Below are 251,622 nucleotides of genomic sequence, written 5' to 3'. Positions count from 1 at the left end.
CTGATAGGGGAAGGATGCAGTGCTATATTATTGGGATGATCCAGCACCACTCTGATGGGACTTTTTGTGCTACCGGGGGTGATCGACTCCGATTATGAAGGCATAATACATGCAATGGTTTGGACACCCTCCCCTTCAGTACATGTCCCTGCTGGGACATGGCTAGCTCAGCTGATACTATTTAAAGCTATAGTGCCCCGTACAGAAACTAATACATGGGGTGATGCAGGGTTTGGATCAACAGGACAACCAGAAGTCCTCTGGGCAACCACTCTCACCACCTCAAGGCCTATGATGACTTTAACATTTTATTATCCAAAACTGGCACAGACTACCCAGGCGGTTATTTCTGTGTTGGTGGACACTGGGGCTGATGTCACGGTTATAGCCATGAAGGACTGGCCTTTAGAATCAACCACAAAGGGACTTGTAGGAGTAGGAGGATTATCACAAACCTGTCAGTCCAAATACATGCTAACAATCAAAACACAAGAAAGCTCTACCTTTTCTATACGTCCGTATGCCGCTCTCTTCCCAGTTAGGCTTCTTGGCAGAGACGTGATGGCACAAGGAAACTTCACCATGAGATGCCCTGAAAATTTTCGGTAGCAGCCATTGAAAAGCTGATTGATAATGAAACTCACCTGGAAAACTGAAAAACCAGTGTGGGTGGATCAGTGGCCGATCCCTGCAGAAAAGGTCGCAGTGTTACAAGAACTTGTTCAGGAGCAATTGAAAGCAGGGCACATAGTCCCAACCACCAGTCCATGGAACTCGCCCGTGCTCGTAATTAAAAAGAAGAGTGGGAAATGGAGATTACTACACGACTTAAGAAAAATAAATGAGGTCATGGAAGAAATGGGATCTCTCCAACCAGGTTTGCCTTCTCCCACCATGATTCCACGTAACTGGAATATTATTATTGTTGACCTCAAGGACTGTTTTTTTACCGTTCCACTCCACCCTAAGGATGCACCACGATTTGTATTTTCGGTACCATAAATAAACAAAAGCGAACCCATGGATAGATATCACTGGACGGTTCTTCCACAAGGGATGAAGAATTCTCCAACCATATGCCAAATACATGTTGCTAAAGCTCTGGCCCCTGTTAGAAAACAATATCCCAAGACCTATATTTTTCATTACATGGATGATATATTGGTAGTGGCACCTATAGAATCATTAACCCATGAAATAATTCAGAGGCTGAGACAAGAACTGCAAACATGGGGGTTGCAGATAGCCCCTGAGAAAATCCAAATAGAGGGACCATGGAAATACCTGGGATGGAAAATCTTACAACAAACCATTCAACCCCAAGCCATTACCATCACACAAGAAGTTAAGACATTGAATGATCTACAGAAGCTTATTGGTAATATTAATTGGATACGAAACTATTGTGGAATTAATAATCAAGTATTATCGCTATTGTTCGATCTCCTGAAAGGTGACAATGATATCAACGCGCCTCGGCAACTGACAAAGGAAGCAAAGACAGCACTGAGTCACATAGAAGGAGAACTCATGAAGCAGCAATGTCACCGACGAGCAGAAGGATTTCCTATTCAACTTTATTTATGTAATGAGGACCCGCAACCCCTAGCTCTTAAAGCGCAATGGGATCCAAATGCCCCCGATCCATTATTCTTGTTGGAATGGGTATTTCTGCCACACCAAACCACAAAGACACTAGCGATAAGAGTGGAGATGTTTGTGGCCTTAATAAAAAGAGGCAGGGAAAGAATTGTGGAAATAGCCAGAATTGAGCCTGAAACCATTGTAATACCCATTGTGAAGGAATGTCTTGATTAGTGCCTGCAAAACAGCCTGGAAATGCAGCTGGCTCTCACGGGCTTTACTGGACGAGTGGGCATATACCTCCCCTCTCACAAATTGATCACATTTTACAATAATATAAGAATTGAACCAAAACCACTATATCAATGGCAAACAGTACAAGGCCAAACTGTTTTTACTGATGGGTCAGGGAAGACAGGGAAAGAGGTTGTTACATGGGAGAAAAATGGACAATGGCAGCACATGATCAATATGGTACAGGGCTCCCCCCAAATTGTAGAACTGCATTATATTATTATGGCCTTTAAAAATTGGTCCAATGAACCACTAAACGTTGTGGCAGATTCGCAATATGCTGTAGGAGTAGTACAACGAATAGAAATGGCACAAATACGCCACATTCAGAACAAGATGCTGTTTTCAAAATTCAAAGAGCTCCTATTCCTTGTTGAGCGATGTCTGTACCCGTATTGTGTGATACATGTTCGCAGTCATACTGCGCTACGAGGCATTTTCACTGAGGGCAACGCTCGAGCCAATCTTTTAACCAATTTGGCCATACAACTCCCAGTCCCTAATAAACTACTTTAAGCTTGCACCTCCCATCAATTCTTTCACCAGCCTGCTAGACCATTGGCCAAGCAATTCTCTATTCCGCTAGGAGTAGTTTACCCTGAGCTGGTGGAAGGTGGAAGGGGATGGGGAGCAGGATGTGGCCCTCACTATCCATGAAGAACTGGTTGGTGACCTGCTACAGCACTTGGATGTGCACAAGTCGATGGGGCCGGATGGGATCCACCCAAGGGTACTGAGAGAACTGGCAGAGGAGCTGGCCAAGCCACTGTCCATCATTTATCAGCAGTCCTGGTGATCGGGGGAGGTCCCAGTTGACTGGTGGTTAGCAAATGTGACGCCCATCTACAAGAAGGGCCGGAGGACAGACCTGGGAAACTACAGGCCTGTCAGTTTGACCTCAGTGCCAGGGAAGCTCATGGAGCAGATCGTCCTGAGAGTCATCACGCAGCACTTGCAGGGCAAGCAGGCGATCAGGCCTAGTCAGCATGGGTTTATGAAAGGCAGGTTCTGCTTGACGAACCTGATCTCCTTCTATGACAAAGTGACGCGCTGGGTGGATGAGGGAAAGGCTGTGGATGTGGTCTACCTTGACTTCAGCAAGGCTTTTGACACCGTCTCCCACAGCATTCTCCTCAAGAAACTGGCTGCTCTTGGCTTGGACTGGCGCACGCTTCATTGGGTTAGGAACTGGCTGGATAGCCGGGCCCAAAGAGTCGTGGTGAATGGAGCCAAGTCCAGTTGGAGGCCAGTCACTAGTGGCGTCCCCCAGGGCTCGGTGCTGGGGCCGGTCCTCTTTAATATCTTCATCGATGATCTGGATGAGGGCATCGAGTGCACCCTCAGTAAGTTCGCAGATGACACCAAGTTAGGTGCGTGTGTCGATCTGCTTGAGGGTAGGAAGGCTCTGCAGGAGGATCTGGATAGGCTGCACCGATGGGCTGAGGTCAACTGCATGAAGTTCAACAAGGCCAAGTGCCAGGTCCTGCACCTGGGGCGCAATAACCCCAAGCAGAGCTACAGGCTGGGAGAGGAATGGTTGGAAAGCTGCCAGGCAGAGAAGGACCTGGGAGTGATGGTGGATAGTCGGCTGAATATGAGCCAGCAGTGTGCTCAGGTGGCCAAGAAGGCCAACGGCATCCTGGCTTGTATCAGGAACAGTGTGACCAGCAGGGCTAGGGAGGTGATCGTCCCCCTGGACTCAGCTCTGGTGAGGCCGCACCTCGAGTACTGTGTTCAGTTTTGGGCCCCTCGCTACAAGAAGGACATCGAGGTGCTTGAGCGGGTGCAGAGAAGGGTGACGAAGCTGGTGAGGGGCCTGGAGAACAAGTCCTACGAGGAGCGGCTGAGGGAGCTGGGCTTGTTCAGCCTGGAGAAAAGGAGGCTCAGGGGCGACCTTATTGCTCTCTATAGGTACCTCAAGGGAGGCTGTAGCGAGGTGGGGGTTGGCCTGTTCTCCCACGTGCCTGGTGACAGGACGAGGGGGAATGGGCTTAAGTTGAGCCAGGGGAGTTTTAGGTTAGATGTTAGGAAGAACTTCTTCACTGAAAGGGTTGTGAGGCATTGGAACAGGCTGCCCAGGGAAGTGGTGGAGTCACCATCCCTGGAAGTCTTTAAAAGACGTTTAGATGTAGAGCTTAGGGATATGGTTTAGTGGGGACTGCTAGCGTTAGGTCAGAGGTTGGACTCGATGATCTTGAGGTCTCTTCCAACCTAGAAATTCTGTGATTCTGTGATTCTGTGAGGTGCAAAACTTATTGTACAAACTTGCCCTGACTGCCAACAGCTACAGAGACCTTCACAGGAAGTGAATCCTAGAGGTCTTAGCTCACTACAACTTTGGCAAACTGATGTGATACATGTTCCTGAATTCGGCAGATTGAAATATGTCCATGTATCTATAGATACTTTCTCACATGCTGTATGGGCAACTCCCCTGAGTGGGGAACCAAGCAGACATGTTCAGGCACACTTTTGCCTTGCCTTTGCAGCTTTAGGCATTCCCCTAGAGATCAAAACTGATAACGGACCCGCATACATCAGTAGCTCCATGAAAAATTTTTTTTACACATGGGGTATAACCCATAAAATGGGAATCCCCAACTCTCCGACAGGACAAGCTATAGTAGAACGCACAAACAGAACACTTAAATCTTTGTTAGAAAAACAAAAAAAAAAAATGGGAGAAGCCATGGAAACACCACAAAATAGAATAGCAAAAGTGCTATATGTGATGAACCACCTAACCATGCCTTTTTCACATGAAGAAATATCCCCGATGGTAAAGCATTTTGGGGCACAAAAAACAGGCCTCACCTCATTATATGAAGAAAGACCATTAGTCAAAATACGTAATCTCAATACCGGGGCATGGGAGGGACCATACTCTTTAATGACTTGTGACCGAGGGTATGCTTGTGTTTCCACAGAAGGAGGACCAAAATGGATTCCAGCGCGAACAGTACGACCCTGGTTGGAACCATCATCCTCTTCAGACTCTGCAGCCTTGGAAGATCCTGGGTCTCCATCCAGCCTCGACAAAACATCTGGGACACCCTCGCCAACATGAAAGGGCAAGAGCATATCTGCCTGTCCATGGTGACTGCATATAACCCGTTTACGACGTGTTTAGTCGGCATACCACTAAAAGAGGAGCATCCAAGTGACATCATCAACAACACCAGTAGCAGAAGCCTTCTTGTCCACAGTTGGAACAGTTCCAGTCCAGGGAACATCAGCAAGGAAACGATGAATGATTGGGATGGCTGGGCACCATACCTTCCTCAAAAAACACTGGAACCGCAAGAACTCGACATTCTAGGTTGTGTTAATGCACCAGCCTGTATAAGGTTTAACTATATGGGTAGTAACCTCACAGCAATCGATGTCACACCTGGACTAGGAATATACCACAATGAATCAATGTGGTGAAACTACACTTCTCCTAATGTGTCTAGATCCTCAAATGCCCCGCTAGCACTGTCACCTGGAGTGTTTCTCATCTGTGGTGACAGAGCATGGCAGGGTATTCCATCGCATATCAAAGGGGGACCATGTATCCTTGGTCAGTTAACCTTACTAGCACCTAATACATTAATGATACTAAATATTACAAAACACCACAGGCCCACTAAACGTGTTTTCTAGGTTCCCACCTGGGGTTCAACTCAGTGTTACGGTTACGGTTACTTTTAGGGTTGTTTGGAAAGAGTGAAGACACAGAGTCCTGTTGCATGTGGGGCTGTGTAAAGGCTCCCCTGGGGAGTTCAGGTGTACCCAAAGGCTTCCGCTGGGGGCACTTTTTGATGGGAGAAAGGGGCTCCAATTAGGAGCAGGGTTCGATCCCACAGCAGGTGCCTGTTGCCAGAGGATGGTTTAACAACAAGACCTCTGGTGCTCGGCAGGTGCAGGGCTGCTGCTGGTGCTGTGCAGAGGGTGCCCAGTGCTGTGCTGCCAGCCCCGAGAGCTCTGCTGGCGTGTGGGGACCAGGGTGCAAGGCCGGGGCTCCTGAGGGACCTTGCCCATGCAGGGAGCTCTCTTGTCCTGTTTTGGGCACCCAGTATGAGATGTTACAGAGCAGCTTGGCAGGGCTGGGATGTGACATCCATCCCTGGGGCCATGTCCTGACCGCTCAGCAGCTCTTTCTCTGCCCCTTTCCAGTTTGCAGTCTGGATTGTGGGTTTGGGTCTTTCCAGGCTGCTTTACACGGCTCTTCCAGCAGGGTTTTAAAGCACTGATTGCATCCTATGGGCACATCGCCTGTGTTCGCTTAGTAATAGAAGTGTTACCTTGTGCTGCTGGCAGAGGGCTTGCTCAGGCTTTGAGAGGGGATACAGGTGATGTCTTCACAAGGTGCAGTGTCCAAGCTAGATGTGACCTGATCCATCCTACAGGAGAGGTCCAGCTCTGGGCACCTGGCACCTACTGCAGGACTTGGTGAGTTTCCTCTTCTGAGCCCAGAGGCTGGCTCAGGGATGGTGCTGGTCTGTTTGCAGGGTGAGCTTCTTCAGACCCGTGTGGTGGACGACTGGAAGCCAAAATGTCCACAGTAAGCAATTCTCAAACTGCAGAATAGCACCTGGTCTACCGCAGTAAAGCAGCACAGAGCTGGGTTTGCTCCCAGGCTGCTGCTGGTCTTCCTGCAAAATGATGGGAGTCCCATTTCTGACCCATTTCTGCCAGCTGGCTCCTGGGGGACTTCAGGCAGAGCTCCTGGAGGAGAACAGGGCTTGGTCCGTTGTGAGGGAGACTTCGCATTAGGATGGCTTTTCAGGAGAAACTTGTAGCAGGGATTGCCTGGATGATTTCTTGTGGTTCAGTCTGTGTTCATCAAAGCCAAGGAAACCAGGAAAGAGCTGGTCTAAAGCCCACAAATTGGGTTGTTGTTGGAAGGATGAAGCCAGGGTGAGATGCTGTGGTGCTAATTAAAGACCCAGGGTGTGCTGGGCTCTTACCCAGCATGGATTTGGCTCTCAGGTGGCTCTGTGACACACTCCAGGCTGCTGCTGGAGGTGGTGGGAGGCAGCGGTCCCACCGCAGGAGGAGCACGTGGCCATGAAAAACCTCAGTGGGATAAATGTAATCCTGGAGCACGAGCAGGCCCACATCGAGGAGAATAACCCTGAGCTGGAGAAAATGGCTGCTCTCACCAATACGTGCCTCTTCATAAAAGCAGGGTGGTCTGGGGGTCCCCACCATGGTGGCTGGAGGGACAGGGAGCTGGGGGAGCAGCGCCTAAACTGGGTGAGTTTCCACTTGTGGTCTGGAGCCTGTTGGCTCCCCAGAATCATCACAAAATAGAAACTGGGGTTTCCACTGCATTATGAAGGGTATTTTATTTTTTTCCTTTCTGTTCTTGAACTCTATGGGGATTTTGCATATAGCTGTGCTAAGCTGGTGAACATAGGTGGAATAGATGGATGCTAACGGGAGTTATTTTGTGGCTAGGCATACTGCTGATTCAGGAAGAGCTCCAGGGTGGATGCGCATCCCTGCATCCCTGCGTTTGCATTGGACTGAAGGACAGCCTGCCTGGAGTGACCACGGAGTCAACAGATCCTTTAATGCAGCTTCTCCAAACACTTTATAATGAAAAGGAAAAAAAAATAAAATACCTGCGTGCTGGTTAGGTTGGAGCCCCCCATAGCCACCCCCTCTCTGCGACATGCTCATCGGTTCAGACCTGTGGCGTTACGCTGCCTGCTCTGACAGCAAACACAGCACACCAGGGACTTCCTAATTTTTATTTTATTTTATTTTATTTTATTTGGATTTGCAGAGACTGGAAATTCTCAGAAGATTGCTCCGGTCCCAATAAAACTTTCCTTAAGAACGTGTTTCAAATCTCGGGAAGCCTCTCCTGTCAGAGCTGGTTCCTCGAGCTGCCAGATAACGAGGGCATGAACTCGCCGTGAGCACCGCGGGGCCCGATCCTGCCTGAGCCCAGCACCCGGCGGCCGGGAGCTGCCTCTGCCTTATCTGTCGGTGGAAACGTCGGGGTCTCGTCATGACAGGGAGTGGGAAAATGTTGGTGAGAGCAATGCATTTCCTGAGCTGACGGTGGTGCTTCTTGCCTGGCTTTAGGGATGGGTGGCGGTGAGGTGTCTGCGGGTGCTGGGGTGATCAAAGGGAGAGGGGGGGCAGGAGGCGAGCCGGACCCTGCTGCGGTGCCACCGTGGGGCAGAGGGCAGGGAGGGCCTTTCTGCCTCCCCCAGCATTCCCCCTTTGAGCTTTGTGCTGGTCTTTCTTCAAGATGATGAAGAGCAGCAGTCAGCAGGTGATGATTTAGCATGTGGGAAGCCTGAGCGTTATCGGCGTCCCTGTCCCAGCTCCTTTTAAGCCCACGGTAGGAATCTCCCGAGCAGGAAGATGTAAAGTGGCTGACTTTGTACCCATGCGAGGTAACGTGACCGAGCCTCATAAATCCCCCCGGTTCTCATGTATCAGCCCAGTTTCCTCAGGAAAATGAAAACTACCCAGTCCCATCAGCCAGCTGTAAGGAAGGGAAGGACTCATGTGGGCTGGGGTCAGCCTCAAAACCTTCGCAACCCAAATGCCATCAGTGATTTGGGCTCGAGTTTTGGCCCTGCAGTGTGTATGGGATGCTGAGCCAACCTCCCTCCTGTTTTGAGGAATAAATTCTCAGAAAAATGCTCGGAGGCAGCCCTGCAAGGCAACATGGATGCCTCTAGGTGGCACGAGAGTGTGTCAGATCACACCCAGCCCGCTGCCCTCGCTGCTTCTCCGGCTCTGCGTGAACATTTAGGGTCCCCCTCCTGCTGTGGGGGCTGGTGTGGGGCAGCACGGGTGCTGTGCAGGGCACCCCAGCCCCACCTCATGTCCCAAATAGCAGAGATGTTGATGCGGGATTGCCCGATGTGAAACGGGAGCTGGGCCCCACACCTCGTGCTGGGACAAAACCTCTGCAGCACTGCCCGGCAGGTCCCCATCCTCCAGTCCTGCTGGGGACCGTTGCCCATCCCCATAAGGTGAGACCCCAAGTGCAAGGGCCCGTGGTCAGTGCTGGGTGACCTTTTTTTCTCACAGCTTTCATCGCTGCAGAGAGCTGTGGGATCGAAGTTCTGACATCTGCAGCTGGGCCTCCCACCCGCAGCATCTCTGGGAGGCGATGGAGGGAGCTCCCCAGGTGTCAGCCCTGCATTCGGTGGGCTTCCCGCTGCTCGGCCCCAAAGGGCGAGGTGAAGGTGGGTGAGAGATTTCTGGAGGTGGGGCGAAATCCATCTCACCTGCTGGGGGTGGTGGGGAGACCGTCTTCCTCCACTGACACCAGAGAGAGCCTGTGGTTGAGACTCATCAGGACGCTTAGGAAAGAAAATCCAAATTACATAAGGGTTTATGGATTAGACTCCTCGATAGGAGACTCTTACAAGGAATTCAGTTTATTTTCTTTCATTTAAGGAGAACAAGACTCAGTCATGGTCATTTTATTTCTGCTAAAAATGGTACAAAGAAGTTTAACGTGGCTTATCTTAATCCACTTGAAAAATCAATTCAGATTAATTTTCTTGAGTGCCTTGCATGGTTTGCCTTTGATTTTTTACATGTTAATTAGTTTTATTGTGTGTGGCTGAAACATAGCATGACCGTAGCTTCCGTCAGTCACACAAAATGCTCCCGTGGTTATGCACAGACTTGAAATACCAAGCTCTTGTGTTGGGTAAGCAGGAAGGAGGATGCTCCTGGATGGGTCCTGTTAACCATTTCACGGGATGGCTGTGGTGGGCAGGACCTCTGGAGGTCTTGGGTCCAAGCCCCTGCTGGGTGGGCTGCTTGGGGCCAAGTCCACTTGGGTTTGAATTTCTCCAAAACCTCTTCAGTGTGAAACCTCTTCCAGTGTTTGATCACCTTTGTGGTAAAGAAGGCTTTCATATGTTTCAAACCCTCTGTTTTCTGTTCTTCTGTAGACATGTCCCTTAGTGCTTGATCCAGAGCCAGACAACCACGAAGTGACCAGCAGTGCTCCCTTGGGAACAGCCAGACCCCGACCATCCTGCAAGATCTGGACACCAGCTCCACGTGCTGTCTGATGAGGGTTTCTGTGTTGGCTGCTAACATTTCGAGGCTGAGATATCCAGGGCTGGTGCCTACCTTGGCATGATGTACAGAAACGTGGACTGGATGGGTTCAGAAAGCAACCGCTGCATCTCAGGGAATGACTTCTGGAGCAACCTGTGGAATAGGAAAGGGTTTTCTGTGTGGCACAGAGATGTAGGGACACCTCTTAAAACATAGGAGAGTTTGTCCTGAACTACACCAGCAGGACCTCGTCCTTTTACAGGGTCGCCTCTGATGACAAGACCTTGATACACTGGATTGATTGTGAATTTGCTGAGTCCCCCTACTTCATCTTTTGGGTTTCAGGGAAAGAAAACTCTGTCAGGTCTGTGCAGCTGGGGCAGGTCCCACCTCCTTGCCTTCCCTGTGGCGGCTGCTCCCTTCAAAGCATCTGAGTCAGACCTGACCAGGGCTTAGGTTATGGTGTGATGCCGGTGCTGGTGTGGCAGGTAGCTGGCAAACAAGGGAGACATCTCAATAAAAGCTCTTGTAATCAGGTGTGCCTCTGAGCACATTTCGGAGGTGCACATGGCTTGGGAGTTCGCAGAGTATCTTGTCCAGGGGTCAGCGCAGATTGTTCCCAGCACTGTATCCCTTAATATTCTGTTTTGTATGAGGCAAAGCCATTATTTTTATTTTATTTTATTTTATTTTATTTTATTTTATTTTATTTTATTTTATTTTATTTTATTTTATTTTATTTTATTTTATTTTATTTTATTTTATTTTATTTTATTTCTCCCCCAGTGATGGTTTTGTGCCACTGCCCTGAGATATTGGCTTCACCATGCCTGGTGTACGTGGGCAGGCCAAGGTTTTGTTGCCATTTCCCCTGCTGCACCTGGATAAATGGTCTCAGCCCCCAGCTCAGTTCTCAGCCAGCTTCAGGGTCAGGGTGGCCCTGGGGTGATGAGAGGTCCCTCTTGGTCCTGCTGTGCCCAGGTCTGCCCAAGAGCAAAGAGCTGCGGTCGTGCTTTGCTCCAGGCAGAGGGTGCACACAGTGACCCCAGGAACACCCCAAAACCCCCTTCCTTCTCCCAGGGTAAGTGGGGAGCAGGACGGAAGCGCTGGGGGTGAGCAGAGAGCACTGGGGGCTGCCAAACTGTGGAAACACGAGGATGGGAGGGCATACGGGCCCTGTGCTGGGAGGGAAGGCGAGCAGGGAGCAGCAGTGGAGCCAGCACCCACAGGAGGGTGCTCTCAGCCCGCTGCTCGCCTCGCTGCCTGCAGAAAGGGGCCTGGAAAGCGGCTGCTGCCTCTCCCTCCTCTCCCTTGTCTCTCTCTCCTTCCTCCCAGCCTTCATCTCCCCCTCCTCTCCCTCCTCGCCTTTGTCTCCCTCCTCTCCCTCCTCTTCCTCCTCCTCGTCCACGCTCCCTTCCCCTTCGTGAGTCGCTTTCGAGTGCAGCTTTCAGAGCACTGTGGGGGCAAAGGCGACTGCGGTGAGGGGGTCCCATCGTGGGCTAATTTAGGGGTGAGAAGCACGGAAGTTTCCCTGCATGCAGGTGCTCCTCCACAGGCTGGGTCAGGCTGCAGGCTCAGCAGCATGGGCTGCTGATAAACTCAAGCTTTGCCCCCTCCAGAAGCCAGCAGAAGGAGAGAAGCTGGTACAAAGCACCTTGTGAAGGAGGGGAGTCCGTCTTGCCCCGTTCTGCAGGTGGGGAAACTGAGGCAGGCATTGGGGAAGCTGTTTGCCAGCGGCCCCCTGGCAGAGACACAGCTGGGTCTCAGGGTGCCTGGCCAGCACTGGGCCAAAAGCAGTGCTGGAAGCAGGTGATGCTCTTTGTCCCAGGTACTTTCGGCCTTGGGGCTGAGACGGATAAATCTGTTCATTGTGCTCTCTGTACAAAACAGAAACAGAAGTGGAAAGGTGGGATTGAACGAAACGGAACGGCATCAAGGCATGGGAATCTGCGCGTGGTTCCTCTAATGCTCACTAAAGGGTTGGCCAGAAGCCAGGCTCCAATTTCTGAAAGTTGTCTTTGGGAGAAAAAGACAAATAAAATGTCAAACAAGGCCAAACCAAAGCCATTGACTGTTGAAATCAAATGGTTTGAGTTTATTCTCATTTGACCTCTATAAAAATATGTGAAACAGAAAAAAAATCTGCTTTCTTATGACCCGATATGCCAAGAATTATTGTTTCATAAAATGATTAAACAAAATCCAGTGACTTGGAGATGAAGCTCTTTGTGGCATCTGGAGGGAAGATGCCCATACCCGTGGTGAGGGCAGTAACAGGCAGGTTCCCCCAGCAGGTCCAGGGTGGCCTCTCCGCTGCCGAAGTGAGTGGATGCACGTCTAAAAGAAACGTTGTGCTGGTGCTGAGTGTGTAACAGCTGGTGCTCAGAGAGGCCCTTTGGTCTGTGTTATGAGAAATGTCAAATTAGACAATTAAATCAGTCCCTGTTGGTTTTAAGCCTCATGGATCCGTAGCCCTCAGGGTACACTGACAGATTTACTGCCATTTCACTGGTACTCGTTACACGAGTATTTTGCTCCAAGACACTAAGTAGAGCAAAGGGGCTGTAAATCACATCAATACATCAGCCCTGGCAGAAGGGGATCTGATACTGAAGAGGGTCCAAAGGGGACAGCGTGGCCAAAGCAGAGGCTTCCCACTGCTCTTGGGCCTTGGAGGAATTTGAAATGAGGAGCTGAGAAGCACTGGGGCTGCAGTGAGTCCCCAGTGGTCCCAGGGACAGCGTGGAGCATCGCCTCTCCTCTCCTTGCAGGCTGTTTCCTCTCTCCCGGCAGCGCTCTGCATCCACACCTGGAGTGTTTATGGCCGTGTCCTGTCCTTCTCCTGCCAGAATTAAGACTGCACATAGGGGAGACAGGCTCCCAGTTCACCCTGACGTTGACAGAGGGAGGAGCAGCCACAAAACACGCTCACCTCAAGCTGCTACAGAGCTGGGTCCAGCCCTGAACCCAGACCCCATATCCAGGCTCAGTCCTGCTCCCTGCTCATCCTGGGCGTAGACTCTCCAAAACTCACCTCCCAGCACTGGGTGGCACAGGCAGGGATGTTGGTGGTGGCACCGCTTAGCCCCATGTCCCTGCACCCCTGCTGAGGTTTGTGCTGGAGAAACCTGCACCCAAAGCCAGCTCTGCTGCTCGGCTCAGCTCTCGTTTTAGCTTGGCAGCCCGTGCCTGGGAGTTACATATTTTATCCTCAGAGTGCCAAGCTGCTCCATCCCCAGGCTGCGTTCAGGGATTGGCATGCAAATAAGCCTGTTGCTGCCTCAGACTGTGATAATTAAAAGTGAAGTTGTAAAACAAGCAGCATCAATTTTGGTGCACGTCCCCAGCAACACATGGTGATTGGACTGAGTTAGGAGGCATTTCCAGCTACGCAGCAATCTCTAAATAGCCTGGAGAGAATACATGGGAATTTAGCTTGTGCAGCTATTTCAGATGTCAAAACAAGTTTTCTTGTTAATATGAAACTCTTTGGACTTTGCATTTTTAATTAAAGCTTTTAATTATCCAACTGTATTATATTAGCTTTTATGAAGACAGCTGCTTTAAGCGCTATAAGCCAAATCTGTGCTCTGAAGCACTGCTTGTCCGAGTCAGGATTTCAGTTGTGAACAGCCTTCATTGTGAGTAAATGGGGTTGTTTAATTTAGACTGAAATTACTGTCCCAGCTTGATTGAAACTCTTTTATGGCAGAGACAACAAACAACCTCGGTGGGAGCGTTTGTGCGCCCACGGCTGGGCGGGATGCTGCGCTGGCAGCACGGGGGCTCCGTGCCAGCCCCTACCAGGGCGAGCATCAGCTGCCACTGGCGAGGGCTTCTCTGCCCACCACACCTCTCTTCTCACATTGCTTTGCCTCTGAGCACTAGGCTGAGACTGGAAGCCGCTGGGTGGAAGCCTCTTGCCCCCTTGTGATGGGTTCTGAGGTGCTGGGGCTGTGCGGATGGAGCTGGCGCTGCTGATGGGTCCCTGTGGGGCACTGGGGATGCCCTGGCTGTGCAGGAATGTTGCTGGGCTCTGGTTTGGAGGGGGCCAGCCTTCACAACTGGTCTTCTGCCCTGCCTGCTCTTCAGTGCTGTGATCACAGACCATCTTTATCGTGCTACAGCTAATGCCTGTGGGCCTGTTCACAACACAGATGACTTATTCACTGGGATCATGTTATTTACATCTGCAGTGTGGTCTCTCTCTCAGTCTGCAGCAGGCCAGGAGTTTAGCAGCTTGTAGAAGCCTTTATGTCCTGCCTGTGCAGGAGGAGAGGCGAAGAGGAACAGACTATTGAACAGAAGTGCAAGGGAAGAGCTGACAACCAGAATGGGGTTGTGCTGAGCTCAGCGCTGTGTTCGGGGGGAGCTCTCTGGTTCAAGACCTTACTCTTCATCACTGTCAAATATTCTGCAAAACATACTAAATCATCTGTAATTTGGTGAGAAGAAAGGTAAAGTGGGCAGCTTTTAAACACTGATGCAGGTCAGTTCACAGCTAGTGAGACCGAGCAGGATCACAGGATGAAGCAGCAGCAGCAGCGCATGGAGCTGGGCGGGCAGCTCGGGAGCCCTTGTGCTTGTTTCTTTGGTAGAGGACAGATCAAAAGCCTCGGGCTGGGCAGGACTGAGCTCTCTAGACCTGCGTGTAGCTGCTGGCCATGAACTTTCTTCTGTCCTCTTTTATGTTGCAAGGGAGCTTCAGGTGGGATTGATGTTGGCATGGCACGTGCAGGTCAGGAGCACAGCAGTGCACACGCTGTTACGGAGCGTGTCTCTGTGCTGCTGAAAGAGCAGTAAAGTGACTGCCTCCTGGCTTACCTCGGGTCGATGCCCATGCTGATGATTTGTACCCGTGGAGCGTTGCATTGCAGATAAGAGCTGAACTTCTCCAACAGGTGCATTCCCAAGTACCTCCCATTATCCAGTCCACAATGAAAGCTACTGAATGCACTAGGGGCTGTCCCGTGCTTGGGGATGTTTCTGCTCTGATGGTAGCACCCGTGTCCAGCAGTGTGCTGGAAGGGCTCTGACACCCAGGGGCATGTCCCAGGACACCTCCAGGTGGAGATGATGGGCAGTGATGGGAGTCGTGCCCAGCTGGGGGGTGACAGGGACAGAGCATCAGAGAATAAGGGCTTCGTTGGGCTGTGGCTACGGCAGGGCCCAAAGAGGCTCCAAATGCTGACCTGAGTCCAGGGGAAAGTCCAGTTGTTTGGTCTGTAGCAGAGACCTGGTGGCTACGTGGTGGTGCTGTCCTCACCAGGCTTCTGGTTGTCCCTGGACAGTGGGATATAAAAAGGGCAGAGAAGGTTGAACGGAGAAATACGAAAGCTAATGAACTTAAGAAATAAGAATAAGAAAGGTAATGAATGGATGCAAGAAGGGAGTCAGAGCGGAGCTGGCAGGGAACAGGCTTATTGTCACTTAATAAACCTGTTCCTGCTGCTGACAGCATCACCCTCTGGGGTTGTAGGTTGGGTTTTTAGAGCAAGGAAAGCACCAGGCTGTGGCTGTGGGGATGTCCCAGGAGTGGGGGGCTGACACCACCAAGTCACCTTGCTGGGGGTGGGCAGGACACCCAACAGATGGGGCTGGAGCAGGGACTCTGACTCCACCTGCTGCTAACCATGGAGCTGCAGCAGCCACCAGTCGGAGCCTGGTAGCCCCACGTGCGTCCCTTGCACCAGCCCCACCTGCAGAAAGCAGGGGGAGCATTGCTGTCCGGGGACACTTTTTTCCCTGGAGGTTTTAGAGACCACAGGGCTGAGGCATCAAGGTGCACAGAGGGATTTCTCTGCCCTTTTTTTTTTTTTTTTGGTGCAGAAATGCAGAGAAACCCCTCTGTGCACCTTGATGCCTCAGGGGTCCAGTGGTGCCATGCTGCGCACAGCATCAGGGTGGGGGCTACAAACCTGCCCTGCTTCTGCCTGGAGAGCAGCACGGGGGGCTCCTGCACAATCAGAGATAATTAATAAATGGCCTTGAACCTGCTGCCAGGTCTCCTGGTGCTGAGGGATGCAGCAGCAGGCTGAGTACCTCTGCTATGCAGGGCTCAGAAACAGGTGAGAAACAGCCAGTTTTGATACGCAGCACAGCGGGGCATAGCAGGGGCTCCCGTGTCTTCTGCAGGGGGAGAACATTTTTAGGGTGCTTTCATGGCTTTTGATCAAAAGGAGCTGGCCTGCAGGAGCAGCCTGTGATGCCCTGTGCAGGATGCAGGGACAGGACACTGTGCACACCCGAGGATAAGGGCATTTACCGAGTGCTTGAGGCCAAACAGGGATGGGAGAGCAAGGTACCAGTGCTCATAAAAAAATAATAATAAAAAAAGCCTTGTGTCTATTCAATACCAAGAAGTGTCATGGTTTTTTCTTCTTCCTCTGTCCTTTTTTTGTGTCTTTTTTTTTTTTTTTTAAATCCCCCTTGGAATCTTTAAGGGGAGGTTTCCCAAAAAAGATGCAGTATTCTGTGTCAGGATCTGGGCCTTGCTGCAGCTGAGAGCTCATAACGATGAAGATTTAATGCAAATCAAATGGACTTTTCATCTTAGCAGAGAAGTATTTACAGCCCATTAAGTAGATGGGAAAACTGGTCATTTTTTTTGGAGGGGAGCAGAGAAAAAAAAAATAAAAAAATAAGTGCTGCCTAAAAAAGTGGCCACAAAAGGCTCTTAGCTTGAGAAATTTAGCCTGAGAAATTTATCAGCTTTTGGGGATGGAAAACTCATCATTTATATATAAAAATATATCACTTTTAATTACACGGCCAACTTCAGCTTTACTCATTAGCTACTTGCGCTGCTCTGCCAAGTTACACAGTGGTGAGCTGGCTGGGATATTTTATCTGGCATTTTACCCTGGATCAGAAAAGCCAGCGTATGGCCTCATCAGCCTCTGCCTTCCTGGGTCAGAGGGTAGGGAAATAGATGCAAAAAGTGGAGAAAAGCAGGAATTAGGGGATGGGGAGGGGAAGGTATTGATGCATACATCTGGGGTGAGGGGCTCTGGCACGTGTGGTGCCTTTGGGGCTGCAGCTCTTTGTCTCCTTGCCCTGCTCCAAGGCCGATAGTGAGGTGTTGGAGATAGGAGCATCTAAACGGCCCTTTTGGGGTCACCTTTCTGGAGTCTGGCCCCTCTTTTTCACCTGGGTCACATCCCTCTCTCCTCCTGGCTTATGCTTGTGTCATCTTTAAATACCTCTGATAAGGCCCTGACCTGTCACTGGGATAACCAATTTCTTCACCTAATCACTCACTTCTAAGACAGTTTTTCTTAATGTCTTGCCTGAAATATTTCCATTTTCAGCTTCAGGCCCCAGCACTCCTTGTTTTACCGATTCCAGATCATTTAAATAATCCCCCTTCCTCCTTTGATGGTATTTCCCTGAAGGTATTTATAGCGTTATCATGCTCCCCATTTAATCTCCTTTCTTCCAGACTGTATAAAATTAAACTCCCCCTTCTCCTCTCCTTCGCCTGCTTTGTGTGTTTGTGGCAGCTCCTTCTGAGCTCTCTCCAGCTGCTGGGACCCCTCTGGGCCCTGTGGCCATCCCGGTGCCATGGCACAGGCATTGCACAGTCCCTTGGGGGAGGGTTGCAAAAGACCCTGCGTAGTTTAGAGCATCTGTCGGCATTTCCCCAGGTCAGAGCTTTGCTGGGGAGCCTGGTGTGGTTTCAGCAGCTGGTCCATGTTGTTTGGCATGCACAGTGCTAAGACGACCCTAAGATATGCCTGGCGTGCCAGCTGGCTGTGTTTGCAGGGGGTTGGTGGCCTGTGGGATGTGATGAATCCTGTTTGTTCAGCCTGGAGAGAGCCTCCAGCAGCAAGAGGCTTCAGAGAGGATTTTCTTTGAAGCTTTGGGGTACTTTCTGAGCACAAAAACCCCAGCAGTGTGAACTGCTCTGGGCACTGGGGCACTGCAAAGGCACCTGGCACTCTCCTGGGGTGTTGTAGCTGCAAAACTAGGTGAGCCAAACACAGCCAAAACAATATTCTGCTGTTTTTGCCCATGGAAAAGGTCAGAAGTAAGCATTAATAGCAGAGCAGAGTGCTTTACAGAAGACCCTGTTTGTTCTCCTGCTCCAGCCCTTCCACCTGGCTGCTGCTGCCTCCTTCTGCCCCTGCGTCGTATCCCTGGGAGCAGAAGAGCTGCGTCTGCTCCTAGATTGCCTCTGGCTCCTGTGGGTGGGGAGCAGAGGGTAGTGCAAATAGAAAACTGAAGCTCTTTTCCAGGAGCAAACGGTGTCTCTGGAAGCAAAAGTCCTGCAGGAAATTAATGTGTTTTTTTTTTTTTTTTTTTTTTAATTTATTTTTTTTTCCTACATCAGAACTTGAAATGTACATTTTCTGCATTTTGGAAGAAAAGCAAAAAACAAAACAAAACAAAACAAAACAAAAACTTCCAATGGAAATGGAAAACATTGATGTTTTAGAACTTACCCCAAAGGAGGGAGATGTCCCCTGCTTTTCTTTGGTTTCCCAGCCCAAGCTGCAGGATTGCACAGAGCTGCATCAAGTCTGCAGACCCTGGATTAGAAATATGTGGCTTTACTCTGCAATGTGCCGGCTGCAGACACCTCATTTCTTCACGTTTGAGTCATGACGTGGCCAAAGTTTGTTGGGAGCTGCCTGGTTTTGTAGATGTCCCCGTCACTGCAGCCGCATGTTTCCCCCCCTTGGGAAGAGCTCTCACAGGGCTGCCGTGGCACCGGGGTCTGCAGGGGACAGGGGGCTGAGAGCGCTGCCTCCTGCTCCTTTCTGGCTCATAGCGCCCACACCTTGCGTCACCCAGCAAACTGGAATTAATGGGCAAGGTTCACAGTAGCATCATTGTTTTGCGTGTGTGGGATCCTGAAGGCAGCCCTCCCTTCTTGCAGTCACCTAACTGGCAAGAAATCAAGGGATGCTGAGAGCAAAATAAAATAAATAAATAAATAAATCTACTCCCCCCCCCCCCCCATTCAAGTCTTCTGTCAAACCATAAGTCATATGACGGAGCAGTAAATAATGGATCTTGTGACCTAGACCTGCAAATATTTACATTCCCTTGGCTTGGCTGATAGCAGGGGTTCGTCTTACCATGTCTCACCTAATTAGCAGAGGGCTACAAGAATCCAGTGGTGGGTTCTGGTTTCTTTTCCACCTTGTTTGTAAGGCATGCCACTCTCCCTCTTGCCATGCCGTTTGCACACTGGTACATGTCAGCAGCAGCACGCAGGCAAGGTGTGCGGTTACGCACTGGGACTGGCAGGACTCGAATGCATCAGCAGCTCAGAGGCCAAGAACAAGTTCCTGCAGCCACCCAAGAAGGTGCTGGCCTCGATCCCCCATTAATCTTGATTGCAAAACCTGTCCAAGGGCTGCCAGAGATACAAAGCTCCCAGTGGACTGCGAGCTCCCTGGTTTCGGACTCCTCCACGTGGCTCAGCTGGCTGTGCCGGTGCTGGTGGTAAAGCCTCACCGTCCTGCTGCCGGGGGAGAGCTCCTGGCCCATGCTCAGGCACAGTTTGGGAGGGTGCTGGTTGGCACAGGTCACAACCTGCGCTCAGGAATGTCACAAGCAGTGATTGTGAGCTCATGGTCAGGCTGTGCCCTGGGTCGGCTAAGTTTACGTGGGCAGGGGGAGCTTGCTGGGGGCAGGACCGTTTTGTGCAGGTGTGCTAGGAGACATTTCTTTGATAAGAAAATAAGAAAAAATGTGGGGGGAGGGAGGGAGAAAAAAAGAAAAGAACTGTAACTGGCTGTGGCTGGCCCAGCTGCAGTGCAGTGAGAGGGCAGAGGATGTCCAAGGCAGCTCCAGCCCGCTGGTCCTGCCGGGGGTGCAGCGGGGGCTGGCTGGGGGTGAGCTCCCTGTGGCTGCAGCAGCAGTGCCTGTGGAGATGGGACAAGATTGTCCATGCTACAAACCTGGCAGCAGAGAAGCAAAGGCAGAACCAGCTCCAGACCAGGGATACCCAGTCAGTGAAATGTTTTCTGAAACTGGAAATTTCAATTTAACTCTCCTTTAGGTGCAAACCTGACTCTGTTCTTTCTTTTTTCTTCCTTACACAGAAATGCGGATAGATGGGGAGCACAGTGAAGCAATGTCATTTCAAAGCTAAACACCAGCTTTTAGAACAAATGGTTCTGAAATAAAGTTAAGTGATGAAATAGTTAAAATGGCACATAATGGCAGCTTGTGAGTAAAGGTGAAGCCTTCCTTATTCCAACACACAAGTTTTTGGCATCACAAGCTCTCAAGGCCCGAGGTAGGAAATGTCAAATCAGCAAAGAGGAATTTTTGTTTGGTAGGTTTGTTTTGTTTTTCCATGGCATAGCCTTATTCCTCATTCACCCACGTCTCTGCTTCAGGCAGTGTCCCAGAAATTCTCAGCTTTTTAAAGGATCACGTAACCCTGCAGTGGGAGGGGGGAAGGAAAAAAACATAACTGATGCCTTGGAAATGGGATGATAAAGTACTTAACACTTTGGTAAATATGTTTCCATTGTTCTATTAAACCATAATTTACTCTTTATAATGGCAAACACTTTAATTGGGCACAGAAAGCAACTAGGAACAGACCCTTCCTTTCCATTGCACAAGAGGAAGTGTGTGGCTTGGCAGTTGTGCGAGCTTTCAGGGCCATTTGATGCTGGTGGACCAGCTGCAGAACACGGCTGAGCCCTGCTTCAAGCCCTCATGCTGTGGGTGACTTGTAGCTGTCCAGGAGTCTGTCTGCCTCAAGAAATGTCAACTAGGGATACTTGGACCTGCGAGGTGACATCTTCCCTGCCTGCTCACAGCTCCTGTATAAGATATGAAGATATGTTGGAGCATGTGTGCCTTCAGGGCAGGCTGGAAAATCCCCCAAGTGACTGCAGGCTGGAGGGCTTTGGCCACAGGTGGTGCAGTTAGGTGACAGAAGAGGAGCCAAGGGGTCCCAAACTGAGCCTGGGTTCAGTGAGGGCTGTTAGATGGGGAGCTGGGTGCTTTCCCTGAGCTCCTGATGTGCTTTAAATGCCATGAAGTCTGTTTAAAATGACCTCACTTTGTTGGTTGGACCATTTCATTCAGCAGATGCACAGCTCCAGCTTCGCTGACAGCCATGCTGGTGGAGCTTCTACTTTCTTAGCCCTGCTCCCAGTGACTAATCAAACAAATCTGTCTCATTTCCATCACTCAGTCACTTTACCTCCAGTAACAGTGCCTAAGGAAACCTGGAGGCATGGAGCATCCCTTGGAGCATGCACAGACACTCACTGTCCTCTCCCAGCTGCAGGTGTGCTGAGATGAGCCCTGGCCCTTTGTCATTCCCTTTCTGCTGCTGCCAAGCTACTCTCTTGCCTGTTCCCTGGTAGTGACAAATTGAGCCCAGCTAGTTTGGTTGTTTTGGCTGGAAATGAGTGGCACAGCCCTGCCTGGGAAGGCAGACTGGTAGGAGGGCAAACACATGCAGTGCACACTCTGCCATGCATGATATGGTGTGTGTGCTGACATGCTCTGCATGCCTCAGGGCTCCAACCCCTCATTTCACCATTTCCCTCTTTCCTTTCCTCAGTCTCTCACCAGAAATGGATATAAAGGACTGCTCTGGGTTGGATGGATATTGCCCAGTGTGGGAACTTGCAGACACAATCTGCCTCACCCCCTGCTCCGCTGGTCACTGCTGATCCTGCACGGCTCTGGCCAGGTGATGGGCAAAGCCTGGGCACTGTATGCAAAGGCTCCGAGCTGCAGGTGCTGCCCTGCCTTTTGAGGGCCTTTCTGCAGTATCCAGCAGTGCAGAGCCCTTAGCTCTGCTTCTTGGCTCCTGGCAGGGCACTAAGCTGGCTCTTCCCAGAGTCCATGACTTGAAATGGGAGAAGAACAGCCTGAGAATGCAGGGCTGTGTGCAGGTTGGAGGAGCTCTGCTGCATAGGGATGGCCTTCGTTTACTGCCTCTTGATCCTGGTGCGCAGTGGTACAAGGCTCCTTTGAATTAAATTATTAAGTTGGTGATAAGAACATCACGCTCAATTTGTTGGCGTTCCGCTAAAATGTCACATCCATGATTTATATGGAGGAAGGAATGAAAAGAGGGGCACAATTATGAGCTTGACCCTACATAAATTAAGAAGCAGGACACCCCTCTCCCTTCACTCCCCATTAAAGCCAAGCTGTTTTTGCTGGGGTGGATTGGGTTACCAGAACAACACCCCTGCATGCAGAAATGCAGAGGGAAGGGAAAGCTGGGGCTGGATGTCAAGGGGCAGGCTGGGGGGGAGAGGGGCGGCAGCAGGACCCGATGCAGGGAGGATTGGGGAGGAAAGAAAGAAAGGGTGGGAGCCTGTGCAGTTGTCAAACAGCAGTGGCAGCTCTCAGGAACTCGTACTAGGGGAAAACAGCCCCTACACTGCACTGCATGTATTGCTGCTGGGCTTTTGATTTGCCAAGTTAAGAGAAATGTTGACCTCCAGAATCTGTGCACTGAAATGTTTCAGTGGAGAAAGGGAAAAGCTACTTCTAGCTCCTCTGTTTACTTTGAGTTACAAGCAGAACAACTGCTGTCTGATGTAGGCTCTTTGTCAAAAGCTGGAATAAACCTACCCTCGTACCTGTCTTCGGTGGCCTTTTCTCCCTGCGGTGCTTGTTGCCAAGGAATGAGGAGGTGAACAGGAGCTGCTGAGGAGCTGCTGAGGCCCTGGAGAGCCAGCCAGGAGCCTGTGGAGATGGACTCGAGTGGTGCAGCAGAGCCTGGGTGCTTCAAGGGGGCAGCGAAGGTGCATTGTGAGGCAACAGATGTGAGGGGTTACAGCAGGGACACCAAAGCTTGAGACATGTCTGTGGCTAGCTAAGGCTTGAGAGCAGGCTTAGCTGTTTTCCCTGCCATGTCCATTATGTAATTTCTTTTGGTTTCTTTTCTGTAAGACGTGCTCATTGTCTCTGCTGGGCTGATGGAGGTCTCGCTTGTGCTCCCAAGGGTGAGTTTGATGATGACATTTTGTGCAGCCAGAAAAGAGCTGCATTTCCCCATGGGCAGCCCCAAGAACATGCATAGAAATTGTGACCTGCTGGGCCTTCGGCTACTGTGTGCTGGACCCCACACAGCCTGTGAATGCTTCTTTATCTTCCTGTGCCATGCGCCCTGCTTGTCTAGGCTGGGGGCCTTGCATCATTCTTACAACACTTCTCAGCCTGACCTGTAATGCCCTCGGTTGTACAAACAGTCACATGAGTGAATGTTATTCATGTCTCATACAGAGCTTGCACTATGTCTTGGGCAGTGCACTACAAACTTTTTAAAAGAAAAGCAACTGAATAAAACCCAGTCAGCTTTACTCCAGGATCCTCACTTCTTGTGCTGTGGCCAAGGAGGCTCCGATGGGGCTGCAATTTCTTGCTCACAATGGCTCTCTGTGGCTGATGGGGATGGAGAAAGCTTCCCTTCATCTGTCAGCACCACAGCCGCGGTGCTGGGGGCACAGACAGGCGCATCCAGGGGGACTGCAGCAGCTGGAGGCTGTGTGTGCCTTGGATGCTGCAGGAGTCTAGCTGCTCCTAGGCAGCAGGATGTGCCCTGACGGTGCTCCAGAGATCTTTGGGTTTTGCAACCACACATAAGGGGTTGGGAAGCTTAAAGCCCTGAGTGACCCATCCCGTTCAGCTCCAGCAGTTCAGCCCAGCCAAAAGCCCCCATGAGACAAACCAGCAAGCACAGGCATGTAAGTGCATTAAAATTTTAATTGCAACTGAAACGCTTCTTCCCAAATTTGTATGCCCATGTTTATGTCTTTTAATACTGAGTAAATTAGGCTTGATGCTAGCCCAGACTGGCTTGGTGATAAATGGTGTGTGGAGAGAAGTTTTATGGGGCCATCACGGGGTGCTTTATCTATTGCCACTTGCAAGCTGCCAATTCCTTCCTTATTTATTTTCAGAATTAATATTTATTGATTCCGTCCCTTCCCATTGCCCCAGCTGCACATGACCAGAGAACAAACAGAGGCCGGTGTGGGTGATAAGGATGCGGCTGGCTCGAGAGACGGCTTTCAGATGGCACGGCAGCCCAGGTCACTGGTGGGGCTGGGGCTAAGCCTGGCTACTGCCCGACACGAGCTGCTGGCTGGGTGTGGGTCCATCAGCCAGGCTGAGATGCTCATCAGGTCTGAATAAATACAGTAGGGCATTCAGATGTGGTTCTGGGTGAACACGGACCCCATCGGCCCCTGTCAGCATGGTGCGGCCTGGCATGGCTGCTCTGGCAGCCCTGCACTGCATGCCTGTGGTGGTGCCTCTCAATTTTAAGGGGCAGAAGGTCTGCTACTGGTTTAGTGAGGGAAAAATATTTTTAAAAAAGGACAAAATACCCCAAATGGGGCTTGTCCAAGTGCCTTCCTGCGCTGACAGGGCAAGGGGATGTGGTGGCTGGCATGGGGCTGGGGCCGGCAGCTCCCTGAGGGGAAGGGTCAGGGTGCCACAGGGCCTCAGGCAGGCAGTGGGGTAGCCCCGGGTCCGGCTTGCCCCAAGGTGCAGGGCAGTCAGGGAAGCCCTGAGGGGGCTGTGGGTGCAGCCTGCCATGAAGAGGGGCAGTGCTGTGGTGTTTGGGAGCCATGGCAGGTCTGCACTGGGGGTTGGTGCTGTGAGGGCTGGGGCTGCACAGGGACAGGGCCTGTGGAGCTTTGGTTCCTCACACTGGGGACATGTGGGGACAACACGTTGGGGCCCCAAGTGCCATGGGAGAGGTGCAAAGGCTATGGCGGGGCAGCAGGTTGGACACAAGGTGTTCCTCCATGCTAGGACATGGGCCTGTCCCACAGCAGCTCTACCCTCACATGGCTGGGCCGTGCCCATGCTGCTCAGTATCTCTGTTTCCTCACACTTGCCCTGAAACCTCCCAATGGCAGCTGCTGTCTTGTCTGAAAGCAATCTCAGACCCTGCAGACAAGGAGGCGATGGTGCCTGTGACAATCCATCCCACCCCTCCCTGTGTGGTGCCACCCTCTTTGCAAAATTGATGAGAGTGAACAGGAGAAATTGCTCCAATTAACCTCTGGTGCACTGACTAATCAGCTGGCCCTGCATCCAAACACAGCTCCTTTGAACCTGGTGAATAAAAGTGGGGGGAAAATGGGCACTTGAGAGCATTCAGTGCCCTCTTCTCTCCCCTCCCCATGGGCATGCACTTGTGTTGGAGGGCCTGAGTGCTTTTATTTTGCTAAACCACTTTGAAGTGGAAACCAAATTGCATGTCTCCCTCTTCCCCTCAGCTCCCATGAGCCTTCCTGGTTTTAATTAGTTCCATCTGATGTTCAGAGGTATCCAAGAAATAAATGTGCTTTTAAACAAGTGGAAAAAAGTGGTGGCAGAGCCCAGGGAGCTGCCTCACCGATGCGCAGACTGACAAGGGACATGTGGTGAGCATGGCGCTCTGCCTGCATCCAGGCTCAGTTGCCTCCTTTGGCTGAAGAGACTGCGTACGTGTCCTGTGTGCATCAGCTGAAGTTGCAGCCAGGTACCTAAGAGCAGTGTGATGGGGTAAAGGATCATGGAGAAAGGCATTAGCGTGATGCTGTGCTTGCTAAACAGGCTTTGGTGTTCTTTCTTCTGCTCCTCTACCCCTCTGCTCTTTCTGTCTGTAGTTCTGTTTCTCAGTCTTGGTTGAAAAAAGCAGTATTTGAAAAGAAACAGCATCTCACAAGCATCTCATCTGATTGCTTGTAGACACTCCTGGCTGTAAACAAAACTTTGCTGAGAAAGACTTGCAGAGTGTGTGCCATCCCTGTTGGAGTGTGGAATAACTCTAAAGTCCCCACTCAGTGCAGACATTGGATAAGTGGAAAAAGAGGCCAGAGTCTTGTAGAAATAGTGCTGGCCAGAGTCCTCTGGGACAAGAGTCAATACCCCCTTCAGGGCTTGCTGTGTACATTTTCCCTCTTCTCCCCATGCCCCTTACATTCCTATGCCACATACTGTCCTCAAGACAGGTTGACAGAGGAGATTTTTATTCCCAGGTAGGTTGCCTTTTCCTTTGGTTTCCTTTGTTCTCCTGACAAGCAAAGCCAGTAATCTCTGCAGCGTTTGCTCTTTTGAGTTGGGAAACAGTGAGTTGGAGCAGATCCCTCTTATCTTGTCGTAATTAATCTGCTGCTGTCTTCTGCCCTAGTTGTCAGGTATTAAACAGCAGCATGGCTGTGACTGTGGATTAGGTGAGCAAGCTGACTGCAACTGCATCTCCTGCTCCTGCTGGTGCTGCAGTGAAATTCCAGGTGCTCTTGCCATGGCCTGGCTCATCTCGCAGGGAATGAACATCAGCCTTCAGAGAACCTGTCCTACTGGCATCCTGTTCAGGCACCTTGACATCTCTTAAAAGACCCACACCCAGAGGGGTAAGTTTTCTTCTGCCAACATGAAATATGTGCATTTCTCATCTGCCTCCCCACCATGGGGCACCCCCAGGTCTCCCCTGGGGGACAAGCTCCCACTGCTTTGCAGCTGGGGTGCTGCTGCCCTTGGGGAGAGGAAGGTTATTGCCTGTCTCAGGGATGTAGGTTTCTGGGTAGCAGTTCAGTGCTATGTTATCCCCTCAGCACATGCCCTGGGTCTGCCTGTCTCTTGTGACCCTCTGGGTCTGTCACACAAGTACTGCTTGTTACGTCCCCAGGCTGTGGGTTGTCACACACTGACTGACACCCAGGTACTCCAGGAGTTACTCTGGTTACCCTGTGTGTGTAATGCTATAAAATACAGCCTGTCTGGGCCCCGACTTTACCTTGGGTTCCTTTTCCCAATGTCTCACATTTTTATAGTTTTTAGAAATGTTAGGCTGGGGAGGGGTCCTCTCATTAACCCCACACCCCACACTGAGACATGTTCGCATATAACCACTACTAGGCTCTGCTTTAGGGAGAATTCAGCTCAACCCCCCGATGTGAAGCAGATCAAACCTCTGAATTTCGGTTATGTTAGCCAGAACCCTACCCCAAAGAGGGCAATAACAGTGAATCTGCCTTTACATGCCTTGGGAGCATCCCTAACCAGGATGGCAGAGCTGTCGACCAGCCAAGACAGGGTTAAGGGGCAGCTTGGCCCCCACAAGGGTTTGGGGTTTAAAGGCAGGGGCGGGCAATATTTCCTTTCTCCCAGGTGGAGGGGAAGGCTGGGAGGTGTCCGAGGCTGCGCAGGGCTGGAGGGAAGCCATGTTTTTTTTTTTTTTTTTTTTTTAACCTGCATGCTGAAGTTCAAGCAAACTGCAGTCAGGAGAGCTGTGAAGCCCTGGTTTGAGGCCCAGGTACTGCTCCCGTCCTCGTCTCTTTTCCTGGAAGATCAAGCTTGCAAAAAGCTTGTTTTTCTCTCCTTTTTCTGCCCCGGGAAGGCTTGTTTCAAGTAGATAAGGTGATGGTGTCTGTTTGGGGTAAATATGCATATGTATGCCACGTGCAAACTGCCTGCTCTTCTTCAAGGCCCAGGGGAGCTGCTGATGTAGGCTGGGAGGTTTGGGAATAGGTCTGGCTGAAAATTCGTTTCAATTTTGTCTTTTTTTTCTCTTTTTTGTACATGTGTGTAAGTGGCTGATACCTATGCCTAGGAGTGGGCTGACTTTACTGTTGGTGTAAAAGGGAGGAAAAAAACCTTCTCTGGAGACCGTGCAGTAACTCCACTTAGACTAGCAGCAAATTGGATCTTTCAAGACTTGCTATCTGCCTTTCAGCTTTACACCTTTATGTGTTTTGTTTCATTTTCTGTTGAAAATCTCAGTTCAGTGAATTTGGGTAGAAAATCGTGCTTTTTCTTCTCTATAATAGCTTGCAAAGCATAAAAATCCTCAAATGCCAGCAGTGTTGGAGCCCCACTCAATTATTGCACATCTCCTGAAGTGATTTCCTCCTCCAAAGAACTCTTCTGCTCTCAAGTATGATTATGTGGTGTCACATTAGTGAGAGCTTTGCAGCTGTGACTCCAGCTGCTCTTTCCTGGGCCGTGTCCTGTCTGAATGATTAAAAAAATATATGGAGCAACAAGCAGATTTGTTCACAGATATGTGGTATCCCCATCCAACAGATTGAGAGGTGGAGAAAGCTTTACAGGGAGCATTTTAGAACGTGTTTCAAGGATCTGTGGAAATAGATGAAAGAGAATTATATTCATACGCTTTCGTAAAATGTTGTATATCATTTTAAAATGCAAAACCAAACAAACTAATAATCCCTTGAAATGTTTCAAGTTTTATAACTACATGTTGTCATTTTGCTTCCAGGTCTGGTTCGAGGCCGGGACTTTCCTCTCTGAAGCTCTGGATGACCTGGGGCCCAAGGTAGGCTTGTGAAGGGGTTAGGTTTTTCTTTCAATTTGTGCTGGTACTGACAACTTGTAAATCATGGCTCAGTGCAGTCATGGTTAATTAAAGGCAGTCACTTAATGAGGAAATGGGAAACACCATTGTCTCAGAGCGTGGGGATTACTGTGCTTGTTTGTTTTACACTGCTTCCCTACACCTCAAATTTTGAAGAAAAGAGCAGTGTTTCATGCCATTTTGAGTCAAAGCTTTGTCTGGACTTGGAAGTAGGTAGTGTAGTCTGGATGGTGTGGTGTCTTGCATGCATCTTTGGGCTGTCACAGGGTGCAGGCTCTCACCTCTTAGCTGCCTCAACTTGTGGCATGTGGACATAAAGGAGGGATGATGTCTGAGTACAGGATGGTGTATTATTGCTGCTCTGGCTGAATGAATGGAAAACTTGTAGGGTACCCAGTGGAAGCCAGCACTTGCAATCCAGCAGTCTTGTTATTCCTTGTGTGGATATGCTTGGGTGTTTCAGACCCCCCCAAGGGCTTATTGAAGTTACGGATGTCCCAGTTCTCACAGGTGATGGATATGATGGCAACACAAACCACAGAATGAGGACCATGTGTCTGAAGCCTGTTTTATCTTGCAGTTGCTCCTCAACCAGAAGGGACAGATTCTGATACTCCATTGATGCAGTTCTCCTTTCGAATGAATATTTATCTGCATCTAATCTGCCTGTTAAGAGGTTGGAAGTTCTGGAGAGGTTGTGTTGTAATTTTTTTGGTATTGCTTGAAACAGAACAGGGTGAGGCTCACTCATTCACCCCATCAGTCACACCCAGATTTTGGAACAGCTGTACTGGGATTAGAAGGTGCTAGAGATTACGAAGGCACTGCAGGGTTTAGTTCAGGGCTGCTGACCTAGAATGTCTCCTGTGTTGGTGAGAAGGCTTACTGGATAGCTAATGTTGGTGAAATAAGTGCACAGAGAACTGAGTGACTGAGAGCTTTGAAATGTTATTTCCTTTGCAGAGAACTAGGGAGTTGTACTTTGAGAGACCACATGTGCTTTGTGCCATGGGACTGGTCCTGGGGACCTGTGGCTTCAGGCTGTTTCAGTTACTGTGTTTTTTTTTTTTTTTTTTCTGCATTTTGTCAGTGCTATGTATTTTCCCTCCCTCCCCAATTTGTTACTCCTTTTCTTTGTCACCTCCCACCACGCAGATTCTCTTCACACTAAGCATCCTCTGTGTAATATATCCTCCTAAAGAGCTTGAAGGTATTAGGGCAGTTTGACCAGAGAGATACAAAATTTTTGATACGAGTTGACTCAGCAGAATAGTTTCAGGTATCAAATTAGTTGAATTAGTTAATGAAAAGCTACCTGTGCCATTGCAATTTAGTCAGAATGCTGTATTTGAGCATTGATTTCAGCAGCTTTGATGGTGAAAATGTTGGCAAGATACTGCTGAGTATTCAAAGTAGAACAGAGACAAATTTAGAAGTCTTGTTTCACTGAGGATGATAGTTTTTTTCATCAGTTATGAGCTATCCAAGTTTTTGCCAGATTTACTTTCTGGTTGAAGTGAGATGCTCTAGTAAATGAATACTGTATGTAAATGAATATAGTATATTACTGAAGTTTGCAAAATCAGAGTTGTTACATTTAAATTAATTTAAGGGAAGGCCTTGGTCATAAAATCCAGTCAAATTAACAAAAAGAATTGAAATCTTACTCATTCCCTGAATGCTGCTGCCAATTCCCTGCATGTTTGCAGATATAATTTCTTAAAAATATTTTTTTCTCCTTGGAAGAGGCATACAATTTTTATCAGTTAAGGAAGTTGAAATTACCTCTTCGGAAAGCATTCTCTAATGGATTTTCATAGCATGCTGTTCTTCCTTTCTCTGATTCTTTTCAGTTGCAAAAATATTTTAACAGTTGTCTCTGACAATTGTGGGCAAATATTTGCAGATCTGCATGCTATCTGTGGTGGATGGTCTTTCTAATCCTAAACAAAGCTCTTAAGACTCCGGGCTTTGGGCTTTCATGAAAGTTACTGTTCATTGTATTTTATTTCTCTTTAATTTAAGAGCAAGCCCTGTTAATCCATACTTAAGAAGCTGATGCTCTATCTTTTAAGAAATACGTGATGGCTGTGATAGATCAACCTGTGTAATTAAGCAACAGCAGCAGAATGATGCTGTGCTCTGCTCTGGGTTCCCAAAGTATAACCTTGTACAGCAGAGCACTTAAGCATGTGCTTAAATTTAAACACATGAATAGTTGGGCTGAATTCAATACATCTACTGTGGGTTTGAAGTAAAGCACTTGCTTAAGTGCTTTGTGTGGCTGGAGCTTATAAGATTTCCATAAATCAGAAATGTCTGCATTCCACCTTTCAGCCCTGCAGAAATCCATTTTAAGTCCTCTAACGTATGCGTTTTGCTACATCATATGTGCCACTGAGCTGTCCTGCAGGCAGGCTTGCTGAGGTTGTCTCGTAATCATCCTCAGCAGACCACGGGGATGCTGAAGAAGTTGAGATTTAAATTAGTTATCTATGCTGCTTCTGTGTGCAGTTGTATGTGAACCCTCAATAAGGACTGCCAATTAGGGAAGCAAGGAAATTGTCTGTGAAGCCCTTTTCTGGGAAAAGCGTGTTCTGCCTCAAAGCAGCATTGCGCTATACTGCTTTATAAATGTTTATAAAAACATCTTTCACATATTCCTGCATGTTGCGCTGGGAGATGTGAAATCCTTTTCCTTTCATGAAAAGAAATGGTGCAGGGGGAGCGGGAGGTAACTGGTTAGCTTTGCAGCTCAGCTGGTAGACTGCCTGGAAAGGAGCCAAGGGGCCTGGGTTCAGTCCTCTGATAAGTCATCAATTTCTTTCTCACCAAAAACATCTGGTTTTGGATGCTGAGTTATGAGCTAATATTAAATACAAAAGTTTATAGCATCACATATATAATATTGTTGATTAGAAGCATCAAGTAAAGTAATTGACCAGAGGGGACTTGGTGTGAGCAGCTGGTAGAGCATCTGGAGGGGAGCCAAGGGGCCTGGGTTTAATTCTCAGGTCATCTATTTCTTTCTCACCAGAAACATCTGGATTTGGATGCTGCAAAGCTACAGACTATTGTCTCATGCAAATGTTTCTGGGATCACACGTTTTCATGGAAATGTGATTCCAGGAACATTTCCATTAAGTGTTTACACCCAGGGAATCCTGTAAGGCTGATAAGACAAAAGGCGCGTTTCTGCATCCCGTTAAAATCAAAAGCAAAGCGCAGTCCTGTGATGGGTGCCTGGGCTCTGTGCAGACACAATTTCGAGCAGCCTGAAGCTTGCATCTGACATCTACAGGGGTGATCCTGGGAAAGTGGCACTGCTCCAGAGCCCAGAATTTGGGTGCAGGGCGTGCCCGTGGCGGTCACAGTGCCCCGTAAGGGGTGTGGGGCTGGAGGTGTCCCAGCCTGGTGCTGCTAGGGGCTGGCCCAGGCTCTGAGCTCTCTGGGCACTAGGTGTCAGAAGAGGCTCATGCTTGTGCTGCCTGAAGCCTGGTGGCGGTCTTGAAGCCCACCGAGCTGTCAGCGGCCCCAGGGGCTGCAGGAGACCGCAGCCTGCAGCACAGGGTGCGGGGATCCCCCAGTGCGGGGACTTGCTTTCGGTGCTGTTCGCAGGAGATGCATTTCTCAGCTCTTTGAAGATGCTTCAGTAGAGTCTGTCGTGCTGGATGAGCAAAACGTGAGCTTGGGGTTAGAGCAGGCTTTCACTGCTTGTTCTCTGCTCCTTTCCTCATGTTTGCTCTGTGACAGCGGCAGGAGGGAGGTCCTGATCACTCTGGGGAACAGAGGGTGAACCCCCCGAAGGGAAAGGGGGCCAGTTCCTAAAAACAGCCCTTTACCTGTACTGCAAATCTGTGAGCAGGTTTCCCAGACTGTGGTTGCTGTTGGCAGGCGGTGGTTTGGACCTCACCTGAGGCAGGTTTGATCCCATCTGCTCACCGCAGCCAAGTGACACTGCAGAGTGTGAGCTGAAGGCGTGGGCTCTGGATTAAATCAAGCAGTTATCGATAGCTCAGCAGTGAGTGGCAGGTGATCCACCAGAACGGTGGCACTGCGTGCAGCTCTGAAAACAGCAGCTGTCCACTGTTCTGCGGCCGGTCAGCCTCTGGAGATGGTTTCTGGTGACTGTATCCCTGCGTGAGCTGCCAAGGTGCCTCTGAAGCCTGTCTCTCCAGCCATCCAGAAATGTCTCTGGGCTGATCTGTTCCTCGGAGGTGCCCATGGCTGAGAACCGTTTTTTGGCTTGCTCATACTGGAGTTCAGGTCATCTCTTGTTTGGCTGCCCTTCTTTAGCTGTTCAGTACTAAAGTGAAAAGACATGGAGGGTTGGAAATGCTCCAGTCCTTTGGCATTTTGGCCTCTTAATTTATGGTGAAGAGGCACAGCCATCTCTAATTATTTTGCCAGAATTCTCACAAGAGTCTCATCTTAGTTTTGGTTAAAGGAATTAAGTGGCCAAATGGAAATAAAATATTAGCCTACTTGAGTTTACCAGCTGAAATGGTTTAGAACATCGTTACTAGGCTAATTCCACCATTCCTGCCCTGTCCCCTGAATAAAATACCATTAAAAAGAGGGAACAGAATGGTACATTTCCAGAGGAATATTACATTTCCTAAGTATGGATTTTAACAGCCAATCTCAACCAAACAATGCACTATATAGTGCCAGAAATAATAAATCAGCGTAGCCCTCAGGACTGAAACGGAGAATTCCCTCTCCCCTTGTAGCTCCTTGGAACTTTAATCTGAAATATGCCACGAATCAAAGGCAAACTTATTGGTACACAGGAATTCCCATGCTTGGTCAAACCTGATTTCCACAGAGTCTAGCACTTTGCTGCTGGCGGTGGCCAGAACCAGATGCTAGGGAAAAGGCTGAAAAGAGTTGTTGGGGGGAGAAATGTTTGCAGTAACATGTCAGCAGAGAGCACTTGATTTTGTTAGCTTCCTTTATTTGCAAAGGATGTCAGAGCACCTGACCCCAGCCAGCAGAAATTACGCTCTGGTCCTGTAGACATCCTTGTTAGTGGAGAGATGTGGGAGTCTCCAGAAGGTAATTCACCCCGTTAAGATGTATTAAGACCTGTTATTGCTTTGATTATGGAGAAACCTTTAGAGAGCATGAAGGCTAAGTGCCTAAGCTAAGGCAAAGTTGGTTGAGAAGAGTCATGGTGAATGTTTTCTGCCCAGGAATGTGGACACTTCTGTTGTAGTGTCCTTTAGAGGTCTTGCCTATGGTGGGACATACTCACCTGCAGGTGGTTTCATTGTACTGTGAGGGCTTCAGGGAAGTGATCCAGTGGCTACTGCCCCGGACTGGCAATGTTTGTGATCCCTTTCTTTTGTAACAGAAGGGAGGTGATGAAAAGGGTTGCACACGAAGCACTTCTTTGTCATGAAGATTCTGCAGGAGGGGCAATACCCTTCTCCTGTCTGGTCCACCTGCCTGCCCCATGAAAGGATGTTCTAAGGGCTTTTCCCCTAGCAATTTACCTGGTATCCCCTGATCCAACCCTGGCTGTGGTTCTGAGGTTGAGCAGTGGAGGTAGCTGATGAATTTGGTCTCGGGGCTGCTCTTTCAGGTGTGCCATGTCTCGGTTCCTCTAAAAGACCCATTTTGTGCCTGATGAGAAAATTCGGATAGGATGGTGGAATTAATCTTTGCTCTGTATCATTCTGTGTACAGCTTTTAAGGTGTTTTATAACCACGAGATCTTGAAATGAAAGAATCGTTACTTTTTGGATCTGTCCTTATGTGGTGATCCAGCCAGAACTGAAGGCAGTCATGCTGTCGGTTACCTCTGAGCCTGTTCCCTTTCAGCCTTGGCTGAACCAGGGCAGACAGGGTGCTGCAGGGCAGGGGGTGCACAGAGTGCATCTCAGACTTCGTGCTGCTCACTCGGATGGCATGGAATTCATGTAGTTTGCTGATTTTTGACCACTGGGCAGTAATTTTTTAGAGCTGCCTGCAACGACTGCAGGTTTTCTGTCACATATAATTCACCCAGGACTACTTTACTTCCTATTTTTTTTCTCCTGTGCTGTATTTGTCAGAGTGAAATTTGTTCTTTGTGAAAGAGGGAGGTTATTTTCTCCTGACTCACCTTCCTGTATAATTATCTAGCTTTGATGTGCCCCAGGCCATGTAGGATCTCAATATTATTGTTATTAATAGCACTCCCCCATCCCGAGCATGTGCATTTGCAGGAACTTCCCAGCATATGTGAGCAAGGCCAACCACAGAGTCAACAGGAGGACTCTATTATACATGTGCTTAAGTGTTTGCAGGCACCGAAGCTTAGATTTTCACAAGCAATTAGTGATGTTGTGTGCCTCAGCTTTGATGCCTCATTCAACACATTTTAGAGGGGGCTGTTTATTGCAGCGCGCTGAGCTCTTGCCCTTTGAATATCGGGCCCCTTTCAGGTGTCTGGCTGGGCAGGCAGAAGTGGAGGAGCTTGCTGGTCAGTCAGCTCTTGGATTAAGAGCTCCGGCGGGCAGCTTGTCAAATGCCTTGGATGGATGGAATGCTAAATGAATTATTATCCACGCTCTCCCCCTCCCTTTTCCCACAGTACGCATCCTCGGTCCTTCTCTCTGCCCTAATGCAGGCTGTTTTATGCTCCCGTTTGCTTCCATGGGAAACAGTTCTCAGCATATGCAGTGGGCTGCTAGCCTGTTCCTGTCTGTACAATACAGTGCATGGCTGTAGATATCTATCCCTATTTAATATATATATACTTTAAAAGCAGTCATGTGGAAATAAAATATGGAGTTTATTCTTTTTCTTTTATAGCATAGAAGTACCACCTAATTTATCTTAGCAAAATGCTGCTTGCTGGCTGGCCTGGAGAGAATAACTGTTTAGACAAATAAATAAAATACCTTTCCTTTCAGTGTATATCCTGCAGGTACGTCTTAACAGGAATTTCTGTGATAGCATTGCCAGGCTTGTCTAAGCTCATGTTTGGGGCAAGATGCCCGAACGGTTTTGAAATAAGCATATCCTTGTTCAGTTAGTATGAGTTTTAAACTTAGTTCTTTGTTCTTTTAAGTGAAGTCTTGGGTTAAGCTTAGAATTGGAGAATAAAATTGGCTTTTGAAGAGGGGAGTGGCAGCCTGCTGGGAAAGGCAGCATAAAAGCAAGGCATGGGCTTGAGTTCTGTTTTGGTCAAGAGCCAGTTTCAGGTGCTGGTGAATAGGATTTGAAAATGGAGCTGGTACAGCTGATTGCATGGTCTGCGCAGCTGAAGCTAAAATAAAACCCAGGATCATGCAAGGATTTCAGTGGGAGCTGGAAATCTGAGCTGGGTCTAGGTCCTGAGCTGGGGCTGGGAGCTGGGGCTGCCTTGTAGGCAAATGCTGGGAGCCCATCAGGGAGCTGCGTTAGAAATATAATGAGCTTTGTTTGGTTCTGGATTACCCTGGGCTGGCAGTTAACACGTGAGGCATTTTGGCAAGGTGAATTCCGATCCTTTTCTGCAGCCCCTCTCCTTAGGGCAGGTTTCAACAAAAAGTGAATTCTTTGGATTAGCTGAACTCTCTGGAAGAGTTAAGGGCCTGTGGTTCAGACGCAACTTTCCCATCAGTGCCCAACAGATGTGCTATGAAGTGCTCATGAAATACGTAGGAGTGCTGCTGTTCTGAACCCCTGCAAACAGTCAACAGATTCACATGGGAAATTAGATGAGTGTAATTTTGTGGAGAGATGCTGAATGCGGCTGCTAAATGAGCACCATGAAAATAAAACAAACCCAACAAGGGGTGTTTGCCGGAGCAGCTGGGAAGGGGCATAAATGACAACTGAAGGATGTGATGACTTGTAAACTGGCTCTTCTGATTGCTAAAAACTTGTCTTCATTTTACAGAAGCCTTGGTATGTAGTGGAGGGCTGCGGGGAAGCCTTTGGGGTGTGGAGTCATGGGGAGAAAACCCTACAGAGAGAGAGGCTGTATGAAGGACTGGTGAAGGAATAGCACGGGCCAGGGAGATGTGAAGGGAATAAAAATCTAGAGGCTTGGGAGGGCTGAGGCATGCTGCAGGGAGGCAGGGGGGCTGTGTAATTGAATGTGATATCCAGAGCTACTGCTGTTGGTGCATGGCTATGTCTCTAGGTCATGGCATCTGTTAGGGCCCCAGCCAGCATGTGTATACATCCAGCCACGTCCTTTACTGTTTCTCGCTGTGGAAGGGTGCCAAATGGTTCCCACTATGAACTCTCAGAGTTTTGTGGCATCGTTGTGGTACTGCAGGAAGCACAGGCAGTGTCCAAGGTTGTATAGCCTCAGCCTCTGCCTGGTTTTGAACCTCGTTTTCATCTATAATGCCCAATTAATCTTCTGAATTTCTTAATGTTCTAGGGGGCAGGGACTTTCAGGCTGTTGAAAAATACCTTTGAAAAAAAGGTATTTATCTTTTCAAGATATCTTTTTAAAATACCTTTTTAAAAAATACTGTTTACAGATGTTTCATCTGTAAGTCCATTTAAACTTGAAAAAAACAATCTGCATCTGAACCAACTAAACAGTATTGAAACGACTATTCACCTGTAATGAGACCAAATCAGTCTTTGATCCTCTTAATATCAGTGATAAGTTTAATAAATACTGAAAGTTAATAAATAAGAACACCTGGGGAAAGAAGTGAAATGGCACTGCTTACAATATACTGACATGAAAACAGTTTTGAAGGCAATTTGGACTTCAGTTTTGGCTGTTCATGGTCCACCCCTGTTTTTTGAAAGGGCAAGTCAACATTTGACGTAGGGCTCCAAAGCTCAGATGTATTTGTGCCACCGACACTTCAGTCACAATCTTTTATTCCCCTCTAACAGTTAACACAACCACAAATTTCTGTGGCTTCCAGTACAGCTACTCCTGGCCTTTCTTCATGTGTAAGAGGAGAGCTGTGTCCACAGAGCACAGGGCATTCCCCGAAGACACAAACAATTGCTGCCCTTTGTTATACGGGCTCCTTTTCATCCACATCACATAGAAACGTGTTTTCTACCTTGCTGGGAAGACCCGCATGACCATCTGGTTTCTTTGCTTTCCTCCTGCCAACAAGGAGAGCGTTTTGGGAGGGCTGTGGAGCTGGCAGGGTCTTGCAGGAGCCCTGTTCCTCAGGTAAGTGGAGCCCACTCAGCAGCACCCGGGGTCCTGGGGGTGCTTCACTAACCTCGCGTGGCCTCTCCTTGCAGGAGCGATGCAGCAGCCACAGCATGAAGGACCGCGGTACGCACCGGCCGAACATCTGCTGGCGGTATGGGCTGTGTCACGACAAGGAGCGCTTTAATCACGTAATGAAAGCCACATTCCTGTAATTGTGTAATATATGGACACAGCTCCATAACATCACTTGTCTGAATGCGGTACAAATTGGATGCAGAAGCGTGGTCTCTTTGGGAACAGCTCGTTGGAGGATTATTATTTTTATTTATAACACAACTTCAGTTGACTCCCTCCTCACTTTATGTCCATGTATTTTACCTTGACGTTGCCTTGGGATGAACCCCCCCAAGCTCTGCTTAGTTTGACCCTCTCTAGCATCCAGGTGATGGCACAGCTTGTGGGCTGGCTGAGTCCTGATTCAATGGTATCCACAACTGGGTGGGGAATAACCAGCTGCAGCAGTTTCAGATGGCACAAACCCTTGTTCTTCAGAGCGTGAAGCAACCACGGGTTAATATGGATTAAAAAAGGGTAGCACAGATCTTGTAACATTTCCAGAAATAAATCCTGCTGGTCAGAAAAACAAAATGGGCAGTGGATGTGTGGAGGACCTGCTCCCTGGCAGCAGAGCTCACCGGGAAGCAGAGGCCCAACCTGCTGCTTTGTCTTTACCTGGCTGCCAGATCAGGAGGAGCTTTGGGGTGTGCTTTTCTCCAGGAGGAAAACAGCCAGTCCTGCCACAGCATGACCCAGCTGAAGCCTCATCCAAGCCAAAGCAACAGCAGCTTTCCTTCTTAGCACTGTTGTGGAACAAAATTGGGTAAAAGTCTTTAAGTAGCAGCTGATGCTCAGACTCCAGTGTTGCGATATTGAATTGTTTTGAAGCTCCTTTTTTTTCTTTTTTAGGATGCAGGGTTTGGTTTCAAACCAATTCTTTCTTTGCCTTCTATGAAATGTCTTTCCTTGCTAGCAGCCTTAATTGAAATGGGATGGTATGAACTAGGTCTGCTGTGAGGCTTTTGTTTTCAAGCTGTGGTGAACTTGAACTGCAGTAAGATTCATATCTGAGGAGAGAAGTGAAGGAAGACCCTTGATTACAACAAGAATCAATTTCCTCTACTTGCATTCCTGGCTATTTTTTCTCTCCCCTGATGGTTACAGGTGCTGTGTTTCTAGTTTAATTGGGGATTTTCCCACCCCGTGTTGAAGCAGAGTGAAGTTGTGCAACCTTTTCCCCTCATGTAATCACCATTGGGATTTTCCAAGGCATTTTGGCTGACTTCTCCTTGCATCATCATCTCATTTGAGGTGTAAGAAGATATTAATTTCTTGAAGTTCACCAAGGTGTCTGCTTGAGTTTCCTATTCCTCAGCTGAAGCCCTGTCTTCAGATGGGCCCCATCTTTGACCTTTTGAATTTGTAGGCTCGAGCAGCTCTTAACTTCCCACCAAAGATTTTAGAAATGCAAAGCCGCATGTCCTGCGGTGTTTGGTTTGTGCTGGTGGTGATACTTCAAGACAGCCTTTCCGTGGAGATCTCAAAAAATGAAGCAAACACTGAAGGATCTATTTCACAGTCATGATTTTAAGGCATAGAGAGGTACCTTTCAGAGGGTCTTAAGCTAGAAAGTGAGTCCCATAATAACAGAAATGATCAGCAAGTGCCCCAAATGAGTGGTGTGTGTTAGAGATGGGTGCCTCCTCTACCAAAAAGTCTTCTCTGAGGGGGACCAGAGGAAGCGGGAGGGCTCAGCTGGCCACCTTTGGAACAGACTGGTACAGCTGAAAGCAGGTGACTCTAACGCCTTTATGATGTAATTGTAGGAGTACCTGCGTGCCTGGTTGCAGGTCCACGTGCTGTGTGCACCTGTGCCAGAGTGCATGGGTGTACACCCAGACACGTGTATGTATAGCTGCAGACTTCTTCAGAGTCATTTCCAGGAAGCAAGGGTGGCTAGATGGGGGAGAGAAAACATGCTGAGGAGTACGGAAGTGATAAGAGGCAGACTGCATGAGAGGTAAGTGGCCTGAATATGAGATTTCACCCTTCGGGAAAGCTGTGGACAGGTGAGAAACAGGATTGCCATAGGGAATACTTCCAGTGCAGGTCCTGTTGAAGTCAGGGGGCTCAGAAGTTCCTGACTGTGGTGTCTGTCTTGTACAGCGTCTTCCCGACGTCTGCAGGATCCCCCTGGAAGCCAGATGCCTTCACTGCTGCTGTCTGCCTGGTATGGCACAAGTAGCATCTGCTGGCAGTCCCGTAGCACATCTGCCTGTGGGTACAGCCCTGCCACCAGTGCAGCTGAGACCAAGTGAGGACCCCTGTGAGCCATGGGAATTGTTTGTCCTAGGGGAGGTGGGGCTGATGTGTTGCCTTGTGCCCAGCTGGAAGCTGTGGCTGGCCTGTTTTGCAGCTGACAGCCCCTCAGAAAGCGTAGCCTAAGAGGGCGAGACTGCATTTTGGGGTGCATTAATCATCTCTGCTCTCTGGTAACTGAGGACAGGACATGCAGAAACAGCACAGAGCTGTGCCGGGGAGGTTCAGGCTGGACACTATGAAAAATGCTTGCTGTGAGGGTGGTCAAATGCTGGAAAAGGGATCCTAGAGAGGCATACCATGCCCTGTGCCTGTCAGTGTTGAAGAGGCACTTGGATGATGCTCTTAGCAATATGCTTTCCCTTTTTGAAGTGGTCAGGCAGTCAGATTTGGTCTTTATAGGCTTCTTCCCACTGCACTATTCTATCGTTACCTATAGCATCCGTCGAGCCTGAACAGATTCCCAGTGGTAATGATGTCAATTAGCGAGAGAGCTCAGCTGCTGCTGCACAGTGGCTTCAGCAGGAAGCTCCACCTGATCTCCCTCTGGTTCCTGCGTGGGCCTTGCAGATGTTTGAAGGTGATGGAGATAAGTGGGGGCCTCCAGGAGCCCAGCCTGCTCCCTGCTGGGGGCTGAGTGTCCGGCGAGCTCCCTGAGGGCAGGGAGGGAGCAGTGGCTGCGTGGTGGCAGCTTGTGCCTGCTGCAGCCGTGGTGTTTTGTGTGTGGGAAGGTGATGCCATGGGTGTGAGGACCCCTCCACCCACCTCCTGCTGCTCACTTTCACCCCGTTGTTTCTTCCTTCGGGAGCTGGAGCAATTCAACGTGCTCAAGTAACAGATCCCACCGGCAGATGAAGTTTCTTGCCTGGTTTGCAGCAGGAGCTGTCGTGCGAGCAGCCTTGTTCCACGTCAACGCCTCGCGTGCTGCTCTGCTCAGTCTCACGTCTTGTTTGTTGGTGTGTGGTGTGGGGTCCTCACAGTTCCTCATTAAAGGTCTGTTCGTCTCCATCTACTTCCCTCTTGTGCCAAGGACTCCTGGATGCATCCTGGAGGAGGCATGTTGTTCCTCCTGCATGCCAGAAGGGAGATGAGCTGGGGTATGCCTGAGAGGAGGGGTGTGGATGTACACAGGGACAGTGCCTTTCTGTGTAAGTGGCTGGGGATGTGGTTTGTGATTTGCAAAATTGATTTTCTTGTCAGTTGTGGTGCAGAAACACGGAGGAAACCCTTTGTTTTGGTGTGGCCCGTAGTGCTTTTTATCCTTATCAAAAAAGTAAATAAATATTTTTGCCAACTATGCTTCAACTCTTGGATAAACACTCTGGTTTAAAAAATATATTTAAAAAAAGTTCTTGTGAAAATTTAGCATGGCTCCACTTGGCACCTGTTCCTCATCTAGAAACGAATTATTCAGAGTTTAACTTCATTTTTTTCCCTTGATGGAACTGTTAGAGGCATTTGACCTGAACCTGTGAAGGGCTTAAATGAACCTGAAACACCAAACTGCTCAGAAGCAGGATTTCATCCCCAGCCAATACTTGCTTGGCCGCTGTAGCAGCCTGTCCAGCAATGTAGCAAAAGGTCTGAGTCTGGACCAGGAACCAGTTGTATTCAGGTAAAAACTCAATTTTCCCTCAAGATAATCTCTTCTTTTGTGTCGTTCTCCCAGCCTTTGAGGATGCTGTGGGAAAGAGGCATGCTGTGCCTGGCTGGCCCTCCCACACTGCGACCATCATGCTCCCAAATTACACAGACGTTGGCATAGCCTCCGTGCAGAGCATGGCTTTGGAGGTGCTGCAAATAATCCCAGCTAGTATGTGGAGATCCCTATCTTATTCTTAGCCCCTAAGGGTGTGTTAAATCTCAGCCCAAGTTTACTTTCTTGCTCCTGAAATCATTTCTATTGTTTCTGCTGGGGAAAAGCAAAAGGGAGGAGGGGGAGAAGAGGAGGCCAGTTGCAAACACTTGTGAAGATGGAGATAACGTGAATTTGTATTCTAATCGGGGGAATTTGGCTGTGGGACATCTGAACGAATACAATCTGATGAGTTTCATTAAGGCTACACCTCATTCTTTTAATTAACTTCTTGTTCTTGTCCTTGGTGAAGTAGTAATTATTTTTTAATTAGCCCAACACTGCATTGCAGAGCTAGCCAACCCTAGCCTCATCTCACTGAGAGGTGTCATAAGAATTAAGTTAATTAGCTTGTCACCATCCCTGTAAAATATGGCTGTGTTTGGCAAAAAGAAAAAAAAAAAGCCCCCTTTGCTGTTCCAAGGTTAATTAAAAACAGGGAGCACAAGGGTGTCAGATCGTCTGCGGAGAGGCAGGTCCTGAGCTCTGGCTGCTGCTGCAGTTTGCATCAGGAGAGGGCTCGGGGGCAGAACACCAGCATATCACTGGCATTGCTCACCGGTTCCTCGTGGACCCAGCTCAGCAGTGAGGCCTTGGGGGCACGCGGTGTGCGGCGTGGTGTTTGCTGCTGCTGGTGGTGAGTGTGTGCAGAAGCTGAAGGCGGCCAAACCCCAGTTGCTGTGGTTCTGGAGGTTGAAAGGGACCTGAGGCTCTCACTGTATTCTTTTCTGTGCAATTTCTGCTGTTTTGACTGGTAAACAAACACTTTCCTGACGTTAGCATCTCACGCAGTTTGAGTTTTAGACTGGTGGGGAAAAAAACATTTCAGAACTTGTAACTGCTAGAACCGATTCATTCCCCCAGTTGTTTTGATTAAACTGAAAAGAGTTCTGTGAAAATGAACTTCAGGGGTTGAATGCTTCTATTTGGAAAGCTATTTCCTCTGTCAAAATCCATCTCCGAGAGATTTTCCACCACCTCCAAGAGCAGCACGCCCTGGCTGAGCCCCGTGTCTGCACGCGGCGGGTCCAGGCGCTGCGGCTGCTCTTCCCTTCGTGGTGAGCCCGGAGAAACGAGGCTTTTTATTCAGCCTCATCGCATGTTTATTTGACAGCTCAGCATTAATTTTTTTTTTTTTTTTTTCAAAGGCAATTTCTAGCTCTCTTGATTGAAGAGATGAACTTGAATATATGAGCCTCGTGGGACTTGGAGCTGTCTCCTAAATCTCCCCAGATGCTGATGGCGGCTCCGCTCTTTGCTCCCAGGGATTTCTCTTCTCTGGCTGCTGCCTCTCCTGGCTGCACTCAGGCTGCTCACTGATATGCTCCTGTGTGCTGTCCTGGGACAGGAGAGGTGGTGCTGACCCCTGGCAGCAATGGGCAGAGGTTAAGGCCGTGCAGCTGGTTGTGAAGTTGGTTGATAAGTGATTTTTCTGTCTGCACGGTGCCCTACCCATGGTGAAGCAACTCTGGCAGCTGGGGGAAGAGGCATGAGGCAGCTGGTTCAGAGTGGTGTGGCTGATGCTGCAGCAGCTGATTGTGACTTACATTGGTGTAAAGGACAGCAGGTATTTGACCAGCTTGAGTCCAGATCTGGTGTCGCAGAAGTTGCCCGTTAACAGAGGGAAGGAAGGGCAGGAAGCTCCGAGGAGTTCTTGGTGTGGGGTAGAAGTACCCATGGACAGGAAGGCCTCAGAACAGCAGCTCCCTGGTTTCAGTGGGACTTTGATGTCATAGACCAGTGTCACAGTGTCATAGATGCAAAGTGTGGGGCTGAACAGAGCAGGACACAACGTGGGATTAAGGAACATCGGTCCTGCATCGGTCCTGGCATGTGCAGTGATGGGGAAAGAAAGCGTGAGAAGAGAGCTGGGCACCTGGAGCTGCCTGGGAGAGCTCGGTAACTCCCTCTTGGTGTTCGTGGGCTCCTCCAAAACTGCCTGTCGGGTGGCAGAGAGGTGAGCCTTATGCTCAGCCATCCCCACCAGGATCCCACCAACAGCCCCTGTTGGGTCCTGAGGGTGGCGGGGTGGGAAGCGCTCCCCCAGAGCATCGCCTGGGCTGGTAGCGCTCGGTTTGGGGCAGGCCGTGGGCAGAACTCGTGCTGAGAGCTCTGTGTTTGTCCCACGATTACATCTTTGTCTTTGAGTCAGTTTAGAAAAGGCTAATAACGCACAAAAATTCATTCTTCCATATAGTGTAGTCATTTGTTTTCCAGGGGTTAGAAGAAACACTGTGGAGAAAATTGCACCGTAACTTTCTATTTGACAATTCTTGAAGCTTTCTCCAGATCAGAGTTGACGATATTTTGGGAATTTTTTGTGCAAATCATTCAGGTTAGAGAGCTCTGTTATTTCATTGCGGAATCACCATTTTCTGTAGGAAGCTGGCTGCTTTTTTTGTGAAGAATGTTATGTGCTGAAAAAAAAAATGCATCAGTGACATTTTGACAGAAAACTTATGACCAGTCCTACTCCAGAGCAGCTGGCCACCATCAGAGACAGGATACCGAGTAGACAAGCCTCTGTTCTGATCCAGCAGAGTAATTTTTATATTCCAATGTAAATAATCGTTTAAGAGTTAACTGTTTGGGGCTCCCTTAAGCTTTCAGCTGGGGGTCTGCAGGGTCTGTGTTTCTAACTTAGCAGAAAAGGCTCTTGGTTTAAAAAAAAAAAAAAAATAAAAGAAGGGGGAAAATAATTCTAACAACCTCAGTGGCCTCCTTCAGAGAATAAGGATATTAACTTCGGCTTTAATAAAAACATAATGTTAACTAATCTACTGTGAAGAGCTTCAACTGCAAACTGTAGCAATTTACCAGTGAAAAATTGGAAGTGGACTGAGAATTGGAAGGAACCTGCGGTCATTAGCTGCAGATTAAAGATGAATTAAATCCTTTCTGATTGTGTCAATCCATCCATCGTGAGGATTGTGCCTTTCCAGCATTCCTCCGCTGAAGGGAGGAGGAAGACCTTTTGGCAGGATTTGATGCCTTGCTGTGGTGGCGATGATGTGTGGAGGTGGGACGTGGGGTGCTGGCTGTGTGCAGGTATTCTGCAGTGATCTTCTGGTGTCTCCAGTGCTGCTTTGCAAAAAGAGCTTTTAAAATGACACTTATTTTTGGATCCCAAGGTACCTGCTGTGGCTGCGTATCTCCAGGGTGCGTATGATGTGGGAAGTGTTTCTGGCAGCAAGGTGGGATAATGCTGTGTCCCCATGCTGTGGGGCAGCGGCATCTGTTCCAGCTGTGCTTCCAGAATGAGATGAATATCAGCCATGGGACTGTGTTTGGGATCTGTTCTGCTCAAGGCGTGTGGATTTGTGTACTTCTTTTCCATGCCTGTGCCCTGGTGTGGAGCTGTCTGAGTCCTGTGGATGCCTTGGTGGTGTGTTGGGGAACGGCTGCTTGTGGCTTGCTCAAGTCTGCTCATGAAAGAGTCACAGCCCCCTGAAAAAGACCTGTTCCTCTGGCATCTCGTAAAATACATGCATTTATTTGGTACAACCGGTCACATTTATTAACCACGTGGATCCTGTTGCAATGCAGAGGAACACATAATCAGAAATGACTAGAGAGGTGAACTAAATGCCCGTGTCCCAGTTCTGAGGGAATCTGGACCTTGTGAATGGTCTTTGCCTGGAACTGTGTTAGTTATGGATAACCCAATTCTGAATTTTTTTCACTGCTGAAATTGGGGGGAGGTTTGGATTCAGCATCTACTCCACTCAAATCTAAGGCTTTCTTTCTCCCTCCGGGTTGTTTACTCATAATCTTGCAGTCTTGCCTGAAGATTCAGAAAAATGTCAGCAACCTGCAAGCACCCAGAAGACCATTCCAAATCGTGTGAACAATAAGCAGAAATGAAATCCAAATTGCGTGGCATATGGCTCATCCCTACAAACCTTTGCATTCAAAAGGCTGGGGGGTAGTAACGATTCAAACAAAGTGGAGGACGTGTTAAGGCGATGCCTGTCGGAGCTATCAAGCCTTATTGCTTGCGAGAAACACATAATCCCTTTTAATCTCATTCCTTGCATTCCATGTAGCTGTGAGGCTGCGTTTCAGTAAAACTGATTTTCTAGTTGATGAGCAAAATTGTCGAGGAGCTCTGAAGATGCTCACAGCTCACTGCAGGGCACAGCAGCCTTGCTGCGGTGGCTGCTGCAGGAGCAGGGAGGAGGAGGAGCAGTGTTACAGCCCAGGTCCAGCCCGCTGGTGTAGTTTTAGTGGGCAGGAGCGGCTGTGTCCAGGCTTACCTTGTTAAAAAGCTGAATTTAAAGCTGGAGGCTTTTTAACAGAAGGAAGTGGGAGTTTTCTTCTCCCTGTGGGTTTAGACCAAGGTGCTGCCTGTGGCATGTGGCCAGGTGAAATGGGTGGTGGTTTGTGTAACTGCAAACTGTGCTCACTCCACATCCCCCCTGTATTTCTTAAAATCCTCTGGCAGGTTTGCTAACACTTCCCTTTGTTCCTCTGGCTTTCAGACTGGTCAATGTGCTGAAGGCATGTCTGATACAGAGGAGTAGGAGTCTATATGAAAAGTGTATTTTAGTGTGGTAAGGCATAAGGCTTTTTCTCTTGGAAGTGCATATCACACTGTATGACATAAGGAGCCAACTGGGGCAGTGGGGGGAAGAAAAACTAGAAATTGGGATGTGCCTTTCAGAGTGCTGTGCTATTCCCTAAGACCTAGAGCAGTGAGCAGGGAGGACTCTGCTGGGGAGGTGGCTGTGTTGCTGCATTAGCCTAGATTTGACTGGGGAAAACACTGAATCCTGCCACATCACTGTTAGCATCCATGTTTGTTTTCATCCAGGAGGTGCTGAGGCTGTGGACGAGGCTGTCCTGGTGAGCAGAACCCGCTCCCAAGTGCAGCTTTGACCTGCTTGGGGTGAGCATGTGGAAGCCAACTGCTGCCTCCATCCAGACTTGATGGGTCACCCTGTGTGAATGCTTTAAAGACAGCAATTGTAATACTTTTTTGCTAAAATTTGATCATTTTGGTCTGTCCCAGCCCATCCATTGCTGAGCCCTGCAGATGGGATCCAGCTGAATCAACCTGCTGGGCTGTCACAGAGATCCCGTGCACACTGACGGGCTCAGCTTAATGACACTGCTCTGGGGAGGGCCACGTCTGATGGAGTCTCCAGCTACTGACTGCAGTTGTTGGAGGTTTCTCTTGGTGGGCTTTGCACCCTGTGAGACAAAGCTGAAGAGGGGAAGCAGCCTGGGGCAGAAGCTGAGGGTTTGGGCAGCCGAGGGCTGGCCTTTGGCTGCGGAGGGGCTGCAGCGCTGGTCCCCGCTGGCACGCGTCGTCTTCGGGCTCTGCCCCAGTGTACCTTCAGCTGTGCTTTGGTCTCCAGGTCCCTGTAAAGGGGACCACCTGTTTCAAGCTTCAGTGAAGGCTTTTCTTTGCCTTGGGCAGTGGATTGGAACAAGGAGCAGAGGCCAGAGGAGCAGACAGTGACCTCTGCTTGGAGGGAGCCGCAGAGCCAGGTGAGCAATTTCCTGTTGTAGAAGCGAACGGAGCTGGGTCTCCGGTGGGGATAATCCCACTGCTTTCACCCCAGGAGCTGGCTCTGCAGTGGTGGCTAGCGTGCCTTTAGATGGAGTGAAGTCTGGGAAGTGTAAATCACAGCTGTGGAATATTGCTTTAACAAGTCCCCTGCTCTGTTTTCATGGATGGGGGGAGAAAAAGGGGAGCGTTCCCCCTCCTCATCATAGGATATTGCAGCAGACATCACTGACGGTCTGGATGGAGAGAGCAATATGAAGATAACGATACCTCTCTCCCCCATCAGCACCTCCCTCCTTTTTTTGTCTCTTCCCCCCTTTGTCTCATGTTTCCGTGTTAAGAGGATTTTTTCGGCACAGTAACGAGCTCTTGCTTTGAACTTGGAATATGTATGCTGCAAAGAAAGCCCCTGGACTGTCCTTACTTAATATGCCCAAATATGATTAGTGTCAGACTGTGAAATATCACTTCCTTATCTCTAGGAGCCAGCAGACAGGAACATTTCAAGGGATCAGGGTCTTTTTTGGCAAAACAGACTTTGAGAAGGAGATGGTTTGTGTGTACAGTCTCTTCGCTGGCGTGACTCTCGTAAGCCTCCGGAGAATCTCCTCTTCTTCCTCTCTGCTTCCTTCCCTCCCTCCCTCCCTCCCTGCTCTTCTGCTCATTCATTCTTTGCTTCATCCCTCATCTGTGTTGACATTAATTCATGATCAAGGGACATCACTTGCAAAATGGCAGAGGACTTAAAGTCAAGTTTCCTTCTCAGCCGTGTCACTGCCGTGCCCGCAGCGGAGGAGCGGCACCTTCTCCCTTGAGTGGCGTCCAAGTTAGACCTCAAGGATAGTGTTTCAAAAGGATGATCTGGTTGCAGGAATTAATAATTTGGGCCATCTCATAGGCCACATTGCTGCTGTTTCTGTTGAGCAATACTGCTCTGGCAGGAAAAAAAAAGGCCACCCCAGTTTATTTACATATGAAGGGTCTTGCGTGTCAACAACTGCAAGCTGTGGATAAAGGATTTGTATCTCCTGTAATTTCATGGATCTATTCAGTGCTTTTTGAGCAGAAAGGGGAAAAGAGGGAAGGAAACCACTATTAAAATGTCTTTCCATTCTCAGTTCTTAACTGGCTGCCAAAATCTTCCTTCCTCCCCCCCTGAAAAATCCTGGCCAGTGTGGAATAATAGAAGAAACTCATTGCAAATGTATCACTTCAATGCCTTGGAATGCTTTTGTTTCTAATTCTCTTTGATCTTCAGATGGGCTAAAGATAAGGACTGAAGTTGCTATTCAACATCTCCAGTCTAGATCTGGAACTCATGATCTCTGGAAAGGAGCTGTGCTGAAATCAGACCCTGGATTTTGAGCTCATTTAAGTAAGCATATTTGAATTGTGGGCTTTGATTGTGATCTATTTCTGCTTGCAACTTGGAAATGTTTGGGATTTAATGTATACCGAGTTTAATACTCTTACATGCACCATTGGCCTCTACTGGAAAGGATTAGAGCTCCTCAGCTCTAAGACCTAAACCTTAATACCGCTCTGAAAGAGACTTCCATTTAAGTATTGGCGTACAGCACGGAGCCATAAGCTGCAGGCTCACTGATCCCGCTGCCACTGCATAGTTCCAGGCCTGGATGGTTTTGTGCTGACCAAAGTTTTATGCAAACACGTGAAACACTTAGACTGTATCTGAAACGTCCTTGCTATTTTAGATGAAACCATGAAACTGCGGGTTCCAGGCTAAACAGGCCCGTTTTTGCTGAGACAGTTTAAATTGCAGAAGATACTGAGATTTGTTTTGAGAGGGGTCATGCACAGACTTGAGCTCAATGAACCCTGGAAATCAAGAGGAATGCTGGTGTTGGGAGTTTGGAATTGCCTGGCTTTGAACACTGAGGTCTACGTCCGTGCAAGTGTTGATGGTCAGGACTTCAGGGAAGGTTTGGTCCTACAGAAGGGTCTGCAGCTGAGCCCTTAGACCTGGAAAAAAGGGGCATAAAAGAAAAGAAATTCTTGTGTTTTAATTTAGAAATGAGAAGATTGAGAGGAAGGCAGGCGGAACAGGCTTCATGAGTGCAAAAGCTATTGTAAAGAGGAGCAGGAGGACTTCTGAACTGACATCCTAGGCTTGTAGGCAGGAGCAGCCATACCTGTCAGCACAGAGGAGAGGAGAGGAGCGTCCCCCTGCCCCTCTGATGGTAGCAAAGCTCTGGAGAGGTTCCACTGGAAGAGGCGTGGAAGGTGTTTAACAGTGGCTTGGGGCACATCTAGCAGGAAGGATTGATCCTGCTTTGGGGTACAGGGTGGAGATAACAGCCTTATGCTGTCCTATTCATCACTGTTCTTCTGTAGATATTCAGAAATACTGCTTTAATTCTTGGTTCACTTAACAGGCGCCTTAAACCATCCGAATTTCATCACAACAAACTGCCAAAGGCTGTAGGGAACATGTTACATTATAGTATTATTGTTAGTTTTTTCTTTGGGGATCATTTACCAGCCTGCTCTGTTCATAGTGGGTCTCTTGTTTGACGTATTCATTGATAACTCAAGTGCTATTTTCTTGGCTGGAAAATATTGACTTTGAGGTTAGGGTCTTCAAATGTGTTCAGCATTTGCCAGCCCTTCTGTCGAAGCCTGTGGCAATAATCCTATTGATCGCAGTGGGAGTGGAATTCATGAGAACAGAAAATAAAGGGAAGGCTTGGAAATCCTGCTCTGAGCATTTTGTGACTCAGATGTCAGAGGAAACATGATGTAATCCAGTGTCAAAGGCACTCTGAAACCTTTCATAAAGAATTTTTTAAAATAAATTGACCTTTTAAATAGATTAACATTTTTTGAAGCAAAAAAAATCTATTACCATGAAAATGTGGGGAGTTGAATCGCTCCTCCAAGGTGTTGAAACAAACCCCAGAATGTTTTCTTTTCTTGCTGGGGGTAAAAAAAAGACTTCTCTAAAGCGAATTGTGAAATACGGAACAGCCTTCTTGTTACCTTTGTTGCCATCAGCAGGGAAGGAAACTTGCAGTGGAGAACAGGAGGAACAGGATGAGCTTGAGCAGAAAGTTTTCCACCGTGGAGCGGTACCGATGGTGTCAGAGGAGCATCTCCTGCACAGTGCTCTTGGCTTTGTGTCCTTGCCTGCCCGGGGTGGGGATGTCCCACAGTCCTGGCCCTGCTGGTTTCCTGGTCCTCGGGCACTCGTGGCCCTGATGGGGCCTTCCTGCAGCTCCATGGCCTCGTCTACCCCTGGAGGTGGTGGCCAGGTGCTGAGATAAGTGGGTTTCTGTATGTTCAGATGTATCAATGCGAAGAACTGCTTACGTGGAGGACATTGCCAACATAAGCGTCCAGTAGTCTTACTGTGAGATCTTACCTTTTTAATCGTGAAGCTGAAAGATGCCCCTCTCAGGGGAAGAGGAGGCTGTTTCCTGGTCTCTGTGTGAAGGAGAATCCTATGAATCCTCTGGGTTCACAGCCCTTCTTCAGTATTCCCCTCCCTTTGTAAAATGCCTGGCTGGGTAAAATCACAGACTAAAAGATCCCTACTGTGCCTTGGGTCAGCATATATCCAAAGAATTTATTTCTATTCACAAAACTTGCTCTGTATTTTTTTTTTAATTTTATAGTAAAACTTTCTGTGGAAATCTTCAAAGATTTTACTTCTCCCTGCTTGATCTATGACCACAAAAAAAGCTACTTATAAATTCAAATGCTTGGATTTGTGGCTGCAATTAATTCTGGTATGTATACTTCGCTCTTAGATTTCTGGCTTGCAAAACACCAACTGGAATCATATCCCTGATGTGATTTCTGTAATCAGCCACTTGTGTTTATGGGCAGCAATCTCTGGATGTATTGGAGCTGCTCCTGTTTAAGTACAGCAGAAGGCAGTAGCTCTCCCCTCTGCTTTTAGCTCTGTGGTTCAGCTCTCACCTCCAGCCTGGGTTTTGCTTGTGTCGGGGCAGGTTTGCACCACTGTGTGCAGGGCTTTTGGGTTCTGTGCTTGGCTTTGCAACAGCCTCTGGTGCTGCCTGAGGCTGAAAGGAGACAAAGACAATAAGCTGTGCTGGGCCATAGATGGGCTTTTTTTTATCCAGAGGGCTGCATGCTGGGACTTTTCTTTTTTTTTTTTTTTTTTTTCTTTTTTTTTTTTCTTTTTCTTTGAGAGCTGCCTGGAACTGGAAGAGTCATATATCAAATAGGGTCAGTGCTTCTGGTCCCATGGCTGGGATCAAGAATCCTGTGGTTAAGGGATCCTGTGTAAGGCTTCCAGCCCAGAGCTGCTTTGTGCAAATGGATGCTTGTGGTCTGCTCTCAGCCTCCCCATAGATTCACCCTGGCCTTTCTGCCACCTTTCTGCCACATTGGAGCATTTCCTTTTATACCCAGCGTCTGTGAAGTTCAGAGAGGCTTCCTTTATCCATTTCTCCACCCGAGGGGACTCTGCCCATCTCTTCCACAGCCAAGGCAAGCCCCGAGAGCTGTAATATTTAAGTGACTGCATTGGATCCAAGTTGTTCAGAGAACTTGGAAAGTCTTATCAGCATTTTCTTAAATTTAACTTTGTACTGAAGAAAGAGGTATGTATCCAGGGATGTAGGCAGGTGTCCTTGCAGTAATTTACACCAAAAATGTGAAGTGCTCTGCAAGTGCTAAGTAGATGTTCTTGTCTCCTGCTTAGACTTGCTATAGCAGTGCAAAGCTTTACAGTCTAAAAACAAAGAAAAGCTTACTTGGGATCTTAGAAATGTTTCTCTCCTGAAGGCAGATGGGTGTGAAGGATGAAGTCTTCATGGGAACAAAGGACAGAGTGGCAGAGTGAAAGGTTTCCATGTAGGCAGGTGTGAAGAGAGAAAATCCTATGGATGCTTCCCAAAAATCTAATATAGAATTGGGGAAGTCTTTGCTTTGCCAGTGAATGGATCCCACAAAGGCAATGATTAGGATTTTATGTGCAGGAAATATTATGAGCTACCATTCTTGGGTTGTTTTCTGACAGCAGAAACAATTAAAAACTGCAACACACTGCATGCTTTCCATTTCCAGCTGTCTCGCTGCACTAACTGCTCCCTTCATGCCCTGCTAAATTCCTGCCTTAGCTTCAAGCGAATTTGCCAGTGTGTCCAAGGAGACAAAAGAGCAAGCAGAGTGGTGAGAATCATTGTTCGAGGCTCAACCCAAAATTGCTTTTACCAAAGCCAAATGTCAGGATAAAGGTGATGGCTTGCAGGGAAGCCTCCCCCTTCCCCTAGAAACAGGCAAGCAAATAAAATAGTAAGCACACAGCTCCCTGTATGTGTGAGTGCAGTCAGAGTGCAGCACATTGTAGGGAAGCCTCATGCTGCATCGAGCTCGTGCCGCAGCTTGGGGTGATCCGGCCTGTGCTGCACTGATCAGTGCCCATTTGCCCCTGACGTGGTGATGTGAGGCTCCTGCTCAGGCCTCCTGTAAGGAATTATAGTGGCTTTGTACAGAGTTATTACCTGGGTTTATCCACAGTTTCCAGTCAAAATGGTGAGGTGTGAACACAGGAGCAGTGTGTGGGTCCTGTGGTGTTCTTCAGCTGTCGTGTAAGTAATGTGTGCTGCTGGGATCCGAGCGTTTCCCCTGGCTAATTCTCCTGGATAACAGCTGGGATGGGGTTTGCTCAGCGCTGGAATCGTGTCCTGGGCCTGATCTGCGCTGGGGACTTGTGGTGATGGTTGTCTTATGGGAATGGCAAGGAGTTGTAATCCTCTCCAGTCTGGGGCTGAATTACTTTTGTTTGTTGTGTTTCTGAGCTTTCCTGTCTTCAAGACAGAGACTTAGCTGCGGTCAGGGCTTTTATTACAGGTGGCAAAACAGCTCCGGTGCATCGCTGCTGCAGGAGCCTGGGCCGTGGCAGAGGAGCCCGGCCACTGCACCAGTTGGTTGGGGATGCTGGCCCAGCACAGGTGAAACCCAACAACTTTTTTTTTCTCATCTGTAGCTGGCCTGTGCACCTCCAGCTGACTGGGCCTGTCCGTGGGAGGTAGGAGCAGCTGGGCTGGAGACAGCTGAGCAAGGGAGGGAGCAGGGAGGCTGCGCCTGCTTGCCTGGACAGCCCGTGTCACTCTGCACTCGTGTCTGTCACCTTGGGTTAGTAAAGAGGAGAATTAAGATTCTTTGGAATCGACAGAATTTACACAAAAACAGTGGGTTCTGCTGCTTGTCTTTTAGATGTCAAACGTTCTTTGTGTTTGCTTCGAAACCAAGAGAACAAAACTTTCTTAAAGTGAATATTAGTGAGTTCTCACAGCCTGTTCCAGCCCTCCCAGATACTGTGAGTTTTTGGGTTTGGACAGATACTTTGCCATCAGTACCTCACAGCATTCCTGTACTGGAAGCCCTCTGTGCTTTGGCAGTGTTGGATTTCTGGGTACCCAGGTGTTTGTGCCTCGTGGTGGCCGAATTAGGAAGGCCGTGGGTTAACCCTACAGGTACGCAGGGAGATCGCCTCCCTGCATGGCGAGGGACGGGCAGGTAACAGCAGGACCAGACAAACGATGCAACTGCAGAGGCTCGCTACCAAAACCTGCATGAAGGGCCACGTTTGTCATTAACAGTTTCTAATCTGTCTTCTCTTTCTCTGCTTGTTAATTTAGAAATACCAAACCGAAAGCCCCTTTATAGCTCTAGGGCAGGTGGCTAGCTTAAATCCACCTCATTACTTTTAATGAATAAGATTTTTTTCACTTTTCTGGACAGGTGGCTAGTATGAGAGTCTATAGTTGTATTTTGAGGCCAGGAATGTGCTCTGGCTGAGTGTCAAACCAGCAACCCTTTGTGCCAAAGGGCTCTAAATTCACTGATGTGACATTGCAATAGATGAAGAAAACAAAACCACAAATGATGACAAACCGGGTGCTGTGTAATGGGCAGTGACAGCGTTTGCAGCATGTAGCATGAGCTGTCCCTTCTATGTTATCTAGCATGTTAAAGGGGAGGTGAGAAATTAAATGCAAGGGGTGGTTGTGAAGTGTTAGAATTTCTTCAGCAGGATATTTCAGTTCGTTGTTCCAGTTAATGTGATTAAAAATGATGGCCTGATGCTAAACTGTCCCAGACAGATGCTATGTAGAGCAGTCTGTGTACACAACAAATGAAGGAATTTAAGAACCCATATGATGCTCTCCTGCTTCCTCACCGAGTAGCAAGGTTTCAGAATCTTTGAGAGATGCTGGAAGACCCCTTATTTACCAGAATTGCAGGTAAGAGAGGTCTTCTTGCTATGAAAACCTACTTGTATGAGCCCATGAGACTGACCTGACTTGCTTAGTGTGAGCCTGAATTCAGCCTTTTACAATGTTCAAAAAATGTTGTTAGCTCTCCTCTTTCATTGCCTTTGGCCTTCCTGGGTTTGACCATACTGGAAATTGCAACGCCAAATAGCAGCAATAAAACTAAGCCCTCTTGTGATACTTCCAAGCAGAACAGGAACTTCCAGAAATCTCCCGAGAAGGGTTTAACTCCTGAGGTCTGTAGCCCTGTTCAGCCTGAATTGAGGAGCTTGGAGAAAGTTCAGAGAAACACCCAAGCTTTTGAGCACTTCATCATACTGAGCCCTTGTAGGCTGTGCCATTACCCACGTCTGGTTACACAGCGTTCCTCATCAGAGGCTCAGTGTGTCTCTGTCCCAAATGAGCAGTGTTCAGCCCTCCTTCTCTGTCGCATGCTCTTCTCCAAGCTGTTTCCTTTTAATTGTATCTGAAGAAAAGTTACTTGCAGACATAATTTTCTCCTGGAATGATATTACAGCTTCTAAACCAAGCCTGGGTCAGCAGTATCACATGGATAAGAGACTCTTTCCCTCTCATGTGATACCGTTTTAGCAGAAGATTAAGCTTTTAACCCTGAAATAAAAGCAGCTTTCCCTCTTCTCCCTCCCTCTCTTGTTATCGCTCCTGCTCTTTTTTTCCTCACTCCCATCATCTCGATACGACATCAATTCTGGCTGCTGGTCTAGTGAGCAATCCATCCTGAGACTTGATCCGGGGACTTAATTAAGTGTGAAATTGAAGGGAGAATCGGATGGGGTCCTGCGAGGCAGAAATTTTATAAGTCGCTGGAAAGCAAAGTGCAGATGGATATTCTCCAAGATGCCGGCAAGTTATTGACTGTTATTGCTCAACACCACGATGATGAAAGATAGTTAGGTACCTAGAGAATGCTGTCAGGGACTAGATATTTTCCAGTGGGCTCCTGCGTTTAAGTGAATACCACTGCTGGCTTTGTGCCTGGGTGGACACAACCACCTACCTGTGGCCTCAGATTTCTGGCTCCTCTTGCGTAAGGCTTCACAAGGCAAGAATCAGCCCCAGAAATGAATGCTGTGGTTTGAGCTGATGCTCAAAGCTGCACAAAGACAATGCTTTGTGGTGGGGGGGACTGGCTGGTCCCTCCCTCTCTGTCCCCAGAAGGATGTGAGCTCAGAGCATCGTGTCCTGGGGTGCTGTGGTGCTGGTCCTGATGCTGCAGTGCTGAGGGCTCCTCTCTGTGCCTTTGCTCTCCTGGGCTGGCCCTTGCTCCGTGTTTGCACCAGGACATAGGGATGCTCGGCAGGGCTGTAGTGACTTGCTCCTGTGGTGTTGGAGCCCTGCAGCGCTCTGGCAGCTCTCTGGCTTCGGGGCTTTCTCAGGGGAGATTTATTGAAAGAAATTTTGTTGTAGGTGGGTTTTGGCCTCTCCTGGCTTCTGGACCCAGGCACTTGTGTTTATGTTTGGAAAGTTTGATGCTTGAGGGTTTTATTGTTGCATGAGCTGTTACTGGGGGCCTTTGAGGACTGGGAAAATGAGCAGGGGTTGAGCATCAGCTGCCATATTCAGGAGGTGATGAACACCACAGGCAGTAACAGTGCTCCTCTACTCTAATCTTTCAGAGAGCTGTGCCAGTGATCTCCAGCCCCCTTCACGCTGCTGGCAGGGTTGCAGAGGAAAAAAGGGGTTTAGTATTGAATAGTGGCCAGAGTTCATACCTGAGTGAGGTCCTCAGTGGGGTCTGGAGAGCCAAGTGACATTTGCACTCCAGCAGCAGATCCCCAGCGCTCGCAGGGAAGCACGGTCAGTCTGTTTTCCCTGTGTGCTTGGTCTGGAGGAGCCCAGAGCTCAAGGAAAGCTGTCAGTCTTTCTGTGGAAGAGAGTTACAGCCCTGCCCTGGGGTGTTTTCTGCTCTGCCTGCAGGGCTTGGCTTCAGGTCGTGTGTGGTGAGATGCTCCTGCAAAAAGTGGCTCTGGGGATGCTGCTCAGTGCTCTGGAGATGCTGAAGTGTTTTTAAGGTGAAAATCTCCTAGGAGAGGCCATCCTGTAGATGCAGATTGAGTTCATGAGAGCAGGTCAGAGCCTTGCAGCCATGCCTTGGGCATAATTTCCTTTTTGTTGATTGAAAATTGGCTAAAGAGTAATAACGGCAGTCAGTGAAATCACTGGTGCTCTGGTATTTTACATCACTCGAGGATCTAGCCTCAAGCACTGATGATAATTGCCTTCTGAGATGACACAGCAGTAAATATTAAGCCTCAATTTAATGTTGTATTTATGTACAATAGAAGCTAACAAAGCTTCCCTTCAATAAATCGCTTTTCTTATAAGCTCTCTAGAAACGCTGCGGTCTATCTACCCTCCTCAGCAAAGATTTAGTAACAGATGCTATAGCCATGTCTAATGTTAGCAAGATTTCATTAGCTATATATAGCATGCTCCTCTCGTCTCGGTGCACCATGATACTTGCTCAGAGATCGCTATTTGAAATTCAAAAGGAGAGCGTTCTGCGATGCGTTTATTTGTAGTTAACTTACTCACTTCACTCTGAAATAGTCGATGTGGTTTCCTCACCCTCAGCGTGAATTAGGGAGGTATTGTTGTATTAATCTCCTCTGGGCTCGATTCCAGCTTTCTTATTTGCACCAGCGAGGATCTGACTCCAAATGTGGCTTCCACAGGACCATTTGTGGATTAAGATACTGTTCCGCATAAGCGTGCTGTAATCCAGCTTTAATTGTGTTTTTATAGCGACCGTAGCAAAAGCCTTAGTGGTAATGGGTAGCTACAGACCTTTGAATTTGACCTGAATAGCAGCAAAAGCCTTACAATGAATCTTGGGGAAAAGATCATTAATGACACAGGGCAGAGAAAGCAGGATGGGATACAACTTCAATTTAGGTGTATTGGATTGGTTAAACATTATTACTTTGTAAGCTATCTGCCTTTTTTGTTTGGAGATGGGGAAGTAGCATTAGTGTACCCCAGGCAATCATTAGCTTAGCTGTAGAAGGTAGGCATTAAGGGAAGGTTTTTGTGTTGGTCTAAAAGAAACTGCTTAAAGGGCATGTGACAGATCTTGATAGAGGAGCTGTCAGGACCAAAGATGTTGTGAGGTGGTGTCCTATAGAGTGGTTGTATGGCTACTTTTATTAAATATTGCCTTTTCAGAGTAGGCACGCACTGCTGGTGCACTGCTGGGAGGCGTCGATAGGAGGAGAACTGGAGAAGCTGTACGATAGGAGTGATTTGACATTTAAGTGCAAGGTGATGAATTTATGGGTTACGATGAGGAAATTTTAATATAAATTGGAGGCTCACTCGCTGCCAGGTAAGTAAGTGAACAAACTGTGCATGTGAATCATCCTGGTGCCCTCAAGACATGAACATAACAGGAGATGTACCGTGCAGGCTGTCACCAGCAGGGGTAGGGAAGCACTGATGTCACAGTACACGGTGGCCATGCAATTGGGGAATCCCACATGCAGTCCTGCTTGCAGACTTTCCAAAAAGAAAAGCTCTCAGTGGAGCAGCTGCAGGGATGCTGGGCGAGGTTAGGAGCAGGGTTACTGTGTGTGCATGGCAGGGAGCTGCGTTCTTTCATGCCACGGGATTTTGACCCCAAGTTTGTGTCATGCCTGGGCTAGTCTGCACTGTAAATATTCAACTGTCTGCCCTGCTGTTATGGATAAGGGCTGTGCATTGTGAGTTATGTTTGTATTTGAGCCTAAAAGGGGAAATATTACAGCTTGATAAGAGGTAGAGGAGCGGATATGTTTTAAATTTGATAACTATCCCCAACAGGCTTCCTTGTAGCTTCCAGTGAAGCATCTGGATGTGGTTACGGTGGGAGCAACTGGACAAGGTGTGCTGCTGATTTATCCGGTTGCCTTTTCTTTTTGTTTGGTGGGGCAACCTGCAGGTGAGGGAGGGAATGGGGTCACACAGCCCCACAGGAGTGGGGAGAAGAGTCAAAGCAGACCTCAGGGCCATCAAATCAGCATCAACCTTCTGAAGAGGAGCACAAAATGTAGATGAGGTGCTGTGCAAGATCCCTATCCCCTGCCTGCTGAGGAGCAGGCTGGGCAGTGACACCGGAGGCATTTACAAAGCAAGCAGAGCTGGAGGTGGGCCAGCAAGGACCTGCCCTGGCACAGAGGATCCAGTCAAGTCAGCTTCTTTGAGCTTTGTGGTTTTGCTATTAAATTTGCAGGAGGAAGGACCAAACACCTGGTGTCTTTTCCACATCAGTTTTCTACATCTTTGTACCCAGATAACAAATCCCTCAAACTTGGAGGCATGACAGTATCGCACCTCATCCTCAGTTCCTCGAGCTTGGACCAGTTCTGTGCGAGCAAACAGTGCTTGCTGGGCCAAAACTAGAAGTGCAGAGGGAAACCAGAGGCTGAGCTTGATCTGAAAGACAGCCGGTGCCAGGAGTTTCATGCTCTTTCACAGAGCACCCAGGCTGCTGCACGGGCTGCCTGCTCTGAGGCTTCAGCATCTGTGTGCTCACTGACACGGGTGGTGGCAAGGATGGAGCTCTCCTGCAGGGCTTATCTTCCTGGGCTGGAGATGAGTTTGTGTACGGAGAGGGGTTTGTGGTGCAGGGCTATGCCTGCATGGGAAATGCCATACAGGAGCAGTTGTTCACTTGTACAGCCCTTGGAAGTCACCAGAGTAGCCCCAGATGTGTGTTGGGTGTTTCTTCCTCAGAAGGGCTCTCCTCAGCTCACTTTGTGTGTGTGTCAGTGGCTGCAGCGAGGAGTGAGGCAGTTGGGGTTTATACCTGTGTCTGTGGAGTGGTGTACATCACCGCTGAGCCTCTGCTCCATGTAATCTGTTCTCCTGCCAGCTGGGAGGGGAAAAGCCAGGGAAAGGTGATGGCAACCAGCGAGAACTTGGAGTATGAAAGGGAGGAACTCTCCCTGGGTGAGTAGTGTCTGCTTCTTCCCGATGCGTTGGTCAGAGGTTCTCAGCACGCCATCCAAACTATTTCTTGTAAAACTAAGTGGGTTTTGATCAAAAACATTTAGCATGTATCAACATCAGGGATTTTTTTTAATTGCCAATCCAAGAAGAGAGGTAAGTCCCACCAAGGTGTGAGATTGGTGACTGTAGCCAAGGCAGCGAAAGCTTTGCTGTTCAAAGAGCCAAGTTAAACAAGACACAATTAGGACTAACGTGCCCCCCACAGCTCCCAGAGGCGGCTTTATGGATCCTGAGGGGGCCACAACTGGATCTTGCTGTGTCTTGTTTGCCTTGGCTACGTAACACAGCAAACCCATGTGCCTCTTGCTTGGCGTCCTAGGCACAAATCACACCTGCAGGAGGCTCATGCACCAAGTCTTTCTTTTTTTTCCTTTCTGCTTCTCTAAGTTGTTTAGCTCTGATAAAATGCAGCATAAATCTGATGGCATTGTGCTGGCTTTTCCGAGGAAGAAGGCTGTGTGACTGATAATGACATGGGCTCCAACTTCTTACAAGCAGCTTTTAGGATTTGCCCTTGTTTCGTGTATCGTCTGTGGCTGGCAGTTCGCTTTGCTCTGGTTAGAAATTGAGAAGCGTGCAGATTGCATAGGTGGCTAAAAAGGATCCTGAAATGCTTCTTTCAAATACTTGACCATGGCAAATACTGGAAATGAAGCAGTAGGTTACAGCTGCATTTCCATATCAGAGGATCAGTCAAACCATTTGGTGGTGCAGATCCCGCTCTCCTGAGCTCAGGGGAATTTTTGGTCCGTTACAGTCTTCCCTGGGAAGTCACAGTTCCAGCTCTGTTGCTCATGTGTTTAAACTTAGACAGCATCCTGCTCGAGACAGAGGGTTTTTGAGGAACATGCTGCTGTAAATGCTGGTTTTCCAAGGCTTCTTGGGACACATGTCGTGCACAGACTCATTTATGGGTTTTGGCTGCAGAAGATTGTTTCCTATTGGAAACCCCTTTCTGCATGCACAGAGATGTTCTCCAGCCACTACAGGAAGAGGATGGAGAAGGAGGTAGGCAGGAAGAAGCCTCCTGACCTACTGGTGAGGCTGAGCTCAGGCTGGAGACACAGGCAATACTGTATTTGTCCAGCTGATGTGGCTGGAGAATGCGACCAAGTTTTCATCCATGTGAACCCTCCTGCAGAGATGCTGCTTGCCTTGCTTGTGTCTTGAGGCCATATGGTTACAACCTCACTATGTTAAGAAAAGATGCCAGTCCCCATAAAGGCAGTGATGTGTGGCTGCAGAGGTCTCTACATCAAGCAGTCGTGGTTGCTTTAGTCCTGGAAAGAGCTCGGAGGGGCCAAGGAGCCTCTGGTCTCAGTACTTGGTAAGCTGAGCCTGCAGGCAGCCTTCAGTGGGACTGAGACAATCCTAAGTTGAGGAAGTTTGTGTAAGCCCTGTGTGAGCTCACTTTTCTCCAGCTTCTTGTTTGGCATCTGAACCGTGTTGGCTCGGGGACAGCTCTGAGGGTGTTCATGTCCTGGGGACCCGGAGGCAGTGGCGGGGCAGTGGCCGGGTGTTTGCGTGGCTGAGCGGGACACCGAGCGCTGACCGATGCGATTTCAAGGAGGTGCCTCCCTGCAGCCAGCTCTTCACGAGGCCATTATATCACCCAGAAATTAAAAAAGCAGCAGCAAGAGGCATTTAACGGCTCCCTGGTGAGGGTGAGCGGGAGGGAGGGGCACTGCTCCGCTTTCCCACCGTTTTGATGTGTGCTGCCGTCCCGAGGGACGTGCCCTGGGTGCCTGCTCGTTTCAAAGGCGCAGACGGGGCCTGTCGGAGGAGATCTTAGCCCAGTTACAGCCCCTCTGGGGGCAGTTGTGTATTTCTCACACTTCCACGCTGAGCGAGGTTTCCCATAGACTGAGATGCAGGGATGATGGCAAAGGCACAGATCGTTTCTTGGTGTCCCTTTGCTCCATCACTGGCTCGTCCAAGGCCAGGCAGGGCCGCGTAGTGAGTGCTGCCCTTCCCCTCCCAGGGAGGTGAGGGGATGGGGGCAGCACAGGTTCAGCCCCCTTCTGCAGTGAATGAACCCATTATGTTTTCACGGCCTTCAATAAAAAACCGAAGTTGTGAATCTTAATTAAAAGCACAATTGTCTGCATTTATGGCGACATTGTTTTGGGCTGTTTCTTTAGCTGTTAACAGGTTGTAAAACACTTAAAAGTCTGGATTTTTGGGGGGGATTACTAGTTAGGCTGTTCAAAAAGGAAAAGGCTTTTTACACAAAAACTGAAGGAAGATTTAATGGTTGCAATTGCTGGGACTTGAACAGACTGAAGTTAGGAACACAACAGCAGTGAATGGAGTTTGCACGCAGCAGCTTTGACCATGGACGAGGCTGGTGGCACCCGGTGTTCTGCGCTCACCCCAGGCTGTGACTTCCCTCTGCTCCTTGTGCAGACCCCTGCCAGTGCTCCCAGCATCTTCCTGCTCCGTGTGCGTGGCTCTGGGTCCTCACTGACAGCACGGGTCAGGTAACTGCTGCTGGACCTGCTCGTCCAGCCCTGGCAGGAGATGCCACTCGCAGTGTCTCTCACAAGTGACTGCTGTCTCGGGCTTCCACCTCCAGCACCTGGAAAGCAGGTGGCTTCAATATTTGGGGTTATGGAAATAGGACTTGGAAGTGCACATATAGTCAAAGCAGTGTGTAGGGGGTGGCCTGATTTTATTTTTCCCCCGTAGTGGTTTTGCCATGTCAAGTTGCTTCCTTACCTGAGGGGGAAGTGGTCATTATGCCAGGAGTTCTGCACAGTGCCCTGAAGTCTGCAAAAGGCAGCAGGTTGCAGAGCCTCAGACCTATGAAGTCTTCGTGTGCATCACTCCTCTGTTGTAACACATCTGTAGGGATGAAATCCCTGCTGGATTCCTTTTCTCAGAGGAAGAGGCAGAAATCTCATGTCAGCCAGGGGCTTTGTGAGTGAGCATTTCTGCAAGGAACATAGAAGTTGTTAGGTGGTTGTGTGTGTGAAATTCAGAGAAGATGACAAGCTTTCTCTTTTTTTAAATTATATACAAAGTTTTTACATTGTTTAAAAAAAAATCCCTCTCTTCTACCTATATTGAACTGCACATTTGTGCTGCTTTTGATTCCCTATTGGAAACATGAAGTTTGTTCATGAAAATGAACAGGATTGCTCTTCTCATAGCCATTGAAAGCTGTCCTATCTGTTGCAAAAATATTTTGATAAGCTTTCCCCCCACCCTCCCGTCATAGTATCATTAACCACGATGAACAAAACCCTGTTGTTGTGTGCAGGTTTCCTGTGGAATGACCTTGCTCAAGTCTGCAGCCTCAACGTGTTACAGTGGAGCAGCGCAACGATATGATCTTATAACAACTGAATGTTCACTCGGGGTGAAATTTCATGGCAGGTGATATTTCCCCCACAACAATACCATCTGCAATTATTTCCCTACATCCAGTGTCACTGAGAGGTCTGTCCCAGTGAAAGGCTCTCAATGGTCTGTTTTCACTTTCAACACTCAAACTTTCACTTGGAGGTGAAAGTTCGCTTGAACCACGTCTTGGTGAAATACCATAATATCCAATTCCACAGCAGGTTCAGAGAGTGTTTCATAACATTTTTGAACCAGATGTCAAGCTGATCTAAGAGGAAAAATGGGGGCATCTTTAATGTGTCACCGTGCTTTATTTTAGAACAAATAAACCATCTAATTCGGCGAGGGGAGGTCGTGGTGAGGAAAGGAACTCAACCCCTTGTTTTAGCGTGCCAATGACATCAGTCTGCCAGGGAAGTCAAAACATCTGGAGCCCAATCCTGTAGTTGTTACTTGGGCAACACTCCCAGTGATGCTGGGGTATTCTTGTCTGAATTACTCCAGGATTGGGGCTCTATTTGGAGAAGGATCCTATCTCTGCAAGATCAGCGTTTAAAAATAAAAAGGATGTTTTGCTTTTGCTTGTAAGGTGCATGTTTAGGTATTGGGGCGATGGGGAGTGACAGCTGTGGTCCACTAGCAGCCTCTCGCCTCTGGTCTCGAGGTCTGTGGTGCTCCTGTGGGGTCAGAGTACCCAGCTCCTCGTGCAGGACCTCCAGGTCTGTGGGCTCGTCATCTGACGGCTGCTTTGGGGCTCACTGGGGACAGAGCCGCTACGCTTTCTGCTTTCATCTTCTGCTGTTCTTTTTGTTCGTCCCCAAAGGAAACAGAGGTGATGTCGTCGCGTGTCTGCAGCTCTGCTGCTATCTACTCACAGCTCTTTAAAACAGCCCTTGAGCTGCAGACCAATTGCAGCAAGACTTGACAAGGAAAGAGATCCCAAAGCTGCTCACCTCGTGGCACTTTGACCACAGCAGGTGACGGGGCAGTAGAAAGACACGGCTGCAAGAAGATGTGATGTGTGTTCAGGCTTCAGTAGGCATCAGAGAATATACAGGGGAGAGCAGGTCTGTGGGCAGGTAGGACTAACTGGGTACGAAGCAGTGCTCGGAGAGCTGAGGCAGCTGTGCAGGCAGACTTGGCAGCAGGGAGTGCAGCGTCGTGCCTTAGGGCATCTCTGCTCAGGTTTGCGGGTCTGACATCTCTGCTCTCCAAGCCATTTGCTGCTTGAACATCTCCGGGGCCCAGCCATGCATGCTGCCAACCCTACTGCCCTCTGTCTCTCCATCACAGCTCTTCAGGGCCGAGGCATCCTCACTGCTGCTTGCCCTGCCCATCCTCAGACCCCTCCAACCTCTGCAGCCGTGGTGCTCAGGGTGTTTTCCTCAGCCATGTGAAGAGCAGCATCCTGTGCTCTGGCTGATCAACCCCCAATTCCTCCCCTTCCTCACCCCCAAGACGGAGCTGCTCCAGCTGCGATTAAGACAAACACATTGTAGGACAAATACGGGATGCTTTGGGTGCGAGGCTGCGGTGCTCAGGTTAGCTGGAAGCCCTGGCCTGTGCCTCGGTGGAGGAGGTGGGGGCCTTTCCCTGCTGTCAGTTTTAAGCAATTTTTCCTAATCCGATTAGTGGCTAATTCAGTGCCAGTCTGCATTAAAGTGGCCTGGCTTGTGGGGGCGAAGGAGCCGGTGCTCACCCTTCAAGTGCGGGGTCTTTGTCCTCTCGAGGGGGCCGGCTCCAGGAAGCCGACAGCGGCTTTGTGCCCGCGTGTGCGGGATTATAAATAATAATAACGCCGGTTCAAAGCGCTCGGGATGGAGGCGGGGGCTCTGGGTTGTGCTGCCTCACGGCTTTGTCTGAGCTCTCGGCTCCTCTGGCAGCAGCAGACGAGCTCGGGGGGCTGCTTCCCTTCAGTGGAGCTGGGGGGGGTTAGGGCTGAGTGAATGCCTTGTTTCGTTTGGATGTCCCCCTTCGGAGACCTTCTACGTGAATAAATTTGTTGCCCTCTCTTTAACCCCTTTTTGAGCCCAGCCCTTCTTTTTGAAATGTCCCCAGGGATTCGCCTGGCTTTCCAGGTTGTTTGCTTGCAGGGGGAACGCTGAGCTGACCTGATGGACCACGGGCTGTATCCGCTTACCTTCCAGCTGGGGAGCTGCCTGCGGCCCCCAGTACCAGCAGCTGCAGATCCCAGTGGTGGTGGAGCTGCCTCGTGCCCATCACGGGCACTGGGGGGCCCAGCTCAGCAGCTGGGCTTGTGCTGAGCTGTGGGATGCAGGACACCAAGCACCGTACGCATGCAAAGCTCATCGCATCCCTGCCAGTGTGATGTCTGCTTTAGGCAAATGCCCTTTGATCCCCTGCTGTGTGTTTTTTTCTTTTTTTTTTTTTTTTTTTTTCTTTTTGCACGGGCTGGTAACACTCAGCAGGGCATTGGGAAAGACTTCAGGGTGCTCCAGGGCCTGTCGCCGGGGTGTGAGCCTGTGCAGGCAGATCCATCCCCTCGCGTGCTGTCGCCTGCGAAGGGCAGAGCTTGATCCTTGCTGAGACAGGTGACTGCTCCCACCTGGCAGCAAACACACATGCAAACCCCGGTGGAGGCAGGGCACCATGCATGTTTCACTCCTGTTAAATGAATTTTAGGTTTCCTATAAAGGTTGTTATGACCTCAGCTTGCCCAGTCTGCCCCAAAATCTTCCCCTGACTGCCCTCTTAGCCCTCACACCCATGGATGGTGCCTGTTTCCCTGCTGGGGGCAGGACCCCCGGCTCTGCTCCTCACCCAGCACTTCAGGAGCTTTGTGCTCGTGTTCTGTGAAGTGTCTGGCATGGGGGCAGGTCTGCCATGATCCTGGCCACCCAGGATATGCTGATGTACAGGTGTGGGGTTTGGACCTTGTGAAGTATCCCTGTCCAGCAGTTTGAGTGCATCTAGACTTCAGGAATGGTTGTAGCAGAACAATTTACTGCTGGGTTCAGATCTAATGGGTCGGTTTCCTTCCTTCTTGTGCTGGTGAAACCCTGGAGGTTGTTCTTAGAAGCTGGTTGCGTAATAAAGAGGTAAGTGTAGGATCAGGTCTGCTATTTCGAGGTATGATAGGAATGATTTTGTCTTTTTGAGCCTTCAGGTGCGTTTGTACCAATGAAGTTAGCATTTTTTTTCTGTAGTCCTTTAAAAAGTGACAGATCTTTACTATATTCAGTTTCCCATTTTTCTTAATGTAACAAATGTTCATCGATTTTAGAGATGAGGTCAGGTGGGGGGGAAGAGGGAGCTCTCAGGCCGGGAAGCTTGCTTAGCACAGTAAATTTGATGACCTTTAGATGTCAGTATAATCAAGGAAGAACGGAAAACGTGGGGCAGATTTGGGAATCCTGCGGGTGGAATTTGGGTAGAGCCTTTCCTTGCACTGATTTGTTGGGCAGTGGCTCCTGTTTGTCCCATGTGCTGCTAACAAAGGGTCGGTGTGTGCGAGGCTTAGCGCCACGAGGCCTCGCTCAGAGCTTCCCCGAGGCTGCTGCCGGCGGATTTTCGGCTCTGCTGCCCCGTGGAGCCGCCGAGCTCTGGGTCGGTCGCTCAAAGGGGAGGGGGTGGGAAATGACTTCACTGGCGTTCTGTTCTCTGCCAAATCCCTGTAATAATACGGGCCCATCAAAGTGGTATTTTGCAGTAACAATCGAGGTAAATGCTTGTAGGGGAATGAACTGTGCAATTTTCTCTCTCTGTATTGCTCCACCAGTGCTGGGACTTCCCAAAGCCCTTGGACACTGAGCGGGGTTCTGTTCCTGCGGGTTATTTTCCTTGGGGGCTTGCTTTATTGCTGCTGCCACGCTGGGTGTGCTACTCTGCTGTTCCACATTCGTACTGAAGTGTTGAGTTGTGTGCAGCTCAGTATCGGTGTACTCACCCATGGGTGCTGGGCTATGCGTGCTGTGTTGCTTCGGCCCTGTGCCTTGGGGCACCCCGCTCCTGGTGGACAGAGCTGCCGGAGTCTGGGTGGTGGCTACATATGGGTTATTCCCAAGATGACATCTGCACATGAGGCTTTTGTATTTTCATTTACTTTCGTATTTTAAAAGCTTAATTAAAAAAAAAATTAAAAATTGCAAAAAGCCAGAACTGGAGACCATTTCACCGCTCTCTCCTATCTACTCTAATGCCTGTCCTATTGTTTCGAAACACTTCAATTGCAATCTTCCAAGGCATTATTTCAAGGAACTGACAGGACCCCATTAATTCAAACTTGGCCCCTAAATTATATTCTGTTTAAAAAAAAATAAAAATCCAGCACCCCCTCAACTTGTACAAAACCAAAGAACAACAGAATGTTTCCATTAAAAGGAAATCCAAATGGAAACAGCTTTTAAATCTATCAAATATGTTCCTTTTTCTTTATTTCCCTGTCAGACTTTGTATGTGCATGAAGGCCAGACAGTGAATTGACTTGAAACGTATTATTACCTAAAACGATATTGACATCAGAAATGCAAAAGCACTGGTGCAATAAGGTGGCCAGAGCTGGAAAATCCAGCTCTGGGCTTGGGTCCAGCTTTTGAAAACCTGCTGCCTGTGTTTTAGGCTGGGGCTTGGAATATAGAGGGCTTGCATGTGAGCCTGGCTTGGGCCATAAACAGTGAGATTTCACTGCTGAAGAGCCCCGAGCTGCCTGGTCTGTGGCTCACGAGCTGCATCTGGCTCTCCAGGACGGTTCTGCTGCCACAGCCCCTTCCCAGCTCCTGCATCCCTGGGGTCTCTCCTCCACGGGTAGGGAGCAGGCTGCAAACACCCTATGGGCTGGCCTCTGCCAATTCGTAGCTGCCTTTCTCATGACATCCTCCTTTTCCCTGTCATCAGGCTGGGAATGGGCCCCTTGTGTAGAAGAGCAGAGCTCAGCACCGCTTCTGCAGTCAGCGTGTGGGGACGGGGTGACCCTGCTGGGGGGGGACAACGACGGCTGTGTTTTTGGCTGTGCTGAGGGAGGTGGGCTTCCAAACCAGCAGCGGGGTCGATAACTTCAGCTCAAGGAGGGGGACGTGTCAGGCAGCAGGGTCTTCAAGCTCCCCATGTCCCCATTTTTGAAGGCTTTCAGACTTTGACTGAGCAGGGCTGTGAGCAGCATTGCCTGCTTTTGGAAACAGCCCTGCTTGGGTTCAGGCTGGAGATCTTCGGGGGTCCCTCCTGGCTTAATTTTTTCTTTGCTTTATCTGATTGTAAGGACCGGCTTATTTGTATATCTGGACGTGCAGTGCCAAGCACGTGGCACCCGAGTCCTCGCTTGGGTGGCACAGCAGCGGTGACCGCGATGCTGGAACCCTTGTGCTGGGTATGGAGTGGGTGGGGGGTGGTGGGCCAGCCAGCGTGAGCCACCTCCTCCAGCTCAAACCCAGGCCGTGACAGATTGAGCACTCATTAAGGTTCAGTACGGCCCCGGGAGGAAGCCTTGCCCGGTGTGAAGGTATCCATCGAGGGTTTGGAAGGTCAGCATTCAAGACGTTGGTTTGTGTTGAGCACACATTCTTCTTGTCTCAGTTCCCTCATCAGAGCAGTGGGGATAACAGCTCTTACCTGTCTCCCAGGGTTATTGATGGTGTTGATATATGAAAGGTTACAAGGTGCACAGAAATTTTAAGTGAGAACCACCTAATCCATGTGGATCAATGTCCCCTTGAGTTTTGCCTTTTTTTTTTTGGAGGCTTTCTGAAATGTCTGATTTATTCTCCCTTGAACACAGTGAGCGCACTGTCTGCCAGGCAGCGCGGATGTTCTTGTTTATAACTATAATATCCCTTACTCAAATTCCTGAGAACATGTTCCAGAAACATATGCAATTTGCCAGGTGAGGGTCTATAAAGATGGGATGGGTGAAAGAATACAGATGGAAGAGCAGCGCTCCTACCTCCCTGAAGAGTCTTTGAGAAAACCTAAGTGCAAAAAAAAAGTTTGCTCTTCTCATTACTTCCTCTATAATTCCAAGTTCCAGGCCAAAAGCAAAATGAGTGACATGGCCCATTGTCATCAGAATATATCATTATGCTCTTGTGCTCTCTCTTATTGGTCCAGAAGCAGGAAATTCCAGAAATCTCCCAAGCAAGCCCTCTCCTCTGGGATTCGCAGTCAGTGCTGGCATCCCCGTCAGGTTTGGATCAGTTTTCATTTAAAAAATGATTACACTTCTAATTGTTGCTCTACCAAAGAGTCTTCCTACTGTAAATCAGTGCGCAGCTGTCCCGCGGAGCGGCCCTGCTGGGATCTCTGCAGCAGGAGTGCAGCGAGGGGAGATGGAGTCACCGTCCTGGGGCACGGGGCTGGGCTCGGTGGAGCTGGAGAAGTCCCAGGACGAGCTCCAGGCTGCTGCGGGGCTCGGGTGAGTTTGTTCCTTCTCCGTGTGCTTTCAGAGACATCTCAGCATGTGCTGGCAGAGCTGCTTGGCCCTGTCACCTCTGTGTCTACAGAAAAGCAGTAAGGAAAGAGTAAATCAGTCCGAGAAGCAGAGTGCTCCTATTCTGCCCAGCTGCATCTTGGGTTCTTTGCTGTCTAATGCAGGAAATGTTTCCTGGTGGGAATATTCAAAATCCTACTGTAGTTGGATTCCTGGGTGCCTGTTAACGATAGGCTGTATACAGCATAAGCCCATTTTCCTGGGGTTTCCCATGCCTATTTTCATGTCTGTGGTGCTTTTTAAGGCTCTGCCCTGCTGTTGGGTCTGGGGGGATCAGGCTGCAGGGCTCAGACATTACTGGGCTGTGTGGCACAGGGCTGTGATCCTGCAGCAAGGTCCTGTGAGCTGCATAAGCTAGGTCATTGTTAGTACTCTGACTTCATGCTGAAGACCAAGCGATTCCCCAGAGTAATTCTGCTCCATGCACTGGCATTCTCCTTTGAGTGACTGTGTGTGTTTAGTTATTACTCTTTGAAGTGTTTTCAAGTGTTAAGGGACACTACAAGTAACAGTTGTTATAGGACTGAGATTTTTGCACATTTTATATTCACAATCTTTGACAGCATTAACAAAAAAAGCACAAGTATACTTCCAGTAATAGCACTCTTTTCCAAAGGCCTCTTTGTAGAGGCAGCAAAAGACTTGGAGGAAACAACACAGCAATAATTTCCAGTGATTCCAGCAGCAATGGTACGTTTTTGTTCTGATTTACAGCAACCTCCTTCCCCTTATCAAAAGGTTTTCCCACTCTGAACATCACTGTCTGACATGGTCCCTGCACCCTGAAAATCACTTCCCCATTGAAGGAAACCTGATTGAATTAAACCACATGTGTATCAGAGCAGGGGCTGGGGGTTTAAAGACTAGTCACAGAATACCAAATGTAAGATAATGCATGCAGAGCTCTTTCCAGATGGTACACGTTTCTCATAGCTTCTGGGCTGATCGATCTGTCGGTCTCTACAGGAAAGTTTTGTAGCCTCATCACCATCATATTCAAGCCTGGCAGTCTCAAGAGGAGCTTAAAAGAGTTAATCCCTCCAAGCCAGTGGGATACAAGCTCCTTATTCTCTTAATATCCCACTTGTCCACAAACTCTGAGTTGGTGTTTGCTTTGCTGGATTCCTCCGACATTGTCTTAACAAAGTAGTTAAACCTGGCTTAAATTCATTGCCAACTGCTGGGCACATTCCTGTCCTTGTCAGCCAACTTGAGTGCCAAGGAAGGCAACAGCGAGAGCTCCCAGAAAGCTGTGTTTAGGCAGGGGTTGATCTGCATTCATCAGGACACAGCTTTGTTGGTGTGTGCCTGCTGCTGGCGGTGCAGACAGGACCCAGGAGGCTGAATGCAAGGGCCACGGGAAGGGGCATACCCTTCTGTATGGTCCCTACTGCAGGGTGAGTCTCTAACTACAGTGTTAGAGTGGAATCACGTCTGGAATCTTTTCCTTCCTTGAAGGATGTGTGTAGCCAGGGTATTGATGAAGCTCTGTCTGTAGGGCGTTGGGTGCGTATCTAAATACAGCTGCAGATTACACAGTAATGAACAGAGGCATTCAGCTGGTCAAAAAGAGGGGTTTCAATGTCTTTGACTGTGTAGTCATTAAAAGTGAATGTCATCTCTTGCAGTGTCATTAACCTACGTGATGAAAGTGGGAATTTTTTTCTAACAGGCTTCTGGGAATGATTATTCAGTGGGGAAAAATATATAATTCCTTGGTAATCTAGAGCTGTTGGAGCTTTCAGTGAAACCTCTGAAGTATTGGCACAATGATGAATTGCCTCTTCTGGAATACAGAAATGTATGAGACACGAAATAAATCCTTCATGCATTGCAGGGCTTTGCCAAAGTGCTGCTTATCGTAAGGGTATTATGCAAATCTGGGGCCTATTTAAATCTTGCTGCTCTCATCTGGAGCAGGTGTATTAGAAACTCACTTTTCTCTGAGAAGGTTAATTTGTCAAATATTGACTGCTGGGTACATCTCAGATAACTCATGGCTCCCATGAGTTACAGTCCGGTTTCTGGCTGGGGTTCCTTCTAGCTCTGCTGTAGGTCCCCAGGATTGGTGTTTTAACGTCAGGTTTCAAATCATGAGCCCTTCTAGGTGGTGATGGGGGATTCAGCTTTTGATACCTGAAAGCTGACAAAGATGACACTTCCCAAGGACAGAAAATCCAGAAAGAGAGCTGTTGGGGACAAACATATGAGTGCCAAGAGCTGTTGAAGTCCTTGCAATGGGACGAGCCCAGAGGATGCTATTTGGCTTGCAGCAGGGAAAAACAAAAGGTGCATCCTGTGTTAAACCCCCTGGGTTAAAGATCCTGCCTAGCTGTTGAGTGTTTGGGGTGATAATCTGATGTTAACGACTGTGTACACTATATCTTGGGCATTTTCATGGTAGTGTTGGAGTCCTTTCACCTTGGGTGTTCCATGTTGGATACCTTGGGCTGTTTGTGTTGTATTTAGGTGAGTTTCTCACTGTCACAAGGCGGTGTTGATGACTGCATCTCCCTTCTCCAGTAATGACATCAGTTGTGCTGCCTAGGGCTGATCCTGCTAATTTTCTGTGGCCATTCAAGCAGCCTGAGAATGTTTTCCTATTTGTATGCCTTGTTTGAAGAGGGGCTTTGTTCTTCTCATCCTCTGAAAGGACAAGAGCACTTGTGCGTGAACAGAAGGATTCTGTTTCCTCCCTTCTGCCTCCACAAAGTTTGTTATCCACAGAGGAGGTAGAAATGACATTGTGCAACTTGTGCGAGCGGTCTCACACCATGGGTAATGAAGAGCAAACACTGCAGCCGACAGTCCATGGGATAAAAATAATTCATTCCAGCTCGGGGGTGAACAGCTTTGAGTAATGAAGTCATGGGTTGGCTCACAAAACTCATGGACTGCTTCGCAGATGAAGATTGAAGCCACAGACTGCTACTTGCAGTTAATTGTTTAACAAATCTAGGGGATAAAGTGAGGAATGGTGATGGAGTTTGTGTTCTTCCATTGGTGCTTGTGAAGAAAAGGATAGTCAGTTTGATTTGATGGCTGCTCTTCAAATACCTTCTGTCAGATGTTTTAAATGGGTAGATAGGGCTGACAGCACTGTCCTTTAAAGCTGCTGCTCAGTAGAAGGTTGGTTGTGCTGAACTAAAATTTTGCTGGGACATGTTAGCTTCCTATTGCAAAAACTTATTTTTCCTTGGAAAATTGGATCTTTTTTTTTCCATACTCCTTTAACTTCCATCCATGTCCTCCCAGTGATGCCTTCTCCCCATTGTGCCTCTGGATCTTTCCCCACAGCTGGATGTGGAGTGATGCTCCTTCCTGGCTGTCCTGCTTTGGGGTGGGCACCCCCTGCCCTTTGCCAGAGACCGAATGTCCTCTGCAGGACGTGGTCATGGAATCCTAGAATCATTAAGGTTGGAGAAGACCTTCAAGATCATCTGGTCCAACCATCACCCTACTACCAATGTCACTCACTAAACCATGTCCCCAGGCACCATAGCACTCCCCAGGGCTTTGGTTCCCAGCTCTTTGGAAGGACCGAGCTCTGAGAGCTCAGCCCCTGTCCCAAGCTGTGCCTCCAGGCACCACATCCCTTGCGGATGGATGCTCAGTGGCAGCAGTGCCAGATCCTTCCCTGGCCAGCACGCTGAAGTGCTGAGGAAGCAGTGATTATTTTCTAGTGATGCTTCATAGCGACAGGGAGCGGTGGTGGGGTGTGTGTGCTGCCATAACCCATCCTGGTGGCTGGTCCCTGGCACGCAGCGGCTGTTCCCCGGCTCTCCTTGGCTGCTGGAGGCTGCACCGCTGTGTGCTGTGATCCTGGGGGCTTTGTCCTGGCTGCTCATGCCTCAGGCTGAGTGCTGAAATGACAAAGTGGGATTTCTGCCCGGGGAGTCGCTGGGGATCTCTGTGAGCCAGGAAAACGAGCCCCACGTTGCCAAGATGACCCAGCGTAACCCACGGCCCGGGACGTCAGCTGCCTCGGACCCCTGGTTTGGTGCAGTGCAGCTGCGTGGCCTTGGCTCAGTTCTGCTGAGAAAATTGCCTCTGAGCTGTGAGAAAGTCCGTCAGCTCAGGGCGTGCGAGATAGGAAAAGAAAAAGCAGAGTGTAATTGTTGAGATAATGACTGGAGGGTTCAGGAGGGAAACTGCTGACATGGAAAGGTGTAAAGCTCGAAGGGAAATGCAGAAAAATGAGACAGCTCTCAGGACTGAGAACCAGCCCGTTCCAAGAAGACCAGCACATCCCAACGTAACCGATGATTGCTTGGCTCGCTGGATGTGCTAGTACTAAATCTGGTAGCATCTAACTCCTATAGACAGCTCCTGGGCCTGTTCACCAATAACTCATTATTCTGTACCCATGAATTTTGTATATCCTGCTTGCAGAGCTCTGTGCACGAGGTGGAAGGCACCTGAACAGAAGTGGCTCAGGAGGGGTTACACCAGCCATACGTTAATGGTGCACTCATTAGAAAGTGTAACTTCCTTATTTTTTTATTTATTAAAATCATCAAGGATGTCCTCAGTCGCAGAGAGGGACACTTCAAGAGGGGATTTCAGATATCTTCCAGAATCTGTTCTTGCTTTCAGCCTACCATTGCTGGTCACTACGGCATGGGTACAGTTGAAGTGACTTCTTTTATGTGATAGGTAGGAATATCCTTCTGTAGAACATTTGCTAGAAATTGCATCCCTTCTTGAATGAAGGCTGTGACAGTCATTGCTGAATATAACCTGGACTAGTGGTCCATCCCATAAAAACGCTCAGGATGCTGCAGGCTTCTTGGAAATGCACTGGAGACCCCAAAGAACTGGAAGGGGAATAGTCTGTGGCTGAGGACTGCACCATGAATATCATCCCCCAACACCTTCAGTTTAACAACAGCCAAGTTTTATTGTAGAGGGTCTGAAAAATAGAAGGCAAAAAAAGATTCTGGTAGGAATAATGTGCGGGATATTTCACTGATCACAGCAGGGTACTTGATAATTAGTAATGGATTATTAGACCCTAATGACTGATCCCCAGCTCCACATGACGAGCTCTGGCTATGCTGCCAGCCTCCTCCTGGCCCTCCTCTGACAGGTTAAAGGATGGGCTGGAGGAAATGTGGAACTCCTGAACGTGGCAGCGTTATGTGGCTGAGGTGTTTTTGGCCCGCTGTCCAGGTTTTTTTTCTTCCTCAGCGTGTGCTGGTGCCTGTGACCCGCGGCACTCCCAGCTGTTACCAACAACTGGGGGGGGGGGCACCGTGTCACCAGGTCCATCCCCGCAGGCTGTGAGCGCAGCTGAGTCAACAAATGGAAAGACAAGGAAAATGGACTGGGAAGATCTTAAAAAAAAAAAAAAAAAAAAGATCTGAAATGATGCAGGTGGCAAGGTGTGTTCCACCCTGGCTGTGTGCTTGGGCCCTTATAAGCCAGGGTGTAAAATCCGGCATCCCCCGAGCGCAGCCCCGCTGGAGCAGGTGACTTGGATGAAGGGGAACAAGCCCATGTGGTTGCCATTGCTCCACTTCATCAAAAACCCTTCGTGTGAGGGGAAGTGAGCTCAGCGAGCCGGGAGGGTGTTGTACCAGGGGCTGGGGGGACGGATGGAGGGTGAAGGAGACTTGACACGAACCAGCTGGCGCAGGGGTGAGCGTGGTCACATCGCTCTGAGGGACGGGATGGATCCTGCCAAGGCTGGGTGCGCTCCAGATCACGCCAAGACCTCCTTGTCTCCTGGTAAGGGCTTTTCCTAAGAACTGTTGCTCCGTGTTTTCTGCCTCTCCCCATGAATCAATCCTTTGTAGCCTTACGTGGCTTTTGCAGTTAATGCGAACCAAGTGGCTCGTGTAGGAAGGGGAGAGGATTTGCCATCAGAGGTGCTGTGGGAGCTGACTCAGGTGCAAGGGAAGGCAGGGGGAGGGTTCCTGATCATGTTGCTGGGCTTCAACTCAAAAGGGCTTGAGGAACGTGGGGACACCGACTACTGTAATCCCACTGTGCCAAACTGTGCCCCTGTTCACTCGCTTCTGGGCAGATCGGACAAGTCAGATGTGTGGAGTTCTGTGTCCCGTCCCTGGGCCTTGTACCTCAGGCTTCCCGAGGTGTTAAGGCTGGGTATTAGCAGGGTTTTTCTCTGATTTATTTTGGATATTCATAAGTAATATGAAATACTGTATCAATTGCTGCTGAGGCTGTGGCTTTGGGAACTTCTTGTGATTAGTGAATTCTGGGGTTCCTTTGGATCTGGATTTCTCAGCTTGTGACACCCTGGGATACTGCCCCTAAAAAGTGATAGGACCGATGTATCGCTTTTCTTTTTGACTGAGGACTGTCTTCCTTGATGACTGAGCTACTAATTTTCACCACCATTCTTCCTCTCCTGGTTCATCCCCTTGTGTTGTGTTGTGAGGTGCCAGGTTGGGCCGTGGTTGTACCTGTAGGGTTTTGGTGACTGCTAGAAGCGACTCGGAGGCACTGGATTTGTGCTCCTCTGTGGGTCTGGGCTGTTAGGCTGCCTCTGACTGAAATCAGTTGGAGCCGTGAAACCAGTCACTGGGATGAAGTATTTAAGAGGCAGGATAGGCAGCACAGAGGAATGACATGTTACAAAAGCCTTGTGTGACGAGCACTGCTCGCCTCTGGCATTCCGCAGTTAAGCATTACGCTTATTGAAGTTGCATCTCTAGCCGATATTTGAAGCAAAACTTACCACAAGGCTTTACCTCCTTGGATTTTTAAGAAAGGCTAGAAAACAAGGCCCTTTCAGATGTTTTTTAAGCTTAATGAAAAACCTCAAGGCTTTACCGATATGCTAAAAGCTAAGAGGTCAGCTTCATATTCAGAATTTATTTACCCAAGAGGTCTGGGTGATTTCATAGATCATAAAAACACAACTTCAAAAGTCATATTTTATTTCACAGCGGTGGTCTCTGCTGTAAGGTAGGGTCGGGTCAGGAATCTATTCCCGTGAGACAGCAGCCCTGGAAGATCTGCTTTCAGATCTGCGGGGGAATGCCCCGACGTGCCCCGAGTGCTCTCCGCGAGGAAGCAGAGCCAGCTCTGTGGTGCCTCGTGCTCAGCTCCCCGCAGGGTCAGGGAACTCGGCCGCTGTTGCCTCTGGGAATGTGTAAATGGATCTTCCACATCTTCTGGTGTGCATCTGGACTGCAGGTACCTGGGGCTGCCGTCAGGAGTGATGGGAGCGTGGCTCAGATGTCGGAAAGCTTCAGAGGTGAGAGCTCTTCAGAGAAAGAAAGGATAATGTTGGTAATGGTGGACAAGATGGTCACTGAAGACAAGTTCCACAATGCCATTCTCTTCCAGCCCCCAGCTGTCCCCTGTTCTAATACCAGCCTCTACACGGAGAAGCTGTGGGCTGGGCCGGAGGCATTTACTTGGCTGCGGATAAAGGCGAACTGCAATGATCGGAAATATTCTTACAGCAAGGGGCTGACAGACACGGCTAACGGGATGCCTGAAGGAATATCCTGGGGGTGAGGGGATGTGAACAGTATCTGAGCTTGGCCCAGGGCTAAACTACTGAGTTTAAACTACTGTTCTAGCAGGAAGCTGGAGCGGTGAAGTGTAGAGTCAGAGGGGCCTTTGGCATGCTGAAACTCGGACTGATGCCAGGCTTTGATGCAGGAATCCCGTCTGTTCAGTGGGTGATCGGAGGGCCTGCTGCTGCTCTTTCAGCAGAGCCTGCTGTCCAGGCTGAGGGTTGCCCTACAAACACCCTCCCTCTTGGCCAAGTTCCTTCCCAGCCCCAGCAGGCTGGGTCTCCCCCGAGCAGCCTGGTGATGGGGGCCCGAGGGTGGGCTTGAAAAAGGAGGGACTGCGCGGGGGATGTGGGGGGCGATGGGCGATTAACTGAGCACTCAGCACGGCTGCTGCCCCATGGAAATAACAACAACTGGAATGAATCCCTACAGAACTGGTTTTGGTCTGAAAATGAGAAGAGATTGATTGTGAGGGAAAAGGTAAACAAGAAGGGAAATCATACAGTAAGGAAGGACCAGAGGTGGCTTTCGCTTGCTGCTCTACAGAGTCCTCGGGTCTTGTTTTCTTCTGTCTTTCTGAGCAGTGGCTGCTCAAAGCCAGCACTGAAAGCTGTCAGTCCACCTCTTCTGAGGCAAACTTTCAGCATCCACAACCTCCTTTAAAAGTGAGGCTTAGTATATGCAGGGTGGAGCCGTCTTCTTCACTGCTGATGCTCTTCCCAAACTCTTGCATTGGAAGAGGGAATCAACAGTATCCACCTTTCTGTGTTGCTCATGGTTTCGTCCTTTCCTTCTATAACTTTTGTCCTTTCCTTCTATAACTAACTTTTCTTGGCTGGAGAGTCATAGCTTGATTGACCCTTCCCATATGGGAACTGCAGTGACCTCTGGTCAGCCTTCTCGCCTGTCACTGGCCCTTTTGCTCTGCCTCGTCCTCATGAAGATGAGGGAACGTCTGCATGCAGTGATCAGGATGCAGGTGGCACACAGACTGTGTGTTGTTGTACTGTGGTATTAATGTTACTCTCTGGTTTGTTCTTTAATAACTTCTAATGAAGGATTTTCTTAATTGCTACTGCGTAATGTGCTGATGTTTCACAGGTCTACCTGCCACAACCTCAAGGTATTGCTCCTGTGTGGTAACGGTCAGCTCAGAGCACATCATTTTATTTAGGAAGTTTAGATGGTGTCTTTTTTTTTTTTTTTTCCCCATGCGAGTCCCTTTACATTTATCTGCATTGAATTTCATCTGCTGTTTTATTACCTGTCACTGTATCGTAAAGTTGTTTTGCAGTTCATCACGGTGCTCTCAAAATTAGTGTTGTCAGCAAACTTTCTCACCTCACTGCTCACGCCCTTTTCCAGGTCATTTATGAACATGCATTTTTAATGGCACTGATCTCTCCAGGGCTCCCGTGCTGACTTTGCTCCCTTGCAGGAACTGACCATTTATCCCCACATTTCTTGCTTTTAACCAGGATATATCCTTGCAAGGACTTCACTTCTCCTGCGTTTGCTTAGCTTCCTAAATGGCCTGAGTCAACAGTTTCTGAAATAGATTTCAAGAAGCTGCTGTTGGCTGAAATTTGCATCTTGCCTAAAACCAAACCCCACAAAGATTTAAAATAAATCCTCCCATTTTTATTCATCCAATGAAGTTTCCCCTCTCCTTCCTGTGTTTCATCACCTGAAGGTTTTCGAGAGTAACTTTTCCTCTCATTCTGTGTGGAAATCTCAAACTCTTCTGGGAAGGGAAAATTGTTTCCTGGCCGCTTTTCTGCTGGTGGATAAATATGCTCAAATTGAGCTGTGCTTCCTCTCTCCTCCTTCATTGCTCAGTTGATTGCCTGATGTTTGATATGGTCACACTGGATAAAACTGATTTTTCTTAACTTATATAACGGTGTGAACATTCAGAATTGTGTTGGCATAATTATAATAGTGTAAAGACTTGCACTGGTACAGCTTACTTTACCCATAAGGGGATAACTCGGTATAAAATACCTAAAAATAAACATTTATAACTGTATTCACATCAGGAGGTTCATCAACACGCCATTAAGCTAATGTGATGTCGCTTCCTAATGGAGGACAAGAGATTAAAGACCTTTTGAGCTGGGGGGAGACCCGTGCCATTCTGCAGATGCTGTAGAAATGCCCCCATACCACTGAGGAGTCCTGTCTGCCCACTAAAGTCTCTGGGCCTGAAAAATGCATGGGGTTTGTGCGTATTTTCTTCAAATTTTTCCAAAAAATGTTCTCCAGAGCTCTGCTGAATTATCAATGCCAAGTTTCAGCAAGAAGGGAAAACTTTTATTGCCATTATAAACCTTGAAAATATGTTTTTTATAAAGCAAGTGCCAGCATAACCTTCAGTCCAGCTGCGGTAACAACCCTACCTGATTTCCAGGGCACGTCTAAATGAGAAACTCCCAAACAGTGAAAAGAAAACAACTGAGAATTTACAGTGTAAAACCAGCCTGGTAATTGTATTAGCAGTCCCTTCTAAGCAGAATCAGGCTCCCAGCTGTAGCTGAAAGCCATAAAAAGCACGCCATTAATTTTATGAAGAGAAGTAGCCATTTTAGTCCTCTGGAAGCTCTGGAGTCTGTAAAGATAAGGTGATGGACTTTTCTCACAGCTGCGAGAGCTACATCTGGAAAACAGGTCTGTATTGCACAGCGAAGCTGCAGGAAGCCCAGCGAGGAGGTCCCCGGCTGGAGCACGGTCACTGCGGTGAGGTCCCGGGGCCAGAAATGCGCCCGTGTTCGCCTGGGTGCCCAGTGCCAGCTGCTGGCATCGTGCTCCACAAAGCAACACTTTCCTCCAAAAAGAGGGCAATCCTCAGTCCTCTACTGTCTTGAGCAACACCAGAAAGGCCCTCGATGAAAAAAGAGAAAATCCGAATCCAACTTCTTAATTACCTGCTCTTGATTTGTCTTTGCAAGCTGGCTAGCTGTCTAGATTTCATAAACACTACTAATTTGCTGTTAAATTAGCCATTTATGTGATCCTAGATGATTTGTTAGGCCTTATTGAACAGCAAAGAATTTTCTCTTTTTTTTCTTGGAGATGACTTTTCACACCATCAAGGCCACTTTCTCAACGTATTGACAGCTTTATGAGCGCTGTTGGAAAAGCACCAGCTTCCTTCGTTTCACTGCGCTCCGGCTTTCCGTCGAGTGAAAAGGCAGCTTTTTAATTAGGGCCTGAGAGCCTTTGCTTTGCTCCAGCGTTCCCCAGGTACAAAGCAATACACTGGCCTTTCTCTAGCTAATCACTTTTCCAGACTTCAGCCCGCTAAAATGAGGTGGGCTTTTCGGTCAAATGTTGACCTGGCTGAGCGCCAGCTGACGAGCTTTGGGCTGACACGTCTGCATTTGGCACGTCTGCATTCGGGCTTTGCTCACCAATTAACGAGCGCAAAATAAATAAAATGATAAAATAAAACCAATCTTGTGCTACTCATTAGGAAAAAGACCTATTTTTAAACTAATTCCTGCAAACACGCACCAAAAAACAAAACTCTTCACCGATTTCTCTTCTTCCTCCTTGCCCGGGTTTATAGCTGTTTCTGTTGTTACTTCGTACCGGAGCAGTTCACGTTCACACCAGTTCCTCTGGCTCGCATTCAAATCTGTTTATGAGAGTTTTAAAATTTTATATTTGTGGTTACGTTTAAACTCCTCATTATCATTACAGTCCTAGGAAGCTGGCACCTTCCTCTTCCCCAGAGATGCTTGCCGCTTTGCTTTGCTGAAGGAAAAGGCAGAAGAGTTGCAGTGATGCCATGGGTTCGGTGGCAGCTCCCTGCTCTGCAGTCAGGTGGGTGTGTTATTGTCGCAGTGATTGCTCTGCTCGAAGCCCCCTGGGTTGGGGCAGCCGAGCTCAGAGAGGTGCTGCATTCCCTCGGCACCTCTGGCCAGTGAGGGCACCTGAGCAGGAGCCTCTGGCAGAGCAGCCAAGGTTTGCTGGCTGACAAGGCACAGTCAGAGTGCATCTGATTTTGTGTCTGTATCCTAAACCAGGGGGTGTTTATATGGCTGGGACTTGTCCTCAGGCTGCAGCTGTTCTGGCTGCAGGGACTGCAGTTCCCAGCTGCCTGTCCATCCTTCCTGCCAAGTCCACCGGCAGAGCTGCTCTGGTAATTGCTCTCTAACCTGTCCCAGTCCGTGCGGGTCTGACCAGGAAGGAATTGCTGTTTGTACTGGTTGTGGTGTTGAAGTCAGGGTGGGGAGCGTGGCTGAGGAGCAGCTGGAGGTGGGATCTCAAGGGGGAGCAAGGCTGCGGCAGGAGGAAGTGAGATGGGTGCAGAGCCATGAGCCGGGCTGGTCCTGTCCATTTTGTCAGTGCTTCCATGGAGGGTGTGTTGCACTGTGTGCTCTGCCCTGTGGGCTTCATGGGATGCCAAGAATTTTCCCAACGAGTTTCGTATCTGTGTCTAAGCGAAGCTGCGTGCTTCAGAGAGAGCTGTATGGGGAGAGGTGGGGTGGGAGATGCCCTTTGTGCAGAGCCATTGCATTAAGCCTAGAAAAATGTGTTTTTAGATCCTTTCCAAAACTTTTTTTGTTGTTGTTAAAGTACTAACTGCTGTGAATATTATCTGGTTCACCTGGAGCCTGGAACAGACCTACCACAGCGATGGGCAAAGGATGAGCATCTGCAGAGCTCATCTTGCCCTCAGGGCCCGGCGCAGCAGTCAGGTGGTAGCAGGCTCTGAGTACATGCTGGAGCTGGGCCACCCCTGTCCAACTCATCACGTCGGTGATCTGAATTCCTAACCACATAATAATCCCGCTCCTTGTAACCCAGAAAAGAGCTGGTCAGAAAGGGCTGGGAAATGGAAGTCTCAAAATAATCCTTTTTTTTTTTTTTTTTTTTATGTAGTTATTAATGAAAAAGGATAATTTCAAGGGATAATCTGATTTTCACATTGTTGCAGCTCCTGTAATGACTCCTTTCATGCAAATGCTGTGTTGTGTTGGAATTATCGGTTATTCACAGGAAAACTCAAACAAGTTAATTGGTCTCTTTATCTTATTTCAAAAACAAAAGCCGATGGAGAAGCAAACTCATTTGATTTTAGCTGAGCAAAATATTGACACCTGATCTCTTCATTTGGTGTTGGCTCATGCAGTATTGTCAACTTCTTTTTTGTAGTTTTAAGACAGGAAGGAAAATATTCCATGCTGAAGAGTGTCAGGAGCTGGGAAAAGTCCTACCCAGCTGTCATCCTCTTTTTCCCTTTGGCTCCCTGTCCCATTGCTCTGCAAGTGAAGGGATGCTTCTCTGATCCGTGCTAATAGCCAGTAAGAAAAGTAGAGCTGGCAAAGTGGGATAAAGGAGAAAAAGATTGTAGAAGGGGAAGAGAAAGAGAGCTGGCTTGCTTTGGGATTATTTGCACTGATTCTTCAAAACTAATTGCAGATGTTGGGCCATAAAATCTTCCAAACTATCTATTTCCCTGAAGTTGACTCACCAGTTTCCTCCTATTCCCAGGGAATGGTGTTAAAGGAGGCTTTTTTTTTCCACTGGGGACAGGTTGAGTGCAAAGCAATCATAGGAGCTCAGCTCTCTGAAACCCTGCCTGTGCTCTGCATGCAGCAGCATGAGAATGATATGTCTCAGTAATGCCAGGGAGTGTTTAATGGCATTAAATGTGTTTGTTTAGGGATTAGAGCAAAAATCCCTTCATCTTCCAATAGGGGGGGAAAACTCTTTTTTTTTTTTTTTCTCCTTTAGAGGTTGCTTTGTGCCTGGTAGGCTGGAGCCGAGTGAATAAGCCACGGTTACTGACAGCTGAACTCTACTTCCCAGGGAAAAACCATCCCGCTGGGTTATCCGAGCTTCCCTGGGGATGCACAGGCTGCCTGGCTGCCCCTGCCCCGCTCCTGGTGCTGGTGATAACCCCGCTGCTTCCACTGCACCCATTTCTCTTTGCTCAGCCCCTGCCTGCTTGTTCCACCAGCTGCTGAGCAACTTCCCACTGTTGTTTTTTTTTTCCCCAGCTCTTCACCATCCTCAGCTGGGCTGGGGATGAGCTGGAAGCTCCCTTGAGGACCGATCCCTCCAGGGGCTGCGTCCCCCCGGCTGTTAGCTAGGGAGGGATTATGTTCACCCCCGTGCCTTGGAGCAGCTTTACTGAAAATCCCAGCTTGGATCAAAGGATATCTTTGTGCCCAAATGTAGCTGAAAAACACCTGTCTGAAATGCAGTGCTCTGCTCTCTGCCTCCCAGTGGGGTTTAAAGCAGGAGGCAAAGAGGGGAAGTTTTTCCTTAATTTTAGAGCTACGGAGAGCTCAGTTTATCGGAGGAATCCATGAGTTTGCCAGAGAGATAGGATTCTTTCTCTCCCCTAAGCCACCCAGTCTGTGGTATGCAGAGAAAAATGTTCTTGGGGCAGAGGGAGTAAGAAATTCCCTGGGTCCGTGACTTTATGGGAGTGGTGGAGGCTGAAGCTTCAGTGGGTGCTTCCAGGAGGTGACACTGGCACTGGCTGCGTCCCCAGCTGGGCTGCAGCAACCGGGTGGCTCTGGGCATGGAGAGCTGCACAAAAAATGGCTTGTTTCTGCAGGAAAAATGTGAGCAGAACTCGGAGATTATCAGTTTTGTCAACAGAGCTGACACTCCCTCCCCCAGCTGGGAGATCCTTGGAGGCCTTTGGGGTTGCTCTGATTGAGTTGGAAGCGTTTAGGTTGTTCTTCTGTAAAAAGAAAATATAAAAATAGCTTCCAGATTTTTGGTGGCGTGTCAAAAAAGGGCTTTCCCACCAAAATTAGTCTGCTGACAAAAAAAAAAAAAAAAAAAAAAGCTTTCTGTTTCCTTAATAGCAATCTCTGCTCACGTTCCATCCGTCACCCACGTGCGGTGCTGCCACTGGCTCCTGCCTGGGCTCCCATCGGTTTCCCTGCGCTGTTCTCCTGATGTATTTCTTGTCAGGTTTAGATCGTGCCTTGGGCGGTTTAGCTGAGGATTGAGTACATTTGGGGACGTGTCTGTGTCACTGTGTGATGGAGAATCAGGATCAGTTTGTAGTGATATCCCCGCTATTGATTCGCTACGGAGCTGGGACCTGCTTTGGTACAGGCGAGCAGGAGACAGCAGTACCTTCTGTGTGTGTGTGTCCTCATACGAGCACCTGACAGAAAGCTGGAAAATCTTGGCTGGTTTGGTGGCTTGGATAGAGCTGGGTAACCAGGCTTGACCCTAATCAGAGCCGTCTCGACCCATCAGGGAGGGCAGCAGTGGGGAGAGGCCAGATGTGTCCTCCTCTGGGAGATCGTGGTGTCATCTTCCCTCTGGGAGGAGAGGAGGAGCGAGGGTGGGACTGCAACCTCCCAGGTCCAGGGATGCTCCAGGTGACCCCATGGAAAGAGGTACAACTCTGACCGGCTTGGGGCCGTCCAAACCTGGCACCCTCGTGTTGGGCCAAGTAGGACTGGGCCCCAAAGCTTCCAGTTCTCTGGAAATGCAATTCCAGCCGTGCTCTGGAGTGTCCAGTACCATTTTCATACCAGCCACAGGACAGCGTGAGACGTGTGGCTGCGTAGGATGGCACAGCAGCCCTGGCAAAGCATCCTGCGCCAACTGGGAGCTAATTGCCTGCAGGTTCCAAACGCCGGCCCTAATTCCGTCGTTACAATTCACCCTCCGCAGTAATTGTTGCATGCAGAAAAAAGAGACCTCTCATTTTGTTCTGAGCGTACTATTAACGGGAAGGGGATTTTGTGTTGTGTTTTGTTTCGCCAACATCTCTAATGAATGTGTAAACACCTCCTGGCATAGATTTTCCAGTTTACTGAGGTTGGAGTTCGCGCTGCTAACACGCCTCCCTGCATGAAGCGCTCCGTTCGTTAACCTTGTGCATCCACTAATTAGCGGGTCACTTGCAGGTCAGAGGTGTGCTTGTGCTGTGCTTCTTGGCTGTCTGTCGTGTTATTACAGCAACTGTAAATGCCACATGCGGCAGACTTGGAGAGTGTGTTTGGACGGCTCGCTATGTAATTAGAGTGCATTATCCCAAGGCAGAGCACGCCAGCTGACATTCAAGAGGCAATAAAAACAATGATTTTTTTCCTGCTTCCTTTGCAACAAATTGACTGTCAATGAGGTTCAGCGGTTCAAAGCATTGAGCCATTGCTGTTTTTTAGCAAATTTTGGGGTGTTTGCTCCAGGAGCAGTAGCTCGGCAGCCCCACCATCCATCCATCACGCCCTTGAGTTGGCCACAACTGTACGGCGTATGCAGCTGGTGCATGGTGGAGACTTGGAATACGTGAATAGGGCCCTCCTTTGTGAAAACATAATGAGTTTAGTTGAGTAATGAGTTCTTAAAAAATATTTTGGTTTCCTTTCACATGCCATCATTTTTTTTCAGTATTTACTGTCTTTGTTCCCAGCCTCCTTCCCCATGCACTCTTTTGCAGGAAGGCCTGTGGAGGTGTTTGCTGCTTGGCTGGGCTCTGAGAGCGGCGTTTTTCCTCACCCCATCGCGTGACTCCTTGTACTGGGGCTCTAAGTCAGTCATTAAACACGTCGAGTGCTCTGCCTTTGCTCTTGACACAACATTAAGAATGTGATGAAACTGCTTGGAAACAATTAGATTGTAAATAAGCTTGTTCAGTAAATATGCACAAACGGGTCTGGCTCCATCCAGATGTTCCTGCTCTGTCAGACTCCGGCAGTTCAGGACCAGGAGGTCTCCGAGAGTCATCGTAGCTGAACGCGTGTTACCTGTCACCTGTTTCTTCCCCGCCCTTAAGATGTGTGGTCAAGAGATCTTCAGGAGAACTGGTCAGAACAGAGTAGTATTTTTGCTCTCCTTCACTTAGCAGAAAGTGAGTATAAATCAGAAATAGTGACATTTTGCTCATCAGTAATGGAAGTGACTGCAAAAACTGCATAGCACTGGAGAATTGGGCTCTTCATGTTTTACCTGCAGCCTCTATGTGCCTCTTAAAAAAAAAAAAATCCTCCTAAAAGCAGGGAAGAGTGAGAAGAGGGAGTTCAAAACTTTTGGAGTAAGAATGCGTAAAATGCAGACAGAAAGGAGGTTGAAATGTGACCATATGAGACGCTCCAGGGAGTCCCCGAGGTAGCTCAGGAAAGCTACGGATCCTGTTTAGCTTGTGAAATGAATTAGAAGAGGAAAGAAGTTTATATTCTCTGCTGCCCCCATGTTGTTCTGTGCTTAGCAAAATACATTAAGAAAAAAAAAAAACAAAAAACACAAAGAAAAGACCTGAAAAAATGAAATTCCCCATTCCAGTTGTCTCCAGGCCTCAGTGAGGAACTTGCAAACCACCCTGGTCCCAGAGGGCTGTGTGGGCTCACGTGCACGGTGCCGGGCAGGAGGGATGCTCCTTGCAAAATGGGGGGAATTACTGTGCTGGAAACAGGGGACAAAGGAGTGATTCAAAAGGATAGGAAGAAAAAGGCACCTCACAGCATGGAGACACTTGCTCTGTCTCTAGTCGATGTGTTGAGGAACAGAAGCAGCCGAACAATGAGGAACAGGCTGTTCCCATGTCGGGCGGGAAGTGCATGAAATCCCATGAGCGAGTCTGTGCTTTCTAATGATTTCCAGATGGCATCCTAGCCCGAAAGCGTTGTGGTTGTCTGGATACACATTCACACATTGCAAGGCTTCTACAGAAAATCAGAGGATCTCCGTTAAAGTCATACCTTGGCCCGAAGCAAGAGCCTTGGATGCAGAGATCCACGTGGTAGGTTTGGCTTTCCCTCTACCAAGGGACGTTCATGCTCAACCTATGGAAAATGTACTTTAGATGATTGCACAGAATTTGCATTTTTGGCTGTTTTCCACCAGGAGCTCTATCCAGAGCGTACTTGAATTTCCAGAAAGCTTTTGTCGAGTTCTCTCATCAAAGGTCCTTGCTCTAAGCTACAGCAGGAGGTGAAGGCGAGTCCTCTCATGGGCTTGTTGCTGGCTGGCGGGTGGGACTCGTGTAAGCCTTCCTGGTGGAGAGGAGATAGCAGTGGAGTCCCCCAGGGGCAAAGCCCATGAATTGACGTAGTTTGCAGATGATGGATGTGTTTAGGATGGCAGAAACTGAAATCACTTGGACCAAGTTGCGGGTGGGTATGATGGTGAGGAAGAAGGGAGCCTGCCTCCACCCAGCCATGTAGACGTTGCAGTGTGAGACCTGACTCTGCCCTGGTTACCTGGGCTATCCAACAGCAGCTGGGGCAGGCTCTTCCTCTGCCCTGGTGCAGCTCTGGCTGCTTCCAGCGATGACTTGAACAGTTGAGCCTGTGTCTGTGGGTCAGTCCGTCTGTCCACCCCCACTTCAGGTTCAGCGTAACACTGCGCTTGTGGTGTGCTCCCTGCACATGTTCTAGTAGAAATCCTCCTGAAAGGAAGACACAGCAGTGTAGGATCCTCAGGAGAGGAGATGAGAGCAGCTTTCTCTGTGCTGCATTAAACCGGCCCTTTGTGCAGGTAGAATAATCTGGGGAGCAAAAATCCACTTGTGGTGTGCTGTTAGGTGCTACCCGTTCACCATTGCTGCCGCTGCCATAGCACTAGATACAAACTGCGAAAGGCCAAACGCAGATCTCAGAGTCCTAATGTGTCAATTATCTTTCTGACAATTACATATGGATTTCATTAGCTAGCTAAATGGTACCTATTACAGCATCTCACCAGCTGGAGGGATTTCCAGTAGGAAATGTGAGATGGGAAATGCCGACAAATCTCCTATTCCCAGAGGCTCTCTGGAATTCATGCAGATTAAGTGCGATAAGGGCGGCCTCGAGCACCTCGCCCTGGCTCCATGTGATCCCATCTCCTTGGGGCCAGGAGCAGCAGCCGGGTGGCTGGGCAGTGGGATGTGCACGTCTGGCACCTCGCAGTTAATGCGGAGTGGGGAGGACGGTGCAGAGCAGGAGGTTATCCTGGGGCAATCCAACGATGCTTCCCTTCTCCAAAGAGCTTTGGCACTATATTTTCCTGTAGCTTCAGCGTTATAAATTGTAACTTGAGCTTGTAGGTGATGGGGTAATCCCCGCAAGGAACGTTATTTGAGCAAATGCTGATCCAGATGGTGAAAATGCCCAGGATAGATTTGATCTTAGCCGTCTTTCTGCCACGCAAGCTCTTCACAACATCTCCCTCAATGCAAGTATTTACTGCTTTCTTCATCTTTGACCTTGCTCTTTCCAGGGACCCATCAAATTGGAGTGGTGAAAGAAAAGAAGAGAAGCTAATGGTTTGGAGAGGGCTTTCAGGATGATTCCTGCGGTGCACCTTTGCCATCTAGCCTCATCCTGCTGAGCTCTGCTGGATGCTCAGATGCTTCCAGGGGCGACCCTACAAGCTCAGAGGTGTGCCCTTGTGTCGGGATGCATGCCGCCTCCCGTGCTACAGCCCCCGTACACCTAGCAGCACAGGGACTCAATGGGAAGCTGTGGTTGGCCACCAGCACGGCTGGATCCTGCAGGAACACGCCAGGGTTTCTTTCCAGTTGGGTGAGCCATCTCTGCATAACTGCGGGTGCTCGGCACTGCTTTTCCAGCTGCCTCTTGGAAACCACCTCCCCCAGATGGCTGCGTAGAGCAGGGAGTTGCAGGCTCCAGCTGGGGTGCTCTGGATAGAGCCCCTCCAGCAGGAGGTGAAATGAGCTGGGAGCAGGAGCTTGCAGATTAGCGCGGGCAGGGAGGGTTCTGCAGCAGCAGCAGCGGGTGAGCTGCCAGCCTCAGGGCATGTGGCTCTGCTCAGCCCTCAGAAACTGCAGCGGGGAGCAGGCAGGGTGTGTGCGGGTGTGTTTCAAAGATGATCAGCATCAGTCAAGGGCAAAGGCTTGCCCCCACACAGTGTGCTTTTGGTAAAAAGCCTGGGGATTTATTACACACTTTTGGTTGTCAGACGTCAGGTCTCACTACCCGCTCTTGTAAGGCTCAGAAAAAGGACTGCTGTCTTTGGGATGTGACCACAGAAGAGCCTGGGCCCCCTTTTTCCACTGTCCTTGACCATGTTCCCTTTCCCCATGAAATGTTCTGCTGTGATTTCCATGCTTGCAGAGTTTCTCCTGTGCATTGAGTAACGTGTGTGAGCTTTGCTTTCCTCTGGGCAGTTCATCATAGGGGCAAATTAAGGGTGTATGAAGAAAAAGACCTGGAAGAAACATTCCTTTACCTGTGACGCTTCCACCAGGAGAAGTGAAAGCAATAGGGATACTGACTCTGAGGAAGTGCTTTTAGTTTTGCTGTACAAAAAGACTGACTTGCAGGGTTTGGGAGGAAAGCACAAATGCAACGTGACTTCTGTTCGTGCTTCCACAGCGATAAGGCAGCTTCGAGCTCCTCGCTGGGGGTGAGCTGGTTCCCCTCTGGAGCTGTGAGAGGGAAAAGGGGCTGAGACCGGGATGGAGAAGGACACCTCGAGGGCACCTTCAGTTATTTCATGGAGTGCTGCTGCCAGCTGGGACTTGTGCCCTGTGGCAGTTCTGGTGTGTGTGTGAGATTCCTTTCTCCTCTAGGGTTTGTTCTGTCAGTGGCTGGAAGTTTTTCAGCTCTTGATCTGTAGGTGTTGCTGTTCAACTCAGAGTGGGCCCTGGCTTGGAGGGGATACTCCAGGCTCCAAAGACCCTGGGGAATCCCTGCTGGCAGGACCATGCTCCAGGCTCTCACCTCCTCAAGTGTCCAAGCCAAAAGGGCTGGGAAACCCCCTGAAACTCTGAGTTTCAGAAGACCTGAGGGCTTTGCTGAAATAATGCCTCAGGGGCAAGTAAATGTGGTTGTGTCCTGATGAGAATGAGCGTGGATGGCGGTGGAGGCTGTTGTCCCTTTGTATCCAGGTACCAAGCCATCTTCACACACAGACAGCGCCAGCACCCTGAGCTGCAGCTAACACAAGTTAAAGAAATCAAGTAGTACGTTGAGGAAAACAACCTGTACAAGTGAGTGGCCATCCCTTTGTATCAGAAGCATTTACTGTTTGGCAGCAGTAGGCTCAAACAGCTCTATGGATCTGATGCTGGTTTTATGCACAGCTGTGAGCTTCCCTGTGTCAGACCTCATCGTGTCTCTGCGGGGTATCTCCCGTCCGAGGGGTCAGGTACCTCGGTGTTAATTGTCTGGAAAATCAAACTAAAAGCTGCCTTTCACACTTACAAGGCACAAATGCTTCAGTGGCAGCTGGCTGGGGTGGGGGCAGAAGGTGGAGCTGTTTCTTCCCCATGTGTCCCGCTCAGAAGGGTGCGAACAACAGCTTAGGACAACACCACAGGATGTTAAAATCATATTTTACATGTGCACAGATAAGCATCAGAAGGAGCTGTGAAATAAGCTGCAGCAAGGCAGGAGGAAGGTGTTGTGCTGTCCCAGGCGTGCAGGCACTGTGGTATGTTCAGGCAGATCTTGAAGTTGAAATTTAACATCCTTTAACGGGAATTTACGACTGTAAAATTTCCATCGAAGCCTCGTGCACGCAGTGTGTTCACATTTTGGTTTGTGCTTAGCGAGGATGTTTAGTGGGCATATCCCATGGGTAGCTTTCAAACAATCATCAGCTGATGCACTGAAATCTGAGGGGCCTGGACTGCAAAATGGTGAGTGTTTGGTTGTGTCACCCCTCCCCTATTTAAGAGTGACGATTCAGAGGCTAAATAGAATGAAAAAGGAAAAACTTAATCAAATTACATTTGGACTTTGAAACATAGATGATCTTGTATCTACCTCTCTAGGATTAAATACATGGTTTCCAGTCTTGTTGCGTGGCATAAATATGTTGTTTCAGAGTTAGATATTAAAATTACAGTATAGAGATATTAATATTACAGATTTGGGGGCTGTAGATGTAGAACATGCATCTCAGGTGTCTGATCTTAAAACTGGGGCATTGCTGCAAGGAAAGCCTGGTAGGTAATTGTCAGCAGTCTCTGCTTTGTATTTTCTCTGTATCTAACTTCCTTGTGGGAATGCAGTCATAGTGGACAGACAAAACAGCAGAAGAAAGGGGATTGCATCGCTCACATGGCATGGTTGTGTTGCTTGTGAAAGTTGTGAGGATCCAACCTGTTTTCACATGCTCTGTCTCTGTATGCCGACCCACATCACATGTGTGAGAGTGGTAACTGTACAGCACACTGCGGACAAAACACGACAATCCCTAAGGTGATTTATCCCGTCCTTTTGATCCCATCAATGACCCTTTGCATGCCAAGACCTTTTTACAGGCACTGCTTGTACTGATGCAGACCTGCACGGCAGCTTCAAACCCCTGCCATTTCCAGAGCAAAACTGTCCAGGGAATCCTGCTTCTACCGTGGCTCCAAAGAAAAACGTCTTCTCCGCATTACATTGATTTAAACTGCACATGCAGTATTTGGCTTTGGTTCAATGCCAGACTAAAGGTCCTCTACATTATAAACTATCAGGGCTAGAAAGATTTGCTCTATAAATGGCTCCGTATGCGTATGCAGTGTATATATATTATGGATCTGCTTATGTCATGGAGCACTTCAAATATCCCTTAATAAAATAATAGACCCCTAGGTAGCTGTATGTACTGGCAGAAAGTTGCTCAGCCCTTTGGAGCCATGGAAAAAGTTAGTGCTCCAAAACGTTTCTCCTTCTTCCTCCGGCTGCTTTCCACTGCGGGTAATTAAAACCGCAACGTCCTGGAGCCCAGTGCGGGGAGGGGTGCGGGCAGCGGCCTCTGAACCTGATGGGAGCTCCTCGTGGCAGCGATGGAAACTGCTTGAAGAGGGTGAGATGTGCTCGTTGGTCTCCTGGCTGGACCTGGAGGTTGGTGGGCAGCACTGGGAAGATCTGCAGCGAGCAGAGGGAAATTGTTTCCAAGCTTTGCTTACAAGGGCTGGGACACGAGATGTCACCAGCAGTTTCACAGCTTTTTCAGTCTTTCCAGCTGGGAGGTTGACCCCCTGGTGCTTTGCTTTGTGCTGTGTCACCTCTGACAGCCAGCAAGGATGAGTGACGTGGCTGAGCAGGGAGGTGCCGTTTTTCCATGGGGGTTTGTTGGCTACAACCTGAGCACTGTGCTCCGAGGTGGGACCCTTGTCTTGGTCCAGGCTGTGGCTGGTCTCTGCAGGAGCTTCCTATGGGAGGAGGGCTCTGTGAGCACACTCACCCTGCTCCCAGTGACCTGGGAAAAGGAAATAAAGGGGAGTAACAAGGGGAAAATGGGGCTGGGGCTGTGCCCTGGGTCTGCTCCGTGCAGCGCCTGCCCTGGAGCACCGCTGGTGACTGTGTCTCACACCTTGGTGGAGGATGTTTTTAGTGCTACCCCTGCAAACCAAGCTGGGAGAATCACGGTTTGCCTTCCTTCAGGCCATCCTGGCTCCAGTTTGCTTTTGGGATGGGGTCCTTTGGGTCCTTCCCACGAGGCTGGAGGGCAGGGAGGGTGTCAGGGGAAAGCCTGTGCCTGACTCATCCAACCTTCTGTCTCTGCTGGCTAAATCCAGGCAATAAATATTTGGCTGATTTTGTCACAACAAGCAAAAACAAAGATTGACTGCCAAGCTCTGAGCACCTTTCCACTCTGAATTTAGCTTTCAATTCTCCCTTAATTTATTATTTGCAGTTAATTTAATCCATATTGAGCTGCCTCAAAGAGAAAAAAGCCCTAGATTTGGTGAAAAATAATCTATTTTTAATTATTTCTGATGTAGAACACTAGCCCATAAATAAATTCCACTGCTACCCAGTGTTTTTTTTGCCGTCAGAACTGTCTTGCTGGAATCAATAAACAGTTGATTAAAAACCTTGTTATTTAATATATTCAGTAACCCTAATCTATTCATTAGAAACTTAATCACTTTCATGTCACCAGCTGCTGTGATGGAGAAAAGAGCTGTAGCTAATTATTAGCAATTTTACAAAGCTAATATTGAATTTCTAATGGGTCCTCTGTGGCCTCTATTTCAAGCGGTTTGTATATCCCACAAACATGTGTTCTGGCTCTGGGCAGGGCCAAGCATCTCAACCTCGCAGCCTCGCGGATCAGCTCGAGCCCTACCAACCAAACCTCCCGTCGGCTTGCGAAATCCACACGTGTGAGGTGCTGGCCCTGGCCAGCTTCACCCCGGGAGCCTCCGGATGCTCCTCTTTGAAGCTCCAGATGCTCCTCCACAGCTCCAGATCCTCCTCTGGCGAGGGGACCAGCGGCCACTGTCCCCAGCGCCCTTGGCCACCAGCATCGGGGAGCGACTGGGCTCTGTGAGCAGGCACCGCGGGGGCACGGGTGGGCGTTTGGTGCCATGCGTGTCGCTGGCCCCTCTGCTAAGAGCTTGGTTTTATTCCTCTTTGGTTAATTTTGGGCTTTTGTCTTAGAGCCACTGGTTTGGCTAACATGGCCTTGGGAAGCAGCGAGGGCACTCTGGGTGATGCTGAGCTGGGATGTTCCTTCGGGCTGGTGAACTCGAAAGCTGCTCATCGGTCTGGGTTGGATGCATGCACTTTGCTGGAATTTCATCCTTATTATCCGTGTTGCTAGGAGCACTACTCTTACTTCTGTTGGACAGAAGCTCAGGTGCTTTTTGTCCTACCAGGCAGGGCCTGGGCACACAGTGAGAAGATGACATCTCCCGTGGGTGCTTGTGTGGGATGCGGGGTGCAGAGCCTGGGTCAGGGAGAGCTTTGGTGCAGCTTCAGTGCGAGGCTAGAGCAGGCATGGCTGCAGGGGGTTGTGCTGCTCTGAGCTGGTTGAGTTGTTAAAAAATAAATGAAAGTCATGAAATGTTTGTTGAACCAGCCAGAGCTTCCTCTGTATGATAGGAAAAAGTCCTTGGCTGGGTTTGTGCAGGGATGAGTGTCGCTGTACTCAGTGCTGGGGTGGGACAAGTCAGAGCAAGCGACAGGCTCAGACATGGGGTGCTTAGGAGGCTTTTTCCTGGGAAAAAAAAAAAAAAAAAAAAAGTGGTTACAGAGCTGATACATGGGCTGGGTCGAGCCCTGGCCATCTGCCAGTCTGGCTGCTTCTAGTGTAGCTGCTCTTGGTACCTCCTTGGATTTTCCAAGTTTCTCATCTTTGCAGCACTTTCTCCATCATGTCATAATTAAGCACGCTCTAGGGTTATAGCTTGAGACATTTAATACGCTGTCGTCCTTTGCCTTCCTCTTCATGCCCTGTTTTGCCATGGGATGACTGCCCATGAAATCTCTTGACCAGGTTCAGTTCAGCATGTAGAGCACCAGCACGGGGCTCGGGGCGTCCTGAGGCTCGGGACACCATGGCTAAGGGCACGTCCCGTGTTGCCTTTCTGGCACCTCCAACCTCAAGCTCTGCACGTGGTGGGGCTCTGCCCTGCGAGGCACCTTGCTGAGGTGCTCAGGTCTGGAAGGGTTACAGGTGTGTTTGGGGGGCAGGAGCCTGCAGTGTTACCCTTCCTCTGCAGAGCTCCTTCGAGCAGCCTTAAGGGGAGAGAAAGGCTTGAAACGTGCTGGGGTTTTAGCACCCTGAAAGCCTGCAAAGCTGCCTCTGCGGTATGCTGGAACCAGTCACCGCTGAGGTCTGCACCCAGCAGACAGCTGAAGGTCCTGTTTTCCTCTGGGTGCCATCAAAAGCAACAGCATCATCTCCGCAGTGAGAAGCGATGCGTGAATGTGCTCTAGCCAGGGGGGACCGCCAGCAATCCTGCAATCCTGCTCCAGGAGGGCGTTGCTGAGAGGTGGCTGCATGCAAAAGCTTCCTCCCTTGGGCATCAGCTCTCCGCCTTGGGAGGGAATTGGCCAGATGGAAGGAAACAAATGCACAAACATATACGTAAACTCTTCCAAAATGGCTTCGTGTTCTCGTTTTCAAAAATATGTGATTGAGCTTGTTTTATGGGCTTGGCGAACTTCTGGCGGCATCTGGCTGAGCTAAATATTATACTTAATAGCCCAAGACAGCAGTGATTGCAGAGAGCTGTCTGCTTTTCATGTGTGTTTACAAATGTGCCATAGTAATTCCAGGGAAATTAGCATAGAGCCTTAACAACAGAACGGGGGATGGAGAACAAAGGGAAATGTCTCCCTGCCTCTCTCCTGGCTATGTGCGAATTGGTCCATGGGCCGGTGTCCTTGTGCACGTCACAATCTCTGCAGGTCTGCCTGTTATCGGTGATTTTTCCACCCCAGCCTCCCCAAACGGCTTTTTCGTACGCATCAGATATTGGCCAGAAGCAGCTTTGGCAAAGAGGCCGTACCTGGTTTCTTTTAAGGAGTCTGTAACACGAGGTTTTTTACCCTCCTGTATGACATTGATCTATGGAGCCGCTTAGTAGTAACACTTAAAAAAATATTTAGGGGATGGAATTTGCCATTTTGCCAAGGAGTCTGGCTAGTGAGGATGTTTCTGATTTCAGAGGTCTGAGGGAACCTCTTGAGGTCCTCGCAGTCTCTGCCCGGAGCCTGGGGCTGTTGGGCCCATGGCTGCAGCCCGCAGCAGCAATCCTGCACTGCTGCTGTCCTCTTGGGCAGGGAATTTCAGCCACCTGAGTTGTTTGCCTGAGTCTGAAGGAAATGAAGAAAAGGAGGACTGAAACCCTCCACAAAACAAAGTTGCTTTCCTCTAGACAGCTCTGCTCGATGTAATGTGAAGGGAGATTTGCCCTCGGTGTGAAATGCCCCCCGGCATCGGCTGCAGCAGAGCTGGGCTCTGACCCGCTTTGTGCGGGGCCGGGAGCAGCTTCAGGGGCTGGGGGATCTGAACGTTTTGTGAGGTGGTGGCAGAGCTGCCTGTGGCAGGAGGGCTGGGTTCTGATACGGGGAAACTTTTTCCTACAATGTGGCCCATGCCAAGACCAAAGGGGTGGTGGAAACGCGCCTCCGCAGCAGGCCGTGTTTTCCCAGCTGGGGTTTTCTGCCAGGAGCCATAGGGCTGTTTTGGGGTTATTTTAAGTGCTCTGCAGCGTGACACAGACATTCAGGGCACCCTGTGGTGTGACGCAGGGAGCATGGCAGTGTCACCAGCTGACCTCAGGCTCCCAGCCTCCGTGATCCCCAAGCAATGGGCTGTGCCTGGGCAGCACCGGGCGATAGGGACGGTGGCAGCGGGCCAGCGTGCCCTGTTCAGGCAGGTGGGCTGCCTCGGCTGCCCCGGGCCGATGGCACGGAGAAGCTCGGAGGCTGTTCAGTGCTGTGCTGGAAGCTGTCCCAGATCCCAGCTAGCCCAAAGCTGGGGAGGAGCCACCAGAGGAGTTATTTAGGTGTGCACCCACACCCCGTGCGCAATTAAATGCACCTGGCCCAGATCATCAGCTCATGTAAATAGGCAAAGCTCCATACCAATCTTCTGAGTCTTTGCATCTGCAGATGATGTATTATTGAATTATGCTTGATTAGCTGTTTTTCTGTTGCTTAACAGAAAGCAAATCTCAGCATAAATGAGATTAGTATGTGCCCTCCATGTATGGCAGCTCTTGCTCCCAAGAATTTTAACATTCTTAATAGAATGATTTTTTTAAAGGAAGAGGGGAAAAAGGACTCTTTGAGGCTCCTGTTTCATTTGTCAGATTATCCGAACATTAAATTAAGCAAGTATGGAAATTCAAAATATAGCTGTTCTACAACATGTGCTGACACTGGCACAACAATATCAGTAATCCCCCTTGACAGCCATTACAGCTTAATGCTCTAAGAAAATGAACTACTTATTTTCTTTACCCCACATACACAGTGTCTCAAAATCTTTCCCTGTCTCCCAGCCAAGATGACTCTTTGAATTAATCTCCTCCAGGTACCAGCTGTGTTTGTCTCATCCTGCTGAGCAGCACCGATTGCTTTGAGGCTGTGTCACCTTGACAGCTCCGAAAATCCCCGGCTGCTCTTGAGGACTTCATTGCACTGGGTGTTGTCGTGTGAGAGAGGTTCACAGACACCCTGAACTCTGGTTCGTGCTAGGGGTACCCACCACATCTTGGAGGTCTTGCCCCATCGTCTCCTTGTGCCGCAGTGCAGCTGAAGGAGGTGTGGAATCCACAGTCAAAAAGCTCGTAGGCATTTTCAAGCCTAGAAGTGCTCCTCTTCTGCCTGTTTTAAAGTTGTATCCTTCAAGAAACCACAGGATTTGGTCTCTGAGTGATGTTAATCTGCAGCTGTGATCGTGAAAGCCTTCTGTTGAGCTGGGTGTTGAAAGCAGCATTGCGTAAGGGTTGGGGAAAAGACAACATGTGTTCGTTGGAGGTGGCAGCTGAACCTGTTCCTTGTGCTGAAGTTTGTATCCTTGTCTTTTTGTCTCTTCTTCAGTAAAAAAAAGGCTGTACTTTCTTCAAGCACCTCATCCTGGGTGCCTGTGGGAAGGATTTGGAGGACCTGCTTAGAGGCCTCTTTTGGATTTGTAAGGGCAGTTCAGCAGTTTCTTAGCCAGGTCTCTGGATCCCAGCAGGTCTTTGGCCCTCTGTATTGGGATAGGTCTGGGAAAGCCTGGGAACTTCTGTTAGGAAGTGAACAGCCCAAAGAGGTCACTTGAGAGCCTTAAGGGCTTCTAGGAGTAAGCGGCTGTGGATGCAGTGACTTTCAGATGTGCTTTCATGAGAGGAGGTGCTGAAATTCCCCCAAAGTCCAGTTTGTGATGCCAAATGTGCTTTTCCAGCACACACCACTAGGCTCAGATTTGCCAAGACATTTAGGCACCTGAAGGCACAGCTGGGCACTGGCTGGGCTTCCTGAAAGCCTCCTGGGGAGCTGGGCTCCAACAGTGGCCCAGGGCATTTGGAGCAGTCTGTGAACACAGGTTATACGGAGACTCAACTTTGAGCCATATTAGACCATAAAAGGACCTCAATAATCTTCTTTTCTATCAAAATTTTACTCAAGAGCATCACTTCTCAGCAAAAGACTGTCTATTGGAGTTGAAGGCGGCACGTCAGCTTTAATGGGCCTGATCTCAGCCAGTGTAAACTAATTTCCCTCCTTTGAATAAGGCAGAGCCCTGGTGATGTGCACGAGGACTTACCCCTTTATCATCAGGTGCGCTTCACAGCTAATTCATAACGAGAAGAGAATTTCCACTGTCAGATCATTGTACCGCTGAGCAAAAGTGGAGCAGCTGCCTTGTAAAATGTGAAATGGCATCAATATACTGCGCTGCGTCTCGGAGCATGTGACTGGGAAGGTGATTGCGCTCGTTAATAATGAGCCACTAAATTGGATGCAATTGCAATAGCTCATCATTGGTATAGAAATATTATGCTTTATAGGTACATTACTGGGCTGTATTTTATAAGGCTGTTAAGCTTACGCACTTTCTCTTGCAGTAAATGTCAGCAAGGTTACAATAAAATTTAATACAATATTATTAAAGCTGAAGTGCATCAGTATGGAATGATCATGTACACACACTAAAAATTCTTTATTATTGCTTCCTTAACCTTCTTAAGGAACTGCTTGTTTTAAAATACAGCCATGAAAAGGATCAAAGCTTGGAGGTCTCTCTGTCCATCCAAAGGTTCATTAGTATTTCCAGCGTAGATGGGAATTTTGTGACCCATTAGTTCAAGTAAATTAAACATTAAAATTTCAGCTCTGCCAGGAAAATTTCAATACAGCTGCATATTATAATACAGGTGGCGAGGTCTCCTCGCGTTCACCTTAGCTTTCACGGGGTGGAACTGACTGGCAGGTCGCTGCCCTGCGCAGCAGCAAGGCATGCCCTCGATGGCGCGGTGGCGGCCAGGGCTGGCACGCCTAACGTGCTGCTGGGCTTTTGGGGTCTGCCATTATCATGACAATGCTGGCGTCCCTCCCCTTCAGCAGAAATCGATAGGCTGCGGGTCTCCGAAAACAATTTCCCTGACCCCCCGAGGTTGCCAAAAGCAAGGTCAGGGAGCAAAGATCAAAGGCCCAGTGGAAACAGGCGTCCCCCCCGACCTGCTGGATTGGGAGAGGGATCAGTCGTACCTTGAATTATTTTCTTAATTTAAGAAGGTGGTGGTGTTTGCACGCACTCTAGCCAGAGGAAATCAGAATTAATCCGGTAAAATCTGCGGCATTGTTTCCCAGCTGATTGGGTTCTGAGTCATGTTTTAGGGTGGCTCTCTTGGCGAGAAGCAGCGTGCGGCACCGAAGGGCGGCGTGGCTCTGGTTGGGTTTTGGTGCAGGAGAGGAATGCAAAGGCTCAGCTGGGGAGGTCTGAGAAAGCACGAGCGCTTAAAGCCATTCTTTTGGTGCTTGCAAAGCTAATCCATAAGTATTTGGAGAGAGCAAAATAGACTTTGACTACGTGAATTTTGCTGACAGCTTCTTCAGACTTGTCTGGTACAAGTAGCTGATGTAAAAAATAGATTGTCAGATAGTCTTATCTGGTGTCTTATCTGTAATCCCCAGGCAGATGGATCTCAGGGACTCCTCCAGCAATCACCCTGCTCCTGAGCTGCACTAGCACTGGGACTGGCTCGGGCGGCCTGCGGTGTGTTTGCCTCTCATTAGGCGCTCTCAGTCTCAAAAATTGCTTCTTAATTTCCTTTGTCATGAAACGGGTTTGGATTCCTGTCAAAGTGTATTTGCAGCTCACAGATACTCTTGAGCACTGATCATTTGAGAGATTATTAGTGGGCTGTAAGGCTCTGGCTGAGGTGGGTGGAAGGGATCTAGCACGAGGTTGGGTGTTCCCATGGCCTGGTCGGCTTTGTGCAGCGGGGCAGCACCACGACTCTCCCTGGTCCTTGGGAGCGTGTCCGTGACCCATCCTTGCTGCAGAAGGGCCTCACCATGCCTGGGGGTGGTGGCCCAGCACCTGTGGCCGTGCTGGGTTGGGGCCAGCTCTGCAGAATGCCTCGCTGCTTCCAGGCAGCTCTGATGAACTGCCAAGGGTGAGCGGCACCTGTGTCTCCAAGGGCCTTGTGCCGAGTATGCGACTCTGTGCCAGTGCCATTCACCATTCAAGGGGAAAATGGGGACTTTTGGTGCTTGAGAGCTCCCAAAGAGGGTGGATTTCAGGGAAGTACATACTTGGGTGCTTGCTGGAAATCTGGTCCTCGCAGAGGTCTCGAAGCAGCAGCCCTGGAAATGCTGTTTGGATTCATGGGCTTCCTTCCTTTCCACGCTGCCTCTCCCAACTCCTGGAAGTAGCAGTTTACTTGGGTGAATTAGGTTCTCATCTCTGCCATTTCTGCTTTCAGCCATGCTTTTAAATCACAGTTTAAGAGTTGGAGACTTCATCTCCAGAAATGTATGAGGCGCTGCTTGCTGCTTTCCATGTGGACACAATTTTGCCATGACCCCGCTGCAGAGCCCTGCCCCTCCAGCAGCCCTGTGCTGCAGCAGGCTCTGCTGAGTCCCCACAGCTGCAGACGATGCCAGAGGAGAGCCACAGACCTGGAAAGAAGCGGTGACAGCTTCATGTGGAGGTGAAGGGACCTGTGCCTGTGCTGTGAGGCCAGCAGGCAGCGGAAGGAAGGCAGGAGATGTCACAATGGGGCGGTGAGACCTCGGTGCCACGTGTCACAGTGTGTGCACGTCCCACTCATGCACCCGAGGTGTCTGCGCATACAGATGAGCGTGTGCACTTGGACGTGGAAGCACGTGTAACACTCGCTCCCTCTAGCAGTGCTGTTTCAGATACTTGTGCCAGCCTTTTCAGCTTTTGGAGTGCAAACCTCCCGGAGGACACCTGGGTATGTAGCTGCTGCCCTTCCTGGTGTGGGCTGTGCGTTGTGGAAGGGCTCCCTTGGAAGAAAAGTGCAGGTTTGGATGCCCTGCCAAGTCCATCAGTCCTTTCTGTGTGCAGAGCTCGTGCTAGCGGCCACCTTGTGTTGGTGGCATCAGCGCGTGGTGGTGATGGGAGGGTCGGAGGGGCACGGTGGGCAGGCTGGGGAAGGGCCTCCCTTTCCAAACAAAACCTTTTGGTTTTTCTTTTTCTTTTGGTTTTGCTCTTTGAAAAATGGTTAAAGAAAAAAAAAAAAGGGAACATACTTGTGTGAGATCAAGCCCAGAAATGTTACTGTAGATGGATGCAGAGCATCCGGCAGCCTTTTGTCTCTCCACCTTGCTTGCCTGTGCTGGCCGCTTTCCCCTCCTCCCCTCCCAGTCCCTGCTTTCTCCTTTCCAGGTCACCTCATCAATGTGTTGTGGTACCAGCGAAGCACATCCCTTTCTTCCCCCTTTGTGTGTTGGTATTGCTCTGGCAGGGCCGTTCAGCAAGCAGCCAGCCGCTGCCCCAAGCCTTCCTCCAGCTCCTCGCTGCTCCTGCTCTCCTGCAGTGACCCTCTGCATTCCCGCCCGTAATTACTTTCTTGAGGTTTATTTTCATCTCGGTGCGTGATGTGACCAAAGTACATAAGTCTGTGTCTATTGATTTCTGACAGCAGAGTCTGCGTGTTCTCCACTAATATTTCTAGCATCAGCATTCGTCTTCCCTTCCATCTAACAGATCTGTCAGTACCACATCACTACGGCCTCAGCTTTTCCCTCTGTCAGCACCATTCTTCCCCTGATTCATATCCATAAGTTGCTATGGGAAAAAACTAAGCTTTCTGTCAAACCCTTGAACATTTTCAGTTCTTCCACGCTTTCAGGAGGGAGACCACGGCCAAGGAAGCTGTTCCTAGTGATCTTTGTGAGATTTGGGTGGTGCCTCTTTGGGCTGGTGTCTGTGCTCCCGTACGGTCGGTCATTAATTCCTTCGGTGTGTGGACAGCTTGCATCCGTAGGCACGGTTTGTTTTTGCTGTGCCTGAAGGCAGCCCGTGCTCACTGATAGCGTTTTTCTTTCTTTATACTAAGTGATATTTCTGGAGGTCGTAGCAAGGAGCCTCCTGTCTGTCATTGTCATGTCTGGTGTAGGCTAAAAGGTGCCCGTCAGTGCCAGCTGCTTGCGCTCCAGCCGGGGTTGTTGCAGGACGCATTCAGTGTTGGTGCTGCAGAGGCCTTGTGGCAGGGCATGTGTCACCTCTACCCAGCACAAAACCCCTTGTTCACTGCCGCTGTTCATGCTGCTGGTTTCTGTTTACAATGAAAAATCACAATGAATTTGGTGAGATGCTCCCGGAGTTCCTTTATCTGCTGGCAGACAGGGATGTATCAGGTACTCGGAGCAGCTCGTGAAATGCACAACCAGTTGGAACTCTTATTTTTCCGGTGACATGAAGGATGTTTTTAATTTCCCTGTAGGTGCCTTTTCCATCTCAGGAACCAGCTGATGGTGGCATTAGTTCTGCTCCTATCATTTACTTCACACGCCTTGAATTACGCCACGCTTGACCATCAGAGGGATGCTGCGGTACTTACACCGCTTCACGTGCCCCTGCTCCGGAACAGACTCACTGAATTGGCTGGCTGCTTTCCAACATGCATCTTTACAAATGTTTCGTCTGAGAGAGTACCACGATCACTGAGCACTTCAAACAATGCTGCTGACTGGCCTTGGTGCTCGGTGCCTTCCCAGGGCTCTTGTTCAAACTGGAGCAGTTTTTCCCTTACAGCTGCCGGCTCCGAGATCTCCGCTTTGGGAGGTGACTGCTGCATGTACCTGTTGGGTCAGGGGCATCTCAGGTGGTGGTCAGGTCCTGATTTTATGATCTTTTACTATTTTAAATTGGAGAATACTTGTAGTAAGAAATCTGAGCGGTGTGACAAACCCCTAGTGGAATGGCACAAAGGGGCAGCAGTGAGACTCTGACCTTCTCCCGTGGGGAAGCAGGAAAGTACCACAGCAGAGCACGGGTAAAAGTAACCCCTGTAAAACATTTTATAGGGGACTTTCAGGTAATGAAGTAGGGCAGTGGGCAGGCACTGCCTGGTAAGGAGCACAGCTGTGCTTTGGTGGTGCTGGACTGAACTTTGGAATTACATGTGTGGTGGGGAAGGCAAATTGGATTTGAAGCTCTGTAACTGGGTACTTGGAGTACCTGGGAAAATGATGAAGGGACGCTTGCTCCCTGTCCCTTTTCCCAGTGCTGTGTGAGCACTAAGCCCTGCACACAGCCAGGAGAGCCTTGAAGCAATGCGTGGATGTTTGGTGTCACCCTGCTGAAGCCCACACAGAGGTCGCAGCCCCATCCCCGTGATGGAGCTGAGCGGCTGGAGGTGCAGGCAGCCTGCGGGGATTTTGTCAGCTCTGATGCATTTGACTGCAGGCTTCAGGAGTCTTAAAGGTCTGAAAGAAAATCCCAGAAAGTCATTGATTGAAGAAAGCCATGAAGACCCTGATGTGTCATGCTGTGCTGCAGCTCGGGGCTCTTTGCAGGGTCTCCAGAAGGGCACCGGGAAGTCACCGACCACTTCCTAAACCCCGCGACAGGCATCTGCAGGGAACGTGCACCCAACTGCAGAGTCATTGCCGTGGAAAGGAAATTGTTCCCCTTTATTCGAGGGATATAGCTGCAGGACAAATAAAAAGTGAGTGCAAGTTTTAAGTGCTTGCACGGGGAGGGGTTAGAGGGGTCACTTGCATTTGCGAAATGTCCAGAGCCTCTCGTCCTCCCTGCAGCCAACAGATGGAAATCATTTCAGCTCCGGGAGCACGAGCTGGGGTCAGCGAGGGAGAGAGGCAGAGCCCGTAAGGAACAACTCATTAATACCCCGGGGCCACAGAACCACCTTCCTGAGCCGTTTTCTTTGTGTTGGTGTAAAACACAAAGGCGAGCAGGCGGACCTGTGAGCTGTAGGAGTTTAAATCAATGTGACAAAGCCATAATTACACAGCGACTTGGGAAGTGAGAACATCATGGGCTTCTAAGGAAAAACAAATGCTGGCGCAAAGATGCAAAGGTATAGATACAATCCAGGTATATCTTTCTGGACGTAAAAGCATATTTATCTTATTTTGGGTATTGTGTACGTGAGCGGTTTTTTTAATGCCTCTGATCATTCTGCCTAATTCATAAATCATAACGGGAGACGCAATGAAACGAATTAGGTGATCATTAAAGTGGCACGCACTGGATATATTTTTTCTTTCCTGTTTTGGTCTGAGAGCTCATTAAAAGCTCACTTGCCTCTTGAAGTATCTTGACACTGAAGATGATGATGAATAGAGCTACAAAGAGTGTTAATAATTTGAAGTGCATTGTTAGAATCGCACGATGATGCTACAGGAGCGTGTTACAGTGGAGTTATTTGTTTGTTTTATTCAGTTATCCTCAGATCGACGAAGATTACAAACAGAGCATTAAGCTGAGCAAGTATTTATTTTCTTTCTTGAAGGACGTTTTAATTAAAAATAAGCCACTAAAAAGAAGTCTAGGCAGGTGAAAATTACCAGAATGACAACATCATGGCCAAGTTCACCAAACCATGCTTAATTTCAATCCTTTGCCAGAGTCTCCTTTGCTTCCCATGCTTAAGTGCTTTGTTGGCTGGGGGACAGCTCCTAGCATGCTGAAACTTAAGTGTGTGCTTAAGCGCTTTGCTGAGTCCGTCCCTCCATGGCTGGAGCCATCTGCTTGTCCTCGGCATGGGGGGCAGCGGGCGGACACCCCCACTCCTTGCTGCTCTGCTCAGCGCTCCGGTAGCACGGTTGGCAGGGCCCTTACTGCAGGGAGCAGCTCGTTTGCTTTCCTTGTAATAAAAATTAAAAAAAGAATCTCAGTGAATGCTGATGGAAGGAGCATCTTCTGCTGCTGGGAGGGGATTTCTCCTCCAGTTGGATGGGTGGAGTTTGGCCCATCGCAGTGGCATTTCAAAGGAGCCAGGACAATGAGGGTCCCTGTGGACTGGTGTCATCTCCCCCTGTTTGAACCACTGAGACTCATCCTAATGGGGTTGTTTGATGTATTTAGGAGGCCTTGTCCTGGGGAGAGGTGGTGTTTGCTCCAGGGAGCACAGAGGAACCTGCATCCCTGCGTAGAGGTGGCTGTGGTTCAGCCTCATGCACCCCAGCAATTGCTTGGGACTTTGTCCCCCGGGGTTGGGCTGTGCAGGGGTCCAGACCATTTAAACTCCTTAGGGTGCTCATTTCTAAGAGCTCCTGATGATGGGAAACGTGCCTAAATCCCCAGTGCTCTGACTTTCAGCAGATTTGGGGTACTCCAAGAAGCAGCCGTGCTGCCCTTCGGGTGCTGTTCTTCCTCTCCCTTCCAGCCTCGCGTCCTGCAGCAGGGAGCCGGTGGCTGCCTCCCCCAAGCACATTATTCATGCCAGGCCAGCTCTTCATTTTCCTCCATCGCTTGATGCTCTCAGATAGAGCATCCTGTAAATCATATTTAAAAATACATTAGTGTAATGTTTCTGGAGTTGATATTAAGCGAGCTTTGGGGACCCTGCTGGCTCCAAATTCCCCTGTCTCAGACTAATTTACAGTATATTTCACCAGGACAGGCATTTCCATGCCCAAGGACCCGCCCCGACCCTTTTCTCTCTCTCTCTTTCTCTTTTTGTTCTATTATTCAGCTGTTTTTAGAGGATGATTGATGGCTTCTGATGTCGATGAAAGATTGCTCTGCTGTTTTCCCACCTACCACTGTAAAAGGGGAGGGAAAGAATAAAAGGGGAATGCATTGCACAGGGCGGGCGAACGCGCCAGCTGATCCCCACCCCGCGGTAGCTTCTTTGGGGAAGCGCCGCTCACGCAAAGGGCATGAAGCATTTGGCAGGTGAAATGTTTGGGGCTCGGGGCTGCTGTTTGCTGCTGCGTGGCAAAACTCTGTGTTGGCAAGGATGGCTCACCCGCTCTGCGCCCCAGCACTGGGAGCTGAACCAGAGCTTGTGGGCAGCCAGGGGCTTCAGGATGTGGGTACCAGCGGGGAGAGCTTGGCAATTCTGGGTCATGTTGTCAGGCAGGGATGTTGTTGGGCAGTTTCTGCATCCAGATGAAAGCCGTTTCAGCAAGAAAGTTGAAGCAATTTGGTTAGGGAGACAAGATTTCCCCCTCTGATGTGTGTGTGTGAGGAGTCAACACCCACGAGTCTGGCTAGAAATGCTGAAAGCTTAGGAAAGGTAACACAATAATACTGCTTTGCATTTATATAAAGCCTTCGCAGAATGGTTTCAAAGCGCTTTGCAAATAAGACTGCCCTGAGCCTTGCAATTCCCCTGTGGGACAGGATAGAAATTCATCAGGGCTTGGCGCTGCTAAGAGAAGCCTGCAGCAGGATGGGGGCTGTGCTGCTCCGTCCCCTCTCCCAAAGGTGTGCTCCGCTCCCTGGTGCAGGAGAGGGCAGCTAAGTTTCTGAATGTTCAGGCTGATCTTCAGCAGCAAGCATTAATCGGCCTGTCAGATGCTCAGACCATGCATCTGGGCAGAGCAAACGCAGCCGTTCTTCAGGAGAAATCCTTTTAAAGCACACGAGGTATTGGTGGACAGGCCGAAGGCTGAAGCCTTGTTTGCGAAATGTGCTTGCAAGTTGGTCACAGTCATTGCCTCACCGAGCGCACGGATATCAGGCGTAATAGTGGTTCATGTCCCTCATCCCTTCATCCCTCTTGACTATCACGCTATGCATTATTTAGAGAAAATACTTCAATATAGGTGAAAATCATGGTGAATTTGGACTCTTTTTGATTTTCCTGGCTGGCCTTCCATAAGGACAAACTTGGAACTGTGGTCCTGGTGCTCCACGGTACTTTTGGGCAAAGATGTGTTTTGGGGAGAAACGACAGCATGGTGCGTGCCCAGGTGGTCAGTCCCCCTCACACCTCATCTCACTTCTCCTGCCCTATTGAATGTGAAGTCAGTCCAGAACACACCGGGAGCCTGGGATGGTCGCATTGGTTCCAGTCTGGTTTGGGGGCTGGCAGTAGAAGCCCTGTCATCCGAGGATGCTCTCCAGAGACAGAAAGCTGGCAAACCAGCCAAGCTCCCTGCTGACAGGGCTCAAATACTGCTGCTTTTGCTTGGTCCCCACTGAGAGTGATTGGCTTTGAGTGAACGATTGCTGCAGACTGCAACTTGATCCTGGAGGTTATGCACTCTGCGAGTAACCTTGAGATAGGGATAACTCGTAACCTTTACCTGACCCTGGCTGTGCATCTCCTGCGAACAGGAGCTCTTTGTCTGAGGTTTTGGAGCCATGGGAGGTGTATTTAGCTTCCAGTCATGAATTGACACTAAGCATATGTGCCCGGAAGGCTGCTCCTTCGTTTAATCTATGAATAAATATTGATTAATAGAAGTATAAATTTCTGCATGTATTGAATTGTTCTGTTGAGTTGGTACCATACCATCAATAGGTCGTCTTGGTCGTCTTTAATAAAGTGAAATGCTTGTTCAGAGGGAAGAGGCACTTTGGCTACTGGCAGGTGAGTGACGCAGCGATGAAAACCAAGCACAGCCCATGTGCTACGTGTTGTGAAAGCGTCAACAGATGGGCATTCATCTGGCACGTTTTGGACTTCTGAAACACCATCCAGATGAGGAATGCTTTGGTGATGAGGTGTGCCATGCCCATTGTGCGTGGCCAGGCTGTGGCAGGGTAGTGTCAAACCTGTTGGGAACCACAGCAGTGTTAGGAGGTCAATGCTGCTCTCCCAGATGATCACCCAGCTCCTGTGGGAGCAGCATTGATGGGCTTCCTTAAAACATTTGGTTGTACTCCAATTTAATCCAAATTTGATCTAATCAGGGCACGAGGACAAAGCCTTTATGATTTGAAATTCATCTGGGATCCTGGAGTTTCTCAGCGGGAGTGACTTCCTTAGCAGTGTCTGTGACAAATTCAGCTTCAGTGGCTCTTTGCCCGGCAGTCTGAGCTCTTGAGCTTCTTTTCTGGAGGCACAGCTTTGGGACTCCCTGCTTCACGGGCAGCCTTGAAAGCCCCAGAGCATGCCGAGGGTGTCCTGGCCTTGGGCAAGGCCTTGGCCTGTCACTGTGGTGGGTCGTTTTCTGGGCTGAGGATGGTGTGGCAGGAGGTAGTGCTGTGAGAGACACAACTGTATTGCTGGCTAAGGAAAACCTCAGTGCAAGATGTGAGTAAATGATGGCATGAGCTGTGTTCCTGCTCACCTGGACCAAAATGCACAGAGAGTGCATATCCACGGCCTGGGCCTGAGCTGAGCATGCAGGCATTAGGAGGACACAAACCGACTTGTCTAGAACTATAGGGAATGGCCTCAAGCTGCACCAGGGGAGGGTCAGGATGGAAATGAGGAGACATTTCTTCTCAGAAAGGGCAGTCAGGCATTGGGATGGGTTATCCAGGGAGGTGGTGGAGTCACCGTCCCTGGGGGTGTTCAAGGAAAGGCTGGACATGGTGCTTGGGGACATGGTTTGGTGGGTGACAGTGGTGGTAGGGGGATGGTTGGACCAGATGATCTTGGAGGGCTTTCCCAAATTTAGTGATTCTAGGATTAATGATTGTATGATCTATGTTCTGACTTGGCATGGTTGCATGCATGCGCCCACATTGCTCTCTATACAGCCACTGCAAACCAGCTGGCAAGGAAAGAAGCCAATATTGTTAAACTAAATATCAAAACCAATATTAATCGGAGTAAAATTTAGAAACTGCCTCTTTTTTTTTTTTTTTTTTTTCGTTGACGGTTCACATTGCAGTCAGTTCGGGTCTCGTAACACCTATCAGTTTCGGTTTCTGAGCTCCCAGACTGAAGGCCTGATGGTGTGCTGGTAGGGTAAAAATGGATTATCATGGGTTTGTCTGTGTGATTTCCACATGTTGATACTTTTAATCCTTTGCATCAGCCAACGGAATAGAAGAAGGGAAAGAAAAACAATTTACATGAGCAAATACTGGAACTATATCCTATCCTATTATTTTAAAACATCTCTGGGGAACGCAGTGTTTTCTATAAAAGGCAGGGTGCCTGGCTTCGTAAACCCTGCTAAACTGCAACTGCACAACAGTCTTCAGCAGCTGTCCTAGTTCCCCAATTCTTCCATTTTATTTATTTATTTATTTATTTATTTATTTATTATTTGAGAATTAACAAAATATAAAAGGCCAAGCTCCCAGTAAATCCCACGCCGTGGGGAGGGGACACCCACCTTCTTCTGCCCAGGGAAAAGCTGACATCAGCCAGCCCTGGCAAGGAACAATAGGATTTGGGGAAGAGGGATTTGTTAAAGCAGCTTTAACTTGTGGAACCTGTGTGTATGTGCATTTGCTTCCAGTGGAAACCAGTGGTGATACTAATGGAAAAAAAGCTAGCTTTAAAAGTAGTCTAATGCTATCCACATAGGAGAAATACAGGAGGGGGATTAATGCAGAAGCAGGGAAATAGGCATGCAAAACGCCTCTCTTCTGCCAGCAATATTCTGTATTTCTCTCTGTCCTTTACTGAGTTTTGTCTGGGGAAAAAAGCTTAGCCTCTTCTACAAGTGGAAGCATAATGGTGGGCATGCATCAGGAGACTTGCAAGTGTGGTTGTTTTCCAGCTCAATACATAATAGGCCTGGCTCATGTCTTCACTTTGGACGAAACACAGAAGAGGTGTAGGAGATGCGCAGGTGCCTTCGTCTACTTTCCAGCAATCCGTAAAAATCAAGCCTTTAAAAATTCATCTCGTTTGCATGGTAACACGAAGTCATTTGGGAACGTTAGGATCATTAATGAGGTTTAGCTATAGCATTTCTCTAATACTGCTTCACTGGTGCTGCTCATAGGAGTTAGCCTTTATTTTTTAAAGTTGCTGTTTAGTTTCTGATTGTAGTTTTGCTTTTACTTATGTGCTTCTTTGTAGGTATCACCCCACCTGCCCGTATGGTGTCTAAGGGAGACTGCACCCTTTACAGTTGCGGATGTTGGTTGCCTCTAGTCTAACATAAAAGTTCATCACGTTGAATATAGAGATGTAATGAAAAACATGACTGATTATCCAAGAAATAGAAAAGCTTGGTCTATGCTGAATTCTGTATTAAAATGTATGAGTTCAGCTTTCCCATTAGAACAGGTCTCGTGTGCGGCCTGTGTTGGAGTTTCTGCGCTCCTTCCTGGTTTCCCTGTCATTAGCACTATAATTAGCTGGATCAGAAGCTTAAATGTTCCCTGTATGGTTACTGCCCGTAGTCCTTATGTAAGTTCTCTTGTATTTAGCACCAACAGTATAGTTTTTCAACAAATCACTGATGTTGAAAAACATCCTTTCCTAACAGCAGCTCCGGTAACCGACTGTGAGCAGTAATTGATTGCAGTGGGTCTCTGATGCCCGTAAGTATTTAGTCACTCACACTGTGCTCCTTGAATCAATAACCTCCTTTGGTCTGTAGCCTAATAGAATTGCTTAATGGGTAAAATTTTGTTTGTGTTTCAGCCAGTTATCTTTTTTTTGCTCTTTTGATAGATTTGCTCCATCAAAATAACTACTGAAAATGATCATGCACTTGTCGTGTGCTTGTGACAATGCACATCGTCATATTTTCCCACACATATTTCAGGGCGCTTGCATCCTTTATTATAACCCAAGCTGGGATAAATATGCCCTCTGCAGAAAACCAGGGTCAGGTGGAAATCAGCAGCTGCTGCTGGGGGTGTGGAAGCGGGGCTGGGAATGTCAGGTGCAGGAGAGCTGCTGGGTAAACCTCTCCGTGTCTGTACAGGCACAAACCTGCCCTGCTCCGATGCAGGGCTTGATGGGACTGGACAGCCCGGTGTCTGTGCACCAAACGAGGTTATTCTCAATTATCAGGCGCATCACAGCAGCCCCAAAGCTCTGTGCAGCACTGAGAGCATCCAGCTTGTGGAACTGAGGGGATGGTTGTGTGCATAGGTACTAACGGAGGAGGGCAGACGTGAAGATGTAGGAAGCTGAATTTGGAGGAAATGAGAAAAAGAATGGGGTTTAGGCCTTGCCAAGGGCTGTTTTTGATGAAAAGGAGCCATAGGACTAGATTCTGCTGACGTGGATGTTGGATACCTGGGCACAAATGTGGATGTTCAGGCATGAAGAGGTTAACCTGCTGCTCTTTTGTTTTGCTCTGCCTCTCCTTTCAGAAGAAGAATTGCCTATAAAGTTATTTTTAGATGCCTTGTGAGCAAGTTTTGTGGGAATAGAAGCAGCCAGCAGCCCCCGGCGAGCTGCTAAGCCCACCCCTCTCAGCTTACAGCATGTAATTAGCAGATAATCATGCCAAAATCACAGACTCCAACAGGCTAATTTTATCACATGTGCTGACATCGGTACGCTTGTTGAGAGTAAGTTGTGGGTTGTTGGTTAAATGTGTTTCCTCGCTTGTTTATGAGCTTGTGTTCCTGCATTTACTGCATAAGGGTGAGATCAAATGCAGGTCTTGTCATTTAGCAGCCACTGGTGTTTTGATTAGGTTGGGTAACAAGGGGCTTTGCCCAGCATTAAAACAGTGTTTTATTAAGCCGTGGTCACTGCTAATCGCAATTCCAATAACGCTGTTGTGTTTTGCTGCAGGGGAGGCATGGAGAGTGCTTGAGCTTTGGTTCAGCGATATATTCAAGCACGTGCTTTGAGGTGTGCTTATCCAGATAACATGTAATCATATAGTTATGAATGTATATATAAAAGACCGTAAGTGCCTGCTGGAATTGAACTGTAATTTCCCATGATCCGATCGGGACCCGAGCATGTACTCTTAAGCTGCGTTTATACTCGTGAGTTTCCCTAATTTAGGGCCCTAGTAACTCTGGCAGTTTTCTTCAGTGAAGAAAAATATTGTGTGTCTGATGGTTGGGCTGAACAGACTTCAGGACCTGCATACCTCTCTTATTGATGTGATAAAATAAAGATACTTCTTAATAGAAAACACAGCCCAGAGTCATCCATCTGGGTGCAATAAATCTGGGACAGGTAGATACAATAAAAACCGTCACTGTTTCCTTCTGATAGTAGGAAGATTAAGTTGGCTGAGGTTATGGGGTCAAAAATAGGCTCAGTAACAGAATCTGTGGGAAGGATGGCCTGAAGAATGTGAGAAATGGGGCAGACCTGCTGCTGACGGGTTCCCTCCCCGGGCGGCGTTGGGGTTGGAAAAGGCTTTGGGAGAGGTGCCAGTGGGCTCTGGTCAGCCGGGTTCCCTGGGTTCACAGCACTGCCTCTCGTAGGATGGGTTTTCCTACCTGAGAGTGTTCTAAATAGCTGTGGACAGCTGAAGGTGGCCAGAGGAAAGGTGTGGGACCTAAGAGGTCCTTTCCATTTAGGGGTGCCTCTGGTTTTGCATCAGGATTCTTCAGGACTGGCATCGCCTGCAGAGAAGCTGCCAGTTCATGCCCAGGCCTCTTCCCTGTGACTTTTTGTATCTGGCTTTATTGACGCAGATGTCAGGAGGAGGAATCGGCCTCCCTCAGGTTTTAGTGTTTTATAGGACAGAATAGACCTTTTGTAACCTGTTTTCATTTTGTGGGCACTTACGGTGACAAAAAGTGTTTGTAGCTGAATTGGACAGACCTTGAGGATTTGCTGCGATATTTATCCACGTCTGCATGGCTCTTGGCTATAAGGTCTCGTACATAGTCTCACCTGTGAGCTCCGGATCTTTGTGGTTGTGTCTTGTGCTTTCGGGCTCTATAGGAAAAGCACTGGGGCCATAATAGCTCAAGCTGAAGCAATAAAAACCCAAAGTGACCCTTTGCTGATAGGCCCGCAAATAAATGTTTGCCTAGGAGATAAACTTGATTCCTTTCTTTCTTTTTCGTAATGGAAGCTGCATGCATAGAGGAAATAATGAAAGCAAGCCAAAGTCACTGGGCTCCAGGCGCATTCGAGTAGTTTGTCTGCCTGTCATATGGCAAATTAATTCAATGGCAGAATATGGCACCGTTGCCTCAAGCAGGCAAGTGCCATTCTGCGGGAAGCGTAGTTCATCCTAATAGCTGCCTCGTGAGCAGCGTGTTGTAGCAGCAGTGAGGTAACACCCTGCATGCAGGAGCTGGGGCAGTAGCTCCAACAACGAGATTTGAGGGTCTGCTTCCATTGTCAGTCCCTGTTTTCCTAAGCGTCCATCTGAAGTTCACCTGAAAGCAATCAGACTGCTCCATCCACTCAGACTCAGGCAGTTTGTTTTCATGAAACTCGTCCAAGTCTCCTTAGACACTGGTTTTGTTTTCTAAAAGCTGCTAGCTGCTCTCTAAAGAGAGACAAAGCCCCGACAGTGGAAGCCCATCTCCTTCTCTTCATTTGGGCAGGGCACGTGAACAGGGTGGGACACTTACCAGGCAGGGCGCCTGTCCCATAGCACCGTGGTGTGATGTCACTTGCTCCTTATTTGAACATACATATTTTTTTTTTTCCAGTTCTCTGTCAAAAAATTGACTTCTTCCATGGAAGAGGAAGGAGGGAAATGAGAGGAAAAAATCTGCTGGGTGTGGATGACGTGATCCTATGGGGTCCAGGGCAGGCTTTGGGGCAGAACCTGTTCAGTGGGGCACAGTGGGGGCCTTCGCTGCCATCCTTCGCTGAAGCCTCCCTGTTTGAAGAAAACGGAGGATTGTGGTAAGGAACAAGACGGATTAGAATTTTTCCAACCAGATCTCTTTATTGCCCACCTCTGTCAAGAATCACTAATTATTAAAAATTAATTACATTCACCCTTTTGACTTGGCTTCTAAGTCAGATCTGAAGACAGACAGCGAAGCTACTGTTGGTGGTTCAGATCCTGCCAAAATCCTCATGAGAACCAGCTACTGAGATTTCTGTGTCTGAGCACTGACAGATGGAAATGGTATTTGATGCTTTCACATTCTTTAATTGAGCACTCAAAGGCATGACAAGGTCCAATGGCTGGAAACCGAAGCCAGAAAAAATCAAATTGGAAATAAGGTACAAATTTTTAACAGGGAGAGTAATTAACCTCTGGAACAGTTTACCGGGGAATGCGATGGATTCTCCATGGTTTGATCTCTTCAAATCAAGAATGCGTGTCTTCCTCAGAAATACCCCTAGCTCCAGCAGCAGTCAAGGGGCTCGATACAGACTTTTATTGCCGTTGTGTGACCCGTGCTGCACCAGAGGTCAGACTATTGTATCCGAAGAGATAAGAATCTGTGAATCTGAACCCAAACACGATCCCTTGATTCCAAGCCCTGCATTTAAACTTAATCCGGACCTGAATTCTCCCCCCTTCATCCCGTCTGCTCCCAGAACAGAGGGAATTTTCTAAGGCAGTGACGTGGAGGGTTTAAGGCAGCCCTTTCTTCTCAGCCCAGGAAGGTCTGTGGGGATTTGAGCGGAGACTGAAGAGCCTGAGCAGCTTCGGGCTGTACAGAACAGCTCTTTCTCAGCCCGGACCTCGGGTGGTTGTTAAAGACCCAGCTTTATGGGGTTATCCTAGAGCCGCCCCATTGCCAGAGGTGTTGCTGAGCAGTTGGGCTTTTGGGAGCCAGGTATTCACTCTCCATTTCCTCGTGGTTCCAGGAACACCCCTCTCCCCTGTTTGTAATTATGGGGTTGTGCTCATCCTCCGAGTTACATTTATCTCCGTGCCGTGAAGCCCCTGTGCACTCAGGAGTCAATTAGTGGCACCGCGTCAATTAGTGGAGCTGCGTCATTAGGAGGGGTGCACAGGTTGGAAATGGACGTGTCCGGCAGTGTTTCAGGCCGCTCCTTTTTGCTGAGGTTACACGTGCTATTTCCCTGGTTCCACTATTTAATGGCACGCTGTAACGACCGGTGTCTCAGCCACGGGGACGGGATGCTGCTGCCAAGGAAAACTGGCAGGACGGGAGGTGGAGGAGGTCCATTAATTGGCTCCAAGTACCAATTTCTCTAGAGGGGCTTCTCTTAACAGAAAGAAACTGTTCGGCACTGCAGGGGCAAAGCATACCTGCAGAGCAAATGGCTTTTCTGGGTCTGAAGACATCTACAGACCGTGGTAATAATGCAGTAGAAATATCAGAGCTTGATTTTAAGGGACACCTGAGAATGCAAAGGAATTGCTCTTTTATTAAAAAGCGCGGACCAGAGTCTCTCCCGGTGCATATTGAATACAGATTCTTTCACAAGGATCCTTTTGCTGGAGTGGGGAGGAGGAGGCAGGGAGGGAATTTAACCCTTAAGGACCTTCCCGTGGAAGTCCTGCGTTATGGAGAAGTCACTGCCGGGGAAATCTCCTTGTCCCCCAGTGGGTCTTTTGCAGGGTCTGTCGGGTGAGCCCTTTGCTGTCTGTGTTCCTGCAGAAGAGCTGTGTGCCTCCCGTTGGTGTGGGTCACCCTGTGGGTTGTGGGCTGGAGGGAGATGGTGTGGGACCCCACTGAAGTGGGTCATCCTGTGGGTTGTGGGCTGGAGGGAGATGGTGCGGGACCCTGCTGGGCTCGGTCCTACAGGGCAGCCTGGGGACTGGTCGTGTGTCACCTGCTTCTTGCCATGCCCAGGAGTACCTTACCTGGGGGGGTCACTGCCTTCAGAGCTGCTTCCCTAGGACTGCAGGTCCTCGTTCCTTTGGATGGTAGCCCAAACGTTGGACAAGCCTTTGGGTTTGGCCTAGCCACTGCCTATGCTACTGCGAGCAGGGCAGAGGGGCCTCAGGGCAGCACCAGGGGATGCCCAGCCCCATTAGGTCTCCTTCTGGGGGATGCTCACTGAGTGCAGACACACTTTTGGACATTCTGGGTCTGAGCAGGACGGCAAAGGGTCGGAAGAACTTAACTTTCTTTTTTTTTATTATTCTTATGCTTCGGCTTTCACTTGCCCTCCACGCCAGAGCTGCTTTCAGGCAGCGCAGCCGCCCCTCGTTCTGTGGGATTGCGGTTCTCCTGCGAGCCAGTGAAACGATCTTGAATGGTTCCCAATTATCATTCACAAATTCCTGCTCAAATTCTTTCTCCCAATTGTTTTGCTTTGTAATTATTTTCAGCTTTGTTAAGCTGGCACTTTAAATCATCAAGTAGATACATTACTCGTTTGGACTTTATTCTATTTGCACATAACAAATGTAATCAAATCAGTCTCTTGTACCTAAGCTGCTACTATATTTTTACATTCTGTCATCAGTTCCCCTTGATCTGTAAAAATGAGGCCTAATATAGAATTTCTTCTGTGTTAGATGCGATTGTTTTTGTGTCTGGATATTTTCAAGCATAATTTTAGGAATTCCAAGCACATTTTTAGTATTTGCAGCACAAGGCTCCAACATATGGCTTTCAAAATGAAATCCCCATAGAAATGCAGCTCTCTTTCTTGAGTGATATAATTAAGTTTACAATAGATCACTGCTATGTGAAAACGATAGCGCTGTTAGTAATACTGTACAGAATTTTGAAGAGTTCAGTAAGTATTCCAATTTCTTACTTATGGGGAAAAACAAGGTTATATGATCATATAACAATTGTGTGATTTTATAACAATTAAAAAAGCACCACTTTTATATTGAAAGAATATTATATAGCAGCTCTTAATTAGAGATAATGAATACCAGCAAGTTCCAGCTGCGTGGAAGAAGTTTAGTTTAGTGCTGTTATTTTTTTAGGGGTAAACAAGGTGGCTCACATAACTACAGATTTTTCTGCCTGACATTAATCCTAGACAAAATAATGGAATTGCTGATAGTACATGTAATTAGTAAAGAATTAGAGGGATTAATGTAAGTAGCGTCAATCAATGTGGGCTTGTGGAATATCGTTCTTGTCTAATTAGATATTTTTTTTTTTCAGGGAGATTACAAGTTGCATCGATAAACGTAATAGTAGTGAGGTGACGAGCTTCTGTAGGGTCCTGAGTATCCTGGTCCAGCCTTGTAGCTGACCCTGCTCTGGGCAGCGGGTTGGATTTGGAGGCCTCCTGAGGCCCCTTCCAGCCTGAATTACCCCCTGATCCCGAGGAAGTATTGGCTATGAGTAACATTTTATGTAGAACACGAATGATAGAAAACCAATTAGGCACTTCTGAAATGGATAAAAAACCTGCCGTCATCTCAAATTTTAAATGGGAATTCATCAGCGAGTAGACATGTTTCTAATGGAGTCCAGCAGTTACTGCTGATCTATCTTTGAGGTGAGGTCAAAACACGAAGAAGAGATAAATAAATTAAAAGGCAGATCTCTGGTGCAGAATGATTTAGATTCCATTAGTAACCTGGATGAAAACAAGTGATGTGTTTTAATAGGGCCCATATAATGCTGGGCTGTATCCTGAGAGCCGATGGTTCTGAAAAAGATGTGTGAAGCTGCGGGGACCCTTGGCCAAGCAGCAACCCTGTCCAGGAGTGTGCCAACCAAGAGAAGTGTCCTCTTTGGCTGGATAAAAGTGAGGAATATTTGAGATGAGGAGAAAGGTGCTGCTCCTGCCGACTCCAGTTGTGTCTGGTAGTTTGAGAAAGATGTTGATAAATTGGAGAGAATAGAGAAAAAGGTTTTAAGAATTATTCAGTGATTGGAAAGCACGTCGTCCCACTGGAGGCTGCAGGAGCCTGGTTTGCATCGTCTAGCAAAGAGAGGAGGGTGGCGGTGAGACTTGAACGCTCTGGTGGAGAGACATAAAACCGGTAAAAAAGTTGACTTCAGTCCAGCAGACAAACATGTAATAAAATCCAGTAGAGAGATACTGAAGGTACGTAAATTCAGACGAGAAATAAAACACATTTTCAACAGTGAGAGCAACGAGCCACTCACAACAGCACACCAAGAAACATGAACCTTTCTGTTTCACTGGAAACTTTTACATGTTTTTCTTTTCCTAAAATATCTGCGCTAGTTTTAGGGGGAATCAGTTCTGGGAAGTCTTACGGCTTGGGTTATCCAGGGGGTCAGGAGTGAAAATCACAGCGGTCTCTTCTGGTTTTGTAATCGATTAATCCAACAAGCCCTGACATTATGAGTGCTACCAGCACAGCTGCCTGCATTTCGCAGCGTAACACAAGAGGTGGTTTTGCAAAACTAGGCTGATCTAGAAGCGAATTAGGAGCTGGATTTATTTCTTACCAGCTTAGATCAGGGGTTCCAGAAGAACCAATGAACCCAGGAGTGAATTTTCTGAAAACCTTGTTATTTATTAAGGTGTTCTAGATCCAGATTAATTCACTTGGCTTCATATTGATTCCTTCACCTGCCTGGAAATGAGAAAGGCAGATGCAGACGAACGGCTCGGTGGGCTGCCGTGCGCCATGGCCTCTGCTGGGAGCCCCTTGTAGGGGAGATCTCCCAGCCATTTCTGCAGCATCTTAACTCCGTTTAGAAACACTGGGGGGATAAATCAACCCAAATCCCACCAGTGTGGACATCTTAAAATCAAGTTACGTGTCTTAAATCACTTGGGGCTGTATCTCCTCATGATGTGGCTGGTTGCAGCAGTGTGCTGGGAGCAGTGGGGACTCCCATGGCACACCTACCCGTGAGGTTTGAGCTCAGCTGTGCAGTGCAGATTTGCCTCTTGTCCACCCACACAGTCACCTGGAGACAGCAATGCTTTCCCCTGATTAAGGAGACACCTGAGACTATTCAGAAGATTAAGTCAGGAGAGACGAACCCCTCCTGGGATGCGTGCCTGTGGGATGCTGAGCTGATGAGTCCCCACTGGTGAGCTGATGTCCTCAGGGACCACCGTGGCTTTCCCTTTCCGCCCCTAGGTGGCTGTTAGTTTGTGTTGTGATTTGGCCTGAAAGCCCAACGTGCTTTTATGCTCCTGAATAATTTGAAGTATTCATCTAGACACTTGGAAACGGTAGGGAAAAAAACAGGAGTGTGTGAGTGAATAGGATTAAGAGGTCATGGTTGTTCACAGATCCTTCTCTTAAATATAATTATTTCATTACAATACGTCCATGGTACAGAACTTCTATAAACAAGCCTTAAAGTCTGTCTACTCAGACTCTTTAAAGTGCAGATCTTGGAGGGGAAAAAAGATTTGGGATGGAGAAAAAATAGCAATTAGAGTTAAACGGCAAAATGGGGAGTTAATTAGTAGTGAGCACAACTCCTTTCGTGGAAAATGGTTTTTTTATGTTAACTTTCGTAAGAAAACAGTTTTCCATACTTGTCAGGCCTGACAGTTAAAGTTAATGGTGTTAAAAAACAGAGTACTGAAAAATGTTCCCTTCAGTGTAAAAGATTTATTCAATAAGAATTTGCTTGAAAAATTATTTTGGCTAACAGTGCTGGCTTTTGCCTGGCGCTGGGAACAAAGATCCTTGCTGTGTTACCAGGATGAGGACAGCCTCAAATTCATGATTCCCCAATTAAGATGACATGACCTATTTTCTTGTATCGTTGACCTACTGTTGACCCCTTTTTAAAAAGAATGCCACCCTTCAAATGATTTTTTTTAATCCCCTTCTGGAAAAACACAGAGCGAGCCCTGATCTTGCTTCTGCTTGGAGCAGCGCTTGGTACATGCTGGGATGCTCGGGGACAGAAGCTGCGAGTTAAACTGCCCAGCAAGTTGGCTGAAAAAAGTGCGTTGAACGTCTTTTACCTATTCCATGCTATTTTGTGAGGTCATTATTGAATGGAATTTCTTGTGCTGTATTTGCACCAGAAGTGTTGACTGAGAGCAGAGCTGGCTGTCCCTGGGCACCAGGGTGGGCTCAGGCAGGGGTGGCAGCGGGGCTCTGCTCGGGGTCTGGGGGCTCTGTGGCCACATGCTGGGCCCCACCTTGTGCAGGGAGGGGATTTTCACAGCTGCCCACCCAACGTGGAGATGCGAAGCTGTCTGAACGGACAACCAAATTGCTTCTTACCCACCTCATGACTTGCTAAAAAAAAATAATAGATTGACCCGTATTATTGTAAAGCCTGACCCAAAGTGGCTAGAAGTCAGGGGTAACTTTTCTCTTCCCCCTGGATGGCTTTCTCCTAAAGCTTTTGCTGGATTTAAACCTATTTATGACAGTGATAAACCATGCAATGAAGTGATATCAGTGTTCCTGGCACTGGGCTGCAGGGCCGTGCGTGTGGGTCTGGCCTCAGCCCACATTCTTCTGGAGGTAAAGCTCCCAAATTGGTCTCTTGAAATGTCTGCCTGTCACCCCCTTTACTCGCCCTCCTGATTTAGTGCTGCTTTTTATAATCTGGAGAGATTGAATGCACGTTAAATGCTTTGACCTCTCAAAATCTCTAAATTCTACCTATTTGAAAATCCTTGTAAATACAGAGTTCGTATGGATTGGCAGAGCTCCACTGGCCTCCATGAAACCTGGTTGGCACCATATGGGAATCTAACCTGGTGCTTCGAATAAATCCATGAAGGCTTGCTCCATAGAGGCAGTGATTGGAATCAGTAGTGTTAAAGAGCTGGTTTGGAGCCCACCCATGTCAGCAATTATATTTTCTTGTGCTACCATGGAGCAAGGCTTCCTTGCATATCTTTTTCAGAATAAAGGCAAACGCTTCCTGAGATTTTTGGGCTTCCTGACATTTTTGTGCTCCCTAGACGCACACGAGCACAAAAGCACCCCCACTTCTGGGATTGCTGCTCCCTCCAGCTCACCCATTTGCTCCTGGAAACCTTGTTCTGTGTGCTGGGTGTTACAGAAATGACTCCTTGCTGCAGGATGGTCCTCGCTGCCTGATGTTCAGGCAGAGGATGCTGCCAAGTGCTGGCTGCTCTCTTGCCCCTGAGGCCTTTGCTCTTTTCCCACCTATGCTCCAGCTCTTGCTGGCTCCTCCAGCTGCCCGGTGCTGGGATAGCACTGGTGTGGCTGCAGGTCTCTTGCTAGGAAAGGGTGAAAACAGAAAATAGATCCTGGAGTCCTCCCTGTAGAGCATCTGGGAACGCAGTGTGCGCTTGGCTGAAAGGTTTCCCAGCGATGTCTTCAATCCTTCAGTAAATCAAACCCCAAACGCCACCCCTGTGACCCTGGTGCTGTTGAGGGGAAGCAATACCCTGCAGCTTCTGGATCCGGGAAGGTTAGGAATGGGCGTTTGCCTCTTCAGTGGCAGGTCTGTAAAGCAGAGTTGGAGCCTCCACCCCTCCTCCAGCTACGCCTCCTTGGAGGCATTGTGATGCTGCTGCCGGGATGGATTCTGGGCTCTGCACCAGAGCAGCACAAGATTAAACCTGGGGAAGAATGGTGATTATGTCCCCTTCTTCACTTCTGTCCAAAAAGGGCTTTGCTAGCATTACAACTGAGTCAGATCTCCCTGACCTGGGAGCTACAGTTGTTTTTTCTGGAGGACATTCAGCATTCCTCGTGCTGTGAGCTCTGAGCCATGCTTAGCGCTATGGGGAGCACGGAGCAGTGAGATCCACGCGGGTGGAGGCGTTGCATTGCTGTTCTGACACATGCTGCCTGGAGAGCGGTGGGAGATCATCAGATGGACAGAGGATTGAGGCAAAAAGGTTCACAGCGTGGTTCCTCAATGGCTCCTAAGCCTACCTTTAGATCCTGTACGAGCGAAGCCCGATTTGTGCTGGCACTGAACCCTGCGCCTTTGGGTTGCTTCTGGTGCAGGGAGCCTGAATGCCCAGAGATGGAGTCAGAGCCTCGCTTTGTGCTCCTATAACTCACAGCCAGGCACCAGATGATCGTTTGCTGCAAACTACTTTGCGCGTGGATGTTTTTGCTGGGATGAAGCCTTGCTAGCAAGATTGATTTCAAGTTACCCTCCTACTTCTCCTCGGTGCCAGTAGCCCTTAGGACAAATAAAACAAACCCCGAAATGAACTAACTTCCTTGCCCATGCAGAGCTTTCAATTCGGTTCAATTTATGATTATGGATTTTGACTTATTATTATTGTGCCTGACTGGGTACGGAGCCATCTGCCTTGGATTGGGTTTCCACGGGCTGCCTCCTCAGACAGACTTCAGATGGCCGTTCTGGCAGGAGGAGACCAGGTTCTCAGTTACATGCTAGCACCAAATGGATTTTTAAATGGAAGGAAATTTTATTGTTATCTATTTGGAAGCAACACTGCAGTGCCCTGTGTGGGAAGGAAGAAGGTGCCCAACATGTTTATCTTTATTATTATTATAACCTCCCATTTTCTGCTGAAAGTAGAGGTGGCCTCTAAGGAGTCCGAACTGCAGGGAATTCAGCTTTTTTTTTCCTCTCTCCTAGAAATATGTTTGCTTTTAATGACATTTTCATCTATAAAAGTTAAAAATAACATGCCTCATTAAGTTCAAAGCACTCTGGGACCCAGTTTGCACGTTTTGGCTGAAAAGTTGAAATTTCCCCCGGAGAGGATCACATTTTCTGTTGGGCTCGGTGTTTTGTCTGCCTGCCCGCCACAATTCTGCATGGCTGTGGAAAAGGCAGGGGAGCTGTGGAGCACCTTTCCCAAACCTTGGGCGTTACAGGAGCTGGAGTTTCATTCCCAAGTGGAGAGGAGTTGTTTCTGTCTGCTCTGCTTGCCAAGAGGAGGGTGAGTGATGCCAGCGTGGCCGATAGGAGCACTCGTGCCAGTCACACCAGTCCATACCTGGGCTGTGTCCAAGCCTTTGCTTTCATCAGGAGATGCTTGTACCTGCAGTCTAACAGACGCCGCATTGCAAACGTCAGCACGAAAGCCTTTTCTTCTTGTTTTGATTTGGGAAGGGAGGGAATGGCTAAAAATACAGCTTTATCAAACGCCTGTGGCACTTCACTGCACAAAGCTGCCATTTGGTCCTCGGTACAGGCAAGAAGTGTCATTTCCTCTCTATATGATCTCATCCAGATTGCTCCTAGAACTATATCTGAATAGGAAAAGAGATACTGTGCAGCCCAGCGTGCTACGGCTTAGTGAAAGGCGTTGCTTAATAAATGGTGTCAGCTGTGCGGGTGCAGGGAAGCCAGGACAGTGGTGAGCGGCACCAGGGCGCCTGAGCAGCGGGCTGAGCAGGGGGCTGGGGGCTCGGAGAAGGGGTGATGGATGGAGCCTGCGAGGCTCCTACCGAGAGCAGGAATGGATGAGCTGGTGGCCTGCAGAAAGGGCTCGGGCTGCGGGGCTCAGTGAGCTGGAGGCGAGGTTTTGTGTTGGCACTGGGGGAGTAGGTCAGCAGCAAGAACCACACCGCCCTGCTGCTGCCTCCTGCCTCGGGAAGGGCTGAAAACTTACCAAAAGCAGTGACAGCCGAGTGGGAAGGCTTGTGCAATGCTGGTAACGAGTTCTGCTGTGGCATTGTGTGTGTGATGTTTCCAAGCAGGAGGTGAAAGCCACTGTGCTTAATGCTGTGTGTGCAGGTAGCAAGAGACATCATCCATCCTGAGAAGTTCAGTCTAAGTGAAGCTTACATCCTTCAATGCTCAATAATAGCTTTAGATTCATTGCAGCCAGTGATACGCTTGAGACCCGAGCTGGTGGCACAAAAACTCTCTAGAAATTGATGTATTTTGTGCTGGGGCACTGCCGGAGCTAGCACGTCCTGAGTAGGACCATGGTGCCTGGCCACGTCGATGCAGCTCCTCCAGATAAAGGCTTCGGCTTTTGTCCAGCTAGCATGGGGCCTGGGCAGAGGGCATGCAATCTGCTGGCAGTGCCTGCAGGACGTGGAGCCAGGACAAGCGCCTGCTGGGTGCCTTCATCTCATGCTGAGCAGTGGCACTGCGGAGCCCCAGCTGGCTGCCACGCAGGTGCAAAGGCGTGCACGTGCCTGTGCTGTGCAGCAGGCTGCTGCCAGGAGCTGTTCCTTCGCTGTAATTTGCAGGGAACGTATTTGCAAGATCTGCAGCGAGACAGTGGGAGCTGCAACAGGCAGGACGTAGTGTGTATGTGCACTAGTAGTGCCTGTGTGCTTAGTTTTGAATGCTCTTGTGCAGTTCGCTCCCGTGGCCTTTGAAAACGGATCACAAAAAAAAGGGGATAGAAAGAATCTCACTGGAGGGCTGCTCCAAGCAGATGGTACCAGGGAACCACACCTGTGGTTCTGGGGCCTGAAGACATCCTCTGTGTGTTTTATTCCCGTGTGATACTGGCTTTCTTTCCTTATTTATTTATTTATTTATTTTTCTGGGTGTGACTTTAACCAAAACCCTTTGCTAATGCTGGAAAATGTCACGCCCACATCCAGAGAAGGGCTGTGCTGAGCTGACCACATCAGTTTAAATCCCCACCAGTTTCCATCAGGAAGCTTTGTCGCACACACCTGGGCTCGGCCCACTGCAGACCAGGTGCTCCCACACTACCGAGAAGCAGTCGTGTCCATTTCCCAGTCTCCTTGTGACTTTTTGAAGACCCTCAGACACAGCCCAGCACGTCACCCGTCTGCTGGACAGCAGGAAAAAGAGCTGTGCAGACGCTGCGTCAGGGGATGTTCAGGCTGGATATTAGGAAAAATGTCTTTACATTTTGGGTGGTCAGACGCTGGAACAGGCTTCCTAGCAAGGTGCCCTAAGCCTGTCGGTGTTCAGGAGACGTTTGGATAATGCCCTCAATAATGTGCTTAACTTTTATTAACTATTATGTAACTTTCATTAATGCTATTAATTAACTTCTGGTTAGCCCTGAAGTGGTCTGGCGGTGGGACTCGATGATCTCTGCAGGCCTCTTCCACCTGAGCTCTTCTGCTCTGTTTGCCGGTGAACTCAGCCCTTCCCTTCCCAGTGCAACAACTGAATGAGTTTTTAGGAAGCTGTCTGAAGTCAAATAGTAATCACAATGAGGTTATTTTGCTATCGATGTGATCTCTGAAATACCCTTCCAGGATTTTCTCTGCTTTCAGTGTTTCTTGCTATGTTTTTTCCTGCCTTATGGTGAACTCGAGTCTTTCTCAGCACTGCCCTGGAGCAGTGAGGTGTCTACATGCTGATCTGATGTAGGCTGCACGCGGTGACTAGACAGAGAAATGCCAAATAAACAGCCAGGGAGGCTTGTGAGGGACATCTGCGAGGTGGCAGGTGGCTGCTGGTGGCGTTGTGTGGCACCTCCACTGGTGTAACTGGGCACTTGTTGGCCCGGCGAGCCCCGCAGCCCTTTCCCCTTTTTCTGGAAGGCCGTGCTTGGGTTTGCAGTGTTTTTGCAGCTCACCTAACTGCAATACCATCAGGTTAAGGGAAAAGAAAAGCCGTGTTTGTTGGTTTATGGTTTCCAGGTCCTCCATCTTCTGGAGCAGGTAGGGAGGGGAAGGGAGAGGGGATTGTGACCGGAGCAATCCATCACGCTGTGGCTCGGGCACCGTCATCGCTGGGTGGCAGTGAGCTATGAACGGGGCTTTAATATTTTTCTACTCTCTTGTGCAGGAGCAGAGACAGATCTTCCTTGCAATAAACTGTCATCGTTCCGTGGGAGCTGATGGCCTATCAGCCTTTCTGTGTTGTCTCTGGGTGCTGTGAGTAATGGTGCGGCGGCAGGAGGGTGCTGGGCAGGAGGTGCACAGCAAGGTCCAGAGTCATCCTCACCGCTGGATACTTAAGAGCAGGAGGCTGAGCTCTAGTTGCTGAGGTTCCTCTTGTGAGTTCATGGTTGAGCTGTGGAGAAAAGCACGTTGAGCTGTACAAAGCCACAGCTGTTCCCCAAGAAGCGGGGTCCTTCCCTGCCTGCTCCGCGTGGCATCGGATGACTGCCCCGGCCTGCTGCCAGATGGCAGGAGCCGAGGAAGGAAACCCTCAGGCTGCTTCCTCCCAACCTGCACATACGTTCCCACTGCTGCACAACTCTTTAAATCAAATATTTGCTGCATGTTTGGCCTATGATTCACGTTACCTTCATGGTCAACTGAGCTCTGACAGGTGCTGGTCAGCCATGCAGAAGGGCTTCTCGTGGTCCTCTTAATTTTGGTAGGGTAGGTTGTTGTGTTGGATGGGGTTGTGAAGAGAGCTGAGGTTGGAGGCTGTGTGAATGGATGTACCCATCAGTGGCAGGGACAGGAGCTGCTGGAGCCTCCAGAAACACCACGTGGGTGTTGGGCAGCCAGCCTCCTGCTGCCAGGGAAGAGGTTGATGAGTTACATCAGACCTTATCTACAGCCATGCAGTGCTTCGGGAGGATTTTTACCCCATTCAGGGTGAATATTACACTGTCGTTCAGTTTGCAAGTAGGTGGAGGAGAAAATTATGTTCGTGGTGCTGAGGGTTGAACAGTAGATCTGATTGTTCAGCTGGGTCTCGTTCCTCGCCTGTCTCTAAATGTGGGTGGTTCGAGCTTTCCCCTGTTTGGCCTGTCTCTGCTGCAGCGTGATGGCATCTGCTCAAACGCCACCCTCTTCAGCCATCCCACAATTCAAGATTGCTGATGCCTGCTGCTAAAATATAAGCTGCCTCCTTTCCTCTAATCTTCTTCGCCCCCTGAAGCTGCCCCTATCTCCAGCTTTCATCCAAACCCAGACAAAACCTTCTACAAGGTCTTAAGCAGCCTTGGGAATGTTCCTCCAGGTGATTTTCATTTCCACTTGCCTCTGCTCTTCTCCAATCTAACCAGGAGCTGAAGTTTCAAAATACCTTGAGGAAAAGCTATTTTTGTGGTTTTTCTACATGCTGCGGAGAAAGAAGTATGGAATGTTTCTTGAGGGCCTGGCTTTTGGGGGATTTTGTCTCATTTTCTAGATCTTGCGGCTTTAGATAAATTATCAAAATGTAGATGCTGAACTGAATCAGAGACAGTTTTGAAGTTTCCTGTCACTAATAATACTCTTGGGCATCAAACTTGGGATTGGTTTTTATTTATTTATTTTTCTTTTTGAAGCCTGTTTCTGGGTTACAGGTTTCTGTAACACCACGGGGTGGTCATGGCTTGAGGTGGCGGTGAGCACGGGGTGAGCAAGCAGCCTCAGCTCCGGTTGCAAGCAGCTGCCCCTCCAAGCCAGGGGACAGATGTCATTCAGAGGTGAGCTCAAGTCAGTCCCGGGCACATTCAAAGCTCCTAACCACAGCTAAGCCAGCTGTAACATCCGTGCCAAAACTTTTCTTTGATTTAAAACAAATTTAAAAAAATAATAATGAAATACAAATTTCTCTGGAATGTGTCTGCTGTTTTCTAAAGCCGTCCATGCTGTATCAGTAACTCGAAGCCGGGCCATCATGGCTGAACAAAACTATTTACATTTGAAAGCTTTTCAGCTGAAAATGTGTGTGTTTTGGAATTGAAAGTCCCTTTTTATGGCTTTCATTTTTATGGGAACACTGGAAAATTTCTGCTTTGGGAAGGACTATTCTGACTGGTAAGCGTTTTATTCTCAGAAGCCAGGTAGTATTTTCTCAAACAGACATTTCTACAATTTTTTTTTTCCTCTTTTTTTTGCTGCTCAGACCTTTTCCCACAACTTGCCTAACTCCCCTTGCAAACCAACAATGAGCAATGAGGCTTTGTGCTGCAGGCCTTGTCACCTGGCTCCCCATCCTGGGCCTGCTCAACTCATCCTGGATGGCACTCGGGACTGATTGCTGCCACAAAAATGCGAGTATTACATGGAAAGCTATTTGAAGGGTTATTTTTCAGGCCTGAGATACATGCCAGCACTTCATCCACCTGAGCCTAGCCTCAGCTGAGTGATAAGGTGCTGTGGGCAGGCCCCAGTGATTTTAATCTAAGCGGGCACGAAAAGATGAGAAGCCAAATGCCGAGTGGGTTTAATCATCTGACAAGTGCAATGAATAACCTTAAAGGTTTTCTATTCAGTCCCAGGAAGGAATTTCTGCATAGAAATAGGGTGATCAGCCATGGGCACGTATTCGCTGGCTGCCACGGCCGTGATGTGAGCAGGCAGTGGAGAAGTTCTGGCCATGTGTAAAGCTGTGAGGGGTGACAGATGATGAGTTGTTAAAGAGCTGCACAACTCGTCAGGCAAGGGAAGGTGCTTCCAGCATGAAGTGTGACTTCCCTGTCCCTGGAGTGGGCTGGGGACACGACTGCTCTCCAGGAATTGTGCGATTTCACGTGGCGGTGTTGCCGCATCCACACATCCACAGCCTGCCTTGCTCTCGACAAGCCAGGGGGACCTGTGCAGCGAAGGAAAGGCTCAAGGTGAGAAGGCAGAACCAGACTGCGCCCTGGTGCGGGGCGTTTGGGTCCTGGATCCGTTGCATTTCCCACACAGCTGAACTTCCAACGCAGAGCAGGGGGCGAGCTCAATTCCCAGGTGACTTCAGTAGTGTCACACAGCCTCATCTCCCAGCCTGAGCTGGACAGCGAGAGGCTTCCAGTTGTGCTGGAGGGGGGACTGGGATGGGACACGTCCTTGCAGCGGGAGGGCTCGGTTTCAGGAGGCTGGTGTGGGGAGGAGGGCTTGGGCATGGGGTTTGATGGGTGACGGTTCCTGCCTCCGCTCTCTTTTCACTGGGTTTAAGCTGTGTGCGCTGGGTCTGATGCAAGTGTGAAGGTGCGGCTTCAAATTTCTACCGAAGGTGTTGTTTTGATGCCGTTGACACAGCGGATCCTGCTCGCCTTGGATGCCAAGGCAATTTAGAAGTGGCTCCAGAGAAGGAGAGGTGAGCTTGTACGAGCTGGCTGCCAGCAAGGGGAGAACAGGCTCCAAGGCTGTGTTAAGCTTCTAGGGTCACAAATGATGCCAAATGCAGCAAGAAAATAGTATGTGATTAGCTGATGAGGTGGCATGGCTATTGCCTTGCGTTTGAATGCTCGATGTTTTAAGCTTAATGATGGTATTCTAATGTACACTTTCTGTGAAGGAAATATATTATTTGTGTATGCACCTCACAGCTTAAAATTTAGTGTGGGAAAGGTATTTCTTCTCTCCACCTCTGGATGGGTAGCTGTTTAATAATAATAGTTAGCATTAAAAGTTCATAACATTTTATCTTTAATAGCAAGACATTTACCTTTTACCTGGAACACACTGCTAAAATTGCACATTTCATACCCGAGTGCCATGCTGATGATGTTAGAAAATGCTGGCCTAGCTTGAACCAAATTATACACTTCTCCTCAAGCCTTTAGCTAGTTTCCTCTCCATCAGGGATGGCAAAAAGTAACAGAAACACAGGAGAAAGAGAAGAAAGAACAGATACAGACTTCAGAGGCAACATACAGTACGTAAGTTTGTGTGAAATACTGGTATTCAAGCTACAGCAGTTTAATGGATGTTAATTCGGTTTCTGTATTAACCCAGTAACTCGTTAGTGTTAATCAAATCTGTCTCATGTTGAGCTTCTACAGGTGTGGATGTGAGGAGCTCTGTGGGTGAGGGCGGTTGTCCCGGCACAGCGCTGCTCAGCAAGCACCTGCACCTCGGCCGGTGCTCAGCGTTTGGCAGACAATGCAAGGAAAGCTCGACCAGCGTGGTTTGTTGGAGCAGGAACTGCAGAAAATCTGAGCCACAAAAAGTTTAAGCCTCATGCTGATTCTTGATGGTGTGCAGGGATTTCCTGGTGGGGCATTTCAGGGGTGTTGTGTGAGCTGCCTCGGTGAAAGACCTTCACACAGCAGCATCAATGCTCTAAATCAATCCTCTAAATCCTGAGGAGGATGAAAAAATCTGAACTCTGATGGTGCCCTGGAGGCTGGGCTTGCATCCCCTGGCCTGGGGACCATGTCCCTGTCCAGAGCCGGGGAAAGGAAGACTGCCAGCGCGAGGCAGGCTCTGCCACCATGCAGTGGGATAGAAGGGTGGAAATGGCTTTATTTAAAAGATAAAGCACCTTGTCTAAATCCTAAAAAAATGGTTAAGTATGCTGCCAAACCTGTGCTGGCCATATTGAGCCTCGAAACCTGGCTGCAGCCATCCTGAACTGAGTTCCTCGAATGCCTCTCCTCGATGGCTGGGCTCGAGCATCCCTGTAAGGAGCCCGCGGGGCCGTGGATGCGCTGGGCTCTCCCTGCCTGAGCACAAAATGCTCCTCTTCACCCCCTCCCTGAGAACCAGCCGTCACTGCCTCTACGTGACAGGAGGAAAGTTTGTTTTAAAGAGCAATATTAATAATAATAGCAACATTAAAGTGTGTGGAAGGATTACAAAAGTAATTCTGAGATCTCACTCACTAATGCAGGCTATTAACAAAAGATAATCACCTTTAAGTCAGTCACCTTTAGCCCTGGAGTAAAATGGAGGCGCAATTATTCAATTCAGTACAAAAGACATTTAAATAGAGATGGATGAACCTCTGGCTCTCACGTCTTGCTTGGGAAGCCAGCCAGGGCCAGGTTCTAAGGGAGGAAAACGTGATATGAAAAGGGCAGCAATAAGTGAAAAACTCCTGGTGTTCTCTCCCTTTTTCCACCACACCCCAGATCATTCACCCTTTGGAGTGTGAAAAAGGGAAAGGGAGTAAAAAAAAAACAGGACAAACATGTTGGAAGGCAGCTCTTCGTGTAGCTTTTATGAGTAGCATTCGGAGGCTCTTATGCTCCAGGCTGCCCGAGTCAGAGTGCGTTTTTGCCGTCGCTCCGTGCCTGGGGAGCAGCCTGGGCATGGCCCCGGGGTTTATTTATGTGCCTAGGAAACCTTTCTCTGCTGAAAACTGAAGTCTCTTTTTTTGCTGCAAGTGCTTTGTAATCTCTTCCCTTGTGCTCTGAGCCCACTCTCTTCCCTGAAAGCAGCCTGTGGTTGCTGGAGCACAGGGCTTATTTTTGTAAGGTTGCTTCTGAGTGCTGCCTTGCTGGTTTTGTTGTTTAGAAGGGTCATAGGTGTATTAGAACGGGAAGGAGGAGAGAACGGGAACTCTGGAAGCTTGTGTGAGATTGCAGAAGTGCCTTTGAAAGCCTTTTGAGCTGCACAGATGAGCAGTTGGGGCTCTTGGAAATGCCACACTGACTTACCAGCTCAGCTGCATTCAGCATCCTCCTAAAACGCCCAGTGCTTTTTCTCCCCCCTGAAGCACTGGAGCCGAAGCATCCAAACACCATTGCCCTTGCCTCATCCCTGTGAGCGTCGTCGTTGCTGGCAGCAGGGAGCCAGGCACACAGCAGCTCCACAAGCCTCGCGGAGCATGGTTTGGGACGTCCGTGAGAGATCAGCAGGTATGAGGAATTACAAACAGGAACAAGTTTTTGGAAACAAAACTGAGAGTTGTCGAGAGAGGCGTCGTTAGTGGCTGCTAATCCACTGGGTGGGGAGAGGAGAAGCCCCAGTCCAGCCCAGTGCAGAGTGGAATAAATTCCCTGTCTCTGTTTTACGTCCTGTCTGTGCAAGCGAGGGGCCTCGTGTGCGCCTTCCTGCTCCGCTCCCGTGTGGCTCCGTCTGGATGGCTGCCTGCTTGGCTCTATAAACAACATGGTAGGAGCTCGGTGTGTGATTATCCTCAGAGATACAACCGCAGCGTTCACTCCAGTTGCTCGTTTTCCACTGCACAGCTCATGCACAGGCTTCTATGGTGTTGGCTTGCCTGGATCTAACCCGCATGGTTGGGCAGCCCCAAATCTTGGTTTGTAGGGTGCTGCTTCTGGGGGGCAGCCCGCTGTGTCCCAAGGCTCGTGTGGGAGCAGCAGCCTTAAAGGAAGACCTTTAAGGCTGTGGGAGGGCCCATGAACACTCACCAAGGGACTCTTCATGTCACAATGGGGGCTGTCACAAACAAGACCTCGCCCTGCAGTGGGGAGTGGGGAGCAGGGGGAGGCAGCGAGCTGCGAGCATCTCCTTCACCTCCGAGGGCAGTGCTGCCTTTGGGTTTCCTCCGTGTGTTTGGAGGCCTCTGGGTGAGACCGGAGGCTAGCGAGGGGTAAGGCTGCAGGCGGAGGGAGGCTGGGCTCTGTCTGCCTGCTGCACGGCTCCGTAAATCAGGGCGGGCTGTGCTGCCGCCGGGATTCCTGCGCCGTCTGGAAATTCTCCGTGCGTCCATCAGCACCTGCACCGTCGGGGAGGCTGAACCTCGGGCTCCGAGCGGAGAGGTAAACATTTCGGACCCCAACCCAGGATGACAATAACCAGAGCAGAAACCTTTCCGTCCCGTTGCAGGTCAAACCTGGTTTAGGCATTTCAACCCAGAATTTCTCTCCAGGGTTAATTGGAGAGAGCTGCCTGCTCGTGGCCCTTCACTTAGCCCCATAAAACCCTGCTCACGCACTCTGTCTCTGTCCACCCCCTCCTTCAGATTCACATTCGAGACCCTGGTGGAGAACATCTTGAAAAGGTAGACAAATTAGCCTTGTGAAAGCCAGACTAAATTGACAGTGTGTTTATTGCAGTGCTCTGGTGTTAACCCCTGCTGAGCTGTGCTGGGACAAGCTTCGTGCTCCAGCGATGCGTTGTGGCGGCGGTGGAGCAGATGGCACTGGTTTGTGCTGGGCACCGTGTTGGGGAGCCCTGCTGGTCCCTGGGGGTGGAGGAGCTGAACCAGTGCCTGGACGGCTGGTGTCAGCCTTCCTGCTGGGGGAACACCAAGGGCTGGAGGTCTGGGCAGAGCCTCGAGGGTGCATAGGGGCTGTTTGGGTACCACATCCCTGTTGAGACCAGTACGGGTTTGGGGAAGGAAGAAAGGTGAAACAGCTGCAAATCAACTCCTTGTGCTTTGTTCATCTGAAGCCCTGAGTAATTTGTGACTTCTGTTTCAGTTTCTGTCCATTAAAGCAGACCTTTTCCCATTGAAACTACTCACAGGTTCTTCATCAGCTCAGACAGGCACTCCTTCCCTTGTCAGATAGCCCCCTTTGGCTCAAACCTGATGCTGGGAACGGAGGAAGGAGGCTTCTCCCCTGCTTCTCAGCAGCACAGGGAGAGGAGAGCGACCCTGGGGAGCGCTGAGCCTGGCCCTGCTCTACCACCCACTCGCCCATGCAAGCACTGGGTGGGCATTCCCTGCCTCTCCGGGGCAGGTTTGTCCTTCAAGTTCCCGTTTGTTTTGTGGTGGATGAGCCAAAGGAGCTGCAGACTGAACAGGAGCCTAGGAGGAGTTTAGCTCTGCTGTATTCAGCTGAGCTGAATGAGATAAGCACATCCCGCATCGCTCACGTTTTAGTGGAGGAAAAAGTGTTTTCCCCTTCCAAACACCCTGGAAGAGTTGGGGCTGTGTCTGCCCTGTGCAAGGTGCAGACGGGTTGGTGTTAACAAGTCCTGGCCACTGCCTGCCCCTCCTGGTCTGGGAGCCTGGACTGTTTTTAAACCTGCTCAGGGCTGGCTCACAGCATTCATTCTTTCCCATGACAGATTGAGCATCACCAACTGCTGGTGACCAAAACACCATGAATCAAGGCCTCAGCTCAAGAGGCAGCTTAGAAGAAAAAGTTAAAAAAATATTAACGCTGAACTTTTTGTTCTGCTTTTGTTAGCCGTACAATTCTTGTTTTCAAGCCTTCCTCTGCAACCACAACATTTAAAAGAGCATTTAAAAAAAATCAGAACTGAGATACTCCTTAAAATCACATGTTTCCAGACACCGGGGACTCGAGAGTAGAGCTGCAGATATAATCCTGAGATTTGGCAGTGCTCTTTGTATCATATTAAGTGATGGTCTACAGCACTCGTTAATTACTGCGGGCTGAAAAACAATTCTGCCTCCCGACAGAGGTCTTCTGCTCATTCTCAGCATAGAAGTTTTTCCAGTTCTCGTGGGTCAGAGGGAAATATCACTTTCTAAAAGGCGTAGGTACAAAATTATGCAGTGAGGTAACCTTCTGAGTTGGGATTTAACAGTGTTTTTATACTTCAACGGAATAAAGCAGCATCGATTTTATTCAAAGAGAGAAATTTGAGCATATTGGACTGAAATGATCTCCCTTCAAAGCTATTTCTGAATAATCGTGCAGGTAATTTTGTATTTCTAAGCTCCCGTGTCTAATCCAAAGCCTCTTGAAGGCCAGCAGAGGAGGGTGGGCTGCCGCTTGGAGCAGGCGGCAGGGGCAGCGATCTGGGCTTTACGGACAGACACATCCAGGATCGATCAGCCCTTCCCCTGCCAAACCCGGGCTTTGTGCAGGTGCCCGGGAGGTGTGGCGTTCCCTGGCAGCTCTCCACATGCAGCAAGGTAAAGCTGGGCTCTGCTCCTTCCCCAGCCAGCTCCCAGCCTCCAAACCCTGTGTGTTTTATGAGCATCCTCCACCTGCTCCTGGCCTGGCTCCGCATTTCCAGGGATCTGCACTTGCCAACCTTCGTAGCTGAGCATCGGTCCCTGCCCGTAGTTTGTTGCCTTCTGCTTTTAGGCAGCACCTGAGGGAGCAGCAAGCTCAAAGCAAAGGCAAGAAGCCTTTTGGTCCCAGGGCTGATGCACTGGGGGAGCATCAGAGGCCACCTCTGCTCCCCTGGATCATCCCTGGAGCTTTTATCGCTGGAGAAGCAGCAGCGGCAGCTCACTGCGGTGCTGGGGGTGCACATGGGGTGAGCCCCTTTGAAAAAGTTGCAGAAAAAAGGCTGATTTTCTCGAACGGGGCTGGGATGAGAGCTGGGGACCTGTCCCCGTTCATCGTTCCTGCCCTTGTGCCCTGGCAGCGGGCGGGTTCGGGGCTTTGTCTCTGAGCGCTGAGCTCCAGCAAGCTGCCGCACAAACACAAACATCAAAGCGCTGGCATGTGTGCTTTCTGAAGCAGCTTTCTAGGTTTTACTGGGCTATAAAATACGGCGACGAGGATATAAAAACAAAGCTGTGATGGACTTAGCAGAGAGCCAAAGCAAGCGGGGAGAGAAATGATGAAAATGAGAAAAAGGGTTATGAGCAAGGAATGATGTATCAGCTCCGTGTCAGGAGGAACAGATTTTGGAATAGCTGTGAAGAGCATAAAACTGGTTTAGTCGTTAAGGGAAAAAAAAAAAAAGAAAAAAAAAGAGAAAAAAAAGGAAAGGAGAAAAAAGCCTGATAAAAATGAATAAAGGAGGGAACTTCAAAGCATAAATTTCCTGACTGCATGACACTGATGTTTTGAACAGTTGTTCTGTGTGAGATAGCAGCAGTGATTTTAATGAACTTTAAAGAGCAGTATAAATAGGAACAAACAATGAAAGGCGATCGCATTAGCACACAGCTAGGCAGTGAGCTAATTGCCTGAACAGGATTTAAATGGCAGGTTATTATTTTTTTATTTATGTGTATAAACCTATTTTTCTATTTGAGCTTAAGAAAATAGAATGAAATAAACTCGAGCATCTCAATTTGGATTTTCAAGGGAACCAAATGCAGGCTTTATTTCCGTGAAGTTCTTGAGCTGCTGAGCCAAAGGGCAGCGAAATGGGTGCAGCAGAGAAAGGGGAAGTCTTTTGTCAGCCTATAAGGGGGTGGGTGGGAAGAAGAATTTATTTTAGTTTGATGCACAAGCTCTCTCTGATGTTTCAAATGGATTTCACAGTGCAGCTGCACAGGGACTCGGAGGATCAGAACCATCAGAAATGGGAAAGAACAGGGCACCTTGTAGCTGCACTGGGTCACCTTATTCTCACCGTGGGCTACAGCAGTTTTTCTTATGCTTTGGATTTTCAGATTAGAGCATTTGTTTGTACTCGGTCCTGCTTCTTGCTTTTCTGCGTGCTGCAGCACAGGGCTGGATGCAGCCGGCAGTGGTTGTGCAGCAGGGCCTTCATGGAGCCACGCTTGCTTTGCTGGGGAACCACTGTATTTGAAGGGTACAGGAAGACGTTTGTGGGGTCAAATAGTGAGCCCCAGAATACCAGTTTCTGGTTCCTGGCCTGACTGGCATCTTTTTTTGGTATGTTCAAAATCTACTGTGATTAACGGGACAATCTGCAAACGCAGCAAAATCCCGTATAAAGCTTGCAGGAACTCTGTTGTGATAACATGGCTGTAGGAGACACGAGATAATATCATCAATGCCTCCTTTCCTTGCTTGATACACTCACCTGTAAGAAATTCAGCTGTGCCATGGATTGGATTCACTTTCAGGCCACACATTTCTGGTTGAACCTCTCTCACCTCTTCTGTGCTTGGCGGACAAAGCCACTGCTGTGGTCTGTGCAGCTGGGCAAAGGGAGCCAGCCCTGCATGTCTGCTATGTGGAAAGCCTCCCGACCTGTATAATAAGTGGGTTGTCTTGTTAGAGAAATTTGTGGTCCTTCAAGAACTGCTAAGGAAGTTAATTAAAAATTCTAATCTCTAATTGGGTACATGACTGGAAAGCCAATGTCCCGTGTACCAGAGGGGTAGAGTAATACAAATTCAGATTGCAATCACTGCTTTCTAATTCCCATCCTCACTTCCCCCGCGAAGACTTCAACGTTGTGACCCACCTCAGGCATTAATGAGCTCATCAGCTCTCCCCGAGGCCCATCATCACCCCGCTGCGTATGAACCAGATTGTGTCAGAACGGGGAAGGAACTCGTACACCGCGGCCACCGCTCGCAGCGCCGCGCGTCGCCCCGCAGTGCAGCCAGCCTGCCCTTCACGTGCCACCTCTGCCTGGGAGAGGTACTTGCCATGCAGGGTGTTGCTGGGCTGACCTGACCCCCTGTGATCCTTAGATTATTTGCCAAAGCACCGCAGCAGAAGGAGGAATTGTCTCACTGATACGGGGAGAGCCCAGCCTGGCCCTGTCAGCTCTCCCCACCACCCCCATCGGCGCTCTGCTCATCAGGTTAAAGAGCAACGTGGGTTCAGATCCCCCCACCAAACCCAGCCTTCGTTGGAAAGGTGATTAATCCTCACTCGACTCCCTCCTTGTTTTAAATTAAAATTATGGGGCAGTCTGCATGCTTCTTCTCTGTTCTGCCTCGCCGCAATGGGACTGGCCCAGGACGGGCATTTCTGAGCTGCTCAGGTGGCCACAGATTAGCACAATTACATTAAGGGGTCTGGGTTAAGAAAAGAGGGAACGGGGGAAGAAAAAAGCAGGAGCAGGGTAGAGGGAGAAGGGAGAAATGCTTCAGTATGTTCCCTTGCAGCCAGAAGCAGCTTGCCCTTTGCACTCCATTAGCTCCTTTGCCTGCCTTATTTCCAGAGCCCATCGACTCCGAGACAACAAGGAGCCCTCCAAAGTGCACACAGGGTTGGAGAAACGAGCTGGCTTAACGCAGAAGGGAGGGAGGCCCCCCAGTTTTGCCAACTTGTAGAAGGCAGCCTCAACTGAGTGCTTGCTGGAGGTTGCCGAGGGTTCAGGGAATGTGAAGGCTCCGGCGGTGCAGTTTGCAGAGCTTTAACGGGCCGGGCTGTGCATTTTGGCTGGCTGCACGGCGCTTTCCTGAGCCAGGTGCTTCGACTTCTTTAGTGCCAGACTCCTGATCCAGTCAATGGGGCTGACTTTTGGGAAGTGTCTGGCCTTGCCTGGCTTCAAGCTGTTGATTCCCCTCTGAATGTTTCGGGAGGGTCACAGAGGATGGGGACATCGCGGATTCCTCTGGGGACCTGAGCCTGGGCACGCTTTTGCCTGTGGAGCCTGGCAGCTCCCTGCTGTGGGTCCTTGTTCCAGCCCATGCTGCACCTCAGTGCTTGTGCCCTGGGTTTTCTCATTCGTGCCAGCAGCGAGGATCAGTCTGATACAGGTTTATTCACAAGGACTGAACACCTTTCCTCCATGTGCCTGCCTGGTGGTGCTTAGCCTTTGCTCTTACCTGATCTTGGTGCCAGTGTAGCTCCTAGCTCCCTCTTCAAAGCTCCCTAGCTCTTGCCTCTCCTGTATTAGCAGGGCACAAAGGGATTTTTACGCTGAGCTGAGGGGCAGCGAGTTGCAGCCGAGTGGTTTGTACCAGGAGCTCCCATCCACCCTGTGCTGGCCGTGCTGTCCTGCTCTGCGCCCAGCTGGGGAAGGGCCAGCTCCATGCACTGAAGTTTCTGCAAGCGGAGGCATTTCTGAGCCTCTGCAAACTCTGACTTTACAAAAGCTTGTAAATTTGCCCACATTTTCTCAAGGACAACCGCAGGGATACCCCCAATAAAATGCCTGCTCCGAAGTGTGAAAGGAGGTGAGGAATTTTTAAGGGAAATGTTGCTCAAACAGTTTAACTTAGCTGGAGAACGTTATTTTTGTTTCTGTCCTCATCTCAGAAAGGGGCAGGTCATTTGAGATATAAATTAAAGAAAAAATGTTGCTGGAGTCAGGTTATTCACCTGTAAAATCCCATCTCAAATCGTTAAAGTTTGGCAAAGTTGTGTAACCAAGTGAGAGCAAAAAGCATTCAGCAGCTTTAAAACTTGATAGTGTATTGCAAATATTCACAGGCAATTACATCAAAATAACAAGTTTCAAAGATATTAAGAAAATTTATGATTGAAACAGGCCAGAACTTAAGTCCTTGACTTGTAAACATACATGATTGCCTTTCTTTTCATGGTCACCCACTATTTTTTTCAGATACCCCATCAGAATATTGTCAGCTATTCCAGGGTTAGACGTGGCCAGCCTGGGTGAAGGATGTGCTATCGGATGTTTGTGCTGCTCCTAGAAACAGTCAATCGTTCACTGACTGTAGTATCTTGGGACTCTTTATCAGAAATGTAATAAGCCAGGTATATGGCAAAATTCAAAACATATTTGGTTTGGACCTCTGAGATCTGGAGCTCTGCTATTCACTGCCAAGGCAAAGCTGTCCCAAAATTGACCTGAAGAAACTCTGCGCATTCTGGTGAAGTCATGGAGGTTCAGAAGATCAGAGGTGACAAGTTTTCATTTGCTAAATGGCCTGGGCTTTCCTCCCTTCCTCCCCTTCCTCTCCTCTCCCCAACCAAAAAAAAAAAAAAAGCAAACTGAAATGAATACTGAACCTAATGAATTCTGAACTACTTCATTGTTTCTTGCTCTTTTTTTTATTCCTTTCCACTCATTATGATCCTTTTTGTCCCATGAAAACTGGGTCTGTTCCATTGGTCAAAACAAAGCAATTCTGCATTATTTTGACAGCAAAAACATAATAATGAAGTGAACTGAAATCAGATTTTCTTCAGTGGATTACCAAGAGGCAAATTTAAAATGATATTACAAATAATACCTCATAATTACAATGGGAATGATGAGCACCCTTAATCATGCCTCGCAGATATGTTTGTTAATAAGAAAGCAATGTAGAGCAGTGTTGTGACATTTTTCTTATTATTTTTAATGTAGTCTTCGGTTTTCAGGCCAGATTTTAAGATGGAGCAAGTAGCCTTCATTGCCTCCAATACAAATAGGCTGCTTTACCCTGGCCAAGTCTCTGACTTTGTTTTGCTTTAAAAAAAGCTCTTTATGCCCCAGAAGTCTTGCAGTGGGGAAGGAGAAGCGGATCTGCAGAATTCTGGTTCATTTCAATTAAAACTCCGTGCATTAATCATATGTTTGACACACTAAATGTTTCCAATTAACATCCAGCTTAAAACCACATGTGCTCCTGCCCGTGTTCAAACGATCGAGCTGCACAGGTAACCTCAGGAAAACCATTAACAGATGGCAGGGCATGGCCGCACCAGAAATCAGGCGAGGTTTTTGTCTGTGTCAGGCAAAGCAGAAGCCCGAGTAGCAGCTGTGACCGAAGGCTGCTGGCAGGGCCCTGTCCTGGCGCTCTGGGGACAGCCGACTGCATCCCGATGGGCATGAGGGCCACCGTGGACCTCTCCCCTTGCCTGGATGCTTGGCTGGAGGAGGGGTGCACGTGGCCAACACGGCTTGAACTGCTGCATTGGCCAGCCCTGAGTTTTCTGGGAGGATGGGAGGTGTTACAGTAGCCTGCAATGGGATGAGTGACATCAGCAAGGGTGGATTTGTGAACATTTTATTGGAAGCTGCCAAAAGTTTCCCTCTCTCTGCTTTCTAAAATAGAGTTTGCTTGCAGTCAGGCTCGTAGCTTTGCTGGGCATTGCCTCCTCCAGTAGCAAAGTCTGCCTTGCATCCTTTTAATGCTTTTAGTGCTGTTCCTGGAACTGCAGCGTCTGGGGAAAAGCATTTGAAAATTGCACATCATTAGCATGCTGAAGAGGAGGTAATGTATGTAAAGCATTTGACCTCCCTCTGGCTCCTGTGGCTGGGACAAATTCTGATCTCATTTGCAGCAACGCAAATCCAGAGTATCTACATTAAGCACATTAAGTTTAGTGGAGTTACTCTGAATTTATACTACCGCACCTGGTAAATGGAAGATGTCACTAACAGCCTTTTTGTGACCCAAGGGAAGGAAGTAATGAAGGCAACCTGCAAACGCAAGGATGAAAACAGTTCCCGACAACAGGACTTTTGCAGGGGTGTGAAATTTATTGGGAGCTGCTGCGTGCTCAGCATTTTTTAAAACCAGCTCACGTTTTTTGGTGCTTAAGCATGGAATTAGGAGCCTTACTCTAGGCATCGAGTTTTTAAAACATGTCAAAGGCTACCTGGGGCCTACCTGGAGGAGATTATGGATTGACAGAGCGGTCTGAAAAAAATTACAGTATGGGGAAGGGTGAATTCTTCACTTCTCATTTCCCCTCCTTTTTCCAAGAAGGAAGAAAAGAGGATGGAGAAGAGTTTAAAAAGAAAACCAGAAAAAGAGGAGGGAATGAAAACTAAAGCCAGTTTCACGCAAAATTAGTTGGAGGAATTAAATATCCCACAAAATAACGATTGCCACATTTTTTATTCTCTCCCTGGATGAGTAAAACACCCGTGAAACATCCACCATGCATTTCCGCTTGGCTAATCCCCCTCATACACACTCCAAATCCAATATCACCGACTATTCTCGGTGTTAAAGAGTCGTTTTACTTTTTCCAAATACATGGAAAATTCAAAACATCTGGGAACGAAGGGTTTCTTTGTGTGCGAGTCCGAGTCCCAGCGAACTGGGGAGCCTGGCGGTGGACCCGGTGCAGGGAGCCGATGAACGCGGCGGGGGAGCCGGGCGCGGTGCTGGATGCACCTCGGAGCCACTTGTTGCTTCCTCACTTTTCCGTGGGAGAGGACGAACTGTGCTGTGCCAGCTTTCTCAGAAGAAACATGCTCGGTCTGTTGCCTGCACGTGGTGGATGTTAATATGTAGATGATCGGCTGTGAAAATATTTCAGGTTTCAGTACGGGCCCTTATCATTAGGAGCGCTGTGGGGAAGGAGCTGGGGGTCCTGGTGGATGACAGGTAGGCTGTGAGCCAGCAGGGTGCCCTGGTGGCCAAGAAGGCCAATGGGATCGTGGGGTGCATTAAAAGGAGCGTGGCCAGCAGGTGAGGGAGGTGATCCTCCCACTCTACTCTGCTCACCTGGAGTACTGTGACCAGTTCTGGGCTCCCCGGTACAAGAAAGACAGGGATCTCCTGGAAAGAGTCCAGTGGAGGGCCACAAAGATGATCCAGGGCCTGGAGCATCTTCCTTATGAGGAAAGGCTGAGAGACCTGGGTCTGTTCAGCCTGGAGAAGACAAGACTGAGAGGGGATCTAATCGATGTTTGTAAATACCTGAGGTGTGTGAGACAGAGGGATTTGGCCAACCTCTTTTCAGTGGTTTGTGGGGACAGGACAAGGGGCAATGGTCAAAAAATGGAGCCCAGGAAGCTCCGCACCAACATGTGAAAGAACTTGGTGAGGGTGACGGAGTACTGGGACAGGCTGCCCAGGGAGGCTGTGGAGTCTCCTTCTCTGGAGATATTCGAGGCCTGTCTGGATGCCTACCTGTGCAGCCTGCTCTAGGGAACCTGCTTTGGCAGGGGGGTTGGACCCGATGATCTCTTGAGGTCCCTACTGACCCCTACAATTCTGTGATTCCGTGATCATCCATGCAGAGAGGCAAGAAGAGACCTGTGGCTCCTGGGCAGGGTTTGTCCATCCCGCTGGATCCCAGCCAACTCATGGAGAGGACGAGGGAAGAGCTGCTGAGTGGGGTGGTGGGGCAGAGGCAGCTCCTCTCTCTTCGTGGGGTCCCTCTGGCTTGGGCCCAGACGGCCGGACACATGCAGATCCTTAACCACGTCCCTGGGCAGCCCTGCCTCTGCCAGGCACACATGGAGTGGCATAAGAAATTGGCTTTTAATTTGTGATGGGAGGATGTGGTTCCTCATCTCCTAAGGTGGATGCCCGAAATAAGCAGATATCAGTCCTTAAAGTGCCCATTTTTCAGTTTCATGGCTCTGTTTTCTTCCAGGTGGTGCCAGTGGCTCAGGGCTGTGTGTTGCTTTTCTCTTCTGCTTGTCATCCTGGGGGGTTTGGTGTCGGGGCAGGCTGACACCTACACTCCCTCTGCATGCTGTCTCATTCCACAGGTGCGTAACGCCCCACGTTTGTTGTTACTAGACTTAATTTGAACAAAAACCCCACAGATTGGATCTTCCTCACAGGACCCAGTTATCACGTAGTTTTAACTCACAAAGCAGTAAGCTTTCTTGGGACTCTTAGAAAATCCATACTGTGCCTTACCATTTGGTAAGTTGGGAACATGCACTGGGATTTTCATGTGTTTTTCATTCTTTTTCTCATGCATTTTTCATTCTTGCTTTCTCTGCAGGAGGAAGTCTGTAGCGGGTGAAAATCAGAGGTTACATTTATGAGGAGGCTCTGCAGCTCTGCCTGCGTTTCCTTGCAGTGGCCGCAGGTAAGAAGGGTCCAGCTGAAAGCGATGCAGGTGTGGGGAGAGAAAAGGGGGGTGACTGAAAATAATTCCTGAGTGCAAATATAGAAATGGTTCACACTGAGCAGCACGATTCTGTGTCCCATGGGATGCCTCGCCATGGGCTAGTGGAGCACTCTTTGGCATGTACAGTGATGGGAGAAGCTGACCCCATGAAGGAGGGAAATCGCATTAATTTGCAATAATCAAGTGTATGAAAATTAGTAGGCGTTTATTGTACAAGTGTTGTTTGACTGAATTTCCTCTACAAGTGAACTCGACAAGCCTGAAAGACAGTATTACACAGAAGTGCTTCTGTTTGCTCCCTGCGCAGCTATTTGCAGCAGCTGCCAGAGACCTGCCTAGCTCTGGGCATGGCTAAATTTCTTCCACGTGCTGGTTTGTCAGGTCTCATACTGCGAGACGTGTCAGGAACCAGTGGCTGCCCACTGGAGAAGGGGCTTGGTGGCTTCTGTGTGCCGTCAATGGGCATTTAATGTAATGCTCAGAGAACTGAGGTGTGTCTAGGCTGGCCCTCCTGTGACCAGTCCTTTGTATTTTTTTACCAGGTTGATGTAATGCAACTCCCACTCCCTAATTCATTGAGACGGTCACGTTTCCTTACAAAGAAACAAAAGAAAACAGTCAGTAGAGCTGAATAAAGGACAATTTACCAACAGCCTTCTAATGTTTAGCTGTTCCATCCCAGGGGTCTGGAGCAGATCTATAACACCGAGCCTGTGGGCTCTTAAAAGAGGAGAGAAAGTTCTTCATCGGAAGGTGGGGCTGTCTGCTGCCCCAGGGGCATGGCTGAGGACCCGGCCTCATTAACAACTACCTGCCTGTGACAAACAGGGAACAACTCTGCAGGTTGGAGACAGATACAGGCCAGGCTGTACCTGCAGGCTCTGTAATTTTAGGAACTGAATTTATCACCAGATGTTTTAATGCAAGCTGTGTAAGGAAGAAGCAAGTCTGAGATCTTGGAACGGGTTGCCCAGGGAGGTGGTGGGGTCACCATCCTGGGGTGTTCAAGGAAAGGTTGGATGTGGTGCTTGGGAACATGGTTTAGTGGTGACATTTTTGGTAGGGGATGGTTGGACCAGATGGTCTTGGAGGGCTTTTCCAACCTTTATGATTCTAGGATTCTGTGATTCTAGGATTTTATGATCTTGCTGCACTGCTGCCAGGAGGTCCCAAGTTACTTCTGAGCTTCTGTGAAAGCCTCAGCCACCAGGACTTGGTTTAAGCAGTTACATGAAGGAAGTCATTGGCTCTTTCCTACCTGTGCCTGGCCCAAACTCACAAAGGAGGATGAAGAGGTGGGTGATTGTGACTTTTTATTCTCTCTCCCTTTTTGTACTCCGTGTGGATTAGCCTGGGTTAGACAAAGTGGCACGAGGGACCGAGCCTCTCCCTGCATGCAGAAGGCATTGTTAGGAGGGGCTCCAACACTGACTAGCAGCAGACTGAAGAGGCTGAGCTTCTGCTGATACCCAATTAGCTGATTATCCCAAAGGGAATTGGAAATGAAGGTTATCTTTCAACTTGTGATGAGCTTCCAAATAAATATTCAACATGCATTTAATAAGACAGTTTTATGCATTATTTAAGTATCAGTTGATGGGTAGGAGACAAAACACTAGTGATGCTGAGGTCTGAAAGGCAAGGGCAGAAATCTGGTGAATGAGTCATTAAAGGAGATTTGTATCACTCATTTTACTAGATTATTATTTATACAGTAATCATGAAGAGAATGTTAGCAAGAGTTCATTTCTGCCTTTTGGTTGTTTTGGGGATCTTTTGTTTTTGTTTTTGAAGCACGAGATAAGGAAGGATACAAAACGAATGAGAGGATTAGGGAAAAAAGGATGTCAAGACACGGGTGGTCCAGTCTCCAGCTGGGGCAAGATTAGCTCTCCTTAAAACACCCACTGAAGTCCATGGCACCAGGGAGTAACTTTGTCCCTTGGTGAGGTTTTGTACCTGCTTCAGAGAGAGCAACTAGTTCGTGTCAGGGGCTAAATTTCTTTCCTTGAACTAAGAGGGTTTGTTCTCCTTTTGATCTCACTTCTGGCCCATTTCAGGATGGACTTTTCTGGGGGCAAGAACCCTCTCTGAGATGTGAAGTTGCTATTGAAGGATAGTTGAGCTCCACGTGCCCAGTGGGCATTTTTAATGCTGTAGAGACTCAAGGGAAGTCTTGACTGTTACCTCGTTCAACCTCTTGCTGGGTTGATCTTCCAAGGTTCAGAGCAATAATGTGCCCAGTTCATGCCAGAGGAATCTGGAGCGTGCAGCCCCAAGGTCTGGTCTCTGTTAGGGAGGATCCAGTGAGCAACAAATTGAGTGTAGTCACTGGAAACCTTCATAACAGTTCTTCATTTTCTCAGGACTAGGAAGGACGTGGATGGAGTTCAATGGAGATTTATGCCAGGTTCCCCCCTGTGGTACTGGGCCCCCATGGGCACGGTGCTGGGCTGGCAGCTCCCTGCCTTCTTGTAACCTTCCCTGGGATCTAGGCTAGAAGCTGCTTTGAGCCATCCCACCGTAGTCATTCTTGTATGGGCAGAGGTATAAATGACTCTAAAACATCCTGATCCCTATATACAGCCTGTGCAACCCCCAAATCCCCAAATAGGGCAATTCAGAATCCAGCCCCAAACCTGACAGCAGTGCCTATTTTTAACCCATACTTTTCCCTTCCTAATATTTTCACTCCTCCAGGTTCCCTGAAACCTTTGTCCCATTCCTGCCAGAAACACAGGACTGGGGCAGTGCCATTGAATCTCCTTTGGTGTGATAACCGAGAGCAGAATGAGTACTGGGATACACCACTTGGTTAATTAAATAAACCAGCGACCTCTGAGCCAGGAGTGAAAACAAGAAGGAAAGGAGGAGAGTGGGTTTTCTCCCCGCCACACCTCTGCTCTCCGGTGCTTTGGTCCTTCAGCTGCTCAGCAGGGCTGATCTCCTCGCGGCAGCTTGGGGTAGGCTCTGTTTTCCCTAACACCCAGTGGTATTCCAAATATTATTTTTTGCATTTCTTTTACTTAAAGAAAAGGTGCTAAAATAAAAACAGTGCTAAAATAAAAACACAGGGTCTGTCCTGATTTGTGGTACTTCCTTTTTCAGCTCTCTCTGTTAACAAATTTATTAATCTAGTTGGGATTATTTGTCTTTCCTCTTATAAAATGCCTTTCCTCCAAAAGGAAAAACTGCCAATGTATTATTAAAGGAAGGTCAAATCCCAGTGCCCTTTTCCCTGTTGATTCAGTGTTTGGAAAGGAAACTTAACGGGTATTTTTTTTTTTAAAGGACGCTGTTGAGAAATAAGAACTGGAGTTCAATTTGCCTTTTGCTTTTAATTTTCCACTTTTCCTTCTCTCTTTCATTCAGTAGAACATGACCTATTTTCTGTATATACGTGGTTTCCCAGCCTGGTTTCTCTAGTACTGAGTATTTGCACTTGCTATACTTTTAAGAAAGATTGCATCTCCGTTATAATTGAAAAAAATCACTTGTTTTATTAGAAATATAAACAATCGTTAAATGTTTTCACTGATTTTTATGGAGATTTGTTTTAAGCACAGCCTTCATTTTGCATCTATTATTTTGATGCTCCCTTTAATTTAGTGCACACGGCCATGCTTCTTAATATCTTTAAAAGATCTCAAGCGTATCAAAAAGGTAGATTTTTCAAAAGAGCTCAGCACTAGATCTCTGAATAATTGATTTTTTTACTTTTGGTTGTTAAACTAAAAAATGTTTCTTTCTGATCATGCTAAGAGGAAGATTATTTAGCAATATAAATAGAATACCCTAAATGTTTAGTTTGATTCATTTTTGCTTCAACTGCATACTCTAAAACCATTTAAAACCCTCTTTAAAAATTAAATGTTGATGATTTTTTGAAACAGATGTACTTAGGAAGGAGAACTAAACATTTCAAAACATCTTCAAAATGTTGAGTAGCAACATTATTTCTTTTCCCAGATAAACGCATTTTTTCTGCCTTAAAGAAGCCCTGGCCTCACTCTTACCATACAGTAGCTGCTATGGGATGGCTCCTTCCCTAGTTCCTGTAGGCTCCCTAAAAATCAGCACAGAAAAAGGGACGCTTCTGCAAGGTGATTCAACCCTCCTACCTTTTTCTAATAGCTATAGGGGTAGCACTCCTAAATTACGTTCTTTGATGTGTTTAAGGTCAGAGGGGACAAACCTGAACCCGTGGATGTAGTAGGTTAAGTGCCACATATATTGTGAAATGCTTCAACAGGCTCCCCTGCAAGTTTGGGTTGTAAAGCCGTTGTGATATACTGCAGAAGCATTGCAAAATGGTGGGGTTCATAAGCGAAGGGCATTAACATCCTGAGCGATATGCAGATTAGTCTATATTAGCAACCACATTCATTTCGAAGAGGTTGATGAGCCAGCCTAGGAGATTCCTCTGCGGAGCGAGCGTTGCACCAGTGACCTTGGTGGGGGCAGGAGAGGTCATGCTGTGAAATATGTCCTACTGCTAAGGGCTCTCAGTGCACCTAAGGTGATACAGGTATATATTAAAACCAATGCTTCATTACAGTCTGAGCAGGGTTATTCCATCCTTCTTACCTCAATGCCTTTTGTTGTTTCCCCTGGGCACCCTAAAATAGCGTTGTGTTTGGTGCAGGCAGTTTAGGAGGGGGCGAACTGATTCTTTTAGGGAATATTTAGCCCTGAGGATACTCCAAGGCACTATGGAAAGTATTTAAACCCAAGGTGTCGTATTTTTATCGCGGGATCTTTGTGTAAGTGTCTGAAAAATGCGAGCTTGCTGCTTATTTTGGGAGGAGGGCTAACAGTGTTTTTGTTATCTCTGAGCATGCTAAGCTGAGTCAGTGCAATGTAATTAATGAGGCCATCTCCCATTAGAGGACGGTGGTAGGAGCTATTGCTAATTACTTTGCAGGCATCAAAGAAACAGTGCTGAAAGAGGAACTCTCAGTGCCCAGAAGATGGTGTAGGAAGATGCTGATTCTTCGCAGGTGGCCGGCTGGAGCATCTCCTGCTCCCGGTGCTGCTGTGGAAACTGCGCTTTGCTGGTGACTGAGCGAGCACAAAGCGAACACAAAGCCAGCAGCTGAAGCCACGGCCACCTGCATGGATGTGGGACCCAAAGGACTTCAGTCGCTCAAGGAGCAGATAGGTGCTCACCCCAATATAACCTCCCTCCACTGCCAGTGTTTCCTTCAAAGGGTACCTGGGCTGTGGGAGCAGCTTTTGCCATTCACAGAACCTGGGCTCAAGCCTTTGCTCCAAAGTAAAGATGTGTTTGGTGGGCAGGTTTGTTCTTTGTGAGGGAGACAGAGTGGTCAGCATTGATAACCTTATCCAGAATGTGCTGGGATGGCACTGAACACAGATTGGTACTGGCTTCCCTCCATGTCAAATGGAGGAGAAAACTCTACGGTTCTGTAAACTTTCCCATAATTGAGCTTATGAATAGAGTGGCCTGGAAGAGACTCTTTATTATTCCCTCATCCATTTGTTCAGAGATATGGATATATTAGTGCCGGAAACATCTAAGGCCTTATCTGGCCTGACCTTTCGAAGAGCAGACTATAAAATTTTGTCCATTAACCTCACCACTGAGCCCACTAACTCACTGCTGGCTAAAACATTTCTGCCATTCTTGGTCTGAGGAGAACACGTGGTGGATAATCCACCATTTCCCTTAATCGTTTCTTTTAATGGCCAGACTGTCTCTCCGTTTAAAGCAGTAATGATCCCTGCTGCTCCTGCAATGTTGCTGACTCACGGCTTGCTGGAGTTTGTGGTGTGCGTGCAGGAAGGCTGGGATGAAGTGGGGAGGTGGCTGTAGGTTAGGAGGGAGGTGACACGGAGGATTTGGGTAGAGGGACACAGTATCTGGGGAGAGTGAGGTCTAAGGTTCAGGTCTCAGGAGGCTGGCTGTGTTTTGATGGTAGCCATAAGTGCTGGGGTTTAGGGGGTGTTTGCTTTGGGTGTTGGCAGAGCTGGATGGGATCTCAGATGAATTGCTGGGGCCCACAGAGGACGTCTGCTTGCTGCTTCTTCTGTGCATGGCTCCAGGGCTGAATCAGCAGCTCCCTGCCGGGTTGCCTTGGTCAAACCAGATGAAAAACTCCAGTGTTCCCCCATGCCCTGTCTGTCTGCAGCACTTTTCCATCTTTGTTATCACAAGCCCTAAATTCACTCTCAAAATCACTCAGCTCCTTGTTTGTCTGCTTGCTTAGGTTCCATAATTACAGCTGCTGCTGAGAGAGCAAAGCCTGCTCCTGGAGACCACCGGCACAGCCCGCGGGGAGCATCGAGCCCCCTCTGTGTTGGGATGTGCTTGCCATGGGGAAGCAGTGTGAGTTGAGGGGTAGCTCTGCCTTTCTCCGGACTGAACAAATACAGCAAGGCACAGCCTGCTCCCCGCTTCTGTAGCGCTGCCTTCACAAGCAAGCAGCAGCCTGCTGGATCCAGCAAGGTGAGCAATATTTTACTGGGGAAAAACTGGGGGCAAGTGTTGTGACAGGCAGCCTGGCAGCTGGAGTTTGCCTCCTGAGCGGCTTTGGATTGACCATCTCTGTTTGCAGAAAGCATTTTTTCAGGGCTTGTCATTTTTAAGGGCATTGATTTTAACATATTTTCTTTGGACAGAGGCTCAACAGTGGAGGAATTGGCTCCAGAAAGGAACAGCATCGGCTGGAATGCTTTGACTGGAAACTCTGCTTGTCAACGGTACCTGGAGCGGGGTTTGTTGATAAAATCCCTTCCTTGGATCCCTCCCCTGCATGTACCTAATGAATGAGCCATTTGTTTGCAGAGTTGTCGCCTTCCCTATGGACAGGTGCCATTTTCAGTGAAACCATCTCAAACAGCACGTGCGACTCATGGAAGTTACACAGCACCAGGGCAGAGAACAGACTTGCAGGCTGATGAATCCCTAGCATCAGGAAATGTTTGCAACTGCTCGTGAAAGCCTCTGAGGAGCTCTGGAGCCTGTGCTTCCCTTCCTCCTGACACGTGCAGTTTGTGCAGGTAGGTGTTGGCAGCTGGCGTGGTTCCACTGGGGGATGCTGGCTGGCAAAGGACAAAGCTCATGACCTTATAAATGGCACGTGATGGCTTTTGTTTTCTTCTTGAATACATGCTGAAGGATACCTCAACTGTAATGGGGTGAGCAAAGGTCTGGAGCTACAGGCGCAGGCAGGCTTCAGGAGCTCGGCCTGTTTGGCTCACTGAAGAGAAAGTTCAGAAGCAATGTGATCGTGGTAGGTAATTCCCTGCACCAGGAGAGAATTTCGGATGTGTTACAGGATGGAAGTTGAACTCAGGTTGGAAAGAAGACAACCGGGGAATAACATGGTAATTACCCAGTGGAGCGGCTGACCAAGGCAAGGGGGAAGCTCGTTCTGGCTTGGATGCCTCACCTTGAACCTGGAGATCCTCCTGGAAGGGACGCTCTAGTTCAGCCATGTGTGAGCTGGATAATGTTAGCACTGGTGGGAAAAAGAAACTGAAAAAAATATATATATGGTGTCCTGGATCTTTTCACATACTGGGCAGCTTTCCCTTGTGTTACTGAGCTCGCTGCACAAATAGTTATTTCACCACTGAAAGGCAGTAGCTGCTCTGGGCTCCACACCTTTATAAAGGTGCTTTAATTGTGATGCAGAGGACTAGATCTTCAGACTTAAATGGGGAACGCTGCTTACCCATCACAAGGGCAATTCAGAATGCTTCAGTTTGATGCTATAAGTAGACACATTCAGCCTTTCCCCAACAAGTTACAGAATAGCTGTGGGAAGTACAGATATCTGAGGTAGTTGGCCAACTCGGAAATCGTTAAAGAAAGTGTGTTCATGCTAAACAGAAAACTTGCTGCTTTTTTTATACTGGATAAAAATATAATACTGGGGCAACTGAAATCTTTCACTTTTCCTAAAAACAATTCAGGGGTTATTTCTGACATACATTCAACCATTTTTCTTTACAATATCAGTTTTTAGACAAGGAAACAAAAATGTCGCTTTGAAACAAAGCAGTGGAAAGTCTGGTTCTGAAAACTGGCAAAGCGGTCTGGCTGTCAGCTCGGTGCCAGGGATCACCTTCTCTCTCCCCCAGCTGTCTGTACAGTGAAGGCTGCTTACGGCTGTTGATAAAGATGTCAGCACATCCAAGGCAGCGCTGTTCCCCAGGGGATTGATGCCGTGGTTTATGCTGCACACATTGCAAGGCTGTAGCAGAACTCGGGGAGCACAGGCAGCATTGTGTGGCTGTGCAGGTACCATCACTGCACCCCGTGGTTGTATCTGTACCTTCTTGGTGTCAGCAAGTGTTGGTTTGGTCAGGCTGGACTGCCTGCAAGCCCATGTTGCAGCTGTACGAGGATGCAGAACTGCACACAATGTCCATTTCTATACAGCATGTGTAGTGTTCTCCTCCTGAGTGGCTGAGCTATGATAAGGCAAGGTGGAATGGGACATAAATCACAGTCAAATAGCTATGGTATGATGCTGGTTTTCCTCTTTCTCTTTGCGATATTCCTCTCAGTTCATCAGTTTTATAGCAGGGGCTTGGAACAGCTCTGTGCCTGATTCTTGTTAAAAGTTGCAGATATCTGTTAATGTGGGGCAGCTGCTGTGGCTGTCGTAGCATTTCTGGGCTGCAGGTCAGTGTAAAGGGATTTGGATAGCGCAGTTCCATCTGAAGGGCTGTCTTGTTAATTCGGGTGTGTTGGATGACTCCTGGAAGCAGTTTTCCTGAGCTATCATAAGGGTTTGTAATAAATCTTAATGAGACGCCCCTGCTATGATAAATTATTTGTTTCTCTAGCAGGAGCTTGGATTATGGCCTCCAGGGAAAATGGGAGGAACCTCAAACCCTGCTTCAGGACGGTGTCAGCAGTTACCTGGCTGTTTACCATCCAGCCAAAAAACATTAGAGCAGTCACCCAAAAGCCTCAGAGCATTGTCTGCTGTTTGTAAAAGTCAATGCTTGCCTCCCAAGGCAAACAACCGCTCTCGAATTAGATGCTTTGTTTCCACCCAACCCCATGAGGTAGAGAGATGCTTCTCTCTCCCTACCTCTTGTGTTAAAAAGCATCCAGAAAGGATTTACACCAAATCAAGAGAAAAGAGGACCAAGCCAGAAGTAAATCCCACTAGTGAAACCACTTTATTGCTTTCATTTTGTTGGTGTCTAAATGCTCTACTTGAGCACTGGTGCCACTGGGGCGAGATTTGGAAAACACGTGGAAGGCAGTGGCCATCCTCTTGGGGGGCTCAAAGGCTGCACTAAAGACCACAGCAAACTGAAGGTCAGAGGGGACTAGCTTCCCAAAGGTGCATGATAGATTAGGCCAACCATGAACCTTCACTACAGCCCCTTTCCCCTTCTGTTCCATGTAACATATTCTTTTGGGTATTTTCTTACATGTTTTTTGCTCTCAGCAGTAAGCAGATACTTGAAAACATCCTAATCTGGGGAGATTTCTAGGCAAGGAAGTACTGGAAGCAGGAGACAATGGGCATGTTCCAAGGGCACAGAGACATCCATAGGAGCTGTGAGAGGTGTGAATTAATATCTTTGCTAATTTGCCTTTCTCTCAACAGAGATGGCAAAATTCACCTTGTCAGTCACAGGTATGGTGGAAGACATCCTATCAGAAACGTCTCTACGTCACCTGGTTGGCCAAGACACCTGCAGGTTAGTTTTTAATTCAGTAATGCATGACCTCTTGATTAAAGCATTTATTTAGTTTGTAGCTAAAAAAGAGTCCTAAAGGATCAGATCTCAAATCTGCTGAAATGTACCTAAATCTTCAATTGTTTGCAGTAAGCTCTGGATCAAGTGTTGAATAACTGTTAATTAGGAATTCTCTAAAGTGATGGTGTAAGTGCTGTGCTGGTGAAATGCAGGTTGGACAAAGGTGATAGGGTGGTAAATCCCTAGGAGAAGTTAGGTTACAGTGATCTGCATTGCTTAGTGAAATGGATTCAAGCCAGGAAAATTGTCTTAATCCAGGCAATTACTTTTGTGTAATCCTGTAATTGGGTTAAACTTGTAGCCAGGGACACTCTTCAAAAGGTTCATCCTGTTCAACTTGGGGACTTAACTGTGATATGTAAGGTGGAGAGTCATCGCCCTCAACAGTGGGCAGCAATAGGGATGGCCTGAGGGTGACCCAGATCTTGGTGATCTTGCTGCCTTGGTGAGTGCTTTTTCTCTCTCTGGATGAAGAGAGCTGAGGGAAGTGCCTGCTGTTTGGTGGGGACAATCTGGATCTACAGCTTGGAGGGTTGGAAGCTGGAAAGAACCTGGGAAATACTGCAGACATTGCTGTTGGTAGGAATTCCCAGTGAATGGTGTCTACTGTGACTACAAGGAACAGGGTTCCCTTGGAGACTGGTTAGGGGAGTTATTTTAAGATGAAGTCTGATAGGTTTGTGGAAGGAATTGCATGACAAATCAGCAATTCCTAGGACCTGAAAAAGCTTTGATATGAGTCCTTGCATAGCTAATCTGTTGATATCCCCAACGGGGATAAAAGAGATCAGATCACTCTTTATTTATACCGTACTTATACAAATTCAGTGTTCCGGGGCTGCTTCCATTCACCTTTGAGATCAGGAAGGAAGGTTTTTCTTCCTTGATGCATAATTTGGTTTCTGGTGGCTTGGGGGAGCTCTTCCAGGTCTCAGCAGCCTTGGAGCTTGCAGCACGGGGGGAGGTAAGCAGCTCCCTTCTGGTGGCATCTCATGCTCTCCAGTGTCTGATCGTTGCACTCAGTCTCCAGACCTGATGTCAAGAGGCAATTTTCCCTCCAGGTTCATTGGGTAAGGACCGCAGGAGGTTGTTGGGTGGTGGTAGTTACAGCATATCTTTCTTTTTGTTTGGTCGTATTTGTTTTGCCCTTCTACACAACAAGATCTGCTTGCCATGTTCCCCTGGGAGTTATATTTAACAAATTCCCTGCTAATGTCCTCCTCGTGTTTCCTCAGTCTGAGGAGGAGCCTCAGGGGAGAGAACCTCTGCCATGCCATGTCTGCCAGACTTTGCGAAAGATAGGAAAAGAGATTGGGGGGTGATGGTAAATAAGACCTATTTTGAGTGGGAAATGGAGTGCAGGCCTGGAGAGAGACAGACACAACTCATACTGCTGGAATGCAATTGCTGGTGGACCGGTTAAATTCAAAAGGCAATGGCCCAGGCCCAGATGTTTAAGAACTTCAGCATGGCTTGAAATTGGCATAACAATAAAAGGGCTCTTGTTTAGAAATAGTTTCTTTGAGGTTAAAAAAAATAAAGAAAAGAAAAAAAGCTCCTTAAAGAGAGCTGCTCCATCTGGCATTGAGATCCTCGTGTCCTGGGCATGGAGATCCAGTGACATGGCTGTGGAGTGCCACCATCACTCACGAGTGCCAGGTCTCCTGCCACTGTCCAGCACCGAGGGGGATGCAGCTCCACCATGAATGGGGGCAGTGTAGGTGTGCTACTGTGGCCGTAGAGCAGCTTGTGAGGTGCTGCCTGAGAGGAAAGGGGAGCAGTGGTTCCCATAGGGGTGTAGTTAATGGCGAGGGGTGACAGAGAAAAGCTCTGGCACCCCTAACTCCAGGCATTCACCTGATAGACACGGAGAACCCGTGGCCATCCCGTCTGTACCCCTTGCTCATTGTCAGGTCCAAACCACACCCTGGGAATGGTCCTGCAGGTGCCAGTGGAACATCTTTGGTGAAACTGTAGTAGGGCTGTGGGACCAGGCTCGTGAATTTGCTTGCAGATGAATAAAACTGCAGATTGGCAGATCCGCTTCAGCAGTCAGCAAACTGCATTTTGAAACCGCAGCCTCACCACGGTGAGCGGCAATATTCCCCGGTCTTCTGGGGACAGCACTTTGCCCCCACGCTTTCTAACGTGCAGCTGGATCTTTCCCAGTGATCCCATTAAAGCTCTTCAGGGAACTGCAGGGAAATTATGTTAAGAAGATAATTATAGGGTAGCGTGGGTAAAAAGGCAGGTCAAGAACGATTTGAAGAGTTGGGGAATGAGTTCAGTTAGCTGAAGAAGTGTTGTGAGGTGTCCATTCCCTCCAAGATGTTTTCTCACTGCCTCAGATGAAACCTTGGTTGCAGCTTTGTAAATGTTCTTCTGGTTTGCAGAATTTCCCTGGCACAGAAAACTCTCCTTGCTGTATGGATACCAGGTACTGCCAGAGCTGGAGTTAGCTGAGAACAGTTGGATTATAGGATTTAGAGACAGATGGGACCTTTTTCATTATATTTTTTTATGATTAGCTCACAACATAACATGTGAGGCAGTCACGTATTTCATATTCACACAACAAATTATGCATCTAGTATGAAATAGCTCTCGTTTCCTTCTCTGAAATAGAGTACGAATTTCCATCTGGAATATATAATGTGGTTTCCATATGTAGAAACAGAGACTTGTAACAAGTATCAAAGCAGTAAGAACATTTTGGATGCTAATATGCTGTGGAAGTGTCTGTCCAGTGAATGTACGAGAGCTGTCGGTTGATTCATGAGTTCTAAGACAGATGTAACTCAGGAGTGGGGTTTAAGCCCAGTAGGATCTCTGAACGCAGTCTTCTGGTTAAGGATACTGAATTTAGGGCATCTGTGCTGGAGGGGGCTGCTGTGCTCTTGGTTCTGCCTGAAGGCCTACCTACCCTGACCACGTGAAGAAGAGGTCAAGGCAGCTTTCAGGTCAGGAAAATACTTGCTCCACAGTTTTCAGAGCTCAGCATAGGTGGGTGCTGGGTGCCTGCTTGCACGTAGATGCTAAGTGTGTCCTGGGGGGTGGACTTGGGTTCTTGCTCTCACCTTAACCTCCCGATGTACCCTTCCCATTCTAGGGTCAGTCCACCAGGATCATCCGGACCAAGCTGCTACGAAGTGCTGGGATCGGCCTGTTTTGGGCAAGACTCGTCTTGGGTTGACAACCATGAGATCTGGTGTTCTCAGTTTGCTGTGTGAAGGCTACTGAGGATTTCTGCTTTTGCTGCCTCCCCCGTGTCAGACAGGCAGTCTGGCCCCATGACAAGCCGAAGGTGCCCTGCTACCAATTCAACGTCTCAGTTTCTGGTTAGTTTCCATTACACATAGAACATGTCAGAGTTTTCGCTTTTTTTTTTTTTTTTTTTTTTTTTCTCTTTTCTTTAACTTATCATATCCTCAAAGCCTGTTTCTGAAGGGTGAATGGATTATTTATTGCACAGTGCAGTTTGGTGAATATCGATGGAAGTGGCATCTGGTCTCCAAATGGAGACCTTCTCCCCCTCCAGGTCCTTAAGAGAACATGACAGTAATTGAGCAATAATGAAATGTTTCGGGAGGAGTGTCGGAAAGTTCAGAGTGGTATGGGGGAGTTATAAATCTGGGCTGCATTTGGCTTGAGGAAGAAACCCCGTTATAAACTTATTAGCTGCTGATACCGTGCTTCTCTCACCTTGCACAAGATGTAAAGCTCGCCTCAACACCGTCACACCACCTTTCACTTGCACCTGACTCAAGGTGCTGCCAGCTCAGGCACCACTCTTCACTTCCCAGGAGATCAGTAGCAGAGATCAGGCACACACTGATCTGATGCCTTCGAAATGCTCTTTCCAGACCCGTCTGTGGTGCTCCTACAGACCTTAGCCTGCTTCTCCACCACTCCTGCAGTTATCCACTCAGAATGGTTGCAGATACCCATAGCATCGCTGGGTCTGCCCAGGAGGTCTTCTGATTGCTCAGCACCAGGAGAAACCTTCTTGCCATGGAGGTAGAGCTTGGGTTGCTGATTCCTGCAGTAACAAAACGGGCCAAATAAGGGCTCTTTAAAGGTTCTGTCCATACATCTCCCTTCTTCAGTCATTTGTCCCAGCAAAATACTGAAGCCTTAGCTTCAGTTTTGTTCAGACTAGCTTTTGGGTACCTAAGTGGAGGCTTTTTTCAGCTTTGTAGTCTTCCATTAATTATTCATATTGTTTCTAATTTGTGTGTCTCAGACAAGATTGTTCTTTTCCTTTCCTCTCCAGAAAAATTGTTCCAAGTTCCAAGCTGGGATTCTTTTTAGCACTCAAAAGCTATTTCTGATGTGTCACATTCAGCTCTTAGCTTGGACTAAGTTGTCCCCAGCTTTCAATCTAAAATGTGCTGGGAAGAAGTAGGCACTTCCAGGGGGTAACACATGTCACCTATTTCAGATACCTCTCAGGGTGGGATGAGGGTGGTTGACAGAGATGTCTGGGTGATGGGTTCAGGTGAGACACCACTCTGAGACCACAAGTATGGACTTCACCTGAACAGATACAATGATTTGCAGCACAGACATGTGTACCTGAGCAGACATCAATCTCCCTATCACCCATACAGAGAAATAGGTACTTGTAAGGTACAATTTTTGAGGTTTCTTTAGCTCAGATGTAGAAGAGCATGCAAATATGTATTGACTGCTGTTGCTTAATAATGATTTTTTCTGACATTGTCTTGTGACATTGTCATCGGCTGAGGTTTGTGTCCTGATTATTTTTTGATGTCTATTGTGCAGTCATTTCTTGATCCAGGTGATGTGCTAGGAGCTAGTGGATGACCCTTATCAGAATATTTTTAAGGAGTATATAAAATGGCTGGTAAAAGCCTATGTACCTGACAGCTTTGCAATCAATCAAAGCTGTGATCCTATCAAGGAATGGAATCAGGTCTCCTTGACATTAGAAGGAAATTAATATGGTGCATGGCTTCCTAACGGGTACTTATCTCGGCTGAATGCAGGATCGCTAACTCAGAGACGTGTACGGAAGGGAGCTAAAAATATTGAACTGACTGAAGAATATTTTTCACATCCGGCTTTGTGAATCTTGTGAACTCTTGTTCCTACAGTCAGTGGTTACAAAATACTGCTAAGTGTCTTTTGGGGAGAGTTGTGAAAGGACTGCACATTTAATTAATAATGGTTGCATATGTCTAAATAAATTCCTGCAAAAAGTGACATTTTTAAGGAGATCTTATGATAAAACTGCTCTGGAGGCAAAGTTAGACTTTCCCAGTTTCACATTTAATTAACTTAGTCTGACTTTTATAGGGCTTTGTGTTATGCATTTCGTTCTTCAGTAAACAAATGGCAGAAAATTAAAGCAGAGCAACTGCCAATGAACAGTAAATTTAATTGAAAAATAATGAGTTGCCATGGGGTGCCGTAGGGTTCTGCAAAGATAACGTTATTTATCTTGGAAAACTTCCACTTGCATTTGTCAAAATGTGATATATAAAAGGAACAAAAGGAAGAAATATGACATTAGATAGGAAAGGGCTAAAGCCTGATTCCTCATGGTGAATTTGGGACTGGAGTTAGGTGGAGTGAAAAACTGATTTCCTGCGCTCCGCGGCAGCTCAGTGCAATTTCCATCTGATGCATCGCTAAGTGAAATGTTGTGTCAGGAGGAGAAGTCAAGTGGCTGGAATTCGTAAGGTCCAGATGAGCAGGAAGGAAGATGAGCATCAGTACACAGGAGGGGAGAAGCGTGTGACGTGATCTCGGTTCTTTCATGGTGAAACAAAGGCGAGCTCCGAATGCTCTCTGGCTTCACAGAGATTTCAAGGAAAATTAGTGTCTGGAAAACAGAAGTGAGCCCTTGAACAAAGGTGCTGGATTAAGACACACAATATGTCTTCTTTTTGGGTTAAAGTGGTAGATTTGCATCACTAGGATTGGCCCTCTTTGAGAGGTATTTGAAATTCATTCTGATTGAATAACTTCCTGGGCAGTGAGTAGCAAGAGCAAATTTGCAGACATTGACTGACAGTGAACTGTTAACCCTGTTGACAGAGTAAGCAGAGTTACTCTAAATTTGCAGCTGTGTAATAGGTCCACAGCCCTGGGTACCTCCCCGTGGGTGAAGGCGATGCCCTGGGCATGCCAAGCCCTTCCTGCTAGGCTGTGCTCTGCAGACGAGACCCCTTTCGCCCGACGCATGCCTCTTTGATTGCCAGCATATGAAATGCGACGTGTAGCAGTTCGTTTTTGCAACATCTGTTTTCCAAGCTCATCATTTCCCAGCAGTTCCCACTATGCAGCAAAACCCACCTTATTTACAGCCTCCACATTTGGAGGGCTCAGCAGAGCCCAGATTTGGCTGACATTTGCAAGGTTCCTGCTTTTCATTTTGACCCATTCTTGCTTTATTTTTAGCTGTTTTAAAATGACACATGTTTCCGTCTTTTAGGTAATGAGATGCTTTCCACTTAATTCAATCACTAGTTAATTTGATCCTCTATTTAATTTGTTCCAAACGTCTGGAAGCAAAATTCTGTACCGTAAGTATATGTATGTATTACATATATAGCTTCCACCCTTTGCTCTGATCATTCTGCTTGCTCTAAACAAGGCTTATAATTCAATCTTGGGCTATTGAAACCTGCCATTTAATTAATAAGAAAAGCCAAAATCAAAAGAAGACAGAAGGCAAAGAAAAGGTTTAAGGAGTCCTGGTAATAAAAGAGGACTATGACTGAAAGTTGCATCACGGGGTACCTGCTGTTGGCTAAGAGCTCAGCTATGGGCTATCAAATCTGTGAGCGTGGGGCTGAGGGTGGGGGAGAATTGATGGAGAGCGAAACCTTTCAGGGAAATGTTAGGAATAAATGTGAGTGGCCCCTTGCATGGAACAAGGTTCAGGGCTCGTTGTGATAAAACGGAACATAAAACCAAAAATGTTGCGTAGCAGAGTTTCATCAGTCACCCGGGGCCTTTGGAGCCTGGAAATCAGATGGCAAGGGAAGAACGCCGCCGCAGCCCGTGCCAAATCCGTGTCGTCTCCAGAGCTGTCAGGAGCACCCGCCAGCACTCCATAAAGCTTTCACTCCCATCTCCAACAGATCCCCCCCAAACCCTCACCGACCCGAGTTAATCAAACACTCACCTTGGTGCTCAGCCTCTCTGCTGACCTTTCTGGCTGCAGTATCAGCAGATCAGCCCGCGGGAGCGTCGCGTCCAGCTGGTGGTTGGGGAGTGGATTGTGTAATGCTTCCTGGGACCTTGCTCTTGTGATCTTCTTACGGGGTTTGCAAAGGCAGCGGAGAACAGGTGTGCTGGGAACCTGGGGCTTTGCAGCCTTTGGGCCATGTGGATGGTTGGCCTGGGGGATTTTTGTGTCCTGGTCCAAGCAGCATAGCTGTGGGCCAGCAGAAGTCTTTGTCAATCTCTCTGTGCAGCTCAATTATTTCCATGGTGCTTTGGTTTTCAGAGGCACTGAGTTAGTGCCTAGGTGTGAGCTTGGCTTGGGTGTCCCGTCTGAGCAGTGGCCAGTGTCTGGGTGCCCCTGTGTAGAGCCAGCTCCCAGATTGCTGGAGGACATGGGATGAAGCCCGTGAGACACACTGAGCCTTGGCAGGGAACCCAGCTTTTGCTCATTTTCCATTGAGAGGTGAAGGCAAATAAAAGCCGAGTCAGCAGGCAGCCCCTCAAATACCAGGGGGATTGAATTAGGTGGAAAGCATCTCATTTCCTCATTTCCACTGCACGCCTGCCCCTCTCCTGCTTTCTGCTGTAAAAGTGTGCTCTTCACTGAGGAGGCACAGCGGTGCTGTGAGGTCTGCGAGGGCGTTTCTGGCACGGAGAAGCCCCAGGGCTAGCTGTGGCAGGGCTCCTCGTGCAGGTGCTGCTGGTGCTGGCTGAGGAGATTTGGTGCACGAAGCTCTGGGTGGCTTCCCCATGCCCGCAGCCTGGCCCCGTGTGGTGCCGTGGGTGCTGTGCTACAGCACAGAAAGAAGCAGAGCACACAGATAGGAGAATTTCAGCGATGGTGGCAATGCCAGGAGAAGGTAGAAAGGGACATTGCGTGTGGTTGAGAGGTGTCCAACAGCCGGCCAAGATGTGGGGAGGCAGCGAGGCTGCAGATCGGTGCAGCGAGCAGTGACCAAGCCTTGGCTGGGCTTCAGTTCCCCCACGAGATGGAGACAGCGCTGCTGGTTTCAGTTACTTCCCAAATGTGGCACAGGAACGATTTTTCTTAATAAATTGCAAGGAGTAATGAAATAAGACAGAGCTCTCGAGAGGGCGTGAGGATTTTTATGGGAGCTGCGGGGTGAGTATTAATGAGCAGCTCATGTCATTAGTGCTTACTCTTGGATTGTGACCCGAGCTCCATGGCCCTTTGTGACCTCTGTGCCCCAAGCTCCAGGCTGATGCCCTCAGATCTCTAAGGACCGTTTTCATCTGCAGTGTCCGTGGGTTACGTCAGGGATCCTTCCTCTCTCGGGTGTTGGGGTACGTCTTGCTGTAGCTTTGGTTATTGGGGCTGGGCTCCTCGTGGTGTGCAGCCCCCTGGAGGTCCTCACCGTGTCCCATCGCAGCGTGGAGGTGAGCTGATCCATCCTATCATGCAGTCACCTCGGGAAGAGTGCTGGAAGTGTGAGAATCAGTGCAACGTAACTCCTATCAGAGAGAGGAGGCTTTTTCCTCCTTGAAAGAAACAAAAGCATCGTTTGTGTTCTTTCCTGAAGCAAAATGCTCCAGCCTTTCTCCTGTGCCACTGCCAGATGCTGGGAGGGGGCTGTCAGGGGGAGGTTGTTCCTCCTTGCCCCAAGGCAGGACAGGGGGAGCAAATGCTCCCTGCTCTCTTGCTTGGTGCCTGTGTGCAAGGTCTCCTGCTGCAGCCCCACGCCTGTGACTCCAGGTAGGGAAATGGGTGTGTGAGCAGGGACCAGAGCAAAGCCAGGTGACTTGGGTCAAAAAAACCCTGGGTCCCACTTCCAGGAGCTGAGACCCTGAGGCTGGGGACATACCCTGCTGGGCCAGCTCAGGACAGCCTAGGGAGCACAGTCCTGAAAGCCCAGATGTTTTACCTGCCTCTGCCACCGCTCTCCCCTGTGGCCTTGGTCCTGTCGCTTCCCCCGTGCGAAGTGGGGCCGTGCCTTGCTGTGCCGCTCGGAGCAGCCCAGGGAGGCTGTGCTTGTAAAGCAGCTGGTGGGGGACTGGGATTGCTGCGTGCTTGGCATCACCTTCATGGGACAAGAGTCTGGAGAAGCTGGGAAGCATCAGAGGCATGGGATCAATGTCAAACGTTGCCTGCAGCGAAGGGCAGTGTGCTGAGACACACACACGAATGCCACCGCATCGGGCCTTTGTTCACAGCAGCAGCCAGTCACAGTAACCAACTTGATCTCATTCTCGCCTGTTTGTTTCAATTTCAGTATTTTTTCTGCAAAAAATGTGTTGCGTACCTGAGAATCATAATGAGTAGCTCCTTGGGGACTAATCCTGCATCACCCGTACCCGTGGCTGTGAGCACAGTGGGTGCAAGAGGAGATCCCTCATAAATGCAGAGCCTTCTGGTCGTCACTCCTGGCTTCCAGACCAATCTCATCTGCTTTTACCTGAACCTGAATCTCCCTCCTCTTCCCATCCCTGATGGAAAGCAAGCCTAATAGAAAGAGTGGTGCTAATGATCACGACCCCACTACTATTTTATTTCCAATTGGCAGCCCATGCAAGCAGCCCTATTTTCTTTTCTAATAGGAAACTTTATGATGTACCAAATTACCCTGTAATAGTCTGTGCTGAGCTGCCTCCTGAAAGGTAAACGATTTTGATTTTTTATGATCGGTTATTATTACTTTTTTTTTTTTTCTTTTTTTTTCTTTTTCTTTTGCCTATTCCATAAAAAGAGGGGGCTTGCATTAAAGAGCCCCCAGGTTGCAGAGCGGGGCCAGGTGGTGCCGTTGGAGCGCTGCAGGTGCAGGGCAGCGCGGGTGGGGACCTGCTGCAAGCACGGCTGCTGATGGCCCGCGGGGATGCTGCTGGGTGGCAGAAGCTGCTCACAGGCACACAAGGGAGGTCCTGGGGGCCTGCGAAGCCCAGGCACAATTCTGCATGATGTGGAGTGCCATCTCCTGGCTCGAGAGGAATTAACTGGGCTCTGGCAGCGCCGGCTGGTCCACGGGGCAGGGAGCCTGGGGCAGCTGCTCCCTTCAGGCTGGGGTCGGGAAATGATGCAGAGAGAATGGCAGCAGCAGGGGATGGGAACGCTTAATCCGGAGCTGCTCTCCCGAGCTAGTCGGGGAGAGCTCATTTCCTGATAACAGCTTCGTTTTAATTAGAGGAGCTGAGCCCTCACGCCACCCGAGCTGGAACTGAAGTTGACGCCGCTCTGGGAAGTCGTGGTGGTGTTTTCCTCCGCATTTTGCAGTAGAGAAGCAGCAGGGAGATGTGGGACGAGATCCAAGGAGTGATTAGGCAGGAAACGTCCCATAGGCATCGCTTTTATTTTAGCTGAAATGAGGTGCCTAAATATCTTCCTGGCTCTGCGGGAAGATGACTGCAAAGACCACACATAAATTGTTGTAATGTCTGCTTGTATTTGTGAAAATATGCAGCTGGGTCTTTTTGTAGCTGGATCTGGCTACAGATTTAGAAGAACTGGAGCACGAGATGTGAAGTCCTACCTGGTCGCAGTTTGTCCTGTCCCCTGGTACAGCAGGGCTGGGGAAGTGCTGTCACAGGTTGGTCTGTGTCAGGTGCTTTTAATCGCTGCCTGTACCCATCACGTTTCCATCAGTTGATGTCAATTCTGATAAATCTGACTGCGAAATAAGGAACCATTTATGTGAAAAAGATTTTAGCGCGGTCCAGCGAACACACTTTCCATTTTTTCAGTGTGCGTATGTTTCCAGTAGCTGTAAAAATTGTTTGAAAAAATCTGTATCTATTACCAGTGACTTCAGTAGAAAAAAGGAAATCTGTAATGGTGAAAAAGCAGCGATGATTTTGTGAACAAATAATTACGCACTTTCCACTAGAGTGCTCGGTGAAACCTGTGATTAAAAATACTCCATACAATTTGGCAGCAACATCTTTGGTTGAAAAATGACATTTAAACACGCCTATCTTTAGGAACTAAAACCATGTTTAGAAGTTTGAGCCTCATTGCCAGTTGCAGGTGGATGACATTGGGATTTCGGTGCTGGTGTTTGTTTTGCCCAGTTACAGCCCCAGACAGGGCAGCATCGGCTGGTGCCTGCTGCTCGACTCAGAGCCCCTCATGTGCGCATCCGTGGAGGCGAGCGAGCTCCAAGCCAGCTCCAGACATTTGAATAAAGGGGGATTTAATGGAGCTACGTGTGTATTTATAGCAGCTTCTGTCACTCGCCTGTCTCAATAGACTGTCGCTGCGATCCAACGGCAAATCAGGCTGCAGGTGTGCTTTTTGGCACAGAGGCACCCACGGGTCGGGTGCCTGCTGGGTTGCTGAGCGCAGCCGCCGGTGGCCTCCAGGCTGGGACAGGGACCTGGCAGTGCTGTGTCCAGGGGTGGTGGTGGCTGGGACATGGCTGCAGGGTGGGCTGAGATCTGGACCCTGGGGGCTACCCGCAGGGTCCCCCGGAGGCGGCAGGGGACAGCTGGCCCGTTCCTGCCCTGCTTCCCAAGGGTGCCCACCTCTGCTCGGAAAGCCTTCGATGTGGCCAGTGGAAATATTTCTGAACCTTGGTGCCCGTGGGCTCCCAGGCTGGTTGCCCTGGTGCCTCTCAAGCGAGCATACCTTTTCCATGTTCCACCTGCAGACTGCTTTGGTTTTGCTCTTCTTGAGACTGCATGTGGAAGGTGAGGAGCTGCTTCTGTCTGACTAATCCCAAGGAGGCCCATGGAAACCAGTGCCCCTCAGAGAACCTGAGCATCCATTTCAGCTTCTCTGGCTTGAAAATCTCTGCCCTGGCTGGAGCCGCCAGCTTGTGCCTTCCTGCCTCACCTCGGTGGTTTTGGGGGGCTGTTGCCCACGGGGACATCCTCCTTCACCTCCGTCAAGGTGCATGCAGAGCCGAGGCAAGGTGCTCTCCTCCCCCAGGGAGACCAAAGGAGCCTCACAGCAGAAAGAAATAGGAAGCAGATTCTTGGACTTCTGCACTTTAGTGCTGATGGTGGTGAAAGAAAGGGCAATAATTCTTTTGGATTTATTTACTGCCCTACTCTCTGAGACAAGATTATGCACTCTTCCCCTGTAGAGAGCAGAAAGGAACAGCAGTTCAGGCAATTTCCACCCCGGTGTGGCTGTGTAACAGGAATGAGCATCTCTTTGCAGCTATGGCTGGGCATTTGTAAGACACATCTCCCTGGGTACAAAGACAGAGGGGCAGAAAGCAGAACAGGTTAGGAGCTGAGCCCCCTGCACTCAGCAGTACCTTCACCCACTTTTAACTCGTCTCTTTCCTTAGCTCTTTACACCTACCAACACCCTGCTTTGGTTTCTTTGAAAGCCGTCTGTTTATTATATGTGGGTGAAATCTGGTCGTGCTCTACTGTTTATTAGTCCAAAACTGAGGTCAGGCAGGTTGGATTTCTTTCCCGAGTGCTTTTATAATATTTGTGTTAGCCGGGCAGCTAAGTGCTGTCAGATGTAGCAGCAATGGAGCTTGCTGCTGTTGAAATTTTTATGGTTTCATGCATTTTACAGCATCACCTGTCAGACTCCAGCAATCATGATGTCACCTGTAGTGGAATATATAAATTTGAACAGCAGAGACTGGAGCTGGGGGAGTTCTTCAGTAATCTGTGCTCCCTTCTCCCCTCCTCCTCCGCAGGGGAGGCCGGGAGGTCTAAGGCATGGCGAAAGAAAAGGAGCAGACTTTTCTTCTCCCCTGGGCTTTCCCGCAGCCGTTCTGCATGATCTGGGCAAAATCGCTACCTTCGCTCCGGGCTGCAGTTTCCAAACCGCCTCTTTGTTTCGCTCGCTGCTCCTCTGGGGAGGAGATCTCCCGTATTCATCCCGAGGCATGGGAAAGGCTCAGGCGGTGCTGGGGAGTCTTGGTAGCTGTACAGGGTGCGATGCCCCGGGGGGTGGGACGGGGACGGCAGAGCTGGGGGCAGGTGCCATAGGGCTGGGAGTGCGGGGTGGCAGGAGGGGTGACCTACCCAGCACAGGGGTTTACTGGGTACAGTTGGTTTATTTAGGGTGATCAGCACCGAGCACAGGCATGAACTGTGTGGCAGGGGGCAGGAGTCACTGCTCTGCTCATGGCATTGGGCTCCGGGGTGGACGTGGCTCCGTGAATCCCGTGGTCGTATCCTCAGCTCACCCACGGTCCCCACGCTCCAGCCAAGCACACATTCAGAAATTAACTAAAAATTTGACAACACATCAAGTAGCAGTGCTCGTCTGTGTTTTTGGAAGCGGGGAAACGACTGCGTTTTGTCCTCCTTCTCATGGGTTGGTGTAACCTTTTCCCTGTAAACACTACCTAATCAAGTATCAAATGAGCATTAAGATGATATTCCGTGTGGCTTAGCAACCCTAAATGAAGACATGTAGCTCTACTGCTGGGCTGTAAACCTTCAGTAAAAATGGCTTAAGAACATACCGATCGGGTTTTAAGAGCTGTGTAACTGATACGCATCTTATGGTATCGTTAGGCCTCAATAAATGTGTTTCTAATAATCGCTATTTACTGAGGTTTCGCAACTATGCCAGAGGTACGTATCTGTTACCTTGTGGTCCAGCCTCAATAAATGTGTTTTTAATAATCAATTGGTACTTCAATAATAAACAATAATTGCTTTATTAAATATGAATTTGAACATGTTCTGCGTTTCAGTCGCACTGAATTCACCATCTATGTTTTGTTACTCTGGAGGAGCTTTTGCTGACCGCCTGCTCGTCCTGGCATGCATCAGATATTGCTGCTCCCGTAGAGCATCGCTGACTTCTGATTTATAACTCATGACAAATATTTCACTGCTTTGTTTCTACTCTAGCCTAAGCAGTCTATCTGTTGCTTCCATGTAGTCTTCCTCTGAGAAATGTTGCGATCTCTCTTATGGATCATTAACTGGAAATGAACTCGGGACCCTCGGCTCTAAACACACAGCCTGCTGCCGTGCAGCCTAGCAGACCAGCACTGGTAGTTGGCAGTACAAGTAATAGCAGCTTGGGACTCCAATCTTTTACACAGTAACTGAAGAGGAAAGTTGGTTTCTTGCAGTGCCATTGAGAAGGCTTTATTGTTTTTCAGGGCATGAGTTTCAGCATGGATTTTCAGAGCCCAGTGCTCCCCATGGCACAGATGTCCCAGCTCACCTGCCACTGACTGCCCTCCTGTGCCACTTCTGCTTGGAAGGCTGGGTAGGTTTGTTTCCTTCCCATCAGTTTCTGAAAAAAGTTTTCTTCCCAGGGCTGGGTCAGCTGTTCTGGACTCTGCTGAGCACATCGAGCACCATGGTGTGTCCCCTGACCTAGCGGCCAGTCCTGGACAGGAGGTGAGGAACACAAGTGGTATCCGTGATTCACATCACTGCTCCCCGTAGGTTCATCTTGTGTCCTAAATCTTCTCTGATTTGAGATCTTTACAATCTTCTGTACCATCATACTTGGAAATATCCTGCGCTCCAGAGACACAGCAACTGGTTGTTCCTGTCCCTGCACAGCAGAGGGACTGTGAGACCTTTCCCCTTCCATTTCACTTGAGGAAAGCTCTGAGTCCCAGCCCCACCATCTCAAGTGACCTTTCAGCATTTCAGACCACGCTCCTCTCCCCTAAACGGGACCTTCTGCACAACGCCTCTCCACGCAGAGCCGTGGGGCTGGCTGAGCAGTCATCCCCCGCTTTGCCACCCCACGCAGCTCAGCCCAGCAGGACGAGCAGAGGAAGCGTGCTGCAGCTGGGACACCCCGCAGATGCCAAACCCCTCCGAGCAATGAGAACCGTATGTGCGCGTCTGCGTTCCTCGCCTATGTCGAATGTCACATTGGATTAAGGCACATCAAGCCATAACGGGTGCAGAGTTCGATGCCTTTAATTAGGCCAGTCAAAGGCAGGAATTCCCTTCTGCCGGGCGAGTCTGCTCCCATGACAAGAAGATTAGCGGCCTCAGTTTGTGATCGTCAAACTCGGAGGTTTCCATCCCCCTTTAAGTCATTTACAATTTTCTCTTCCCCACACTGGTAGGTTGGAGGGGCTGTTTTCATTCCAGGAGGGCAGGGGTCAAAGCATTTTGGTGAATGTCCCTGGCATGTGTTTGGGTAAATCTGCTCCATCCTGGACTGCATCTGGGCTAGACTTTTGTGTCTGTCTGGACCTAGCAGTAAGACCATCAGAGCACCAGGGCCTTGTTGGCACTGACAGTGGATGTCTGGTGGCCATCAACTGTCCCATGTTTTTGGGAGGTGTAATAAGGAACATGCCAAAGAATGGAAATCCTCCAAGCAATGGAAATCCTCCTGTCTGGTGGTACATGGCAACCACAATCTGCTTCAGAGGAGGTGTCTCCATCCTTTAGCTGTATGCTGGAGGGTTGCTTGCTGGTACAGCAGTTTGTAGGTGCTTCTGTTTGAGCAGTCCCAGGTTGCCATTTGTCCCTTCTCCCGACAAATCCTGTTCAGCCATCTCTCTGTCCTCAGATTTAGGAACTCCCAAGTGCAGCGCTGTGGGGCAAGAGACCCACCGGGAGCTACTCTGAGCTCCTGAAGCCTGCTGCTGGTGCCTGACAGCTGGTACTAGCTGTGCTGAATATGGATAAAGCCTTGAGGACCTGTGGTGCAGGCTAAATTGTCTAAAATGTCCATTTCTAGGATGTTACTGAAAACTCCTGGCCTGTGTAGCTTTCTAGTTTGTATTTTTTTTAGTTTGAACTTTAAGAATTTTTATGCTGTTGCATGTCAGCTCATTATTGTAGTTAATATCAATAGACTGGAAATCTTAATTCTGCATTTTGTTTCTTCTTTTTATATTCCTTTGGCTTAAGCTAAGCTCTTCAGGAGCTTGTGATTATTGTTTCTTTGTCAGAGCTGTAGAAAGGCTTTTGTGCCTGACTGCTTGTCCATTTTCTCAGCTGAGTACAATATTCCTCCCTTGACTCTTTGATGTCCTGAGACTGTCTCTTGCCACAACAAAGCTATTAGACTTTCGACTTAAATGGATCTTTCCTTTGGTAACTTAATGCTGCCCTCTGAAAAATGAGTCCTACGCTTGCAAGCCACTTTAAAGCATCTCAGTGGTCTACATGGAAGAGGGTCAGAGGTCTAATTAACAAATCTTATTCCTGACATCAGTAAACAAGAATAAGTTATTTGGGAGCACAGTAAATACTGTGGAAATACTTGAGAACTAGAGGTGCTTGGGTTATTGTTGGATTAGCTGTAGCAAACAGTTGTCTGGGTAGAATTTTGTGTGAGAGATAAAATGATTGTTTGACAGAGCAGCAGTCTTAAAATCTAAGAAATTCTTAGTGGTGTGAGTAGGATCTCAGCTGCTACAAATCTAAATTGCTGAGACCAGCAAGATCTTCCTCAAAACCATGCAAGGGAGATAAATGCTGGCTGCAGCTTCTGGTGAAGTCACAGAGAGCAAAACTTACAAGGTGTGAAGTTCTGAATTACCCTTCAGGTTTCTGGAACCCCTCGTTTTGGCTAATTTTGGGGTAGTTCATAACCCTCGGGTTCTCAAGCTGGGGGGGTTCTTACATGGCCCCGGGGCCCTGTCGCCGCGGCCGCAGGGAGGATACGAGCACGGCCGTGATGGACGCTTCCTGCCTGCGAGTACGGCTCCATCTGCAACAGTCAGAATCCAAGATTTAAGGTCAGGCAGGATGAATCGTTTTTGGAGCCTGGCAGGTTTCCAAGTTCCCCCCCATCCTGGATATTACCCCCTCATAAAGACCACTGTGGTATGTTGGGTCCTTCGATTGGAACAGTATTTTCCTAGCAAATGACTCTGTGGTGCACCTGGGATACAGTGATTTATGGGACAGATTTGCATGAAGGATAAATGCTGCATGTATAAGGGGAAATCGTACACGCTGCGAGCTGGAAGGGGCTGCAGAGGAGAGGAGAGGGGAGGTGGTGAAATCCTGCTCGAGCCATCCGGCCATCGCCGATGGGCCGAGTGTTTAGTCAGGTGCAGCCCAGCTCTTGTGTGTAACCCTCGTGTTATCTTACCTTAAATAAAACTTTACTGGGACGTGTCAGAAAGAAAGGCCTTAGCTCAGGCACCATGAAAGGGAAGTTTATTTAAGTAATTACCAATGAGGCAGTGGGTGCTTCCTGAGAATTAATGACTGGTTGGCTTGATGGCCTTTGCATGGCCCTCAGGAAACGTCCCAGGCTGTGGGTCTGCTGGTGTGTATGAAAGCACACGTGCACGGAGGGGTGTGATGTGGGGGTGACACCCATCTTGGTGACTGGGGAGGGTGGCTCAGCCGAACAGAGCAGAGATTCTTGCACAGCCTCAGGGGAATTCCTTGGCTCATTTAGTTGCAGTGAGTTTGAGCTTACTTCCCGAAAGGTCTTTGGAAGACTCTGCTTTAATATCCTCTGCCCTGGTCAGAGGGAGGTAGCCTGGGTTCTCCCCCAGCCCTGAACTCCAGGGGATCTGCACTGGCTTACTCAAGCACAGGATTTGGCTTGGTTGTTTTGAGTCTGATCTTGTTTGGTTTCCACAGCTCGTTGCTGCTCATCTCGTGTTCTCACAGAGATTGCTTGATTTTATTCCTTTTCCTTTCTCAGTCCTATACGAAAAACCACTGAGCTTCCTAGCACTGTAATTGCCATCATTAATAATAATGCCTTTAAATTATCCTATTCAGCTTTTGTAAAATGTTTTCCTGACTGTCGTCTTCTTTGCCAATTGCTTTCCTTCAGTGTCCTGAGGAAACTTGCATTTTCTAGAAGCTGTGCCAGGGAGGGACAGAGGAGCTGGCTCTGATATTTTTGCATTTTTCCTAAGCAGCCTTTACTAGTTAGTGGAGTTGAGATACAATTTTGGTGGACTTTCTTGAACTCAGAATGTGGAGACAAAGGCCCCAAAACACTATTATCACACCAGGGGAGTAAATACCCATCCCGAGAAGAAGACTGAAGCCAGCTCCTGCAAAGGAGGGTGCAGGTTAGGCCCGGCCTCACTCCTGCTCATAGAGAAAGGAGCCGAGCGGGTAGAAGGTAAGGGAGGATTCCCCGTGTAAGTGCTATTTGTTTTGCTTCAGTCGTGCAGAAGGCTCTGGGAGCTCGCACTGACAAGGCTGGGGTGTTGTGCAGGTGTGTGGCAGGGAAGGGACCTGTTTTGGGCTTGGGACAGGTGACCCTGCAGGCCTGGGCAGAGAAGCACTGGCAGGTGGCATTGTGCATGGGACTGGTGAGGGGAGCTGTGTGCTTCATTTTAGCAGAGGTGGGGCTGGAGAATTTGGAGAAATCCCCACCTGTAGCACCCACAGCTGCACAAATTCCTGTTCACCTCACCACATGCAGGGGCTGTTCCAGCTGCTTGTCTGGTGTCTTTTCAATCCCAGTCATGAACCAGCCCTGGGAACTTCCCACTCCTGCGTCCATCTAGCCTGTCCCAGTCACAGTTCAGCGATGTTATTTTGTGCTTTCCAGCCCATCAAAAAGCCATCCCTTGTTCCCTCCCAGAACAGTGAAGTGAGCTGTGACAATCAGGTGGTGGCATTTTGTTTTTTATGTGGAGATGTGGCTTGTGAACAACTGATTAGTCATGTCCAGGGAATCCAAATTAGGCCCATTAGCTCCTCTGAGGTGATTTGGGGGTAGTCAGGAATAATCCAACCCCTTCCTTCTCTCACAGAACCAGAGGTTTCAGTGCTATACCTTTGTTAAAGGTCCTCCTTGGCCATGTGTCCTCAGCAGTGTCACTCAGGGACACTAACTCTATTTGGAAGTCCACCCCAGAGTAGTTTGGCAACCCCCCTGATTTTTAGAAAGCTGAGGGTGCCCGGCTTGGCCACCTGAAATCCCCATGAGCCCCCAGGGGAGGTGGCACACCGCGAGGCAGGTGGGACACGTGTGGGCACACTGCTGGTGGAGCCCAGCTTTTGTGTCACCGGGAGGTGACTGAAACCAAGGCATTTCTGTGGCACTTGGATCATTTTCTGATGAACTGTAATGAAATCTTCCAACTAGCTCTAAGCTTTGCTTTCACCTGGACCTTTTATTCTCTGCTTGCCCTTATCTGTGCCTGGCCAGCAGCCTGCAGGGTGCCGTGTGATGGAGCAGAGGAATTGTTGGTGATCGGGGTGCCCTAAATGCCAACAGCAGATGCCATGAAGGACTGTTCCTTTCCACTTGAAATGCCTGTTGCGTTTGCCAGGCAGTCAACACTGTAAATTCATTCTGACTATTTAAAAAGACCTTTTAAAGCTTTTGAATGGTTCCTGGCTCATTCTGTAGCAATAAAACTGTAGTGCCTGAGAGCCAGACGTTCAGGACCTTACCAAGTAGCTAAACACAAGATGCTTGGAAGCATTATTGAATGCTTAGGAACAAGATAATTATACCGGCCCTTACACCATTGTGTGCATGCTCATAATCACTGTCCTGGGATCCGTCTGGTGACATTTTGGGTTACTGTGAAGCAAAGAAATAGGGCAGGGATTTGCAAAATGGGAATCCCACCTGCTGTGGGGTGGTGAAACTGTTGTGCGAAGCTAAAGGGCAAAGGCAGCAAATGGGCTGGGGGCTTTCCTTCTGATCCTGCTGCACAGAGCTAGGAGATCAAACTCTGCCTGTCCGGCCTGGATTTGTAAGGGTAGATTTCATCTCTCAGAAAAGACAACACTCCCGAAGGGGACAGCACACAGCTACCTGTTTTCTGCTGTGTTTATGGTGGGACCAGGGCTTGCTTCCTTCTCTTCCTGCAGCAGTTATTCAGGTCTGCAGGTGTCAAGCTCCCCTGCTAGCAGCTTCAGAAGGGACAGTACCGTATGTGCACCATGTGTGCTATACTGATAACATTTTCTCTCGGCACACTTGAAACCAACTAGGAGGCCGTGAAGAAAGCAGAGCCAGCAGCTTTAGTCAGAGACTGCGGGAGTCAGTATAGGCTCCCAGTCTGCAGCATGGTTCTGCCTCTTGAGACCCATCGTGATGGGAGCCCTGGGGACAGGCTGGTGGCCACAGAGGACATCCAAGTGCCTTGCTAGAAGGTGATTTCCCTCTGAGTGACTGAGTGCATGGTGTGCATGCATGCCACGGTACCCAGTTTGCCAGATGGCTCTCTGGCACCTGATCAGGGCTTTTCCATGCAGAAGGGAAGAATTCAGTTAAGAAGCCTGATAAGTGGTCTGTGAAGATTTGTCTGGTACCATTTTGATCTTCTGGGAATGAGGATCTCATTGCGGATCAACTGTGTGATGTTTTACTGGCATAAGTCAGCATAACTCTACCAAAGTTAATGGAGTTGTGCTGATTTACACCAGCTGAATTTTTACCATCAAAAATCATTCATTTTCTCTGTCTCTTCTCCATTTTCCCCTCTCCTTGGATTAGAAACGAAGTCTATAAAGCTAATATGGTCCCTGCAGCAGCATAACTTCCACAGAGTGTTTGCTTGAAGAGGTTAAAAGCCCTGTAAACTGCTTTACATTCTCTAATAATAGAATGCAGATGCAAAGGGGAAGGATTTGATGGTCAATTAATGCAGAAACTATCCAGTGCTTTGCATAGATCCTACTCCCTGGCTTTGAAATACAATGCCCAATTAAAACCTTACCCAGAACTATACCAAGATTAAAAAAGTAATAATAATCTGCAGCACTCTAGGTAGCATGCTGCAGTTTTCAGGGTGCCTCTGAGCTGTTTCTCATAAACTCTTGGATAAGATTTGTCTGGGTGTTTCCAATTGCAATTGCTCCTGGAGAAAAGCCATGAAGTAGCAGTCAGCTGGCGAAGCTGGAGAGAGAGAGCTATTTTGCAGAGGAAAAGAGGAGGGGGTAAGAAAGTGTTGACAATCCCTTGTGCATTCTTCTGAAAGGAAAAGAAAATGATAGTTACTGTAAATGTTCTGCCCTTTGGCTGGGTTATTCTGAGGCATTGCTGCTGTGCTGGGCAAGGCAGTGCCCACAGAGTGGTTCTGGGGATGGATGGGCTGACACAGCTTCAGCATATTCCATTAAGCTATTTTGCAGTTGGGTTCGGTATCACTTGCTCCAGCTGCTATGGGCGGATGGTATTGATGACCTGTCAGGACGTCTCTGCATGCAATGGTGGCTCCAGAGAAATGGTGCAGTTTATGAGCAGAACTTATTTTGGTCTGCAGTGGTGTGGATGGGATCTGGGTTTAACAGTCCAGAAGGTGGAATGAAAGCCCTTCTCTTTCAGTAGTCTGCACCACAAGTAGGAGCTGAAAGGGGAGAAGGCAGCGGGCAGCAAGGAGCCCTGGCAGTAATTAATCAAGGTAACAGCCAACTCCTTCTTGGCTCTAGAGCCTACTCATTGGCAGAAGACACCAATGTGGAAATATATCGCCTTCTTTTGAAGGCTGTTGTAATTTACTTTCCCTACAGAGCAACAGGAAGGTGGAGAAGCAGGGCTCTGTGCATCACTGAGCTACCTGAAGACATTTTGGTCGGGACTGAGCCTACGAACATGGGCTTCCTTTGCCAAAGCCACCTTCCCCCAGACTGACAGGTTGTCTGGACCAAGTCTATTTCTTGGGCAGCTCTCAATGGCTAATTGTTCTCCTCTGCATGAATCAGACAGAAGGAATGGGGATCACATTGCTTATCTGAGCCACCAGACACTCCGGTAGCTCATACAGCTGTTTGAGTACTGGCTGCACAGGTCAGACCATCACTTCCAGGAAAATTAATGTGTTTAATAGTACAGATCCAAGGAAGGCCAGTTCTTTTCTCATCAGGGTCTCCTCTGATGTGCACAGAGCAAACTGGCAATGGAGCAAAGCCAGGGGCTCGGGCACGGATACGTGGTGGTGGCTTCCACTGGGCCAGAGCAGGAGGCATGGCAAGTCCATCTGCCAGGCAGGAAAATCCTGATGGCAGCCCAGAATTGTTATTCTCTCTTTCTGCCTCGTTCTCCTTTTCATGGTTTCTAAAAAAGACTGGAATATACAAAGATATAAAAAATATACATCCAAATCAACTAATGGAAAGAAGAAATCTATCAGAGATTACCGAGAGGCTATTGGGGATGGGCTGGTCTTCAAATCCAGCTTAGGCTGAAGGATTCGATGTGTTTCTGTCTGAGCTCAAGAACCTTCTCCTGGCCCTGGATTTAGTCCCAGCTGTGTAAAATCTCAACACAGATTGCCAAGGTCAAGGGGAATTGCCCGAGTTTGGGAAACTAAAACTAAATGAGTGGAGCATGATATGAAAGCATAATGGGGCTGATTTTTTTATTGCAGGAAGGCCTCTCGACACCATTCTGACAGCATAAAGGGTCATTTACATCTATTTTAAGCAATGTGAAAGCTTGATCCTCATTTACACATGCTGAAAAGAAAATATAATATGTACCAAGACTAAGCCCCTTCCTACTGCCAAAGTGATGGAAAGAGACTTTAGTGTAAATAAGGCTTGGGCCTGTTTTCAGTTTCAGCGCCACGAACGTGCCGGCGCAGATGCAGGAAAGATGCCAAATGTATTTATTTTGGCCCGGCTGGGTGTTTCTTCAGTTTTCTGTCTGCGGAGGAAAGCGAACGCGCACGTTTTGGCTCTGCCTTCCACGAGAGCCACTGGAAGTGTCACTTCCCCTCCTCCCAGGTGGGGACAGAGGACGCCGTCCCCAGGGCCGCGGCACACAGGGTGCTCTTGTTGGGCAGCACCCGGGGCGCTGGGGCCCGCTGAATGGGCACCTTTGTGGCGAGGGCTGTGAGCTCTCTGCTTCCAGCTGCTCCCAAGGACCCTGCAGCAACTTTAAACCAAGCAGAAACCAAGGATGCACAAGCTGACAAACTTGGTTTGTGTCAAGGAAAGAAAAGCAGCTCGCTGCCGGCTGCCGGAAATGGGCTCCAGACCTTCTCCCGAGGTGGAGGAGACATGGAGTAACTGCTCAAAGATGTGAGTAGTTTCCTAAACAGGATGATGATGACAATTACGGGCTGATAGGGGCTCAGTATTTACATCTCCTTAACTAGTCAGACTTTCAACCAAATCAGAGCCCCGGAGAGTGTTGCTCTTCACTGCAAACATCGAAGGAGACTGTGATTTATCGTGGGGCACCGGGGCAAGTGGCTGATACTCCACAGAGGTTCAATAATACAGACCATCTGCATGCAGACTGCGGTGCCGCCTCTCCCCATCCTTTTTTTCTCTTCACGTAGAACAGGGGCAGCCCAGATCTGAAGGGAGGTGCAATTTTAAGCGGGGCTGACGTGCCTCTGTGCCAGTGTGGGACGGATTAGAATTAGTTTCTGCTAATTTGCACCACATGGAGCTTTCAGTTTGAATTCTGTCTCCTGAATTAACAGGCGGACCACCCTCTCGGTATCCTGCCTGCTGTATTTCCCATTGTGAAGGAGGAATTTCTCATCCGTCCCACTTTTCCTGTGGTGCAGCCAGTGTCACACTCACTGCTCGAAGGGAAGGGGCATCTGTGGCTGCGTGCCTTCAACCTGAGCCCATCCAAACCTGGGGGCAGCTGGTTTGGAAAACGGTGAACCTGTCATCTAGGAGAAGGAAGGATGAGCATACCAGTGATTATTACTTCCCAATCTTTTTTTATGCCTGTCTGAATTACAAATTGTTCTTATTTAGGAGGCAGTTCTTAGCTGTCTTGCTGCTCTTCTTAACAAAGAAGCCAAAATAAGCCTTGCAAAAAAAAAGATCCAAGGTTTCTGATTTCTTGCAAGTACTCATGAAACCAACTGTTTTTGTGGATTGGAAAAAAAAAAAAAAAAAAAAAAAGCAGAAGGTCCTTTGGAAGTCCTTGTTCTAATAATGAAAACCACAGCTTCTCCTGATGGACCAGGCCAGGGTGCAGCACAGGCCTTTAGTTAATTTGGCTGCAGATGCTGCACTGCAGGAACCCCAGAGCACCATAGTGAGATGTGGGAAATACCTGCTCAGCCCATGAACTGGTGGGGCCCATCTGCCCCCCATGTAAAGGGCTGCACACTGCATTTTGTAGGGCTTCACTCAGTCCCAGAAAAATGCTCTGAGGCAGTTTGTTCAGGCATTTGTTCAACCAGGCTTGCAGACAGCCAATTCTCCCTAAAGTTTGGCCTCTGTGTTCCCCTTCTCAGGCTCATCCAGCCAATTTATCCTTCCCTGTGTCACCTGCTGAAATTTTCCATTGACCTTAACAAGGAAGGGCAAGCTGCTGGGCTGGGCTTGGCTGGATCTGGTTTGATTTTGCTGTTGCATATTGACATCCTGTGAGCCTTTGCATGGGTTGATTCAGTCTCTTTGTGGTTAGGTTCTGACCTGAAAAAAGCTATTGATGTAATAACAATCCCTCATATATGATTTATTTCCAGAACAGCCTGGATAATTCTAGCTGAGGAAACATCTCTGCCCTGTCTATGTATTTTCTCAACAAACATCTGGATATTTTGGGTGGCTTCTGAATCAGAAAGATGCTGTTCACTTGCAGCCATATCTTCCAGGTAACTTGTGCTGAGGTCACGGGGCATTTCTAGGAGCTATTTAGATTTTCAGGAGCCCCACACAAACCTCAGACAAAGCAGCTCTAGAACAAAGGCTTGCTGACCTTAATACAAGGCAGAACAAGGCTGAATGTCAGCAGTGCAGGATACTTTGAGGGCAGGCAGTTGGGTACTCAGTGTTGGTGTGAACCTGAAGTATTGCCATTAAGGGCTGAATTTTGCTCTGAGCCTCTCTACTATGTGTAAATCTGGAGCAGCTTCACTGGATGTGACTGAATAAACTCCAATGAATAAAGCTAAAGTTACTTTTACAGGTTTTCACATTTACTTGAGAAACAGTAACATTTCTTTCTATTTCAGCTTTCAGAAGGCTTAATATTTTATCTTTGCTTTTTAAGATTTTTGTTGCATTTTGATCCCAACCTCGGTGTAAGAGCTAACTTTGTGCGCCTGTGTTCTGACTATAATGAATGGTGTTTTGTGTGTTAAGTGCAGCGATGTGTTTGCAGGCAAGGACTGGGAGGAGGAGGAGGAGGAACAGAGTTTCTCTGTTTGGGCTGTTCCAAGCATGGTGTGTTGCAAGGTCCTTCCTGGTTATGGTCTACATGAAATCCTACCGATGCATCTGCGGGGGTTTTATAAAAACTATCCACAAATTTATTACGTCTTTTCAGCCAAGAAAGACTATCTCTAACATTTTTAAGTCAAAAGGTTTCATTTTGTCATTTCCAAGCTGGCACACTTCTCCTGGTTATTTCAAAACAGGTGTCTTAGAAATTTACCTACATTAATTTCTCAAAAGCCTTTTTCATGGCCCTAAAACGAAACTAGACAAATCTGGTGAAATACTTTACTTGATATCTAAGCAACTATAAAACTTGTTTTTATTTCACGTGGGGTGAATTGATCCCTGTGTCTTTTTGCGAGGGCAACCTGAAATTATTCATCAGAGAAGCAAAGAAATCATTTATTCACCCAGTTCTGGGATTTACCTCTTTCCCAGGGCCCAACAGTTAGCCAGTCTAGTCTTCAGCTCTTTTACCTCCGTTTGCCCTTCCTGCTAATTTTTATTACATAACCTTAAAGTCAGTAAAACAGACTTTCTCAATGAGAGAGTATCTGAGCCTGGGTGTTTATTGCTCGTTCATGATGACTGGCAGCAGGCATTCCTGTACGATGGGTCCAGCACAGAGGTGTCTTGGCTGATGACCGTTTCCCCTGTGGTTTTCCCTCTTGCCTGCCTGCTGGAAACACAATGAAAATACACCGCTCACACATACTTTGTCCTATATGGTATGTGAGAGTTGGGATTGCTCCTTTGGAAAAGCAGAACAGAGCGAGTCACCTGCAGAGCACCCGTCTGTAGGATGGGGTGTGTGCCCGAGGGCTCTGAGCACGGCAGTGTTGGGCAAGGGCATGGGGGGAGCTGAGCCTGGTGAACTGGCACTGGGGCGAGCTGTCATGGGAAATGCAGAAGGTTTGGCAAAACTGTGCTACGCTTGGATGTCCTGTTCTTCCCAGACTTCTTTTAAGGAGCAGCTTGGGATGTGTTGTGTTCTCAGGGAGTGCTTGGCTGATACAGTCCTTCCCTAGCTCTGGTCTATCACCTGGCCTCCTAATTCTGGGTTTTCTTGCTGAGAGTGGCTGGACAGTGGCAGCACAAGGTAGCACATTAGAGACCTGAGTCTTGTGGCTTTGTACTACCACGGGCTGTCTGCTTGAACTCACTCTGCCTCCCTTCTCCATCTCTAGCTGGGCAGCATAACATTTCTTTTGTTTGTTTTTTAGAGCACAAACAACTCATGCAAGCTGGAAAGCCTTTACCAATAATTCCCAAATACGGAAATGTGTGCCTGCAATGTGGCACTTTGTAGAATAGCATCCACTCTGGATTTAAAGGTTTCAGATGGTGGAGAATCCATCACAGCCCAGGGTGAGTAATTCCAATGGCTCATTACTCTTTCAATTACAAACTGGCACCTTCCTTGCAGTTTGAATTTGTCTAATTTTGGCTTCCAGCCATTGGAGCTTGATATGCTGTTGCTGTTGTCTGTTAGATTAAAAAGAGTTCTGCTGTAGAGATCGCCTCTTTACTAGGTGTTCTTTATTGGTAATAAGTTACTGCTTCCTCTTCTATAAGCTAAATTATTAAGCACCTTAAGCATCTCTGTGTGAGCAGCCCCCTTCTGCCTCACAGCCCTCAAACTGTAATTCCAGTTCTCTTCTTAATTCCTACTCGAGTACCACTCAGCTCCCTGATCAGCACATTTTGCCATCTGAGACACTTGTGTGGAACTGGCAGACCTGCTGCCACAGCTGCGGTGGCCCTGGGTGCAGGTGCCTGCGTTTGGACACCTGGATCAAGCCCTTGAACTCCAGAAGCAGGGTGCAACACCCATCTTGCCTGACTGGAACCACCTATAGGTTTAGCAGTAGACCAAACTTATCACTTGGTCTCCTGAGTGCATTTTGCTTAGGCAAGGTGTTTATGTGGTTTTCTGGTGACTAAGACAGCACTCATGGAGCTGCAGTTGCCCAAAGGCTGCCTCTGGAAGTAGTGTGCCTCTTCTGCCGCCCATCGCAGTGGCTGTGGAGCCCCTGGTATGGCTGTGAGGTCCTACTGGAGGGCAGCTGTGACAGCTGACATCTTCCAAAGGAGACTGTCCAGTCTGCCACCCGTTTTAGTTCTGTGTGTATGGGCAAAGGTGCCACGTTCATCACGTGTACCCATGTCCTGCTGGCCAGTTCAATCTAGCAGGGGTAGGTTGTTGATGGTGATTGTTGCAGCCTCAGAGACAGCGTGTGGTGTCATCTTCTGTTGTTTGGTCCAGGGCATCTGAGAAATTGCCCCCAATCTTGTGTTGTGCTGTAGATGTTGGCAGGGAACTCTCAAGGAGAGTCATTGCCCTCGGTCTCCTCTGGCCACGTGTCTGCCTGAGGGGAAGCTGAAGAACAACGCCAGTACCCTTGTGGCTCTTCAGAGCCGTGACTGGGGACGGACTCTGTTTTACTGATGGTTTAGAGCTGTTTGACAGTATCCTGGCTTTTCTTAGTGTAATTTGGGTTTATATACAGTGACTGATCATGTGCCAGGAGTTTTATTATGGACAACAAATCTCATTCAATCAACAGCAGAGACCAAACAACCATTGTTTAAGCTCACTACTTAGGACGACGCTGGATGACTCCAGGCGCACCAGATGGGACCTACCACCCTCACGCTGCTCTCTCTGAGTAATCAGCAAGTGGATGGGCTGCAGATTTCCTTGGGAACTGTGCTGGGTAGGGGCTGGTTTCAGGCCCAGCTAGAGTGCCCTGCTGTTTGCTACAGGATGCTTACTTGGGAGGTCTCTGGTGCAGTCTCTGGTGAGTTGGTCAAAGTGGGACTTCACATCGAGTCTTTGCCACCAGGCAGCCATCGGAGTGCAGCAGCTAAGCAGAGCAGCTTGGTGTTTCATGAGACCATAGTTTTTGCTGTGCTGAAGGTGTTTGCAGTTGATCCAGCTGTAGAGAGGTTGTTTGCTCTTTGGGTCCTGTGAATCAGAGGCTCTAGATCTCTCCATAGGGCAACGTCGATGAACTAGTCTGTCTTCTCGACCTTAGCCCGAGGCTCAGAAAGGCATTTTGGAGATACTCGGCTTGCAAACTCTCATTTCGCAGAGAGCTCTGTGGAGCACATTTAGTGAATGCACAGCTGAGACACAGACAGCCCGATTGTAGCAGGGTGAAACATGGGTTCATTGCTCAGGTAAGAAGGAAGTGCGGCAGAGCGCTGCGAGAGCCTGAGAGAACAAGCACGAGTGTGTATAACCCATGGTGTGAAACCAGTGCTATAAATAACGGGCTGATGGAAACCAGATCTGTTCAGCGTATGCTTCCCATTTCTCCTCCAAAGCAAGAAAGTTGTTTGCAGTGAAACGCTCATACATGGCCATGCTTTGGCCTCTGTTCCTTCCCTCAAGGCATGTGCTGGTCCTTTGGAGACCTTTAAAAGGAGGTTCTGGGTGTGACCTGGGAAAGGAATGTGCAGATCTCAGGAAAGATTTCCTATTGACCACTGCATGTGAGGGTAGGCTAGCATCGTTCAGTTCATAACTAAGTTATCTTTTCTCACTTGTTCCTTCCTTTACAAAAGAAAAATGTTGGGGACCAAAGTAACTTGTCTCAGTGCAGAAGATGCTGTAAACAAGCTTTTCTGATAGCAGCATCCAAGGCTTCCCTATTAATATTTAGTGTGTTGGCCTCTTCAAGCTGCCAGTCAAGTGAAGTGGAGGAGGCAGGAACTGCCACATATAAATGTCCTCGGTGCTAAATCCTGTGAGCCACTGGAGTATATAGGTTTGTTTCTCCCTTACCTTGTATTCAATAAAACACCAAGGTCAGTGGGATTAAGCTTACGTCAGGCCGGCGTGAGCGGGAAGCAGCAGTACCTCTGGCTTCGGGGAACACGAAGAGCTGAAACTTGGCTACCAGTTTTCAGGAGTTAAAGAGAAGGAAGCATATCCCCAAGGCAAACAGCACAGACCCATTTGGAATAAATCTACTTGCTGGCTGCACTCCTCAATCTGGCAGTCAGCTCATTTACGATTCAGGCCAAGTTTTGCACTATGGTCAGCTTTAACTAATAAAGATCTAGCATGGTACCTTGCTAATCTCATTAGATGGAGAGGTATGTTTTGGTAGTGGTTTCTGGGGGAGGACAAAGAGAAATACATTTAGCAATCCCAGCTCGAGCCATTTCTGTCAGATTTTTTAAAAGTGTATATATATATATGTATACATAGCATATGTGCTATCTGTGTGTGTGTTCCTGCTAACGGTTTCTACTTAAACATCCCACTGAAAATAGTGGTACCAGAGGCCCGAATTACCTGTCCTCGGGGAGAACTGCATTCCAGGCTACAGGGACCTGGAAGCTCCACCAGTCTTGTTGCATGTGGCTGGGGACTGATCCGCAGGGGTCTCGGTAAGGGCTCCTCGTACCTTACCTGGAGTTACACGTGCTGAACTCCTCTGCGTTGGCAGCACACAGGCAGCACCCCCTCTGAACATCAAAGTCCAGAAGAAGCTGTGATGTTAAAGCCTGCTGCTTTCAATGGCTTGCCCAGTGCCTCACTGTCAGGTTTATTTTCAGTGACGCCAATGGATTTTTTTTTCCCCCCTCTGAACTAGACTTAAAAAAAATCAGGAATGGGGCCAGCATTAATAAATGGCAGATCTTTCACTTGGAGTGCGAGGCATCATCACCCCACCCTGCTGAGCCAGCTCCTTGCAGGAGGGGAAAAATGTCGAAAGCTGGTTCTTTCTGCTTTTCTTACCTTGTTCCCAGGCCGCTGGGGCTCTGTGTGGTTTGTGTTAGCTTTGAAGTGCTCTCTGGGTCGGTGATGCTGTTCCTTGGGGTGTACCTGCAGGCCGTGCTCCTCACGCTTTCCTGGTGCCCTCCATGGTAAAGTTTGTGAGGGACGGCTCAGCTCTGGGTCTGACACAGGTCCTCAGCCGTACTGTCACTGCTGTCCTCCACGTTTAGATGCTGTAACTAATGGGAAGAAGGACGCGTATTGACACTGCGGGATACACTTGATTAATCAATTGGTCAAGGCGGCAGTGCGAGGGCTTTGTTGCGCCTTACGAGGTTTGTTCCTTCCCCGTCCCTGTGTCACAACAAGGACGTGGTTGTGTTTTGCTGAATCCTTCCTTGCTTGGGGCCAGTCATTTATCAAAAGAGATTTCCATCTTGGACTAATAATTCATCTCTTATTGCGGCCCTCACTGCTCTGAGGGCCCATTTGTTTCTTCTTATCACAGTCTAATTATTTGGGGAAGGAAAATTTCTGCCGATCGTGGGGACAGTGGCTGAGAGTTCAGGAGAACCTGGCCTCCAGGTAGGGATGAGCTGGTGAGCGTAGGAGGGGGGACTCCTGGGGTCAGGCCTCCCCCGAGGGACCTGCGGAAATGAGGAGGGTGCCTGAGTCTGGTGGGCATGACATGAAACGCCAAGGCTCCCCCTTTGGTTTTAACTCTCCCTTTGTGCTTTTTTCACAAACCAACGCTCATACACACGTCGCACCCACGCAGCTCCCACCACCCACTTGCTCACTCTCTCACACACGGCCACACTCACTCCCACACACACAAATAAGAAATCCTATAAATCAAGGAGTTCCCCATAGCCCACACCCCAGAAAGCTGGGAGCAAAAAGAGAGTAAGAATTTGTATTCATACGTACTTGGCCAGGGCTGGGATTACAGAAGGGAGGATGGGTGGATGGATGAACAGATAGTAATCACAGCAGCATAATTAATAATAATGACAGCAAGGCATCCTGCTCCTATTAATAGTGCATGCACAGCTTTAATCAGCTCTGTCCCCCATCCGATGGGAGACTCGAACTGAATCAATTGCTCGTTTCTGTCAGAAAGCTTGTTCTGACCAGATTGATGGAGGGATCCCCTTGGATCTTTACTTCTAAAAAGGAGAAAATAGTTCATTATTTATTTCTTTATCTGCTTAAAGGACCCGGGATGATTTCTTTGTTTTCATCAATGCCCCTGGTGCAGCTCGGGGGCCGCAGGGGCCGTGTCAGGGATGGAGCCACCCATAGGGGCAGCACCGCTGCCTCTGCAGCCACAGTGCCACTGCTGGCTTCATACCAGGCTCCTGCACCTGGAGCATAAAATCAAACTCCATTTCATTCGGTCTTGCAGCCATTCCCCTGCTCTGAAGGCAGCAGTAAATTCGTCTGGGCTGGTAATGACCACTTGTAGCACTTTGGAAATTTTCTTTAAGGAGAAGATCTGAAATCTTGTCGGTTTGTTAAGCATATCATACATATAAATTGTCCACCGATGCATTGCATGCGAAAGGCACGGCGAATGTAGCAATAACCTTTTCCAACATTTCATTTTGAAGCCCCATTTACCTGAAGCCGAGCTGCTTCCAATAAATATTTCACAACATGTTTCTCCACAAGTGCGCTTACAACTTATGAAGCAAACACAAATGTTTTAATTCTGACAAAATGAGTATTTTTCATGCACCAGCCTCTGTTCAGCACGTAGTTCTGTGGCAGAATGGCTTTCTGATTATCATGTCCCAGGATATTACTTCAACTGAAGTGATACGAAATGTCATTAAAAAGTAATGTTCCTCTGCTTTGACAATCATATTAGTAAACATTGTAGGCTCTGCAGGTTATATGTCAGGCGGGCCGACACTAATGGGTTTATTAACATATACAGTAGCACTTTGTCAAACCTTCTTGTTAATCTAAATTTGCAGGTGACAAAAAGAAAGGGAGGGGGAGCCAGAAGACGGTATTTAAATGCTGCAAAGGTTAGGCCGTGAGTGAAGAAGCTGGGAAATCCCAGCAAGGTCGGCGGCTCCTCCAGCTGCTCCCAGGAGCTCGTCCCAGCCCCTGCTCCCCATGGGGCCCCGCATCCCCTGCTGATGGGCTGAGACCCCGTCCTGAGCAGATTGTTTCAGGGTTGGAGATGAATGGCCAAATCCCCATCTTGAGTCAGCGTGTTTATGGTACAGGAGCAGCCTGGAGTTTGCTGGGCGCCGTGTCAAGTCAGGGTACCCAGAGAGCAAATGCAAATGAAAATATGGGGTCACAGCGATGCTGGGGACACAGGGACTGCTCCCAAGTGTGTGTTTCAGCTGCCCGTAAACTAATTCCTGGGAGTGTCCAATAGTGGTGCTGTGCGTCCTGGGGCATAGCACCAAGTAACTGGAGTCTGTGGCTTTTTAGTGTTGGTGAAGGGCTGACACCAGATTTCTGCTGGGGTGCAGATAGATGAACGTCTGATGCATGGACTTCTGAAGCTGCGAAGGGGGTTGCGCGCTCTGGGTGTCCCAAAGGAGCTGCCCCAAGGGGATCTTTGGGGAAAGCCTGAAATGAATTGCATCCCCATGCCTGCTGCCTCCTTTTTGCAGCTGGCTGGGCTTTGGAAGGGGGCAAAATTTGGTGTAGTGAAGTGGGTCTCAGGGTCACCCAGACACCTGGCTTACTCTGGCTGTGGGGAGGTGGCCCTGAGTATGCAGGTGTTTAAAGTCCTCTCCTGAGCTGGCTGGGAAGAAGGGAAGTGGGAAGTCTGATGCTGAAGTTTGGGCACATGGAGCTGCCCCATGGGCACTGGAGCGTGAAGGGACCTGCTGGCACAGGTCTGTCTCGGCTATTGGGATCCCTCATGTATTTTTTCCAGCAGAGTGGGACAAGGTGGGGCTTCGTGTGGCACACTTGCCAGGTGTGACTGTAGGGATTCTCTAAAGCACCAATTCTGCCCCTCACCAAAAAGAAAAAAGAAGAAGAAGAAAAAAAAAAAGCTAAGGCTTCTTGTGGGGACCACGGGGGTCCCGGTGCTGTGTTCCTCTTTCAGTTCTGCATTAGGAGGAGGGAATGGCTGAGGTGTTCCCAGCTCTGCATGCTCCCCACAGGGTAAGCAAAGTCAATGACTTGCCGTGGTTTTTATTTTGGGAGCTGGGAAGTGTAAGTACAGTGGGACCTATTCTTGTCCGAATGACTAAGCCTCCGCCAGCCCAGAGCTCTTCATCTTGGCAAACAGATGGTGCGTGGAGTAAAAGAGATGCTATTCACTGCTATGAAAGGCCTTTTCTTTCTGGAGCAGTGCCTTAAAGGTACAATGGTTTGTTTTATGGGTTCGGCTGCCTTTCGGGGAGTGACACGAGTGGGGATCGCAGGGCAGGGCAGGGCTGCAGAGGCAGCCTGGGGCATTCTCAGAGGGCTCTGCCCCAGGGGACAGAAGGGCCACATCCCCTGCTGGTGCAAAGCCGCTTCACCCAGCTGCAGGCAGCTATTCCTTTCCTATCTCTTGAGGTCTGCCTGGTGGCAGCCTTTTTGGATCTGCCACCACTGCCTGCACCCCTTGAGCTGCTTCAGTGGCAGGTGAAGCAGCGGCTCTGGACCTGCTGGTTCCTCTGCTGTGGGGAGTAGCAGAGGAGCGGAGCACGGAGCATCACCCCAGAGAGCATCTCCCCGCTGCTCCCCGCCCTCCAGCCCACAGCCTCCCCATGCACTCCTCTTTCCCTCACAGTTTCTTTTACGACTCCAAAAATAGGTTGGTTTTGCTGCTGCGACACATTACCTGCCACTTCTGCAGCTCCGGCAGATAATTATGGCACAGAAAGAAAAAAAAAAAAAAAAAAAAGTTTGCTAAAATCAGGAACTTGAAGGGTTTTGTAAAGGATGCTTGATGCAAGCAGATGCTGGAGCTGATAAAGTCTGTGCTTAAGTGGTAGCTCAGTGTGGGCTCCGTGAAGGTCTGTAACACTCCAGGTCCTGCCTGGCTGGGAATTTGGGGCTGGCATTCAGGATTACTGCACTAAAGCTCCGTGGAGAGCTGTGGGGATGCAAAGGGTAGCGAGGACTCGGGGCTGGGTGGGAGCAGCTCCCGAGCATCCCCGCTCACGTTGAAGTCGGAGCTGATCAGGCACGGCTGTTGTTGCGTGCCAGCCAGGGAGCGTGGCTGCAGGCAAACAGCACGATTTCACGCCGATCAGATCTGTGTTTTGCACCAGCACCGCCAACTCCCAGAGGTTTTCTGTTGTGGGGATTGTTATAGCGAAGTGCTTGCTGCATTTGGCTTCATTTGAGCTCTTCCAGCTCAAAGGTCAGCAAGGGGTGGTAGCGGAGCACTCCGGGGACAGAGGTGGTGCTTGGAGGTTTCAGTCCCGCGCTCTCACACCTGCCTGTGCCTCCTGGCACCCAGCTGAGACGTGTGTGTGGGTGCTGACCTGTGCCCTCCCAGCCCCAAAATCACTGTGACCCCAGCAATGCTCACTTGGTGCACCGGGAACTGCTGCCTGTGGATACTGAGGTCACATCTGATGCTTAGGAGCTCTGGATTTCTTGGGTTAGCACAAGGGCAGTGCCTGAAGAGCTGCTGTGTGGGTGGTGTGTCTGGGGGAGGAGAGGGAGTTCTTCCTCCCTGCCTTTTTTTTTTTCTTTTTCCATCTTCCACTGGTGTCAGCAGGGGGAAAAAAGTTTTAAAAAAGGACAGAAGGGCCTGGATGCAACAGGTTGGAAAACAAATATCAGAAGAATGAGAAATAGTTCCTTGGGGAAGAGAGTTACTTGTTTAAGATCCAACTTCTTTAATTTCTTTGATTTTAGAAAGAAAATTTAAAAAATAATTTTCTCAAAATGTCCCTTTTTTTTTTTCTCCATTTAAAAACTTTAGACAAACTTTTCATGTTGCCTCTACTCAGGATCGAGTTTGCCATTTAATAACCCTGTTATGTTACAAATCCTGAGACTTCACGACTCCTGCACTCGTCCATCTGCCAGGCAGAGAGCATTTCTTGACCTTTTAAAGAAAGCTGCAGATAATGAACCCGTTGGGCTGGAGGATGCCCGAACTGCTTGGAATAAAAACAGTGTCGCTGTGAATTTTGTAGAGGAGAAGTCTTGCAGCTCCGAGCCAGCAGTGCGGGCTGAGAGCTTGCAGTGATTTCCGACTGAAGCGATGCGCTCCCTTTAAAACAATTAATAAATTAGAAGACATGGGCAGAGTGAGATCTGGGCTTCACGAGGGCTTTAGACAACATCTCAAAAGGTCCAGAGAGAGAAGACTGGACTGGCTGCTGGTTTGTTTGAGCTTGTAACTAATGATCTTCTCCTTCAAAGATCTCATCAGTTGATAAATGCAGATACTAAAGAAGCCGATGCTTGTTGCAGGGGGCTGGAAATCCAACCTGCTTTCTCTGTTACTGGTGGAGTTGGCAATATGCAGCACGTACCCCTCATTTTGCACAGCAGATGTTGGAGGCACAAAGGTAGAAGACGCTGCTTTCATCAGTATTTTCTGTGGTGAATTTCAGTTCTTTGAAAATGGAAACCCAAATTAGTGCAGCTTCACTGGCGTTGTCCCTGGGGCCAGCAGATGCTCCTAGATGGTCCCTCCTGTGTCTGCCTCACCAGGGGAGGGCACCACTGGGGGTTTTGCTGCCTCCTGTGCCTGGTCACACGCCCACACCCAGCACAGGATGGGCTGGCACAGATGCTGCTTCTGTGATCTCCTTTCCACTGCCTCCGCCTGGCTCTGTGGTTCCAGCAGAAAGCACACAGAAAACGTTTCGGGTGAAGCAGGAGGGATGGCTAACGTGCTCCAGTGATCGCCTCACTGGTGCCACGGAGCAATGCATGATTAATTTGCTTAAAACTTTTCTGAGGATACGTGTGTTCTTCCTATGCTGCGAAACCAGAGCCAGAGCCTTGGTCTGTAATTCTTTTAAGGAAAGATGACATAGTTGGTCTTGATTAAAGCATTAGGTTAACGCTGATTAAACCATGGTTAAATTATTCATGTGTCTAGCTATTCATACGATACATAAGGAATTTATTTTAATGGGATGGGTTGCCATGCCTAGCATTAAAACTCTCTGCTGTGCTCGCTGGCAACTGGCATGGCAAAAAGAAGTAAATAGGATGGCAGGGGAAGGATTTTCTGCATTAAGGCTGTTATATATGTGGAGCTGTCCTTAAAACTGAAATAGCCTTAGGTGCATGGTGAATTTTAGCCACAGAGCTCATGTCATGTCCCGCTTCCCTGCCAAGGAAACATGGGCAGGCGTGCTCCCCCCTAACGGGGATCCCGAAGTGCTGCGGAGCGCGGCCACCACTGCGGCGGTGGCGAGCAGCCAGGCAGGACGAGTGCTCTGTGCCATAATAAGCAGTCATGGGGCTGAGGGAAACATCCAAAGTAAATGCTCACGAGGGAAGTCCTGGGACTCTTTCAGTGTCTGGCAGATGAAATCAGGCTGAGGGGATTCCTCCCAGAGGTCTCCTGCCATCTGTACAGCGTTGGGTTTTTCCTTCAACATCCAAAACCTTGAGGTGCACAAAATGTACCCCATGTGAACAGCGGCCTCTTTGTACTGGTCACTGGAGGGTCTTTTTGTTGCCCTCATCTCCAGAAACAAATTGTGGATGTGAGAAATGGCTGCACGTGGGTCTGCCCTGATGGTTTCAGAGCCAGGCTCGTGGGAGGCTGGGTGAGAGCCAGCCCCGAGGATCCCCTGGGATGGAGCCACCCTCGTGTTCACTCGTGGCTCCCTCGTCGGCCACCCAAAGACTGAGGGCAGGAAGGGAAGGAGCCAAGAGCTCCCGATCCTCCCTGTCCTGCTCTGGCAGCCTCTGGGGAAGCTGCAGAACTGTAATCAGGCCCCAGATCCTGCAGTTTTGATGCGTTGCTGCAGAGCCCTGCTCCTCGCTCCCTTGGGCTCCCTGCCATCGTTACCGCGCTGGGCTGCAGCCTCGAGAGGCTCAGGTACATCGGGGGACTCCTAAACACAACCAAGGCAGGGAGGAAGCCAAACCACAACTCTCATAGAACATCCCAAGAGCCTTGCCAAGATGCAGCACACCTCTGGGATTTGGTCAAATGCTGTCTGTGACTCTTCTGGGAGGAAAAACAGAGGCGGGATGTGCCCAGCGCAGCTGTGCCTCCGTGGCTACCCCATGGCACCACTTCCTGACACTCCTGCAGGCTGGATGTGTTTCTGCTGTCCTTGTGTCCAGATGGGCCGTTCAGACCACTGGACTGGTGGAAGGGTGTCTTGAGATACACATGGGCCGTGGATTAATTTCACCCAACCGTGGTAGGCTTTTAGCAGGAGGTGTTTGCCAAAATCCATTCAGTGGGACTGGTGGGGGCCCAGGCCCCTTCCCCCTGCCCAGCTGTCACCCAGCAGGCTGTGGCTGCGATGGGCTCAGTGTGCCTCTCCGGGTCAAGTTTTGTCCAATTTATTTATTTATTTATTTATTTATTTTGGGGGGGGGGTAAGCAGAATCAGGACTCAAACAGCATTTTGATTCCCAGTAACATTTCTCCCTGGCTGCTGGGGCTGTGTTTTCCTTGCTTGCATCCCAGGGGGATAAAACTCCTGACCCCAGAGCTCGTACTTGAGTGCAGACAGACAGAGCTGTGGTCCCTGGGGATGGTGTGGGGCTGACGAAGCCCCAGTGTGTCCTTTTGACCATCGCAGTGGGTGGAAGGACGCTCACTCAGCCCCGGAGCAGCCGCCTGTGATAGGAGCGGTGCCCGAGGAGGCATTTGGTCCTCATTAGCAGGAGCTCGGTAGCTGTTTTGTCATTTTTCTTGTTTGTCATAAAAAATAAATACAGTTTAATAGATGATCTTACAGAGCAGGTTTTGGCAACAAAATAGACCGTGTCCCATTATAAACTTGATGTGTATAATTTAAAGCAAGATGGAATATAAAACCATTTCCAGCTCAGATGAGGGAGAGGGAGACACAGATTTAGGTCCTGATTGTGCTGAAATGAAAAACAGCACATTCTCAGATAGTGTATTAAATCAGGCATTCTCTTTTATGAAGTCCAAACTATAAACAGCCTTTTTCAGAATAATTAATCACATTGTTTATTTTTTAGGAAGGGAATTTCTTTCATTTCTCTGTTTATTTTTTAGGGCTATCGCATGTAGGAGAGCAGCCCTAAACACTGTAGAAGATTATCTGGAGACAAGGGAGGAATTTAAGGGGACATTCCTGACAAAACCCTGTCCCTTAGCAGAGATTTAAGAAGTGGTCTGAGGAACCCTAGGGAATGAAATGTCTGGTGGGGAAAGCTCAGCTCCAGAGCAGAGCAGGGCGCTGGGAAGGTGGGCGGAGGGGGCAGCGATGCAGGCAGTGATGCAGTCAGTGCCTTCTTGGCACCAGCCAGCATCACGAGTGGGTTGGTGAGGGCCTGGGGGCTCATGGGGTGTCCATTGGCAGGGCTGCCTCTTCTCAGACCCTCTCACAGCAGTACGCTCGCCTTCCATCCTTTTGTTTAAACTGGGAGGCTCGTTCTTACTGGGATCAGCAGTGGGGCAGAAGCCCCGATCCCCCAGCACAGTAAATCAGCACAGCTCTGCTCGAGCTGGAACAGGACTGCCGGTGTGTGCCAAGGAGAGACGGGGATCCAAAGTGCGTTTCCTAGATCCTCCCGTGGTGAGAAGCAATCCAGCACCTCTGGTTTCGGCGCGGTGGGGCTGGCTCGCCTCAGTCTGCTCTGTCTGCTCAATTCTGATTTCAGCAGAGCCAGTGTAAATCCAAAACAGCTCTAGGGAAGTCAGGCGAGTTACTTGAGACTCAAATAGGCCAGAGGAGATAGGAAACTATTCACAGCTTGTACGGAGCTGTCGACATTCTATATAAAAAGCTGGCTGAACGCAGCAACAATGTGTTATAGGCAGGGCGCTAATCTCTGTTGTTATTAAGTTTCCTGACATTTCCCATTATCGGAGGCTTCGTTACGGTTGTTTATAGGACCACCAAACTTTAATCTTTCAGGTGGAAGCACATCACCCATTGCCATCCACGGGAGGTGTCACCTCCAGGTGAAGGTTTGCTTCTTCTCGATTCTGTTACAAGCTGGGAAGCTGCACAAAGCCCAGCTGTACTAAAAATAGGGGAAATAGGATAAAGCTGCCAAGTCTTGGAACCTGGGGGACATCAAGCCAGAGTTCCTCCTGCCTGAGCAACCTTTGCTTGTGCCATGCCATGTGTGTGGGTACAGGTTTTAGCCCCTGGATGCATGCTGCTTCCCTGTGGGACCCCACCGCCCTCTTGGTCAGCAGGAGCCCCGCCGAGGTAAGGTTTTTGGAGGTTTAAAAGTCGTGGTGTTGGAGGCAGGATCCCAATCAGCATCTTGTCTTACGTATGATTTGTGGCTTCCTTAGCCTGCTCATCCCTGGCAGCAAGGAACCCACCAGGCCCTATAGGAAGCCTACCCTGCTGCTACAGGGTGGAGGCTCTACGCCAACGTGCATGTGCCAAGAGGTAAACCAACCTTTTTCTGAGCTGGAAAGTGGCGTATTTTACTGGAAAATCCGACCGGTTTTCTTTGGCTGTGCTGCTGTACATCCTTGGGGCAGCTGTGCTCCTGCTGCCATTCCCTGGTTGGGGTCCTTCATGCCGGAGGTGTCGTGGCAGCGTGTTGGAGCTGGAACGTATCAGCCTCATGCCAAAATAATTCACTTAGGGTTGTTTGGCTTTTTTTTTTTTTTTTTTTTTTCCGATGAAAAATCAAAATTTCCTGTGCAAGATGAGACATGATTTCAGTGGGGTGGGGGAGGATGGAGTGGTGGTGCAGGGAGAGGAAATACTTTCTTTCTTTTTTAAAAAAAAAAAAAACACCCTAAAAATTACTTTTCCTTTGCAAAATAAATTTTATGACACATTTTTCTACCAGCCCTAATTTTGAACAGTATTAGTAGCTTGGTGCCAGCCTGATGAGTGCTGGAGCAGCTTACATTCGTGTAGGAAAGAGGGATAAATCCTGGCACCAAATTGCCCAGATCTGTAGCACGTGATGGGCTTTTCTCACTGGGGCCCTGTGGATGGAGTTACCCCAGTGTGGAGCCAGGAGAGAAGCCCATTGCAGTAGGGTCAGTGCGCAGAGCTGGGCTTTTCTCATAGTTATATTAGAAATATAAATCCTATGATGAACTGTTCAAATATAGAAGAGCATTTTAGCTATCAGATGAATGATAAAATAACTGTGAATAGGCAGCTGGGCTCGTGATGGGGTGAGATAACAACCTCATGTGGAGAGAAATTGTTCCTAAAGGCTCTGGTCTGGGCTTTCTACGTTGTGTTGCAAAGCCCCACGGTGTTGTGTTGTATTTGCCCTGCACTGGCCACATCTATCCACTGATGATGAATGAGGGAATGCAGGAGGGTGCCTTATGGGGCAGGGCACCTTGCATTTTGGATACCTACAAGACTTGAAGTCAGGTCCTGGGCCAACACCGTTGTTTCTCTTGCCCACGTTTGCCTCTTTGTGCCGCCAGCAAGGCAAGGAGGCACCGTGGTGTCCGGGGTGGGACCTCCTTGGACCCGTTTGTGTTTCATTAATAAGCCACAGAGAGCTTCAGGCTGTGGATGCCACAGCTGCTGATGGATGGGGTCGGGGTGCGTGTGAGCTCTGAGCCTCCGCGAGCTCTGCCGTTTGTCATCCCCGAACCCAAAGAGGAAAAACTGCAATTTTCAGGACATAAAGAGCAGGGGAAAAAAAAATTCACCACTCGCTGGTTTGCTTGAAGCAAACGGATCAATAACACTTGATACATACCTAAATAAAACTGAGCCAGACCCCAGCCTGCTGCATCTCTGGGGATATATTTTGTGGCTGAAAAGGTGAAAAGGTGGCTTTCCTCCTTGGAAATGGCACATTGCTGCTTTCCCCGTTTTATGAGTATTAAGAGAAATAAACGGCAGCTTTTCTATTCTTTCTGGCTCTATATGGCTTTTGTTGAGAACATCCCAAATGCTGGTTCTCAGCACCCAAGCTCCTGCCCCTTTGCAAGGTCTGTGCAGTCTCACTGTAGCTGCTGGTCCAGGGGCAGATTTGATCCTGAGCAGTGGCAGCGGATGGGGAATTTGCTATTTGCCTTGCAGAAAGAACAGCTGCTGGTTCTCTGCATTCCCGAAAGGAATTTGTGGGGAGAAAAGGGGTATTGAGGAGGTGTCTTCTGCAGTGGGGTGTCCTGCAAAATTGAGTTTTCCCAGTTTTATATATATATATCTATCTTGGTAGAGCTTTTCTTTTCTTTTTCTTTCCTTTTTGAAATATTTTGTGGACTTTTGGGCCACTGACCAGCCTTTCTCCACCACTGCAGGACTGCTTTTCTTGATCGAAAACAAACCTGATTTTCCTTTGTGTTGCTCCTTCTCAAAGTACTGCCTGGATCGTGACTTTCTCTTCAGACTGTGCAATGGCATCCTGGTGGAAAACAGCGTCCTGCAGCTTCAGCAGCAAAAAGGGCCAAGGTTTCTTGTGCAACTGCTCCCATCCTGGTGGATGAGGAGACCTTCCCGGTGTGATGGAGCTTCCAACCTTCCCAGCCAGCAGGGCTGTGGTGGCTCAGCCACATCCCCAGGCACCGGCCCTGTCTCCTCCCCACCTCGCCAGCACCACGCTAAGAGGGGTCAGCAGGGATCCGAGTGCTCTGCGATGATGGAGCCCTCTCGTTTGTTCTCCCTTCTTGCTGGTGAGCCGTGCATAGCCCAAGGAGCAGAGCAGGAGCCAGCAGCTGCTGGGAGCCGAGTGGCTGAGCTGAAGCAACGACAAGCGCTGGCGTATGAGCTCTGAGGAGCTCCTGTGATGTGCTCTGCCACCAGAATGAGTAAATAAAAGCCTCCTCATTTATTTATGATGCAAATAGCAACTGTGCATTCAGCTCTAGGACTTGTTGATTATTTATTTAGAGCCTCCTGTCTCACAGGCACTGGCTGTTTGCGTGCAAGAGGCATCTGTCTGAGATTGTTATCCACAAACAGACATTCTGCTGCTCGGGCTGTGCTGGTTCATACTCTTGAAAGCGTGTTGTGGAAACGGAAATCCTTCCAGGGAGACATATGTCCCCTGGTCCTTCCTTTTCGGAGTCAATAGCAGCTCATGGTCCTGCCTTCCCTGCTCCCACCAGACCTCCGAAAAGCCCGGCCGTGCCGTATCCTGCTCCTAAGGAGCAGCTGAGCACCCTCTGCACGTGAAGGTTTCCACTGTGGTAGCACTGGGAGGTCACGGCTGCAATCTGTAGGTCCTCGGCCTCAAAAAGCTGAAGGGAAGGTGGGGAGGAGATGGATGCAGGTGGGTATGAAAACAGAGGGACAGTATTTGTGCTGGCGTACCCGTGATGGTTGCGTGGGGACCCCCTTCCTCCCCCCCCATTATCTCATTACCCACCGAGTTGTTCCTTGCTGAAATGTCTGTCTTTAATTATCCCATGCAGGAATCCCTGCTTTGTAAAACGATGCCACAGTTTTAGAGGAGAGGGATGATTTCTCTGAGATTTCTCTTTTCAAAAAGCTCTATTTAACTCTTTTACTTAATTGCCAATCTTGCAGTCTGAGGGCCCATGGGCAGGAATTATTTTCTCAGCACCCCTGTGGTGGTTTTTGCAGGGTAAACTTACTTACATCCATTCAATCTTAGATCCGTGGGGCAGAAATTGAAGAATTAATTCCTACTCCGTAGTACAGCTGGCTGACCTTCATCAGAGGAAGATTAAATCCAGCCTTAGACGTCCAAGCTAAGCACCTAAGTGAGTGACTGAAGGCTCTGACCCAAGCTCAGATCCTGTAGGTCTTGGCTCTCCTCGCTTACAGACTGAGGAAAGGTTGCTGCTAAGCCAGATAGATTTTGCTTGGCTCCTCCACCCATGGCAGGATTTCCAGGGTTTTCCAGGACTTCAGCCATTCTCATGGGTCTTCTCTGAATGTTCCTCCAGTTTTTCAGCCTGCGTCTCAAGGTGTGGAGCTGCCTAGGACATCACAGACAGGAGCCAGCCTAGATTTTGGATGCCTTGAGCAGCAAGCCCGGGAGGAAAGATGATGTCTTTGGATGCCTGTAAAAAAATATGGTGTCTGGGCACATAGAATTGACTATCTGGGGAACTGAGAGACTTCAGATGTGTTCAGGTGAATTCCTTTTGGGGGGCACTGCCTCCAGAAGGAGCTTAGCCCAGCCACAGATGTCCCATGGGGCACCAGCTGAAGTTGGGGTGAGTCCTTCCAGCCATTCTTGTTTGCACCCAAGGTATCAAAAGCCCCGTGACAACTACACATGGGTTGGAAAGCCTACAAAACATCTGGGGGATGGTTCAAAAAGCAAACTGCCTAACTCCATCAGATTCCCACTTCTGGCATGTAATCACTACAGGTGGAGAAACTTGATTTGAGTCCAGTCCCTGGCTAGTGGTCCAAAGCTGAGGAACCAGGAGACATCCAGGAGCTCCTGGGCTTGGAGAAGGCATTTAAGATTCGAAGTAGGTAGAGATAAACATCAGGGAGGTAAATATTGGCCCTGCTCTCTGAGAGTGTCAGCAGAGGCACGCAAACCCTTGCAGACTTGAAGGAATTCTGCAGCACCGAACCCAAGCACCAGGGTGCCGAGCGACTGAATCTTCAAACAAGACCGTATGTACAGCGAGCCTGCTGCCAAAAGGTAGCAGAAAATTTGATGTAAAAACAGAAATATGCTTCAGTTGCCTTGGAACATGATATCCTTCTGAGCTTGCTTGCATATCGCTTTACAAAGATCAGCTGTCCACCGAACTACCAATACCTCCCAAACTTGGCTGCGTTTCAGTGCTTGTGGGATGCAGTATAAAAAGAAGAGGAGGATGATTGAGTGTCTCTGTTTCCAATTGCCCGTGGTGCAAAGTGCCTAAATCTAAGCCTGAGTGTGGAGCTACGTCTTCTGTGCGTGGATGGCTGGGAGGGTTTCGGTGTCGTTTCTGGTTGGAGATGGGTGCGGGGGTGCTGGGAAGAAAGGGGAGCTTGGGAAAAGAGTTTCCAACTGGAAGCGACCAAAGGAAACTGATAGTTTTTATGCTGATAAATTGAAGCAGGGATTAAAGAGGTACAGAGCAATTCTTACGCTCTGAAGCTCAGTCATTTGAACTCAGTCGTGGAAATCCCCCAAACCCACATCTGACGGAGCTGGACGGGTTTTTAACCGAGCAGGGGGTGCGGGCAGCTCCGAGCGGCGACATGCCGGGTGTGATGGCTGCTGCTTGAGGTGCCTGGGGGTGCTGGGGGGTGGCAGGGCTGGGATGGGGGATCTGTGCTGCTCCAAGGCCGGGCTGGGGATGGAGCAGAGAGCCGGGCTGTGAAGGACTGACAGCACAGCGACAAGAGCAAGCCCTGTTGGAACAGCTGCCGCGCTCTAGTTTTTTGGTGTCTCCCCACCTGCAGCTCCTTGAACCTTCCCTTCCATTCCTTCAGTCTTTATTTCATTTGCCTAATAAAAACCCCTTTCCCTCTCTCAGCAGAGATACTGGAGCACAGCCCACGGGCTGGGAGGGGAACGCTGCAGCTTGGCTTCTCCTCCCCGACCAGCAGCCAGCTCCGTATCTCCGGATGGATCCAGCAGGAGCACGGGAGCCTGCCTCCGAGAAGCCCCCGCTCTCTGCCAGGGCCACACAGGTAGCAGCGAGCCTGATACCAAGTCAAGTGCAACAGCTGGGAGTCCATTTCGTCCTCTTACCTCCCCTGTATTTCAGAGCAGTAGCTCTCAGATGTCCAGAGCTCCAGATGCTCCAGATTCTTGCACCAACACACGGGCAAGCGCGTGTCCGTGTCTCTGCCGGCACGGAGCACAGCGGCTGGCCGAGAGCAACGTGCCTGCTGGGTGCTCTGCAGCACTGAGTGCCCAAATCTGTTGTCTTCTAGGGTATTCAGGAAGAAAAGTGCAGAATCCCCTCTGTGCCACAGATGGGCTCATACAGGGCTTGGCTTCAGTTTGGGCATGGTCCCTGCATTCTGCTCTCGTGACACCGCTGTTACCAGCAGGCAGCTGCCACTGGGTGAGCACAGCCTGGGGTGTCACGCGTGGATTTGAGGCAAGCAGCTTAAAGCTTGTACCTGGCCGCTGCCTGGCTTGGCATTTATTTCTTACCGGTGCTCTTCCACTTCCCGGCCTTACTTTGCATGATTTATCCTGACCTTTGGTGGCTGTTCTCAGGGCTGGTTATGGAGATGACTAAATGGTGTTTAAAAGCCCAGATCCGCGACTGTTTTCATGAATATAATCAAAAAGCAGGATGTGGTGGTTGCAAACTGCTAGCAATAAATGCTGGTTAAAGAAATGAGCGTGTGCCCCAGACCTGATGAATTTTAGGAGGGGCAGCCAGTCATCGAAAGTGCACTCAGTAAAGTATGCTAGGAACTACTTTGTCCCTTTTGCTCCCTGAGACATTTGTTCTCCAGCCTGGGAACGGGCGTACTGCCACGTGCCTTGTCTGAGTAACCACCAGCACCATAACAGCATAAACAAATTGCATAAACAGAGAATTCCCTAACAGCAGGACTAGCAAATTACGGCCCTGTGAGCTGTCCAGTGCAGAGAGCGAGAGAAGGAAGTAAAAAGAAATTATATCAGGAATTAATTGTAAACAGAGAGGGAGCCCAGCGCCAATGGTGCAGGTAGGGTCTCCATCCCATAGGAAAAAGACAAAAAAGGGGACAAGAAAACTACAGGAAAATATGCTTTGAACATTCACAGAAGAAACACGAATGCAGGGGTTTGTTCGGTGAGGGTGACTCTGGGTTTCTCCTAATGAACTCTAATGCAAAGAGGAAATTAAAGAGCTCTGTTTTCCACTCGGTCCAGTCGCAAAGCATCTGCACTGGGAGCAGGGCCGGTGTCAGGGACGGATGCTTTAATGCTCTCTGGGGATCAGAGGAGGCCAAGGAAGAAAGCTTCTGCGCTCAGGCTGACAAATGGTACTGCTCAGGATTTTCTGACAGAGTATTCTTAGTTTTGTTAACAAAAACAAACAAGTAATTCAACATAACTTAAACTTTAAGCAGGAGAAGATCAGCCTGGACAAATTTCCCAGCCGAGTGTTTTTTTTTTTGTTCTTTTATTTTCTGACAGCATGTTCCAAGATTGTCCAATATGTGAGACCATTTATTTTTTGAAATAGAAACATCTATCTTTCTAGTCCATAATACGTTGAATTGTAAGTTAAGTATTGCATGAATGGGGCTTCTTTGCTAAAGGTTTGGGAGAATTGAAACCAAATGTTTAAAAAATTATCTATCCAAAATGCTTGGCTTGACTGAACTCAAGCGACTGTTGTTTTTTTTTTGAACTATAAACAATATTGAGATTCTGACTGTTTATCCCCATATGCCTTGAAAAGTGTTTACAATTTTCAGACATTTTTCAGGAACTCAAAACCTGTTTCTGATGTATATTTATGCTGGCAGCTGGTATCTAAAGGACAGCTCAGCTCCTCGAAAAGTAGAAGCATATGACAGTTTTCCCTTTCGGAAAGCTGGTACGAAATGTGATGTCAGAGCAGGACGAGCCCCGAGCCGTGTCGGAGTCCCTGCAGCATCCCATGTTGTTGGCAGGGCTGGCTCCTGCTGTCCTCCCTGCTGTAACCTCCTCTGAGGCGATGAAAGCCCAGACGTGTGGTTTGGGTCCTGCTGACGGGTGCAGTGATGCAGATGCTCAGTCTGGCTATTCCAGCAGCATCCTCCAGACCCCCTTACACCGGGATTTGCTCAGGAAGACGTGGCTTGTGCCAGCTAGGGCCAGGTGGAGCTCGTGTGGCACCTCTTGCTCGTGGAGAGCTACATCAGAGAGATCCCATTTACCCAGGCTGACTTGGCCATGCCCTGAGCGAGCCAGCCCTGCCAGCAGCTCGCATGGGCAGCCACGAGTAATTTCTTTACTTAAGCTTGAATCTTCTCATTGTGTGAAGTGGAGCACTTGGGCCTCAGACCAACACTGGTTTTGAATCAAATGGAACCAAAGTATGTTTTTTTGTTTGTTTGTTTTTATTGTTCTGTTTGTTTGTTTTGTTTGTTTTTTAATCATGTCTTGGTGATGCTCTTGGTTCTCTCTCTGTCATACCCATGGCAGCAGGCGGTGAGAGGCATGTCTGGGGATCCTTGGCTGTGGCTTCACTTGGGGCAACCTCGCTGAGCTGAAATGATCTTTTGGTCAAAGTAGTTTGTTTTTTTTTTTTTTTTTTAAAAAAAAAAAAAAACAAAAAAAAAAACAACAGGTAGAAAACATCTGGAATTCCAACAAATAGAGGGATGTTCCTGAACTGGTGATGTGGTCCCCATCGTGGGTGGAGGCTGTTCCCATTACTGGGGGGCTGGCACTCGCAGCCCCCAGCCCCGCGTGCTGCTGTGGCCCCCCGGGGAGCAGAGGCAGGGATGCTGCAGGCAGAGCACCCCGAGATTCCTGGGCTGGCCTGTGTGGTGCAAGCAGAAGGCTTAAATAGCAGTCACCCCCTCCTGCAGGTGGCAGCTGGTCTGTCTGGAAGTGCAGCCTGATGTGCTCAAAGGTTGCTCCAGCCTTGGGGGACACGGTGCTGATGGCGCTTGGACTGGAGCAGGCAGACAGGAGCTGTTCACGGAGCTATGCCCTTCGCCAGCCAGCCCTGTGCAGGAGCCCACGTCTGGAGGAAATGACCCTGGGGGCTGCGTGCCATTAGCTCAGCTACAGCCTGGCTGGGAGGCGGAGGCGTGCTGCGAAGTGTCCCCAGACCACAGCCAGATGGACACTGCCCGTCCCGGGGGTGCTATCAGCGATAAGTGCCCTGCGGCATTTGTTGTAGGCACCGACAGCATTATAAACCCGTGGCTGCCTCCCTAATCTCCCCTCTGAGTGCTGAACAAGCCTCCTTTTGCTTGGGAGGTGAAATGCAGTGTGGTAAAAGCACAAACACTGGTGCACACCTCGAAGCTGGCTGCCCCAGGACCCCTGGGACGTGCAGAGAGGCCAGGAATTAGCTCAGTGACTGCGTCTGCCCGGTCGATGCAGTGCATTCAGCCCCGCTCCTCTGTGCTCCTAAACTTGTCCTTCTCAGGAGAATTGTTTTACTCGGCTGCCTTCCCTTCCGTGCCCCGCCGTAGGGGGTCTCTGGCAGCGAGCAGGATAGAAAATGTATTGATTCTGCTCCATAAGCCCCGTACGCGGGGAGGTAAGTGCTCCCCAGCCGATACCTTTCAGTCATTTCCTTCAGATGTTGCTCACATGCCCTAAATCACAGCTGTTGGTGAAAGAACAAAAGGAATGAGCTGAAGAAACTGTGACCGAGCAGGGCTAATCCTGTCTAAAACACCACCGTTACCCGGCGCTGATGGAGGAAACCACGGAGGCCAGGTGCTGGGTGTGGGTGAAGAAGGACCTTCTACCAACGGGAGTGCTCTGGTTGCAGGTTTTAAGCTTCCCGACAAAATATCAGCAGCTGTAACACCAGCCTGGGCTTCTGGGCAGGGGCAGGAGGCTTGGGAGGGCTCATACGTGGCCGTGGGGCAGCTCTTCAGTGACATCAAATGTATTTCTTGGATAACTTGCTTCGTTCTTCTAACGAGGCCCACAAATTAGGGCCTGCGACTGCTGTAGAGAGGAAATAGCAAGGAAGTTTGGCACGGGAACATGTACTTGTGGCTGATAAGCTGCTTTTAAAGTTCCTCTGCTGTGCGAACAACCTCAGGTAATGCTCCAAGCAGCAACTTCGCCCTCCAGAAATCACCCAGTTGTCCTAAGACCCATCAGATGATTATTACCATTATTAGTAGTATTTAATGATGCTGAAAGGCAGGTGCTGAGTCTTTTCTGAAAGCTCTGCTGGCTTCCAGCCCCTTCGTCCCATCCATAGGGTGCTGCTGGCTCGTTGGGCTCCTTGAAGGTCCCGGGCTGAGCACCCGGCTGGGTAGTGCACCCAAGGGTGGTCCCAGCGAGTCATGCTGAGCTGGAGCACAGCGTCAGAGCTGAATTTAGGAGGGTTTTCCCCACGGAGCAGTGAGCCGTGCTGCCTGCACGATGGAGCAAGCAGGAGCCGTGCTCCAGCCGCCGAGCAGTGGTGAGGACAGGCACTAAGATGAAGGAGGTCTGATTTATTTTTTTTTTTCAGGAACGTTGCTGGCCAATGTCTTAGGTAATAAGTGCTGTGGATGGAGGAATGCAGCCTTGTTATTGCCTGGCTAAGGGGAATTCATTCTACACATTGGCTTTCCCAGAGTTTTCCACCCAGGCGTCGCTGACTCCTTACCACCGCATAGACATTTCTGTATTTCAGCAAAATTCCCCACTTCTAATCTGGATAGTCCTGGCTGGGTGGAGTGCAAAACCCACATTGTTAACTCCGGATAACAGTAATTAAAAGAAAATAAAATCAAAGGTGCTCAGAAAAGAAATGGAACATTTTTCTCTGGAAGCCAAAAGATTATATTAAACTTCGTCGGTTTAATAAAATATTATGAAGTTTGGGAGTGTATTTTCCCTGGGACTTAATCTGTTTATACATCTAAAAAAGTAAATAGAATATCGCTTTCCTTGACCACACAGAAAACCCGATCTACGGGGGCTGCCGTGCCGTGTGTATTTCTTGGTGCATTGCTTCCACCTTGGGTTTCGCGTGGCGTGAGCCGGGGCCGCTCCTCGGCGGGGTCGGGGGGAGCAGGAATTCGGCAAAGCTGGTGCCAAAGCACCGTGGACATGGCAGGCTAAGGGGAAACGGCAGGGAGAGCTGCGAGGACCTGACTTCTCAAGGTGTTTGGCTGTCTCAAGGCAGTAGTAAGACACGGAGAAGCCTGAAGTGCAAGATAAAGCTGGGGAAACAATGCCAACAAGGCCGGGAGCTGAGCTGGGGAGTTCAAGCCAGGCAGAGCCCCCCCAGCTCAATCGGTTTTGCAAGCTGGACCTGACGTGAGTGGCTGATTCTGTGTTTTCCCCTCTTTTCACAAACCTCCCCACTCTTTCCAGGTTGCTGCCGCCAGCAAAAAGAGAGCACAGCCTCTCAGTACCCGTAAACTTTATTAAATGTGTGCTTTTTCATTCTTAAATTAAATTAAAATCAGTCTGTTTCATACTGAAATAGCACCAAAGGGAGAAAGATGACAGTATCACAGAGCAGAGGGGAGGGAGGAGAGAAAACCCAGAAACCATTATATATGAACAAGAATTTTTTTTAATGGTTAAGAAAGTGGGCATTTTTTTCCCCAGATCGGGAGACCGAACATCGTATCTGCTAGTGTGTGTGCGAGAGAACCGAGGAGGCTAAGAAGGATGAGCATCAAGACCATGAAGTGCAGGTTGGCATCAACAAATGTGCTGGCCATTGGGCTTTGCACCCCAGAGCCCACCCCAAATACCACTTGGAGGAGCCTCCTGTACTGATCTTCATGGCATATTGGCCTTTATATTCCTTTTAGCTGTATAAATTCTCAGGTGGCAGCTTTTTGGTGGGAGTCTATGACGTTCGCAGCATGAACACTGCTCACTGCGACGTGGCCACAGCCCGTCCTCACCCTTCCCAAAATCCCAGCACCAGGAGCCGCAGCAAAGGCTGGGATGCATCCTGCCAAACTGCACTGGCAAAGGAAAACCCAAGCTGACTGAAACATTCAGGGTGTTTTATGGCTTTCTTTGCTTTTAAAACAAATGTTCTAAAAATCCAAGTGTTACGTGGTGTATAATAAGCGTAAGCTTTATCAGTGCCTGCTGGCACGCTGGATTATTGAAACCAGAAGGACTTAAGTATACCTGATTAGCTTCTTATCATTAATGTATTGATTTTTCTGCCTTTTTTTTTTTTTTTTTTTTTTTTTTAAAAAAAGCACACTATAGGTCACTTTCATTTTTATTTATAGCTGCTTTTGCTTTCTCCTCCTAGTACAGATGCTCGATCCTGTGGGCCTAGGAGGGCTGCAGGTTTTGACAGTTTACTTCCAATTCTTCTTAGGTTAAAATAATCTAAACTTCATGGCTGGATTTTAAAATAAGCCTGAAGAGTTTAGAGGCTTAAATGTTATTAGAGTTCAAAGGGATTTGATTGCATGACCTCTTTTTAAAAGCCATTGTTCATACGTGGAGGGATTTTCAAAAATACTTAGGGCCCAGATCAAAAAAATCAGTTACAGCCTCTGATCCCCAAATAGTTTTACTAGGTGTGCATCGAGGGAGTCAAAGCCTCAGAAATTAATGGAAGTAAAGCATCAGAGCGTTTTTGGGAAGGTGTGCCCATGGAGTTGAGTTCAGTGTGCTGGGCAGTGTTTTAAAGGCACGTGTGATAGTTGGGCCTGTGTACACACCGAAACTATCTGGGTTTAATGGCAGTGATTTGGTGGCAGTTGCAGAATCTCATTTGTAGGAAGGTGCTTTGCATCCCTAGAGCTAGCTCAATGTGGGAAGAACAATCTGAGGCACTATAAAGCAGCTTTATACTAGTCTAAATGTGACCATATGAGAGACAGTGGCAATATAATTATATTGATTTTTTAAAATCATACTCAAGTGATATTTATACTTGTCAAAAGCCTGTGCAGATTAGCCAACCCCAAGCCTCCTTGAAACACCACAGGAGCTACCTGCTTGACTCTTGTGTTCAGCTTGGAAAGCCTCCAGCCTTGTGCCTTGGCCAAGGATGGTGGGAAGGGGTGGCAAAGGCTGGGAAGGGTTGGTGGGAAGGTTTTGTGCAAAACCAGATGGGTTTGTGTCTCAGGGACAGTACAGTGGTGTCCCAGGAGCAGAGGGATGGGAGGGAAGGGAAGGCTCCAGGCAGCCAGGAGGGGCTGTGGCTCATCACGTGTGGTGGCAGTGGCTGCCACGAGGTTGTCCTGGCCCTCAGTTGTTTTCCTAACCCATGAAGGTGGACAGCCAAGGTGGAAATGACTCTTTTGGGTTGAATGGCATTTTCTGATACATCCTCTGTGTCTTAGACCTGGTTATCCTACAGTACTCCTCGGGCTCCTTGAAATCTCTGCTGTGATTGCATTAAGATGTTGCCTGGTGTGCCAGCAGCCTGTGGGCAGGGACCCCAGGCTTCTTCCTCACCAGATTTACCAGCTGATCCCCACTTAGTCTGCTCTACCCCATCAGTGGCTTTTTAAAGTTAAACGAGGGAACATAATTGTGTTGTTACACAGCACCAAGAAATAATTGGGTGCTCCTCTAGTCCAGCAAATGCTGAAGATAAAGAGGCAGCAGATAAGGAGCCCGCGGTAATACAAGATCCTGCTTCACTAATAGATTTTTGTCTCTGAGCCATTTCTGCTGGCAAAAAAAAAGGTGATAATGATCAAAGAAAGGAATTTAAAGCTCCTGGTTATACCAAACAGAAGATTTGTTTTGCCTGACAGTTTTTAAAGCCCTGCACAGTCAGTGCTCTTCTTCCTGCTTCCCCCTCGGTTCTCCTTTAGGAAAGGACAATTAACCTTCCATCCCATCTACCTCTCCTCATTCTCCCCCGTTTCTGGATGTGATTTTTGTTCATTTTTTTCCCAAACAACCCTTTCCCCACCATTTTTCTTTTCAGACTGACCCAACCCAGCGCATTCTTCATTATGGCTTAAATATCATCCGCCAGACACGGTAAACTTGTTTCCTGCATACGAGTGGTGGGATGGCAGGTCTCCCGTCACCTCCGAGAGAGATGGACCATGAGCATCATCTCAGTGTGGACCCTTCCCTGCCCATCACCCAGCTCCCTTCAGATGGGCCCCACTGGGAGAAGCGCTCTGTGGTCAGCCTGGTGTGAGGGGTGCACATTCCTGGGGATGGGGAGCGCAGGTTTGGAGCCAGCTCCCGTGAATGAGGTCTTTTGACTACCTGGCACTTTGCATCGGAAAGTCAAAAGAATCATTAGTTTTATTACACTTTTGGTGACCAAATATTTTTGTCAAAACAAACCGAAGGAACATTGGTTTTGGCTCCTATACGATGAAAAATAAGTTTGGTTGATGAAAAGAGGTTGATTTAGTGGAGGAGCAACAGTCAAACAAAATTTGGATAAATGAAAAATTCTCAAAGGTTTCATACAATAAAAATATCCTAAGGTAAGGTTTTGAAAACCAAATTAAATATTACGTCGCCATTTTTTCATTGTCAAGTGTGACAAGGTCTGGTCTAAAATGGTGTTTGCAAGCCAAAACCTGGCTGATGTGCCAGGCTCTGAGCTCCCACATGCACCCCGCTCACCTCTGAGGGTGGACCTGCAGACATGGAAAAATTTTGCACCTGAATGCTTTTTGTTTTTTAACAGAGCCAGTGCAAACCCTCGGGCCCACTGAAGGAAGCAACCAAGCCTCAGGGATGTCAACAGGACCAGGTTGCAGTTCACAGCCTCCTTCTGTGGTGGGACACATCACCGCCCCTCTGGAGAAGAAAGAAACCAAGGCAGTGTCAAAAGAAAAAAAAATAAATCAGAATGAATCATGTTTCAGCACAACTATTTTTTTTTTCTGTATTTTCCCCCTTTCTACTGATATGTAAAAAAAATATATATTATATTATATTTTCCTTTTCTTAAATTATTTTTTTTTCAGCCTCAGTCCCAGCCGAAGTCCTGCCCCGTCATCTGGTAGAACTTCATGTTGAAAGGCCGGTAGAAGTCCCGCAGCCTCTGCACCACCTCCTGGTCGATGTCGGGGTGGGTCCTGCCTTTCGTTTTCCCCAGGCAGTGGGGTTTGCTGCTGCCCTCCGCCTTCTTCAGGCAGGGGAAGCCCTTGGTTTTGTTGAAGTAGAAGTGTTTGTCGGTGATGATCCTCTTGAGGCCCAGAAAGTCCTGGACCCTGCCCAGCTCCCCCGCGGGGTCGCTGATCAGCCTCTCCCCGCTGACGAAGAGGATCTGCCCGATGGGGAAGTAGAGGAGCCAGTTCTCCAGGTGCTTGGCGTAGATGCCGATCTGGATGGCGCTCCACGAGGTGTCGATCAGGCCCGTAGTCCTGTTTTTGAAGGTCAGGCTCTCAAAGGTGGGGATATCGGGCTTCTTGGAGAGCGTCTGGGTGTAGTCCGAGATGGCTCTGGTCACGGGGTCCCGCACCACCACGATGAGCTTCGTGCCCTTGGACATGGAGGAGATGCGGGCCGGGGCCTCCTTGGTGACGAAGTAGCTGGGGGTCTTCTCCATGGTGATCTGCCCCTCCAGGGTCCTGGGCATGAGGTCCCTGAGAGAGAGCGACAGAGGAACACCTTAGGGCTGAATGCACCTGGGCACAGGCAGTGCTCTAGGGGGGGTTCCAGGTGCCACGGCCAGGATGTCCCCGTGCCTCACACCCCCAGCCCAGCTGACTTCAGGCCCATAATGCTCCAACTCAGCAAAGCATCAGCACACACCAGAAATTAGACCTAATTCTGTGATTTAAGACCTCTAAGGGGCTTCTTGAGGCGGACCCCACCTGTCTTCTTGCCCTGACGCTGGCAGAACAGAGCAAACCTCCACACTCCTAACATCCTACCCCTTTAAATTCCTGCCTGCCCACGCTGGGGTTTCCTGCACATTGGCTTAAATTCCCCAGAATAACAGAGAATTTCTTGAGTAACAACTCTCCCTTCCTGCAGGGCATGAGGAATTTTTCAACGGAAAGGGTGTAAGACTCCATCTTTTGGTATTTTCAAGGTGGCAGCAAGCTGACGTCACGTAAAAATGTGCAGTATCAGCCCCCCGACCTCAGCAATTTCCTCCTTCCACCCAAAGAAATCCTACACGGCAGGCTGAGCTGGGCAGCTCTGGGGGTGGGCTCAGGCAAGGGGCCCCTTGAGAATTCAAAGCTTTTCTGAGCTGGCAATTGGGTGCGATTTGGTGAAGGACTGCAGGATCTGGCCACCAGATAACCCCTGTGCTCAACAAGGCAAGCCTGAAAGGTGTCACCTGAGCCATCAGCTCCTCCTGGGAGCTCCATCTCCTCTCCGTGCTGCTCCTCACCTGCTGCACGGACACACAACGGCAGATCCCTCAGACTTGCCTCACCCCGTTATCACCCCAAAATGGGAGCCAATATCTGCAAAGTGCCAGCGGGTCCTTTGGTTGCACCATCCCACCTCCCAGCACTTCTCCTGTCCGCAGCGCGTCCCCTCCCAGTGGTTCTGATGGCAGTTGTGGCCCTGTGTCCGCTGGAGCGGGTCCCCGTGTCCCCCTCACCCCGACCCCTCTCTGTGGCTGTGACGCCTGGGACCGTCTCGGGCAGCAACGTCTGGTTTGCAAACCTGTGCAATATGCCAGCAAAATTAAACCCATCTATCAAAAAAGCAACAATGCAAAGGCAGCAATTGCTAAAAGCACCAATAACAACCAAACCCCAGGCTGAGTCGTTCTGTTACAAATGAGGCAGCGAGGACCGACCCTAGAGCAATTCTTTCTGTTTGAAGCCGTGTTACACAGAGGCTGAGTAGGGACATGGTCCTAGAGAAGCCAAACATTTGCTGTTTGCTGCTGAGGGTTTCTGGGGGGAAACTCCGTGAATTAGGGACATTTAGGCTGGAGAAGAAACAAGCTGAGGGGTACAGGAGCTGTCTCTTCCTAAAAGACCTGAAGACACAAAGGCACTTTGGGCAATAGGGGTGTGGATGAATTCAGAACTGGCACTGGGGAGACTTTTGCTAAGGAGAGACGTAGTTCTGTGGTGGGATTTAACATCATCCAGCGTTGCACAGACCGGAGTGTAAATGGTTCAGAGACGGCTTGGTCACATTTCTGGTGGATGAAATCAGTTGGTGGCACCAAAATGTGAGAGCCCCACAGTCACTGCAGCCTTGGGGTGTCCCCAGCCCTGGTCACACTCAGCGGGGCAGAGATGGCAGAAGGACCTCTGCAAATTACTGACTTTTTTAATACCCAACATTGTTGGCCACTTTGGCAAAGGTGCTGGGCTGGCTGGCTGTGGTCAGGCCAGGTGAGGCAATCTGTGGGCTTCTGGGCCCAACAAGCACCTGCACCAGCCCCTGGCTTGCAGCAAGGGACAGTGTGCGTCCCCAGGGCCCTGGGCTCAGGGGGTGCAGCAGGGGCTCAGCGGGGCAAGCACAGGGGAAAGGGAACCAGGGGACTGTAGTGACCTGAGGCAAAAGGGAAAGCATCTGGATTTTGAGCTACATTTTAGTGGGAATGAAGTTGATGAGAAGATTGTGTCTCTCCCTCCATTCCATCTGTATCTGCTGTACCATGAGGAGCTACTAAAACTGGAAGGGACGTCCACAGGGAGGGATCCCTGGGGTGCCCGGTGCCCAGCTCCATCCCCAGCCCCTTGCATGCACTGTGCCGTGGAGCAAGGAGCCCTAGCAGCGGGAAGGCACCCGAACTCTGCGTGTGTTGGTAAGCGTTGAAATCTCTGCTGCACCTCCCCAAGGAGCAGGTTAACCCCTTCTGTGGGGAGGCCACAGCACAAAGGCTTCCTTCAGTGCAGGAACGAGCCCACACCTCCGCTGCCAGGTCGGCGGGCAGGGACACGCCAGGAGCCACCGGGAATGTGCTGCCACAGCGTTTGGGAGATTAATTAATTACAAAGGGCATCTTTCATGGACGTAAACAGTTGCCTGGAGGCCTCCCTGGACTAATGGCATCTGGGTTTTATTGCAAAAGAGCCACTTGAAAAGACAAGAACCACAAAAATGTTTTTGGCAAGAACAGCCACCAGTGGGCCCTGCCAGAATAAATGGATTCTGTTATTTTAATTTTAGTAGAGCTCGGGGCTTTATTTAATTACTTAATAGGAGAGGAAGACTCTCCTCAAAGGGAGTATTTGGGATTTGCGTGCGTATTCACGGTTGGCCCTTTGCTGGGCCGTGCCGTGCCCCCAGCAGCACTGCCCGAGGTGGCCGTGGCTGTGTCCCACCAAAACAGGAGGCAGAGCTGGGACTGCAGCCCCTTCCCCACCCCAAAGGTCTCCATCGGACAGAGATGTCCTTTCGCTTTGGGGATTTGGGATTTTTCCCTTGCAACTGCTGTAGCGCCTGGCTTGAGGGGGAAAAGCACAGGCATGGTGTTGGTGATGCTGCACAGGGCTGAGCACCAGTGGTTACTGGTCCCAGCACCGGGTTTCCTGCTGGTGCAGCCCCTGTGCAAGGCCTTAACATCGACACCTTCATGCTGGGGTCACATCAGGACATCCCAGTAACTGGCCCCCAGCCCTCAGGCACTCCTGGTGTGGGAACTGGCCTTTGATGTCATGTTTATTATGGTTTATATATCTTTATTGACTGTGTAATGGTCCAAAATCTTGGCTTCATACATATCCCAGGGGTGTTTCCAAGCGGGGTGTTGGCTTGACCCCAGACACAGAGATCAGAGTCCGCGGAGCCAGCACCTGATCTTGAGCCCCTACAGGAGCCTGGTTCTGGGGAATAAAGCACCGCTTCATGTCACGAAACCACAGTGCTGCATCGGGCTCCATCCTTACACAACTGAGTTCCCCGACAGCTCCCCAAACCGTGAAACCTCCGGTGAGTGCAGCCCAGGCTCTGCACTGCACAGCCTGCAGCTTGCAGCAGGTGGTGAGACACGGTGGATGCACGGGCATCGCTCACCCCCTGTACCCGAGATGCCCTCCCCAGGGCAGGAGCACCTGGCTCCAGCCTCCAGGTGCATTTTCCACCTTGCGCTGGCCTAAGCTGCTGCTCCAGTCAGTGGGTGCAGGCAAAGGAACTGGGGAGGGGGAAGAGAAGCCCCCCAGCAGCTTTTAGGGCACCCGAGGAGCCCTGGGAGGTTTCTGTGCGCACTCCTGATACATGGCCAGCCCAAACCCATGCCGTGCACTGCTGAACCCTGCTTGGAGAGAGAAGGGGCAGAACGAGCACCCCGACCCCACTGTATTGTGCCACAGCCCTGGTCCCCTCCCCAGCCCATTGTAACACTGCCCTGCTTGGCACCATGTCCAGCTTCAAGCCTCCGCAGGCTGGGTGTGCTCCTGGTTCAACGGCCATGGTTTGGGTGGGTTTTGGAGTGCCCCAAAAGCCAAGGATCTGAAAAACAAAGCACCCAAAAAGCCAAGCAGAGCCCAAGCTGGGCACTGCTATTTGTCAGTCCCTGCTGGAGATCTCTGCCACAAGTGTGCTGCCAGCTCTACGCCAAGTCTTAAGAAGCTGGCAAGGATGCTGTGCAGAACAGATCAGAGAGGGAAAATCACCCTGAGCAGCTAATTTCACCTCTCACCTCTACACAGAAATGCTGACACAATTCCTGACGCCAGGATGGGGCCAGACGCAGCAGGGACGTGGATGTGAGGCTGTAGCACAGCCGGCAGCCCAGGGGGAAGCACAGAGCCTGCTCTGGCCCAAAGCCATTGGACGAGGAGGGTGGGGAAACTGAGGCATGGTGAGCATCACGCCCCAGAGTGGTGCACACTCCTCTCTGTGCTACTACAGCCACCAGCCTTTTGTTTCCTCTTCCTTCCCATCCCATTCCCCTTCCTCTTCCAAAGCACGTTAAGCATTTCTGCAGCAGAAATTTCTAAAAAAATAACCCCAACCCTGCGATCGCACGCGATTGTCTTTCCCCACCCTCAGGCCCATGCTCCCAGGGGTGCCATTGCAGCCCCTACAGGAGATTGAAAAGAAAGATGCTCTGGCAGGAGTGACAACGTAACAGTAGTGTGCATGTATAAATAAATGAAAACGCAGGGCCTAAAGCGAGCAGGCTTCCTGGCCTTCCTGTTCGGTCTGACAGCTCCAGCAAGGCTCTGACACGGCTTTGTTGGGCAGCGAGGGCACAGCTGAGTTATGGGGGCCTCCTCCTTGGCCTTCCTTTAGAAGTCAGGGGAAGTCCATATGTGGAAAGACCTACTCCAGGAATCTGGTAGTGCAAAAAAGGTGCCCAGAAAAAAACTGTGGGAGTGAGGAAGCTGAAAAGAGTTTGGTAAATAATCAGAGGCATCCCTAAGGAAAGCTGAAAGGAGTTTGATAAATAATCAGCGGCATCCCTAAGGAGCAAGGGAAGCCAGGCGCTGCTCTGTAGGACAAAACCCCAGCCCCAGCTGCCAGCAGTGTCAAACGGGGACCTCCCAGGGCACAGATTTATTCTCCCCGATATTCCGGAGGGGATATCAATGCATAACGCCAGTGTCTGGTTGTGCTGACCCATACTTAGATGAAAGGGCCCCAAGGTTCCCACTTCCTCTGCACTTCTACGTCCCCAGAACCAGACCTGGGGGGCGGGTGCGGCACGGGCACCTTCCCCATGCCCTGTCCATGGCAGGGGGCAGCAGGACCAGCAGGCGGGGTGCACGGCATGTGGCTTTGCTCAGCCTCCTGCCCGGCTGAGATGCTCCCTCAGTGGCTCAGACCGCGCGGTGCTTGCTGTCAGCAGCAGTGGCAGCTCCAGAGCTCGTCCGTTCGGTGGTGCCGGCGTTTGTTTGAGCAAGCCTCGGTATTTCTGTATCTCGTTACATCTGCAGCCGGCAGCATCTGCTTCCACGCTGCATCTGTCAGGTGGCATCTGATCGGCGCTGCTGCCCTCCCCTCCTCTCCCTTATCATGGATGAGGAACCCAAAATCCCTCTGGGCTGCGGGAGAGGGACAGGCATGGCATCCCCAAGGGGTGGCTGAATTTAGCTAAGTCCAGCACTGCTCTCACGTCTCCAGAAGCCGCTCCAAGGTGCTGGAGCAGAACCGCTGCCACTGGGGTAGCTCCTGGACACTGCAGGCACCGCCTCGGCCAAGTCCTTCTCATGCTGCTCCTTTGCTTTTTCTCATTAATGCCTGGAGGACCAAATACTTAACAACTGTCCCGATTTTGCAAACAGAGACTAGCTGTGGCTGCAAAGTATTTTCATCAGTTTGCCAGTCACAGAATCACAGCTCCTGCCACAGGAAGCTGCAGCAAAACACAAGTTTAGGGGAACGAGGCCAGCCTGACACAGCGTGCAGCCAGCACCCTAACGTGGAGCCTGCGGGGATGTGGGGAGCCCCAGGGGTCTGTCCCACACCCTACTGGGCTGCTTCAGTGCCTGGATAGGGAAAGCACCACTTGGTAGCTGGAGGTGTCCAGGGAGGCTCTGAGCCACAAGTGCTGTCCATAGCGAGGAGCAGCACTGCTGCCTGTGCCCGAAGCACTGCACCAGGGGCTTGGCTTTATTTGTAAAGAAAAAAATATATTAAATAACTTATATATACAAAATACATTATATGTATACATTAATTTAACTTATAATAATTTTAATATATGTTAATCTATTTTATACAAAGCAGTTTCCTCGGTTTGCACCCCTGCTGCATGCCGAGCACCGCTGGCAGCTCTGCAGGCCTGCCACCACTTCAGCATTTAAGAAAATCTCTCCAGAAAGCATCTCGCTGCCCCCAAAGCAGGGAGCTGGGCACTCAGCTGTCACTGCAGCCTCCATGGGTGACAGCCCAGCGCCGAGCTGAGTGCCAGGAAAAGCCTGCTTCCCTTCAGGGGAGCTGAGAAACCCGTCAGAGGCGCAGCGCAGAGCGAGCAGCTCGTTTGCAAGGGCCCACGGGTGATAACACCGCGGGTGCACGCTCTCCGTCCTGATCTCAGGACTGTGAACTTGCTCAGGAAGAGCAGGAGCAGGAGTGATACCTGGCCAAGGGTTGTGGTGGGCTCGGGACGTGGGGTCACTGTGCCCAGCTGCAGGCACACGTTGATGGGGAGCACAGGGGTTGTGGAGGGGCAGGGAGCAGCTGCGCGCAGCGGGGTCTGTGCTCGGCAGCACGGTGTTCCCCCGTGCTGTCACTGCTCCCCGGGGCACGTGCTGATCCTAATTACAGCACACGAGCCCTCTGCCTAATTGCGCTGATTAATTAGTGATGGCCAGAACCCCTGCTCAAGTGGTGCTGAGGGGTGATGCCAGCATCCTGGTGCCCAGCACCTGTCTGGGAGAAGGACCCATGCTGAGGGGCTCCTGAGACGTGGCCGTGCTGGGACACATCTGGGACACACCTGGGCACCTCCCACAGCCCAGTGGTGCTAAAGTGCCACTGGCAGGCAGGAATACCCTGGTGCCAGCAGCTCCATGAGCGAGCCCCCCAGCCCTTGGCCACAGCCCCCCACCCCACGTCGCCAGTTTCTATGGGGATGGGGGCACCAGCAGGCACCAGCTGAGGCAGCCTCCTCCTGTTGGCTTTGCCACCTCCTGCTTTGGCCACCCCGCAGCAGAGCAGACCAACAGTGGCCTCCCCATGGTGGCCTCCCCACGGCCTCCCCCTGAGCTCCTTGCCCCTGCTCAGCACCTCCAGGCACTGCCTGCAGGCAGCGGGCGGGTTTGGGACACCCTGTGCTGGGGAGCCCAGACCCTGCCCGACCTCACCGTGTCTGCACCCAGTGCCCAGCACCTCCAGTGGTGACCAAATACACTTCTCCACCTTTCCACAGCCTCTCCAGCCCCACATTCCTGACATGAGCTTAACAGCAGCAGCAGCCAGGGCACAGAGCTGCAGGCATGAGCTGCTCACCAGCCCTGCACAGCACCAGCATTCCTGCAGAGGAGCAGGGCAGGGACCCCCACAATGTCCTAATGCTTCCAGCAGAGCTCCCAAATGAGATGTGGTTCCTCACTTCCCAGCTGGATTCACTTGGCTAAATCCAGGCTTGTGGCAGCTGGTTCTGGTGGCTTTTTGGTGCTGGTGTTACTCTAAATGTGGTGCCTTGATGAAGGCTGACACGGGTTCTGCTCTCTGCTTCTGTGATTGTGCAACCTGCTGATTGCCCCAGATGACACCAACCGAGGAATTTTCCCACTGAGACAATAGGAATGGAGGCAGTGCATGGCTGACAGTGAATCCCATGAACCCAGCCCTCACCTAAAGCAAGAGGCATGCTGCAAGGTGCGTGCCTCTTGTGCCATGGGAAGGGAGCTCCACGCCTCCTCCCACCACACCTCACAATGCAGAAGGGTCACAGCCTTTGTAGGGACCCACATGGACGTCATCCTGCACCTCACCCTCCAGTCTGATGGTAAAATGCTCTGTTTGGGGACCTGCCTTGCCATTCTGAATGCAGGCTGCTTTTTTTGTTCATAGCCAAGCTGTGTCTGTAGGAGCCTCGTGTGTAAACAGAGCAGGAGATAGCACGTGCTCTGAAAAGCTTACTGAGTCAAAATACAGAGGGATGAGGAAAAAAAGAAAGAAAAAAAAAAAGGCCTAAGTGACCGAGTAGCAAAGCCGAGCCTGGTACAACAAAACCTCATGGCTGCTCTTCTTCCCTAAGAGCACCCCTGAAGTGCTGCACACCGGGTCCTCCCAAGCATCCTGCACATCATGCAAAGCCCCCCAGCATCTCCCCAGGGGGACCACAGCAGCACCTTCCACCATCACTGCTGGTGAGCCCCCCTGGAGGGCTCAGCCTGGCCCCTGCAGCCCAAAGCAATAAGCAGCTCCCGTACGGATTGCCAGCACCATACGCCTCAAGTGCATCACCTAAAGGGGAAGGTTAAGGAACTGTTTATTGTTGGGAATGTCTCCCTCTCTAGGTCTCATTTTTTGATAAATTAGCTTCAGCTTCATTACCCCATGATATATTTCCCTTGACATTTAATTATACTTACCCCAAACACATTAAGCCAATCAGTCTGAACAGCTTCTTATTAATATGCAAATTTTGCCTTCGAAAACCTGGGAATCTGAAAAATCTCTTTAGGCTTCAATTAGGGCTGATCGGGAAGTTGGGCACCCCAAGAAATGCCCTCCTGCTCTGAGGACAGAGGGGAGCGGCGTGGCTGGGGGGGGCAGACCCACCAACACAGCACAGACAGATTTGGGGCTGGGAGAAGGGGATGCAGCTGTTTATGGCACCTTGGCAGGCCTGCCCTCATGAACAAGGAGGTCGGATCCTACAAACCACGGCAGTGTTGGTGGCCCATCCCCACCTCAGCCCCAGCTGCCCCCAGCCCTGGGGACACGGCGATGCTGCGCTGGGCACCACTGAGCCCCCGGCTGTGGGCAGCCTCACCTGCACACCACAGAGGATGCAGCAAAATCTCAGCCCTGGTTTAGCAAAACAAACAGGAACCTGGCTCCCCGTAGTGATGTTTGAGCGGGATGTGATTTGCATTGGGCAAATAAACGGAACCACGCAATTAGCCATCTGCCCTGGAAGAGATTTGGGTTTTGCTTTCAAGCATCACTTTCAGCCTCTCTGTTCTCATATCCCTGTGAACACCACGGGATTTTCTACTCAGAAACCAACGGGGAATAAATTCGTTCAGTCCTTCCTGTAAGTAACTGGAGGGAGGCACGGGCACGGGCACTACAGCTGTGGTAGCTGCTGGCCTCCCGGATGGATTTCCCAGGAATTACACCCATAGGAAAATGCTGTCCAAAACCACTTCCAGCGGTTTTGAGTTCACCCCAAAAACCTTTATTTGGTCAAGCTGTAAGATTTCCTTGGAGCTGCTGATGACCCCAGCATCTTTTCAGGAAGAAGCTACCAGTTACATTGTATTTCAGAAAAGCTGGTCGTTTTTAAAAAGCACATTTCCCTATAATTCCTTTTATTCACTATGGTTAGACACTAAAACTGGAACTACGCTGCAATCAGCAAACTACATAAATAGTCCAATTTTGTAAAACAGCTCTCACGAGCAATAAAGAAACCCAATTTGCTATTCGCTATCATAAAAATATCTCTTTCAGTATGTAAATCAAAACAAAGTGAGCAGATAACAAAAAAAATAAACTCGACCCCACTGCTCTCTGCCCGAGAGCACAGGCAGCTGGCCCTGGGGAAGGGCTTGCCTGCCCTGTATAAATACATGCGAGAGCAAATCTGCTAAAAATCGCAGCCTCTACTTTGTTTTCTGAAGGTCCCAGTTTATCCTTCAGCAGAAGAGGGAGGGCTGGGGAGAGGTCGGCAAGAAACACAATCCTTTCCTGTATAAACAGTATCGCTCGGGCTGATTTTAAGTGCATCGTATGGCATATATTTCATGTGTATATACAGAGGGAGAGAAGGAGAGATTTTTCAAGCCGGCTAGAGACGTAAAGCGATCTTATATCATCTAAAACCAACACCTCGCTTGGACTTCTGGCAGTTTCCCTTGCAGTCGTCCCTGCCACCGCCGCCCCTTCCCCCCGGCCGCCAGTGCACGCTGCAGCCTCCCCCATTATTTTTCACAAAGGCTTATAAATCACTGTGGAAACTCTTATTATCTTATTTTCCCTCTGCTTCCCTCTTGTCTGTTTTGAGAAAAATTAATGCATTTGTCTCCAGAAAAATGTGCAGTCTCTATAATTCAGTTTTAAAACAAGCACAACTAGCAAATGGATAGACCTCGGTTAGGAGACTCATTTTTCATGTGAGTAATTGAACCCTTCCCTTCGATTTTTCCTTTGGGTGTTAAAGACAACTGATGCCTTCCTGGAATTTGCTGAGGTCTAAAAAAGATGGAAAGACAGACAGGCAGACAGAAAGGAAAAGCAGAGGGGAGAGAGAGAGAGAAAGAAATAAGGGAAAAGAAAAAAGAAAAGGAAGATGATGATGAAAAAGGAAAAATAAGGAAGGAAGAAGGGAACAAGAAAGAAGAAGGAGAACAAGAGAACAGGAGAAAAGAAGGAAAGAAAGAAGGAAAGGAAAAAAGGGGGAAGTTGAAACACATCTCAAAGCAGTGGTGGCCTCTGCAGAGAGAACTTTGGGGATCTCAAACACCTCAAATGCAGGGCACCCCTGCTGCTGACGGCACAGCCACCTGTGCTGCCGCCCCAAGCCCAAAGCATATTTCTCCAAACCACCAAAATCACAGCCAGCTTTGCCATAATCCATATCCATCCTCTGTGCTGCGGGACGCCTGTGCAGAGCAAGACAGCCCCACAAAGCAGCAGGTAGGATGGCAGCTCCCAAACCATGCCATTCACTGCTCCACACCGTGTCCCAGTCCCCGAGCAGCCCTGAGGCTGGCACTGAGGAAGTCGGGGATAATTCCAGCAAAGCCACAATCAAGCGAGCACTCAGGCCAGCAAAGTCTATTGTTCCTTTGTCTTTCACTGCATTATCTCTGTCCCCTGGGAGCTACATTATTGCCTGCAATATATAATGTGATTTGCTTGTTTTCCATGTCTGCCTCATTTTTCTTCGACACAAACACACTTCAGACATGCACGCTCACAGCAGCGCACGCATTCTTCATGGGAACGAAATGGCCCAGAAAACGTCGCCGTGCGTTACAGATAGCGTTTGAAAATAAGCCTGCAGGGTCAGTGCAGTGAGGCTGGTGGGATCGGGTGCTGTGGGTCTGCAGAGCATCCCTGGGAATCTCTTGGATAGGAGAGGAGCTGGGTCAAGGAACTGGTTTCAGGACTGTGGGTGCGGTTGGGAAGCTGCAGGCAACGTGAAGGAGGATGGAATGATGTCTGCAAATTGGAGGGATGTGGAAAATCACTGAATAGGAGTGATTTGGGGAAAAAAAAAAAAAAAAAAAGAGGTGTTCTCCATCCTCCTTCCCTTTGGAGGGGGAGTCCCTTCATGTTTCAGAGACCAAAATCAGCACCCAGTGAGTGCCCGAACTGAAGCAGCTGCACTAGAGCGGCCAAAGCCTGAGATTCGTTGGTAATACCTGAAATGGGAAGAGAATGGGGGCTGAGGGCCCTGCGGGCTCTCACAGCAGGGACAAGGCTGTCCTCCGTGCTGCAGTGAATCCGCAGGGCACAGCACCAAGGTGCTGGGCTGTTCAGCTCCCAATGGCAGCAGTGTAATGGGGGATAAGGTGCGCTCTCATGGAGGTAAAAGCATCCCCCAAGATGCTGTGGTGGAGTCCTAAGGCACTTGGTAGCGATGATTTGGTTTTGGACCGTACTGTGATGTTCTCATTACTGCTGGAGACACTGCAGGTATATTTGTGCGTGAGCTTTATGAGAGAGCCAGACACCTGGAAGGACCCCTGCTTTTGAGAACAGAGGTTGTTTCTTAAATTATGCTGAGAAGTGACTTCTTTATATATCACCACACATTTCCTCCTGCTGCAAGGCCAAAAAATCCTTTATCTGTATTATAAAATAGAGAGACTGACCTCAGGCTATGATCTAAAATATATGGAGTCACACAAGTTTACCCTTGCAGTCATTCTTCATCCTTCCCGTGCCAATTCTTTGTCCTTTTGCTAAATGAAACTTTAATGGCTAGGAAAGGGCTGCCTACTTTCATTCCTGGAGCAAAGCAGTCAAGTGCAAAGAGGGCAAAAGTCTCCAGAAAATAGAAAGCTTAAAAAGGTTCCTCGTAGCCTGATTTGCAAGTTCTGGGCAAGGCAGGGGCCAGTGCTGGAGAAACCGTGCAGAGCAATCTAACCCGGGCCTCCTCCAGCCCCACAGTCTATTAAGGGATTTTAGCCACAGCTCAAAAGGTTGTGCATTAAGAGCTCTTTTCTATGCTCAGCTATTCCACCTCCTCCCAGGGAATGCATCACTGTCTCACCCGGTATCAAATAAAGCCATCTGACTTATTTCAGGAATGTTCAGCTGATTGCAGATCTACATTTCATGAGCGCATCATGCAGCAAGTGGGGGGAAGAGGCAGAGCTGGAGCCCACCTGAGGTGAGTCCGGGTGTTCGCCCCAGGCTCCCTCCACATCCCCCACAGGGGCAGAGAAGGGATGCAGAGGGTATCACTTGGGCATCAGTGTGACGCTGAGGTTTCTGAGAGACAATTGAGGTCATTAATGTAAAACAAATAATAGTAATAATCATAATAGTAATAATAATAATAGTAATAGTAATAATAATAATAATAATAGTAATAATAATAGTAATAATAATAATGGGGATTGACAAAATATGAATGGATGAAAATAAAACCAATTAGTGACCTGTGTTTTATGAGCCAACTTGACTCATTTGGATCCAGGCCATTAAAGTCTCCTCTTCCCCTCTTGGCACCGAACTGAATGGGGCTGGAGGTTTCAGGTCAGCTCCCTCAGCACCCGCAGCCCTCGTCCCACAGAAACGCTCAGAGGCTGCTCAGCAGGAGCCACCTCCTTCCCAGCACAGCCCTTCGTCTGCTCTGCAGCCACTTCAGAAAGCCCAGCCAGGACCCCTGGAGATGAAGATTTTGAAGCGTGATCAAAGAGATGCAAGGAGATAGCAAGGAGGATTAATGCTTTTCACAAAAGCTTCTTAGTTATCCCACTGGGTCTTTTTTCAAAGGGGGCTAGGGGAGTTAGGCACTTAAATCTCACTCGGATCCTTTATTTAGTCTGCAAATCCTGTGCTGGAGCAGTGCAGGAGTGCGACCCCTGAAGCACTGCTTCCCAGGCATGTCTGCCCAAGTGAAAAGCTGAATTGATTCCGGCTGGCTTGGTGGCCTCCTGCAGCTGCTCCTCCTAAGTAGCAGGGAGAACGAGCTTTCTGGTGGACACAGCTGAGGGTCCAATGTATTTAAAGAAATAAATATGGGCCCAACGACACGCTGAACCCACATGGGCTGTGTTCAAGTGCTCCAGCTCTGATTCACTGTGGTTAATGCTGGATGCAGAGCTCAGGGTCACAACCTGTGGCAGAGCCACCTCCAGCTGGGCAAGTGATGGCAGAGTCAGACTCATGGAAGCACGGAATCACTTAGGTGGGAAAAGACCTCTAAGTTCATCAAGTCCAACCTCTAACTGAGCACTGCCAAGCCTACCACTGACACATGTCCCTAAGCACTGCTTCTACACGCCTTTTGAGCACCTCCAGGGATGCTATTCCTCTCTGCTGGGTCTCTCCACTCTCTCCAAGGAAGCTGCAGGAACTGCTCATTTCATGGGTTTGGTTATGTTTCACTTCTAATGTCTCCCTGTACGTTTTTTCTCCATCACTAGCCTTTTACAGTAAAAAAATGTAGAAAGAAGACCTGAGAGTTTTGTTCCCCAGATGGTTCGTGGTGCCTTCAGGTGGTTCGTGGTGCCTTGCTCATTGCAGAACCACTGCTCAGGCTGTCCTGGAGGGTTGCAGCAGGAAAGTAGCCCGGAAAGCAGGCACAAACAACAAACAAAGAACTGTTCTCATGCAAATGTCCCTCGGGACAGTAACAGCACCGATAAAAAGAAAAGGGCAGATGAGAACTGCACACCACAGTCCGGTCACAGGGGATGTTTCTGAGCCTTCCCACTGGGTCCCCTGGCTTTCATTTCACATCCCCATCTCTGCGACGTGGACACGGAGCCCGATGCGAGCAGGGCCGGTATTGTCGGGAGGCAGGGCGCACATGTGATGTGCTATTGTCCCTAATTTGATTAATGAAGCGATCACGCTAACGGGGCACTCCACACACCCCCCGCACCTTGTTACGAACCCACGCCAGGAAATTCCCATCAGAGCATTAATTCCCCAGTACTTGCCTTTCCCAACCTTGTCAGGTAATTGTTTATGAAAAGATGAATGTATACAATAATACCGGGTGAAGGGAGCTGATGTATGTGGTGTTAATGAATGAAATAATCAGTTTGGTAATAACTGGCATGTGTATTTGTCAAAGGGGAGCCAGCAGGACATTAGCATTCTGCAGCCACCAAACCTTTATCTCCTGGGCTTGTGTTTGACAACCGCCCCCAGATAGTCCATGAATAAAATACAGAGTAGTACCCAGACATAATTAAACTGCCAATGTGGATGTACCTAAATGAACTTGATATCTTAATGACACCAGATAGCATGCGAGGAAGGAAGGCGGCGTGGAAGGGCTGTGTGTAATGACTGCAGCCGGCCCGGCTGGGGGCTGCCCACAGCACCCAGGAGCCCTGCTCCAAAAACTCTCCCGTGCCCCAGCATCTCCACACCAAATCCTCACTGGAGCACCCGCTCCTCCAGAGACCTCCGGCATGCTATTGTGCAGCACAGATGGGATTTTAGGAGCACTTAACATGAGTAAATTACCAGATATGTCCCTGTTTTGTTTGTTTGTTTGTTTTCTTTTCTTCTTTTTATAAACTTTCAGCATGGAAACTGCATTGCAAGGAAAAGCCACTCACTGGGGACGAGCTGCTCAGAGGACGGGGCCCACATCCCCAGGTAGCTCAGCAGCATGTGCAGAGCCACAACTCCTCCTCATCTCCATCAGCTGCCGCCAGCAAGCCAGATGCTTCTGCTCCCAGCAGACGTGGGGTGCGATCCTGCACCTGGAGGCTGCCGGGCACCCTCCTGTGGGCACTGCAGCTGTCCCGAATGAGCTGCCCTGCAGCTTTGTGAAGCTTGTGGGCGTTTGCTCTGAGAAGGCAGGGCTCAGCCCCCTCATTCGGGGAGGCACCGCGCTCAGTTCACGCGCTCAGGAGGTAATTGCCACTTATTGCTCTAATGGTTCCCATTTTAGCAGCAAATGAGCGATGTACAGTAAGTATCAGTCTTATTAAAGAAATCATAATGGGAAATTAGAGCACACGCTACGGGGAAGGAACACTCCCCTGGTTACGCGGGATGCAGCCACGCTGACATTTGACAGCAGCACAGTCCCTGGCCGCTGCTGCCCTAACTCCAATTTATCTGCACGCAATGCGTTCAGTGCGTAGGAGAGCCACTGGCTGCATGCGTCTAGGCCTGGACTGCAGGTACTGAACTGACGGGGCTGCTCAGAAATGGCCCTGAACACATCCTGTCTCCCTCTAAGAGGAGATAAAGAAGCACCACTTAATGAAAAAGTATGGAAAGTTTTGGGGAAAATGTTTTTAAAATGGCCAAACTGTCTGGACCACAACAGGGAAAGCCAATGCAGAGAGCAACCTGCTGGAGTTAGCACAATGCAGGAGGATATATTGAGGTGTTAAAAAATGTAACTCCTGCCTGGGCCAGAAAAAGGGAAAAAGTGGCACCAGTGTGTCCCAGGGCTGCCAGGGGGACATGAGGAACCTGCTTACCATGACATTGCTCGAGAAACGACACTTGCCATTGGGAGGACGTCAGAGAGGCAGCAAAAGAGCTCCGGGTCCCTGCCAGGTAAACCCTTCATCTTGCTGCACCCTGCCCAGTTTCCCCCGCTGAATGCTCGGCCCTGGCTGCCAATTATTTAACCATTGCTTTCTTTCACGGGAAAGGCATCCCCGTGGTGCACCCTCATTAGCCAGTAATGGTGATTTCATTAGATTAAATAACTCCGATGATCCCCGGAGACCAACTGCACTTTAAACATAGAGCCGCGGAGTTAGAATTACTGTTATTTAACATTGATTAGATTACGAGGCAAATCCAATTTTTCCCCTAAACATATGATGGCTACGATTTGCTGAGCAGGAGATGTTCAGGATGGCATTCCTGGAAACCCATGGCAGGGGGGCTGTGCCCAAGTCAGCAGTGCAGAACTCGGGCTGGAAGGACTCACTCTGAAAATAGGAGCCGCAGTGTGTGGATGATGGGATCGGCTACAGTGAGATGCAGACAGACAGACAGACTGCCGTGAGTCTGCAAAACTCATTGGTCTGATAAACCTGGCTTTGTAGTGGGGATGTGTATAGGAAAGGGAAGGCTCAGTCTGGTTCCTGGCAGGGCAGGGTGGCCGTGAGGCAATCGGTGGGTGGCCAGCAGGACAATCGGTGCCTTCAGGGAGAACCAGCACCCCAGGCACAGGCACCAAGGTGAATCTGGATGGAGGGGGAGGAAGGAACCCAAGCTGAGGTGCTATGTGGTGGCCCCTCTCACCTCTCTCCTGCATCCCTACAGAAACACCCTCTGAAGAGGAAACCCAACTCCAACATGAGGCTGGGGGTCTCCAGGCAGCTCTTCCTGAGGCTGCCAGGGCTTTGGAGCTCAGCTGGGAGCCCTGCACGTCATCTGCTGCCCCCATCCCTCTGATGGGCTCCAGGGCCCCATTGCTCACATCCCTCAGGAGGACTGGGTGACTGTCACCTCCTCAACACCTCCATCCCTCACAGCTGGCTGTTATTGGGGGAAAGTCCAAGCCAGATTCCTAGAAGATGGATAGCAGGGTTTAAATTACACCTGGAGCAAGGGGGAGCAAGTGAGGCTCCTACTAGCTGTGGAGCAAAGCAGGTGAGCAACCCGCTGTCCTATACCTCCTTGAGATGTCCGGACTCCTCTACCCAACTGTCCCTGATGTCCCAGAGAGCCCCTAGGAGCAGGTCACACAGGCTCCTTCACCCAGCCTTGGGCTTTTGCAATGCTGCTGGGTTTGGCCAACGCAGCCGAGGGGAGGCTGATGGCTGCTGCATGGCTCCATCACTGCCCCTGAAATCCACACCCAAAGGCTTTGCTTGCTGGGTGCTCACGTGGGGCTGCTGCCCACATCCCACCAGGAGGGATTGTGCCCACACCCATGGTGCTGGAGCTGGTCAGACTCATTTAACAGCTGTGCTCTGCATACGGGTTAGGCTGGGAAGTCCTTTCCCCTTCTTGGCCCTTTTGGGGGCTCCCAGGCATGCACACCCCACTAAATCACTTCTCTCTGAGTCCCTCCCTGTGGACTCCCTGTGGGAGGCAGAGCCCAGAGAAGGCAGGCAAGGCGGCATCATGGCACATTGTGAATGCAGTGCTGAGGCTGAGCAGCTTTAGTGAAGATCTTGGTATTCTGTGAGTAAGCCCCTTCCACAGACAGGGAAATCGAGGCTTGGGACAGACCTGGCCTTTGCTCAACATCACTCAGCCAGGTTGAGGGAGCTTCCCAAAGCCTGTTGCGATGCGAAGCAGGGACCTTCTCTCACTGATCCTGTGCTGCAGGGGTCAGGACACAGGGCTTCCCTGCAGTGGAAAATCCAGGTGCCTCCTCACTTGTTTTACCTTGAGCTGAAACATGGGGATTTCTCCCCAGAAAAGGGCTTCCCAAACTGCTCAGGTCAGACAGTGCGAAGGCATTTCACTAATGTTGAAAGATGCTCATCTATGTTGCTAAATGTTACAATACAATAACATGAAAGTGAAAATGAAACGTTAATGACAAAATGCAACATTTTGGAGCCCAAAGATGCACGTGTGAATGCACACACTCATATAGACCATCAGATAAACACAGAAGTCAAAACAATTGGTTTTGATATTTTCCAATAAAAGGCTCCCCTAGCAAGCATGGGCTCCGGGAGGGTGCCCTTTTCCAGCTGGAAATGTCAGAACAAATCACCCTGACTTTTTGAAATTTTCAGCAGAGAAATGTCCTGCCAGAGGAAAAAATAATAATAAAAACTGAGCAGCTTCAGACAGTGGAGCCGCGTTGGAAGCTAAAGGTCTCTCACCAGGGGAAGGCTGCGGACATGACTGCTCCCAGACACTGGCCAGGGCAGGGGACACTGCTCCAGGAGGTGGCTCCGTGGGACCCAGCTGAAGCTGCTCTCTAGAGGGGATGGCACCCACGTGAGGTTTTACACCCAGCGTCTCTTCCATCTCCCATGAGAAAGCGGGCAGCAGCCCTAAGTCCAGGGGAGTTCCAGTGGGGAGCTTTATCTCCGAAAGAGATGGCGTTGGAACAGAAAGAGCAGGTCATGAATCTCCTCCAGGAAGCGAGAAGGATGGGCTTGCCATGCACAAAGGGCAGCAGTGATTACTTCTGCTGAGAGATTTCCTCCTGCAGAATTGTGTTTGATGAAAGAAACACCAAGAATAATTCACTTCCTTGAGCATCTCCGTTTCTGTTCCTGCTGTGGACGCCGTCCTGCTAACGCACCCCTTGGGGAATCATGCGGGTTCAGCTGGGTGCAGCTTGGGGTGAGCGTGTTTGACTCCAAACCACAAAAACCTGAGCTTCCCAGGCAGGGGGCTGTGCAGGGACAGCAGCCAGGACACCGGGGTGGCCCTGGTCCTACAGACCCTGCATAAGCAGCTCCACTGACCCAACAGGGCTCTGTAACAGGGTAAGAACCACAACCTCCAGCCCTAGGAACGTAACTCTAGCTGCAACCTAATCTGCTTCCCTTCCCTAATACCTGCGCGTAATGAGAATTTGCAGAGATTTATGGCCACAACAACGGCCCCTGTTCCCCCTCGCCAGCCTCTTCTGTTTCACTGCGCAGGCAGTTTGGGTTACCTCAATGCTCTCCAGGGGAAAAGCGTAATTAGCAGCTCAGGAGTTTTAATGCAGACGTCAGGGAGGGAGCACGGGGGGGGTTATTCTCAGGTTTGCTGATCACTTGTTCGTTGCTCTGAACTCTTTGGAAAGGGCCCAGCTCCCTTCCCCCTCCCCAGACCCAACTGCTCTTATTAGAGACTTCAAAAGGTCGGGGTGAAACCCTAGCTGGGCTGCGGTCAGCGGGTACATTGGTGGGGACAGCACAGCAGTCCCGCACCCCAGACCCAGCCTAATTACTGCCAGGAGCCCCCGAAGGCAGCGGAGTTGATGGCAGGAGGGAGGGCAGCCCGCTGGGCTGGGATTTGCAGGATCTGACCTCAAAGGAGGACTTGCGATTTATAAGCAGGATGAATTCGCTGCTTCTCAGAAGAGCATCGCAGTTTTTGCCATAAATGGGCTCCAGCCCCAGCCAGCTGGAGCCTCACACTGCTTTTCACGAGGCACAGCTCTATGAATTTAACTGACAAAATCTTGGACAGTTGAGGCCATATTTTCAAGATTGCTCAGCACCAGCAGGCAGGGTTGGGGGAGACCCAGCTGCAAGGAGACCCAAGCACCCCAGGGCTTGGGCAGAGCCATGGGGTGGATGAGGACAGTGCCATCCCCCTCCAGCCTCCTGTGACCAGGGACCAGGGCGTGAAGCTGTGCTGAGGAGGAGGACAGGGCCTACAGACTTCTGAACTTCCTCACGTAGACCATAGGATCTGCAGAGAAAAGAGTCCAGTAGAACATTAATTATTTATTTTGATGCTTGCTGATGGGAATGGGGTTGACTTCTCCCCATATGCCAACTGGGGAACTCATCCCATTATCAGGAATGGACACAGACCCTAGAAATGAACTTCTCCCCGACCAGAAAACAGAAGTGATACATATGGATGCAAAACACCTAAAAGCACCACCAAAAATAACAACACTTTGGGGTTTATTTAAGGAATAAGAGGGGAAAGAGCCCAGCCCCAGCTCTTTGCACTTCGATGTCACTGGGATGCCACGTCCAGACGGTGCCATCAGGCATGTACACTAGATGGCACTCCACCTTGCTGCGAGGGGATGGCGAGCAGAGGCTGTCCTAAAGCTCCTAAACCATGAGATTAGTGGGGATGAAGACACTTAAAGACACTTGTGGCAGGCAAAGGTCCCTCTGTAGCTGCCTCCCTGGTGCCCTCATCACCTCAAAGTCATGGTACCACCTTGGTCGGAAAAGGCCTTCGAGGTCATCAAGCCCAAACATCAGCCTGACCTACAGCATCCCAGCACCACACCATGTCTTGTAAACACCTCCAGCAATAGGAACCCCACTGCTTCCCTGGGCAGCCCCTTCCAGCGCTTTCCCACCCTGTCCATGAAGAAATTCTCCCTGATATCTGATGTAACTCACCGCTGGCACACCTTGAGGCTGTGCCCTTGCTTCCCTCCACTTGCCACCTGAGGTCTGTGAGGCCTGCCCTCAGCCTCCTCTCCAGACCGAGCCGCCCCATTTCCCCCAGTGGCTCCCCCAGCTCCTCTCTGCCAGCCCCTTCATGGCTGCGCCACTGTCCTCTGCCCAGGCCCGAGCAGCTCAGTGCCCTTCTGGTGCTGAGGGGCCTGAATCTGAACTCGGCACTGGAGGTGTGGGCTCACTGGTGCTGTGCACGAGGGCACAAGCCCATCTCTGTCCTGCTGGCCAAACGCAGCGCAGAAGGTGACAGTCACTGGCTGGACAGAGAAAAGCTGGGACCTACCAGTGAACCTGGCCCAAAACGTGGCTCTATTCAGGCTTCAGGACCTCTGCCGGCAGGGCCGGTTGGCTTCTTCTTCTTGGAGTGGTGTTTAACCCACAGAATAACACAAGAAGCTCAGAGCCTAAATACCACCTTATCTCTGGAAAGAGGTATCACAGACACAAGGCAGTGACATCCCTTCCATTTTACAGATGGGCAAACTGAGGCACACCAAGACATCAGCCAAGCCATAGAGCGCAACCTTCAAACTATTTCAAACCTTTAGCAAAATGTCCTGGAGTATCTGAGTCCAGATCCCACCCCCCCCCCAAAGGCAGCGGCAAAGCACGTGAGCATCAGAACCAGTTACTGTCCTTTTATAACAACCCCTTGGCCAGGAGACCAACCCTGTCTTTGCGCCTGTCTCAGCCTATCTCCACCTGTTGTTTACACTGAATTATCTGTGCTTTGGGGCCAACACCATCTTTTGTTCCTTTTTTATACAGCACCTGGCACAATGAACTCAGTACAAGATATCTGATTACACAGTTAATAAATAAACAAGGACCTTGATCATCTTTAGCATGTGGTTGTCCAAGGCTGCAATTTTCAGAGAAACTGCTGCAGGCTGCGCCCAACGCTATTAGAAATTCAGATGTGTTTGGGAGACGCGATGTTCTCAGGACAAGGAGGAGGCGTTGCTCAACCAGAACTGCTTACAAGCAGGCGTGCACCTACCAGGGAGCAGAAAACCAAAACAACTCAAACTCGGTATTGAATGGCACAAGCCACGTCCTGGGCAGGGCACATTCTGAATGCCCCACCAAAGACCTGGTGCTCCTTGCAGAGGCTGCAAAGCTGGGTGATAAGATCACTCCAAGGTGACTATTGCTACAGCAGCATCCTCCCACAGATGTTTGCATCAAGGTCCTTTCTCCTTTCTGCCGTTCATGAACTGTACTCGCTCCCCAAAGTCTTCTCTGCCACCACCCATGCCCTTTTGTGCCCTGTGCCCACGCTCCCCTGCTCACTTCCAGGAGTACAAAGCACTCCCAGATGGTGCTGCTGAATTACGGGGACCACAAAGCCCCCTGGACCTCCAGGCCATCCACCACTGCAGGAGTGGTCCAACTCCTCCGTCCCCTGGGCTCTGATTTCACTGTGACTCGAGGCTGGGAAAGTACACCAGAAGGTGGGATGCAGCTGCAAGCAGCTGCTCTAAGCTGCTCCCCCCTGCTCTCAAACAAACCTCCTTGTCCTCCATCCCAGACCTCTTCTGACACATTCTCTGTTCCCTTTGACTCAGAAACATCACTGGTTGCCTAGACTAAAAAAATGAAGGGAAAAAAAAAAAAAAGCCTTGGAGAAAAATCCCCAGAGGACATTAATTAGGAGACAGAGAACTCCCCAGCTCTGGGAGCACCAGGGAGGAGCGATGCTTAAACTCCCAACCTGACGGGGTAACTTTGAAGCACCTTTCATCTCCCCCTGGATCGGGTGTAATCTAATGACATTAGCTTGGCTTCGCTCTGGTGGAGTTGGCACTGGTGCTGCAGAGGCAGGGAGATTAAAACATATGAAATAAATGTTCCTGGGGTGACTGACAGTCTAATGACATTCCAACAGGCAGCTCAATCAGCACGAGACTAACAAAGGATCAGAGGGAACCAGCCAGACTCGCAATATCACCCACAAACACAGATTTTGTTTTTATTCCAGCCTTTTTTTTTTTTTTTTTTCCCACTTGACTGGATTAGCCCCCATTCTGGAGTTGTCCCCAGGCTGTATACAGCCGTACTCGGGGTGGGGGATGGCAGCTGAACACTGTTAAAACACATGCTCACCTGCTATTGAACTCTGGGAGCTCAATAGCCTTGTTCAGCGCTGAAGCAGTGATTTCTGTGCTGGGAAGTCAATGAGAGCATTGTGGGCTGCCCCCTCCCTCCTTTTGTCCCTGTACGAATAAGAGACTCGCAACCCCGAAACGGAGAAAGCTGCTTTTGGTGCACAGCTTCCCTTGATATTCAACCCACACACAAGCACGGAGGTGTCACACTTACCAAATTAAATCACTCAGATTGTTTTTTTAAAATCAGCCTCTCTGTAGGACAGCTGCCTTCCTGCCCAGACACAATGCCAGCTAAAAGGCAAGCGATTATTCCACTTGATTAACGGACGGCGCTGTCCATTGCTTTTGTGCACTGGGGCACCCCGGGACTTCCCCGAGCCAAGCTCCCACCTTCATCCACCTCCAGGCACCACCATCTACGCGGCGTTTCAGCAACACCATGCTGCTGCTGCAGCCCAAGCTCATCACCCCAGTCATCCTGCACCACACACAGCACCTCACAGCTGGCACCAGGGACGCTCTTTTGTTTTCAGGAGGAACCGCGGTCCCCTTCATGCCCAAGACCCCACAGCCATGGCCTCGATGTCTGCAGGTGGCACCCCTGTGACAGCCCAGCCCCGTGCTCCCCAGGGACCTGTGACCAAGCCCAGGGTCCCCATCCCAGTCCACACCACTCAGTGCCAACCAGCAACCCGTGTCACTGCAAACAGCCAGGAGCATTTTGTTCCCTTCAACAGGGCGCTCGCCACCCGTGCCGGCTTCCTGCGGGCGCTGAAAGCAAACCCAAGTGTTTATACCTTGTAATGATGCTGTTTAGTCTGACTGCTGGGAAACAGAAATGCACGTGAAACCTAAGACTCCGATGCCAAAGATAAGAAATCAGGACCCCTGGCAAACATCTGGCGATTTCCCCAGCACTGAACTCTCATCAAAGATTACAACAAACCCATGAAGGGAGAGGAAGAGAGAGGTTTTTTTTTTTTTTTTTTTTTTTTTTTTTTTTTTGAGTATTTACTGGTCACTGGTTACCAGCGGGCCGACACCACAGCCCTGCCATCACGACGGGGCTGTGTGCGTTAGCAAAGATTACTCATACAAGCAAAGCTGGCAAGATTAGGTCTCAAAGGAATAATCCCATACAAAGAATTCACTGTACCTCAGCCTCCACAGGGCTAATAAAAAAATGGTGAAATCCAGTACATCAAATACCAGCACAAACAAACTGCAGCAATTAATGGGAGCACTCATGTACCAAATGCTAAAACATAATGATTATACAAACAGCCTGCAGGGCAGCACCTCGAATGAGTAAGAGCTGCAAGATCAAGACCAAACCTCTGGAAAATTAAATCCCCTGTGCTGAGGACCGCACTATGCGCTAAATGCCCGTGGCTCCTCCTCTGTCTAGGTCTGCTCTCCTCGCCCAGGCACCGGTTCCTGACCCTAGCGGGGCTATCCCACCCCTGCCTGCTCCCCAGGGCTTCAAGAGCATCCTCAATAAATGGGCTTTTCTGCATATCCACCATAAATTTCAGTAGATGCCACCCGAAAGCCATGTGTTTATTTTTCAAAGTCAAGGCTTGATTAAAGTTCTTGAGGTTTGCAGATTCCTTATAAACGTTTCCTCTCTGATACAGGGTCAGCATGTGGAAATTGGATAAGTGCGCACTAAAAATATAATTCTGTAGACAGCTCCAGCCCACACAAAAGGAAATCTTTCCTCTCGGAGAACCCACACTGCTGCCTGCAGAAACCCGGCGCGTTCCTGACACCGGCGGATACACAAGGAAGCTCATCGCTTCCACGTGTTAAGACTTTACATAAACACTCGGACTGTCAGTACTATCCTACTCCACATTTCAGTACTGTCACCACAAGCTGAGCCAAAATCAGCCTCCCTTCTCTGCTGGTAGTGGGGCTTAACTTGAAAGTAAAACAATCTCTGGGGGTACCCCAAATCCTCCCCGTTTTGCTTGTGCATTCACAAAAGCCACAAACACAGACACACTATGCACAAGAGCAGCTTCTCCCGCGCCCCAAGCAATCCTTTCTGCAGAGATCTGCCAACATGCGCTCCTCTTAACTTTAAAACACGCGAGGAAAACATCTGAACACCAATAATGACAACGCTGCTCCTTGGCCTCGCTGTTTGCTTTCTTTTAAAAGGGACACCTTTCTTTGGTTTAACCAAACACTGGATAATTGAAAGAAGAACCCCAGCTACATTTTTTTTTTTTAAAGGCAGGTGAACACAGGGATTGTGCTCCTGGCACTGACAGCTTTGGTTACCCGTAACAGGGCTGCTGCAACATTTGCCTGGGAAATATGGGAAAGGTGCTTTTAGGGGCTGTGTCTGCAGGCTGTGGGTGGCAGGAGGCAGCAATAGGATGCTGTGCAAGGGTTGGCTCGGCTAGGACTCGGGCTACCAGCGGTTTTCCCAAAAATCCACACACCCGAGGTTTGGGGCTTTTCTCCTACACCCCAGCATCCCCCTCACATCCCCGGGGCGAGGGGAGCAGCCCCAGGCAGGAGCAACACAGGGGGCTGGGGACCGGGGGGAGAGGGGGGACCGGGGGTTTGGGGACCGGGGTGGCGGCGAGCAGGGAGCGGGGTCTGGGGAGGGGAGAAGCGGGCTCCGGGGGGACGCGGAGCTGGGGGAAGCGGGGGAAGGCTTGGGGTCGGGGCTGGGGGAAGGGGCCGGGAGGCTCGGCGGCCAGCGGGGGGCAGTGCTGGCTTGGGCATGGCCCGGCCCGGCCCCGCGGCACGGCTGCCAGCCCCGTCCCGTGCCGTGCCCTACCTGTACCAGGCGAGGCCCCGCTCGTAGTTGCGGTCGAAGAAATGGGGCTCGGCGCCGACGGCGCGCACGTCGGGGTGCACCCGCAGGAACTCCAGCAGCGCCCGCGTCCCCCCCTTCTTCACGCCGATGATGACGGCCTGCGGCAGCCGCTTGCTGCCTTCCCCCAGCAGCGATGTCAGGGTGCCGGGGGTCCCCGCAGCGCTGCCCCCGCCGCCGCCGGAGCCCCCCGGGCGGCTCCCCCCGGCTCCGGGCAGCATCTCCGGGCCAGCCCCCGCCGCCTCCTGCCGCCGCCGCCGCTGCTGCTGCTTGAGCCGCTGCAGCAGCCGCTTCCTCCTCGCCGCAGCCGCCTGCCAGGGGGGCAGCTCGGCGGAGCCCCCCAGGTACCCCCCGCCGCCCCCTTCCTCCTCCTCCGAGGCGGCGCCGGCTGCGATGATGGGTCCGGGCAGGGTCTGGCAGCGGTCGGCCAGGCAGTAGAAGACGTAGAGGGACATGAGGAGGGAGCAGAGCATCACCAGGAACTTCTTGAAGATGCTGCGGGGCAGCGGCTCGGCGGCGGGGGCTGTCGCCGAGCTCCCGGCCATGCTCCCCCCGGGCGGCGGCCGGGCGCCCTGGCCATGCTCCGCCGCCGCCCCGCAGCGCTCAGCAGCGGCGACAGCGACAGCGGGGGGGGGCCGAGCCCCGCAGCATCCCCGCCGCCCCCCGGGGCTCGCCGCGGAGCCGCTTCAAGGGGGGCATCCCCCGTTGAGGGGGGAGGAAGAGGAGGAGGAGGAAGAAGGAAGGTGGAGGGATGCTGCTGCTGCTGCTGCTGCTGGTGCTGGTGGTGCTGCTGCCGCCGCCCCCGGGGCCGGCCGGGGAAGCGCTGCCGGGGTGGGGGGCTCGGAGCGGGGCCCCCACGTGCGGTGCCGGCCGCGGCAAAGTTCGGCCGAGCCGGGAGAGGGGAGGGGAAGGGACGGGAGGGAGCCGAGGCCAATGGCACGGAGGGGGAGGGACCGGGAAACGCCCCCCCGGAGGGATGGGCAGAGCCGAGCCGGGCCGGGCCGGGCGGGCGCGGGGAAGGGGCAGCGCTGGGGGGTCCCCCAGTGTCCCTCCCCCCCAACCCCTGTGTCACTGCCAGCCCTGGGGGTGTCCCCTTTCTTCCCCCCCAGGTCACCGCCAGCCACACTCGGCTCTCGGCTGCAGCGGGATGGAGCCGGGCTGTCTGTCCGTCCCTCCGTCTGTCTGTCCGCCCAGGTGCTCGGGCTGCCCCCGGCCCCCCCCCGGTCCCCCCCGGCCCAGCCCAAATTCCCCATTTTCCCGGCCCTGGCGCACACAGATCCTCGCTGTGCCCGGAGCAGCCCCCGGCAGCCTGCCAGGGCTGTAAAACTCCCTCGGGACCGCCGGCAGCCCAGCACCGGACCCAAACTCAGCCTTTTCCCCGCTCACATCACCAAACTGCCCGCAGCCTGGCCGCAGGACCTGGAGGAAATTTCCACAGCCCCATCGGGAGGCTGCTCTCCGAGTTTTCTCCTCTCTTTGCTCTCCTCCGAGAGCACGTAACACGTACGAGGAGCTATCAGCTCCGTGCCTCGGCTGCCTGCTTCTAAGGGCTTCGTTATTTCATTGCCTGTGGGAATGGCCTTTTAATTTGAAATGTTTGTCATAGATTATAGACTTTTTAAACAAACTTGCACATGAAACACTTGACTTAGATCTTTTTTTTTTTTTTTTCTCCCCTCTGTTTTGTGTGGACCTAGCTAAGGAATTAAACTTCAACCACTTGGAAGCAAAGCTGGTGTATCTACAAATTATTCAATGAAAAGAGGAAAAAAATTGCAATGAATAATAATCAGCCATCTGCAGAGCTGGCTGACTAATAAAAATGTGTTTCCAAATAGTAAACAGGCCAAAATTAATAACAAATGCTATTTGCAATGAATTATTCTATTAGATCTTCTCCCAACTTTATGACATTTCTCCTCTCTAAGCAAAGAAACTTATCTCAAACGTATGGATTTCCAAAGCCATACCCACCCCAGCTGCACAGCAGCCAGATCACTTCATCTGAAGTTCGCGAGCCCAATTCCAACCCGTGTGTCTGGAGCCCTCACCATACCGCAGTGTTTCAGGTATTTCAGTGCTTCAACATGTAAGTAGATGCCTGGTGTGATTTACAAAAGGCTATAAGCAGGTTAGGCCCCTAATACCTCTAGGCAACTACTTACCTCATTAGGAACCTAAATGCCTTTATAAGTCGGGGCTGTGATCCCAAGCTCATTGAAGTCAATGAAAAGACTTCGCTGACATCAATGGGCTTTGGAGCGGGCCCTGCAGAAGGAATGCGATCAATGGAAAGTGCTCTGACTTCTTCCTGCTGCTTATTATGATGCTCCTTTCTGGACACTTAGAACAATGCTATGTTTTCAGTTTGAATAAATGGTCATTTCCAGCAGAGGAAACAAGAAGGAGATGTGCGGGAGCACTGAGTCTGCCATGGGGCTGTGGCTGTGGTGCAGGACTCACGGTGCCTGCTGCTTTCCTCCTGCATTGTCCTGGAAACATGGGTGAGAATCTCAGCTTTCTTTAAAAAAAATCACCAGTTGCCTAGAGAAAACAGGACCAGAGTCTATTTAAAAGTTTTAGAGTCTAGAAAGCAATAAGCCAAATATATCTGTATTTAAAACAGCCGTACGGTCTGTAGGGATGTAAGGCAATCTTGCGATTTGTTTCAGAGCCTGACTCATCGCTCCTGCATGCTGGGGCCGAAGGCACTGGGGGCTCCAGCATGCAGCTCTCTGACAAGGAGGGTGTCTTACCTGCTGGGAAGAGCAAGCTGGGGAAATTAAGACGTGAAAAGTTTCCTGCCCTGTACCCCACATCATTGAAAACTCTGCTAGCACAGCTGCAAATAAAAAGCTACTTGGGGGTTCATTTGCAGACCAATTTTGTTCTTAGTTTGGGATGAGTTTCTCTTGGTACCAAGGCCCTTTGCTGAATGATGTTTGGTAAAGGTAGAAAAACTGGGCGGATGATGTCTTCATATCCGCTTCTGAGAATTTCCACCCTGATCTGTTTGGCCCTCCTGCCACAATACCCCCTGAGGCATAATGTGGGGTGTATTTTTTTAGAAGCTTGGAGAAAAAGGTGCTTTTTGTTTTACTCAGCCTCTTACACAACTGACTTCATATTTTTACAGCGGCCTCATTTCTTTCCCCTTAAATTTCTCACCCCTTGACCATTCCACCCATTTCTATGCTGCTTACACCCCATGTCCCACATGTGCATGGCTCTCCAGTGCCCGCAGTCCCCTCACTGGTGGCCGCATGGTGGAGGCAAGCCCTGGTCCCAGCGGGTGGCAGGGCTGCTGCTCGCTCTGGCACGGGGATGGTCCTGGCAGCTTCTCCCCTCCAGTCCTGTTCGCACTCGCTCCTTGTGCTGCTTGGCTGTACTTCTCTGCTTTTATCTCTTTATTATTGTATTGCTCCCCGCCTCGAGGGACGCCCTGCTGCACGAGATGTTTCTGCTGCCACCCCTGAGCATGAGCAGGGCTCTTCTCCCAGCTGCTGCCAAAATCTCCCTCCACCAGCAGCAGCAGCCCGTTAACGAGGCTTCCTACAGCTTGCCCAGTTTGGGATGCCCTTCCCCTGGAGTTCCCTTTTGGGACAGTGAGTAGGCAGACCTGCCTGCCAGCAGAGCCTCTGACAAGTGAGTCTGTCCAGGGTTCAGCTCTGCCCCTGGGCAAGCTGCAGACCTGGCTCCCAGCCCTGGATATTTCCAGGTGCTCCTGTACGGCCAGCAAGGCTCAGGAAAAGGCTTCAAGCCCGGATGCCTCCTGAATGCGCAGCCCATGCCAGCCCCCCCCGGCACGGCTGTATTTTTTCTCTTTTCCCACTGACCCATAGCGTAGATGGGATCAGGGGTTAAACTGGGAGTGTGGTGGAAAAGGGACTGGGGAGCCCGAGGCAAGCACAGCTTAAGGAGTGATTATAAGGTCTGGAGGCAAAGGGAGCCGCTGCCTGTCAGGGAGCTGTTCCCGAAGAAAACATCCCATTGTAGCGGGGAGCGGACTTTGGGACAGGGCAGAGGGAAGCAGATTGATAACCAAGGGGCAACGTGACCCCGCATGGGCTCCCACAACAAAAGCCCCTTCATCTACAATGAATGGGAACAATAGCTAATGGGGACAGGCCACAGCAGCCCGCGGGTCCGCAAGCCCAAAGGAGAGGGAGGAGGCGATGGAGGGTCCTGTCATACCCAAATCCTCTATTGATCTCTGTAATCTCCTGGGCTTTCCCCCCCCTGAAATCACATGGGAAGTTCAAGGACTTCTTGCCTTGTGGGGACGTGTATTGTTCCCTATAACCAGTGGGACCCGCAGCCCTAGTGCCAAAGATGAGCCACTGCTGTCACCAGGACGCCCTGGGCAGTCCCCAACCCAGGTGGCAGCGGTGGCAGGAGGGATGTTGGTCCTCATCCATGTGCTTTCTGGTTCCTGGGTCTTCCCACCAAGCCTTTTGGGGCAGAATACATGTGAACAGAGCCTGGCACAGTGGGGTGCCAGCCAGATGCTCCCCTAGCCTTAAAGAAAGGATTTGTGGTCCTTCACTTGTGGGCTCCTTAGGCCATAATAAAGGGCAGCGGCTGAGCCATGTGGTGGGGACATCCCAGGGGAGGCTGCAGTGGGCACAGGGCTGGCAAAGATGTCCTGAAGTATTCAGACACACGCACTGAAAATGTGGGGACAGGATTATTATTATTTTTTTTGGACAAGTGGATCCACAGAGAATGTCATAGAGAGCAGAAAAAAAAAAGGAAAAAAAATGTTTGTGGGAGTATATTTATTCTGCATTCAGTTAACCTGACAAAATGGCTCGACCCATTGCAGAATATTGAATGCCCGCCCCCAGAAAGCAAACAGACCTGTGAGCAGAAAGCAGACAAAGTCTTCCTCCTGCTTTGGCTGAGGCAGGAGGCAACAAATCCAATACCCGCTGCCTGGCCTTGGCACTGGGAGCCAGCTCCGTCCCCCTCGTATCCGATGCCTCCTCCCCAGCGGTGGTGGAGACGGGGCCAACTTGATTAGGGAGCTGGCAAGGGATGTGAGGACATCTGGGAGGCCTCGGGTCGGAGCATGAATTAATAAGAGCTGGTAAGAGGAGGAGGCTGAATGGGATTCGAGGCCCTGGCAGGAGCTCGGGGAGCCCCACGGATGGAGGGGAGGGATGCTCACCACCGCGATGGAGGGATCGTGCTGGTGCACCACCACCTAAGGGGTGAAAGGGCTGACGTTTGAATGAGCCCCGTTTGTCCTCCCCTGAGATGTACTGGCTGTGATTTATCTGTATGATTTATGGGCCAGAGGGACTGATCTTGCCTCCCAGCAGCTTGCTGAAGCTGCAGCTCCCAGCTGTGTTTTTGGTGGCCCCCTGCTGTCCTGGGCCCCCTGCTGCCCCCTCAGCACCTACGTTCCCTCCCCAGCTGGTGTCCCTGAGTGCCCCAGGCTCATGACATGGATGAACTGGGGCTGCTACCGAGATGGGCACACGAGCAGCAGCACCTCCCTCCATCAGTTGCAGGGTGAGGGGTCTGGGTGCTGCCTGCTGGGGTCTGGGTGCTGCACGCAGGGAGTTGGGTGCTATTTGAGGGGGTTGGGTGCTGCTTTGTGGGGTCTGGGTGCTGACATGTCCATGCCTACAGCCTGCAGTGTGGGGTATGCTATTCAGGCAACCTGGCCTGTTGGCTTTGTAGCCCAGCTGGCAAACCAAAGGGATCACCAGCTCCCCAACGTCACCAGAGCTCCTCAGCCATTGCAGGCAAATATTTACAAGAGCTCTCCCAGGGAAACCCATAAAGCGTTCCCTGGTATAGCTTTCGGAGCATCACTCCAGACAGCTATATTAGCTGGAACATGAAGTAGTTACACTCCTGCTGCTCTTCCTGGGCTTTTGAAACAGATACTTGTCTCTTTTATTACCTTTGTTTGTGTCTCATTTTATTTGTGCGCTGCGTGCTTCGTTGTGCTGGCTTTGGTACGGTTGTGACCGGCTACGGCTTGGAACAACAATAAATACCGTCTGGGCCTTTTGTACTTTTTAATAATATTCCCCACTTAAAAAAAAAAAAAAAAAAAAAAAAAAGAGCCAAGCCAGACAATGAAAACAATACAGGGAAAATTAAACCCTAAATCTGCATTTATGGTTCCGTATTAAACACACAGGGAAGGCTGTTTTCAAACTGTCAACAAAACTTTTTTTTTTTTTTATATATATTCTTTTTCCTATTACAAATGTGTTTTTGGGGAAAGTGAAGAAAGTTTTAGGGAGAAGGGTTAGCTTTTGAAATTTTGTCTGTGCTGGCAAGGTTCCTTTGGTCCAGGATGGGCTTGTGGGCTTGGTGGCTGGAGAAAATCAGCACAGGGATCAGAGTGGGGATGGGAGCTACCTGTGTCCTGGCTTCATTCATCCTGAGAGGGCAAAGCCTTGTTGCTCCCCAAACCCTAACCCAGGGGCACTGAAGTTAAGGGAAGACTTTTTAATGACATCACTGGATATCAAGTGGTGCTTGGAGAGCATCGAGGGCTGGGACAGGGCAGCTGAGCTGGGCAGAAGAGCCTGGGCTGGAATGAAGGTCGGGGCTGTGAGCCCTTCACAGGAGGTTTTTGGGAACAACCCGTCCTTAATGCAGTGATGGTATGGGGCGGGGGAGGCTTGCCCTTACCTTGTGACCCCTTGAAACAGCCCAGGAGGCCCAAGACTTGGAGATGTCAGCACCTGGGCAGGGTTTGTCCCCAGCCATGGAGACACGGTGTGGCCACAGCTCCGCGCCCCGGCTGAGCGGCACTGGTGACAGCTCCACGTCCTGCCTCGGCTGGGCTGGGGAGAGTGCTTTAAAAGGAAGCAAAGCAGTAACACAGCATTAGTTCCTGCTGGAAGGGCGAACGAGAGACGCGCATTCCTGCCTTGTATGGGAAATTTGGCCCGCTGACATCACCCCGGGAGTTTGGGCTGAATTCTGTATTCTGAGCATCCCATCCGCAGACGGAGCACTCCTGCCAGGCGCTGCTGCAGGCGCTGCCAGCTCAGGGAAGGCTCGGCTTCAGCTGCGGGTGAAGTCATGCCTGAAGCACTCCTGGGTCTTCCATGGGTGATAGACGACTGCTAAAACCATGGGATGGGGGGAGCCTGCCCTTTTGTGCTCATGTCCAGCATCTCTGTCTTACCAGCCACAGCTGGACCAGCCCAGGGAGATGTGGTCACCTCCTGGGCATGGTGAGAGGGGCCAAGATGAGGTCAGGTTGGTCTGAACCTGCTGGTAACCTACAGCATCTCCTCTTGGCCTCCACAAGCCATGCACTAGGCAGATATTTTATTCGACAGTCCTCAGCCTGCCCCTTCCCACCCTCTCTTCTCCCTCCTGGCTTCCACATCTGCCCATGAGCCTTTCACGTCCCCCTGGGAGCTGCCAGAGGCACCAGTGGCAAGGCTCTGGGAGCACTCAGTCTCTGCTAAAGGTGGGAAAAGCTTGGCCTTGAGGTTCCCCTTTATTTTGTGATCTTGTGTCCCAACACAGAGGTCTCCACACAGGTAAAGAACCAAAGAGTGAAGCTCAGGATCCGGTGTGTGTGCACAAAGGGATGTTCATGTCTGCGTGTGAGCAATCGCACCGGGTGCATGCACAGGCGAGCAGCGGTCTGGGCGTGCGTAGTGCTGTGGGGGTGTCTGCGTGTTTGCAGTGTGCAAGCTCTACATACGGGCACGCCACGCATATTTTTCATTGAGGGTTGCGTGTGTTCATAGGCTTCTCTGCATGGATGTTCACAGAAAAACAGCCTCGTGTGCTTTTTTCAGCACACACCCATGTGCATATTGGTGTTCTGTCAGTGACTCGATAGCCAGGAGGGAAATGGGTGAGGACACTGAGCATCATCACGTGCTGTGTCACTGCCAGGCTTCGTTTCCCTGTCCTGTGCATCGGCGAGGGGCGGGAGGAGGCGACAGCCACGCTGTGCTCCTCGCAGCCTGGACGGGGGCAGCCACGCCGTGGGCTGTGGTTTTGCCTCGCCGGCTTCTTTGCGTCGGTGGATTTTTTTCTTTCCGTCTGCTAATATCAACAAAACCTGCCAGGGCACCTCCTCGCCGGGGCTCCCTGCGAGCGAGCACGACATACTTGGAGCATGCAGTCAGCTTTTCCAGCCAGTCCACACGGCCGGAGTAAACTGTCTAAGCACCGTCAGAACCACTTTATAAACTCAGGATGGGGAGGAGATGATGGATGGCTCCACACTGGACATGACACAGCTTCTAGACTTCCCTGTATTTATAATATTTGTGCATGCCCCTACCTCAAAGCTTGACAGGGCTGGTCCCATTCACTCAGAGATATGAATTTGGCACAGCCTGACATAAACTCCATCGCTTCGGGCCACCAAGGGAGAACCATTGTTATAAACTTTCGCCCCTCTTTTCCCCCCTTCCAGTCGCATTATTTCTTTACAAGCCAGCAAGAACAGAACCAAATGTTTCACATCTGTTCTCACCGCCCGGCCATTTGCATGAGAATTGTTCTCGAGGTCTCCACGAGCGCCGCGCGCTGGCCGGGGGCCGGAGCCGGGCACTGCAGCCCCGCTGCTCCTGCCAGATGTCCGGGCTCTGCACAAAAGACACGGGCCCTCAGCTTTAACAAATCACCTACTTTCGGGATCTAAACACTCTGGAGATGTGTCGGCTGCTCTTTTTTTCCAGGCGGTGTTGTGGAGTTGGTTCTCACCCCTGGGTGAGGCCTTTGAACCCCCTGTTGGAGGGGTTTGGTGGTGCTGGTTTTGCCAAGGGTGGGCAGCGCATCCGAGAGGCTGATGGCAGGGGCAGCCCTTCTGCAATCCATCAGGAATGGTAATTCTCATGGTAGGTCATTTCCTGCAGGGGTTCAGCACCACCCGGAAAATCCTTGAAAAACAGGCCCCCCATTTCCCAGGGGGGTGTCCATTTTAAAGACAAGAAAATCTCCGCTACTCCATTGTCTCCCTGCTTGCCAAAAGCATCTCCTGCATGCCTGCTGCTCCTGCAGCCCCTGCCCCTGCTCCAGGTGCTGGGGCTGGTGGTGAGGTTTGGGGCCACCACTTTTGGGGGCTGTTTGTTCTCTTCCCGGCAGCGCTGGGCGTTAGGAGCTGCTAGATGACTGGCAGAGCAGTGGATGAAAGAAAGTGTTGATGTAAGCTGGGAAAAACTGCTTTGGAAATTCTAGCAGAGTGTAACAGTTGAAGCCCCTCTCCTCCAACCGCACAAGCTGGTCTGATCCCACTCCCAATTTAGTTGATGCGCTTATAAGTCTTCTAAGCCCTGGGATTTTTCTGAGGAAAATTAATGTGTATGGAGAAGTTTTCATGGCTCCATGGCCTGCAGGGCTTCTCCAGTCCAGGCCTGTGGCTCAGCCCTGGTGTGGGAGATGCTGGGTGGCTCTCCTGCTCCTCTTGGGGGTTGTAATTTAGAGCACAGCACCCAGCTGCTTTCAGCTCCGTGTCCTGAAGACTTCAAGATGGGAATCATGCCCCATAATGAAGATTATCCCAGGTAGGAGTTATCGGGACAGCCCACTAGGTCTGTTCATGGGGCTGTCTGGCCTTGAGCTGGCAAGCTGATTTTGTGTGGTGGCATCTGAGCGCTGTCTCTGTAGTTTGTGATGGTTCCCATGAGCTGGGAATCACCCCGTGGGGACATTCAGGGAAGGCAGAGTGACCCCACAGGAACCGGCACCTGCTGGGGTCATGATCCCCAGCTGCAAAATCCTCCTTTGGTCCTTTCCAAGCATTTAACTGCATTTTGGAGGACTCACAGCCACAAAGGCAGTACAGATTGTGCATCAATTCAGCTCCCTTGGTCAATAGGTACCATGATCGTGAGTGATGGGCAGCATCAGGAAAGCCAAGCGATGCAACTGTGTGTTCAGCTGTAAGATGCGGGACAGGCAAGGCTGCAACTGGCATCGACCCTGCAAGCTGTGCACCCAGGGGAGGGGAACATCTTGGACTGGATCACGGGTTGCTGACAGCACAAGTGAGAGGGGACAGGGCAGGGACACAGGCCACCTCCTCGTCACATCCAGGCTCACTGAGCGCAGAAGGCACCGGCTGCTCCCACGCTTGACCCTGCAGGGCTCAAGCAGGTCAGACCCCAAGCCCTAATCCCACCTCTGTGCCAGGCTCCCCACTCATCACAGCGGGCAATGCCCCATGTCCACACGTGTCCCCAGGTCTGCACTGCAGGCTGGCTGTCACCAGCAGCAAGGGTGCACGGGCTTTCTGCTCCAACCCAAATGCAAAGAGGAATGAAAAAATGTACACCAAGGCAGCAGAGGCATTTTGGGTGGAGAATTCCTGGTGTGCAGCACCTGTGGCCAGCGGCGGGGTCATCCTGGCATGTCCCTCAGCTGTGCCCTTCACTCCCAGCCAGGCCACCAGTGAGACGTGTGCTGACCCTTAGGGACTGAGTATTTTTTCAGGCTGCTGCCTGATGGGCCAGGTGTCTGGCAGGCACCCGGGGAATCCCTTTGAAGCTGACATTTTTCAGCAAATTGTGTTTTCTGCCTTGCATTGGAGACACCGGTTCAGAAAGGCTGATCTGCACTGCCAGAGCCTCAAACAGCTCTTGGCTTGTGTGTGAAGCATTGCCAGCTCCAAAGGTTCTTGTTCATGCTCAGCTGGGTGTATAGGATGGCACCGAGCTCAGGGCATGGGACAATCAGCATCTGGTCTGTTTTGCATCTTTGTGCTTGCAGCAATGCGGCGGGACCAACCCTTCTCAGTGCAGCTGGCTTGGGGTGATGCTCAGAAGGACGTGGGCAGGCCGTGGCAGCACAAAAGCAAGTCCCTGTGTCTAGAAAACCACTAAGAAAGATCCAGGAATGTGGCATTTCCACTGGTTCCTTCCAGCTCCTGGTCTCTGTGGTCCCCCCTGTTTTTTCAGTCTCCTTTGTCACGTTGCTGCTTGGTTGTTGGGTGAGGGGAGGCTGTGGGCGATGAGGCTGCAGCTGCCCTGGGGCTTCCCCTCCCTGCACACAACTGCTGCAAACTCCCTGTGCCAAGAGGACAGCCCTGTCCCCCACCTGCCCCAGTCCGTTCTCTTTCAGGTGGTCTGCATTTTTGGAAATCCTCCTTGTCTTAAAAGAAAAGCAGTAGGAGCATCAACAAGAGCCACCTGCTTCGTATTCGTGCTGATGGTGATGCCTTAGATGAGATCCTGGGACCTCAACTCCCTTCTCTTGAGCTTCCAGAGAGAGTAGACACAGTAAGCTGGGAAGCTGACAAATGTCATGAAAGGTGTATATTTGAGTAAAAAACACAAGGCAGGTTGGTTGATACTGATGCCGGCTGGCAGCAGGAAGGAGGACGTGCAGTATGTACTTGTGAGCACAAGAGGGAGAGCAAGGAAGGAAGAGAGATGAAGGACAGGAATGAAGGAAATGGACTTGATACCTGTTTGTAAACTAGGTCAAGATTAATAGTGATTTGGGTAGTCTTGGAGCCGAGCCCAATTTTACAGGTTTTGCAGAGGCATGTAGAGGAAAGACAATTCCTGCCTGGAAGAAGGAGCGGCCGATGGCCCTGCTTGGGTGGTGATTTACACAGTTTTTGCTTTACACACGCCAGGAGCCCAATTTCCACCTAACCACGTGAGTGAGGACTTGCAGGCTCTGGGCCCAGCAGGTTAATCAAGGTGCTGGTCTAATCCTGCTTATGACAGTCAAGGCAAGACTTACTAAGGGAAAACACACACACACACACACACAAAACATTCTGACTTGTGAGCTGACTGTTTTTATTTCACTGCTTTACATTTTACCTGCTTTACTCTGCCATTCCATCTCATCATGGTACTCAAGCAGACATGAAAACGATTGCTCCATTGGTTGAACTGATCCAACACAAGGGATTCAAAAGAGATGTGAGCTTGAATGCCGGGGCTGGTATTTTGCAGGACCAGCTTGGTGTTTGCTCCCTGGGCACAAGATGCTTTAGAGTGATTGAGCAGCAAGTCTTGTAAAAGCCCTCCTGGAAAGGGTGCAGGGTTGGAGCGTGTCTGCTGGTGCCATGGGGCTGGTTTGGGGCAGTGGCAGCAGAGCCACCCCTGTAGAAATGGGCTCCCGAGGCTGAATTCGCCAGGCAGCGGAGTGCTGGGGATCCTGACGGGGGGTTTTGAGAGCTATTTAGCGGCACTGAATTGGGACTTGAAGCAGAATTAATTGAGCTCAAATTGCATCCTCCTAGCAATCCGCTAATCTGCTCCAGCAGGAGGATAATGACATCTCGAGAAACCAGCTTCAAAAATTGAAACTTGCCGAGTTTTAATAAACGGGCTGCTTAGAGAGAGGATTAAAACTTGCATATAAAATATTGCCATACCAAGACTTCTGTTCACATGGGAGTCTTTTGCCTCTAAATAGACGGAGGGGATCTCTGGAGAATTTGCAGACTGCATGCACTCACACACAGACACACGATTACACACCCAAAAGCACACAGAACCAAGCTGCTGTCATGTCCCCAAATTACTTTTCTTAAACCATGTTTATTAGTCCTAGGTGGTTCTTAGTGTGTGGGAACTTTAATAAAAGCTCCTTTCAAGCAAAAACCTCAAAATGCTCTGCAAACAGCAACAACTCGTGTGTCACATCATCCCTGGTGACATGGGGACAGCTCTGCAGCTGCTGGGAAGTAAGTGGTGTGGAGCAAATGGCAGAGCTGAGTACAGAAACCAAAAGCCTTTTGAGCCCTGCACCCTCTCCCAGTCTGTTTAATTTTTCCCATTTTTCAGTAAGGTCTCTGTCACTGAGAAAATGGGATTTTTGCTCTGATTGCAATGGCAGCCATTTGGGAAAATGCCCTGGTCGTGGTGCAAACGCATAGCACGGTGGGATTATTAAGGGCACCCGACCTGCAGAAGGGTTTGTGCCCTTCTCCCTCCATCTCCTGTCATAACCAAGAGCAAATGGCTTGGATTTCTGGAAAATCCTCCTCTGTGGCTCCCGTTTGGGTGCAGCTGGCTGAAAGTGCTGAGTGCCTCAACGCTGAGCGACTCCTTTTGCTCTTCTGCTTGGGGTAACTCCCTTTGCGCTCCCTTGCTTGTCCCTGCAGGCTTTCCCTTGCTTCCCCACCTCTCTCTTTTTGCTTATGTCTCTGCGTTAATCTAATAAGAAGGAGAAGAGACTCTCCACAGAGTCTTATCCATCACCTTCAATTTCCATTTTATTAGCACGGGTACCCACAGCAAAGCAAATAAACTGCAGCGGGTTGTTCGCTCTGCTGCCGTCAATAATATTGGCATTGCCACTGACCCAATTAGGAGCGTTTGCCGGTGTTCAGTAATAAGCTCAGACCTGGCCCGAGGTCTCTGTCTTTCACCGGGTGGCTCACAGGCCGCTATGAAATATTTATGAATGATCTTGGATGACATCTGTTTGCTATTTTGCTGCTGATGTTCCCGGCAAGTGACCAGCCTGGGGAGCGCACGCTGGAGCATGGGCACCAGCTGATGGTGAATCAATGGGGAAATAAACAAAAGTAGGGCTCAGCCACACCAGGCAGCAGGTCCTGGCCACCCCCGTGGAGCACAGCCTGTGCTGGTGCAGCCATGGGTGGCTGGAGAAGCAGCACCTGGCACGGTGTGTCAGGCAGTGCTGGGTCCCTTCCCAGTACTGAGCATTTCTGGTGGTGTGTGCATATCCAATGGGATGGGTGGTGGGACCCCATGGGAACTGGGCCCATCACCAGGGCTCATTCAGCATGGGCCAAGGAGAAGCTGCAGAGGGGATGTTCCACCTGCCTTGAGCTCAGACAAGTCGCCCGGCTGGCCAAGGAGTGGATGTCTCAAATCTCAAAATGTCCTGGATTATCCAGCACCCCAAAACCGCTGTGACTGCCTGGACACTGTCGCTCAGAGAGCATTGAGCTCACCTCATTCTAAGTGCTTCACTGGGTCCCCAAAATAGATGTTTATTGCTCTGGGCTTTCTCTACAGTGTGCAGTGAACAATTTGCACCTAAATACACACCTGAGGTAGAAATTTCACTTCTGTTTCTCTCTGGGGAGCTGTGTTCCCTGCAACTTCCTCAGGGCACAATGAACTCCCACCCCCCCAGCACTCACTAGGATCCAGAACTCACCGAACAGCTTGTCGACTTTGTTAGTTACCCAAAGTCTATTCAAACTCTCTCCAAAGGCCTCCTACCTCATCTCTGGTGGCCTCTCCATCACACCTAGCAGAGGCTGGCAGCTCTGGCATGGCCCAGAGCTGAGCATCCCCCTCCGCCTTGCCTCCCCCATCCCTGTGCCTCCACCACTCCCCACCAAGCCCATGGATGACCATGGGTTTTGGCCATGACACCCTTCCTACTACAAGGAGAAAACAGACTGGGCTGAAGCTGTAATTTGCACAGCAAGAAGGTGGTTGAATTTGTACCATATTGTGCCTCTGAGTGCAGCTCGTTCCCTGGAGCCCCTGGTAGCACCAGTGCTTTCTCCTGAGACCCCATCCACAACACCTGAGCCTCCCCACACCTTCTCTGAGGTTGTGCTGGGGCTGTCAGCAGCAACCCTCGTTAGGAGTTAATGACAGAGGCCTGAGTCCCCCCTCTGACGTGCTGGTGACACTTTCAGGGACATGTTAGCTTGCCATCAGTAAACCTGTCACCACCACACCTTGGAGAGAGGCTTTCCTGCAGGGTGAGTCCTGGCAAACCCCATGACGTGAGTGGAGCAGCTCAGGACAATTTCCTCAGCAGCATGAAGCCCAGTTTAGCTGCAATCTCAAGTGTGGAAATTGCTGATGCTGGAATGAAGATCAAGCAAAGACCCATGAAGAAACACCCATCTCCAGCCCTTTGGACTGACTCTCCCCTGGGGGCTGAAAGCCACTGGGTTAAGGACCTCTCTGGAGCATTTCTCCACGGTCAGTTTTCTACCCACGACGGTGCTGTTAAAGATGCTCTTTCCCTTTCTTCTTAGCTCTATCTGTTCACATACTGTGGCTTTGACTGAACCATAGAATAATAGAATGGTTTTGGAAGGAAAATCAAGAATCACCTGGTTCCAACCCCTGCCATGGGCAGGAACCCTTCCCAGCAGCCCAGACTGCTCAGCCCTGACTGGCACAGGGAGCTGTGTGTGTCCATCTGTCTGTCTGTGGAGGCTGCACCTGGAAAGCCTTTGGCAATGCCCTTGGGGGTTGTGTGTCTTCAGCACCCACCACTGAGGACTCTTCTAGCCAAAAAGTCTGGAAAAGAAAAAAAAAAAAAGTAACAAAGGAGGAAAAGCCCCCCTGGTCTTGTTCCAGGCTTGGCAGGAAGGACCCACCACTGCCCCCCGACCCCCAGCCATCCTGTGGAGCTGTTTTAATTACCCCCCCTGCAAACCCCATCTTGTATCTGGCTCTCCATCCAGGCACTTTCTCTTGGTGACTTTGCTCGCAGCGGAGGGTGCCGCTGCTAACACTTTGTTCTACCTCGAGTATATGAGGACAAAAGATAAGTGGAAATAATTTTCCACTGAAGGGCATCAGTAAAATGTATGAAAACTGCCTGTCTCTGGACCATCTGGCTGCTGATAATACAATATTAATAACCACACTCAATTAAGCCGGGCTTCCCTTGGGGAGCAGGGTTTCAGTTGGGCAATGTCACAAGAACTGATGTAATCCTAGTTGTGATGCCACTGATAGCAGCTGCCCCAGGAACCTGGGAAGGTGTCCAGGCACCCTCAGCTCTCCAGGACAGCCACTGCCACCAGCAGATGCTTTGTAAAGGTCCCTGAAAGAAGAAGTGTTTGAGATGACCTGCTGGTGCTTGATGATCTCAAGCTTGATGACCTGCTTGATGATCCCAAGCTGGGCACCAGAAGCTCCATGGGTGAAGGTACTATGTGGTGGGACAATGTGCTGAGAGGTGATGATGGGCTCTCTGGGGTGCTGGAGGGGGACCTGGGTAAATATGCAGGGGGATGGAAGGGTTTGGGTTTTCCACTCAGTGGGAATTCCTGAGCTGTAGAGGACAGCCCGTGTGGAGATCCCTTGGTACAAGTGTGGTGTGCCTGGTTACAGCTGCTTCAGAGAGACAGATTTTTCCCTCCTGCCATCACTTATAAAATCCCTTTCCTTCCCCCTAGGCCAAAGGATTTTCTCATTTCCCTTAAGGTTTTTAAGGGGTGGAGGCTTGTGATTTGACACGGGTTGGCAGGCAGGGGAGGAGCCACACAAGGAAGAGCTCCCTCATGGTAGGGACATTTGTCACCTTCTGTCACCACCCAGCTACGTTCCCCACCCCAATGCAGCTGAGCTTCAGCTCATGGCCTGTCCCTTTGCAGAGCTCCCACTTTCCATCCAAAGCTCTCCAGTACTGCAGGATCTTCTCCTGCTGCAAACTGGATCTTGTGCAGCTCTGGAAGAGGTTTGCCAAAAAGCAAAAAGGAATTTCTGATATCTCCATTTTTACCAGGTTTGTCACAGTTCCAAAAGCTCTGCAAAAAAAAATGAAGTTTGATGGCACAGGGATATAAGACTCAGCAAACTGCAAAAGGTGAGGAAGAATCACTGAGTATTTTAATGTAATTCAGTGCACAGCATTTCTTGCTGCTTCTACCCATGGAGTTTCTTTGGCACCGTGGAGAACTGGAGGCAGGAGCTGACAAAATGGGGATTTATGAGTGGGGTGAGAACCCTTCCCAATGCACTCCTCATGGGGCAACCTCATCCCTTGGGGTGCAGCACGAGGTCTCCCCGGGGGAGCTGAGGAGTCCCCATTTCGGGAAGGGTCAGACAGCTCATGTCCAGCCTCAGTTTGACAGCTGACTCTGTGCAAATTGATCTTGTCCCTCTTGCTTAATTAGCCTCTAATTGCATGCTTCTGAACAGAGGTGCTCTCCTTGTGAGTGTGTACAGCACCCAGTGCAAGGAAGCTCTGGGTGTGGCTGGAGCTCCGTAATAAAACCTGAATAAATAGTCAATGGGTGGAAACAAAAGAGCAAAACCAGTCCAGGTGAGTCTTCACAGACACCAGTTTTTCAGCAGGGCCTTCCAAGGGAGGTGAAACACCTCCTGAAGTCAGGCCAAGGAGCTGTTAAGAAGAAAAAAAAATAAAATTGCTTACATTGAAAATATATTGTGTGGTTCATTTAACAATGGTTAAAGCAATTTAGAGACATCAGCGGGATCAGAGCGAGGGATTTGCTCTGTTTGATCAGACAAATAAGCCTTGATGCTGGATGCTTTCAGAGGTTCCAGCGCTGGGTTTCCTTCTGAGAGCCCCTCTCTGCCATACCCAGAGCCCGGGCACGTCCCGCGCGGGCACAAGCGCTCCTTCCCACCTCCCCAGGCAAGCTGCTGCCGTTCTGCTGCTGCTCCAAGGCATGAGATTGGATTAGGCTTTTCTTAACTTGCCTCGCTCCGAATGTAGTGTTGCCAATTTGTACGATTTTATGCCAAGCCTTGTGAGATCTGGGATTTTTCCTAGAGCATGAGTTCCTGGAATAAAGTGATTACAGAAGAACCTGATCTTTGCCATGGTTAAAAAAGTACATTCCTATCCCTCGTTGTTACCAGAAGGGTTGAGACAGGAAAGGAAGTGCGTGTGAGGGGGAGCTAAGGGTTCCTCTTTTACCACCCACTGATTGACCTCCGAGTGTCTGGAGCAGTCCTGGTCAAATTTACCTTGGAACTATGGATAAATTTTCCACCAATCCAGAGGATTCAAAAGGGAGCCTCCTTTCTGGATGGGTAACAGGAGATCGTCAAAATGCCGCTGCTGGTCCTGACCAAGTGGATGTTATCCCATGTCCTGTCCCCAGGATGCTCTTGCAGCCTCAGTGGTCAGCTCAGGGACCACCCATCGTTAGACCACCTCTTGCAAGGCTTAACAGTGCAGTGACAGATACACCCATGCTCAGAACATCTGGGTGACAACCCACATCTGCTCAAGGCTCTTTGCTGCAGGATCATCCCCTGTTCTGGGAGGATAAGCCTTGGTCTCCTCCAATGAGGGCCACCTCCACGAGGTTATGAAGATGGAGAACATCTGCAATAAGCTTTACTTCTGATGAACTTGCTTTGGTGCTTGCTTTATACATCCTTTCTCCCTGTCTCACCATGAAATGAAATGAAATGAAATGAAATGAAATGAAATGAAATGAAATGAAATGCCCTCTTATCCTTTTGAGATGAGCACGTTGTTACTTGGCTCAGAATCCCTTGCGTTGGTTTTGGGGGTTCAACATCCACTGAGTCAGTGACCTGAAAGATTATAGCTCCTCGTCACCAGCTTGCTCTGCTACTGCTATCTTGAGCCCTGGACAACAGCAACAGTGGAATCCCATTTAGAGATGAACCTTGTTATTTTTATACCAATTACAAGGTTATGGATCAGGCTAAAAGGTGTTTAATATGCTGTAATATTTAGGCACACTTGGCTCCCACGTTTATTGGGGCTGTTTGTAGCAACATGTACTATGTGCTCACTGTGGAAGTATGTGGCACGCACATAAAACTGGTGCAGATGTGCTGGGAAGCTCCGAGGAAGCTGGGCTGAGCCGCAGGGCAGGGAGCAAGGGCTCCTGGCTGCACTGAGGGCAGTGGGAGAAGGGCAGAGAGGGGAGGAAAAGGGAGAAAATCCTACCTGTGGTGTCTCTGCTCCACTCAGCTGCATCTTACTTTTACATAGTGTTTTCTTTTGAGGGCTCGAAATCCCATTGCACAATATTGTAAAAATGTCATAAAATATTTTATTGCATCGCACAACTGAATTGCTGCCAAGAGCCTTAACCCCTGAGTTGCCTCCTTTCCGTGGATGTGCAGTGTCACCAGGCAGCAACGGGATCACTTCGGTTTGTGGCTGAATTTTGAGAAGGATGGAGGAGGTTTAGGGGCTTATATGTGGAAGCTGCTGTATCACTGCTCCAGGGTGATCTATTAGTCTGTAAGACTGATGGCAGGTAATTCAGGGCCCTCTCATGCCTCTGCTTGGGGATTATGGCTTGATTAGAAATAGAGGTAAGATCATTCCTGATGCCATCACTTGTCACCATTTCCCAGCCCTGCAAATACCAATGGAAATATGATTGCTGCTCTGCTGACACACGGGGTGAGCCCCACCACCGTGTTTCATGCTGAAACCATCAAACAGATGTGGAAAGGACAAGGAAGCAGCTGGTGTCAGATCAAAAAGCTGTAAGGGGTAATGGACCAGCCCTTCCAGCAAGTTCATGGGGGTGCTGTACATCAGCCCTCAGGAGCCAACATGTGATTAAGAGACTCCGGTTCCTTTGAGCATCCACAGAAGGAAAACTGACCCCTTGGAGTGTGATCCAGCTCTGTCCAGCTCAGCAGAAGGCTAGGCATTCCTTCAGTTACCCTCACCATCCCCGGCCATGTACCATGCTGGGGCAGAACCAAATGACCACCTGGCTGCCCAATCCCTGCCTTGACAGACTCTGTCATTATCTTGGGAAATATTTCACATCAGCTGGAAAATTCCAGCGAGCTGGGGAGGCTGGAGGCCTCTCCTTCTGCAGATGTTGGGTCTGCGCTTGCCAGCAACCAGATCTTGGCCGGACTTTGTTATAAAGAAAGAGAGAAAATTAGCCAGCTGTTCTCAGTGGAGATTTTCATCTCTTTTTCTCCCCCTTTAATCAAAGAAATAACAACTCCATGAAAGGCTTGGACAGAACTTTTTCAACCCCCGGGGGAAATCCCTCCTGCTCAGAGGTATAGACACCAGTTAATTCTCACTTAAAACCTATTTTGAGTGGTACTTCTTGGGTGTAAAGCCTTCTGCTGGTGTTTATACAGAGGTGAACGTTCAACCTAGTGGTAGCCCTGAAAGGCAAAATCCAAAATATCAATTCTTTTATAGCTCTGAAAAACACAGGACTAGCAGTACCACATTTTCCAACCTCACCAGGCAGTAAATAGGTTGTGGTGTTGATTCATGGTCTAGAAAAGTGCTTAAGAGAAGCATTTATCTGCTGCCGTGACCCCCAGGACAGCCTCTGGCTGCGGACTCCTGCCCTCTCCCAGCTCCTGACCCATCCTGTGTGCCCCATGTCCCACAGCCACACTGCTGAGGTTTTGATGTGGGACTTTTATTAAAAATTTCCCTCGAGCTTGTACTAAATCTCCCATCCCAGAGGCCTGCGAGCTGGCTGGGATGTGCCGGGGAGGAATGCGGGGAGCTGCTCGTTTGCTTTTCAGTCTAAACAAAATGCTTTCCCATAAACACGAAGGAGGAAGCCCCACTTGGCCTAGCCCCTTGGAAGAAGCCTCTTTACTGGGAATGTTTATGCGTTGCCTCTGAAACCTAAACCAACTCAGAGCCAGGCTCAGAGCAGAAAAAGCTCCGCTCACAACCAGCCCCGGTGCAGTGAGGCCTCAGCCTCTGGAGCGGAGCCGGGGCCGCCGCCAGGATGCCACCACATGGCTCCGCCAGGCCCAGGTCTTCCTGCATGGGGGCAGTGAGGCCAGAGCTTGGAGGACCAGGCTGCTGGCCCCAGCATGCTCGTCCTGAGTGCTCCTGAGGGGTCAGGGAGGCTACGAGCCCACCAGCTTCTCCACAGGGAACTCTGAGCCTTTTGGGAGATTTGGGGCTCGCCTGGCATGTCCCTGAGTCCTGGCAAGACAACCGAGGTGCCTGAGTCCCTGCCTCCTGACAGCCCCAGTACAACACCAGCGCTGCTTCTTTGGAGACCCAGGCACCTAGCTGGTATTCCTTCATCTTCAGTCACTGCAGGACTAGTGGCTGGCACTGGTATTGCTGCCAGGAGGCTGGTGTGCTGGGCAGCTTGGGTTTGAGTGGGCAGTGCCTCAGTTTCCCTGCTGTGGAGCGGGGATAACTGCATGGATGTGCCCTGAGGAAGCACAGCTGCACGTCTGGCTGGAGATCACAAGGGGACTTTACATTGTGAAGCGAAGTCTTTTAGGATTATTTGGTGTTACAGAAGACTTGACCATGGGCAGAAATCCCCAAGTGCTCAGGGGATGAAGACATCATCACTTGGAGCTGCTTTCTGGGGTCACCATGGCCAGCTGGTGAGGCAGCGGGATGCGACCCCAGGGGGCAACCATTCCATTTCAGGGAACAGCTCTGTATTGGCCTCTCCTATTAGCTGAACCAAAACAGGGAGTATGAAACTCATTTGCCTATCCCCCGCATTTCAATAAAATGTAACCCCCACAGTAACA

The 251,622-nt window shown here is 49.5% G+C and overlaps 2 protein-coding genes across 5 annotated transcripts; one reads left to right on the top strand and one right to left on the bottom strand.

Annotated features, from left to right (window-relative positions):
• Nucleotides 1–27,044: 27,044 nt before the first annotated feature.
• LOC311420789 (uncharacterized protein) lies at nt 27,045–204,495 on the top strand. 4 transcript variants are annotated; one of them, XM_084492030.1, is made up of 17 exons: nt 27,045–27,163; nt 28,130–28,186; nt 37,430–37,528; nt 141,083–141,200; nt 141,443–141,529; nt 142,705–142,866; nt 144,272–144,534; nt 145,541–145,674; nt 146,496–146,732; nt 147,802–148,040; nt 148,214–148,294; nt 148,380–148,594; nt 148,873–148,921; nt 151,171–151,264; nt 154,434–154,662; nt 203,713–203,768; nt 204,439–204,495. In XM_084492030.1, the coding sequence occupies exons 1-4, from the start codon at nt 27,104–27,106 to the stop codon at nt 141,161–141,163; spliced, it is 297 nt and encodes a 98-aa protein (XP_084348156.1). In that variant the 5' UTR covers nt 27,045–27,103; the 3' UTR covers nt 141,164–141,200; nt 141,443–141,529; nt 142,705–142,866; nt 144,272–144,534; nt 145,541–145,674; nt 146,496–146,732; nt 147,802–148,040; nt 148,214–148,294; nt 148,380–148,594; nt 148,873–148,921; nt 151,171–151,264; nt 154,434–154,662; nt 203,713–203,768; nt 204,439–204,495. The 4 variants fall into 4 exon arrangements, with proteins under 4 accessions (XP_084348156.1, XP_084348157.1, XP_084348155.1 ...); XM_084492031.1 differs by lacking the exons at nt 141,083–141,200; nt 141,443–141,529; nt 142,705–142,866; ... (9 more) ...; nt 203,713–203,768; nt 204,439–204,495 and adding an exon at nt 137,361–137,717; XM_084492029.1 differs by lacking the exons at nt 141,083–141,200; nt 141,443–141,529; nt 142,705–142,866; ... (9 more) ...; nt 203,713–203,768; nt 204,439–204,495 and adding an exon at nt 39,564–40,153.
• On the bottom strand, nt 201,344–231,325 carry HS3ST3A1 (heparan sulfate-glucosamine 3-sulfotransferase 3A1). The gene is made up of 2 exons (XM_084492028.1): nt 230,435–231,325; nt 201,344–205,342 (listed from the first exon to the last, which is right to left on the bottom strand). Exons 1-2 carry the CDS (start codon nt 231,013–231,015, stop codon nt 204,724–204,726), a joined length of 1,200 nt encoding a protein of 399 aa, XP_084348154.1. The 5' UTR covers nt 231,016–231,325; the 3' UTR covers nt 201,344–204,723.
• Between the last annotated feature and the right edge of the window lie 20,297 nt (nt 231,326–251,622).

The sequence above is a fragment of the Aythya ferina genome, assembly GCF_964211825.1.
Source record: "Aythya ferina genome assembly, chromosome: 18".
NCBI classification, from domain to species: Eukaryota; Metazoa; Chordata; class Aves; order Anseriformes; family Anatidae; genus Aythya; species Aythya ferina.
This window is presented reverse-complemented; position numbering and strand designations above follow the sequence as displayed.

Coding starts and splice junctions, on each gene's coding strand:
- LOC311420789 (XM_084492029.1), top strand. CDS start 27,104: ATGCTGAAGTTCAAGCAAACTGCAGTCAGGAGAGCTGTGAAGCCCTGG. Junction 27,164..28,129: donor AGCCCTGGTTTGAGGCCCAG/GTACTGCTCCCG, acceptor TTTTGCTTCCAG/GTCTGGTTCGAGGCCGGGAC. Junction 37,529..39,563: donor ACAAGGAGCGCTTTAATCAC/GTAATGAAAGCC, acceptor TGTCTTGTACAG/CGTCTTCCCGACGTCTGCAG.
- HS3ST3A1 (XM_084492028.1), bottom strand. CDS start 231,015: ATGGCCGGGAGCTCGGCGACAGCCCCCGCCGCCGAGCCGCTGCCCCGC. Junction 205,343..230,434: donor CGGGGCCTCGCCTGGTACAG/GTAGGGCACGGC, acceptor GCTCTCTCTCAG/GGACCTCATGCCCAGGACCC.